The following is a 260,899-nucleotide window of genomic DNA, read 5'->3' as shown; positions in this document are numbered from 1 at the left end:
AGGAGGCTGCTGGAAGCTCTGATTGTCAGGGTTCTTTACTTTTTGGAAGAGATATCTCCTTTTGAGAATCAGATTTAAAAGTACCGAAAAATGCACAAATACACAAATTTATGTACATAAGTTGAAGAAGTTCAAAGATCTCCTGAATCTATCCACAGATCCCCTGGGTTAATAATCCCTGCTATGTCTACCTCATTTAGGGTATCCTGAGTAGAAGCCATCCATTCTGGCACAAAGAAAATCAAGTGCAAGAACCATGGGTCTCTGAGTGGGTGCCATTTCTGTGGACCCAGGGCTCTAGGGATGACCACGTGGAATGATCTGTGCCTTTAAAAGTTCATAATGTCTATCCCAGACAGTAGGCGAGGACACACACCCTCACTCCTATTAGTCAGTCTTTACAGGCAAGAAATTTTATGGACAAGAGAAACCTGCCAAGGTTCTTTTGTTAGTGAAATGTTTACAGGTAATAATAGCACAGAAGTAATAGAACACGCCCAGCCATGTCTTTGAAAATAACCCCTTGGCTCTTTGAACAGCTTCCTAGTAAATTATTAAGTGTTTCTTCTTTGCTTTTTTAAGTACCTGTTCCTTGGGTCTCTTGGGGAACAAACAGCATCTACAGATGAATCAAAGTCCCTGTGTAGTTGAGGAAATTATATTTTTATTGTAAACACCTCTTCTTTCCCTTTTTCTCCTTGAATCAATCCACATCCTCCTTAGGACTTCATACAGGAGGACTGAAGTTCTCTAGGTGGTGGACAATCTCTGACTCAAGGTAAGTTTCTCTGAGATTCCAGAGAAAATTTTAAGAGCCATTTACAAGTTCATTTTCTCTCTAGAGCATGATGGAGTACTATCACCTTTCCCTTGCTCACATGTTCTGATACAGGTCCTTAACTACTCAGCGAGTAATACCGTGTCTCTGTTTTAAATACCAGATGAAAGTATTGCTACCTGGAGCATTCAGGATGCTGACTTGGCTCTTTGAATGGGCAAGATTTTCTTGAGAATCCTAATGCTTTCCTCTCAAATCCATTACTCTTCTGTGATCTAAATCCATATAGTCCATTCATCCTGGATGCCTTCCAATTACATTTTAGATTAGATTATTAGATTGTTTCATTTCCTCTTTTCCCTTTCTGAGAACTTCAGAACTCAGTGGAATCATCAGAAATTTTCCTATTGGCTTGTGTGCCATTTTCTCTTCACATTCTATAGGGTAAAGACAGTGTTCAATTGTCTGATACAGTGGACGTTGCCAATTCTGTTTTGTGAAGGCCATAATCCAAGCTTTTACTGTTGCATCTACATTTATTTTAAAAATGAACTGTAAATCCACTATAAAATTCTGTAAAGTGGGCTGCATAATTCATTTCCCATTGTAACTATATTTGGTGACTATGTTATGTTACACAAAGACCAAAAAACCCATTGCTGTCATTTCTGATTTATAGTGACCCTATAGGATAGAGTAGAACTGCCTCATAGGGTTTCCAAGGAGTGGATGGTGGATTCGAACTGCAGACCTTTTGGTTAGTAGCCTGAGCTCTCAACCACCGCACCACCAGGGCTCTGCCTACACAAATCTGGTTCCATTTTATAGAAATGCAAAGGATCTAAATCTTGACTTTTTTTTTCCTTTTTACTACCTTGAGTCTTTTTCTTCTGTTACTTAACCTCTTCTTCCTTTGGATATGTTTTAATTTTCAAAAATAGAAGCTTTCTCTTTCTGCGTGTTTGTATGCATGTGAGTAATTTCATAAATGGAGCTAATATAAATGCCTAGATTTGACTTCAATTGCACCCAATTTGTGTCAGCTAATAATTTGTTGGGGGAATTATTTATGAAAAAGAAGAAAAAAAGTTTAAGACATAGTAGTTTAATCTGTAGGAATAAATTGAAAGTGAGAAGTTCTTAAGGAAGCCAGATGAAATAAGTTAACTTAACCAGGATGTCTAATATCAGTCAGTAGAGAAAGTGTCCTATGGGTAGACTGAACACAAACATACAGAATTATTTCCTTAGACTAGGTTCTAGGAAACCAAGGCCATTTCATTGTTCTATGAAGTCAGCGGCTTCAGGATGATGCGGAACATGGTAAGACCAGTGAATTCCATGAGCATGGGCCCATTGCAGCACTTCATTTTCTGTGAAGTTAGTTCCTTGATCTGTGTGGGATACCATGACGGTGGATAAGGCATTCTGTAAGTCCATGGATGACAGTTTTGGCAGACCCATTGAGTGAAGGGAAGGCAAATCTGTATCCAGAGTATATGTCTATCCCAGTAAGAACAAAACGCTGCCCTTTCCAAGGTGGAAGTAGTCCAACGTAATCAACCTGCCACCAGGTTGCTGGCTAAACAACCCTAGGAATGGTGCAGTATCAGGGACTCAGTGTTGGTCTCTGGTGCTGGCAGATTGGGCACTCAGTAGTGGCTATAGCCAAGTTGGCCTAGGTGAGTAGAAGTCCGTGTTGCTGAGGCTATGCATAACCTCCATCCCTGCTACCATGGCCACTTTGTTTATGAACCCATTGGGTAATGATGGGAGTGGCTGGGGAAAGAAGATGACTGGTTTCCACAGAATGTGTCATCCTATCCAGTTGATTATTAAAATCCTTCTCTGCTGAGGTCACCCTTTGGTGAACATTCACATGAGACAATATCTTCTTTCTTTGGCCCATTCAAAGAGGTCTGTCCACATACCTCTCCCCCACACCTCCTTGTCTCTCATTTTCCAATCATGTTGCTTCCAAGTCCCTGACCATCCAGCCAAACCATTGGCCATAGCCCATGAATTAGTATACAATCACACATTTGGCTATTTCTCCTTCTAAGAAAAGTGAACCACCAGGTGCAATGCTTGAACTTTTGCCTATTAGAAGGATTTCCCTTCACCACTGTCCTTCAGGGAGCCCCCAGAAAGGGGATGTAGTGCTGCCGCTGTCCATTTTTTAATGGTGCCTGCATATCATGCAGAACCATCTGTAAACCATGCATGAGTTTTCTCTTCCTCAGTCAACTGATCATAAGGAACTCTCCCATGAGGCCATAGGTGCAGGCTGGGAGAGGGCAGATAATGTGACAAGAGTGGAGGCCATGGGCATTCAGGCCACTTCCTCACGCAACTTACTTGTGGCTTCAGGTCCTGCTTGGGCCTGATCTCATATATACCACTTCCATTTAACGATGGAGTGCTGATGTGCATGTCCAATTTTACGGCTCTGTGGATCAGAAAACACCCAGTTCATGATGGGGAGCTCAGGCCACATGGTGACTTGGTGGCCCATGGTTAAGCATTCAGTCTCTACTAAGGCCCAGTAACAAGTGAAAAGCTGTTTCTCAAAAGGAGAGTAGTTATCTGCAGAGGATGGCAGGGCTTTCCTCCAAAATCCTAAGGGTCTGTGTTGTGTTTCACTAATAGGGGCATGCCAAAGACCCCAAACAGCATCTCTATCTGCCACTGACACTTCAAGCTCCATTGGATCAGCTGAATCACATGGCCCAAGTGGCTGAGCGGCTTGCACGGCAGCCTGAACCTGTTGTAGAGCCTTCTCTTGTTCTGGGCCCCATTCAAAATTAACAGCTTTTTGAGTCACTTGATAAATAGGCTGGAGTAGCACACCTGAATGAGGGATATGTTGCCTCCAAAAATCTAAAAAGGTCAACCGGGCATTGTGCCTCCTTTTTAGTTGTAGGCGGGGCCAGATGTAACAACTTTTACTTCACTTTAGAAGGAATATCTCAACATGCCGCACACCACTGGCCACCTAGATTTTTCATTGAATTAATTCAAAGGGTCCTGAATTTTTGTAGGGTTAATTTCCCACGCCCTAGTACACAAATGTTTTACCAATAAGTTTAGAGCCATTGATACTTCCTTACTAGGTTCAATCAGCATAACATCATCAATGTAATGGACTGACGTGACATCTTGTAGAAGGGAAAGGCCATCAGGATCCCTGCAGACTAAAGTATGACATAGGGCTGAAGAATTGATATACCCTAAAGGTAGGACAGTGAAGTTATATTGCTGGCTTTGCCAGCTGAAGCAAACTGCTTTTGGTGGTCCTTTGAAATAGGTATGGAGAAAAAGGCATTAGTCAGATCAATAGCTGCGTACCAGGTACCAGGAGATGTACTAATTTGTTCAAGCAATGAAACCACATCTGGAACAGCAGCTACAATTGGAGTCACCACCTGGTTAAGTTTTTGATAATCCACTGTCATTCTCCAAGATCCATCCATTTTTTGGCAAGGCCAAATAGGCAAGTTAAATGGGAATGTGGTGGGAATCATCACTCCGGCATCCTTCAAGTCTTTGATGGTGGCAGTAATCTCTGCAATCCCTTCAGAAATGTGGTATTGCTTTTTGTTTGCTATCTTCCTTAGTAGGGGAATTTCTAATGGCTTCCACTTGGATTTTCCTACCATAGTGGCCCAACCTCCACATGTTAGGAATCCAATGTGGGGGTTCTTTCAGTTGCTGCACATGTCTATTCCAATTATGCATTCTGGAACTGGGAAAATCACTACAGAACAGTTTTGGGGACCCACTGAACCCACTGTGTCGCAGACCTGAGCTACGACTTCATTAATAACCTGGCCTCCATATGCCCCTACTCTGACTGGAGGCCCATAGTGATGTTTTGGGTCTCTTGGAATTAGTGTCAGTTCAGAGCCAGTGTCCAGTAGTCCCTGAAAAGCCTGATTATTTCCTTTTTCCCAATGAACAGTAATTCTTGTAAAAGGCCATATATTCCTTTGGGGAAGGCTGGGAGAAACATTAATAGTATACACTTCTGGCAGTGTATTGAGGTCCTTTCTCAAGGGGACCCAGCATCCCCTTCATTCAAGGGATTGTGGGTCTGTAAATTGGCTCAGAAATCTAAGAATTGATTGAGGGGCTGTCACTCTCTATTCTTGCATTCAGGATAGACTGCCATTCACTTGACCTAGAATTCTTCCACGTTGTACATATCAAGTAAAGGTTTAGCAGATTTCCTATCTGTTTCCCTCCTAGAGACACCATAACTAAGTAGCCAACCTTAGATATCCATACTAGTTAAACTGTTCTGATTACTGCTTAGACTCCGCTGTCTACTATGATAACTGTGCCCACCTTGTCTTTGTTGATTAAGTGTTGCTGCTTAACCCCTCCGACCACTGGGTCCAATCAGCTCCATTGTTGTTAGTTGTCTTTATTTAGGGAAGCGTCCCCTGTCAAATTTGACTTATAGAAAATAGCAGTCACAGCAGTCTTCAATGATGCTGGGGCTCCCTTCAGAAATTTGTTCCTTGCTGTTGTGGTAAAAGGTGTTTCCTCTGGGCACTCCACAGGAGGGTCTGTGGGTCCAACCTGATAAATTCACTCTAACATGCCAATTTCCATAACTCTTTGGATACCTTCTTCCACAGCATACCAAGGCAGATCTGGCATTTCAACTTGATTCAGCGTAGATCACCACATAATCCATGCTTCAGCAAACCAACCAAATGAACTATTAGATTCTTATCTAGCCTCTTAAGCTGAAACATTCAATGAAGAATCTGTTTTTAGTGGGTCCATATCAATAAACTCTGACTGATCCAAATTTATGCTCTTTGCACCATTATCCCACACCCTTAATAGCTATTCCCACACATATTTCCCATGCTTCTGTTTGTATACATTAGAAAAATTAAGCAGTTCTTTTGGAGTGTAGCATACCTTCTCCTGGGTCACACTTTGTACTTCGTCTCTTGGGGCTTGCTGGGGCTTAAGTCTAGTTATAGATCTAGAAGCAAAAATGGGTGGTGAAGGTGAGTCCTGGGGGACATTCAGCAATGGATTATAAGGCATCTACTTCAGGAAATGCCCCAGGCAATGCCCCAGATGGTATCTCAGACAAAGACTCTTCAGGCACAGGTGGGTTAATCTCGTCAGATGAAGGCAGACGGGATAATGGTTTTACTGGGGAGGGTGGAGTAATCTTTTCAGATAGAGTAAGAGGGTTGGTTCTGTCGGCAGGAGGGATTCAACAAAATTTAGGGACTGTCGGCAGGAGTGATTCAACAAAATTTAGGGACTCAATGTCCCCATCTTTCTGATTATCTGCTCATATGTCCCCATCCCAAATTTCAGGATCTCATTTCTTCCCAATCAATGCCCTCACTTTAACTTCAGACACATTTGAGTTTGGGAGTTAAATTGGCAGTAAGACTCTGTGTTTGGTTTTGACAATATCACTTCTGTTACTACAAGAAATAAGGCTTTCTTTCAGGGCACAAGTGGCAAATTTCAGGTCTTGTATGCATTTTTTTATGCAGTGCTTAAGCTGTGACCCTGAGTCTTTGAGCTCATTCATTTCTTTTACCACTTTGTCTAGAGAAAGTAGGACCAACCAACTTCCTTATATTTTTCTTTCTTACAAAGTTGTTGAAAAGTATCAAATATGTAATCACCCAGAGCCTTGTCTCTCACAAATATTTGATACAGTGGTGGTCATATTTTTGAATTTCAATTGCCACCTCAGGCCATGGATTAACAGTGCCCTCTTTACTGCTGGAGGCACAGTTATCAGTGTCTTTTTAAGATTAGCCAGACTTGAGAACCAGTTCAGAAAACTCATCCTTATGATTTTATTTCTCTAGAACCACTCTCAGTACCAAATGTCTTGGGCGGGGTCCCCAAGAAGGGCAAAAAAAAAAAAAAAGAAAGAAAAGAAAAGAAAATTGGCTCACATCCAAAGAACCAGAGGTCAGAGGATGAAGAGTTGGATGCAGAATCTAGAGAGAGAGAGCTTTGCCAGGACATTCATATATATTGGATGCAGGCCACACCCCCAATGAAACTCCCCTTTCAAAGGATTGGTTGCTCATATCAGATCACAAAATGGAGGATGATTACATAATATCTGCCAAAACACTGAGAATCATGGCCTAGCCAAGTGGACACATAACCTTAACCATAACAATTATCCTTTATATGAGTTACCACGTGGTGCAAACAAGGTGAGAAGACTAATCTTCGGTGTCATAAACACACTGTGTTCATGACTTACCTACTGCTCAGTTTCCTTATTTGCAAAACATGGCAACTGGCTGGTTCAGTGTTTTCCAACAGTATAATGGAACCCATTAGTTGTTGGGTAGTAAAATCAATTTAGAGAATTGCAACCAGCATTTAAAAATGGGATGGGATGGGATAGAGTAGAAAGGAGAAATATCAGAATGCATCAGTAGTAGTAGTAAGGGGAAGTCTTGTTTGTGAAATTCTTGTTTCAACCTTGAACATACATTCTGTATCCAAGTATAAAAATTATTTCTCAGTTGAGGTTGAAAATCCCTGAAGAGACAAAAAGGTTCATTCAGCTCTCACCTCCTAAGACAGCCTTGGTCTCTCTCTGATTTGGGGCTATAGCTGATCTGTAGCTTGCTTCATGTGGGAACACTGGCTAAATTTGTCTTGATATATGCCTGAAACCTCACTCAACAAGGGTTACACCACCTCTAGATGCCTCCATGTGCAGAGAGAACATTTTACTCATTGTGGTTCACCCAGAAGTCAGGGAAAGAAACCTGTCAGCAGTTCCTAAAACAAAGTACCTCTTTTCTGGCATTTGGACATCAATAATTTGTCGTCATTGCTGGAGGGTATATAATATATAAACACATATTCCATTTGATTTTAAATACTCACCATATTTTTATAATTATAAAATAACATTCAATTAGTATATAAAACCCATGGCACTCATGTTTAATTAAGTTTCTCCTACGTCTCTTGGGTCACTGTGTTGACCCAGGGAAGCAGTGTACACAAGACAGCAAGTCTTACAATTCATGCATTGGTGAGCTCACTCTCTACCCCTTTGTATAAATAGATTAAATCACTTCATAGTGTGAGGGAAAAAGACTTATGCAACTAAATTCTAAGAGGGCCTGGGAGGAGTAGGCAACGTGTGCTGAGTGCTGTGTGTGTCTGTGTATCTTGGACACAGCTCTGGGCTCGCCAAGTAGAACTTTGACCAACCTGAAGGCAAGGTAACAACTCAAACACTAAATTTTACCTTCTTTGAAAAGATTTTTGTAACTGGTGATGACTCTGGTATTACTCAGAAAGCGTAGGGAAACCTGTCTTGTTGTAACCAAAGGAAAAGGGCAATGGGAGCACCATGGTGTGAGGAGGTAGGAGCAAAGATATACATTTTTAAAGCAAGGCGGGGGTGGGGGGGGTTTCTTCCCAGGTACTTATGCTAATGAGTAAGCTTTTTGATATCATGACTCCCAATATTGTAGACATCTGTTTGTTCCTATCACGCATCTTTATGCCTTGGTTAAGGTGGAGACTTTAAAGATGACAGGACTGAGGCTGAATAAGTAATTTGAGAGAAATGTGCTATGCAGTACCAAAATTTAGACCTTCTTTTTATTAGGTTGTGTCTCCATCTGGTGAATTAGAGGGAAACGTGCTATGCCGAGAATCAGGAAAATTGGTTTTACTTCTGAATTTGGTGTCTTCTGGCTGAATGAACACTGCTGGGTCTTATCTCAGTTTCGCCATTTGTAGAATGAAGTGTGAGACCTGATACTATCTTTCCCAAATCTATGACTCTTCTTTGAGTTAAACCCATATTCCTATTTTTATTTTCTTGTGAACCTTAACCCCATATGCCTCCCCCCCCTTTCCTCCTTCTCCACTTCCTTTCCACCTAGTTCTAATATGACAACTAGGCAGCAGAGAAATACAGGCTCAGAGGCTTTCACTTCCATGTCGATCTGAACAGAGTGTGGTAGCTTTTCAAGCAAGGGGTAAAATTTCTGCTTCCTGTGAAAAGTCAACAAGCCAGTTAGCAGAGCTATTTAAGCTTGTTCTTTTCTGTATAGGAATTCTGAAGGCCGTTTTGTTGGAACCACACCTTGAGAAAAAGCTGAGAAAAGTTATCGCTGGGCCTCTGGATATTGGCAAGACATTGTATTAATTAAATCCTTCAGAAGAAAGAATTATGACTTTCCTATTAATATTCTCACCCAAACCCAGCAACCATAGCTTTCCTTTTCATGTGTCGTTACATAACTTAACCATGTTGAGTCTCTTTTCCCTTTTGAAACATGGAGGACAAACAAGGCATTTTCCTAAGACTTTTGCTCAAAGTACTTCACAGACTTTTTAAATCAAGTTGATGAAGTAAGGGTCATGAGCTTTACCATATACAGGTGGTAATCAAACTTTTCACCACAAAAACTTTTATCATTTCCCTCCTTCGTGGATCACATGCTTTAAAATATTTTGTACATGAAAGTGCAGTTGAAAAATAATGGTTTTGTTTCTCTTTTTTAGTAATGAAAGACTATCAGATTTTGTAATTTTATGGTCTGTATTAAATAAAGTATTTTTGCACTGAGTTGAAATAAAAGGCAAAATACACAAACATTCACACACACACACTTGCTCTGTTTGGCTAAGCAACTTCATTGAGTGTGCACACACAATTTGTATTGGATTTTGTCAGTAGTGACATAGAGATATTTTTTAAAACCTCACAGATGCCTCTGAAGTACATAGTCTTAGACGTTCTTGTCTGAAAGTTTCAGGAGTTTAAATTCAAATAGTAGAGTTACCCAGCTCTACTATTGAAATCCTCTAATTCCTTGATCATAGATGAGATATTTCAATATCTTCTAATAAATTGAATTTTACAAGATTAAAAAAAATCTTGTAAAATCTTAAATCTTGTAAGGAAACACCATAAGAGAAAGAGACAGAAAATGTCCTGGCATGTGGAAAAGGGAACGTGAAACGCTCTTAAAGAAAAAAAGTAGTATATGCCCACGCCCAGAAAACCGACCAGAGGATTTCTGCATGCTGTTTCCCAAGGCATCTTTCGTGAAGAAAATGCATTGGCCTTGGAACTCAATAACATGCCTGATTCTATCTAAGTACCATATATAGCATGGCAGTAATAATGAGCCCTGGTGGTTCAGTGGTTAAAAGCTTGGCTGCCAACCAAATGTCAGCAGTTTGAATCCACCAGGCACTCCTTGAAAAGCCTATGGGCCAGTTCTACTCTGTCCTACAGGGTCACTATGAGTCAAAATAGACCCGATGGTAACAGGTTGTTTAATAATAATAATGTTTTGGTTGGATTCTCTGGGATACAGACTCTGAGATGAAGTGCTCTGAAGCTGGAATTATCCTACTTGAGACAAAGGGGCCTTTATTTTCCAAACTGACCAGTGGTGAATGTGTGCTGCCTTGGGTGCTGTGAGTCTCCATGGCTACCACAACTCCTAGAGAAGGACTCTGCTTCTCACATTCTCAGGGAAGGAAGATGAGCGCTGTGGTCCTGGAGGGAGATCTGGGCACCACAACAGCATCCCCACAAATGCCCACCTCTTGGATTTGTTGTGGAAATTAAATGAGAAAATGCACTTGAAGGCTCTTGGCTCAGAGTGCGTGCTCAGTACATATTTTTAAGGAGTCAGGACATGTTGACAAGAGCTTTTAAAGGAAACCACTCAGTAAACCAGGCCTATCTCATACAGGATCATAAAACTAGAATGTGGCAGAGGAGGAAATGCGATTAATTCCAAAATCTCTGTTTTTTTTGTTGTTGTTGTTGTTGTTTTTGCTTCCATAAAGCCCTTCCTTGAGCGTTTAGGTTTCACAAAGTAGAAGTAACTCTTGCTGTAATTTGAAATAAACTATTAAATAGCAGTGTCTCGACCTACATGTTGTTATTGTTAACATTTGCCTTTGTATCCCAGATACCAGGTAGAACGATGGACTCGCTCAGTGCTGCAAATGCACATTTCTGCTTTGATGTCTTTAAAGAAATGAGCTATGACCATACGGTTGAGAATGTCTTCTTTTCTCCCTGGGGTCTCCTGTCCACCCTGGCTGTGGTGCTGTTTGGGGCCAGAGGCAACAGTGCATCTCAGATGGAAAAGGTAGGTCACAAACACACTTCCAGCTGTGTCTAGTGGACAATCAAGTGACGATTTCAAGCACTGTCTTCAATGGAGGCTTCATAGACGCCGCACTCTGTAAACACAAAAGCATGTCCACCTTGACTTAAGGTCACCTGTGAAATTGCCTATTTCAAAAGGGGTACAAAAGATAAGAGTTCTCCCAGCTCTGTTCTGAGGGGCAGAGGATGAGGGGGCAGAGCTGAGGCCTAAACAGGTAGAATCACTCAATGAGGCCAACCTGGCCCACAGCAAAACTGAAGTCCCCGTCCTCACTATCCCCCCCAAGTACAATCTTAGTTTCCCAGGGTCTTCTGGCAGTGAATCAGGATCCCCAACGTGCTCCTCGAATTCAGGAGCTTCTACCGTCCCCCCAGATGAGACCCATTCCTTCTACGCTCTGCTTCATTGGAACACAACCCTTTGCTAGGCAAATTGGAAGTTATCTGTTCTGAGATACTAATGGATAACTGACATCAGATAATAAGAATGTAGTAAGTGTTCAAGATTGTGTTAAATTGTGTCGTAGGCACAGTAAGTGCCCACCACCTCCAGGATCCAGTCCTTAGGAGGCTTTCAAAGCTGCTGTTGACTGTTGACTAAATAGTTGTTGTTTGAATAAATGAATAAATGTGGAACATATAAGGAATATTAAGGAGTTTACAATCTAAGGGAAGAATTTATAGTCTACATAAATTTGCAAGGGAATCAACAACTTTAACTCTACAGAGAATTTCAGGTGAAATGGTAGCAATATTTCTTGGTGGGGGTCTTTCAACATGCCTTACCTATCGCTCCCTGATTTTACTGGAATGATTAACTAGAGGAACAAGGTTTCTCCCAATTCCTATTTAAACTGGAAATTAATTTGAAAAGCTAGAGTTCAACTCTGAGTTTAATAATGTTTTTAAGCATAAGAAAAATTAAATGTAAAAGCTCTTGTGTTCCATTTGATTCTCTTTGCATTCATTGGGAGAATAGGTCTCACCCACAATAGGTGCTCAGTAAATGCATGTTCGTGGAGATGGAGACATAACTGAGAATGAGGAAGCTATAGGAATCTTTCCAAGTTGCCTGGAATGAGGATGCACAGAGCCACTCCTCGCTCTCCCTCTCCTCCTGTGTGAGAGGCAGTGAGCTGGCCGGTGGCTCCATCCACACCTGTGTGTGCTTCTGGTGATGCAACTGGAGAGACAGTGTGGCTCACCATGCTGAGGGAAGAGGGACTGGAAATGCTTCCTTGTCTCTTTTGATAGTCACTCATCTAGGAGAGAACCAAGGAACTCAAATATTTTTTTTCCTTACTGCTTCTAGCACAGAGAAAACTCTGGTGACGTAGTGGTTAAGTGCTATGGCTGCTAACCAAGGGGTCAGCAGTTCAAATCCACCAGGCACTCCTTGGAAACTCTACGGGGCAGTTCTACTCTGTCCTATAGGGTCGCTAGAAGTTGGAATTGACTCAACAGCAGCGGGTTTGGTTTTTGGTTTTCTAGCAAAGAATGCAGAAAAATCTCTCATCTTCTCATCTCCTACAACTTTGAAACACTGGGCCAAGTGCTCAGAATTCCAGGTTCAACAATTGTGCTCCTTTGATGGCAACGATGACTATTGAAGCAATGCCAGGAGGTACTGTTCATGCAGAGTCCCTGAATTATGGACCCATATTATGTCCTCAAGGAGCCCTGGTGACACAGTGTTTAAGTGCTCGTCTGCTAACCAAAAAGTCAGTGGTTTGAACCCACCAGGCTGCTCTGCACAAGAAAGATGTGGCAGCCTGTTTTCATAAAGATTACAGCCTTGGAAACCTTATAGGGCAGTTCCACTCTGTCCTATAGGGCCACGGTGAGTTGGAATCGACTTGACAGCAATGTTTTTTTTTTTGTTTGTTATGTCCTCATGTTGTTCTCAGGCCATCCCAGAACTGGAAGAAGCCACAAAATTCCAACTCTGTACTCTGTGGTTAAGTCCCTTTGTTCCACATCATACAACAGGTTGTTCAGACTGTTGGAAGTCCTCTGATAAGGCAGAACAGGATGGTGTGAGTTAGCTTGTTAATAACCATTCAGACAGCTCTAAATATTAGAAAGTTCTTCCTTGTCTTGTGCTAAAGTCTACCTCTCGGTAACCGTTGCTCCTTTATCATGTTCCTGCTCTTAAAAACCACAAACAGATGAAGCCCTTTTCTGCCCGTACTTTAGAAAAGCTATAATATCTGCCCTAGATACACTATGTTTTTACCCCATTTCTGCTCTCAGGACCACAAAAAATGTTTAAACCACTCACCCATAAATATTTGAGGGGAGTTATGATGTTTTATTTCCGCTGTTCTCTGATGAAGGCTTTAAGAAACCACGATAAGACCTCAACTGAGTCAGTAAGTTGCCTTGTGACTGTAGGACTATAGGAAACATTCACTTGTAGTGGAGAAAATAGTATCAACCACTGGAACCTCGAAGGAATACTATGGGCATCAAATCAGGTAATGTTGTGAAAGCAATTTGAAACGACCACCTATCCATGAGTTCAAATAATAATTCTTGTCTACTCAGTGAATGACTGATGATATTGACTGCCTGCAAATGAAATTAAGATTCATTCATTTATTCACACAATCATTCCGTCTTCATCCAAAAATATTTTTGGGGTTCCTACTATGTTTCACAACTTGGAATGCAGGGATGAATATAATTAAGTGACAAAACAAAAGAGAGAGCCCGGGTTTATTTTAGAACACATTTTTAAACCTTCAGCTCACATTCTATCACAAAGATGATAAAGGTAAATATTCATTTAAACGAGGTAGTGCCTAAGGAGCCCCGGTAGTGCAGTGGTTGAGCATTGAAAGCTTTGTGATTCATACCCATCTGCTGCTTCCTGGGAGAAAGATGTGGCAGCCTGCTTCCGTAAAGATTACAGCCTTGGAAACCCTATGGGGTGGTTCTACTCTGTCCTATAGGGTCACTATGAGTCAGAATCAATTTGACAGTAATGGGTTTGTTTTTTGTTTTTTGAGATACTACCTACACCGCATCTCCAGAACTCTCGAACCCTTAGACTCCTGCCCAAGAGCACTTGAAAGATTTTATTTCGTGGACTCACCTTTTCTCTTGGAAATAACTTTTTTTTTTCCCTTAATGAGGAGCAAAACTAAGAAACACAAGGGAAAAGAGGAATGAAAAATACTTCAGAAAAATGTAAAGAGCATAACATTTATAGCAAGTAAATGGTTGGCTGGATCATCGTCTGGTCGTTTGCAGTAGCATTTGCAAAACCTTTGAAAATAATTCTGTGCTTCCCTATTGTAGGTGCTCCACTTGGATGAATTAAGGAGAACTGCAAATTTCTCAAACGCAGAGGTCAGTATAGAGTTTCGGCTTTTCTTTTTGCCTCTCTCATGGCATGCATCATAAGAGCTAAAGGTTAAAGAAAATGAGCAGCGTACTTATTCCAGACTTCCTCTGAGCTTAGACTGTAGATACGTACTGTCATTTGGTTAGCAGCCACGTGTAGCAACTCCTACATGTGCTGTATTCAAAGAATCTATCACGTGAAGATTTGGAAACGAGAGGTGACAAAATGAAAAATGTCCAAAAAATCGAGGTAAAGACTGTTAGTCCTTAAGAAGAAAGCCTGTTCCCTTCCTTGAGTAAAAAGTGTAGAAGGGACAATATTCTCTACGAGACTCCATAATGGAACCCAAAAACAGCCCAGAGAGATCATCCATGACGCAAGGCGCTTCAAACCACGCCTTGGGCATAATAAGCACTCATTAAATACGAACTGTTTTCTTTTTTCTTTTACTGAGAATCAAAAAAAAAAAAAAAAAATGAAGATGAAAATAGGAATGCTAATCACAAACACTCAAATACCGTTTTTGAAAAATGTAACTATATAAAGGTAGGTTTACCTTTACTAGTTTTATTAAGTGTTTTTCCATGCTGGTAACTTCTAGGGAAAATAGGTAATGCATACCTTCATTTGTCTAAGGTGGTCCATGGCTTCCCAGCAGATGTGGCTTTCCCTAGTATTCACTATGGTAGGGCTAATAAGACCAAACATTGTTGCCTGAATTTTATTATGTAAACCTATTACATATTTCATATATGTTACAAAATATAGCATTTTTTTCCCTGATGCCGACAGTGCTAAAAATAATCTGTCAGGATGTGTGCCCTGGGCCAGCTGGTGGAGGAGACAAAGCAAGTCCTGACTCAGGCAGGGGCGGTGCCGGGTCATCCTGCACACTTGTGAGTGTGGCCGTGACAAGTGGTTATGATCTCCACATGTGATCAGATTGGTAGGCTACCCATTTTGGTGAAATGGAAGAGTTCCAATGTGTACAAATAGTGGAATGAGTAGTCTTTGATTTTATTTTTTCTGAAATAGCATGCCATAATGCAAACTGGTGGAGCCCTAGTGGTGCAGCGGTTAAGCATTTGGCTGCTAACCAAAAGGTCAGCAGTTTGAATCCATCAGCCGCTCCTTGGAAATCCTGTGGGGGCAGTTCTACCCTGTCCTATAGGGTTGCTATGAGTTGGAATTCACTGAGCAGCAATGGGTAATGCAAACTGGGGTGCCCTGGTGGTACAATGGTTAAGCACTTGGCTGTTAACCAAAAGGTGGGTGGTTTGAACCCTCCAATGGCTCCATGGGAGAAAGATGTGGCAACCTGCTTGCATAAAGATTACAACCTAGGAAACCCTGTGAGGCAGTTCTACTCTACCCTATATATATAAAAAAAAGGGTGGCTATAAATCAGAATCAACTCAACGGCAATGGGTTAATGCAAACTGAAGAGTCCTTGGGTGGTGCAAATATTTAATGCACCCTGCTGCTAACTGAAAAGTTAGAGGTTTGAGTCCACCCAGAGGTGCCTCGGAAGAAAGGCCTGGGGATTCTACTTCTGAAAAAGTCAGCCACTGAAACTCTACGGAGCACAATTCTACTCTGACACACATGGGGTTACTGGTTACTGGTTTCGTTTAATACAGACTGAAGAGCCTCTGATCTAACCTCAGTTGATACTTAGGTGCTGGATACCACGCTCCCCCATTTTCAAGTGTTTTTTTTTTTCTCTTAGTGTGGACAAGATACAGGAGTCCATTCATACATCCAAACCCTCCTCTCTGAAATCGGCAAGTCCAATGACAGTCAAATTCACATCGCAAGTGGAATGTTTGCAGATTCAGGCCGTCCATTTCTCCCGGTGAGTCAAAACAAAACAGGTTTCCACAAGTAAGGCAGCTAGAAACCGTTCATTCCTGTCTTTATGTAATCTAGTCTTGCATTGTTTGGGCTATCAAAATGTATCAAAATATAAAGTACACATAAAACATATATATCATTATATGTTACATGCTATATTTTTTTTTATATATATAGAACAGAAAGGATATTATATATTTTTTAAATTTTGCCCCCAAAATTATAAAAGGTTTTAGGATTCTGGTATTCTGATGCCAGTTTGTAACAAGTTCAATTATGTTTCATAATCATAAAACATATATATTAGACATATTTTATGATTAAAAACAACAGCACTGACAAGATTTTGACATCAGTAGTCAAAAAGGAATTGATATTTTGGGACTCCAGATTTAGAATACTGATTATTCTAATTTTTCACTTATGGGTATGAAGTACAATATCTGAGGTTGAAAAGAAAGAGAAATGTCCTTGTCGCTAAAATAACACTTCAGTAATTTGTTCATTTTACTTAAATATCTGTATCAAACATGAAAAAGGCATATAGTTTGTTTAATTGGGCCTACTTCTGTATAACAGTGTTTTACATATTTCTGCTTCTATTAACCTTTAATTCCTACCATGAAGGTCTAAGTGTATTAAAATTATAATTTATTTGTTATGTCTCTTCTTTTTCTATTCTTACTGGATAGAAATATTTAGACTGTATTGAACAGCTATACAAAGTGAAGCCTGAAGTTTTGGATTTTAAAAACAATGTGGAAGAAGCCAGGATGCAAATAAACTCATGGGTTGAAAACAAGACAAAAGGTGAGAGACCTAAATCTTCCTTCCTCCCTCTGTTCCTTCGTCCTTCATTCCTTAGTTTGTTCATTGCTTCCTTCCTTTCCTTTCCTTTCCTTCCTTCCTTCTTTCTTTCGGTACTCAAAGGAGAGACACAGGAAATGAAACATTAATGATTTATGTACTCGTATCTATAGACCACTTCTTAGCTGGGTGAATCAATCAAGTTACCTAAATTAATCGGATGTCTTAACATGAACAGGAAGGATATCTAACGCAGAAGGCTATTTGTACAATAGTAGTAAGAGCAAATGCTTACATGGTGCCTACTTGATGTCACATACTTCTCGAAGTGTTTTACATCTATTATTTCATTCACCCAAAAGATTATGAGGTAGATACTATTATTATCCTCATTTTACAGACGAAGGAACTGATATCTAGAAAGTTTAAATTCCTTGATCAGGGTTGCATACTCGTAGGTGGGAGAACCTGAATATGAGCTCCAGATTCCATGCCCTTAATGCTAGACCATCCTGCCTCATGGGGAAGATGCAGATGAAATTAGTAATTTCTCACGCATGGAAATCCTGCAATATCAACTGGCTGAGAGCTAATTCTTTTTTTTTTTTTTTAACAGCTGCATAAAAAATTATGATACAGATGGATCACAATTTATTAAGCTATACTAAAATATTGTATTGGTACAATCTGTTGGCTAGATTCTCAGAAGCTAGATGGCTGGTCAAATGAATTTAAAATTTTTATAGTCAAATATGACCGTCTTCTCTCTTATAGCTTCTAAAACCCATTGTCATTGGGTCGATTCCGATTCATAGCTTCTATGTGTCCAGAATTGTGGAGGAAGGCCTTTGTCACTCTAAGATTGTGCATGTTAGAAAACATGCTAGATTTTTATTGTCCTTTCTTTTACATTTGAGTTTTTCCTCCATCTGTAATCCAAATTATTTGTGAAGGAATTTTATTGACAGTAGAGTACAAAGACGTATTAGCAGTATAACATTTATTAACTGTATAAAACAAGAAAATTTCATCAACAATTTTATACATTGTCATAAAATAAGCAGATAGGTTATATACTCACTCTGTTTTCTCCTGCACCCTACATTCCTCATCTATAAAGAACTGTGAGCGCTTTACTTATTTGCTCAGGAGTCTTTTTGCCTCATCTGAAGGTATTGAGCGTCAATTAACAATGGACCTAGAACAGAAGCAAAATCAATGAAAGTAGTTCATACTCCATGGATGATTATAAGGTTCTCTAGTATGCTGTTACTATGTGACAATACAATTCTAAGGTGAGCTCTTACTGTGTTCCCTCCTCAAAGGTGAAATCAAGGGCCTCTTATCATCCAAGGACATTGTGTCTTCTGATCAGTTGGTGCTGGTCAATGCCATCTCCTTCAGAGGAAACTGGAAACATGCATTTCAGAAGGACCAAACCAAAACTATGACTTTCAGGCTGGATGAGGTAGTCTCATGGTTTAATTTCTTTTTCTCTTAAATAAATCCTCAAAAATTTTACCCTTAAAATAAGTTATTTATGCCTTTAACCAAAACCAAACCAAACCCGTGGCAGGGGAGTTGATTGCAACTCATAGCAACCCTATAGGACAGAATAGAGCTGTCCCATAGAGTTTCCAAGGAGTGGCTGGTGAATTCTAACTGCTGATTTTTTGGTTAGCAGCGGTGCTCTTAACCACTGTGCCTCCAGGGCTCCATTTATGGCTTTAGGTAGGCTAATTAATTCCCAAATGACTAGCCTATCTACATAATCAATGAAGTGCAGAGTTAGATTTGCAAGACTTTTGTTGTTGAATCCTTCTTTTAGATTCTCCATAGTATATTTACCCTATTTAAACATAGAAATGCTATTTTTAGCGGTACAGTTGTATAATTAAAAAAAAAAAAGCCTATGTAAAATAGAGTCCTTGAAAGGGTTTAAAGTAGGTTCAGAGTTAGGGCTAAGCTTAAACCTTTATTAAGCAATTCACTTATTGAAAACTGGAAATGATGTCAGCTGATGGGGGAGAACTATAACACACATTGGCAGAACTAAGAGTCTGGTCATTTGTAAAATGCGTGTGATTTCCTTAAGAAGCAAAGCAAAACTGATGAATAAAATTCACAGTCAAAATAAAAGGTTCCAGGTATGCTACTCTTCCACTAACTACAGTCTTCCCATTATTGAAGTCCCTATGCTATCAAATGTATTTACTCTAGCCCATCAAGAAATATTTGAAATTATAGGTAAATTTAAAATTTTTTGTGGCCAACTGTAAAAATAGCAGAAGTTTTATATACTTTCCATGTAAAATAAATACCAAATAACTTTAAGGAGAAACATAACCCTACAGCCAAAAGTTATCAGTCATATCTGCAAGTATCTAATAGTATCTTTCCAAAGCATAGTGCCATCACATTTAGAGGTCATAAAGTACAGTGAAATTATATATATGTATTTTTTTTATTTATATATATGTGTTTGTGTATGCATGTGTGTGTGTGTGTGTGTGTGTGTGTTTTCAAAAATGTGGATTCCAGAGCCACCTTTCAGGAGATTCTAATTTATAAGAAGGGCTTGAGCATATCTATTTTTAAATAGGTCCTCCAAGACCTTCCAAGGATCAACCTGGTTGAGGAACCCCAGGATACATAAGATGGAGGGAATGTTTTAGCAGGATTTACAGAGAGATATCTAAAGAATAAGCATTCCCCAAAGCAAACAGATTTTGCTAAACAGTTAACAAAACAGAATTTGTTATTTCACAGTAAAATCTGGTCCATTGTTCTACATACATAATGAAAGCCTCTGTTGCAGACATCCTTAACTTATTAACTAGCATTTCAAAGAGAAAAGCAAAACTATGGTATATATAAAAAAAAAAAAAAAAAAACCCAGTGAAGTTGTGGGAAAGAAAAAACCCACTGACAAGCTTAACAAAATCTTTTAACATTTTTTGAAAATATCGAGACCAGATTTTCAGTTTTTTTGAAAGGAATTCTGAAGCAGGCTTGCAGGCCTCTTAGTGACAACTCTTCGATGCCAATCTTGGCTCTGCTTTCTCTCACAAGCCACCTTCAGGCCATTAGCTTACCTTCACTAGATATGCAGAATTGGTATAGTCATAGCTAAATTCCCATAAATTGGCCTCATTATATGGAACTTACTCAACATTTTGTTACATCTTTAGCTATCTTGTAACTCCAAAGATGACCAGAATCAGTTCAATGCTGTGAATTAGTCTAGCTGACTAAACTCAGATTTTACTCACGCTGAAGAGATATCTAATTATATCCTTGAAAGGGCTGATTCGACCTTTAAAAATGGTTACCCTGATAAGATCCTAAGGTGTGCATGTTTCTCAGCCCACCGGAGTGAATTAACTAGTTCTGGGCATCAAAAGACCCTGGGTGGCCCAAAGTGTTGACGTGCTTGCTGATAACCCAAAGGTTTGCTGTTCGAGTCCATCCAGAAGCACCTCAGAAGAAAGGCCTGGCAAAGCTTCTGAAACAGCAACCGTTGGAAACCCTGTGGAGCACAATTCTATTCCGACACACATGCAGTTGCCATGAGTAGGAGTTGACTCAACGGCAGCTTGTTTTGGGGGCATCAAAAATTTACATTGAATAAAAGTAATCAATGGGAAGAATTAAACATTTTGTACTGCAGGATTTACTTTCTTAAAGGAGCCCCAGTGACACAGTAGTTAAAGGGCTTGGCTTTTAATCGAAAGGTCAGTGTCTTGAACTCCCCAACTCACCAGCTGCTCTGTGAGAGAAAGGTGTGGCAGCCAGCTTCTGTGAAGATTGCAGACACCCTATGGGGCAGTTCTGGAAACCCCGGTGGTGTAGTGGTTAAGAGCTACAGCTGCTAACCAAAAGGTAGGCAGTTTGAATCCATCAGGCGCTCCTTGGAAACTCTATGGGGCAGCTCTACTCTATCCTATAGGGTGGCTATGAGTCAGAATCGACTCAACTGCAATGGGTTTTTGGGTTTTTATGGGGGCAGTTCTACTCTGTCCTATACAGTTGCTGTGAGTCGGAATTGACTTCACAGCAACGGGTTTGGTTTTGGGGTGTTTTCGATACTTTCTTTAGGCTTTCACCCTCTTTAAGTCATCACATTAATGATCAATCGTAGATATTTCTGTGGAAAGGTAAATTCTTTGTCATCTCCTCTCAATGACTTTGCAGGAGAGATATAAATATAGATTTTGTATGTCTTAAATGAAAAAAAAAAAAAAAAAGACTGGCCTTGTCACTCTCTGTTTTTTCTTTGTAGTCCCAGAGCAAACCTGTGCAGATGATGTGGCTGCAGGGTCGCTTCAAGCTGGGCTCCATAAAGCAGCCTCAGGTGCAGGTTCTTGAGGTGCCTGACGCAGAGGGTTACCTGAGCATGGTCATCGTCCTACCCAGAGAGAACGTGGGCCTGGGACAGGTAAAGGGCTGAGCTTTTGCAGTCACTGCCACAAGGGAAAGGCTCCCTGCTTGAGAATTACACATGCAGAGAACCTGAGGGATTTGATAGGAACTGCTTAGACAATTGAGAGTCCCTGGGTGGTGCAAAGAGTTAACGTGCTCAGCTGCTAACCCAAAGACTGGAGGTTCGAGTCCACCCAGAGACATCTCAGAAGAAAGGCCTGGCCATCTACTTCTGAAAACACACGGGGTCACCATGACTCAGAATGGATTCCATGGCAACTGGTTACTTTTTGTTTAAACTACTTCAGGTAGTGTTATATACATGAAAAAAAATAAGCAGATTCTCCAAGGCAAAGTTCAGTAAATATCAACACACTTAAGGCATATTGCTTGTAATTTGTAAAAGTTTTAGGTTTTTAAAACATAAAAATCTCTGTTGCCATCAAGTGGATTCTGATTCATTGCAACCCTATCATAGAGTTTCCAAGGAGCGCCTGGTGGATTCGAACTGCTGACCTCTTGGTTAGCAGCTATAGCTCTTAACCACTACACGACCAGATTTTAAAGCATAGTCACATGCATTTTCTCCTTCGGTCCTCAGAGGATTTTTGCTTGTTGTTTTACATGCTTTTTTTTTTTTTGAATATACTACACCTTGGCATCTCTTTCAGACCTGCCACCAATCAACTGAATCTATTTCCACCAACGCTCAAGGCAGGCTCAACACTCACTGTTTTCTTTTTTCTTGTTTCTCTAGTACTTTCCTCTGAGCCACATGGACCCCCCTGTTCCATTGTGTGTTCTTATGGTTGGCATTGCAATGGATCTAACAATTTCTCAGCTGCTTTCTTTAAACTCCTGTATTTCCTCCATTTGTCTGCTTTTTTTTTAAATATTTGCCGGAGTCCAGTGCCACTCCCACCTGCTTCTCTCTTGTTGAGGACTCCTCATCCTCCCTCATCCTTTCTTCATCCTTGCTTGCAAGGATCCTTGCTCATTCTGTGAAGCCAGCTAGGCAGGCACTGGTTGCCCATCTGTCAGAGGAGGAAACCTGGAGACTAAGCCAATGTAGTATTCGCTCAAGATTTCATAGCCAATTAGTGTCTGTAACATCATCGGACCCCATTCTCTGGCTTCTCAGCCCACTCCAAGTGTGGTGTCCAAATGCCTGCTCAGATTTACCAAGGCCACGGCTTAAAATCAAAATCTCAGCTCCTATGCATACATACACATACATACATACATTTACATATACAGACACACACACACACAAATAAACCAAAATAGAAATAATATGATTTTTATATTTTTATGAAGAAAAATAAAATATGTAAATGAGGTAGAGAGTGATAGGCTTGGGGCACATCTATTTTATAAGGATGATCATGGAAAACCTCTCTAACAAAGTGAGATTTGAGTTATTATTGCTAATTAATATTAATTATTATTATCTTCCTTTTCCATGACTGTTGTTGTGTGCCATTGAGTCAATTCTGACTCATAGCAACCTTATGTGACAGAGTAGAAACTCCTGCATAGGGTTGCCTAGGCTTTAATCTTTGTGGAAGCAGATCGCCAGGTCTTTCTCCCATGGAATAGCTGGTGGATTCGAACACCCAACCTTTCGGTTGGCGCCTGAGTGCTTAACCATCATGCCACTAGGGCCCCTTTCCATGGCTAGACAGTGTGAAAAACACTGAATGGGTGGGTAACAGAATTAGAACTAAACCATAATTTGTAGCAGTTGCAATTTAACCATAATTTTGCTACAAACTCACTACAGGACAACAGGTAGCCATTCAACCTCTCCAGACCTCAGTTATTTTATCCATGCAATGAAGGGCTTTAATGAGGGGCAAAGTAAATGATTTCTAGGATTCTTTCTAGCTCTTAAATTTTATGATCTTATGAAAAGTCAATGAACTGGAATCCATCTAAGACCATGTACATAGTTACCGTATCAATACTTTGTGGCTGAAATTTAATAGGCTTGACCTGGGTCATAAAAATGTGACACTAAAAAAAAATATTAAGAGCTCTGAAAAATGTCTCTGAAGTGCATTTACAGCTTGCTGTAATGACCTTAATGAGGAAGGAGTTGGGGAAAGTAGTCTAGATCTTCATAGCCACCTAATTTTCTCATGTTAGAATGCTTAACATTTCTTCACCACTGTGGATGGGGGACAGTCATCCCCGGTTTCTTCAATGATGAAGAGTTGAAGATGGTTACTCATTGGAATATGGTGAATGTCAACCCCACACAAAATGATTTTTTTCCTTGAGGTTTACATTGGTTGGTATCTGGGATGCCTGCCTCCCAATAGATTCTGTCCCCAAAATAATCTACATAAGTCCCTGCAACCAGAGACAACTGGAATGAGGAGAAGCCAGAAAAGATGTGGTGTGGAAAATGGTTGATGAAAAAAGAAGTGACTTTGAGAATATGCTGATTTTATTAAAATATTTGTTTGTCATATGGAAAAAGGAATGGACTGATTTTGTATGGCTCCCAGACTGAGAATTAAAACTGTTGTTGTTGTGTGCAGTTCAGTCGATTCTGACTCATAGCGACCCTATGTGACAGACTAGAACTAGGCTTTCCTAGGCTGTAATATTTATGGGAACGGAGCACCAGGTCTTTTCTCCCACAGAGTTGCTGGGTGGGTTTGAACAGCTGACTTTTCAGTTTGCAGCCAAGTGCTTAACCATTGCACTACCAGGGCTCCAAAAACTAAAACTAACAGGTAGAAATTACAGGGAAGCAGATTTCTGCTCAGTATGGGGCAGGCCTTTCTTGCAAGCTGAGCTGTGCAACCAGGGATCCAGGTTGTTTCATTTTGAAGTGGTCACCAGCCTGAGAACATCTCGGGAAGATGCTTCATGGGTGTTACAAATACTGCAGAAAAGAATCCTCCAAGGTTTCTATCAAATTGAAGATCATTTGGTTCTAATGATCTAGAAATCACCACCTGTCTATCAGTTTGTGGTACTGTGGCGTGCTGGTTTACATGTTGCTATGATGCTGGGAGCTATGCCACCTGTATTTCAAGTACCAGCAGGATCAACCATGGTGGACAGGTTTCAGCTGAGCCTCCAAACTAAGACAGACTAGGAAGAAAGGTCTAGTGATCTAGTTTCAAAAATTAGTCTTATGGATCACAACAAATGTTGTCTGATATAGCGCTAGAAGATGGGCCCTCTGGGCTGGAAGGCAGTGTACAATCGCTGCAACAATGGACTCAAACATGCTAATGATCATGAAGACGGCACAGAACTGAGCAATGTTTTGTTCTTTTGTATATGGGGTCACCATGAATTGGAGCAAACTCAAGAGCAACTAACAACCACAACAATGATCTATAAATGTTACTTTCATATAAATTCCATCTCTATGAATATCTGACTAATGAGAATTTTGGGTTGAGTTGCAGTAGGAAATTATTTTGGTCTGTCTAAAATTTAATTCATGTTGTCAGAGTTGGAGGATCTCAGGTTCCAAAGGCATCTTTTACTGTGACCAATGGAAAAGGGAGGCATTTATATAAAGTATACAATTATAATATATAAGTTGTACAATTTATAGAGGCATTTTTTTTTTTTTTCATAGAGGAAGAAAAATAGAAATTCCCCATGGTAATTATTTTTGTTTTTTTACAAATGACTTTTGGACTCCAAGGCTCTATGCTCTGGGCTTCGATTCTTGCACACACTGCATTTTCCCCACTTGCTCTGATGTATCAGACACAATGCTTAGAATCTGCTTTCCAAATGGCAGTGAGAAGTTGCTTTACCTATTCATAGCCTCACCTCCAGCCCTTAGTTTATCTTCCATTTTAGTATACTTTATTTTCTAAATAAAATTCGCTTGCATTTTCCTTCCTGCTTTCTTTTCATAGGTCACCAGAGAAATCACTTATGAGAAACTAAAAACCTGGATCAGCTCAGCCAACATGGAAGACACGGCTGTGGATCTGCACCTGCCCCGGCTCAGGCTGGAAGGGTGCCAGGAAGACCTCACTCCCATATTGGCGGCATTGGGAATGACTGATATCTTGGACCCCTCGGTGGCTAACTTGTCTGGCATAGCGGCAGGAGGAGGCCTCGTGGTCTCCAAGATAATCCATAAGGCCATTCTAGAGGTTACTGAAGATGATTCCATGTTAGCACTTATTGACCCAACAGGCCAAGTGGAAAATCCTGAAATCTTCCAGGTGGATCGTCCTTTCCTCTTCTTTATCCTGTGGAAGAAAACAGAGACAATTCTTTTCTATGGCACAGTATTCAACCCTTAAGGAGGAGAACAAATGTATACTCAAACCACTTTCTAATTCTTCTAAATGGCTGGATTTTAGAATTAACACAGTTAGTAGAGTTCTCACAATATAGGTACAGCTAAAGGGATGAACTGTGATTCTTACTAATATTTTTCTTCCATCTCTACCATGTGGAATATCCACCCCATCTCTCTTTGGTTCCATTTACATTGGTTAAACAAGTTATAGCATGCCATTAACTATACTTATTAAAAAATTAAGACCAACACCACTTCTTTCTTAGCCCACAACTTACACAGAACCTCATTGATAGGTTGTTAAAATTCAAAATGCCTTTTTTCCATAGAAGTAATATTATTCAGCATGAAAAGATTACCAAGTTTGTTCCCCAAAAGTTGTTTATCTCACCTGCAACTGAACTAATTGTGTTAGGAAGAGGAGCTAACCCTCACTGGCCTTATGGTATGTTCTGGACACTCAGCTAAGCACATCACATGGATGAGCTCATTTAATTCTCACCCAAACCCTGAGAGGCAGTAATTTGTCTCCATTTTAAAGATAGGAAACTGGGACTTAGGTTTAGGAATTTACCCAAGAACACACTACCGGCCAAGTGACAGACGGGAATTTCAAACTTGAAAAGTTTGGTAATAAACCCCAACTCTTAGCCACTACCTAACCCTGTCCTATTCACAAGTCTTTGTTCTGAGACTCAGCCAGGGCCCCTATGATAGATGATGAAGCAGAGAGAAAAAGAAGGGAGTTATAATCCTCTTTTCTCTCTTCTAGGACCAGGCATAGTTTAGAAATAATATTTGTAGAACGCTTTCAAAGAAGTTTCATATTTGAGCACATTTAATAGGCAAACTGTGTTTTTATTTCATGCTCATTTCCTTTCTCTCTGCCCTGGCCACTTGTAGTCTCACTCTCTCTCCATCAAGCTCTGCTTTCTCCTGGCCTCCAGGTGTCCATAGTCTTATGTCCCCTGCCTGGGGAATCCTTTGAGACAGCTCAGTCCCTGGCCAGCATCATAGTGGAATAAGACAGAAAGAGCCCTGGATTTGGAGTCAGCAGAGCTAAGCTGAAGGAGCCCTAGTGCTGCAGTGGTAAAGCACTCAGCTCTTAACTGAAAGGTTGGCAGTTCAAACCCATCCAGGAACACTGTGGAAGAAAGGGGTGGTAATTACTCTGTCTACGAGAGTTGAAAATCAACTCAACAGCACCTACCAACAACAAGATCTATCTATATGACATAAGAGCCCTGGTGGTACAGTGGTTAACACCTACGGCTGCTAACCAGAAGGCTAGCAGCTCAAATTCACCAGCCATTCCTTGGAAACCCTGTAGGGAAGTTCTACTCTGTCCTATAGGGCTGCTATGAGTCGTAACTAACGCGATGGGAATGGATTTTAGTTTTACATAGGAAACACCAGTAATATTGTACTATTAAGCATTTACTAGTTGCCTAGAGTGTTTTGCATTGAGTAACTTTGCCCACCCTGTGCTATAAAGGCAACTTGATACATCGTAATAACACTGCCCCATAATTTGTTGTAAATACCTTCCACTGTCTAAGCCAACATCTGAGTCACTATGGTTTCCAAATAAGTACTTCCAGAAGCAGCCAAAGAGGTGCAATAAGATAATTAATACTGGTCAAGCCAAGGAAGTTTTTAAACAAAGGGGGTGGGGGGAGTCGTAGGGGGCAAGGGGAAAGTGTACAATATGTTGAAACATTCCAAATTTTTAATATTTTCATTTTAACTCTGGGAAATTAAAAAATATATATATCCATGTCCCTGATCAGCTCTGCAGGAAAATGAAAAGAAAAATCTTACTGGGAAGAAGGAGCCCTGGTGGCACAGTTGTTAAGTGCTCAACCACTACCTGAAAGGTTGGTGGTTTGAACCCACTAGCCTTTCTGCGAAAGAAAGATGTGGCAGTTTTCTTGCATAAAGATTACAGCCTTGGAAACCTTATACAGCAGTTCGACTCTGTCCTGTAGGGTAGGTATGAGTCGGAATCCACTTGATGGCAACAGATTTTTTTTTCGGGTTATTGGGAAATGTGGGATTCATGTGATTTCCTACAAAAATAAAATTCTGAGTATCTAACGGTTAGTTCTCTTAGAAAACGCAGAGGCTGAGTAGTAAACCACTGTCTCTCTAATGTAAACAAAATATATAAGCAAGAAAAGAATAAACAGACCCCAAGAGCTGACTGGTATTGAAAATGACACACTTAGGCAAGAAGGTACCCGTCACCCAGGTTCTTCATTGCCAGGACATGCTCTGGAGCCCATGGCAGCCAGCTCTGTTGAAGGGAAGATGTTGGTCATGGAGAGCCAGCCTTGGCTCTTCCCAACAGGCATTTTGGTGTTCTCAGGAAGCTTACTTACTTGGGCCACAACTTTTTGTGTGATGCCTTTGGTTCCATTCATGAAAAACAATTGTTATTGATAAAAAGAAGAGATATTTAAATAATTTTAGAATTTCTTTCATAAATGAATTCATTAAATACATGGATTTGTCCCCCAAGTGAATCCATTGATTATCCTCTTTCTGAACTCTACACTAAGTCTTGTCAACAATTATCTGATCAGGTGCTGTGTTCCATTAGCATTTTTTCTCTTCTAAAATCCAAACCATTTTGAATTTTTTTCCCTTGACTTGCATATTTATGTTGATTGGCCTGTGCAGGCTTGTAATTTTGCTATACTCTACACTCATGTGTTTATTCCTCACGCTCCTCTACTTCTCCCTCCAAGCTCTGCCTTACCTCAGCCTTCACAGCCACATTTCCACACTCTTCAACCCATTCCATTCTTCTGCCATCCCTTACTTCTTCTTTTTCATTCCCTTAGTCATATTTGTTTCTGCTTTTCCTTCGGGGAAAGATAAACTGTTTTGTTTCTTCTAGTTAGTTAGGTGCCATCAGGTCAGTTCTGACTCATAATGACTCTATGTACAACAGAACAAAAAGCTGCCTGGTCCTGTGCCATCCTCACAATCGTTGCTGTGCCTGAGCCCATTGTTGTAGCCACTGTGTCAGACCATATCATTGAGGGTTTTCCCCTTTTTCTCTGGGTCTCCTAGACTATCATAATTCCCTTATGGTTTTTCTCTCCAAACTGAAATATCACTCAATGGCACTCAATGTGAAAAATTTGAAATTTTTCTTTCCACAGTAATGAGTTAGAACTTTAATCATAAAATCACTACTGAATATATAAATCATTTGACACTTTCGATTAATACACTTTGTTTTAAGCAGCATACGACCCATTTGATAGAAGAAGACACAATGCAAAGTTAGATTGCAGTTTTTACTTCTCAAAAACAGGTATACGTAAGAATACTGCATATCTGACATACCAAAAATCCCATAAAGTAACTACCACCCATGAATACACTAAATTTCTTAACACCCAAAGGCTGAAATGCAAAAACAAAAAACCAAACCCAGTGCGGTCGAGTTGATTATGACTCATGGCGACCCTATAGGACAGAATAGAACTGCCCCATAGAGTTTCCAAGGGGTGCCTGGCGAATTCGAACTGCTGACCCTTTGGTTAGCAGTCATGGGACCTAACCACTATGCCACCAGGGCTTCCAAGACAGAAATAGTAAATAGAATACTACGAATTCCACCTATTTAATGAGAACGAGTCAAATAAAAAAGAAGAAAAACATCCACCCGCAGAAAATGTAAGAGAGAGAGTTGCATAAAAGGGAGAAGAAGACACTCAGAAATCAACCATTAAAAAAGGCAATAAAGAGGTGAGGTGGAGCCAAGATGGCAGAATAGATAGCCGCTTCTGGCGAGCCCTCTTTACAACAAAGACCAGAAAAAACAAGTGAAACGAGTATATTTGTGACAAGCTGGGAGCCCTGAGCATCAAAGGGAAGCTTAGACAACGAACTAAGGGGCAGGGGAAGGAAGAGACCATTCAGAAGTGGAGAGGAGTTACCAGACCTGAATTGCGGGGAGCTCTCAGGCACCATTCCCAGAATGGCGATGGTGGTGGCGGCCGGCTGGTACTAGCCTTCGGCCACAGTTTCCTCAGGGAGAAGCAGCCAGCCACACAGCCTACTCATACCTCCGGAAACAGAGAAGCATGGTGCTGTCAGCAAAAGCTGAGCACTTGTGTATATTTTAATGTGCCCCCCACCCCCAAGCCGACTTCAGCAGCTGATTTCCCTGGGCCTGAGATAGGCCCTACTGAGCACCTAGAGCCATCCTCCCAGCCTTGGAGAAGGAATAAATTCACAGTTGGGGGAAAAGATAATTTGCCAGATTCACTAACCAGGGGCGCTCAGGACAGAAGCAGCTCTTGTCCAGGCATAAAAGGTCCTTGGACTTTGAGTACCTTTTTTTTTTTGGCGTGGACCTGTGTGGGCCTATTTCGGGAGAATAGGCCCTTGTCGGCAGACTCCAACCATTTCAGCTGTGTGGCGGAGAGGTGAGTGTTTGACGTTTGACATTGCTTTGCTTATTAAACAAGGTCCTCACCTACCCACATCAGGGGCCGAAGGACTGGAAGCTCCACTCAGGTCACCAAGCCACCCGTGACAGGGGCCCAAAGATAACTGGTACCTCCTAGTCCTTACAACCAAAAACTTTGGGTGCCCATGGTCCCTCTGCAGAACCCACCTACCAGCACACTCCAGGGAACAGAGACGTGTTTTCTTTAGAGACACTTGGGGGTCAGTTCTCAGCCCCCAGCCTTGTTCAGAGCATGACCCCCTGGTACAATCAGACACCGATATATATGACAATCACCCCTGCCCCTCTAAGACTGTAGGACAGAGCCTGTACCACACACTTGATGATCAGCTACCTGGAAACCTGAGCTGAACTCATACAAGAAATTGAATGGACTCCTAGACTGATATACCTGATAACAGCTCTAGCCACCTGGGGACAGGACACCAGAGCTCCAAAGGTGAAAATAATCAAGCTAGCTGACTCAAGCAACCCATAGGGGTATACCAAAACAAAACAAAGCAAGGAGCTACGACACAGTAAGCAAGCATAAACTAATACAATAACTTACGGATGGCTCGGAGACAACAGTACAATATCAAGTCACATAAGAAACAGACCATGATCACCTCAAAAGGCTCTCGAAACAAAGAATCCAGGGATCTTCTAGAAGAAAGTGCATTCCTGGAATTACCAGATGCAGAATACAAAAGTTTAATATACAGAACCCTTCAAGACATCAGGAAGGAAATGAGGCAATACGCAGAACAAGCCAAGGAACACACAGATAAAGCAACTGAAGAAATTAGGAAGATTATTCAGGGACATGATGAAAAGTTTAGTAAGCTGGAAAAATCCGTAGACAGCAATCAGACATTCAGAAGATTAACAATAAGATTACAGAATTAGACAATTCAATAGAAAGTCAGGGGAGCAGAACTGAGCAAGTAGAAGCTGGAATTTCTGTACTTGAAGATAAATTGCTTGGCACTAATATATTTGAAGAAAAATCAGATAAAAGAGTTAAAAAAAATGAAGAAAACTTAAGATTCGTGTGGGACTCTATCAAGAGAAATAACCTACAAGTGATTGGAGTACCAGAACAGGGAGGGATAACAGAAAATGCAGAGAGAATTGTTGAAGATCTGTTGGCAGAAAACTTCCCTGATAGCATGAAAGATGAGAAGATTTCTATACAAGATGCTCATCGAGCTCCACATAAGGTAGACATGAAAAGAAAGTCACCGAGACATATTATAATCAAACTTGCCAAAACCAAAGATAAAGAGAGAATTATAAGAGCAACAAGGGATAAACAAAAAGTCACCTACAAAGGAGAGCCAATAAGAATAAGCTCCAACTACTCAGCAGAAACCATGCAGGCAAGAAGGCAATGGGACGACACATTTAAAAAATTGAAGGAAAAAAATTGCCTGCCAAGAATCATATATCCAGCAAAACTGTCTCTTAAATATGAAGGTGAAATTAAGACATTTCCAGATAAACACAAGTTTAGGGAATTTGTAAAAACCTAACCAAAACTATAAGAAATACTAAAGGGAGTTCTTTGGTTAGAAAATCAATAATATCGGGTATCAACCCAAGACTAGAACACTGGGCAGAGCAACCAGAAGTCAACCCAGACAGGGAAATCCAAAAAAACAAAACAAGATTAAAAGAAAGAAAGAAAAAGTCCAACACAGGGTAATGGTGATGTTATTATATAAAAGAAGACAACATTAAAATAATAAAGAGGGACTAAGAAATGTAATCATACACCTTCCATATGGAGAGGAAGAATACGGCGATACAAAGAAAGAACAGTTAGTTATAAATTTAGAAAAATAGGAGTAAATAATAAGGTAACCACAAAGGAGACAAACTATCCTACACATCAAAATAAAATACAAGGGAAAAGTACAGACTCAGCAGAAATAAAATCAATAACAACAAATATGAGGAAAGGACAATATATAAAGAAAATCTACTCAGCACATATAAATCAAGTGGGAAAAAGAAACTGTCAACACACATAAAAAAGACATCAAAACGATAGCACTAAATTCATACCTATCCATAATTACCCTGAATGTAAATGGACTAAATGCACCAATAAAGAGACAGAGAGTGGCAGAATGGATTGAAAAACAAGATCCGTCTATATGCTGCCTACAAGAGACACACCTTAGACTTAAGGACACAAACTAAAACTCAAAGGATGGAAAAAATATATCAAGCAAAAAACAATCAAAAAAGAGCAGGAGTGGCAATATTAATTTCTGACAAAATAGACTTTAAAGTTAAATCCATCAGAAAGGATAAGGAAGGACACTATATAATGATTAAAGGACAAAACACCAAGAAGATAGAACCATATTAAATACTTATGCACCCAATGACAGGGATGCAAGATACATAAAACAAACTCTATCAGCCTTGAAAAGTGAGATAGCTCCACAATAATAGTAGGAGACTCAACACATCACTTTCGGTGAAGGGCAGAATATCCAGAAAGAAGCTCAATAAAGACATGGAAGATCTAAATGCCACAATCAAACAACTTGACCTAGTAGACATATACAGAACACTCCACCCAACAGCAACCAAGTATACATTCTTTCCTAGTGCACATGGAACATTTTCTAGAATAGACCACATATTAGGTCATAAAGCAAGCCTTAGCAGAATTCAAAACACTGAAATATTACAAAGCATCTTCTCTGACCATAAGGCCATAAAAGTGCAGGAAAAGCAGGGAAAAGAAATCAAACACTTGGAAACTGAACAAAACCCTGCTCAAAAAAGACTGGGTTATAGAAGACATTAAGGATGGAATAAAGAAATTCAGAGAATCCAATGAGAATGAAAACACTTCCTATCAGAACCTTTGGGACAGAGCAAAAGCAGTGCTCAGAGGACAATTTGTATAAAAAAATGCACACATACAAAAAGAAGAAAGGGCCACAATCAAAGAATTATCCCTACAACTTGAACAAATAGAAAGAGAGCAACAAAAGAGACCCACGGGCACTGGAAGGGAACAAATAATAAAAATTAGAGCTGAACTAAATGAAATAGAAAACAGAAAACAGAAGAACAATTGAAAAAATCAACAAAATTGATAAACCACTTGCCAAACTGACAAAAGAAAAGCAGGCGACGAAGCAAATAACCTGAATAAGAAATGAGAGGGGTGATATTACAACAGACCCAACTGAAATTAAAAGAATCATATCAGATTACTATGAAAAACAATACTCAAACAAATTTGAAAACCTAGAAGAAATGGATGAATCCCCAGAAACACACTACCTACCTAAACTAACACAAACAGAGGTAAAACAACTAAATAGACCCATAACAAAAGGAGAGATTGGAAAGGTAGTCAAAAAACTCCCAACAAAAAAAAAGCCCTGGTCCGGACGGCTTCACTGCAGAGTTCTACCAAACTTTCAGAGAAGAGTTAACAGGACTACTGCTAAAGGTATTTCAGAGCACAGAAGAGGACGGAACACTACCAAACTTATTCTATGAAGCCACCATATCCCTGATACCAAAACCAGGTAAAGACACCACAAGAAAAGAAAATTCTATATCCCTCATGAATGTAGATGCAAAAATCCTCAACAAAATTCTAGCCAATAGAATTCAACAACATATCAAAAAAAATAATTCACCATGACCAAGTGGGATTCATACCAGATATGCAGGGATGGTTCAACATCAGAAAAACAAGTAATGTAATCCACCACGTAAATAAAACAAAAGACAAGAATCACATGATTTTATCAATTAATGCAGAAAAGGCATTCGACAAAGTCCAACACCCATTCATTATAAAAACTCTCAGCAAAATCAGACTAGAAGGAAAATTCCTCAACATAATAAAGGGCATTTATACAAAGCCAATGGCCAACTTCATCCTAAATGGAGAAAGCCTGAAAGCATTCCCCTTGAGATTGGGAAACAGACAAGTATGCCCTTTAACGCCACTCTTACACAACATTGTGCTGGAGGTCCTAGCCAGAACAATTAAACTAAAGAAATAAAGGGCATCCAGACTGGCAAGGAAGAAGTAAAAGTATCTCTATTTGCAGATGACATGATCTTATACACAGAAAACCCTAAGGAATCCTCTAGAAAACTACTGAAACTAATAAAAGAGTTCAGCAGAGTATCGGGATACAAGATAAACATACAAAAATCAGTTGGATTCCTCTACACCAACAAAAAGAACATCGAAGAGGAAATCAGCAAATCACTGCCATTTACAGTAGCCCCCAAGAAGATAAAATACTTAGGAATAAATCTTACCAGAGATGTAAAAGACTTATACAGAGAAAACTACAGTACACCTCTGCAAGAAACCAAAAGAGACTTACATAAGTGGAAGAACATACCTTGGCCGTGGATAGGAAGACTTAACTTTATAAAAATGTCTATTCTACCAAAAGTGATCTATACATTTAAGGCAATTCCGATCCAAATCCCAAAGACATCCTTTAATGAGATGGAGAAACAAATCACCAACTTCACATGGAAGGGAAAGAGGCCCCAGATAAATAAGGCATTACTGAAAAAGAATGAAGTGAGAGACCTTGCTTTACCTGATTTTAGAAGCTATTATACTGCCACTACAGTAGTCAAAACAGCCTGGTAATGGTACAACACCACATACAAGGACCAACGGAACAGAATTGAGAATCCAGACATAAATCCATCCACATATGAGCAGCTGATATTTGACAAAGGCCCCAAAACAGTTAAATGGGGAAAAGGCAGTCTTTTTAACAAATGGTGCTGGCATAATTGGATAACCATCTGCAAAAAAATGAAACAAGAACCATACCTCACTCCATGCACAAAAACTAACTCAAAATGGACCAAAGACCTAAATATAAAATCTAAAAAGATAAAGATCATGGAAGAAAAAAAAAAGGGACAACATCAGGAGCCCTAATACATGGCATAAACAGTATAGAAAACATTATAAAGAATGTTGAAGAAAAACTAGATAACTGGGAGCTCCTAAAAATCAAACACTTATGCTCATCCAAAGACTTCACCAAAAGAGTAAAAAGACTACCTACAGACTGGGAAAAAGTTTTTAGCTATGACATTTCTGATCAGTGCCTGATCTCTAAAATCTACATGATACTGCAAATCTCAACTACAAAAAGACAAATAACCCAATTAAAAAATGGGCAAAAGATATGAATAGACACATCACTGAAGACATTCAGGTAGCTAACAGATATACGAGGAAATGTTCACAATCATTAGCCATTGGAGAAATGCAGATCAAAAGTATAATGAGATTTCATCTCACTCCAACAAGGCTGGCATTAATCAAAAAAAACACAAAATAATAAATGTTGGAGAGGCTGTGGAGAGATTGGAACACTTCTACACTGCTGGTGGGAATGTCAAATGGTACAACAACTTTGGAAATCGATTTGGCACTTCCTTAAAAAGATAGAAATAGAACTATCATAGGATCCAGCAATCCCACTCCTTGGAATATATCCTACAGAAATAAGAGCCTTTACACAAACAGATATATGAACACCTATGTTTATTGCAGCACTGTTTACAATAGCAAAAATATGGAAGCAACCAAGGTGCCCATCAAAGGATGAATGGATAAATAAATTATGGTATATTCACACAATGGAATGCTATGCATTGATAAAGAACAGTGAGGAATCTGTGAAACATTTCATAACATGGAGGAACCTGGAAGGCATTATGCAGAGTGAAATGAGTGAGTTGCAAAAGGACAAATACTGCATAAGACCACTGTTATAAGAACTTTAGAAATAATTTAAACTGAGAGAAAAACATTCTTTTGTGATTACGAGAAGGGGGAGGGAGGGAGGGTGGGAGAGGGGCATTCACTTATTAGATAGTAGAGACCCACCTGGATCAAAGGAAAATGAAGAACACCGAGGACACAAGGTGATTACGAGCCCAAGTGACGGAAAGGGCCACATGAATCAAAGACTACATCATCCTGAGACCAGAAGAACTAGATGGTGCCTGGCTACAACGGATTACTGCCCTGACAGGGAACACATCAGAGAACCCCTGAGGGAGCAGGAAAGCAGTGGGATGCAGACCCCAAATTCTCATAAGACTAGACTTGATGGTCTGACTGAGACTGGAAGGACCCTGGTGGTCATGGCCCCCAGGCCTTCTGTTGTCCCAGGACAGGAACTGTGCCTGAAGCCAACTCTTCAGACATGGATTGGACTGGACAATGGGGTTGGAGAGGGTTGCTAGTAAGGAGTGAGCTTCTTTGATCAGGTGGACACTTGAGACTATGTTGGCATCTCCTGCCTGGAGGGGAGATGAGAGGGTGGAGGGGGTTAGAAGCTGGCGAAATGGACACAACAAGAGAGAAAGGAGGGAGAGAGCGGGCTGTCTTATTAGGGGGAGAGTATTTGGGAGTTTTTTTTTTTTTTTAGCAAGGTATATATGGGTTTTTGTGTGAGACTGACTTGATTTGTAAACTTTCACTTAAAGCACAATAAAAATTATTTTAAAAAAGGCAATAAAGAGAATTTGGAAAGGTAAATAGCATTTCAAATTACCTCCAAGCAACATAGACTTTTAAAGATAGACGATTTTTGTTTTTTAAACTAACAATGGCTTCTAGTAGATAGCATGGATTTAAGAAAAGTGCCTTGACTTCGTATAAAGAAGATACATTTTAAAAGACGGAATGTATGTGTAATACACATGGTCAGACAAAAGTGACCGTGGAGTTGATTACCTCCATGCCTTTCGTTCAAAGGAATCCCTTATTTCGTATTTAATTCAACTATTTCGTTTATATTCACCAGCATTTCCATTTTTACACATTGATCATGTTGTATATAGCTTACTCGCTCTCCTAATGCACAGCTACGTTCTGATCTGTCCGTGTATCTACGAGAGTAGTAGTGAAGTTAGTCAGTGAGCCAGTGGGTACAAATGAAGTTAGTCAGTAAGCCAGTAAGTCAACCAACATGAGTTGGTTGAGCATCTGTAGGAAAATGGCGCCACCCTAGAGTCTCGGCCTCCGATAAACAACTAGAAGACTCTGTTGCACAAGCGATCTTCATCTCCCTCACACAGCCCTCCTCCCAGGGCGGCTGCAGAGAAACTGCCCGAGGGCTGTTCTTCCACCAGCAACCCTGTTCTGGCAGATTTGTGCTGATTCACAGTGAGTGACTCTGGTTTAAGAAAACTTTGGCATAAAATGAAACATAAAATTTGAAATATGAATCAGTCTCTTAGATCTTGACGTTTTAAAAATTGACAGAAATGAGTGAGGAGAGAAAACCTGCCAAAATCACGAATAAATCATTAGGCTGAATGCTTAAACAAGCTTCATCTGGAGCTATCTTGGACCAAGCACCCTAGATGGCCAAAGATTCAGGATTGAAACATTGTGATTAATTTTATGGGAATAATTAAAAGTTTATAGTAGACATCATACATTTCTACATGGAGAATAAAATGTTTCAAAGTAGAAAGCCAGATATGTGAGAAATAAAATTAAAAAAATTTAACATTGTCATCTGGAAGCAAGTATTTTATTTAGGAATTAATTGTTTCTAAGATATAGAACCATAACTTGTGCATCCTCACATTTTCCCTATTGACACAGAATTTTTTAGAAAAGAACCATATCTGTACTTCTGTGACTGTTCCATAGAATTTTCACAACTCATGCAACACTCTCTACCTCCCTTTTTAATACAGACAACAAAACTGATCAAGTAAGCATTAATGACAATAATTATTAAAACAGAAAGAGGATTTGCTTCCAATTTTAATTAACAATTTTATCTAGATCATAATTTGCTTAGGTCAGATGCTGACACTAGTATTTCTCAAATTGGGCAAGGATTTCATCTATGAAGAAACACAGAAGAAATAGAATAAGAAGGGGGAAGTAAGGCAAATGCCTTGGATTTGTCCAGCTGCTCTGAGGGGTTGAAAGCACTTCCTGCAGTTGTTTAGGTCTTCATGGGAAGTGCGGCTCTCTCTCACCATTGTAAACACACAACCCAGGGCATATGGTTTTGATTTCCAAACCAACCAGGGATTTTTTTTTTTAAGTTATAATGTTGTTTTCATTATGTTATAACTGTGTGAGTTACTAAGGTGCTAGTTAATAAAGTGAGGAAAAATGTTTGAAACTGCAATAATATTTCCTTGAGATAATTCCTGGATTGTGGATAGTTTATTATAGATGTAGATCTTTTTTGCAAAAAACTCTAGTACGGTCTGTAAATAATAATCTATAACCCTTGCAAAAATGGCACTGATTAAAAAAAAAAAAGAAAAACAGAAAACAACAAATACTGTCAAGGCTTTGGGAAGATTGGAGCTCTTATACACTACTGGTGGGATCGTAATATGGTACACCACTATGGAAAACAGTATGGCACTTCCTCAAAAATCTAGAAATAGAACTACCTTATGATCTAGCAATTCTACTCCTAGATATATATCTGTCATGGACTGAATTGTATCCCCCCAAAATGTGTGTTAACTTGATTGGGCCATGATTCCCAGTGTTGTGTGGTTGTTCTTCATTTTATGATTGATGTGATTTTCCTTTGTGTAGTAAATCCTAATTTCTGCCTGTGTCAAGATCAGATTATGTTAAAGAGGATTAGGGTGGGATGTTACACCCTTACTCAGGCCACATCCCTAATCCAATGTAAAGGGAATTTCACTGGGATGTGGCCTGCATCACTTTTTATCTTACAAGAGATAAAAGAGAGAAGCAAACGGAGAGACAGGGGGATTTCATACCACCAAGAAAGCAGTGCCAGGAGCAGATCACATTCTTTGGACCCAAGGTTCCTATGAAGGGGAGCTCATAGACCAGGGGAAGATTGATGACAAGGGCCTTCCTCCAGAGCCGAAGGAGAGAGAAAGCCTTCCCCTGGAGCTGATGCCCTGAATTTGGATTTCTAGCCTCCTAGACTGTGAGAGAATAAAATTCTGTTTGTTGAAGCTATCCACATGTGTTATTTCTGTTATAGCAGCACTAGATAACTAAGACAATATCCAAAAGATATAAAAGCAGTGACATGAATAGATATATGCATACCTATATTCATTGTAGCATTATTCACAATAGCAAAAAGATGGAAACAACCTAAATGCCCATCACTGGAAGAATGGATAAGCAAATTGTGGTACATACATACAAGGGAATACTACACAACTATGAAGAATCATGAGAAGCAAAACATCTTATAGCACGGATGAATCTGTAGGATGAAATAAGTCAATCACGGAAGGGCAAATATTGTATGATCTCACTACTATAAAAAGTCAAGAATAGGTATACACACAGAAAGGAATGTTCTTTGGTGGTTACCAGGGATAGGAGGGGAAGAGAGAGAGAATCACTTTCTAGATAGCAGACACTTGTTATTTTTGGTGATGGGAACAACAATACCAAATATGGGTGAAGTCTGCACAACTAGGCCAAAGTAAATGAGGACACTAAAAAAGTACACGAGAAAAAGTGACAATTTCAGTAAATGCTAAAACATATACAGTTTTGCAGCAACAGTAATAACAACCAAAGCTATGTGCGTGGTTACATAGGTAGATATGGATGCATATATGTGTATAGGAAGTTATCTGTGAGTATGTGTGTGCATGTATTAGCATTTCTGTAGGCAAATGTATATTCATGTTTGTGTGTGCTGCATATGTGTTCATATATATAACAAAGCACAAAGGGGGACAGTTATGGAGACTTTCTAGATATATCCAAACACTTCACAGGATTGGTTTACAGAGTTAAAGGGCTTAGGACCATAGTCTTGTGGGAAAACTCAGTCAATTGGTGTAACTTTGTTCATAAAGATAACGTTCTACAACCTAGTTTGGTGAGTAGTGTCTGAGGTCTTAAAAGCTTGGGAGTGGCCATCTAAGATACAACTATTGATCGCTCTTCCTCTGGCTCAAAAGAGAAGGAAGGAAATCAAAGACTCAAAGAAGAAACTAGTCCACAGGGCTAGTTGCTCTCATGAACCATGACCTCTTCTAGCCTGAAATCAGAAGAACTAGATGGCATCTGGCTACCACTACTGACCGTTCTGATCAGGAACACAATAGGAGGTTCTGGATCGAATGGGAAGAAAAATGTAGAAAAAAATTCATATCCCTAAAAAAGGCCAGACTTACTGGACTGATAGAGACCAGAGGAACTCCTGAGACTATCACCCTGGGATACCATTTGAATTTGAAACTGAAGCTACTTCTAGAGGTCACCTTTTAGCCAAATAATAGATTGGCTTATAAAATAAACAATATCACCTGTGAATAATGTGCTCCCTTTATCAATCAACTATATGAGACCAAATGGTCAACATTTACCCAAAAACAAAGATGAGAAGGCAAGAAGGGGAAGGGAAGCTAGATCAATGGACACAGAGCAAACAGAATGGGAATAATGAGAATGCTGACATATTGTGAAAAGTATAACCAATATCATGGGACAATTTGTATAAAACTTGCTAAACGGGAGCCTAATTTGCTGTAAACTTTCATCTAAAACACAACAAAATATTTTTTAAAGAATGGAAAGGAAAAGAAAACCAGTCATTGACTGGACCCTTCTGTCCCACCCCAATCCCACTCTCAGTTCATCTAGGGATAAATGGAAGTTAAGTCTGAAAAAATTGACAAGGTATAGTTGAAAGACCCAAAAGGAAACTAGCGAATGAGAGGAGCAGGTTAAATCTTCACGAAATGCCTTAATTACTTCCTTCTTAGCAAGAAGGTTGTATAATTTATGGTTGTTGTTAGGTACTGTCCAGTAGGTTCCAGTTCTTAGTGATCCTATGTACAGCAAAATGAAACACTGCCCAGTCCTGCACCATCCTCACAATCGTTGCTGTGTCGAACCTATTGTTGCAGCCACTGTGTCAATCCATCTCGTTGAGGGTCTTCCTCTTTTTCGCCAACCCTCTACTTTACCAAGCATGATGCCTTTCTCCAGGGACTGGTCCCTCCTGATAAAATGTCTGAAACACTTGAGATGAAGTCTTGCCATCCTCACTTCTAAGGAGCATTCTGGCTGTACTTTTTCCAAGACAGATTTATTCGTTCTTCTGTTAGTCCATGGTATATTCCATATTCTTCACCAATGCCATAATTCAAAGGCATCAATTCTTCATTGGTCTTCCTTATTCATCCACCTTTTACATGCATATGAGATGATAAAAAATACTTTGGCTTGGGTCAGGTGCACCTTAGTCCTCGAAGCGACATCTTTGCTTTTTAACACTTTAAAGAGGTCTTTTGCAGCAGATTTGCCCAATGTAATACGTTGTTTGATTGCTGCTTCCATGGGTGTTGATTTTGAATCCATGTAAAATGAGATCCTTGACAATTTCAATCTTTTCTCCATTTATCATGTTCTTGTTGGTCCAGTAGTGAGGATTTTTTTTTCTTTATGTTGAGGTGTAATCCATACTGAAGGCTGTATTCTTTGATATTCATCAGTAAGTACTTCATGTTCTCTTTGCTTTCAGCAAGCAAGGTTGTGTCATCTGCCAATTGCAGGTTGTTAATGAGTCTTCCTGCAGTTCTGATGCCCTGTTCTTCTTTGTATAGTCCAACTTCTCAGATTATTTGCTCATCATACAGATTGAATAACTATGGTGAAAAGAAACAACCCTAATGCACGCCTTTCCTGATTTTAAACCATGCAATATTCCCTTGTTCTGTCTGAATGACTGCCTCTCGGTCTATGTACAGGACCCATCTGTACATAAGGAAGTACATAAAAAAGGGAAGAAGAAAATATTTTTGCCACACTCTTTTGAGGTCAGTTATCCTAACCAAAGTTGTTTGAACACTTCTGCATTTTTCTCATCATGAAGACATACCCCCATTATTCCTTGGGTGGTGCAGATGATTAAACACTCAACTACTAACTGAAATGTTGGTGATTGGGAACCACCCAGAGGTGCCTCGGAAGACAGGCCTGGAGATCTTCTTCTGAAAGGCCACATTCTTGAAAATTCCATGGAGCAGTTCTAGCCTGTCACATGGGGTTGCCATGAGTCAGAATCAAATCGATGGCAACTTACAACAACAAGACGTACTTTAACATTCAATGCTAATTGTAATCTAATTACCCAAAAGACTTCACCGGAAAAAAAAAATCCAACACTGTATTTTATCTCAAGGCAATAGAACTAACCTCATTTTGAAAAAAAAAAAAAGCAACAACAAAAAACAGTCTATATACTCAGTCTTGTATTATTATAACATCTTAAATAAATTATTTTACAATATGGAGCTTTGGTTGCACAGCGGTTAGAGCTCTGCTGTTAACTAAAAGTTTGGCAGTTCAAATCCACCCACCACTCCTTGGAAACCCTATAGGGGAGTTTTACTGTGTCTTATAGGGTTGCTATGAATCAGAATCGACTTGATAACAACAGGTTTTATATTATACTATTATTCTTACATATGCTCCTAAACTTGTTAGGAATTTGGGGTGGAATTACTCAGGTATATAAATGAGAGGAAAAAAGCAAAAACAAAACCCATTGCCGTTAAGTGGGTTCTGACTCATGGAAACCCTATAAGACAGAGTAAAACTGCCCCATAGGATTTCCTAGGTTGTAATCTTTAAGGGCCTGAGAAGCAGCTGGTGAGTTTGAACTCCTGACTTTTGGCTATCAGCTGAGCCCTTAACCACGCACCACCACTAAAAAAGGGCTCCTTAAATGAGATGAAAACAGTGGGGAAAACCCAGTAGATTTTTTTTTTTTCCTCAAAGTATTTTTTACAAGGTCATACTTAAAGCAGTTTATTTTCCTGTAATACTGATAACCACTTCTATTTCAGCTGGGGCCATACTTTTGATCAGTGTAAAAAATCATTTTAGTTACAGTTATTTTTTTTTCAAATATAGGGGTTTAGATGAGAGCAGGAGAAAGGAAAGCTTTTGAGAGAACTTTAAATACATGGTCTATTAAGACTAAATGTCATAGTCCTGCTTTGAATCATGGTGTTCAAATATCTATCACTCAGTAGTATGAAGTTGGCATGGCTGGCCAACAGCATCATCTAGAAGCAGAAGAGATCCTGGGAGGATTAGGAAAATGAAAAACAACATTGAATAAAGACTGGCTTTCACTTTAACAAAATATTGTCATCGATTCCAGTGAGAAGAAAAGAACACTGCTTCTGCACAAGTACCTCATCAGGGGCACCCTCCTTCTCTCCACTCCAAAAGCCACAGCTGCCATGGAGTCGGTTCCAACTCACCATGATCCCACATGTGTCAGAGTAGACCTGTGCTCCACAGGGTTTTCAACAACTAATGTCTCAGAAGTCGATCACTAGGCCTTTCTTCTGAGACACCTCTGGGTGGACTTGAACCTCCAAACTTTTGGTTAGCAGCCGAGTGCATTAACTGTTTGCACCACCCAGGGACTCCTTTCAATGGACAGAGATAGGAAATTAATATGATATGATATATTACATAACATAACATAGCATAGCATAGCATAGCATAGCATAACATAACACAACATAGTCATGAATTCACACTGAAGTATACAAATCAAATTGAACATTACTGGGTTCTTCCTTACCTTGTTCCATTTCATATTTATATCTCCCTTTTCCCACAATGAAAAGCCTTGATTCCCTATAACATCAATATATTTACTTGCTTCCTCCAATGCACACACAAAAAGTTTCGGCATCAATGTGGAACTCTTTAACAGTTTGAAAATTATTTAGAAAGTAACAGTTCATGTCTTCTTCCTGACCCCTAGTGTTCACTTGGTCCCATTTTAGGTTTTCAGATGGTTCTTGAAAAATATCAGGGTGCCTCGACCTCAGCACTATTGACATTTTGTTCCAGATAATGCTTTGTTGTGGGGGCAGCATCCACTGGTACCTCAAATAGCACCACTTCTTCCTTTCCAAGTTGTGACAATCAAAAATGTCCCCAGGCATTGTCAATGTCCCCAGGAGGGGGGGCAAAATCACTCCTGGTTGGGATGCTGCTCTACATAAACACGCAATAGAGAGTAATGCTGTTACAAATACTTTCTAAATATAAATATCTGAGTCTCTGCTAAAGAAAATGAGTCATCATTAGATTTTCCCAGTTTGACTCATTTAATGATATTTTCCAAGGTGCCCAGGACTGTAGAATTTGAGCATTTGCTACACAGTTTTCAAACAAGGGAATGGCAAAATAAATAGTAAAATAAAAACAATTCCAGAGTGCAAATATGCAATGGAAGTATCACTTCATTACCAAGGCACACAAGAGAGCTAGGTAAGGCAGTGTTCTGTCTCTTTGCAAATATGCTCCATCATGGATTAAGATCAGTTGGACTGATCCTTAAAGAACTGTGTAAAAAGTTCTCATTTGTCTTTGAAAGCTTACCATATTCATATTTTCTATTGTAGTTTTTATGGCTATTCTGATGATCTGGAGAGAGACTAAACTTCAGGAAATATGTGTGCTGTATTGTAAAGAACAAACTCAGAAGGAACTCACAAATTTGCCTATTCTCTTGTTTCCAGCATTGAAAGACATCACCTCTCAGAAAGACACAAACCACTAATCTGAACCAAAGGAGGTGAATAAGAGTTGTGCTCTCTGGTGAGGTGGGGCCAAGATGGTGGAATAGACAGATGCTTCTGGAGAGCCCTTTTACAATAAAGACCCAAAAAAACAAGTGAAACAAATATATTATGACAAGCTAGGAGCACTGAACATCAAAGGCAAGGTTAAAAAATGAACTGAGGGGCAGGGAGAGGAAGAGATGGTTCAGAAGCAGCTGCAAAGGGCTGGAACTAGGATTTGGCCGCAGTTTCCTCAGGGAGAAGCAGCCAGCCGCACAGCCTACTCACACTGCCGGAAACAGAGAAGAATGGCCCTGTCAGCAAAAACTAAGTACTTGCGTATATTTTAATGTGCCCCCCCGCTCCCAAGCCGGCTTCAGTGGCTGATTTCCCTGGGCCTGAGATAGGCCCTGGGGAGCACCTAGAGCCATCCTCCTGGCCTTGGAGAAGGAATAAATTCACAGCTGGGGGAAAAGATAATTTGCCAGCTCCACTAAACCGGGGAGCTCAGGACAGAAGCAGCTTCTGTCCAGGCATAAAAGGTCCTTGGACTTTGAGTACATTTCCCCTCTGCATTGACCCGTGTGGGTCTATTTCAGGAGAATAGGCCCTTGTGGGCAGACTACAACTGTTTCAGCTGTGTGGTGGAGAGGTGGGCGTTTGATGTTTGACATTGCTTTGCCTATTAAACAGGGTCCTCATCTACCCACATCAGAAGCCTAAGGACTGGTGGCTTCACTCAGGTCATCCAGCCACCCGTGACAGGGGTCCAAGGATAGCTGGCACCTCCCATTCCTTACAACCAAAAATATAGGTGCCCATGGTCTGTCTGCAGAACCCACCCACCAGTATGCTGTAGGGAACAGTGACATGCTTTCCTCAGAGACACTTGAGGGATGATTCTCACCCATCTGCCTTGTTCAGAGCATGGTACCCTGCTGCAACCAGACACCAGTACCTACGTCAATCACCACTGCCCCACTGAGACTGTAGGACAGAGCCTCTACCATACACTTAATGATCAGCTACCTGGACACCTGAGCTGAATTCATACAAGAAAAGTGAATGGACTCCTAGACTGATATATCTGATAACTCATCTAGCCATCTGGGGACAGGAGGTCAGAACTCCAAAGGCAAAAATAATCAAGCTGGCTCACTCAAGCAACCCATCTGGGCCTATCAAAACAAAATAAAGCAAGAAGCTATGAAACAGTAAGCAAACATAAAATGAACTAATAACTTATAGATGGCTCGGAGAAAACAGTCGATATCAAGTCACATAAAGAAACAGACCATGATTGCCTCAACAAGCTCTCAAAACAAATAACCAAGGGATCTTCTAGATGAAAGTGTATTCCTGGAATTACCAGAGGCAAAATACAAAAGATTAATATACAGAACCCTTCAAGACATCAGGAAGGAAATGAGGCAATACACAGAACAAGCCAAGGAACACACAGATAAAGCAGTTGAAGAAATTGAAAAGCTTATTCAGGAATATAATGAAAAATTTAATAAGCTGAAAAAATCCACAGACAGCAGCAAACAGAAATTCAGAAGGTTAACAATAAAATTACAGAATTAGACAACTCAATAGAAAGTCAGAGGAGCAGACTGAGCAAGTGGAAGGCAGAATTTCTGAAATTAAAGATAAAGCACTTGGCACCAATATATTTGAAGAAAAATCAGATAAAAGAATTAAAAAAAAAAATGAAGAAACCTTAAGATTCATGTGGGACTCTATCAAGGGAAATAACCTACAAGTCATTGGAGTACCAGAACAGGGAGGGATAACAGAAAATACAGAGAGAATTGTTGAAGATTTGTTGGCAGAAAACTTCCCTGATATTGTGAAAGATGAGAAGGTATCTATCCAAGATGCTCATCGAACTCCACATAAGGTAGATTTTTTAAGAAAGTCACCAAGACACCAAACTTGCCAAAACCAAAGATAAAGGGAGGATTTTAAGAGCAGCTAGGGATAAACGAAAAGTCACCTACAAAAGAGAGTCAATGTGGATAAGGTTGGACTACTCAGCAGAAACCATGCAGGCAAGAAGGCTATGGGATGACATATAAAAAACTGAAGGAAAAAGATTGCCAGCCAAGAATCATGTATCCAGTAAAACTATCTCTCGAATCCAAAAACCAAACCAAACCCAGTGCTGTCAAGTCGATTCCAACTCATAGCGACCCTATAGGACAGAGTAGAACTGCCCCATAGAGTTTCCAAGGAGCGTCTGGCGGATTCGAACTGTGGACCCTTTGGTTAGCAGCTGTAGCAATCTCTCAAAAACGAAGGTGAGATTAGGACATTTCCAGATAGACAGAAGTTTAGGGAATTTGTAAAAACCAAACCAAAACTACAAGAAATACTAAAGGGAGTTCTTTGGTTAGAAAATCAATAATATCAGGTATCAACCGAAGACTAGAACACTGGGCAGAGCAATCAGAAGTCAACCCAGACACGGAAAGCACAAAAATAAATCAAGATTTTTTAAAAAAGCACTCAAATCAGTGAAACAGCGATGTTATTATGTAAATGAAGACAATATGAAAACAATGAAGAGGGACTAAGAAATGCAGTCATAGATCTTTCATACGGAGAGGAAGACAAGGCAAAACAAAGCAATAAAAGCTAGGTTTAAATTTAGAAAAATAGGGGTAAATAATAAGGCAACTACAAAGGAGACAAACTATCCTACACATCAAAACAATATGCATGAAAAAAATACTCAGCAGAACCAAAATCAACAACAATGAATATGAGGAAAGGACAATATATAAAGATAATCTACTCAGCACATAAAATTAAGTGGGAAAAAGAAACTGTCAACAACACACACAAAAAAGACATCAAAATGATAGCACTAAATTCATAACGCTGAATGTAAATAGAGTAAATGCACCAATAAAGAGACAGAGAGTGGCAGAGTGGGTTAAAAAACATGAGCTGTTTATATGCTGCCTACAAGAGACACACCTTAGACTCAGAGACACAAACAAACTAGAACTCAAATGATGGAAAAAAATATATCAAGCAAAAACAATCAAAACAGAACAGGAGTGGCAATATTAATTTCTGACAAAATAGACTTTAAAGTTAAATCCATCAGAAAAGATAAGGAAGGACACTATATAATGATTAAAGGGACAATATACAGGAGGATATAACCATATTAAATATTTATGCACCCAATGACAGGGCTGCAAGATACATAAAACAAGCTCTATCAGCCTTGAAAAGTGAGATAGACAGCTCCACAATAATAGTAGGAGACTTCAACACACCACTTTCGGTGAAGGACAGGACATCCAGAAAGAAGCTCAACAAAGACACGGAAGATCTAAATGTCACAATCAACGAACTTGACCTCATGGACATATACAGAACACTCCACCCAACAGCAGCCAAGTATACTTTCTTTTCTAGTGCACATGGAACATTCTCTAGAATAGACCACATATTAGGCCATAAAGCAAGCCTTAGCAGAATCCAAAACACTGAAATATTACAAAGCATCTTCTCTGGCCATAAGGCCATAAAAGTAGAAATCACTAACAGAAAAAGCAGGGAAAAGAAATCAAACACTTGGAAACTGGACAATATCCTGCTCAAAAAACACTGGATTGTAGTTAGGTGCCGTCGACTCATAGCGACCCTATGCACAATAGAATGAAACACTGGCCGGTACTGAGCCATCCTCAAAATCGTTGTTATGCTTGAGCTCATGGTTGCAGCCACTGAGTCAATCCACCTCCTTGAGGGTCTTCCGCTTTTCCGCTGACCCTGTACTCTGCCAAACATGATGTCCTTCTCCAGGGACTGAACCCTCCTGACAACATGTCCAAAGTATGTAAGACGCAGTCTCGCCATCCTTGCTTCTAAAGGAGCATTCTGGTTGTACTTCTTCTAAGACAGATTCGTTCATTCTTTTGGCAGTCCATGGTATATTCAATATTCTTTGCCAGCACCACAATTCAAAGGCATCCGTTCTTCTTCGGTCTTCCTTATTCATTGTCCAGCTTTTACATGCATATGATGCGACTGAAAAAACCATGGCTTGGGTCAGGCGCACCTTAGTCTTCAGGGTGACATCTTTGCTCTTCAACACTTTGAAGAGATTCTTTGCAGCAGATTTACCCAATGCAGTGTATCTTCTGATTTCTTGACTGCTGCTTCCATGGCTGTTGATTGTGGGTCCAAGTCAAAAGAAATCCTTGACGACTTCAATCTTTTCTGTTTTTATCATGATTTTGCTCATTGGTCCATTTGTGAAGATTTTTGTTTTCTTTATATTGAGGTACAATCCATACTGAAGGCTGTGGTCTTTGAACTTCATTAGTAAGTGCTTCAAGTCCTCTTCACTTTCAGCAAGCAAGGTTGTATCATCTGCATAATGCAGGTTGTTAATGAATCTTCCTCCAATCTTGATGCCCCGTTCTTCTTCATATAGTCCAGCTTCTCGGATTATTTGCTCAGCATACAGATTGAATAGGTATGGTGAAAGAATACAATCCTGACACACACCTTTCCTAACTTTAAACCAGTCAGTATCCCCTTGTTCTGTCTGAACAACCGCCTCTTGATCTATGTAAAGGTTCCTCATGAGCACAATTAAATGTTCTGGAAATCCCATTCTTCACAATATTATCCACAGTTTTTTATGATCCACACAGTCGAATGCCTTTGCATAGTCAATAAAACACAGGCAAACATCCTTCTGGTATTCTCTGCTTTCAGCCAGGATCCATCTGACATCAGCAATGATATCCCTGGTTCCACGTCCTCTTCCGAAACCAGTCTGAATTTCTGGCAGTTCCCTGTCGATATACTGCTGCAGCCGTTTTTGAATGATCTTCCGCAAAATTTTGCTTGCATGTGATATTGTTCCATAATTTCCAAATTCGATTGGATCACCTTTCTTGAGAATAGGCATAAATATGGATTTCTTCCAGCCAGTTGGCCAGGAAGCTGTCTTCCATATTTCTTGGCATAGACAAGTGAGTACCTCCAGTGCTGAATCTGTTTGTTGAAACATCTCAATTGATATTCCATCAATTCCTGGAGCTTTGTTTTTTGCCAATGCCTTCAGAGCAGCTTGGACTTCTTCCTTAAGTACCATCGGTTCATGATCATATGCCACCTCTTGAAATGGCTGAACATGGACTAATTCTTTTTGGTGTAATGTATTCCTTCCATCTTCATTTGATGCTTCCTGCGGCATTTAATATTCTCCCCATGGAATCCTTCACTAATGCAACACTTGGAAACTGAACAACACCCTGCTCAAAAAAGACTGGATTATAGAAGACATTAAGGATGGAATAAAGAAATTCAGAGAATCCAATGAGAATGAAAACACTTCCTATCAGAACCTTTGGGACATCAAGAAAGCAGTACTCAGATGTCAATTTATATCAATAAATGCACACATGCAAAAAGAAGAAGGACCAAAATCAAAGATTTATCCCTACAACTTGAACAAATAGAAAGAGAGCAACAAAAGAAACCTGCAGTCACTAGAAGAAAACAAATAATAAAAATTAGAGCAGAACTAAATGAAATAGAAAACAGAAAAACAATTGAAAGAATTAACAAGACCAAAAGCTGGTTCTATGGAAAAAGCAACAAAATTGATAAACCATTGGCAGAACTGACAAAAGAAAAACAGGAGAGGAAGCAAATAGCCTGAATAAGAAATGAGGTGAGTGATATTATAACAGACCCAACTGAAATTAAAAGAATCATGTCAGATTACTATGAAAAATTGTACTCTAACAAATTTGAAAACATGGAAGAAATGGATGAATCCCTAGAAACACACTACCTACCTAAACTAACACAAACAGAGGTAAAACAACTAAATAGGCCGATAATGAAAGAAGAGATTAAAAACGTAATCAAAAAACTCCCTCCCCCCAAAAAAAGCCCTAGCCCGGACAGCTTCACTGTAGAGTTCTACCAAACTTTCAGAGAAGAGTTAAAACCACTACTAAAAGTATTTCAGAGCATAGAAATGGACAGAATACTCCCAAACTCATTCGATGAAGCCACCATATCCCTGATACAAAAACCAGGTAAAGACACCATGAAAAGAGAAAACTACAGACCTATATCCCTCATGAACACAGATGCAAAAACCCTCAACAAAACTCTAGCCAATAGAATTCAACAACATATCCAAAAAATAATTCACCATGACCAAGTGGGATTCATACCAGGTAAGCAGGGATGGTTCAACATTAGAAAAACAATTAATGTAATCCATCATATAAATAAAAGGCAAGAATCATATGATTTTAGGAATTGGTGCAGAAAAGGCATTTGACAAAATTCAATACCCATTCATAATAAAAACTCTCAGCAAAATAGGAATAGAAGGAAAATTCTTCAACATAATAAAGGGCATTTATACAAAGCCAATGGCCAACTTCATCCTAAATGGAGAGAGCCTGAAAGCACTCCCCTTGAGATCGGGAGCCAGACAAGTATGCCCTTTATCGCCACTCTTATTCAACATTGTGCTGGAGGTCCTAGCCAGAACAATTAAACTAAAGAAATAAAGGCCATCTAGATTGGCAAGGAAGAAGTAAAAGTATCTCTATTTGCAGATGGTATGATCTTATACACAGAAAACCCTAAGGAGTCCTCGAGAAAACCACTGAAACTAATAGTTCAGCAGAGATTCAGGATACGAGATAAACATACAAAAATCTGTTAGATTCCTCTACACCAACAAAAAGAACATCAAAGAGGAAATCACCAAATCAATACCATTTACAGTAGCCCCCAAGAGGATAAAATACTTAGGAATAAATCTTACCAAAGATGTAAAAGACTTATACAAAGAAAACTACAAAACACTTCTGCAAGAAACCAAAAGAGACCTACATAAATGGAAAAACATACCCTGCTCACGGATAGGAAGACTTAATATTGTGTGTTCTACCAAAAGCGATCTATAGATTTAATGCAATTCCCATCCAAATTTGAATGACATTTTTTAATGAGATGGAGAAACAAATCACCAACTTCATATGGAAGGGAAAGAGGCCCCGGATAAGTAAAGCATTACTGAAAATGAAGAACGAAGTGGGAGGCCTCATTCTACCTGATTTTAGAACCTATTATACCGCCACAGTAGTCAAAGCAGCCTGGTACTGGTACTACAGATACATAGACCAATGGAATACAATTGAGAATCCAGACATAAATCCATCCACATATGAGCAGTGATATTTGACGAAGGCCCCAAAACAGTTAAATGGGGAAAAGGCAGACTTTTTAACAAATGGTGCTGGCATAACTGGATACCCATCTGCAAAAAAAGTGAATCAGGACACATACCTCACACCATGCACAAAAACTAACTCTAAACGGATCAAAAGCCTAAATATAAAATCTAAAATGATAAAGATAATGGGAGAAAAAATAGGAACAACGTTAGGAGCCCCAATACATGGCATAAATAGTATACAAAACATTACTAACAATGCAGAGGAGGCACTAGATAACTGGGAGCTCCTAAAAATGAAACACCTATGCTCATCCAAAGACTTCACCAAAAGAGTAAAAAGACTACCTACAGACTGGGAAAAAGTTTTTAGCTATGACATTTACGATCAGCCCCTGATTTCTAAAATTTACATGATACTGCAAAAACTCAACTACAAAAAGACAAATAACCCAACTAAAAAATGGGCAAAAGATATGAACAGACACTTCACTAAAGAGGACATTCAGTTAGCTAACAGATACATGAGGAAATGCTTACGATCATTAGCCATTAGAGAAATGCCAATCAAAACTACAATGAGATCCCATCTCACTCCAACAAGGCTGGCATTTATCCAAAAAACACAAAATAATAAATGTTGGAGAGGTTGTGGAGAGACTGGAACACTTATACACTGCTGGTGGGAATGTAAAATGGCACAACCACTTTGGACATCAATTTGGCATTTCCTTAAAATGGTAGAAATAGAACTAACATGTGATCCAGCAATCCCACTCCTTGGAATATATCCTAGAGATATAAAAGCCATTACACAAACAGATATATGCACACCCGTGTTTATTGCAGCACTGTTTACAATAGCAAAAAGCTGGAAGCAAGGTGGCCCTCAATGGATAAATGGATAAATTATGGTATATTCACACAATGGAATACTACACATCGATAAAGAACAGTGAGGAATCTGTGAAACATTTCATAACACAGAAGAACCTGAAAGGCATTATGCTGAGTGAAATTAGTCAGCTGCAAAAGGACAAATATTGTATAAGACCCCTATGAAAAGAACTTGAGAAATAGTTTAAACAGAGAAGAAAATATTCTTTGATGGTTACGAAGTGGGGAGGCATGAGGGTGGGAGAGGGGTATTCACTAATTAGATAGCAGATAAGAACTACTTTACGTGAAGGGAAAGTCAACACACAATACAGAAGGTCAGCACAACTGGACTAAACCAAAAGCAAAGAAGTTTCCTGAATAAACTGAATGCTTTGAAGGCTAGTGTAGCAGGGGCGGGGGTTTGGGGACCATGGTTTCAGGGGACATCTAAGTCAATTGGCATAATAAAATCTATTAAGAAAACATTCCACATCCATCTGGGATCTTAAATGCTAGCAAGCAGCCATCTAAGATGCATCAGTTGGTCTCGACCCACCTGGATCAAAGGAGAATGAAGAACACCAAGGACACAAGGCGATTATGAGTCCAAGCAACAGAAAGGGCCACACGAACCAGAGACTACATCAGTCTGAGACCAGAAGAATTAGATGGTGCCCGGCTACAACCGATGACTGCCCTGACAGGGAACACATCAGAGAACCTCTGAGGGAGCAGGAGAGCAGTGGGATGCAGACCCCAAATTCCTGTAAAAAGACCAGACTTAATGGTCTGACTGAGACTAGAAGGACCCCAGTGGTCATGGCCTCCAAACCTTCTGTTGGCCCAAGACAGGAAACATTCCCGAAGCCAACCCTTCAGACAGGGATTGGACTGGACAATGGGATGGAGAGGGATGCTGGTGAGGAGTGAGCTTCTTTGATCAGGTGGGCACTTTAGACTATATTGGCATCTCCTGTCTGGAGGGGAGATGAGAGGGTAGAGGGGGTTAGAAGATGGTGGAATGGACACAAAAAGAGGGAGTAGAGGGAGGGAGCAGGCTGTCTCATTAGGTGGAGAGCAACTGGGAGTATGTAGCAAGGTGTATATAAGTTTTTGTGTGAGAGACTGACTTGATTTGTAAACTTTCACTTAAAGCACAATAAAAATTAAAAAAAAAAAAAGAAGAAGAGTTGTGCTCTCCAGGTAACATACCTGAGTAATAAGAAGAAATCATAAAATATTCTAGTCAGTTTACGAAATGTTTGTTAATGACAATGGGAACAGCACTGTGTGAGGCACAAGGAGGATAAAGAGATAGTAGGGGTAATCTCTGCCTTCCAAGGATTAACGGTTTCTTTGGAAAGATGGGTGTTATAATGTGCTTCAAAATGAAATAAATGTAATAATAGAAAACAGAAAGGAGAAGTTGGATCTAAGTTTGGGTGGGGCAGGATGGTGGTTAAGTGTGGAAATGAGTGTGCAGTTAGTCACAGACGTATAAATTCTTAAATTTGACCATTTCCTAGGTGCTCTGGGATCTAAGAGTTGTCCCCAAATCATGGGTTAGGCCACCAGAGTTCTTTGGATTACCGTTTTGGCCTTTGTTTCTAAATTTTTAGTTACCCACAATACCTTTGTTCCCTCAGAAAAGAAGGAATAGAAATACTACTGGGACTTAAAACACACACACACACACACACACACAAACAAAAAAAGGAATAAAGAGAGTAAGAGCACTGAGGGCAAGGCCCTCAAGTCAGGAATAAGGATTCTGAGGCTCAGGGACCCAGGTTGGGGCTTTTCTTGACTAGAAATAGCTGCTTACAGAGATGTTATGATGGGATTCCCTGAGGATCCCCACCTTAAGCTTTACAGAGCATGTGGGTCATTTTTACATCTGGGGTCCCTAGCAGATTTCCAAGGTGAATCAGTCATTCAGCATTCTTCTGGCTCCATGTAGAATTAAGAAGCCAGCAGTCCAGGCTCTGGGATATGGTTCTGGATGGGTAGGCCCTCTAGGTTCATCTGGACGATATCCAGGGTCCTGACTGATTCCACACCCTGTTGTTCAACCTGGGTGTTCTAATCTCTTTAGGATGGAAATCATACATATTTTTTGCTTTGAATTACTCCCCCCTTCATCTCCTCCAAAGAACCCAAATGATAGCAGGTCAGGCAGCTTCTTATATGCCACAGAGTCACAGATTCTCAAGTTAGGAATGAATGAGCTCTCTGAACACCCTCTATACTGTTGTCCCATTTTCAGACGCTTGAATTCTTCTGCAAAGGTTGACAAGGCTTTTTTTTTTTTAATCTATCCCCCTTAAATTTAATATTTTTGGATGTGCTATATCCTGAATATATTATCCAAACTTTTCATTTTAGATTCTTGTCTTCTACAAGTTCAAACAACTTGTCATCTATGCCTTTAACAAAGTCATTAAATAATATATCCAGTGATTCTGACCCTGAGTGTGATATGAGTAGCCCTTGAAAACATGGCCAAAATCTTCAGCCATGGCTGCAAATTGTTTATATTAACTAACTACACCTTTGGGGTTAAGGCCTGAGAAGTCTTGTTAACATAAAAACGTAATATCTTGCAATGGTAATAAATTATGTTTAGAAGGCAGCAAGACCTGGGCTTGAAGCCAGACCCCACCGCCTTGAGAATTTGGAGAATTTATTAGCCTTTCTGGACCTCTGTTTCCTCCCCTATGAAAATAGGAGGACTAGCACCAGCCTCAAATGTTGTTGTAAGGATTAATGTGATGCCATAAATAAGGTACCCTAGTACAGTCCCAGGCACATTGCCGACACTCGGTAAATGATTGCTCTTTATTAAATTGTTCTAACGCTCACTTCTGGCAGAGAAGAACCTGTATAGCCAGATATGCCTGAATTTTACAAAGTGCTTCTGTCTTAAAATCTGTGTGAGACCAGGGGTTCTTAATTTAAGATCCCCTTTCCACCCGTCACCAGCACCACCAAACCCAGTCAAGTTGACTCGGACTTGTGGCTACCCCATGTGTGTCAGAGTAGAACTGTGCTCCACAGGGTCTTCAGTGACTGATTTTTCGGAAGCAGATCACCAGGACCTTCTTCTGAAGAGTGCCTGGATTGACTCAAACCTCCAGCCTTTTGGTTAGCAGCCAACCATATCAACTCTTTGCGCCACCAGGGACTCCAAGATCCCCATCAGACTCTTCTAACAGGTTCTCCTGCTCCACTCCCATGGAATGTCAACTGCCATTATTCTCACTCTTGTTGTTGTTAGGTGCTGTCGAGTCAGTTCCGACTCATAGCAACCCTACAGGACAGGGTAGAACTGCCCCATAAGGTTTCCAAGAAGCAGCTAGTGGATTCAAACTGCGGACATTTTGGTTAGCAGTAGAGCTCTTAACCACTACGTCACCAGGGTTCCATCCTCACTGCAGTGGAATGTTTTTCTGGGGTTGGGGAGGGTCTTATAATAAATCACAGGCAGTTTTTAAACCCTCTTCAAGAAAACAACAACAAAAAACAAAAACACAGCTTTCCTCCCACACATTGTCCAGCTACTTTCCAGAGTGAAGGTGAGCCAGTGTATTTATGTTTTTTGAATTATTTTTCTGGAACAAGCCTGACCTCTAGAGGACAGGATTCACATGGACATGAGAGGAGCCAAAGTCACTATAAGTGCCTCACACTTAGTTGGAAAAAAAAAAAAAAAAGTACTGTATAAATTCTCATTTCCTTTCCTTGTTATATATGGGGTTTTTAAATTGCAAAAATAAATATTTGAAAATTACATAATTCAGTTAATTTAAGCCAGATTTTATTTTCCACTCCTTTTATTCAACTATTATTGATCATCTTTTCTGTGCAAGGATTTTGAATGCTGCAACACTCTTCATCTGGGGTTCTCAACCAGAGGTGATTCTGCCTCCTCCCCCCACCTCCGCCCGGAGACATTTGGCAATATCTGGAGGCATATTTGGATGCTGCTTAATATCCTACAATGTCCAGGACAGTCCCCCACAACAAAGAATTATCCAGCCCCAAGTGTCAATAGTGACGAGGTAAGTAACTGGTCAAAACATACCCAGCTAAATAGGAGTGGCTCTTTAAATCTGGTTGGTCTTTAAAGTCCTGGTTTGAGTCCTGGCTCTCACCCCTTCTAGTGATGTAGACTTGGGCAAGTGCCTTAGTGTCTTTAAGCTTCAGTTTTTTTGTCTATGAATTGGGAATAATAATGGTACTAACAGAGATGATTATTGTGTAAATTAAATTAGTTAATACTTGTAAATTGCTTAGTATGGTGAATGCATGGTAGATACTCAACTATTAGCCATCAGGATGTTGTTGTTGTTATTATTAATTGACTCAAAGCCTATGCCCTTTCAATATTAAAAACAAAACAAAACAAAAAAACCTGCCTCTAAGTACAAAATTGTTGTCATTAGCTGCCATTGAGTTGGCTCCGACTCATGATCATCTTGTATATAACAGAATGAAACACAGACTGCTCTTGTGCCATCTTCATGATCCATGGTATGAGTCCATTGTTGCAGCTTTAAATAAAAGATTAGGGAAATATGAAGGAGGAGGAAGGAATACACAGTCATTATACTAAAAATAATTAGTCAACGTTCAACCATTTCAAGAGGTAGCATATGATCAAGAACTGATGGTACTATAGGAAGGTGTCCAAGCTGTACAGAAGGCATTGGCAAAAAACGAGGCTCCAGTAATTGACAGAATACCAACTGAGATGTTTCAACAAACGGCTGGAGCACTGGAAGTACTCATTCGTCTATGCCAAGAAATATGGAAGACAGCTTGCTGGGTAACCGACTGGAAGAGATCCATATTTATGCCTATTCCCAAGAAAGATGATCCAACTGAATGTGAAAATTATCGAACAATATCATTAATATCACATGCAAGCAAAATTTTGCTGAAGATCATTCAAAAGTGGCTACAGCAGTATATCGACAAGGAACTGCCAGAAATTCGGGCTGGATTCAGAAGAGGACATGGAACCAGGGATATCATTGCTGAAGTCAGATGGATCCTGGCTGAAAGCAGAGAATATCAGAACGATGTTTACCTGTGTTTTATTGACTATGCAAAGGCATTCGACTGTGTGGATCATAACAAACTATGGATAACATTGCAAAGAGAGGGAATTCCAGAACACTTAATCATGCTCATGAGGAAACTGTACATAGATCAAGAGGCAGTTATTCAGACAGAACAAGGGGATTCTGAGTAGTTTAAAGTCAGGAAAGTTGTGCATCAGAGTTGTGTCTTTTCACCATACCTATTCAATCTGTATGCTGAACAAATAATCCGAGAAGCTGGACTATATGAAGAAGAATGGGGCATCAAGATTGGAAGAAGACTCGTTGACAACCTGCGTTATGCAGATGACACAACCTTGCTTGCTGAAAGTGAAGAAGACTTGAAGAATTTACTGATGAAGATCAAAGACCATAGCCTTCAGTATGGATTACACCTCAACATAAAGCCTCAACATAAAGAACACAAAAATCCTCGCAACTGGACCAATAAGAACATCATGATAAACAGAGAAAAGACTGAAGTTGTCAAGGAATTCATTTTACTTGGATCCACAATCAACACCCATGGAAGCAGCAGTCAAGAAATCAAAAGATGCATTGCATTGGGCAAATCTGCTGCAAAAGACCTCTTTAAAGTTTTGAAAAGCAAAGAAGTCACCTTGAACACTAAGGCGTGCCTGACCCAAGCCATGGTATTTTCAATTGCATCATATGCACGTGAAAGCTGGACAATGAATGAGGAAAACTGAAGAACTGACACCTTTGAATTGTGGTGTTGGCAAAGAATACTGAATATTCCATGGACTGCCAAAAGAATGAACAAATATCTGCCTTGGAAGAAGTACAACCAGAATGCTCTTTAGAAGCAAGGATGGCAAGGCTGTGCCTTACATAATTTGGACATGTTGTCAACAGGGATCGATCCCTGGAGAAGGATATCATGCTTAGTAAACTACAGAGTTAGCAGCAAAGAGGAAAACCCTCAACAAGATGGGTTGACACAGTGGCTGCAACAATGAGCTCAAGCATAACAACGATTGTAAGGATGGCACAGGCCCAGACAGTGTTTCATTCTGTTTTGCATAGGGTTGCTATGAGTCGGAACTGACTCGAAGGCACCTAACAACAAAGAAGGAGGTGACTTTAGTCTAGCATTGATGGAGGAGTGCTGTGTGTTGCTCCCAATAGGGAGGGGAGATGAAGTGGATCCTGGGAAGGGTCATGGAAATGGTGTTCAAGTGTAGGTGTGAAAGATGAGTAATATAATTTAAATTTACATTTTAAATTGAATTAGGAATTACTAACAAATGAGTGTTCACAATCTCTCCCACCCGCGCTTCTTTCTACTTTGTGTGGGGAGGTTTCTCTTCTATTTCTTGCTATGATGTACAATAATTTGAAGGAATAAGATTTTATGAACATTTTCTTCAAAACGCTTCACGTAAATTCATTGTCCTCCAGATGACAAAGCTCCATATCATGTATCTTTTGCTGGGCATGCATTCTTCAGATGTCGTAAGAGTGCGTGCAGGGCTGGGTTGCCACATACACAGCGACTGTGTGACGTGCTGCCATCACAAATATGCAGGAAATGGGTGTTTGCTTGTGCAGGATGCTTTTCCTGTCTTTCCTCATGGTCAGACAGATATGTTATTAGGGAGACGTGCTGGGTCAGCAGCTCCTCATTAATGTGGAATTGCTTCATGCTCTGGAGGTCCTTCCTGGAATAGGGGAGGTGGTAGGTTCAATGGAGATGAGCCAACACACAGTGCTTTCAGCACAGGCCTTAACAGTTAGAGAAGTGGGACCTGGGGACATTTGTTCCCAAGCCCTCTATACCACCTTGAGATCCCAAAATGGGTGTTTAATGGTTTTATAGAGGTGAGGGAGGGAATGGGCCAGCCCTGGCTTGGCAGGTATTCAGGTAGAATAAGGGCCCAGGTTCTGCCATACCCGAATGATCAGAAAATCAGATTTTTAAAATCAACTCTATCAAGAAATTTGATCCAGTTATCCAAACAGTCACTCAACCAAAATTGATGAAGCCCTTCCTATGTATCAGGCATGATTCTGGGTGCTGGAAAAGAGCAGCATGCTGTCTCTCAGTGTGGAATTTTTCTAGAAATTACCTGTGTAATCCCCCTGCTTTTAGATTCCACAAGAATCTAATGACCCCTTTGGAGGAGGCCACCTGTTTTAGATTGGGTTCTTTCAGAAGCAGGTCTGGAGCTTAGGATCCATATAGAAGTGATTTATTAAGGAAGTGCTCCCAAGGGAAACCAGGGAGGAACAGGAGAAGCAGGACAGGGAAGGAGAAGAAGCCAACTGTGATTTCAAGTGAAGCCCCAGTCTTAGATTACCCCAAGGTGAGCTTTGGAGGGTAACCTGCTATAAAAGTTTGTACCAGCTCAGAACAAAGGAGTTGGGCTTTTGTATTTCCATTGGCTATTCTCATGGGAAAACTCCTAGGCACTTCCCGCCTGCTCCTGCAGAGATGGCTCTAGTGTAATAGGTGTCATGGACTGAATTGTGTCCCTCAAAAATATCTGTTAACTTGCCTATGCCACGATTCCCAGTATTGTGTGATTGTCCACCATTTTGTCGCCTGACGTGATTTTCCTATGTGTTGTAAGTCCTGCCTCTATGATGTTAATGAGGTAGGATTAGCAGCAGTTATGTTAATGAGGCAGGACTCAATCTACAAAATTAGATTTCGTCTAAAGCCAATCTCTTTTTATTTTTTATTGTACTTTAGATGAAGGTTTACAGAACAAACTAGTTTCTCATCAAATAGTTAGAACACATATTGGCTAACAACCCCACGGCAAATCAACACTCTCCCTTCTCAAGCTTGGGTTTCCTACTGCCAGCTGTCCTGTTGCCTCCTGCCTTCTAGTCCTTGCCTCTTTATGCCTCCCTTAGTCTTGTTTTGTTTTATGGGCCTGTCTAATTTTGGCTCAAGGGTGAACCTCAGGAGTGACTTCATTACTAAGCTGAAAGAGTGTCCAGGGGCCCTACTCTCAGGCTTTCTCCAGTCTCTGTCAGGCCAGAAAGTCTGGTTTTGCTTTTTGAGTTAGAATTTTGTTCTATGTTTTTCTCCAGCCCTGTCCAAGATCATCTATTGTGATCCTTGTCAGAGCAGTCAGTGGTGGTAGCCAGGCACCATCTAGTTGTACTGGATTCGATCTGATGAAGGCTGTGGTAGATGTGGCCCATTAGACCTTTGGACTAATCTTTCTCTTGTATCTTTAGTTTTCTTCATTTTTCCGTGCTCCTGGAGGGGTGAGACCAGTGGAGTATCCTAGATGGCCACTCACAGACTTTTAAAACTTCAGACGCTACTCACCAAAGTAGAATGTAAGATATTTTCTTTATAACCTACGTTATGCCAGTAGAACTAGATGTTCCCCCAGACCATGGTCCTCACAGCCCTCAGCCCAGAAATTTGGTCCCTCTGGGAGTTTGTATGTGTCTATGGAGCTTCCATGATCTTGCCTTGTACAAGTTGTGCTGGCTTCCCCAGTATTGTGTACTGTCTCACCCTGTACCAAAGTTACCAAGTATCTATTGTCTATTTAGTGTTTTCCATCCCCACCTCTCCCTCCCTTGTAATCATCAAAGATTGTTTCTTTTTGTGTGTAAATCTTTTCATGAGTTTTTACAGTAATGGTCTCGTACAATATTTGTCGTTTTGTGATTGGCTTATTTCACTCAGCATAATGTCCTCCAGATTCATCCATGTTATGAGATGATTCACAGATTCATCACTGTTCTTTATTGTTGGGTAATACTTCATTGTGTGTATGTACCACAGTTTGATTATCCATTCATCTGTTGATGGGCACCTAGGTTATTTCCATCTTTTTGCTATTGTCAACAGTGCTGTAACAAACATTGGCGTGTGTATGTCTATTTGTGTAACAACTCATTTCTCTAGGATATATTCTTGGAGTGGGATTGCTGGATCATATGGTATTTCTATTTCCAGCTTTCTGAGGAAGCACTATATTGTTTTCTAAAATCGTTGTATCATTTTGCATTCCCACCAGCAGTGCATAAGAGTTTTGATCTCCCCACAGCCTCTCCGACATTTGTTATTTCCTGTTTTTTTTTTTTTTTGATTCGTGCCAGTAATGCCAGGGTAAGATGATATCTCATTGTGGTTTTGATTTGCGTTTCTCTAATGGCTAGTGATCTCAAACATTTCCTCGTGTGTGTTGGCCGCTTGAGTGTCTTCTTTGGTGAAGTGTCTGTTCATTTCCTTTGCCCATTTTTTAACTGGATTATTTGACTTTTTGTTGTAGAGGTGTCGGATTTTCTTGCAGATTTTACAGATTAGACCTTTGTTTGATTTGTAATAGCCAAAAATGTTTTCCCCAGTCTACAGACTGTCTTTTTACTCTTTTGGTGAAGTCTTTTGATGAACTTAAGTGTTTAATTTTTAGAAGATCCCAGTTATCTAGCTTATCTTCCAGAGTTTGTGTGTTGTTGGTTGTGGTTTGTGTCTTGTAAATGCCATGTATCGGGGCTCTAGTGTTGATCCTACTTTTTCTTCTGTGAGCTTCATAGTTTTTGGGCTCATTTTTAGGTCTTTGATCCATTTTGAGTTAGTTTTTGTATATGATGTGAGGTATACATCCTGTTTCTTTTTTTTTGCCGATGGACATCAAGTTTTGCCAGCACCATTTGTTAAAAAGACTGTCTTTTCCTCAATTGATAGACTTTAGGCCCTTGTTGAAGATCAGGTGACCATAGGTGGATGGATTTACATTTAGATTCTCTATTCTGTTCCATTGGTCAATGTATCTGTGATTGTACCAGTACCAGGCTGTTTTGATTACCATAGCTGTATAGTAGGTTCTGAGGTCAGGTAGTGTGAGTCCTCCTACTTTATTCTTCTTCAATAGTGCTTTACTTATCTGGGGTTTCTTCCCTTACCATATAAAGTTAATGGTAAGTTTTTCCATCTCTTTTATGAATGTTGTTGGTATTTCAATTGGGATTGCTTTGTATTTGTAAATCGCTTTGGGTATAATTGTCATTTTCACAATGTTGAGTCTACCTATCCATGAGCATGGTATGTTTTTCCATTTATGTACCTCTCTTTTGGTTTTTTGCAGTAGTGTTTTGTAGTTTTCTTTGTATAGGTCCTGTACATCCCTGGTTTAACTTATAAGTATTTTATTTTTTTAGGGACTATTATAAATGTTATTGTTTTCATGATTTCCTTTTCATCATTCTCTTTATTGGTGTATAGAGATCAAACTGATTTTTGTATGTTTATCTTGTATCCTGCTACTTTGCTGAATCTTTCTATTAGTTCCAGTAGTTTTCCCGTGGAGTCTTTTGGATTTTCTAAGTATAGCGTCATATCATCTACAAATAGGGACAGTTAAACTCCTTCGTTACCAGTTTGGATGCCCTTTATTTCTTTTTTCTTGCCTTATTGCTCTAGGTAGAACTTCCAGCACAATGTTAATTAGGAGTGGTGATAAAGGGCATCCTTGTCTTGTTTCTGTTCTCAAGGGGATCAGCCTCTCTCTGTTAAGAATGATGTTGGCCTTTGGTTTTGCATGAAAAAAAAAAAAAATTTGGTTTTGCATAGGTGTCCTTTATTATTATGTTGAGAAATTTCCCTTCTATACCTATTTTATTGAGAGTTTTTATCAGGAATGGGTGTTGGACTTTGTAGAATACTTTTTCTGTGTCGATTGAGATGATCATGTGATTCCTTTCTTTCCTTTTATTTATGTGGTGGATTACGTTAATTGATTTTCTAACATTGAACCATCCTTGCATACCTGGCATGAATCCTACTTGGTCATGGTGTATTATTATTATTATTGTTTTTGTTGATATGCTGCTGAATTCTACTGATTAGAATTTTGTTGAGAATTTTTGCATTTACATTCATGAGAGATATTGGTCTGTAATTTTCTTTTTGTTGTGGTGTCTTTGCCTATTTTTGGCATCAGAGTTATGCCGGCTTCATAGAATGAATTTGGAAGTATCACTTTCTTTTCTATATTCTGAAGTAGTTTGAGTAGTACTGGCATAAGCTCTTCTCTGAATGTTTGGTAGAATTCTCCTATGAAGCCATCTGGGCCAGGGCTTTTTTTTTGTTGGGAGTTTTTTAAAATTACTTTTTCAATCTCTTCTCTTGTTATGGGTCTGTTCAGATTTTCGATATTATTTTGTGTTAGTTTGGGTAGGTAGTGTGTTTCTAGAAATTTGTCCATTTACTCTAGGTTTTCAAATTTGTTGGAGTATAGCTTTTCATAATATTCTGTTATGATCCTTATATTTCAGTTGAGTCTGTTATAATGTCCCCCATTTCATTTCTTATTTGGGTTATTTACATCCTCTTGTGTTTTTCTTTTGTCAGTTTGGCCAGTGATTTATCAATTTTGTTGATCCTTTCAAAGAACCAACTTTTGGTTTTGTTGGTTCTTTGTATTGTTTTTCTATTCTCTATTTCATTTATTTCTGCTCTGATCTTTATTATTTCCTTTCTTCTGGTGTCTGTGGGCTTCTTTTCCTATTTTTTCAAGTTTATAGATAATGTTTTGATGTCCCTTTCTTCTTTTTTGATGTGTGCCTCTATTGCTATAATTTGACCTCTGATTATGATCTTTGCTGTGTCCCAAAGGTTTTGGTGTGATATGTTTTCATTCTCATTTGATTCTAGGAATTTTTTGATTCCATCTCTGATTTCTTCTGTTTCCTAATGGTTTTTAAGCAGGGTGTTATTCAATTTCCATGTAATTGATTTTTTTTTTCCTTGCTCTTCCTGTTGTTAATTTCTGCTTTGATGGTGTTGTGATCAGAGAAGATACTTTGTATTATCTCAATGTTTTGGATTTTGTTGAGGATTGCTCTGTGACCTAAGATGTGTTCTATTCTGGAGAACGTTCCATGTGCATTAGAAAAGAATGTGTACTTTGCAGCTGTTCTATATATATCTATGTGGTCAAGTTGTAATGCCAATTTCTTTTGAGATATAAAAGAGAGAAGCAAGCAGAGAGATGTGGGGACCTCACACCACCAACAAGGCAGCACTGGGAAGACAGCATGTTCTTTGGACCTAGGGTTCCTGCACAGGGGAAAATTGATGAGAAGACCTTCCTTCACAGCCAACAGAGACAGAAAGCCTTCCCCTGGAACTGACACCTTGCATTTGGATTTCTAGACTACTAAACTGTGAGAGAATAAACTTCTCTTTGTTAAAGCCATCCACTTGTGGTATTTCTGTTATAGCAGCACTAGATGACTAAGACAATAGCAATATTCTGAACACTGAAGGCACAGCCATTAGCAGCAAAGCCGACTGGAGCTGGGGGATGAGCATGTGGGCAAGGCCACAGTGTCTACCATACCCTGCCAGTGGGGAGGCTGTAGACAGGATAAAAAGAAGGAAAGAATGTCTTTGTAGCATTCTGTAGAGCCTTGCTACTCAAAGGGTCATCCTCAGCCCAATGGCCTATGTTCTGATGGTGCTCCACCACCTGGGAGCATGTTAGAAATGCAGAATCTCAGGCCCCACCTCAGACCCAGTAAATCTGAATCTTCGTATTAACAAGATCCCCAGGGGAGTGGAATTTACATTAATGTTTGAGAAGCTCGGCCCCAGAATGCTAGAAAGAGAACACAGATTTCTTCATTTCTGCTCTGTCTGGAGAAGTTGGCATACAGCTCAGAGCTGGTGGACTTTAAAGTTTTCAGCCTGCAGATTCCCTGGTCCAGCAGATAAATAAGGAGAAAGAGAAAGTATCCCCAGCTGTAAGCAGGGCAGTGCCCTCTTCCCTACTCAGTGCTCAATCACACCAGGTTTGCAGGTCTCAGTTTCCATTACTTTGCAACATCCATTACTTCACCCTGAAGCCAATATGCTTTTGGGCAATGGGGTTAGGAGATGAAGAGAAAGGGCTTGGGTATGAGCTTAGGAAAGTATAAAATTTTTAAAATAAGGCAAGATTTAGAGCTGACCCCCAGTTTAAGCTTGAAAAGCATTTTGAAAAGTCATAAGTAAATTATTTGGCTCAGATATGCCTCACAGGGGAGTCACAATACAACTCATACAGGGAAGAGAAACCTCTGCAGCAAAACCTGTTGGTCACCAAAAGACCTCCCAGAGGTACCAACAATGTCTCTTGCAAAACACTAAAAATTCCCACCACTAGCATCACGATGGGTGTCAGTCAGCTCACACAGGGAATGGTCTTGTGAGGGCTGCTATGAACAATTTGATGAAACATCTGGTTAAAGTCGGCAGTTTAAACACACCATTTAACTTCAGGCCCCTCCTAAATTCACACGTGCAAAAATAGTTGAGTTTTCTTCTTTTTGCTGCTGTTATTTAAAACCATTTACCTAAGAAGAAAAAGGGAATCCAAGAGAATATAACAGCAATAAATTTTTGGAGGCTGAAAAGTAGATTGGTTATCATAAGTGATAATTAGCTAGAAAGAAGCCCTTGTAGTGCTCAACTGCTAACCAAAATGTTGGTAGTTCAAACCCATCCAGTGGCCCCTTGGGAGAAAAGACCTGGTGATCTGCTTCTGTAAAGATTACAGTCTAGGAAACCCTATGAGGCAGTTCTACCCTGACATATAGAGTCGCTATAAGATGGGATTGACTCCTCAGGACCACCTCCAATGGCTGAAGAAGTGGCAGCACCAGGACCTCAGGAATGGAGAGTTGAGTAGAAGTTAAAATTTGAGAAACTAAAGGTCTGTTGAAAAAGAAGTTACACTCATATCCCATCTCACACTCCACACTGTTAGCATACTGACCCCTCTAACCAAGATTGCAGGTGATTGGCAATTGAGTCTTTAGAGAGGGTAAAACAGAGGGCAAAACTCTGAATTGCAGAACACCAGACATAGATGAGATCAGGGTTACCAAAATGAAAAAGGAAGAATAAGTAAAAGTTAAAATTCTAAATTTGTACAGGTCCTCTCAGATCCCAGAAATCTGACCTCCATTTTCCTCCAGGCAGGAGATGGGAATAGTGTTCTCAAAGGGCATTGATCTTCCCAAAAGACCAAAAGATAATGATATTGGAATCTCCCAAAGAAAAATAGCCCAGCCAGATAGCCTACATTCAGCACTAGATTTGCTTCCAAGCAGAGCTTCCAATTAGTTTTTTGGCACCCATCCTGAAATAAGAGTCTTGACAAGTATCCACAAGCATTTGAGAAAAGTATCTAAAGATAAAAGAATGACACCAAAACATTTTCCATGTTAGAGATGCTTCTCCCGCAGCTGCCCATAGGGCCTGGGAAACACAAAGCAAAAGTGTGGATTAGTTAGTGCCCCATGGAACAAACTTTTACCAGTGAGAAACAGGAGACTGGAATAAACCTGCAAATGAAGCTTTCTGTTTTTCCTTTGAAGGACGTCCAAAGTGTGCTATTTCCATACAGCCTCTCCAAGATGTTGCCTTAGTTATCTAGTGCTGCTATATTAGAAATACCACAAGTGGATGACCTTAACAAACAATTTTATTCTCTCACAGTCTAGGAGGCTAGGAGTCCAAATTCATGGTGCCAGCTCCAGAGGAAGGCTTTCTCTTTCTGTTGACTCTGGGGGAAAGTCTTTATCATCAATCTTCCCTGGTCTAGGAGGTTTTCAGCACAGGGACACCAGGTCCAAAGGACGTGCTATGCTTCCAGTGCTGCTTTCTTGGTGGTTTGAGGTCTCCATGTCTCTCTGTTTTCTTCTCTATTTTATATCTCAAAAGAGGTTGGCTTAAGATACAACCTAATTTTGTAGATTGAGTCCTGCCTCATTAACATCATAGAGGTAGAATTTACAACATATGGGAAAATCACATTAGATGACAAAATGGTGGACAATCACACAATACCGGGAATATGGACTAGCCAAGTTGGCACATATTTTTTGGGGGGACACAGTTCAATCCATAACAGAAGTTGTATGTGACTGAGCTTCTGGCTGGGGTTTCAAGCTGTGACCAACTAAGTAATGCATTTCTTGGTTATGCTTTCTGTCTTCCTCTGTATCACTTCTCCTTTTCCCTCATTTTTGATGCCCTGGAATTGCACCTACCAATTAGCACAAAAGCCTTGCCTTAAGCTTTCTGGCTAGGTAATGCAGGATAATATACCTGGGTCCCTGAATGACTGCACGGAGCAGTGTCTTTACCCTCTACCCACTGACTTCTGTTTGACCATGGCATAACCAAGAAATAAATTTTTATTTTATTAAGATATTGATTTTTCTTTTACTTTTTGTTATGGAAAATAATTTATTTTAATAGCACTCAGTAGGCCCTGAAAGCTCTTGCCGTTCAGTCCTGAGAAATCCTCTTGAGTTACTTCCTTTTGTCTTCTTAATTGTTGCTATGTTTTTAACATAATATTTAATGCATCAAAGGGAATATTATCAATAATTCCATTTAACTGAGGTAAACACTACTATGAATTTATATTCATCATTTCCTAGTTTTATTTTTATCTTGTGAAAATCTGACCAAATAATACACTGTTCTGTTTTGTTTTTACATGAGCTTTATAACATTTGGCAGTATCCTAAACATACTCCAGAGCAAGAGTTGGCAAACTTTTTTGGCAAAGGGCTCAAGTAGAGATAACTACCAACAGCACTAATAATAATAATAATAATAATAATAATAATAATAATAATAATAATAATACTCACTATGATTAGACACTCTTACACTTCATCTACATTATATCATTTGTAACAACAATGCATTAGTTTTGCATATAAAGCTTGTGACTTTCTAAATGTTTCCTACTTCATAATTTCACCCAGAGCTGTTGGAACTCCTAATCATTATTATGTTTTCGATGACTACTTCAGAAATTTTGGAAATGCAGGATATGTGCTTATCTTTCCACATTAATACAGTAAGAAGAAATACTTCTGGAGCATGATGTCATATTAAATCATTAAATTATGAAGCATAATTTCAATGAGTCACAGATATACACTAAGGGGCCATGATTCTTCATTAAGAAAATGTGATCACAAAGGTTTTTCATTGAAACTGAGGTCTTCAGGTGGAATTTTGAAATAGCCTTTGTGTCTTCACGTCCAGGCAAACAGGAATTTGTTGTGAAGTAAGAGTGGTTTAACATTCCTGACTTAAGAGAATGACCACAAAAATATACTTATCTAAGTACTGGGGAAATGTTTAGAACTTTCCTTGAGTAAATGGTATGGATTTATTCCTTATTCCTCCACATATTTGAGTTTGTTAGCACAGGTAGATGAGATACAATACTAATGCAATGTGTAGCCTGTTCTGATGAACCAAAGAGTTGCCACTGAACACTGCCTTAGGCTGCGTTCTTTAGAGAAGCAAAACTAGTGAAGTTCATAAATATATATATAGAGAGAGATTCATATCAAGGAAATGGCTTGCATAGTTGTAGAGGCTGGAAAGTCCTCCATGGGTCAGGCTGGAGGCTTCTCCTGACTCACGTAGCTGAAGGAGCTGGTGAACCTAAGATGAGCAGGTCAGACAGCAGGCCTCTGGCTCACAGGCTGCAGATACTGACAAATCCCAAGGTTGGCAGGAAAACTACTAGCTTAAGTCCCAAGAACTGGAGGTCAGATGAATAGGAGTCAGTTGCAGGATCCAGAGCAAGCAAAATCTAGTAAGTTTTGCCAGAAAGTCCACCTTTATTGGATGCACACTCCCCTTCAACTGATTGGCTGCTCACAACAGATCCCATTATGGAGGCAACCACATTACATCAGAAACTACACCATCGCTACACCATAACTGCCAAACCACTGAGAATCATGGCCCAGCCAAGTTGACACACAACCCCAACCATCATAAACACTAAGAAATCACTTCCGTATTAAAGTTAAATTATCATATTCAGCACTATCCTCTGCCTGTAGGTGAAATGAATGAGCAGTACTTTCACACTAAGGCAAAAAGCATATGGGCACAAATATTGAAATCACCAAGGAATATGATTGAAATAGTGTTGGAAAGGGTAAGAACAAAAATCATCAAGAACTGATAGGATTTAGAAGGTATTCATTCCTCTGAGTCAGATTTCATGTAAACAAGAGCTTTGGTGGGATAAATATCCAGAACCAAATATCAGGGAAAAATAAGCCACCACAAATTGTGACTTAATGGAAATCTGAGATGTTCTGATCTTTGTATGGTCTCATCAGCCTCGTCGCCTCAATGCCAAATACAAAAATTATTTAAATTATTTCTTTCTCTGAAGTCAATATTTTTGTAAATCTTGTGTCATCTATTATCTGGAAGGATGGTGTTTATCAACATCTTCAAGGGCTGGATATTTTCCATTAAATTTTTTATTCAAGTGTCCAATACAATACAAAGTTAAGAAAATTAAGGCAGAGTGGCCTTTTTCTCCTTGGGATCCACTTTCTGTGATACTTAATCCTTAACATCTTTTCTTGACTCTTTGCTTCCTTCCTTGGTACTTCTTGGTACTCTTTCCTTCCTTCCTTGGTTAGAACTCCTGGGGGCTCAGCTACTGTGAGGCCCTTTCCCAAACTCTGGAGTAGATGAGGTATTTCCCCTGCAATGGCCTTGATTCCCTCTGTGCTATTGCAGCCAGCCAAGAGCAAGGTTTATGTTCCTCTGCCTATGGAGTCCTATCCCAGCACCTGTCCCTGAAATTCCCTGAGCTCCTAGATCCAGAATCCCAACATTTCCTGATATCCAGTTCATTGAGATTCACTTCTCAGTTGTTCCGCTTCTCCTGGAAGATAGTTTTCTATCATAAAAATGGAGAGAAGAGGGAGGTCACATTCTGAGGCTTTCTTAGAAATGCTAGAGGGGATCAGAATTGGGATACAGAATTTTTTTGTTTGTTTGTTTAGTTCAAAAAACATCAACTAGACATATCCAATGGGTACATATTGTATGAGGCATTGTGAGAGTAAATGGTGAAACACACACAGGTACTGCTCCAGAGAGCCTTACAATAATGTTGGAGAAACAAATATATAAACATAGAATTTTAACACAATGTTTAAGTGCAGTAAAAGAGGTAAAATTAATAATTTTTGATGCTAACTTTTTTTTTTTTTTAGTAGTTACTATGTGCCAGATACTATGGTACACACTTTAATGTATTTTATTTGATACACTTGAAGATGTGGGCAGGGGCCAGATCACGGAGAGCCTTGAACTCATGTAGACTCAGTTAAGGCTTTATCCTGTACTTAACAGGGACTCATTGAAGAATTTGGGGAAGAGTGATGGTAGGATCTATTTACATTGTAAATAGATCGAGCTTAAGGAACAAGACACCAAGGGAGATCAAGCCAGGGACAGCAAGACTAGAATTAAGACAACAGTTTTAGAGAAAAAGAGGAGTACTGTGCCTCAAAAAAAAAAAAAAAAGAAAAAAAATTTTTTTTTAATTAAATTAATGGACTTGTAGAATGGTTGATGAGAATGTAGATTTTAAAACAAGGAGTCAAGGATGTTGCTCTGATTTTGACTTAGATGACTAGTAGACAGCGATGTTGTTAACAAGATGAGAAGTAAATGAGTAAAAACAGGTCTGGCAGATGGCGGGAAGAAGATGTGTCTGCTTTGCACATGCTGAAACGGGAGTGGTCATGGGACAGTCAAGGGTAGAGGCCCCCCAGGAAGTTGGATTTGGCAGCCTCAAGATCAGGGGAGAATCCAGGCTGGAAATAGAGTTGTGTGCGTCTTTCTTGTCAGCTTGCCTTTTCTCCTTTCCCATCACCCACGCATCCTGTTTACTTTCCTATATTCTTGCCCATGCATTGCGTGTATCCTGCCTAATTAACAAGAATCTAGCAGTAATTTCCACTTCCCTCCTCCTTGTTGTAACCCAGGTCTAACCAAGGCTGCCATGATTTGAAGGAAAAGTAAATTTTCTGGTTCAACCCGGAGATGAATGCATCGCTGACTTGTAATTCATTTAATTTCTCCTTGACATTTCCATTCTAGAAATCAAGTGATTTCCTCAGTCATTTATACAGTACCTTTTTTTTAATCTGAAATCTGTGTGTGAGTCATGTACATATGTTAGTAGTAAGTTTCAATTGGTCTCTGGTCTTTTATCCACCCATAATGAAAAAAAGATGTAGAAATTCGTAAGAGGGTAAACCAAAAGTCATTGGCTTCTGGCTTGGGAATGCATTCTATGATTATCTGGTTGTGTTTACCTCCTAAGTATGTTTTATGAGAGTTGACATTGAAGTATGCTTTCTTTTCCTAGGCACACAACATTGGCTGAGATGTACTAGGAACTGCTAGATAAGAGAGAGACTAAATTAAAACTTGTTATGTAATATAAATAGCCCAGGTATCTGTAAGTAATCCAGAAAGATAATGGAGAGTTAAACGATGCATTCATTTGAGGCTACATGAGCCCAGGTTTATATCATTAGACCCTTGAAGGAAGTGTATCATTGTAAGCATGGAGTTTCACCTGATGTATATGATGACTGAATTAATGATTCACCATATGTTCTGAAGTTACTCTGACAATACAGTCTCTCCTGGCATGCTTTTGGCATGATGAGTCTCAGGAAGGCTATTGATTGGCTTTTCCATATAGCTGAATCACAGAACACCGGATATTTGTTCCCATAGCTTATCAACCGTGGCAGCTATGTTGGGATTATCTCTTGGCAACAAGATAAACACCCTGGCTGGGGTGTTATGCTTCCTAATAAAGCTTGTTTCATGTGCAGACTTTCTCACACTCGTGACTGGCCCAGGGCTATATCTTAAAATAGGTGAGGCTTGATTTTCGTTGCCTTGGATTTCAGGGCTTTTCCTCTCTGTGGCCAGTGATCTCTCTCATTGAAAGCCTTCTCATTCTTTTGCTTCATCCTCTTCACACCCTGAAACTCCTTCCCTGGCCACCTCAGCCCATCAAAACCCTCTCTGCAGGAATTTAGATGCATGTATTGTTTCTTCCTGAGCCATTAACATGCTAAGTTTTATTGGTAATTGTAAAAGGAGCCGTTTGTTCGCTGATAAAGATATTTCAAGAAGTATTTGTTTGAAGATGTTAAATCATGGAGTCCTCAAATTTCACATCATAGAGGTAACATTTCGTCCTGCTTTCAGCAACTAGCTACTTACATGTCCAGAGTGAGCCATGCTATCTAAATACTAAAGTTAATGAGTATTAATGATCTTAATTATAAAGTAAGTGTTTTAGTGTATCTAACTGAAATCCATTAATAAGATTGTTACATGGAATTATATGTCAAACTTCTCTTTTGATTGACAGTTGTATCATGTTTTGGATAATTTCAGTGATGACATTACTGCTGACACAGAGATGATACATTTTTCTAATTTACATATTCCCTATCTATCAGCAAATCACATGAAATGAGTAATTATGGAACTACCAGTGGTGGCTCATGAAAGTGAGGGAGAGCATAGAAATGCTTTGCCATGTACTGAACATGAGCAGGTCAGTTAGCAAACACTTAGCTGGCACCTAACATGAGCCAAACGCCTGTGCTAGCCATTGGGAAAGCCATGATGGTCGCCGACTTCACAGCACTTACCATCCCAGCAGGGTAGAGAGACACTGGAGGGATAAGACACAGGCTCCTCAGTCACAGTTGCATAGGGGTTTCCAAGAAAAAGCAGAGTGTGTGCAAGTCTCCAAATCTGAGTAATACAGCTGTTTTACTTAAAGGTGAATCTTTCTCTTTTCGGTGAAATTAATGTTGGAAGTTTACCCATTAAGCTGTTTTCTTCTTTTGAGTACTACTTCTCCTTCATATATGATTCCCTTTCATGCTACTGGACAGGAAAAATGCCTAAATGTTGATACTTTGATAATGTATTTCTGGTATGCCTGCTGTGGTAAATGTGGGAAAATGTTTGAAGTATGAAAAAATGATAAACATCTATAAAATCACCACCTAGAGCTAACCAATATTTGTGTTTTGATATATTTCCTTTAAGTCATATTTTTGCATGTATTATATATATATATATAGTTGATGTCATGCTGCATATATAAGGATATATCCTTATTTTTTCCACCTATGATTATTCTCCTGGAAGATAAGAAAATAAGAGGACAGAGAAGACAATATTCTTTGATGGCTATGAGAGTGGGGAGGGAGGGAGGGAGAGGGAGATTCACTGATTAGATAGTAGACAAGAACTAAGTTAGGTGAAGGGAAGGACCACACACAATACAGGAGAGGTCAGCACAACTGGACTACACCAAAAACAGTTTTCTGAATATACCAAACACTTCTAAGGCCAGCGTAGCAGGGGCGGGGGTTTGCAGACCATGGTTTCGGGGGACTTTAGGTTAATTGACATAATAAAAACTATCAAGAAAGCATTCTGCATCCCATTTTGGAGAGCAGCGTCTGGGGTCTTAAATGCTAGCAAGCAATCATCTAAGATGCAACAATTGGTCTCAACCCACATGGAGCAAAGGAGGATGAAGAACTCCAAAGATACAAGGTAAGTATGAGCCCAAGAATCAGAACGGGCCACATAAAACAAAGACTACATCAGCCTGAGACCAGGCTGGTACCTGGCTACAACCAATGATTGCCATGACAGGGAGCATTAACAGAGACTCCCTGAAGTAGCAGGAGAGCAGTGGGATGCAGACCAAATTCTAGTAAAAAGACCAGGCTTAATGGTCTAACTGAGAGTAGAGGGACCCCAGAGGTCATGGTCCCCAGATGTTCTGTTAGCCCAAGACAGGAACCATTCCCAAAGCCAACTCTTCAGACAGGGATTCGACTGGACTATAAGACAGAAAATGGTACTGGTGAGGAGTGGGCTTCTTGGATCAAGTAGACACACGAGACTTTGCGGTCAGAGGACTTGTGAAGGCCGAGGGGGACAGAAGCTGGCTGAATGGACTTGGAAACACAGCATGGAGAGAAGGAGTGTGCTGTCTCATTAGCGGGAGAGCTACTAGGAGTATATAGCAAGGTGTGTATAACGTTTTGTATGAGATGCTGGCTTGATTTGTAAACTTTCACTTAAAGCACAAAATAAATAAATAAAAGAGTCCATGCCTGAAAACAACAGGTATGCCCAGCCTCCTTTATAGGGGCTACACCCTCAAACCAGCCTCACCTGGTCCAAGGTACCTCTACTCCCATGAAGATTCAGGAGTCAAATGAGGAATTCCCTAGAGCGTCGGCATCTTTAAAGTCTGAATATGAAAGCATCATTGTTTTGGATTGAATTGTGTCCCCCCAAAATATGTGCTGGATTCCTAACCCCTACACATGTGGATGTGATCATATTTGGAAAAGGGTTTTCTTTGTTATGTTAATAAAGCCATATCCTAACCACTGCTGAGCAGCACAGACAGAGGTCAGCAAGCTGACTCAGGGGGAAGACAGACACAACCTGATAAGGACAGAAGCAGAGGAGTCTACAAGCCCAGAACTCAGAGGATTGCTGGCTACTAGAAGACGAAATAGACAAGAAAGGGCCTCTCCATACAGCCAGTACCTGAATTCAATTTCCAGCCTTCTGAATTGTGAGGAAATAAATTTCTGTTCCTTAAAACCAAAAAAAAGAAAAGGAAATAAGAGGATGAGAGACATTCTGTTTCGTTATGTTCAGCTTCCATAGAGTATATGACCCCAATACTCCCCGGCATGTTTTCTCTTTTTTCAAAATGGATGACCGAGAGCTTGGCATAACTTATGCCATGATGAACCTATGAGTTTTTCTCCTTCCTCTGCCTGCCTCCTTCATATATCTCTGGTAATGACTTTGTTTCAACCTAATGTTAATGACTTTGTTCTCTGCTTGATCTGACCAAATAACTGCGTTTTATTCTGTCTGATCATCTGTGACTTACAATCCCCCACAGGAAAATCAGAGCCCAGGTGTCTGATATATATATCTTTAGTCTGATAAAGAGTCTTTTGTCACTATCTTGTAATGAATAACTCCTCCGGCCAGGCCATCTGCAGACTACAGGGAGACTTCTAACCCTTGAAAGATTCTATATAAGCTCTAATGTAAAGTTGCTTTTTGGGACTCTGCATGGATACCCTGGTAGCATAGTGGTTAAGTGCTACAGCTGCTAACCAAAGGGTTGGCAGTTCGAATCTGCTAGGCGCTCCTTGGAAAGTCTATGGGGCAGTTCTACTCTGTCCTATAGGGTCGCTATGAGTTGGAATCAACTCAATGGCACTGGATATGGTTTTTTTTTTTTTGGTTTAGAGACAGCCATGTTGCTGCTGGGTCCCTGGTGATGTATACATCTCCTTAATAAACTTTCTCACTCTTTCTGACTTGGAGTATGTTTCATTGGCTCGACTGCTCCAGGGCATGGACCCTAATCAGATAACAAAGTGATCTGCCCTACAACCATTTCAGGTTATTTGAGAGACTTCAATCTTATTCGTTTTAAAATGGTAAGGACCACCTTGTAGTAGCTGGGCTCTTTCTTCTAGCTGACATACCGGTTGGATTTATTGGGAGGTACTCCTAAGAAACAGACCCTTAAGTTCTTTGTCTTCCAGATTTCCACATTTTTCTTCTTAAAACAGCACTTTTTTCAAGTCAGTTCCTTTCTCCAGAGTTTATTGCCTTGACCTCAGATCTCACGTCAGTCTGGTATCTAGGGCCCCTCTGTAAGACGCTCTCCCCTTTCACCCTCTCCGTCCCCTGCACAGGACTCTGCTCCAGGCAGACTCAGGAGACACTCCAGGATCTGTGCTTCCCACTCCTGAACTTTTAGTGTCTTCCCATTTCAATCTTCAGTTTTTTCATTTATCCCACTGCTTCCCTTTGAGACATGGACACATATTCATCAGCCCTTTCCCTTCCTTCCCATGACCCTTAGCATTGGCACCACTCAATCTGGCTCTGAATTACATCTTGCTTTTATAACTTTCTCTAATTGTTTGATGTGTGAAAATACTGTATTCTCATACCAAACTCATATAGGAAGGAGGGTAAGCTGCAAATCTGGCTACCAACAGTTATTCTGTAATACTAGCTGATACCGTAGAACACTCACCATATGAAGGGCAAATATGCTAAGTACCTGACAGACATTATCTTGTCTGTTCTTCACATAAGCCTGTGCCATTTAGGAATGCTTTTGGCTGCAAATAATGAAGGATTCAAGATGTCTAAAAATAGCTTATACAATACAGACTTACTATCTATTACCTCATGTAGCAAAAACAACAAGAAAAACTGGAGGTAGGTGGTTGCTGGAATTGGCTGAGAAACTCTCTGGTGTCAGGGCTGTGGTTTGGTGTCTGCGAATTTCTTGGCTGTCCTCCACCATTGCGATATAGCTGTATCGTCTCCTGGCATCATGTCCTCACAAAACCACGCTCAAATAAGTTAATAAGCAGGAGGAGAGAAAGTGTACCGTGGAATTTCTGACTGTTCATTAGCATAGAAATATAGAAAGGAAAGACCTGCAACTGAGGCTGACAGGTTTTGGAGAACTTTGACAGGCAGATGCAGATATTGCCAAATTCTTAACTTTCTGAGTGACGTCATCCAACAAATTTCTTAAATTTTGCCTTTGCAAATAGGCATTTCTATTCTTAGCAATGTCTGAGTAAAATGTTGAATCACTCAAAGGATGTAGATTAGAAAGAGAAAGGGAAGAAAAAAAAGCTTTGTGGGAGGGGCAGAGTTTTATAAAAGCACACATTACCGTACCTGAACTCTAACAACTCCCAAAGGAGTGGTTCCTGTCAGACAGCACCTCCAAGAATAGCAAGGTATGTCAGCTGTTTCCATGGCCATTCCTATGGGGAAAATGGATTCATGTTTTCTGTTCTTTCATACTGGTAAAATTAATACATTAAAAATCAAAATGTGGCATGTTTTAGAGATGAGTAAAAAATTTAGGTATTTTCTTGTTTAGTTTGCTTGTTTTGCTGAAAATATCTTAGCTCAAGGTTTTAATTTAATCTGTAGTAAGCCTTAATCTTGAATTTCAGGAGACAGTAAATGCCTTTATATGATATTAATCAATCGAAAATGCACATTCAAGATGTGGTATCAACTTTATTGAACAGGGTAGAATATGTGTGCTCTATATTTTTTTTTATACTAGCTACAGTTTTGACCTGAATTTGGTGGAAATGTCTAGATAAATGTAACTTAAAATATTTTCGTCTGAGCAATTGAAAATAATCTATATGTTTTATATAAGCGAAAGGAAAAGACAACTCAGTTTTCATCTAATATGAACAATCAAAAACTGGAGGAATTAAGCAGCTATTTAGGTTGAGTCAACCCAATTCCAAAATATGTTAATTGAATTGAGTTAAATAATAGATCAATTTAGTGAAAGAGAAAAGCTAGTTGTTGGGTGGACTGAAGTGACAGTTCAACTAAAAAAATCTAACACATAAGCAGACAATTGTTCATTATGAAAGTCATCAAATAAAAGAAACTGCTTTTATATTTGTTGGAGGAAAATCTGATAATTTTGGATGAGATGTTTTCTTGTAGTTCTCATTGTTTGTTGTGGTCAATTTCAAAGTATTTGCACTGTTTAGTCACAAAAAAACCTTTTTTAAAATTGTTATATCAGACTCAAATCTAATATCCAGGGCCACAGAGAAAAGTGACAGTGGCCCTGTGTCTGGCCATGTCCAGAGCTCTTCATCACCTGGGCGAAGTTTCAGTGGCACACTTGTCGACTTGTGTTACAGGAACCAATACAAACATCAGGGAGTCCAGCCCCACAATATGGTCTCCATCCATTCTTCCCAATGATATTACTGAACACTAATTAGGAGCATAGTATCTGGAAGTCATTGGTATCGTATAACTTACTACCATGTTAAGAAATTCACAACAGCTGTTACCCATTCTGGGAGACAATGGTATTTGACATTACTCCATGATGTCAATTTCACATTGTCTTAGGCAGGTTCCCATCATGGCCACATGATCCCAACATATGGCATGTTTGGTCTGAGTATTAGGACATGCTGCTTACTTGTGCCTTCATAGATTTTCAAGACAATGAACTGCTCAAACCTCTAAAAATTTTGTAAGAAAAGCACTAGACTTGGAAGAATCACAAAGATGGGGTCCAACGTAGACTTTGCAACCAACTATTTGTGTAATTTACATCTTCATATTTTCATTGGTGGAACAGGAACTGTTAAGCTTTACGGGACAAATAATTTGGAACTCTGGTGGCACAGTGGTTAAGAGTTCGACTGTTAACCAAATGGTGGGCAGTTCAAGTCCACCAGCTGCTCCTTGGAAACTCTATGGGGCAGTTCTACTCTGTCCTATAGGTTCGCTATGAGTTGGAATAGACTGGATGACAACAGGTTTTGGGCAAATAGTTATACAAGTTTACCAAAAAGTGTACCTGAAGGAATTTTATAGCTGCAATATAAAACATCAGGTACTGTCTTTTAATGTCAAATGCAAGTGATCGCATCTTGTTTTAAAATATAAAACTTAAGCTATTTTTTGAAAGAAAGAAATGAACCTGAGAAAATCTGGTTCTATTCTGAATAACTTTTGTTTTTCTGCATTAAGTCACTTGAAATCCTAACTTGGCATTAAAAACTTTTTTTTTAAAGTTCGCCTTGACACTTAAATTTTTTTTTCTTGCGCCAAAATGAATAATTATGCAGGTTGTTACAGAGAGCTGGGCACAAGAAAAGCCTAATTTACTTTTCTGGCTCTGATTTCTTTTTACTTTTTCACATGGAAATAGAGAAATATTATTTATGTCATTAATACTCTGTTTCCAAAAGAGTATTGATACAGTTTATCAATAAAGACCTATACAATCAGGCTAATTAATTATAAAAGCAATTCTGAATTGGTAGCAGGAAGAAAAAACAAATACCTGAGCTGCCCAAGTTAATTTAGTCTCTGTGATAAAGCAAGAGAAAAAGAATAGTAATATATATATTTTTTAACTTAATAAATCTTCTAGGAGCATTGCAGGCCTGTTACTTTCCTCTTTTGATTTCCTCTTTTTAAGCATTTCTCAAGCTGGTAACTGGCTGAAGCTGTTACACATAATACCATCAGCAGATGAGGCAGTGTGGGCACTAGAAAGGGTGGGCTTCCTCAGGCAGACCTGGGTTTGAATCCCTGCACCATTACATACGAGCTGTGTGACCTTCTGCATGTTACTTAACCTCTCTGAACCAGGGGGTAATCTATAAAATAGAGATAATGATATCTATCTCATATGAATCCTGGGAAGATTAAGAAGACAAGAGAAAGTGAGCATCTCAGAGAAAATTTCACTTAATTAACTATTTTTTCTTGATAAGATACCATTGGGTGGTATTTTGAATGAGGCAATTTGATAAAAATTGCAATTACTTTCTGAAAAAGAAGAGTTCACAGGTCATTTGTGCACATGAGACACCTATGGATTAGGGAGTAGACCACAACTGAAGAGAGCAAGACAATAGGCTCAGGACATGCCTTGTCCAGGAACTCTCAGCCCCTCCCCAGCTCTGGGAAGCCACTGTCACAAGATGGTTTCCCATAGGAGGATGAGTGTCAGCATCGTTCTGTATATTTATATATTTTGGTGATTATAGGGTGTGTTTTAAGCCATTATGAAAGAATAACACACGGCCAGAAACATGATCATTGGCCAGGACCAACAGATACCCGCACCCCTTGGGTGTGTCCAAGTATCAAGCTGCACACGGGGCCTTAGGTCATATAAGGCATGTCTGTCTATGTTCAGATGGCTGATAAGTTGAGTATGTATGTTTCATAAGCCTGGATCATCCCCCAGGGATGGGTGGGGTGTGGGAAGCAGAGCTGTCCCTGCACTCCCACCAATCAACGCCAAAGCACAAAACTCCCTAGCATAGGAAGTCCTTTTGTAGCAAGTGTGTGGGGTCTGGGTGAATGTGCCAACGCTCAAACAGTAGGCCTAAGTCACTTCTAGAATTAGGGAGCTTAAAAGAAGATTGTGGCCAACAAGAATGTGTTTGCATGAGACTTGCATTTGGATATGTGTGTATTTGCCTGTGTGTGAGTGTGTATGGTGTGTGCATGGTGTATTCGTGGGCGCAGCATAGAGACTGAGAGCATGACCCTGGAGTCAATTCCTAGTTCCGCTACTTACAGTTGAGTGACATTGGTCATTTTTCTTAACTTATCTCTGCAGCAGTTTCTTCCCTTGTAAGGCAAGAAGAGCAGCATGTTCCTCATAGGGTTTCTGTGAAGATTAAATGATTAGTACAGGTAAAGTACTTAGGACTGTGACTGTTATACAGTAAGAACTCAGCAAGTGTGATTTATTGTTACTGTTGTCATTATCATTCTTATTATGTGGACTGCCATCAAGTGTCACTATTCATCATATAACTTTTTGCTATACCTCAGAATCAGCTACATAATTTGCAGGGCCTCTTGTCAAATAATTATTCAGAATGTCGAGATGGTGACGGCAGACCATTAAGTGTGGAGCCATTTGTGGCTGCACAGGTCACATGGCCACGAAGCTGTCCCTGCTGTCCCTTATGTTGTTCCATGGAGGAAGGACAGAGGGAACCCCTCCTAGGCGGGATACACTCTGCTAACCTCACCCAGACTGTTGAGTCAGCTTTTAGAGCTGGTTTTTTCTTCCTCACTTTCGTTCTAGATTGAAACAATGGAGGAACTTTATGTGGCAAATACCATCTTTGCCCTCAATTTCTTCAAGCATCTGTTGGAAACAAGCCCCACCCAGAATCTCTTCTTCTGTCCCTGGAGCATCTCATCCACCATGGCCATGGTCTACCTGGGTGCCAGGGGCAAGACTGCAGACCAGATAGCACAGGTGAGTTTGTGTCAGAACTCTGAGTTAGGACCGAATGAGTTCTGAAACGGGCAGAATTGCTCTCGTTTTATTCGCAAGCCATCTTGACCATAACAAGGTCAGCGACCATCGTATGCTAATAAAGCACCCACCATTACAACACGAACTCCATAGATTCGGATCTGCCAACAGCCAAGCCACAAAAACCCTCAGCTGAAGATAGCAAAAGGCATATGGGAGTTTATTGGCTTACCAGGCTGGAAACAGTCAATAGTGACAATATCTTAGATTTTAATGATATGATGTTTATACTTTTCAAAGTGTTTTGCATGGATTATCTCATTTCGTTTTTAGACTGGTATCATTCTACATTAGTAGCCCTGGGTATCGCAAACAGTTAAGTCCTCAGCTACTGACCGAAAGGTTGGTGGTTTGAATTTACCCAGAGGCACCTTGAAAGAAAGACCTGGTGATCTGCCTCTGAAAGACCATAGCCTTTGACAATCCTTTGGAGGACAGTTCTATTCTAATACACATGGGGCTGCCATGAGTTGGAGTCGACTCCATGGCAATGGATTTGGTTTCGATTGATCATTCTACAGATAAGAAAGCTGGTAACGGGAATGAAGCACCTTTCCCAGGGTTGCCCAAAGTTCCCTAACTTCTCGTTCAGGGTCTTCCCACTGAACTACCATCATGGTGTTTTTGTTCCTCAAAACCCCTCCTGTAAAGAGTTCATCTTAATTGTCTTAAGAGAGTGTCAGAACTGTGGTCACTCAGAGATGCATGGGTAGTGAGGTAGCTTCACAGAACCTCCAGCCATATTATCAAACCCATGAGGTCATATCAACAAAATGGGGCCTGGCCTCTTAGCATGGCCAGTTTTCAAGGTCATTGTGGACAGAGTGTAGACAGCATTGTGAAATATTTCTGTACCAAGGCCAATGGTTTCCTCCCTTGGTGAATGGACACAGGCTCAGTCAGGGGACCATTTCCATTGAGTCTGAAGGCCTTCATAATATGTCAAACTATTTCACCTGGACACTGTACAATGCCCATGAGATTAGGATTAATTCAGCACATTTAAAATTTGTATGATCCTGCTATGTCCTAGGCCAGTGACCCATATGTGGCCATCCTATAATTAAAGTTCTTTCACATTCACATACACACAGAGAAACATGAGAATTGAATGCTTTCAATTACAGGTCCTGATGTCCCACAAGCGCTTGTGCTTCCAGACACACCAAATTGCCACTGGCTGCTTTCCGTTTTCCCATGAGACTGTACCTGAATATAGATACATCTTTCCAGGTACATGGTGACCCATTTAAGATGGGCCTTGTTCGAGCCAAAGGCGTTTCCCAGAGAGACGTTGGCCAATCTTGCTGCAAGAGGACCTGCGATGGGTGCACCACTCCCTGTGTTTGTGGCAATTTAAGCAGAAAGACTTACCGCGAAACCCAATTGCTCAACATTTTGCAACACTCCTTCTCTTTTATTTTCTTTGCCTTGAAAAAATAGATAGTAAATTTATTGGAAACTTTATAAAACATCAGGGTGTTAATTTTTTTAATGCAAAGAAGCAATGTATTTTGAGTGTAAATGCAGAATGACGTGTCCTGGATTATTAACATAAACACAATTTTCTTATCAAATGAAAATTAACTTACTGGTCGCTCTGGGCACAATACAACTTTTCTGTATCCAGAAAGTGTTTTGAGGACTTGGGACTATGCAAGTGTTTTATATAGTCTTCTTACAAGTCTGCTACTTGTACAGATTTTAAAATTCAAAGGCTAATTTGGTAGCTTCCCAACTGAAAAGAGAGGAAAGATGGAGGAGGAGGCAGGATCCTTGGGGACAGACAAATCTGTGTTTGAGTCATGGCTTTCCCACTTGCTAGGTACGAGCAAGAGCATGAAAACCCTCTCTCTTAGTCATCTAGTGCTGCTGTAACAGAAATACCACAAGTGGATGGCTTTAACAAGGAGAAGTTTATTTTCTCACAGTAAAGTAGGCTGAAAGTCCAAATTCAGGGTGCCAGCTCCAGGTGAAGACTTCTCTCTTTCTGTCAGCCTTCTCATCAATCTTCCCCCAGACTAGGAGCTCCTCTGCGCAGGGACCCCGGGTCCAAAGTATGCGCTCTGCTCCTGGCACTGCTTTCTTGGTGGTGTGACGTCTCCCTGTCTCTCTGCTTGCTTCTTTCTTTTATATCTCAAGGGATTGCCTCAAGACACAATCCAATCTTATAGACTGCATCCTGCCTCACTAACACAACAGCGGCCCATCCTCCCTCATTAACATCATAGAGGCAGGATTTACAACTAAACACATATAGGAAAATCACACAATATTGGGAATCATGGCCCAGCCAAATTGGTATGCACATTTTTTGAGGGTTCATAATTCAATTTATGACCCCTTCTGAACCTCGGTTTCCTTATCTATAAGATGGGACTGAAAATACATACTCTGCAGGACAGTTGTGAAGAGTAGAGATAATATGTAAAGCACCTACAAGCAGTAGTTGGAACCAAAAAACCAAAACCATTGCTGTTGAGTCGATTCCAACTCATAGTGACCCTATAGAACATAGTAGAACTGCCCCATAGAGTTTCCAAGGAGCACCTGGTGGATTCGAACTGCTGACCTTTTGGCTAGCAGCTGTAGCTCTTAGCCACTATGCTACCAGGGTGGCTAATACTTATTAGCCAGGCACATTCTAAGAATTTTTTATGAATTTACCCTCATTATATGAAACCCTATGAGGTAGGTGCCAGTATTATCAACATCAGTTTACATCTGAGGAAATTAGGGCAGAAGAGGCCATGCAGTTGGGAACTGGCATACAGTAACTGGTAGAGGTAGTATAATTGTAGTCAAAAGGAATAAATAGAAGGAATAAACTCTGAAAGGGCATAGGTGTCTATAAGATTAGTGTGCCAGGAAGAAATATTTTTTCCCCAGTTCTTATGTTCAGGGTCCAGGCAACAGGCCCATCCTCTCCAGGCAGTGTACCTGACTTGCTATTTTCTCCGTGTCCTCGGCGTGGGCCAGGGTCACCTCACATCCTTACCCCTGCAGCGATATCTCCCTGAGTGGCCTTTGCAGTGGTTCAGGGAAGCATCAACTGCAGACAAGAGACACTCTATTTAAGTGGCATATTTTTTTCTTTAGAAAGGAGCCTTGGTGGTTCAATGGATAAGCACTTGGCTGCTAACCAAGTGGTCAGTGGTTTGAACCTACCAGAGGCTCAATGGGAGAAAAGACCTGGCGAACTTCTCCCATAAAGATTTACAGTCTTGGAAACCCTATTAGGCAGTTCTACTCTGTCCTGTAGGGTTGTAATGTGTCACAATCGACAACAGAAGGAAACATTGCCTGGATCTGCACTATCCTCACAGTCCTTATGCTTGAGCCCCTTGTTGCAGCCACTGTGTCAATCTATCTCGTTGAGAGTCTTCCTCTTCTTCACTGACCCTCTACTTTACCAAGCATGATGTCCTTCTCCAGGGTCTGGTCCCTCCTAATAACATGTCCAAAGTACGTGAGACAAAGGAGGAAAAGAAGAGAAACAGTTACAGGAAACATCGTCCCTTTATGTGGAGGCACAGGGGACTACTTCTTTTCAGAGATTATTGGGCAAGACTTATGATGTATGATTTGAAGAGCACAGAAAAGCCCCACAAACCCAAACACCTCTCTCCCCCAGCCCAGAAATCCACTAGCTGGCTGGACAAGCCTATGTTTAGTTTAGTAGCAGAGCCCCAACCGTCAATCTATTTACCAGATCAGCTCTTCCTCACCGGGGGCCCCATGGGGGTGTACTGCAGGACCAATGTGTCCCAAAAGATGTTGTGGGGAGCCCTGGGAGGCAGGGCCAGGATGGGGTGCTGAGACTGGCTGGGCCAGGCTGGGAGGAGGGAGTCGGAGGCAGCTTTAAAGGGGCCAGTCTTCATCTGCCAGTCTAGCTTCACTGTGTCGTCTTGTCCAGCCTGCTACCATCTAAAGAAGAGACTCATTGTTGTTTTTCCCTGTAATTTATTCCCCGACATCAACGTTAGTTTCTCTCTGTGTGTGAGTGGGGTGATGATTTAGGTGACTTTGAGATCCTTGTTAATATCGAATGAGCTTTTTTTATGCTTAAGATGACTTTGACTTGTAGTTGGTAGTTAAGGCCATTAAATAGAGAGGTACAAGATCTTGAGTCATCCTTATTATTTTCTTCAAAATACTGGGCATTTAATTAAGGCAATTTATGGGTTAGATGAATAATTTAGATAATTTAGGAAAGAAATTATAAATTGTTCTCATAATTAGTAATAAATTATTGTCCAAAATGGCCAGATGCAGATTAGTATAAAATACCTCACACTGTTTTCTGTAAGGGAAATTTAGGCTGGCTGACACTAACATATCATATATGAAGAACATCTATCAGAAAATTCTACCATTTCTGTTTTTATCCTTATGACATGGGGGGCAGTTGATAACTGGTCTTTTAAATAGAATTCTTGTATTTTTTCCCCATACACGAATGTAGGAAACCAGACCAAAAAAAAAAAAAAAAAAACCATGAAGAAACACCTGATATTCATTGGTTTTAAAAGCAATTAGCAGTAAGTATAACCAATTCTCTCTAATTCTCATTGTAGGTGCTTCAGTTTAACAAAGTTGGAGGGCACAGAATCATCCCAGTGACCCCGCAGAACTTCACCGGCTATGAGATCATGCAGCAGATCAAGAAGGCTACTTATCCTGATGCTATTTTGCGGGTATCTGACTCATATGTCCATCTTTCTCATATATTTTATTTCTAGACTCTTGTCTTAAAAGCACGATGTTTGGGAAGGAACCTAGTACAACTTCTCCCATTTATAGAAAGAAAACTAAGACTCAAAGGCACTAAATGAATTTTCTGCGGTCACACAGTTAATTAGCAGCAGAGCCAGGGAAGATTTCAGACTTCATGACTTTCAGCCAAGGCTATTTCTAAGTTCTGTCCTACCACTCTGCCGTTGGTTGGGTGTATAATTTATTCAAAAACCAAGATGGAGGATTCTAGAATACACATGCATGGATACAGATTTCCATAGGAAAGAGTTTAGACTGTGAAAAATAGTTGAGGAATGGGGAAGGCCAATTCTGATGACTTTATGAGGAGCCACTAACTCACAAATCCCTGTCTCTGTCTCTCTCCATCTCTCTTTCTCTCTTTTCTCAATATTCCATTTGCTTAAACAGCAGCCATTCAGCTAAGTTATAGGAACTGGTTATACACTTGCTCCTATTGGCAACTAACTTCCATAATCACCCTCAGGGGTTAGGTTATTAGGAGATCTCTCCCACGGCTTCCTTCCTGAGAATCCTGATGCTACATCTGCCCATCCTCAAGGGAATTATGGGCTAGATGAGATGGAGAGGGTCCCTTCAATATGGCGATTCAGCCATGTCTTTAGGACCCCTGGCAATCCAGCTGGAGGGCTCTGCCCCCTGCTCCACCAACAGATGGCGCTGTAACTGAGCCCTATGTCCTATAGCATCCTAGTCTGTGTAGTGCTTACATGCTTCAGGCTGAAGGCCCTATTTCTCATTCATTTCTGTGGTTTTCTAAAACCCAGATTTTCTACTGCAGAACCAACTCCTTAATTGTAAAGTGGGTACCTATAGACGCTATATGAACTTTTTTAGACCATTACTAAGGTAACATTGTAAAAAAAATCTTAAGAGACTTTGAATGTTAGAGAATTGTAAAACGAACCTCTTCTAGGATGCTGGTTACTTCATGGTTGAATCCAATCCATATTGTTGTTGTTGAGTGTTGTCAGCTTGATACCAAATCATGGTGACCCCATGTGACAGAGTAGAACTGCCCCAAAGGGTTTCCAAGGCTGTAATCTTCATGGAAGCAGACTGCATCTTTCTCCCACAGAGCAGCCAGGTGGGCTCAAACCACCAACCTTTTGGTTAGCGGCCGAGCACTTAACCATCGCATCGCTGGAGCTCCACAGGCACAGCAAAATTTGAAACAAATAAAAACTTATTACTTTTAATGCACTGCATCCCTATCAAAATCACTTTCTCAAGATTCCTGTAAAGTACCAGAAGTGTACGTTAATACAGCATGTTATTGTTGTGTTCAGAAAAAAATATTATTGCTTTAGAAATATCCTGTTCAGCAGTCGTGTGGTATGTAAAGGGAATCCCTTCTATCTGTTTAAGGCACAAGCTGGAAATACAATCCATTCATCTTTCCAGTCTCTCATATCTGCAATCAATTCATCCTCCGGGGGTTACTTATTGGAAAGCATCAATCAGGTGTTTGGAGAGAAATCCACAAGATTCAATGAAGTAAGTAAAACCTGTAATTGAAATAGCAGGACCCCAAACCTGCAACTGCCTTCAAAGCAGCTCTCTACAATCCATACAAAGAAAGTCAGAATTCCACATAGGTTCCCCATGACTGACTGCACATAAACGGCACTGGGTGATGGCAGCAATCCCTGTCCTCCTGTTTTTGGTGCCTGCCTCTGCCTGTTGTAGATTGTCCCAGTTGCAGAGTAGTAAATCAGGACAAGTGAAACTGATTTTGAGAGCTACCATCCTCAAGCTGAACTTCTCTATTATTCCAAGTCTACGGTGCAAAGCAAGGACGAGGGAGACATACAGGGAGGTAGATCGGCACAGTAGCCATAACGATGGACTCACAATGCTGGTGATTGTAAGGATGATGCAGAACCGGGCGATGTTTCCTTCTGTTGTTACATGAGGTAGCCATGAGTCCACATGGACTGTGTGGCAACTATCTATCAGCTGTGTACAAGACAGAGTGCAGAAAGCAGACAGAGTTGGGGAGAGGCCGTGAAGGCAGATAGGGAAGGGGATCAACCACACAGCTGTAATCTCAACTATTTCCTCTTTCAACCCACCCTCCACCAATCCCCTCCTCAGACCTCTTAATCTTGACAGAATGTTCATAATTTACAGTTACACCATGGCTCATTCAGTGTAAATTCTGTGTAATCTTGGCATTTTCTTGCTTTAAAGGAATACATAAAACTCTCTAAGAAATATTACTCCACGGAACCTCAGGTGGTGGACTTCCTAGAACGTGCAGATGAAGCCAGAAAAAAGATTAATTCCTGGGTCAAGGCTCAAACCAATGGTAAAACCAAGGAAATGCTTTCTGTTCTTTCCACTTAGGAAATTTTGACACTAATAATACCCACCTAGTAGAATAGTTGGAGCCCTGATGGCACAGTGGTATGGAGCCCTGATGGCACAGTGGTATGGAGCCCTGATGGCACAGTGCTAAAGGGCTATAGCTGTTAATCAACAGGTCAGCAGTTCAAATCCACCAGCTGCTCCTTGGAAACACTATGGGGCCGTTCTACTCTGTCCTATAGGGTCGTTATGAGTCAGAATCGACATGATGGCAGTGGGTTTGGTTTTTTGGTTTAGTAAAGTAGTTGTGATCGTTGGAATAGAGCAGGCATGCAATATCAGTATTTTCCTTAAGAAACTCTCTTTCACTTAATTCTGAATTAAATAACTCACATATAACTGCAAAACTTTGAGAAAACAATATAAAAGGAAGTAAAAGTATCCTTTCAAAATTTAATAGTAAATCTCAATTTTAAATCCAATATTCCTTCATTTTCTCTTGGATTTCACAAACCTGAGAAATTTGATCTGTGCTTCATGTAAATCTAGAGAAAAATTCAAGCTTGATGATCAACATCTCCGTAGAGTTTGGCAAATGTGAATGTTGAGTTTGTTAGCTACTCGAAAGACTCAAGAAATTGTAATAGCTTCACAGTTCTTGATTGTGAAACCTAGACATATGTCATATTTTTGCAGGCAAAATCCCAAACCTACTACCGGAAGGTTCCGTGGACAGGGAGACCAGGATGGTCCTGGTGAATGCTGTCTACTTCAAGGGAAAGTGGAGAACTCCATTTCAGAAGAAACTAAATGGACTTCATCCTTTCCGTGTGAGCTTGGTAAGAGGCAACAAGATGCATCTCCCTAACTTTTTTTTACGCTAGATAGAGACGGAAAATTAGAGATCAGTCAGTGATGCACCTAAATGACTTGCTAGTCTTAGGTTATGCACATTGGGTAATTGATCGACCCTTTCAAGCTACTGAATATCACTCACTAATTTATGAGAAAAGAACCCTAGTGGTCCAGTGGTTAAGCGCTCAGCTGATAACCAAAAGGTCTGCAGTTTGAACTAACCAGCGATTCCAGGGAATAAACATGTGACAGCCAGTTTCCATAAAGATTACAGCCTATGGGGCAGTTTTACTCCGTCCTATAGAGTTACTATAAGTCCAAATCGACTTGACAAAAACGGGTCTTTTTTTTTTTTTTTTAATTTATAAGAGGCAGTATGATCATGAGCCTACCTTGACTCAAGTATTTGCTCTCCTACTTACCAACTGTGACCTTACTGATCTTCCATGCATTCCATTTCTTGATCTATAAAACTGGGATAATAATATTATCCACCTCAAAATGTTGCTGTAAGGAATCAATGAGATTTAGCAGAGTTCCTAGCCCATAAAGGAGCCCTGGTGGCACAATGGTTAAGTGCTTGGCTGCTAACCAAAAGGTTGATGGTTCGAACCCACCCAGCAGCTCCACGGGAGAAAGACCTGGTGATTTACTTCCGTTAAGATTACAGCCTAGGAAATCCTATGGGGCAGTTCTACTTTGTCACACAAGGTTGCTGTGAGTTGGAATCTACTCAATGGCACCTAATAGCACAAGAACATGGCCATTCGTGGGTAGTCAACAAATATTTTATTTATTTATTTATTATTCTCCTTAAAAAACGGGTAAACTTGAAAAAAGCCAATAAATTCAAAGCACTCACTGTAAGGGCATGCAAATAATTTGTTTTATTGATTTTTAAAAACATTTCTTCAACACTAAAGCAGAGCCCACTCTCTTTTATGCCTAACTGTAAATCTCTAGACATCTCAGTAGCAGCTTTCATATTTACTTTTTAAAAATTTCAGACTGAGCACAAACCTGTACAGATGATGTACTTGCATGAAAAGCTGAACATTGGGTACATAAAACACCTAAAGACTCAGATTCTAGAACTCCCATATGCTGGAGATGTCAGCATGTTCCTGTTGCTTCCCGATGAAGTTGCCAATGTGTCTACTGGCTTGGAGTCGGTAAGGCATGCCTACTTTAATTGTTTTAAATTTCTGGAGCTAACCCTACCTCTTAGGAGATGAACATGTCTACGTCTTAGGAAATATGTGAAGTGGTTGAGAGTAAATATGCCATGTCTCAAACTTTCATTCAGAGTATTTGGTTCAGACTTAAATGTCTGTTACACATGCCACCTTCCTGCAAAAATTTTACCGATCTATCACATTTTTATCTCACCCACAATATAGTAAAGTCGCTGATTTTTAACATTTGAGTTAACATAGAGTTGTTTTCCTTTTCCTTTTTTTTAAATAAATACTCAATGGTAATTTTTGGATTTACAGCTAGAAGGTGAGATAACTTATGACAATCTCAACAAGTGGACCAGTGAAGACACGATGGAGGAAGATGATGTTGAGGTGTACATTCCCCAGTTCAAATTGAAAGAGCGTTATGAACTCAAATCCATTCTGAGAAGCATGGGCATGAGTGATGCCTTCAGCAAAGGCCAGGCCAATTTCTCGGGAATGTCAGACAGGAATGACCTGTTTCTGTCTGAGGTGTTCCACCAAGCCGCCGTGGATGTTAATGAAGAGGGCACGGAAGCATCTGCTGGCACGGGGGCCATTATGACAGGAAGAACTGGCCACGGAGGCCCACGGTTTGTGGCAGATCATCCTTTCCTCTTCTTTATCATGCACGGAAGGACCAAGAGCATTCTCTTTTTGGGCAGATTCTCCTCACCCTGAAATTGACAGTTTCTCTTTTTGCAGAGGAGTTTGTAGCGTGAGCTGTAAGCTGTAGAATTCCCATCTCAAGTGCCAAAACTTTAGAGATTTTTCCTACATATATCTCTTTTTCTGAGCAACATCTACAGGTTAAAATTGACTAGTTACATAAGTCACATTAAATATAAATACATAAGTAACCAGGCAACCATGTCAATCAAAACGTGACAGCCCTAGTAATCACCTGGTTCCCTAAAATGGGATGATGTCCCATGTTCTTCCCTACTAGTCTATTTTGTAGCATTGACTTTCATTGTGTTATTTATTGTTTTATATAATGTATAATGGTGTTTTTTTTTATTGCTCACTATTTAATGTAACCGATAAAGTTACAGAAGCAAGCAATCAGATAATTTTCTATCTAAAGAAATGCATTAACTTGTTCTTTTTATAAGAAAGGATGAGTCTTTTTCCATATCCTTCTGTAAGAAATACTGAGAATGAAGTGTTGAACAGCAGACAAATATTATATGCAGACAAATATATTAGATGTGTCTGTAACTTATATTATATTGCAACTATATAATAAATAAACATGTTTCCCTACAACCATTTGCTTGTTGTCATTCCATTAGGTCTACAGATCATAAGACCTGTTGCATCTTGATTCCCAGGAATAGGGCATCATGGCTTACTTGTGGAAACTTAGGAAAAATAGGTGAAAGGAGCAGAGGGCGTAATGGCCTGTTTCGCAAGGAGACTCTGTTTAGGGGTGGCTCAGATTGTGTGAGAAATGGATCTGCCTTTACGCAGCAGCAAAATGCATAGCAATTCAGAAGAATAATCTAGGTCAGAGTCCTCTGAGGAAACCAGGGTTTAAACCTCAAGGACACCAGAAATAAACACTTAAGCCCAGTGGCCCAGACACAGAATCAAGGTCATAGTCATTGAGCTGAAAGTTCAGAGGAGTGGAGATACTCTGAGTAGGAGGGGAAACACAAGATGGCTCCTGTAGTGCTATGAATTGTGTCTCCCAAAAAGATAGGTTCAAGACCTAACCTATGAATGTGACTCTTTTTGGAAATAGGGTCTTTGTGTAAGTATTTAAGATGAGATCAGACTAGAATAGGGTGGGCCCTAATCCAATATGGCAGGTGTCCTTATGTGAAGAGGAAAAGAGACACAAAAGGAAGATGCATGTGACAATGGAGGCAGAGGTTGGAGTGACGCATCTACAAACCAAGGGACTCCAAGAAATGCCAGAAACAACAGAAGCTAGAAAGAGGCAGGAAGGATCCTATAGCCTTCAGAGAGATGATGACCCTGCAGGCACCTTGACTTTGAACACCTTAGCCTCCAGAACTGTGAGAAAACAAATTTCGTTTGTTTTAAGCCACCTTTTTTTTTTTTTTTAGTTTGTGGTACTTCGTTATGTAGCCCTAGAAAACTAACACTACTCCTTTTAAGGGTGTTTGTTTCGAATACCACATGGGTTGGTTTTTAGTGGGTAAGGCTGAGTTGAAGGGTCAGAAGTAGAGCAGAACTTAATTTAAGACCTGAGAACTAGGGCATATTGGGAGTCTGGGCAATGGAACTGTCTGCAAAGCCTAGTGCAGAGGTTGGCTTGATACTGGAAATGCTCTCCAGGCAACAACTCCTTATCATGAAAGAGCAGGAAAAGTTGACCCACCATGGCATGGTGGCTAAAGAAGTAGCCCCATGACCCCATTCAAGTACCAGTTCTAACACTCATATACGGTCCAACCATGAGCCAGGAATGTCACTTTATTTCACTTCAGTTTTATTTCAATGGAAAATAGCACTTTTCCTATAGGAGCCCTGATGGAGCAATGGCTAAGCACTTGGTTGCTAACCAAAAGGTCAGTATTTCAAATCCACTAGCTGCTCCAAAGGAAAAAAGACCTGGCAGTTGGCTTCCATAAACATTGTTAAGTAGGTGCCATGGACTGTGTTCCGACTCATAGCTACCCTACATACAACAGAATGAAACACTGCCTGGTTCTGCTTCACCCTCACAATCATTGCTATGTTTGAGCCCATTGTTGCAGCCACTGTGTCAATCCATCTCATTGAGAGTCTTCCTCTTTTTCTCTGACACTCTATTTTATGAAGCATGATATCCTTCTCAAGGGACTGGTCCCTCCTGCTAACATGTCCAAAGTACATAAGGTGAAGTCTTGCCATCCTCCCTTCTAAGGAACATTCTGGTTGTACTTCTCCCAAGACAGATGTGTTTGTACTTCTGGCAGTCCATGGTGCATTCAGTATTCTTCACCAACGCCATAATTCAAAGGCATTAATTCTTCTTTAGCCTTCCCTACTCATTGTCCAGTTTTTGCATGCCTAACATGCAAAACCCTATGGGGCAGTTCGACTCTGTTCTATAGGGGTGCTATGAATGGGAATTGCCTCAATGGCGCAAAACAACAACAATCCTTTTCCCATAAGGCTGTTATGATGGTTACATGAGTTCATACATATCAAGCAATTAAAAGAATGTTTGAAATATACCATATTTAATAAATAGTAACGATTATGAAAAAGTCCTTTGGTGGCACAAATAGCTAAGTTCTCAGCTACTAACTGAAAGGTTGGCAGTTCAAACTTACCCAGAGACACCTCAGAGGAAAGGGCTGGCAATCTACTTCTGAAAAATCAGTCACCGAAAGCCTTATGGAGCACAGTTCTGCTCTAAAACACATGGAGTCACCATGAGTTGGAATTGACTCAACAGCAACTGTTGTTTTATTTTTATTTTCAGCAACTATGATTACTATTATATTTGTCAGTAATTAAGCTGTCTCAGTGTCAGCTGGTCAAATAAAGCTATCTTAGTGTCAGCTGGTCAAACACATGCATAGAATCCTAAAAATATATTTAGTTCTTCTTTTAAAGGCTTTAATTTTGATCTATTCTCCTGTAATCAGACATTTTTAAAACTTGGAGGTTCTTGCTCTTGTATCCTCCTATTTAAGGTTTTTTTTTTTTTTTTTTGTCCATTAATAGTTCATTCAACAAAGCAGGAGGTGGTAACTTTCTGAACCTTTGTACGTCTTAAAATGCCTATATTTAAGTTTCACTCTTGAATTAGAATGTGTGTAGAATTCTAGTTTTAAAGCCATCTTCAGCACTTTGAGGGTGTGGTTCATTATCTTCTGGCATCCAAAGATGGGAAAGTTGCTATCAAAATAATTCTTGGTCCTTGTGGTTTTAAGAATTTTCTCTGCTTTTAATGATGTTCTTGGTATTTCACTGCATTGTGGATATTTTAAAATTGTTCTTTTAAAAGGTATCTTGTTCATCAGCAGATTTCTTCCATCTGGGGACTTGTATCTTGCTTTAGTTTCAGGAAACTCTCAGCCATTGTCTCCTCACTTGCCCCCACCCCATTCAATCTACTCACTTCTGGACTCCCATTAGGCTGATACTGGAGCTTTAGGAGCTGGTCTCCAGGTTTTTACAATTGTTTGAATAGGTAATAAATCCACCCAGTTCAAACATGAAATATCATAAAAATGCTTAGAGCAAAAACTCTTCCTCCTACCCCTGTTCTCCTTTCAAGTAGTTCCTGTCCCTCATACCCCACTAATAATATGTCCATGTTGCTATATATACCTAGGCAGTCTGTAAATAACAACAAACAAAATTATACTAATAATATTGTCTGGTTAACTTAATATATAATTCCCTCTTTCTCTGTTTCCACCTCCCAACAGGCAGCAAAATAATGCACAACCATGATCTTAAGTACTAGACAGTATGTCTATATTTGGGGATTTTAACCAAAGGTAACTGGGCATCTAGAGAAGATTTTGGAGAAAAATAAATAAAACTTAGTCTGGGACTTTAAAGAAGATGAAACCATTTCTTGGCTGATTCAGCAGAATCCACATGGATGCATTGAATGTAACATAAATAACTTGGCCCATCTCCACACTGAGCAGATGCAACTGTGTCAGCCCTGGTGAGCTGCTGCCAGTCAAGAAGACAAGAAGTTCCTCTATCTGGGGCTCCATAGTATACTTTTAGTTAATAATAGTCCTGGGGTAGCGTGAATAACCTATCTGCTCAGCACAAGTCAGGCAGGCACCACAGAATTTCCTGCCATGTGTCCTGTTCTCTATCCAAATCCAGAGTAGTGCTATTCTCTGGGTTCCATACCAACATGCAAGTGTTAAACTCTGAACCAGTTAGCCAGAAGGTGTGAGTGCCCCCATGTAAAAATGGCATGGCAGAAGCATCTGGCCTCCTCTAACTTCATGAGTGGGAAGGAAAATCAAGATCAATAATAGGCCACGGCTGATTCCAATGAGGCAGAGGTCAGACATGCCTCCTCTCTCCACCATCTTTACCAATTCTGACACCAGCTGTCCCACCCTGTCTCAATGGCTGTGACTTTTCAGAAGCAGATCACCAGGTCTTTCTTTCGAGGCACCTCTGGGTTGACTTGGAGCATTACCCTTTCAGTTAGTAGCCAAGTGCTTAAACATTTATGTCACCCAAAGCAGCCTTATGCACATCACACCATGATAGAAAATGAAGTTATGAACCTAACTTTCTTCCTTTGTAGTGAGTAAGGCAGGGTGAGAGAACATTCAAAGGGAGAAATAAAGAGAACCAGAAAGGATGACTCACCATTCTCCTCAGTAACTGTCTAGAAGCCTTGAACCAGACCCCTTGTCCCTGCTGGTGGGGAGAATGACATCCCATGGGGAAGTTCTGCTCTGGGTTCCACACTAACATTCTAAAGGACAGGAGAAGCAGAACTTCTTGGTGTTTTTCACATCAGTACCTTAGAGCAATTTTAGCATTTAAATGGTAAATACTTCACCAACAACATGTTCCATTTTATTGGCCATTATTATTCCACTAATTTGAAGCTTTCTGGTTTTGCTTAAAAAAAAAAAAAAAAAAGCCTGTTGGGGAACACCACTCTCCTTGCTACCAGACTGGAGAAGTGGTTAAGCAAGGAGGGTGTGAATTAAAATGTGTCAGAATTCAGGTCTCTACATGTGGACAGACATGGAAATTGTGTGCAATTCGACAATACAGGCAAAAATCTCTATCATCTCTCTCTGTCTTTTTAATTGAGCTTCTGGGCAAGTTAAGTCTGAAAGGAAGAGTGTGTACAGGCTTGTGAAAGGAATCAAAAGGTGGGGCCAAGGAGAGGGAGGAGCTAGAACTTTTTTTTCCCCCCCTACAGTTAAAAGTTACTTAACTCTTCAGCCACAATCTCTTACTCAAGGGACAAACTGCCAATTCTCCTCCAGAGGAAAAAAACAGGTATTGTAAATATTTCTTTGGTTAAAAATGTCACTTATGTTTTTTTTTTCTTTGTTGAAGTGCCTAGTTAAATGAATTCTCAAGGCTCCCTAAAAGCATAGAAAGAATTGGCTTTAGCATTGCTATTTTTATAAGGCTCCATCTCCCAAGAATTCTGTGCAAATTAGAGAGACCCAGCCCTGAGCTTGTTCAAGGTTTGTACTGGAAAGAATGTTAAGGGGGAGAGGTTATTCATCTCCTAAGAGGTTAGAAACTTAATTACCACTAATTAAGGAATTACAAAACCACAAATGGAGCTTCCTCCTATCATGTTTCTGGATTTGCTACTTTTGGAACTGTCAGGCAAAGAAAAATAGAATCATCTTGGTAACTGAGACAAAATCTTTTCAACCCTTTAGAGGAATGGAACTGGCAACATGAATTTAGATACTAGTCATTAGTGTGTAGAACTAATGGTTTGAGCCCACTTGCACCCCCCACCTGACATCCCACCTTCCTATCCTGGCCACAATTCCATAAGACATTAGCATTCTTCTCTTTCATGGAATTATCTAAGCTCCTAGCCCCGCAACGTGCACCAGGTTTTGATCTTAAAACATCCCACACTATTACCTCCCTCATATGTATGTTCTAGATTATGCCTTAATAGATGCTAATAATGATGTTGATGGGGGAAATAAGGAAGCTGAAGATAACTGGATACTAACTTTTCACAAGAAATTAGCTCTTTAAATAGAGAGAATTATTCTTCTCAGGAATTTTTAGCAAGTAGCTGAACTCTAGGGTAACCATAAACCATAGGTAGAAAGATAAAAATTCTAAGCTCTAAGATAATACTTTCTCCTTTCTTCATGATAAGTGTGGTTTGGCCATGGAGTCAGGCATTGTCCATGTGAATATAATTCGTGATTTAAAAAAGCAAAGCTTTAGTATATAAGTAGTAAGCAAAGTGTCATTTGAATGGATACAGCCCTAGGAAACTAGGGAAGTTATTTCTAAGATGACATTGAATCTGTTGAGAAAAAATACAGGAAAGTTTTGAATGTTTTATAAGGGGGTAGAGTTACTGCAAAACGAGTTTTTTTTTAATCAAATAATATTAGGCTGGGATTATTGTCAACTTCTGGAATGGGCGGAAGCCACACCCAGGACATTATTTAGAAGCTGGGAAGCTGTTTGGTTACCTATAAGCCTATGGTTAGGAAGGATTTCAGCAGTATCGGTGTTAACAAAATTCATGATGAAACCAAAACTTTGCCTACACACGCCTCCCTCTTGATTCAACTATTTGACTACAGAGGACCCCAACCTTCCTAAAAGCTCTCATTCTAGTTTCTCAGAAGGTGAGGAGATGTCAGAGTGAGGCCAAGCTCTTATGGCACTCACACTAATGGGAGTGGGTAAGCCTAGGAATTGAATCTATTTTTAATCATCTAACCAACTTGAGAAATTGTTTTGCTATAAAATGGCAATAGATTACACTAGCTAACTCTTTGATGGAGACCCAGTTTTAAATGACATTTTAATTAAAATACCAGGACAATTAGAGGTAAAATTTAGAAGCTGAATATCAAAGAGTGAAAAAACCTGAGGCTCCTTGCTGAAGAAAACCAGCTTCAGAGGCTTTCTAGTGAGTGACTGAAGAAGATTTGATGGCTTTGTATTATGGTGTTGGGGAAAAATATTGAATATACCATGGACTGCCAAAAGAATGAAAAAAACTGTCTTGGAAGAAGTACAGGCAGAATGCTCCTTAGAAGCAAGGATGGTGAGATTTTACCTCATGTACTTTGGACATGCTATCAGGAGGGACCAGTCCCTGGGGAAGGACATCCTGATCGATAAAGTAAACACACCCTCAATGAGATAGATTGACACAGTGGCTGCAACAATGGGCTCAAACATAGCAACGACTGTGAGGATGGCACAGGACCAGGCAGTGTTTCCTTCCATTGTACACAGGGTTGCTATGAGTTGGAACTGACTCAGCAGCACCTAATTAGTGACTGAGGAATCTCTGGGTGGTACAAACGGTTGATCTGATTGGATGCTATCTAAAAGGTTGGTGGTTCAATTCCACCCAAAGGCACCTCAGAAGAAAGGTCTGGAAATTTAGTTCTAGAAAATCAGCCATTGAAAATCCTATGGAGCACAGTTCTATTCTGACACACACGGCGTCATCAGGAGTTGGAATCAACTCAAAGGCAACTGGTTTTTGGTTATGGCAGAAAATTAAAAGGCATCATGAGAGCATAAAATAGTTCCCCTGGGGAGGATTTTGCATATTTCACAGCTATATCTAAACTGTAAGCTAACAAATCCTTTTACAAAAAATAAAATAAATGGAAAAGAATATTAACACTTGCTTTATTTTTCTTAGGTTTTCCCAATGGACTCTCTAGCAACATCAATCAGTGAGTTTGCCCTGGAGCTTAGCAAAAAGCTAGCTGAGTCTGCACAGGGTAAAAATATTTTCTTTTCTCCCTGGGGCATCTCAACTTCCTTGGCCATGGTGTACTTGGGCACCAAAGGTACCACTGCAGCCCAAATAGCCCAGGTGAGTAGGAACAGTCAGACATCCTGTGCTGCCTTCAAACTAAACACTGTCTTTGCTTTTATCTTCAGTTAGCTCCTGAACACCCAATAGCGTACATTTTACAGTAATATCCTCCAAAAATCCTAGGCCATGTAAAGAAGCCTAGGAATGTGGGTCAGTTTAAAAACTCTTGCTAAGAAAACCATTTACGTACCCATGTGCTCTAGCAAAAGAAAATGGAGAAATGATGAGTCAATCAATTTTGGTTCAACACCAAGAACATTTCATTTTGATTATTAACATTTTCAGGAACAAAGGGGTCGAACTTAAATCCAAACGTCATGCATGGATTAAACAAAGAAACAACCAAACAAAGCAGTAGGAAGAGAATTCACTTGATTTTTTTTTTTCCCTTTGGATTTTCAAGAAAATCTTGGTGAGATCAGAAAGATGCTGACTAATACTATTAAAGAGCCCACAAAGAGATAACATTAAAAAAGCAAAACAACTTTACTGTACAAGGAACTACTGATTTGCTAAAAGTATTCCTCAAAGCGTAGTGTTATAAATATTTTCTATACAGCTATAGACAGCAAAATATATAGCAAAATAGCCATAGGTATAGGTAAATATGTGCGTAAACTCACTGGTGGTGCAGTGGTTACGCACGCTTGGCCGCTAACCAAAAGGTCAGTGGATTGAACCCACCAGCTCTTCTGCAGGAGAAAGATGTGGCAGTCTGCTACCATAAAGATTAAAAAAGCCTATTGTCGTCGAGTCAATTCCAACTTATAGCGACCCTATAGGACAGAGTAGAACTGCCCCCATAGGGTTTCCAAGGAGCACCTGGTGGATTCAAACTGCCAACCTTTTGGTTAGCAGCTGTAGCTCTTAACCACTATGCCACCACGGTTTCATAAAGGTTACAGCCTTGGAAACCCTAAAGGGCAATTCTACTCTGTCCTATGGGGTGAGTCGGAATTGACTTCATGGCAACGTGTTTGGTTTTGGATATGCATATATGGTGGTTGCCATCAAGTCAGTTCTGACATATGGCGACCCCATGTGTGCAGAGTAGAACTACTCTACAGGGCTTTCAAAGCTGTAACCTTTCAGAAGCAGATCACCAGGTCTGTCTCCTGAGGTGCCTCTGGGTGGGTTTGAACTTTAAAACTTTCGGCTAATAGTTGAGCACTTAACCGTTTGTGCCACCCAGGGACTCCTACACATATATGTATATACGTATGTGTATGTGCACATTTTAAGTAAATAATTAAAATAAATAAAAGCGGAAAAGAGTGAATCCAGCCCCAAATCATGCAACAATCAAAAGGCCAAGCAACAAAGTAGTTTTCATATCCCATACGGGGGTGCCCTATGTGACAAGGAAAGAAAAGTGCACAACCAGCAATTCTGAGTGACAGAGGAGGAATATATATTCTGTTGGTTTGAGACTAGGATGTCACCCTTACTCTTACAGTTCACAGGATATTGTGTGGCTTAAAAGCAAAAACACCAACAAAATCCTCCTTCACACCTACTTAATCCTGGTCAATTAAGTTGAAAAGGCTTAACCATTAATGTGAGAGACTTGAGCTTAGATAGGCTGCAATTTGAGTCCATTTCATATAAATATATTGCTGGGTGTTGCTTGCCCATGTTTTATCTAAATATTATTTAAGTAAATAACAGCTTCAGTTTGCAAATGAGCCTGATGTGTTGGCTCTGAACCCCTCTTAGTAGGGTATATGGCCCCTGTTCTGTCACCGTGAGTCAGCACAACCTATGGTAAAATGGACTTTACTCCTTATAGTGAGCTGGGCCCAGGATGTGGGAGATGGAATCATTGCCTTCTGTTCTACTTTTGTACAATACAGGGGAAACAAGGATTGGCCACATCCTCCCTGTTAACTTTCAAATGAAATGCTTTCCTGAAGGCAAAGATTGTGTCAACCTGCGTCAATTGGTGGTAGAAAATGAGAACTGAAGTACTTATCTAGAAAAAAAAAAACAACAAAAAAAGCTAAGATCCCTGAATTGTCTAGATAACTGAGGCAATGGTGGCTTTTGCTTAAATTATCTAAGTAGTCGTCTCAATTGAACACCTAGCCTTCTTTTCAAAATAGCCACAGATAGAAGTGAAACTTGGAAAATAAGAGAATTTTCCCAACATCATCCTAAATGTCTTAAAAGAAATATTAAAATAAAGGGATGACCCACACCCTTTGCCATGGAGCTGATTCTAACTCATAGTGGCCCTGTGGGACAGAGTAGAACTGCCCCACAGGGTTTCCAAGTCTATAATCTTTATGGGAACAGACTATTGTATCTTTCTCCCGTGGAGTGGCTTGTGGGTTCGAACCACTGACCTTTTTTGGTTAGCAGACATAGCTGTTAACCACTCTGCAACCAGGACTTAAATTAAGCTTTATTTATTTAAAAGCAGCTCTTGGCTTACTCTGTTAGTTCAGCTAACACACCATTTAAGTCAAATCAGAGCTCCCATGGCTAATTCATTACGTGTTTGGTAGCTATAGAAATGAATGTCTTGTATTTCTTGGTGCGTATTTCATATGATTGCTTCTCTGCAAAGTGCACTCACATATGCTCTTTTTGCTGAAATTACAGGCCCTTCACTTGACTCAAGACCAGGACATCAAATCTTGTCCTGAAAGTGAAAAGAAAAGGAAAATGGTATATCTTATCTTTTAATATCCAAATAACTAAGTCATCCAATGATTAAGGAAGGAGAAAGCACTTTTAGGGTGGTGTTTTAGTGGCTAATTTAAGCAACCCTTAGCAGGTAACTTTTCTTAGAAAAAGATATGTTAAAATTATAGAAGTGCTTTTCAGAATAGAAAATGTGTACACTTTTTTGAAAGGTCATATTTTTTTCCCTTATTCCCTCCCCCCAACTTTTTTTCCCTGTCAAAATTGCTGCATCTTTAAAAGCGTTCTTGTCTGTCTTTGCAAACTAAATGTGAAGACTACAGTGCCCCGATGACTTTGAATTTTTTGCATTGGTAACATTAAGGAAAATATTTTTTAGCTACCTTAAAATTGTCTTTCAGCTTTTGTTTGCAATATACCAAATCATTTCATTTATCTGTAGGTTTTTTACATATGTATAGTTCTTGTTCAACATTTTTTATGTGACTAATACCTTTTCTTTCTTTCCTTCTACTACCTTCTTAAAGGAATTCAACTTGGGCAAAGCTGAAGAAATATGCTCTGATTTCCATACACTTATCTCGGAGATCAACAAGCCCAGCAATGCTTACATCCTTAAGACAGCCAATGGGTTATATGCAGAGAAAGCTCACCCATTTCACAACGTAAGTGCAAGCACTTTCTTTTCATTGATGGGAAATAAAGGGCCATGTGAGAGTAACCAACAAGCTTTTCGTACATTTCTCTAAGAATCCCAGGCACAATCTTAATGTGGTAATACTTCCTGGGAAACAATCATTCAGAGCAACTAATAAGCATCTAGTTGTAAAGGAAACCAATAATGTGTCTCAAACTGGATCTAGTGACCAGATCTTTATGTCTGGCATAAAAGGGGTAGATTCCTGGAACGGTGCTTGAACACATATAGAAATGCAATCTATATAACATCTGGACCAATGTTTGTTTCACAGGAAATAGGGAGCAAAAAATATAGAGTAAATAAACAACAACAACAAAAAACCATTTGGCATCAAGTTGCTTCTGACCCAATGTGTTGAGTAGGACTATGCTCTGTAGGGTTTTCAAGGCAGTGACCTTTTGGAAACAGATTGGCAAGTCTTTTCCTGAGGCACCTCTGGGTGGACTCGAATTTCCAACCTTTTGGTTAGCAGCCAAGTGCTAAACAGTTTGTACCACCGAAGAATTCCATAGAGTAACTGTTGTTATTGGGTGCTGTTGAGTCAATTCCGGCTCATAGCAACCCTATAGGACAGAGAAGAACTGTCCCCTAGGGTTTCCGAGGCTGTAATCTTTACAGATGCAGACTGACACATCTTTCTTCCATGAAATGGCTTGTGGGTTTGCACCATTGACCTTTCAGTTTAGCAGATGAGCTCTTAACCACTGTGCCCCCAGGGCTTCACAGAGTAACTAAGTAGGGTAAATCTGAAGGAGCGTTGAGTAGAGTTGATAATAGCAGTGTGGTGGGAAACTGTGCACTTAAGAGCAACTCTGACCTCAGGGTGAGAGAAGTGGGCAGGTTTCATATCATGACTTTAGAGACTTTAGGATACATTCTTAACATGAAAGAATATCAACTTCTTCCCTTCACCAGTGGTTGAAATCTCACTCATGAAGACCGAGACTTTGTCCTCTGTTGAAACCCAAGTGCTCCTGAGAGTGTCAAGCATTACTTCTTTCATGCTTGTCTCTCAGATCCTTTGGCACATCTTAGAAGAGAGCATGAGGGTCTGGTACCCAGTGGGCAAAGGCCAACCAAAAGTAGACAGAGGAGAGAGAGCAATTAAGTCAAATAAAGATATATCGGGATTTAAGTAGTAGTGCTATCCTTGTCCATATCCACTGAATTATGGGGGTTCAGGACTTGGGCTTCATTATTACTAAAGGCATAACACCAGCCAAATGGACTCTTAAAGATATTTTCACTACTGATAGTCTGATGGACTCCTGGTTGATTCAGAAGTAGGAGAGATGCTTGAACTTGGAGGGCACTTGGAAATGGGAGGGACACAGAGATAGAAAACATCCTTTGAAATGTCCACATGTCCTGGGTGTGCTCAGAGAAGTTGATAAGAATCCAGACTAAAAACCAAACCCGTTGTCTTCCAGTCGATTCCAACTCATAGTGACCCTACAGAGTAGAACTGACCATAGGGTTTCCAAGGCTGTAATCTTTTCGGAAGCAGACTGCCACACCTTTCTCCCGTGGAATAGCTAGTATGTTCAAACTGCAGACTTTTTGGTTAGCAGCCAAGTGCTTAACTCCTGCATCATGAAGGCTTGGTCAGAACCCATGAGTGAAGAAAGGGAGTGGTGCCTAGTGGATCTTTAAGCTTTATTTTTACTAAATTATAAATTCCACGGAACTTGGACTTCATAATCTTTGTACCACTGCCTAGAGGCTGAATTGGCTCACCACTTTTTACTGCTTACAAGTCCCCCCCAGTAAGGTCAGCAAACTGAAGGAGTACCACAGCTATCCTGAAGAATGAATTATATTCCCAGGGCAGGTGCCTTCAAAATCAGCAACCCCAGCTACACCCCACATGTGGTGACTGCCACCAGGGTGCATATCCAGGGGCTAGAAGGAGGAGCTTAACTTTTTTCCTTAGAAAAATTGTCCTGCCTATTTTCTCAGGCTCCAAAGTAGGTTAGCCCCTCTGGAACACCTGAGAAAACCTCTGACCATGCTCAAAAGTCCATGTTCCTGTCTGCGTGAAGTTTTCCTCAGGAGCCTTCTACAAGGTTCCTGGATGTTTAGAGTCTACAACAGCAGCTGTAGGACCCAAGAGCCTCACTTCTATTCCATCCCTGCCACAGAAATCAAGTACAACTCCAAAGACCTGTTGGCCATTGAGATTCCTCGTGGGGATTTGTGGATTGCTCTTCTTTCAATTCCAGCCATATTTCCTGCACATGAATCAAAATAGATAAAAGGATGGGGAAGGTCTAGAACCATAGGCAGCAGACATTCTTCCTAGACCTGGGGTTCTGCATGGCTAGTCAGGGCCCTGCTAAGTTTGAAAAGGGGGGTGTTTAGTTCTTGACCCAAACTGGGGGTAAGGGAAGAGGGAAGGGAGTGATGGGATGGGAGTTTGTAATTGTTCATCTACCTAGTTCTTTTGGTAATCTAAATAGACTTGATTTCTCAATTTTGGATAAACTCTGCAAAAGGGGATTTTACCTATATCTTTCAGAAATATCTAGAAGACATTAAAAAATACTTTGGTGCAGAGCCACGGTCTGTTAGTTTTGTGGAAACTCCTGACCAAATCAGAAAGGAGATCAACACTTGGGTTGAAAAGCAGACTGAAGGTAAGCTTTCACCCAGGTATTCTTTGGAGTACTTTCTCCAAGTATCATTAAAAAAAAAAAGCTATGTGTTAGTGTTATGGATTGAATTGTGTCCCCCTAAAATATGTGTCAACTTGGCTAGGCCATGATTCCCAGTATTGTGTGGTTGTCCACTGTTTTGTGATCTGATGTGATTTTCCTATGTGTTGTGAATCTTACCTCTATGATGTTAATGAGGCGGGATTAGAGGCAGTTATGTTAATGAAGCAGGGCTCAATCTACAGGATTAGGTTGTACCTTAAGACACTCTATTCTGAGATATAAAAGAGAAAATTGAGCAGAGAGGAGAGGAACCTCATTACTACCAAGCAACAAGAGCCGGGGGTGGGGGGAGGGGGAGCACTTCCTTTGGACTCCAGGTCCCTACACTGAAAAGCTCCTAGACCCAGGGGAAGATTGATAACAAGAACCTTCCCCCACAGTTGACAGAGACAGAAAGCCTTTCCCTGGAGCTTGTGCCCTGAATTTGAACTTCTAGCTTCCTAAACTGTGAGACAATAAACTTTTGTTTGATAAAGCCATCCACTTGTATTTCTGTTACAGCAGCATAGATAACTAAGACAGTATACATATATCTTAAATAGAATTGTGGACACATTCTAAATATTTAGAACATTTCCATTTACATCCATAACTCTTACGGTCAGTTTCCCCAATAACTCTTCTGTAACACATGTAAATCAAATCACCACTTTACCAAGTAAAGAAGAATTTTATCATATCCTACCACTTCCAAAGAGAAGTCAAGGCAAAACGAAGTAGTCTTTTATTTTGAAATAGTGCTGCATTTGTGATTTTAAGAAAAGCAGTGACTATTTAATAACAAAAGTGTGCTATTAAAGGTGCTATATGATCTTAAGTAATTCACAAAATAAGGTCATGTTTTTATTAGGGTATAGGCTAAGCTGCTATAAAAAAAAATACAGTGACTTCAGTTAGATAGAAGCTTATCATTCTCTCAGATAGTAAATAGCCTTATCGTCTGTTAGCTCCTTCACAGTGAGGGATGGGGGAAAGGTGTTGTATACATGTTTGTAATCCAAACCTATCACATATTTAGCTTGTTGAACACTCTCATGTCCACATTAATCTCTGCCCAGAAGTATTGACCCTAAATATCAACAAAGAGAATGGCCATCCCATTGCCTAAAACGGCCAAGACTGTGTGCAATGAGCAAGCCAGTAGGTGGCATGGCACTGTTAGCTCTCAAGGATATTCTAAAATATTTGCCTTGCAGTCAAGGAAACCCTGGTAGCTAGTGGTTAGGTGCTACAGCTGCTAACTAAAAGGTGGGGAATTTGAATCCACTATGTGCTCCTTAGAAACTCTATGGATCAGTTCTACTCTGTCCTCTAGGGTCACTATGAGTCAAATCGACTCGGCAGTAATGGGTTTGGTTTGGTTTTGGAGTCAAAATTGTGTGTTACTTTGAGGTGTTGTGTTTAAATCTACATTTTGTACATTCCTTGTAAAACAAATGGTTTTTTAAATGTCCTCATACACCTGTAGGTTCAAGAGGCTAGGTGCTTTGAAAGCATGTGAACCCAGGGAATGATACAATCAAACTTAAATTAACTGGAGTTCTCTCAACCTGGGATCAATCATGCAAACCCCAATCCCCGATGTGCTCTCAGGTTCATCTACAACTCTGTTGCCGTCCAGTTGCTTCTGACTCATTGTGACTCTATAGGACAGAGTAGAACTGCCCCAGAGGGTTTCCAAAGAGCAGCTGGTGGATTCGAACTAAAGACATTTTGGTTAGCACCCAAGCTCTTAGCCACTAGCCACCAGGGCTTCTATAGGATGACAGAGGAATTAATTCAAAATGATAATTTAAAAAAATGTGTTGTGCAGTCACAATTATTTAGACTAAACTCTGACTTGTACTGGTGGCTTTCTTTATCATGGTTTCTGGTATCCCATACCTTCCTCTCTGGTAAATTTTTATTTGTTGGGATGCATTCTGTTTTAATTAGTTAAAAGCGCATCAGAGTATCTGGAGGTGATAAAATTCCTGAGAAATCTCATATCTAAAACTGTCCTTTTTTCCCCACTATACTAATGGAGGGGCTGAATATACAAGGTTCAAATTCATCTTTTCTCTAGACATTAATAAGCAGTGATGTTAATGAAAATAACACATCTGTGCCCTACCTGCTCCTCAAAAGAAGATTCTAGAATTTTCTCTTTATCTTTGGTGTCCAATATTATGCTCTAGGTAGGGGATTTCTTTTTTCTTTTTTTTTTTTAATTCTGCTTGGCACTCATTTTAAATCTAAATTCAAAGACTCCTTCAGCTAGAGAAAATTGTGTATGTTATTTATTTAATCACTTTGTTTGTTTTCTCCATTCCTGCCTTTGGGTACTCCAAATACACAAAAGTTGGAATCTTTGGGTCTAGCCCACCTGCTGCAATTTCCCTTTTATACTTAGCTGTCATGCCTTTGTCTTTCTGCTCTACTCCCCTAGCTCATGCATATGCTCTTCCGCTGTGTATGTTCTGCTATTCATACCCAGTCCCCCTAATTAAGAAACTTACCGCAACAATTAAGCTTTTGCTTCCCTCAGATCTATGGTTTTTTATTTTCATGAGTGAGATCTCATATCAGCTCTCTCTGAAATGTGAACTTTACTTATTTTTAAGTCTTTTTTGCTCCCTTAATTCCTTTTCCTCCAATATTTGTTTTGTTTGTTCGGTTTGATGCTTCCCTCTCATGGGGTTACTTTTCTTCATTGTTTAATCCTCTTTGGTTTTCTGCTTGTCTTTTTGTTTGAGACTCCCAGCTTATTTGTGTCTTGGGCATCTAGGGCTGCTCTAACAGAAATACCACAAGTGCATGGCTTTAACAAAGAGAGAGTTTTTCTCTCCCAGTCTAGTAGGCTACGAGTTCAAATTCAGGTTACCAGATCCCGGGGAAGGTGTTCTCTCTCTGTTGGCTCTGGAGGGAGGCCCTCGTCATCAGTCTTCCCTTGGTCTGGGAGCATCTCAGCACAGGAACCTCAGGTCCAAAGGATGCGCGCTTCTCCCGGCACTGCTTTCTTGGTGATATGAAGTCCCCCTGTCTCTCGGTTCGCTTCTTTCTTTTCTATTTCAGAAGAGATTGGCTTAAGACCCTGTCTAATCTTGCAGATCTCATCAATATAACTGCTGCTAATCCATCGTATTACATCATAGTGATAGTGTTTATAACACGTAGGGAAATCACATCAGATGATAAAATGGTTGAAAATCTTACAATCATACAAGGGAATCATGACCTAGGCAAGTTGACAGACATTTTGGGGGGACACAATTCAATCCATGACAATTGTCTTCAGCTGACTTCTGATTAGAAGAACTTGTTTTGTGGTGACTGTAGAGGAGAGGCTGATGGACTGTGCCTGGAACTTCTGAGTGTGTAAGGCTTCCAGTTTTTCTTGGAAACCTCTAGCTACTGGTCTCTGTCTTACCTCCACCATCACCACATCAAAGGTTCTGCTTCTAGGAATGGCTGGCATCTATCTCTCTTCCAACCTCACAGCACCTTCCTACAGAATGAAAGCTTCTTTTCAAATTCACAGTCCCTGATAGGGGTGCATGGCCTAGTAAGCAAGGCAGGCACGGGCTTACTTGTGCTTACTTACTAATCTGTAGTGAAAAACTTCAGATGGGTTTCACAATATCAAAGATGTGAAATTCTTCACTACAGATGATCTAGTAAGCAAGATAAGCACTGTGCTTACCTTGCTTATTGGATAATCTATCCCTGCCCACCATGGCATTGGTGCCCTCACTCATTCCTTTAGCTTGTAAGTTGGTATATTTGCTATCCATTGCTGACACGGAGGGATGGCCGTAATAAAAGGCCAGCAGGCCCAACTGCTTGCTTAAAACCAGTGGTTCTCAGTCCTGGCTGTGATTAAATTGAACTTATTGATGTCTAAGCCCAAATGGTTGGCAGTTCAAATCCACCAGGTACTCCTTGGAAACCACATGGCTCAGTTCTACTCTGTCCTATATGGTCGCTATGAGTCAGAATTGACTTGACAGCAATGAGTTTTTTGATTTAAGCCCAACCCCAGAAGAATTAATTTAGATCTCTGGGAATGGGGCTCAGGCATCAGTATATTTTAAGTCCTCAGTGATTCTAAGTTGCAAACAAGGTTAAAGGTCACTGCTATGAGTGGTATTATTCAGTTAATCTTATTCCCTCCTTCCCCCACTCCCAACAAGCTCCATGTGTGCATAGACTTTGAGCTTGCCACTCCCTGGGCATTCTGGCCTCCCCACAGTCATCTCTGATTCCTGTTCTGTGCCGTGGTTTCCTTTCTCAGTCTAATCCTTCTGCCTTTTCTTTTTAGGAATTCTTCAAATTATCCAGTCCTTTGGTGGCATCCACACTTTACAGTACTGTTTTAGGTTTATTCTTTTTAGCAAATATTTGTTTAGGAGCTAATTAAGTCACTTTGAAAAGGATATTTTGACAGTATACCTTAAGACTTGGAAACCCTGGTAGTATAGTGGTTAAGCGCTATGGCTGCTAACAAAAGGTCAGCAGTTCGAATCTACCAGGTACTCCTTGGAAACTCTAAGGGGCAGTTCTACACTGTCCTGTAGGGTCCTATGAGTCAGAATCAACTTCACAGCAAGGGTTTGGTTTTTGTTTTCTTCACTTAAGACTAAGAACAAAAAGAACTGTATGCAAATATTGCACTCTAGTTTGTAAATTTGTTTTTCACAGAAGAATTGGTTAGCAATTCTGAAACTGTGTGTGTTCTAGGATTGAGCAACCCAGAAATTTACTGTGAATAATGACAGGTTCCTCACCTTCAGAGAAAGGAAGTACAAACAAAGGCTAAAATGAACGCCATGGTGCTGGACTGGAATTGGGGATATCAATATGACATCCTAGTCTTTGATATATTTTCCATAAAATAGACAGATAAATGATACAGATGAATGTATACGCACATGTACTTCTTAGCTCTATCTGCTGATAGGGCCTAGAGGCAATTGCACCCTAGTAGCAATTAGCATAGCTAGCTTCTAGATCTTGATTTCTAGATTTCATCCTCCTAAATAAAAGGAAAGATGCCTGGTGGTGCAGTGGTTAAACACTCAACTGCTAACCGAAAGGTCGGCAGTTTGAACCCACCAGCTGTTCCACAGGAGAAAGATGGTCATTTGCTGCAAAAGACTTCTTTACGGTATGAAATATGGTAAATCCATTAGGATTTACAGCCTTAGAAACCCTATGGGTCGTTCTACACTCTCTGAGTCAGAATCAACTCCAGGGCACAACAACAACAAGTAAAAGGAAAGAGGTCTCCTAGAAGAAATGGTGATTTCAGGGTTGGGGCAGGGAAGGTACAGATGAGCCTAGAATATCTTGTGAGAAGGTAAGGAAGTGCTCAAAAAATGTAGGGATGAGGTTGGAAGGACATAGAAGTCAACATGGAAGGCTACCAATGACCAAATCTGGGACAATTTGAGCAAAAAATAAATGATGATAGTAATGAATTATAACCTGTAGAATAAAACAATATCCAGGATTCTATACTGATAGAAATAAATAATTGAATTTAATAATTCAAGCAGAAGGAAAGCTCTTCCTCACAACGTTGCTGTTGTTAGGTGCCATCCAGTGGGTTTTGACTCACAGTGACCCTATGCACAACAGAACAAAACACTGCCTGGTCCTGTGCCATCCTCACAATCATTGCGATGTTTGAGCCCATTGTTGCAGTCACTGTGTAAATCCATTTCATTGAGGGTCTTTTTTCTTTTTCTCTGAGCTTCTACTTTACCAAGCATTATGTCCTTCTCCAGGGACTGATCCCTCCTGATAACATGTCCCAAGTACATAACATGAAGTCTTGCCTTCCTTGCTTCTAAGGAGCATTATAGCTATGCTTCTTCCAAAACAGATTTGTTCGTTCTTTATTCATTGTCCAGCTTTCACATGCATATGAGGCAACTGGAAATACCATGGCTGAGTCAGACTCACCTTAGTCTTCCAAGTGACTTCTTTGCCTTTTAATACTTTAAAGAGGTCTTTTGCAGCAAATTTGCCCAATGCAATAGTCATTTCTTGACTGCTGCTTCCATGGGCATTGATTGTGGATCCAAGTAAAACGAAATCCTTGACAGCTTCAATATTTTCTCTGTTTATCATGATGTTGCTCATTGGCCCAGTTGTGAGGATTTTTGTTTTATTTATTTTGAGGTGTAATCCATACTGAAGGCTGTGGTCTTTGATCTTCATCAGTAAGTGTTTCAAGTCCTCTTCACTTTCCGCAAGCAAGGTTTTGTCATCTGCATACCGCAGGTTGTTAATGAGACTTCCTCCAATTCTGATGTCTCATTCTTCTTCATATAGTCCGGTCATATAGTCCTCACAATAGAATCTCAATAAGTGTAGAAGGAATGAGGAAATTAAAAAAAAATCACCATTTCATAAACACCACCACAACAACTATTGCCAGAAAGAATCATCAAAGAGTGCTAAAATTACTGGGCAAGTTTGTTGAGAAACAGGATACTTGCATAGTCTCAAAGTATCTCCTCACACGATACTTATGAACTGCCAAGAGAAAAACAGTAATTTTACAAGAGAGGAAACTGGCAGACGCCACTGATCAAGTGTTCCAAGTTAACACCACCAGCAATGGGACTTAGGAACACTACGTACTTCCTGATGTGACTCACTGAGAAGGACACACAGTGTGTTTGTGATATTCTCACCCAAATTGCATACCCTGGACCCAAGCTGGAAGACACATCAGGAAAAGACTTACTTGATCTTTTCCCGAAGTGTCAAGGTCCTGAAAGATCAGAAATGAATAAGAAACTGTCCTTAGCGGACATTAAGAAGTAATGACAACTAAATGCAATGTGAGATCCTGGATAAATTCCTGGTTCAGTAAAAAGATGTTAGTGGGACAACTGGTTAAATTTGAATAAGAAATGTTACTAGTACTCTATCGATGAAAACGTCTTGGTTTTTATCTTGGTACTGGATGTATGACGTTATCATTTAACAGTATTTCGTCACCTTTTTTGGTAAGTGCGACATATCACCAGGATTCAACTATATCTTTTCCTAATTGTTTATGGTTAGGATACAAGAATTAAATTTAGTGTCATGGTGTAATTCAGTACCTAAAAGAACTTTCTCATTAGTTTTCATTGCTTTACAGTTGATTCTCCTTGCTTCCCATTTTATCTGCTAATAATTTTGTCTCTTCCTTTTATGCGATTATATTCCTTTTATTTATTTATTTTGCTTTAATATACTACCTCGCATGTTGAGAAAATGTTAAATAACTGTGGTGATAGCAGACATCTGAGTTTTCCTGACTTTACCGTGAATACCACTAATGCTTCATGGTTAGCATTATGGAATTTTTTTTGAGAAAAATATTCTCTTTCATATTAAGGAAGTAACCTTTTATTTTAGCTTATGAAGCCTTACTTTTTAAAGTAGGAATGGATGGCAAAATAGATCAAAGAATTTTTGCTCCTCTGACCAAACAAAACAATGAATTATAGTAATAAACCCAAAACAAAGCCATTGCCATAGAGCTGATTCTGACTCACGGCAACCCCATTGTGTTACAGGGTAGAACTGCTCCATAGGGTTTTTTTTGGCTGTAATCTTTTTGGGCTCAAACATACCTACTATTGTGAGGGTGGCATAGGATTGGGCAATGTTTCCTTCTGTTATACATGGGGTTGCGATGAGTTGGAACCAACTCAATGGCACCTAACAACAACAGTAATCTTTCTGAAAGCAGGTCATCAGGCCTTTCTTCCATGGCACCTCTGGGCGGGTTCAAACTGCCAAACTTTTGGTTAGTAGTTCAGTACAAACCGTTTGCACCATCCAGGGATCCTTAACTATATCAATGTTGTTGTTGTTATTGTTGTTAGATGCAGTCAAGTTGACTGTCAACTAATAGTGACCCATGTGTTACAGAGAAGTGCTTCTCTATAGAATTTTCTAGGCTGTAATCTTTTTTTTATAGTTCAGATTTTTTTTTTTTTTAAATTGTACTTTAGGTGAAGGTTTACAGAACAAACTAGTTTCTCATTAAACAGTTAGTACACGTATTGTTTTATGACATTGGTTAACAACCCCACGACATGTCAACACTCCCCCTTCTCAATGTTAGGTTCCCTATTACCTGTTTTCCTGTTCCTTCATGTCGTCTAGTCCTTGCCCCTGTGCTGGTGTGCCCCTTTAGTCTTGTTTTGTTTTATGGGCCTGGAGGCTGTAATCTTTATGGGAGCAGATCACTAGGTCTTTCTCCTGTGGTGTGGCTGGGTGTGTTTGAACTGCCAACCTTTCAGTTAGCAGCTGAGCACTTAACCATTGCACCACCAGGGCTAGATTTCCTAATATTATATGTTTCTTGCCTTCCTGGCATCATATTAATGAGATTGATTTGGTAATATTTAACTTAGGATTTCTTGTGTATATTCATAAGAGAGATTTTGTGCCTTCTTTGTCATGTTTTCATACTGGGATTATGCTAGTTTAGTAAAAGTAATCAAGTGTCTATTTTATTCTCTGGAGCTGTTTTAATAGTGTAGGCATTATCTATTACTGAGACATTTAAAAAAAATTTCCTCTACGTGTCTGGAGTTGACACTGTTTTCAGAGGAGGTAATTCCTTGACAATTTTTAAATTTCAATCATGTTTGATAACTTTTTACAGTTTCCTACTAGTTCTTGGGTTTCCATTAATATTTTCCTAGGGAATCATCCATATCAGTTTTTTTTGGATTAAGTATTAAAAGTTAGCCCATGGAATTTTTTAATCTCTTCCATGTGTGTATTTTGGCATCTTAAAAGAGCAACCCTTTTTTTCAGGTGGTCTCTGTTTTGGTGGTGAAGCTGGGTTGGCTGGAGGTTTTCTCAATCCAGTTCTATTTAATTCATAGCTATCAAACATTGTCTCTATTACAAACTTCTAAATACCTGGTTTGATATTTTCTTATAAATCCATTTACAAATATATCAAAGTGCTTTAGTGGGGAGTTTGGAAAGAATGTATTGGGGTCAAATATCAGTTGAAACAGGAAGTAGAGCACTCTGATAGATGCAATTACCCAAAGCAGAATTCTGGGCAGCAGGAAACATTGACACACCTTTCAGAAGCTTATCAAAGGAGCCTACAGTTTATGGCTGTTAGCAGAAGTGAAAGAAGAAAACATTTCAGTTCCCTCAAAAAAGGGCACAATGCAACTCATATTAGAAGGAAGTTTTTACAGTTAAAAGACACAAGTGTATAATTAATATGGAAGAATGATTACCAACCATTCAACATATTATTTCTCCAGTGTTTTTTTCCTCTAATCATAGCTGTTCTGGACAGGAATATTACTTAAATTATTTCCTTTTTAATTATATCATTTCTGGAAAATCTGAGCCCAGAACTTTTCAGAAAACTTTCATGGTTCAGAAAAAATGGGAATCAAGTTTTCTTTAATTAAAACATGCATAGTGCCACCCAGACATTTGAAACCTGTCCTTTTGTTCTTGTAGGTAAAATCCTGAATCTCCTACCTGAGGACTCTGTGGATTCTACAACCAGGATGGTTCTGGTGAATGCCCTTTACTTTAAAGGCGTGTGGGAATATCAATTCCCAGTTGAAAACACCACAGAAAAGCCTTTCAGAGTAAACATGGTAGGTGCCTGTTAATGATCACTTCTGAAATCAATTCTTATAAACTATGGCTTATACTAGGGAAGAAATGGCTAAGCTGAAATTTCCTGAGTCCATTCTACCTGTAAGTTCCCCTTTCATCGTTTTTCTCTGAATATAGACTACCACGGATATTATCACTCAGCCCAACTACAATCATGAGAGCTGGGTAGGGTACTCATTGGGTTGGTTTTCTGGGTGAGAACTACAGTGTGGCTGAATGGCAGGGGCCCCACAGTAGTTAGAAGCAGACCTGAACCTGAGTCCAGCCTCTCACTATTAGTTCTCTTCTCATTCTACCAAATCAAACTATCTTCTACCAAACTCTTCTGTTTCCTATGTGAAAGTAAGGAAAAATCTTAAATCTCAACTTTTTTTCATTATTATTCCTCTGTGTGTCAGGACATAACACACTTGTTCCTGTAACAAGTAACAGTAACGGAAGTTCACCAGAGCAAAAAGCAGAGAAATGCACATAAGGTTATAGACACATCTCATGGAATCCAAGGGCTGGGAAATGGCTTGGTCTCAGGACATAGTGGAAACATGGATTCAAATGCTGTCAGGATTCTTTCTCCATCTTTTCAACTGTTTCTTTCATCATTCTTCTCTCAGGCAAAAGTCTAACTTTCTCTGCTCCCAGTCAACAAGGACAGAATCCCACAGTACCTCCTCCGTGCTGTAGCCCAGTCTGGCTAAGGCTGAATTCTGATAGATCCCATTTCAAACTCCTAGGAAAGGAACTGTTTGGCTGAGGTTTGTTCGTGACAGTTGCTTAGTCCAGGGTGGCTCATATTATATAAACAGTGTGCAGAGGAGCTAATGCTATAACCGTTTGCCTGTACACTATAGGTAGTTCTCAGAACGTCAGTGGGGTAAGGGAGGAGAAGGAGCTGGACAATAGTTGTGAGCACACCTGGTTAGCTAGAAATGAGCTGGATATGTATCTGACTTCATCAGGAATTTTTAGTTCAGTACATTCTGCAAGTGACAGAAAAGCAAACTAGCTCTAACAAAATGAGGAACTATATTAACTGTGTAATTAAGAGGAACAGTGGAGTCCAAAAGTGGAGTTTCTAGACTCTCAAAGCTTCATTTCAGTTCTTGTTCTCACTCTCTCTCCTAGTTTCATTTGTGTATTGCTTTCATTCTCTACTACGAAAGATAGGATTTCTTCTTATAAACAGAGAATATGGCTACCCTATATTCAGTCTTTCAGCTTCACACCCTATAGACAGAGAAAGTCTGGGCTGCTAGCTCTAACAGAAGGATGCCGAGGAAGGCTCTGGCTGGTGCCATCTGTGTGCTCATTCCTGAGATGATCACAGCATCCTAGAGTTCTCAGAATGGACAGCCGAGGTCCTATGGCCACCTCCTCAGCACATGGGTGGGCTGAGATTGACACTGAGCCCCACATATGCTAGATAATATGTCTAAAATCCATTGCTGTTCAGTTGATTCCAACTCGTAGCAACCCTATGGGACAGAGTAGAACTGCCCCAAAGAGTTTCCAAGGCTGTAAATCTTTATGGAAGCAGATTGCCACCTCTTTATCTCACAGAGCAGCTGGTGGGTTCAAACCACCCACCTTTGAGTGAGCAGCTGAGGGCTTAACCACTGCACCGCCAGGACTCCTCAGATAAACTGTCTACAACATCTGAATTGCAGTTTTTATGATACTATAATATTTTCTATAATGTTTGAATATGAAATGCAACTTACTCAATTTCTGAATCATTGACCGTTACATAATTTGCATAAGATTATATATTCTTTTCAGTGTTTGATAGAATCCACCTTGATATGATTTATACAGGTAGCCACAAAAGTGGTAGAGGCAGGAATCCCTAGATCCTTTGTTAGTGATGTTATCCAGTAGGATATATTTTTCTAGAAGTTAAGATCTGGATAACTATATTCAGAATTCAGGAAAGGGTCCTCAACTTCACCAGTGCCCCAGATAAGTGAGAACCAATGATGATAAAGAATTAAGGATTTGATAGAATACCTTTCAAATGACTTTGCTGCCTATTTTTTTAGACCACAAGTAAACCAGTGCAGATGATGTCGATGAAACAAAAACTTCCAATAATTCACATAGAACAGCCACAAGCCAAGGTTCTTCAACTTGACTATGACAGCCATGACCTCAGCCTTCTCATACTGCTGCCAGAAGTCATCACTGGACTGGAGCAGGTACAGATATCCATGAAGATGGTTTTAGTGTTCACCTGTCTAGGAAAAACATAAGGAGGTGGTCTCCCTGTTCTCCAATTCTCATCGGGAAAGACAAACATCATAGTTCAAAGGCTAGGTACCTTATATTCACGATGTCATTTAAGCTTTATAAAACTCTGTAAGGTTGGTATTATTATTCTTCAGAAAGCTTAAGTAATCTATCCACACCTCAAGCACCAAGTGGTCACACATACGACAGGTATGTATACTCTCTGTCAGTTGTAAAGCTGTGTGGATTGATCATAGTAATTCTTCAGTGAGTCCAGTTCTTCTCTCTCTGGAGACCTTACCTGATTGTTGATTAATTCTTTAATCGCTGACATTAATCTAGCCTTAGGTTATATTTCTAAAACATTAACTGCCTTCTAAAGATTTTTTTTTTTCACATTTTTATATCAAGTAAACCTTCTTCAGGTCCCTGGGTGGCACAGTTTGCACTCAACTACTAACCTAAAGGTTGGCAGTTCAAACCCACCCAGATGCCACCAATGAAAGGTCTGAGATCTGCTTCTGTAAGGACTACAGCCGAGAAATCCCAATGAAGCAGTTCTTCTCCGTAACACATACGGTTATAATTTTTTGTTTTTTTTTTAATATTCTTCGTGAGAAACAGCCTGTATCACTACTATTTTCCAGTATGATTTGTTTATCAGCCAGATTTCTGTTAAGCCTGAGAGAACTGTGGTCAGACTGTGTCTCTGAACCATTTTCATGCCTAACCTGAACATTAGTCTCTCATGCAAGAGGTGACCTGTATTTCCTTGCACAGCGCCTAGTTTTCATATGTGCTAGACTTACACGCACTTAACACTTGTTCCAGTGGCCCCACTAGTGTGTACAAAAGATTTCCAGACTGTATCCTAGCACTCAGGAAACTGGAAAGGATGGTAAAAACAAGGGTAAGTGTGAACATTACACCCTTAGATTCAATGCCTTTGTAAGATAAAGCCATCTTCCTAGGTGTGTGGATTCCTGAGCTGAGGCTGTTGTCACATCATTGATGTACAGTATCTATGAAGTGTCATTGGCAGCCAACCCTTGGGACTAGAAAACCCCCAAAATGGCAGAAGCATGAGGTTTGAAGCTACCCACTGCCGTCAAGTCAATTCCAACTCCTTGGGATCCTGAAGGGTAGAGTAGAACTGCCCCGTAGGGTTTCCGAGGCTGTAAATCTTTACAGAGAGAGATTGCCACATCTTTCTCCCATGGAGGGGCTGGTGGGTTCAAACTGCCCAACTTTCAGTAAGCAGCTGAGTGTTTTAACCACTGTGCCACCAGGGCTCCCTACTTTGAAGCTAATTTGTCATTAAAGAAATCAAACTTTTTTCCCCTCATATATATATATGTATTCATTATTTTTAAAATTCCAAATATAAAAAGGGAAAAAAATACTCTCAAACCTACCACCAAAGCTCATTACTTCATAAGATTTGAGTATTTTTCCCTTTCTTTTCATTTTCATGTAATCGTGATTATACAGGGAGGGAAAAATTACCTCTGATTTTTTTTCCAGAGAACTGTCTCCCATGTTAACAAAACTAGTGCTCATTTTGTGTCCTGGCATATACTTACCCTAAGAGCTACACTTTTGTATAGACAACATCTAAATGTGTATTTATATTGATGTATTTGAGCATATAGTTGATGTCTTACATACTATCACAGAAGCGCTTTTATTTCTGATCAAGATCTAATTCTCCTATACCTGAGAACTATCACTCTGCAAAGTAAAGATTCTGAAGGGCAACAGTGTCAACCATATTGGTACACAACCAGAGAATTTCTAAACGTTCTCCTCAGTTATGAAAAAGAAACAAACAACAAACCAATAGCTGTGGAGCTGATTCCGATTCATAGAGACCCCATGCGCGTCACAGTAGAACGATACTCCACAAGGTTTTCATTGGCCGATGTTCAGAATATCACTAGGCATTTCTTCTGAGACACCTCTCGGTGGATTCAAACTGCCAATCTTTCAGTTAGAGGCCAAGCACTTCACTATTTACGTGATCCAGGGACTCACTTCTGGGTATAGGAGTGATCATAGGTCATCCATGTAATACCTAAGTTATACGTGTTTCAGGTCTCACTAAACCAATATTTTTCATTCCAATTTGGAGTCACTGACTCTTCTCCCTTGGTTCCAAACCTACAGCTAGAAAAGGCCATCACCTACGAGAAGTTAAATGAGTGGACCAGTGCAGACCTGATGGAGCTGTATGAAGTGACCCTGCATCTTCCCAAATTCAAGCTGGAAGAGAGTTATGACCTCAAGCTAGCCCTGAGCCGTATGGGCATAAGTGACGCCTTTAACCCGAGCCAAGCTGATTTCTCAGGGATGTCTTTAGAGAGAAACCTGTATTTATCCAATGTTTTCCACAAGTCTTTTGTGGAAATAAATGAAAAAGGGACAGAGGCTGCCGCTGGCTCTGGGAGTGAGGTGAGTTTCCGCATTCGACTCCCACCCATGGAATTCAACGTAGACCACCCATTCCTCTTCTTCATCAGGCACAACAAAACCAAGAACATCCTCTTTTACGGAAGATTCTGCTCCCCTTAAACCCTGCATCTTTCTCAGTGAATAAGACCATCTGATGGCATGAAAATGCCCCCTGAGATGGAAAATCACGATTATAATAACGGTTCTGTCATCTGGACCTTTTTCAGGCTCAAATATTAGTAAGCAAATCTTGAAATAATATATTCTAGAGATACCGCTGTATCTAGACAGTTAGAGAGAACACCGATTTTTATTTTTACCACTGAAACAACGTTTTGTCTTCACGTGACTTTTATTTACATTTACATTTTTGTATTTCACAAATACTGTGTTAAATCAATGAAATATCACTTCTTAGCTACCTGGTCGCTGTATTATTGCCGCTTATCGTATTTCACAGACACTATTAAGTGAGATAAACCCTTTGCCGAGGCCTGATTTCTCCAGAGTATCAAAATAACATATAGTTCAAGGCAATATGATGTTAATAAAAGTTTCTGAAGAATGTCATTCGATGGTTCATAAATCACCACCGTAAAGTCACCTGGCCCTTTGCTGCTGACAGTTTGAACAATCATTATGAAAACATTACTGGAGAAGCTAGTGAACCCAGATGAAGCCTGGAGTTCAGTTAGGAATAATGTAGCCATGCTGCCTTCGAAGCTTTCACAAATGTGTCATGCTAACGTGACATGTGAGAAGGGGGGAACTCCATGAGGGATAGCTTGGAAACCCCCCTCCCGTAGTATCTTTGCAACTTTCCTGTAAATCTAAAATTATGGCAAAATAAAAATTTTATTAAGTGTTGTAATGATTATGTGTAAATTCTTAGACACATTAACAACCTTCTTTTTATTTATTTATTTTTTTATGAGGTAGAAGAGTAAAACTTTAAGTATGTGGTCTGTTGTAAGAAGACAGGATGTTTTAGTAGCATCTAAGATCAGAAGTTTTGTCTTATTTGGGCTTCAAAGAAGTGTGTGCGTGTGTGTGTGTGTAGTGGCAAGCTTTTCAAATAAATTGGCCTTAAATGAGGATTTTTGCTGACGTTACTCTTAGAACTTCAGCAAACAGAGTCTAGTGCAGGCCAGTTACAAATGTGATGCAGAATCCTGGAGTGAACTGGAGCCCGGTAGGGCGGGTTGCACTGCCCTGGGAACAATGACCCAGGGTGGTCCTGCCAGGCACTTGTGGTCTGGCGCTGAAGGCAATGCCCACATGGTGCAGGTGGAGGCAGCGCCGTCTCACACGGTGCAAGGGCACGGAAGTCACCAGGAGTGGGAAACGGTGCTGGAGACCACAACCTATCGTGCCTCCTCTCCGATCAAGGCAAAAGCTATGTTTCCGCATGAGACCCAGATTTCATTGACTGGTCCCTGCTTATCTTTCCCTCTCGACTTCCAGGGTCCAGAGAAAGGCTGACTCTCCACCAGTGAATTCATATCAGGATGAAATTAATGACGAGGTATTGGAAGGAGGAAGAGAAGAGGGGGGAGGGGAAAATGCAGATCTCTGAGTAATGGCAAAATGGGAACCTTTATACCTGCAGCCATGATGCTCTGAGAAGAGTTTGCCAGGATTCCTAATTACAGAATGCCAGCGCCACTGCCCCTCAGTGCCATTGCCCCTCTGTAAATTAATGGCTAGAGGAGAGGTAGTCCAGTGTCACCATATTCAACTCTTAGGTCAGGCTTGGGCATCACCAACCAATCCCCACAGAGACCACGTCGTGTTCTTTTACAATTGATTTTAAAATATCTGATTATTTTGGTGTTAATTCTATTTTTCATCATAAGCTTGTTGTTGTTGTTAGTGGCCAAAGAGTCTATTCAGACTCAGGGTGACCCCATGTGTTCTGAGTAGAAGGCCTCCATAGTGTTTTCAAGGCTTTCTTTCAAGGTGCCTCTGAGTGGGTTGTTCCTAGTGGAGCGTTTAGCCATTTGAGCCACCCAGGAACTCCTACAAGCCTGTTAGGATAATGTGTTTGAATAGATGCTAAACATGTACTCAACCTCCTTAAGCTAGAAAGATCTTTCTAGGACGACCCTGCCCCATTTCTCCCCTCCCCCACAAGGACCACAGCGCCGCGCAACTCCCCTCACGCCCACCTGCCCCTCCCAAACAGGTCGGGCCATCCCCCCCTCCCGCTATGACCTCCTGGTTTCAGCTCCAAGACCGTCCCCTTTGAGGTTTTTCAGCTTCCATCTCCAGCTGCTCCAGTCTCTTTCCTACAACCGCACCAAGACTCTGGGGGTGCAAGTCGCTTCGTTGCCAGGTAAGGGCTGAGAGGAGGCAAGGGCCTAGCTGCCTTCTGCGAGCTCCATGCTTTTGCCCAGCGACCCTCCTGAACTAAGTCCAGGGTCCAGGGGCCCCCGAGGGAGGCGACTGGGACAGGAGAGCAGAGGAGGGGAGGCACGTCCTGGCTGGGATCTCCTCCAGGGGAAGTATAGAAAATGAACATTCGGAAGCTTCAGAAATACTCAGATGCTGGGGAAGAGTGGGGTCAGATGCTGACACTTTTGCTTCTAGGACCCAAACTCATTGCCATCCAGTGGATTTCAAGTCATGATAATAAGTTCCAGGACCCAGTCAGACCTAACTATAGGAATAGGGCCCAAGGCAGCCAGCTTCTCCCCAGAGTGGTGTTAGGATAGATGGGGGTGTGATAGGTACCATTAGGATTATGGTTCCTGTGTGATGTATCCCCAAAAAGTCGGCAGTTGGAATCCACCAGCCTTTCCTTGGAAACCCTGGGGGGCAGTTCTACTCTGTCCTATGGGGTCGCTGTGAGTCTGAATTGGCTCCAAGGCATCAGGTTTGTTTTTTTTTCAGTTTGGTGATATATCCCTAGGGCTGAGTAATGTGCACGGATTATCAGGAATTATTGCCGTTGTCAGTACATAGAGGGTGTGTCCCAGTATTTGACTACAGTTGTTAGTTGAAGGAGCCCATTGGTTAAGCCCTGGGCTGCTAAAGGAAAGGTCATCAGCTCAAACCCACCAGCGCTTAGGAGAAAGACCTGGCAATCCACTCCTGTAAAGATTATGGCCTTGGAAACCCTATAGGGCAGTTTTACTCAATTCTATAGAATCTCTCTGAGTGAGAACTGACTTAACAGCGATGCTTTTTTTTTGTTGTTGTTATTGTTTTTCCTGTCTTTGTGTAGATTCGGACTCATGGTGACTCCCTGCATTACAGAATAGAGCTGCTCTGTAGGGTTTTCTGGAAACACTGATGGTATAGTGGTTAAGTGCTATGGCTGCTAACCAAAAGGTCAGCAGTTTGAATCCACCAGGCTCTCCTTGGAAACTCTACGGGGCAGTTCTACTCTGTTCTACAGGGTCACTATAAGTCAGAATCGACTCGACAACAGTGAGTTTGGTTTGGTTTTATAGGGTTTTCTTGGCTGTAATCTTTATGCAAACAAATCACTAGGACCTTTCTTTCCAGAGTCTCTGGATGGGTTTCAACCGTAGACCTTTAGATCCAGCAGTAGAGCGCAAACCTTTGACCACCTAGTCCTAAGTAATTGCATCCATTGTGACTATGCCACAGCAGAAAAAAGGTGCAATGTTAGCCACACTTGGCCAAGTCAGGATTTAAAATTATTTGAGGCCAATCTGATCCAAGAGATTTTATTACCCTCCAGTGTATTACAGTGAACTCTGACCGGCAGTGAAATTAGAATAAATGGAACCACCATTCTTTCTTACTTGTTTCGTATTACAGACTCCTACATGTGTATGTTGTGAGGCCCCAAGAAATTCCACATATCTCGCATTTCCAAGCTTGCTGTACTTGAGTTTAGATCCAGATAGCAAGAGAGAAAATAATGTATAATTCTACTGCCATTTATTGAATACCTACTGTGTGCTAGGCCTTATCTTCTTTAAATTTCACAGTAAACCTATAAAGCGGATGGAGTCATCCTCTGTTTACAAATTAGGCAGATGCTGCTCAGGGGGAAAAGAAAAGAGCACAGTGTGATGAAAAGCAGCTGGGACGGGCCAGCGAAGTCCCACTTGTGATCGTGAAGTTTTTCATGAATGGAGTTGGAAGTTCCACCTTCTGGTTTTGTAGAAAGGGGTGGTCTGTTAAGATTAATTTAACCCTAGAAAACTATTCAGGTAATATTATTATCACCTTACCATTGTCAAAACAATCCAGTTGCCAGTTCCAACTCATGAGGACCCCATGTGTTTCAGGGTAGAACTGGACTCTAGAGGGTTTCCTACTGTGACGTTTTAGAATCAGATCTCCAGGACTGTCTTCTGAGGCCCTTCTGGGTGGATTCGAACAGCCTATCTTTCGGTTTGCAGCAGAATGCATAATGATTTATACCATCTAGAGGCTCCTTATTATCACCTTGTTATTGCTGTTCGGTGCCTTTGAGTCAGTTCCTACTCATCGCCACCCCATTTGATATACAGGACTGCCCTATAGGGTTTCCCGGGCTGTAATCTTTATGGGAGCAGATTGCCAGGGCTTCCCCCTCGGAGCCGGTGGATGGATTCTGACCACCAGTCTTTCTGTAAGCAAATGAGTGCTTAACCATTCAGCTACCAGGCTTCACTATAGGAAGGTATAAAAAGATACATCGATGATAAAATAAATTAAACCCATGATATTGATATCTTTCTACTAGACTTAAGATGGGTGTAGAAATAACTTTTGTAGTCATTGTACTGTTTGTGAATTTTTAAAAAACATATTTGAAAGTCTTAGGAGACTCCAGTTTATTAGACTTGTTAAGTCTTAATTTATTAGATTTATGGAAATTCAAATGTTTATGAAGGTGTGTTTGTGAAATCTTAAGTTTTCTTTCAAAGATGCTGAAAGAATTGAAAAACTTGATATAATAGGTGATATAACACTTGAACATTAAAAAAAAATTTTGTTCACTGCATAGGCACTGTGTTTTAATGTTGGAGGATAACATTATTTTTACCAGATTGGCAAACAATAGACTGACCATTAACTAAAGTACAAAAGCAGGGAAAGCTGTTTCCTCTGTATGGAAATTCCGTTTTGGGAATGAAAATCCTAGGGACTTGAAAGCACCCTGCACTCACCAGCAGGGTTTAGCCTGTGGGAAGAAATCATGGAGGTAGCTGACCGGTCATTCCTTGCATTCGTGAGTGTAAAAAGTTACTGAAAGGGTTTCACTCATCTGCAGAACTTTTGGAGGAAGTTTACCATGGATCCTATCTGCATTAGATCCTATTATAAACACTACTATGCAGTTTTATTTCACTTAAGAGTAGAAACACACAAGATAAATTTGAGGGCCCCACAAAGATATACTCAGATTTGTGGTGTGTATCTACTTGCCCATTGACCAAAAATGTGAAATCTAACTATCAACAAGAAGAGTGAAAATGTCATGTTTTCCCTGTAATATTGTATTTATGTAATATTGGAAGAGTATATTTATGTAGCATTGTTTTTAAGTCCATTTTTCTAGGCTTACCATCATGGATACTCTATCAGAAGCTAATGGCACCTTTGCCTTAAACCTTTTGAAAAAGCTGGGTGAAAACAACTCAAAAAATGTATTTTTTTTTTCTTTGCCCATGGGTATCTCCTCCACCCTGGGTATGGTCTTCATGGGTGCAAAGGGGAACACCAATGCCCAGATATCCCAGATAATAAAAGCCATTTCAAGGCAATAGTAAATAATCTGTCTGTTGAGCTAGTCTTTCAGTTTCAAATTCCAAAGACATTGCTTTTAGCAGATAACTCCGCTAATGCTACAGGTGACAGTCTCGCCAGTTCTTGTGCCAATAAATGACATGGGTCCTGGTTTCCCTAGCCTCCACAGTAATTTCTTCACTGTCCTTCTAGCCTCCACCAATTTCCCTCACCTCCCTTTCCTCACAGCCTCTGCCATTGATCTTGTACTCAAGTCAATGTTACATGTTTTAGACATTTCTCATGGCATAATAATTCGTAAGACTGGATGAGACACAAAGAGGATTTAATCTTGAGCCCCCCAGTGTTTAGAGGTCAATGTAATGAAGACATGAAGTTGAACAAGTCCAGTCATGTTTCAATTTATTATTTGTCCATTTCCTTTGTAGACTGGAGAGAAATCTGTACAAGTGATGTTTAAGGATTCTACACTTACACTGACTTATGTCAAAGAAATATGCACCCAAATTCTGGTGCTTCTCTATGTGGGAATGGAGCTAAATACGATCATCGTGTGTCCAGATGAAAACACCGATTAAAAACAGTAAGAGTGTCAAAGGAACCCTAGTGGCACAGATGTTAAGCTCTCGGCTACTAACTGAAAAGTTGGTAGTTCGAACCCACCAGCCACTCTGCAGGAGAAACATGTGGCAATCTGCTTCCCTAAAGATTACAGCCTTGGAAACCCTATGGAAAAGTTCTGCTCTGTTCTTTAGAGTCTCTGTAAGTCGGAATCGGCTGAATGGCCACCAGTTTTTATGGGTGTTAAGCAGTCGATCTTTGATGTTAGCATTGCACTATGGTGGCAGGAGAATTACCTTGGAATTTCTGCTGTTCTCATTCTCCCCATTTCCCAGTTAATAATTTTTGGTGCTAGCACAATTTCCAATTACCTATTAACTTTCTGGAATCAGAGGTGGGTTGGGGGAGGCAGGAGAATTCCTGAGGTATGAGAGCGCTGTGATGGTGGCTGAGGGAGACAAGGGCAGGTCTCCTGAGAAGAGGGCGTCACAGCCTAGTTCTAACTTGCTACTCACTTCTAAGTACGCCACATTTCCTCATTCATTGTACCGTAATCACTGTAGTCAGAAATATGAATGCTGCCTTAGATATATTTCTGAAAGGTACAGACGTTGTTTCTGTTGAGCTTTACTACTTGCATGTAAGGGTGAAGTGTGTGTCAAGCCAATGCAGTATTGTGGGGAGGAGCCCAAATGAGCAGCCTGCTCATAGGAAGCAGACATGGCCTTCCTCACCTGATCACAGAATAGAAATAAAGTGCAGCCAAAGACTGAATCTTGACAAAAAGGAAGGCCCTTTCTTATTGCAACAAATCACAAACCCCTCCAAGGTTAGGGCGGAGAAGAGCTCTGCAAGGAGGCTTCCAGGTGGTGGAGAGGAATTACAGCAGGAGGGCTCCCTGTGGAGTCTTCCTGTGTGAACTCTCTTGATTTTTCCTGCTCTGCGTGCCTACTGACTCCATCACACTCTGTCAGAGCATCTGCTGCTCTCCATGTCTCAATGGCCAAAGGCAGTTAGAACCTTCCCATTTCGGATTCTCTTTTCTGAAATATGGAAGAAAACAAACAGTTAATGAACAAAGTAATAAGAGCCTTGAAGTCAAGTTTCCAACTTGCAGTTTTCTCATCCTATGAATCCCATTTTATCAGCAGTGCTGGGCTTTATCACCACCCTATTCCCATCCCTCACCCTAAGACATTTTACCCTCAAACTACCTTCGTTGGCTTATATAACCATATAAAGTTCCTTCTACTCTGATACTCAGCCACATGATCTCTGAAGTCATTTTTTGTTCTGAACATTTTGGTTTGAAACGTTCTGGTGATAGATGTGCAGAGTTCCTTCTGCTTTAGCACTGGGCCATGTTATCTGTGAAGACTTTTTTTTTCTGAACATTTCGGTTTGAAAACATTTCTCTAACCACAACCTCTTCATGGCTCAGGTTTCCTAGAGATGCTGCTTCTTCCCTCTCTGCTGTCCTTCTGGTCTGAGGCCTTCCAGAACAGAAGATCCCTTCCCAACCCGGAAGTGCTGTAGGAGTGCTTTCTCATGTGTTTTCTCCCATCTCCTTCCGTCCCCACCCACCTCTTAGACACACAAGAGAAAATATCTTGGAAGTCTCTCTGTGCTAATTTTATCATACAAGCATCTTAATTATCAGATGATCATCCACTTATTTTGATAAATACTCAAATACCTACCAAGGGTCAGGCACTGGGCTATTCAAGGAAGGAAGGAAAACTGATGGTACTATATCTTCATAAATATTTTCTCATTCATTAAAATATGGTAGGCTATCCCCTATCAGTTATCAAAGTGTACTGTGAATCTAAAAAACATAAAACAGTGAGGTGGTATAAGCATGGACAAAGGCACCAATGAAATAGAATAATGAATGAAAAGCAATGGGACATTCATTCTCAAAATATGTAGTCAAAGCTAAGTCTTAATTACAAGTTTCTGCCTCAGGGAACAGGTTTGGCTAAGTGTCTGGGATTCAGGATTCAAGGATAGATGTGCAAAACCATCTTCTAGTTGAATGGTTTCTCAGTTGCGTGCCGTCTTCTGGATCTGTGATGTTCAACATGGTAGCCTTCAGCCACGCATAGCTATTTACTTTTTTAAACAATTTTCTCTTGATAAAATTCACTTACCATACAATTCTGCCATTTTTATGTGTAATTCAGTGGTGTTCAGTATATTCACAGATTTGTGCAACCATCACCACAGTGAATTTTAGAACATTTTCATCACATCCAGAAGAAACCCTGTATTCTCCAGCGTCTACCACCCTATCTCCCTCACTGTACTACTTCATCTAAATCTAAGCAACCGCTAATCTACTTTCTGTCTCTAGAGTTTCCTAATCTTGGCTATCATATGAATAGGATTTTATAGTATGCGGTCCTTTGTGACTGGCTTCTTTCACTTAGCATAATGTTTTCAAGGTTTTATTAATGTTGTAACGTGTATCACTTCACCATTCATTTTTATGGCCACTTCCAAAAAAAATCCACTGTATGGACTGGATATACCACATTTTGTTTTTTCAACTGCCTAATATTTAAATTAAATTAAAATTTAAAATCATCACTTGCATTGCCCACATTTCAAATGCTCAGTAGCCACCTTTGGCTCATGGCTGCCATATTGTACAGTGCTGGTGTAAAACATTAACATCATAGCAGAAAGCTCTGTTGAATAGCACTCTTCTAGGTCTTACAATCTCTAACTCTCTTGTAGTAGGTGGAAAACAAACTTACTTATGAGAGATTCACAGAATGCACAAGGGCAGACAAGATGATTGAAGAAAAGGTGGGAGTTTTCCTTCCTAATTTAAACTGGAGGGAAGTTATGACTTGGAGAATGTCCTTCCCAGTTTGGACATGGCCAATGCCTTTGACAGGGCCAGGGCAGTCTTTTCTGGAATGTCACACAAGAGAGACTTGTTTGTGTGCAAGGTTGCACACAAGGCATTTCTGGAAGTCAATGAGGGTAGCACCGAAGCAGCTGCTGCCACAGCCATTCACTTTCTGTGCAAATATGGGCCATTCGCCTTCACCCTGAAATTCTGGGCTGACCACCCTTCCTTTTCTTTATCCTTCCTTTTCTTTATCCAACACAACCAAGACCAAAGACATTCTGTCCTGAGGCCGATTCTCCACTCCATAGAAAATGGAAGTCACTGGATATAGCATTTCTCCTTTCTCCTACGGACCTACTATTCTTCTGTTCTTAACACTGTTCCTACAGCCCAAAGTGACCTTTTTAGTGCAGAGGGGGATAAATCAGAAATTAAAGGCTGTTGAATTTCTTGTTGAGAACTCTGTGTATGTGTTTATATGTAATGTTTTTCTAGAATCTGCAATTGACATTTTCTGAGGTCTTATGGTTACTTTTGCAGTGGAAGCACTGGTTGACTGAAGTTCTCTTGTTTGAAGTCATGTGTTATTCCCACCTTTCACCCCAGGTGTGGGGATTTCAACTGTCATAGGCATGTCTCGTATCTTCACTTTGTGCAGAGCACTCTGTCCCTACCCCCACAGGCCACTGTGCTTTTCTTCTCCCAGACACACTAAGATAAATCACTTTTCTCTCCTCTCTACTCATTGGCCTTGTGATTGCGTCCTATTTTTAGTGATAGGATACAGAGTGAAATGAACAGCTAGGTGGAGGTGTGTGGAATAGGTCTCAGAAATCATCAGTGAGAGCCCTGTCCCAGAACTTTCTGCAAGCTCTTCAGAAATCTGCAAAAAGCAGGGAGAGTAGGTAACTCAGACCAATGAGAAATCAGACCTATTCTCATGTGCGTTTCTGCCTTTATCGTGTTTGGCATTCACAGGAATTTGTGGATCACATACCTATTGTTATGGATTGAATTGCGTCCCCCCAGAATGTGTGTCAACTTGACTAGGCCAGTATTATGTGATTGTCCACCATTTTGTCATCTGATGTGACTTTCCTATGTGTTGTAAATCCTACCTCTATGATGTTAATGAGGCAGAATTAGGGGCAGTTATGTTAATGAGGAAGGACTCAGTCTAGATTAGGTTGTATCTTGAGTCAAGGGCTTTTGAGATATAAAAGAGAGAATCAAGTAGAGAGATAGAGGGACCTCATACCACCAAGAAAGTAGTGCCAGGAGCAGAGTGTGTCCCTTGGACCTGGGGTCCCTGCACTGAGAACCTCCTAGGCCAGGTGAAGACTGATGACAAAGACCTTCCTCCAGAGCCAACTGAGAAAGAAAGCCTTTCCCTGGATCTGGCGCCCTGAATTTGGACTTCTCGCCTCCTAAACTGTGAGAAAATTTATTTCTGTTTGTTAAAGCCATCTGCTTGTGGTATTTCTGTTATAGCAGCACTACATAACTAAGACAACTTTGCAAGTGCACAAATATTCCAATTTCCTTGAATATTTACAATTGCTGTCAGGAGGCCAAGATGGTTGCACATGTCCCTTTCTTAGTGATGTAGCTTTAGATCTTATGAATAAACATCTGATGACTCTGTTCTATTTCAAGTATTAAAAAAAGAAAAAGCAAATGTTTACGTGTCTACTTGCGTATCTTGCTTGACATGTGTGTGCCATGTTCAATGATTCAGGAAAAAATTGATGAATCAGATTAGAGGAAAGCCATGCTGTGTTCTAGGGGACAGCTGAAAGCACTTCTTCCAGTGGCTGACTCATTTACAGTCAGTAGGAGCCTGGGCCCCTGTAACTTAGCTGATGCAACTTGTATTTTCATTCAGTAGCTGGTCTACTTTCCCCAGCAACTGAGCTATGGGAGCAGAATGGGATTGAGGATGATAAGGAACTGCTGACGTTATTAGTGGGCTGAGAAGGGGAGAGAGAAGGCTTTAGGGGCTGCTGGTTTAGTCACTCTCACCCTCCTCCTTCCTCTGCTTTATACTATTTGCACGGTTGTAAAAATCTGATCGAGGGGACTTGGAAATAGGACTCAAGGTGGGAATAATGGCTTATGCGATTTTTCTAGTGCAGAGAGAGCCCTGAGTGCCACAACCAGCAGTTACAGTCTGGTGTCCTCCTCCCTAGGGAAGGCTGCCACTAGTCTGCCTAATGCAGGGCAGGGCTCAGGGGTAGGGGTGCAAGTGGAATAGTGTCTAACCCTCTAAGTGTCAAGGTGCTTTCTTCTTCAGGATAAGAAAATTCAGGCTACATCAGTATTAAATGATAGAAATGAATGTCAGTGGTCCTGTCTGCTACAGACCGATAATACAATAAAACTTAACTATGTAAAAAAATCACAATGCACAGAAGATGAACCACATGCTATATTGTAAGTTCTATAGTTTCAAGTGCTGCCTGATATCTTTGAGCCTCATGCTATCCCAAAGTCTTAACTATGAGTTCCCCTGCTCTTGCTAGATATTGCCTACCCCCACCCAATGTTTAAAATCTTCATCTCTCCAATTGTCCTATCAGCTACACCAGCTGCACTCCACTTGGTCCTCAACCCAATGCATCTAACTTCCCTGTTAGCCCAAGAAACGATTCAAACAAGCTGATCACATTCACCCTCTGGAATCAGGGGCACCTCACCCTCTTGTTACTACAAAGCCTACGTCCCATATCCCAGCTGTGTACTCTGCTCCCTGGTGGGATCCCCCATGTGGCCCTGCCTGGCATGTGATGTCCTCCTCTACCCCCAAGCTGAGAGTACCTGTGACCAACAAACTGCTGTCAATATCATCCGGTGTCAGGTGTCATATATTTGGTCATCTCATACTAACTATGTAGGGCAGGGACAACTCTTTTACCAATGGAGTGAGTAGGAGGTGACCAGCACAAATGCTTCCTGCTCTCAGGGGCTCTTTGGGCCTCACTGAGGTACTTTTCTTTAGCTGTCTGTCTTTGCACATTCCCTTTGAAGAATTATCACCAATATTTTGTTACATTCCAGGAAAAGATACAATCACCCAAATAATGTTTCCACACATTTTATGAAATTGCACTAGAAGACATTTCTGGGATGTTGTGGAGTGTTCCCAATACCAAAATGAAAATAAGCAACCACAAAATAAACACCTGCTGGTATTTAATTCTAGGAAATAAACTTGTCTCACCCATTCACAAATGGTTTGCGCTACTATGCATTAGGTGTTTTACATAGATGGTTTTATTTATTTCTGAGCAATAAATAAACCCAGGACTTATCTGAGACTCTGGAGGAAAAGTAACTTATAATGGGGTAGGTCTGGGACCTATGGTCAGGTCTGATAACTCCAAAGCTCAATTTCCTCCATGGGGCTGAGCTGTCCCAAGGTATACAGGAGGGGCTCAGTGGAAACAGATTCTACCAGATTGGCAGCTGTGGCACAGTGCACATGGGACAAGGACGAGAAATGACTCTGCCTCTGTAGAAAGAGCATGGAGGCGGTGTCTGACCTCCTCTGACTTCACAAGGGGGAAGGAGAATCAAGATCAATAGCCCAAGGCTGATTCCTATGAGGTGGTTGTCAGATATGCTTCCTCTCTCTGCTGTCTTTACCAATTCTGACACCAACCATCCCTCCCATGGCAGTCTCTACTTTTCTGCTGGGTTCAATAATTCATTGCAATGGCCACACAGAACTCACAGAACATACCCACAATTATGGGCTTTATTAGGGAAGTAACAGTTACAATTCAGATTCGGGAACGCTCAGCATACAGTTCTTCCACCAACGTAACCTCTTCCCAGCTGTGCTCACAGGCATGCCTCTCCCTGGCCCTCCACCTCTGTCCAAAGGCATGCAGATTTCTCTCTCTGTGGTCCAGGAAGCCCATGATGCAGTCTCCTGCTGCCAGGTCTCTGCTGCCTTCAGTGTTACAGCTCTCTGTCTCCTGGATCCAGGAGCTTCTTAGCACAGGGATCTCTGGTCCAAAGGATACACTGGCTCTTCTTCCTTGGTTGTAGTGGAATCCTCTCTTTCTTGCCTGTGGGATAACTCATTTCAAGCCCAATGGGATGGCAAAACTGAAATACTCCTTTGGTGGGCTACAATTATTAGTTGCACAGTCCCACCCAATCACTTGGGTGGGAGTTATGAGGCCATGGCTAGAAAGGTCACACAGAAGCATTCAGTCGCACTGCAGGCTCTCACGGGAAGGCCTGTTTCTCTGACTCTGTTCTCCCATCTGAAAAATGGAGCTTAGAAATTTCCAGTACCTAAAGCATATAACATTGAACCCGTGAGTGAGGGTCCTGGTGTGTGTAGCTAAGGCTGAGTGCAGCTGGTCCCTGTGAAGTCCCCAGGGGTGGCTGCTCCCCTGCAGGAGTCCCAGATGGAGGCCTGAGAACCCTCTCTTCTCCTACACCCAGTGAGGATCAGTGCCTGCAGCTGGGGGGCCCAGGTCACAAAGAGGGGTCCAAAGGCGTGGGTGCTTTGGAGCCCAGAGGACTGGACTATGGTGGGAGGTGGTGCTCCTCTGCACAGGGACGACTTGGAGGCTGACAGATAGCCTGACCTTCAGTTTTCGTGTGAAGGGGTTGGAGAAGGTAGAGGGCTGGAGGGGGCTTCTGGGCCACCTGGTGACTATAAAAACTGACCCTATCTGATATGCTGCTGGGTGGGGTGCACTGAGCAGGCCATCTTGGTCCCAAGATGTACCTTTGGGCTGCTGCTAATTGGGGTAGGTCAGTGAAATGCTTTAGTTGTCTTACTGTAATATTAATACCGTACTTATGGTAGAAAATGCCCCATTCTGGGAAGGAAGCCATGTGGACTGTGGTCCAGCTTCTTCTATTTCATCTCTGTGTGACCTGAGTGTGGGATGTATAGAACCCCCAAAAACACACCCATTGCTGTCTAGTCAATTCTGACTCATATCCCCACTCTACAGGGCAGAGTATAACTGACCTATAGGGTTTCCAGGGCTGTACATATTTAGGGAAGCAGACTGACACGTCTTTCCCCTGCTTTCTACCACATCTTTTTCCAGTTCAGTGGCTGCTGGGTTTGAACTGCTGACCTTTCTGTTTGCAGCTGTGCACTTAACAAATGTCCCACCAGGGTGCCGAATACAGAGAGATGGGTAAAAAATAAAAAACAAAAAAATAAAGCAGAGCAAAATCACATTGATTCTGACAGCATATTAGAAAATAAAATTTTGCTCTTGATTTAAAATAAGTAAATATATAAAATAAAGCTAGCAGGCATCTTGCATTAGCTAATGTATTTATATAACTTAAATTTGAAAGAATTCTCAAAAGAAACCACATGGATTAAAGCTCCCTTAGGATATACATATACTGGAAGTTACATTTTCAAAAAGCATAATTCATGAAAGTGTGTGTGTATTTTAGTACAATAAAACTGGAATTATGTAAGCATTAAAAAAAATGAAAAAACGTATAGCTGATGGAACCGAATATAGAGTCCAAAACAGACCCACGTGTATATAACTATCTGGTTTGTAATAAGGAATTTTAGGTGGTGCAAATGGTTAAAAGATCAGCTACTTAACTGAAAGGTCAAGTTCCAATCCAACCAGAGATGCCTGGAAGAAAGGCCAGCCGATGTATTTATACAACAATTAAAAAAAAAAACAACAACAAAAAAACAAAGCCAAACACCCCTATGGAGCAATTCTAATCTGAAACGTAAGGGGTTGCCACGAGTCAGAACCGGCTCCAGGGCTGCTGGTTGGTTTTTGTTGTTGTTGTTGTTGTTTCGTTTGTAGTAAAGGTGGCATCTTAAGCCATTAAAAAAATATTAAGCCATTAGATTAGATTAAAAAGGTGGACTTTTTAAAAAGCTGAGCAGGACCAACTCTGAAGTCATTTGAAAAAAGGAGTTAAAATGGGATCCGTATTTCTCACACAGCAGCATCAACTCTAAATGGATCAGCAGTCTAAGGGTAAAAAAATGAAGCCATCCAAATACTGGAAGAAAACATGGTGAACTCTGTAATTCAGGGAAAGCTTTTCTAACTATGACCAAACATCTAGAAGCAGTAAAGGAAAAGGCCATTAAATTAGAGGGCATAAGAAAACAGCATGCCAACATCCCGTAAGCAATGTAAAACACCTGGCTGGACACCAGGAGGCCCATCTGGCTGAGGACCCAGCCACTCCCTTTGCCCGCTTCTCTCCACCGCCCCACCACAGCCCCTTTGAGGCCCCGCCCCCCTTGCCCTGCCCAGCCCCACCACCCTTCCGGTTTATTCCGCCTGGATTCTCTTGTCTCATTCTGCTTCAGGCTGCAGCTGCTCACACCTTTTTCTTTCAGCAGAGCAGAAGGACTTTGGGTACATGTCCGGTTGGGGATCTGCTCCCCTCGCGGAGCCCGTTGTCTCTCCATCGCTGGGATATATGCTGGGAGGAGGAAGGAGCCTGGTCGCCTTCCACAGGCTCCCTGCATTTCCTGGTGCGCCCCTCTTGAACTGCAGCCAGGGCAGGGCCTACCAAGGGGGAGGGCACAGGGACCACCACAGGGAAGGGAGAGGCACATGCCTGCTCTGATCCCCTTCCGGAACTAGGTTACAGGTGAACTACAGAGCCCGTGGGTGAGGTGACCATGAGTCAGAATCCAACAGAAGGCAGCTAGATTATTTGCTCATTGACAAAATGTGTCAAGTATTAACAAGCAGAGTGAAAATGCAGCCAACATGGAAGCCTATATTTATATAACATTGTTTTTAAATCCATTGTTTCAGGCTCACCATCATGGATACTTTATCAGAAGCCAATGGCACCTTTGCTTTAAACCTTTAAAAAAAAAAACTGGGTGAAAACAACTCGAAAAACATATTTCTTTCACCCATGAGCATCTTCTCTGCTCTGGCCACGGTCTTCATGGGTGCAAAGGGGAACACAGCTGCCCAGATGTCCCATGTAATGAAAGCCATTTCAAGGCAACAGTAAATGCTCTTGATTTGTCAATTGAGTTGATCTTTCAATTTCTAATCCCAAAGACATTGCTCTTAGCAGATAACTCTGCTAGTGTCACAGGGATATGGAGGGGGGTTTGTCAGGACACAAGTTGCCAGCACTGCTGGACCACCCTGTGGTGACCCTGGGGGGCTTTCCTGTGGATGCACTGATCTGTTAGGAGTTGGGCGTTGGACAATTAGATTGATTTTATCACCACACCGTGATGATGCATGAGTTTGTAAGTAGGCATAAAGACTTATGTCAAAGTTGAGTCATATGATAAGAGATTTATACACTGATAGGAAATATTATCTACTTTCCTCACAGCCACACATATATCCAACATGCGATGCTGAGATTATGAAGGAGAACTGTAATGGCCACACCCATTCACAAAGAGCAGGGGTGTGGGCTGGTGTGTGGAAGGCATATAGCAGTCATTGAACCACAGCAGTTCTGAAATTCTGCCAGGTACGTATTAACCTCAGCTATGGAGACAGGAAATGTCCATTAATCAGTCTCCACTTATACTTTCTGTGAGTCATCCTAATCCATTGCCTTCCTTGGTGTCTGAGTCATCTGGTGCTGCTGTAACAGAAATACACAAGTGGTTGACTTTAACAAAGAGAATTTTATTTCTTCACAGTAAAGTGGGCTAAAGTTTCAAATTCAGGGCATCAGCTCCAGAGAAAGACTTTCTCTCTCTCTGTCAGCCTTCTCATCAACCTTCCCCAGGACTAGGAGCTTCTCTGTGCAGGGACCCAGAGTCCAAAGGACACAATCTGCTCCCAGCACTGCTTTTTTGGTGGTATGAGGTCCTCAACTCTCTGCTGGCTTCCCTTTCTTTTTATCTCTTGAGAGATAAAAGGTGGTGCAGGCCACACTCCAGGGAAACTCCTTTTACATTGGATCAGGGATGTGACCTGGGTAAGGGTGTTACAATCCCACTGTAATCTTCTTTAACATAAAATTACAATCACAAAATGGAGGACAGCAACACAATATTGGGAATCATGGCCTAACCAAGTTGACACATATTTTGGGGGGGACACAATTCAATCCATGACGCTTGGTCTTTGGTTCCATCTTCTGTTGTCTTGATTTAGTGCTCTGAGGTTTCTTTCCTTTTCTATAAGGAGTGGCCCATGCTTATGACTAAGTAGCTCTCAGCCTGCTTCCTGCCCATAGAAAGTGGGGGCCCAGAGGTCTCTTTTTCACAGGGATCTGTCTCTCCCTTTTAGTCCAAGTCAGGACAGCTCATATCTAACCTTGGTGGGCTTCCTGTGCACCAATTCACAATCTACTTCATTAGACAAAAGGCACATCCACAAGTCTGTTTGAGACAGGACTCTCTGTACTTTGAGTGGGGAGTCAGGGTGCTGAAGGATGGGGACCTCAAGAGACTTAGTAGCCCGTTAATCTAGCTGAAAGGGTCTCTGAGGCACTGTCTTCATCTTTCTAAGGTTTTAATAAGGTGGGTCTTACTGTCACATCCTTGGTGGGATTTTGACCCTGACATCAGTGCCTTGGATTTGGTCTTTGTCCTGAGGCCATTCTTCACCTTTGGTGTAGTTTAATGGGCTCAAGCATAGCAAAGATTGTGAGGACAGTGTACACAGAGTGCACTACGAGTCAGAACTGACTTGATGCCACCTAACAACAAGAACAGAATATTTTACCAGCTGGAGCGTCCAAATACAAAACATTTTTATTTTCACCCAGCACATTCAAGGTTGGAAATAAAAAAACACAAACCTGTTGCCGTTGAGTCAATTCCGACTCATAGCTACCCTATAAGACAGGGTAGAACTGTCCCATAGAGTTGCCAAGGAATGCCTGGTGGATTCGAACAGCTGACCTTTTGGTTAGCAGCCATAGCTCTTAACCACTATGCCACCAGGGTTTCCAGGTTGGAAACAGTTCTTTCAAAGTCTGCTTGAAATCTGATCAATTCCTTTTTTAGCTCATCTTTCACCTCCCATGTTTTATCCTGTTGTTGTTAGCTGTACAACAGTACGAAACACTGCTGGGTCCTGTACGATTCTCACCAGAGTCCTGGTGGTACAGTTGTTAAGAGCTTGGCTGCTAACAGAAAGGTTGACAGCCCAAACCCACCAGCCGCTCATAGGAGAAAAGGTGTAGCGACCTGCTTCAGTAAAGATTACAGCCTTGGAAACCCTCTGGGACAGTTCTACTCTAACCTATAGGGTCACTGTGAGTTGGGATTGACTCTAAGGTAACCAGTCTATGCTTTATACTAGGCAGCTAAAACAAGTCAATTGACACTTGGAACATTTCTTCCCGGAAATTTCTTCACTGTATTTCCAGCCTTCTCCAACAGTCTTCTCCAACAATCTCCAGACTACTCTTTCCTTCCAACCTCTGCCTACTGCTTTGTTCCCAAGACCAAAAAAAAAAAAAAAGAAAGAAAAACCCACGTTTTAGCTTTCTCTTATGGCAGAAGTCCACTCGTAAGTACTATTGCTATGCGTGTTACCTCTTGTTGCGAAACAAACATCTCAAAACTTTGTGGCTTGAAATAACAATGACTGATTACTTTTTATATTGTGTGGGCTGACTGAGCAGTTCTTCTGCTCCATATGGGGCCAGCTGGGGTCATTCATGCTGCGGCTGCTTCATTTGACAATGGCTGGAAGGTCCAATGAGGCTCCTTTCACAAGTAAGGGCCTTGGTGCTGGCTGTGGGTTGGAACGGGGCTCTCCTCTAAGCAGTTTTTTCCATGTGGTGTCATATCCTCCAGGGCCTTTCCACTCGGCCCCTCCAGCAGGACAGCTTGGATTGTAATCCCGCCATGGGATTACAAAAGTGTGAGAGGAGAAGCTGCCAGGCCTTTTAAGGACTAGGTCTGTTACAGCATCCACTCTATTTCATTCTATTGATTAAAGCAGGTCTCAAGGCCAGCCCAGACGCAAGGCCAGCCCAGGTACAAGCCCAGATACAATTGTAAAATTGAAGTTTTTTTTTTTTTTGCTTTGTGAGATTTGCTCAATATTTTACACATTTAAATATTTTGATTGATTTTTCAGACAAAAATTATTTTTATTTTTTTTTTTAGTTTAGTTTTGGCTAATTATACCAGCTGTATTTGTTTGAGGAAACCCTGGTGGCGTAGTGGTTAAGTGCTACAGCTGCTAACCAAAGGGTCAGCAGTTCTAATCCGCCAGGTACTCCTTGGAAACTCTATGGGGCAGCTGTACTCCGTCCTATAGGGTCGCTATGAGCCAGAAACGACTCGATGGCACTGGATTTTTTTGGGTGGGTGTTTGAGAATGCTTTTATGATTTTTTTATTTTAAAAATACTGCTCAAGTCATCTGTGGGTATGTTCTTGTTGTATATATATGTACATAACATAAAAGAAAAAGACTCCTGATCAGCCTCTTTCACACACCCCATCAATCCTCTCCCCAATCTTTTATGGATTTGGTGTATATCCTCATGCACATACAGAATTTTTTTTTTCATGAGGTTTTTTCCACATAATGGAAATCATAATATCATACCTTGTTCCATTGAGCTATATACTTTTTTTCTTATTGATGTGCAAGGATTGTTACATGTTTGGGATATCTGTGCTATTTTGTCATTTTTTATTGTTTTTCAAACATGTTTCAGACTCTAAATTGTTTTGAAACAGCTTGGTATAAAGTGAATCTAGTCAGCCATAGCTGAAATACTGGTAAGATTTGCATACCATAATGTGAGTTTTACAACTTGTTTTACTTGTTTTTCTCTGTCTTGGCTACTTGGTAGGTTATCATCTTTTTTATAAGCCTTCTATGTAAAAATAATAAAACTTTCGACAAACACAAAGGATTGGCTGATGTTCTTTTACTTTCACTGTACTTTTTTTCATTTTAAGAATTGATATGTAAAATGTAATTTTGACATTGGAATATAAAAGAAAGAGTTAAAACATGTTGGTCAAATATTTCTCATTAATTTAGTGTTCCAAAAATCCAGTAGCATTAGCTGTATATGATTAAATGTTACTTAATTTTGATTACTGATGGCTGTAAAACAGTAACTTAAAAAAAAAATACAATTATTTTCAGCTGTGCTTCAAAGTTGTAAATAATCACCCAGGGGTGCAACAAGCTATCAATGTGAGTGACCACTTTGCTTTCAGATTATTTTCTTAGATTGAGAAATTTAAAAAGTTTTCAAAAGCAATGATAAAGAAGCAGAGCCAGGAAAACTGGAAAAGCTCCACGTATATAAAGATGAAATGAAATGATGCGGTAGACCACTTGTACACTGCCCGGAACACACTGAGGGCTCAACAATGTTACATAAAAATGTAATATTAGTTCATTTGGTCCTCACGGTAACCTTACAACCTTACAAGGTGTAGATACTGGTGCGTCCTAGTTTTACAATAGAGAACATGGAGGCACAAAGAGACTAAGCAATTTTCCAGGGTCACACAGCTAGTAAGTTGCAGAATTTGTGTTCATAAGTTCGGTGTCATATTGCTTTTCTACTGCTATTGCAAGGTTTTTGCTAGGTGCTGTCGAGTTGGTTCCGACTTATAGCAGCCCCATGTACAACAAAACGAAACACTGTTCGGTTCTGCACCATCCTCACAATCATTATGCTTGAGCCCGTTGTTGCAGCTACTGTGTCAATCTATCTAGTTGAGGTACTTCTTTTCCATTGACCATCTGCTTTACCAAGCATAATGTCCTTCTCCAGGGACTGATCCCTCCTGGTAACTTGTCCAAAGGGATTGGTGAAAAACAAGACTCCAGGAATTGACACAATACCAGTTCAGATGCTTTAAACAAACGGATGCAACACTGGAAGTATTCACTTGTCTATGCCAAGAAATTTGGAAGACAGCAACCTGGCCAACTGACTGGAAGAAATCCATATTTATGCCTATTCCCAAGAAAGGTGATCCAACCGAATGTTGAAATTACCGAAAAATGTTATTAATATCCTACACAAGGAATATTTTGCTGAAAAATCATTTAAAAGTGCTGCAGTGGTATGTTGGCTGGGAACTGCCAGAAATTCAAGCTGGATCAGAAGAGGACATGGAACCAGGAATACCAAAGTTGATATCAGATGGATCCTGGCTGAAAGCAGAGATTACCAGAAAGATGCTTACTGTGTTTTATTGATTATGCAATGGCATTCTACTGTGTGGATCATAACAAATCATGGGTAACATTGCAAAGAATGGGAATTCCAGAACACTTAATTGTGCTCGTAAGGAAAAAAAAAAAAAAAAAAGGAACCTGTACACAAATCAAGAGGCAGTTGTTCAAACAGAAAAAGGGGATACTGCGTGGTTTAAAGTAATGAAAGGTGTGTGCCAGGGTTTTATTCTTTCACCAAACCTATTCAATCTGTATGCTGAGCAACTAATCAGAGAAGCTGGACTGTATGAAGAAGAATGGGACATCAGGATTGGAGGGAGACTCATTAACAACCTGTGATATGCAGATGAAACAACCTTGCTTGCTGCAAATTAAGAGGACTTGGATGAAGATCAAAGACCACAGCCTTCAGTATGGATTACACCACTATTAGTATACCGAAGGAGAAATATAAACAACTGTAATGTAAAAATTCTAAAAACAGAAATTAAATACTTAGCCATAAACTTTAAAAGAAAGATTGGGAAACCTTCCTAAATACACTTTCACCAAACTACTTATTTTAATCCACTTGTTTTCCATGTAATTTTCTGCTTTTAGATGTGTCATAATACGCTTATTAATAATATTATAATTTCATAGACTATACTAACAAAACATTGTTTGAACTTTTTTGTGAACTAAGGAGTCTAAACCTGAGGCATCCAGAATGGTAGCTATTAGCATATGTGGCTATTTCAATATCAATGTAATTAACTAAAATTTAATAAAGTAAAACATCCAGTTTCTCATTCATTCCAGCCACATTTCAAGTGCTCAGACCCACATTTGGCACTGAATTGGACATCACATATTTAGAACATTCCCTTCATCACAGGAAGCATCAAAAGAAGGTGGAAGGAATACACAGAGTCACTGTACCAAAAGGAATTGGTCGACATTCAACCATTTCAGGAGGTAGCATATGATCAAGAACTGGTGGTATTAAAGGAAGTAGTCCAAGCTGCACTGAAGACGTTGTCAAAAAACAAGGCTTTAGGAACTGACAGAATACCAATTGAGATGTTTCACCAAACAGATGCAATGCTGGAGGCACTCACTCGCCCATGTGAAGAAATTTAGAAGACAACTACCTGGCCAACTGAATGGAAGAGATCTATATTTGAGTCCATTCCAAAGAAAGGTGATCCAACAGAATCCATAAATTATCAAACAATATCATACACAAGGGAAATTTTGCTTAAGATAACTAAAAAATGGTTGCGGCAGTACATTAACAGGGAACTGCCAGAAATTCAAGCCAGATTCAGAATTGTACATGGGATTAGGGATAGATATCATTGCTGACGTCAGATGGATCATGGCTGAAAGCAGAACATACTAGAAAATGTTTACCTGTGTTTTAGCGACTATGCAAAGGCATTCGACTGTGTGGATCATAACAAATTTTGGATAACCTTGCAAAGAATGAGAATTCTAGAACTCTTAATGGTGCTCATGCGGAATCTGTACATAGACCAAGAGACAGTATTTTGAACAGAACAAAGGCATACTGAGCGGTTTAAAGTCAGGAAAGATGTGTGTCAGGGTTGTATCCTTTCACCATATTTATTCAATCTGTACGATAAGCAAATAATCTGAGAAGCTGGCCTATATGAAGAAGAATGCAGCATCAGGATTGGAGGAAAACTCATTAACAACCTGTGGTATGCAGATGGCACAACCTTACTTGCTGAAAGTGAAGAGGAATTAAAGCACTTACTGATGAAGATCAAAGACCTTCAGTCTGGATTACATCTCAACAGAAAGCAAAAAATTCTCACAACTGGACCAATAAGGAACATAATGATAAATAGAGAAAATATTGAAATTGCCAAGGATGTCATTTTACATGGATCCACAATCAACATCCAAGGAACAGCAGTCAAGAAATCAAACGCCATGTTGCATTTGGCAAGTCTGCTGCAAAAGACCTCTTTTTAAAGTGTTAAAATGCAAAAATGTCAGTTTTAGAGTGAAGGTACACCCGACCCAAACCTTGGTATTTTCAGCCGCTTCATATGGATGGGAAAGCTGGAAATGAATAAGTAAGACTGAAGAAGAATTTATACCTTTGAATTATGGTGTTGCGGACCAATATTGAATATATCACGGACTGCCAAAAGAACACACAAATTTGTCCTGGAAGAAGTATAGCCAGAATGCTCATTAGAAGCAAGGATGTCTAGACTATGGGTCACATACTTCGGACATGTTATCAGAAGGGATCAGTCCCTGGAGAAGGACATCATGCGTGATAAAGTAGAGGGTCAGCGAAAAAGAGGAAGAGCCTCAACAAGATGGATTGACAGAGTGGTTGTAACAACGGGCTCAGACAAAGCAAAGTGAGGATGGTGCAGGACTGGTTTGGTTTTGTTGTACATAGGGTTGCCATGAGTTGGAATCGACTCGACGGTACCTAACGACAACATCATTACAGAACATTCTGGTGTGTGGTGCTGCTCTAGAATTACATATTCTTCTATGCTGTTTATGAAACAATAGGCCCTGGTTTACAGGCTCTTGTTCTGAAATACCGAGGGAGCTGGGGCCCTCTCTGTGTGAACCCTCCCTCAAGAAGTGTAGCGTTTTTTGACAGGAGTGGACATTGTAGTTCCAGCATCTCAGTGTCCTTTTCCTGATCTTGTGGAAGCATGGCTTCTGCCTCAAAGAACCCAGAAGTTCATGAAGATCAGTCGATATTCAGACCACTATTTCACTTAGTGTATAATAAGCTAAGATTAAATTGAGCTGAAAACTGGGAATGTGGAGTTCAGGTTAATTGCTTGCATTTATTTGGAACTTATATGTGTAAATGATATAATAATCAATGTTCTGATTTATCATAATGAAAAAGTAAGATATTGGTGGACTATGTTTGTAGCTCTGCACTGATGTTGCTCCGTCTGTCTTAGTCTTTTAAAGATTCCTGCTGCACATTCTACCACGCAGAGATGGAAGAGCTTGACTTTGCTAACGCTACAGAGGAGTCTAGAAACCACATAAACACCTGGTAGCCGATAAGACAGAAGGTGAAAATGCATTTTTATTCCTTTTAAATAATATTTTAAACATTTTACTTTTAGTTCCTTCACAAGGCAGTCAGATATAGATAGGAGTGCTTTTATTCTATAAATAACGTGTAAACTTTAAAAATTTATTTCTGACATCATGTCAAGGTATGACAATTTCTCTAGCCATTCCTTGCTTTCATCAAATATCTATGGTTTCTCTCAATATTCGGTAGACCTCCTCCATAACATTTCACACTTTGGTATAGTTTTTTTTTTTTTGTCTATAGTCTTTCTTTTTTACCAGTTGCATAAAGAAAGGTCAGCACTGCTGAAGGGATTCGGGCTGTCCCCCTGAAGCAGTGCTCGTGTTCCACAGCGTGTCCACGAAGACTTGCCAGACGCTTGCCAAGCCCTGGTCTACCTTCTGTTCTTAATTTAAACTGTTCTTTATACTTGCTACAACTCCTCCCCTTTTGACCATCCTTTCAGTTTCTTTCCTTAAGTCATAGGCACCCGTCATTGCTTTTTATCTCACGTGCTATCAAATCATCCTGCCATATTAATATCTATTGTTGCTTACATGTGTTTTATTCATATTGTGATATTTTTCTTACCAGATCTGGACACTCTACTTCATGTAGTTATTGTTGCTATTGTTTTAAGGACGAACATTCATGTACCTGATTATATTCTGGAGAATAGTGAAATCATTTCATCTTGTTCTTGACTACTGTATTAATTTCCATGTGTTGCCATAACAAAGTTCCACAAATTGGTAAATTAAAAGTACAAAAATTTATTCTCTAACAGTCCTGGAGATAAGAAGTCTGAAATCAATGTGTTAGTAGGGTCATTCTCTCTCAGAAGGCTCTAAGGGAAAAGTCGTCCTTTTCACTTCTAGCTTCTAGTAGCAATAGGTGTCCTTGGTTTCTGTCAGCAAAACTACAATTTCTGCCTCCATGTTCTTGGGACCATCTTCTCTTTGTATCTGTCTGTCTGTGTCTGTCCTCCTCTTTTTATGAGGACACTGATCATTAGATTGGTCCCCACCCCACTGCAGTATAACTTCATGTTAACTTATTATATCTTCAAAGACTCTATTTACAAAGAAGGTCATTTTCACAGATACTGGGTGCTAGCATTTAAGCACATATTTTTAGGGGACACAATTTAACTGATACAACTACTAAAGGTATTTGATTATCATTCCTAATGCATAAATTTGGAAACCCTTTCAGATAACTGGTTCTTTAATTCTTTACAGGTAAAATTACAGAGGTGCTGTATTCTGGTTTAGCTGATTCGATGACTAAGCTGATTCTTGTCAATGCCATCTATTTCAAAGGAAATTGGCACAAGCAGCTTAACAAAGAGCCTACCAAGGAAGGCCCTTTAAAATCAGCAAGGTGAATATTTTTCAGTAACAATGGAGATTTTTTGGAAATAGTTTCTGTGTTCATATTGGTTTTAAAACATGCAAGAAGGTTAATCTCAAGTAACTTTTCCTTCATATGGCCCTTGGTAGCCCAGTAGCCAAGCACCAAGCCTTGAGCCTTTCTCTTATCCTTTTCCTAAGTTACATATCTCACCAAAGGTGGGTGCATACAATTAGACTCCTGTTCTGACTCCCTGTGTTGGTTAAGGTTGTATGTCAACTTGGTTGAGCCATGATTCTCAGTGGTTTGGCAGTTAAGATGTAGTTTGGCAGCTATGTAATGATATAATTTGGCAGTTTTATAATGATGTAATCAATGCTATGATGAGATCTGCTATGAGCAGCCAGCCAGTTGAAAGGGAGTTTCCTTGGTTTGTGGCCTGCCTCCAGAATATAAATGGATCTTCCAGCAAAGCTCTTGCTCTGGATCCTGCATCAGGCTCATCATCATCTGACCTCCAGTTCTTGGGACTTAAGCTAGCAGTTTACCTACTGATCTTGGGATTCATCAAGTTCTATAGCCTGTGAGCCAGTGCCCTGCCATCTTACCTGCCATTCTAGGGATTTGTTGGCCTCTGCAGCCTGTGAGCCAGCAGCATGCTCTCTGACCTGCTGGTATTGGGTTCATCAGTCCATGCAGGCACTTGAGTGAGGAGAAGCCTCCAGCTTGATGCCTGATCCATGGATTTGGGACTTTTCTGCTTCTACAACCACGTGAACCATTTTCTTGAGATAAATCTCTCTTTCTATGTGTATATGTATATACACCCACACGCATATGCTTCACTAGTTTTGCTTCTCTAGAGAACCCAGCCTAAGAAATTTGGTACCAAAAGTGGTTTCTATATGACTTTTCTAAAATAGTTTTCAAGTCTGGTTAGTCTTAAAGATATCAATGACTCTGCTTCCAGTATTAAAAGGGGCACTGCTAATCCATGGCGTGATGTAGCAATAGAAATATGCAAAATGTTATCACTAAGAGATCAAGTACTGGTAAGAGGTGAGACTCTAGGTGATTGCATGTTTGATACTTTTCTACAATATTGTCAAAATGAGAAGTATAAGGAAGCTGGTTGCTTGGTCCTACTTGGGCTAGACAAAGTTGCGAAAGTAAGAGATGAACTCAGGGCTTCAGAGACACAGCTCAAAATGCCACACACATGACCTCATAATTGCCAGTTGTGCCCTGAAAAAGAGCCTTATTTCTTACAGTAACAGAGCTGATATTGCTGAAAACCAAGTCCAGAGTCTTATTGTAAAAGTTACTGAATTACAATATCAATGGAATTCCCAACCTCAAAAGATGTCTGAAGTTAAAGTGAGGGCATTGATTGGGAAGAAATGGGATCCTGAAACTTGGGTCGGGGGCAGATAATCGGGAAGCTTGCGAAACGGAGTCCTAATTCCATAGACTCATTCCTGCCAACAGAACTAGCCCTCTCACTCTCATCTAAAGAGATTACTCCATCTTTTTCTCCTAGGCCACCCTCTCCAGTAAAACTATTAGCCCTCCACCCCCTCTGATGAGATTAATTCAGCTGTGTCTTAAAAGCCTTTGAGTCATCGCCTGGGGAGGGGGCTAAGTCATTGCCTGGGGCATTGCCTGAGACAGATGCCTTCTAAGACATTGATGAATGTTCTCAGAGCACATCCCTACCACATTTTTGCTTCTAGACCTATAACTAGTCTTAAGTCTCAGTGAGCCCCAAAAGGTGAAGTACAAAGTGTGACCCAGGAGGACATATGCTATACTCCCAAAGAACTGCTTGAGTTTTCTAATATGTACAAACAGAAACCTGGGGAATATGTGTGTGAATGGCTATTAAGGGTGTGGGATAATGGTGCAAGGAACATAAATTTGGCTCAGTCTGAGTTCATTGATGGGGCCCACTAAGCACAGATTCTTTATTCAGCATTTCAGCTCAAGAGGTTAGGAAATGCTCTAATAGTTTATTTGGTTGGTTTGCTAAAGCATAGATTACGCAGTGGCATACACCAAATCAAGCTGAAGTACCACACCTGCCTTGGTATACTGTAGAAGGTATACAAAGGCTTAGGGAAATTGGCATGTTAGAGTGAATTTATCAGATTAGACCCACAGACTCACACATGGGGTGCCCAGAGGACATACCTTTTACTACAACAGTGAGGAAAAAAATTGTGAAGGGAGCCCTAACATCCTTGAAGACTGCCGTGATTGCTATTTTATGTATGTCAGATTTGACAGTGGGAACTGCCCTAACTGAATTAAGACACCTAACTACAATGGGGCTAACTGGACCCCATAGTGGTAGGGGCCGAGTGGTGGTACTGAACTGACAAAGACAGGGTGGTCATAGTTACTGAACAGACAGTGGAGTCAAAGCGGTAATCAGAATAGTCTGACTCATATGGACCTAAGGCATTAGCTACTTAGTCATGGTGTTGCTAGGAGTAAAATAGATAGGAAATCTACTAAATACTACTTGATCTGTACAAGAGGAAGAATTATAGGTCAAGTGAGCAGGAGTTTAACTTGAATTTCCACAACAGAGAGTCATGGCCCCTCAAACAGTTCCCAGACGTGAGCTGGTTTATATACCCATACCCATAACCCCTTAAATGAAGGGGAGGCTGGGTCCCCTTGAGAAAGGACCCCATTGCACTTCCAAAAATTAATACAGTTAATCTTTCTCCCAGCCTTCCCGAAAGGGATCTATGGCCTTTTACAAGAGTGACTGTTCATTGGGGAAAAGGAAATAGTCAGAATTTTTGGGGATTACTAGACACTGGCTCTGAACTGACGATAATTCCAGGAGACTCAAAACATCACTGGAGACATATCACTGACTATACTGAAGTGGAAATTAAGAATACCCCCAGCCACGTTGGGTTCCTCATGCCTCTGGATCAATAGGCAAAAAAGGGAGTTACCATACTGGCTGGTGTGATTGATCCTGATTACCAAGGGGAAATCAGATTGATATTACATAATGGAGGAAAACGAGAGTATGTCTGGAATACAGGAGATCCCTTACGGTTTCTGTTAATACTACCATGCCCTGTGATTAAAGCTGGTGGAAAACTGAAATTACAGCAACCCAAATCTGACATGATTGCTAATGGTCTCAACCCTTCAGGAATGAATTTGGGTCATTCCAGCAGCCCAAGAACCACAACCAGCGGAGGTACTTGACAAGGGTAAAGGGAATACATAATGGGTGGTGGGAGAAGGTAGTTGTAAATACCAGCCATGACCACATGACTAGTTACAGAAATGAGGACTGTAATGGTTATGAGTATTTCTTCCTTGTATGTGTGCATCAAATATTTTTGTTTTCTTCACTTATAAGATGTAAACAGGGCATTTTCAATCGTATACATCTTAGTTATATCACATTACATGCAAGTATGACTTTGTAATTGTCCTTATTTAGAAGTTATTTATGGTTTAAGGAGATGTGTACAGGTGTCAAGTTGGTAAGGTATAGACTGTGATGGTTAAGGTTGTGTGTCAACTTGACTGAGCCATGTTTCTCAGTGGCTTGGCACTATAGTTTGACAGTTATGTAAAGTTATAATTTGGCAGTTATGTAATGATGTAATCAACTCCATGATGAGATCTGCTGTGAGCAGGATTAGTTGAAAGGGAGTTTCTTTGGGTTTGTGGACTGCCTCCAGTATATAAGCGGATTATCCAGCAAGGCTTTCACTCTGGATACTGCATCAAGCTCGTCATTATCTGATCTTCGGTTCTTGGGACTTGAGCTAGGAGCTTACCTGCTGATCTTTGGGTTCATCAACCTCTGCAGCCTGTGAACATTTGGCAGCCTCTGCAGCCTGCTGTCTGACCTGCTGATCCTGCATTCATCAGTCCATGCAGCTATGTGAGTCAGGAGAAGCCTCTAGCCTGATGCCTGACCCACAGACTTGGGACCTACCAGCCTTGACAAACCATTTCCTTGGGAGAAAAGTCTCTCTCTACATATGTATAAAACCCATCACCATCGAGTCAATTCTGACTCATAGTGACCCTATTGGACAGAGAACTGCCCCATAGGGTTTCCAAGGAGCAGGTGGTGGATTCAAACTGCTGACTTTTTGGTTAGCAGCAAAGCTCTTAACTGCTCTGCCACCAGGGATCCATATATATGTATGTATGTATATAATACACTTCACGGATTTTGCTTCTCTAGAGAGCCAGCCTAAGACTCCCTAAAGTTATCTTCTATTTTGTTTTCAGGGTATTCTGTCTATATCACAAATCTGGTCCTATAGCTCTCAGGCTTAAAGTCCTCCCTGGCCTCCCATACTTTTTGAGATAATGTTCAGACTCCACAGTGTGATAGTGAGACTCTTTATAATCTGGTCCAGCCCGTTTCTCGGTCTTCCCTTTCCATCAGTCCCTGTAAACTCCTTTCCTTCCACGAGTGTCCCCTGGAGCCTTCCCTGGCAGTCCTGCTCCCACTGTCATTCCAATGCCCCTCCTCTTGGGCTGTCAGAGCACCCTGTGCCTGTCCTCATGAGCACACAACAGCGGGTGAATGGCAAGTCTGTGTTGCCTCCCTGCTGAGCAATATTTGAGGGCAGAAACTGCTGTGTTACACATGATAATACATAGTTGGTACTCGATAAATACGAAACAAGTGAATAACCTTCAATTCTCTTTCTAATAAAGAAAATAAACATACAAATTCTTGTTTAAATTCAGGTGAGCACAAGGGCATGTCCATAGGACAAAAAGTTTCCCTCCCCTTAGCTTAGAAGGTATTATTTGATGATTACCTTTTATTTTTCTCACCAAATACAGCTGATTCTTTCTTTTTTCCTTAACTGTATTGCAGAGATTTTTGCACATACACAGAAATAGACAGAATAGATTCAGTTTATTCTTGCCACTGATCAGAGTTGAGTCTGAGCCTTCATTTTCTTAAGAAATACGTATTTTTTTCTAGCTTGATTATTAAATGAACTGTCCTACTTTCCTCAGGCAAATGGTTTCTCTCCTTGAATTTTGTTTAACAAGATGTACGTTAGGTCTTCACTCAGCACAAGGCACAGGAAGCCCCAGCTCAGTTGTGTGCACTCATATAAGTTCGTCTTCCCTGCAGATGGAGTGAACAGAGACAGGCTTATGTGGCACCTGGGTGATTCGCTCAGGGAACCAGGCTCCCTCTCCTCTGCTCTGTCACCCTTAGTACACGACTTTCCTTCTCCTGTCACAAGTTGGTTCAGACACTGCAGCCACTATCCAGGCTGGAGGGAGGGGGACAGACCAAAGTCAAACAGACAAAGCCTTGTCCTTCTGATGTTCTGTCCATTTATTAAGATAGGGAAACCTTACTTCTGTATCTCACTGGCCAGTCCTGTTTCATGCTGCTTCCTGTAGCTACAGGAAGGTGCAGAATTCTATTTTTCTTTTCAGTGTCTACATTAGATAAAGACAAGGGAAAAGGGGTTGCAATGGGTGTTGAGTGCACCAAATTATAGGGTATGTGTCTCAAAGGGCACGGATTTTGAGTTGATGTGAATTTACCTTTTACTTCATTTATAAATAATTCTCTGTACAAATACTAATTTTGTGAATCATTCAGTTACAAGTGTTTTGCTGGAACAAGACATGCTCATTTGTTTACATATTGTCTGTGGCGTCTTTTAAGCCAGAACAGCAGAGCTGAGTAGTTGTGACAGACACTGTATAGCCAAAAAGAGGTAGGGATGACTACAGATAGAGCAGATTAGCAAAGGAACATAAGGGCTCAGTGATACACGTTACATGGGAGATTTCTTGTCTGTGCCCAATGCAGATGTCCAGTAGGCTGTGGAATATGTGAGTCTTAAGTACAGAAGGGAGGTTCAGCTAGATATGTGAATTTGGAACTTACTTTGAAAGTCATGAAATTGGATGAGATTCCAAGGGAAACTAAGATCAGAGATTGAACTCTGATTACCAGAGCGTTTGGAGGTCAAGACGATGAAGACAAGCTGGCAAAGGATCCGACATTGTTTTCCTGAAGCCACGGGAAGAGTTACAGAGTGGCCAACTTTGCCAACATGTCCAATGTATGAATTGGGTCACATTACAACTTAATGTTTGTCAATTTCCTTTGTAGACTGAAGAGACACCTGTGCAGATGATGTTTAAGGAATCTACATTTAAACTGACTTACGTAAAAGAAATATGCACACAAATTCTGGTGCTTCCTTATATTGGAAAGGAGTTGGATATGATTATCATGCTTCCAGATGAAAATGCCGATTTTAAAACGGTAATGAGTGTTAGGCAATTAATAATCCTTAGTGTTATCATTGTGCTAGGATGGCAAGAGAATTTCATTCAGATTTCTGGGAGAGATATTTTGAAAGTTAAATCCACAGAACACGGTAATGGATTCATTGGAAAGAAATGAGAGTGAAAGAGAAGGCCAAGGCTGAGATCCTAACTTTACACACTTTTGATAAAATAGAACACCAGACTGCAAGAAGACGGTCATCCTCACAAATGTGTTCTAGTTTCTGCCTTGGGGAACAGGTTTGACTAAGTGCCTGGAATTCAGGAGTCAAGGTATAGAAGTGTCGTCTTAATTATCTAGCATTCCTATAACAGAAATACCACAAGTCGGTGGCTTTAACAAACATTTATTTTCTTACAGCTTAGGAGGCTGGAAGTCTGAATTTAGGGCGCTGGCCTAGGGGAAGGCTTTCCTTCTCTGTTAGCTCTTGAGAAAAGTCCTTGTCTCTTTGAGCTTCTGCTCCTGGGAGATCTTCATGTGGCTTGGCTCCTGGGAGATCTCTCCTTCTTCACTTGCTTGTTTAATCTCTTTTATATCTCAAAAGAGATTGACTCAAGATGCACCGTACACTAGTCCTCCCTCATTCACATAACAAAGACAACCCATTCTCAAATGGGATTATATCCACAGGCACAAAGGTTAGGATTTACAACACATATTTTGGGGAGACACAATTCAGTCCCTAAGTGCAAAGTCGTCTTCTACTTGAATGCTTTGGCATTATCATGCCGTCATCCATATCTGTGCTGTTCAATATGGTAGCCACTGCCACACGTGGCGATTTCATTTTTTTCTCACAATTTTCACTGAGATAAAATTCACATACCATGCAAATCACCCATTTAAATTTACAATTCAGTTATTTTTAGTATATCCATAGATATGTGCAACCATCACAGTGAAATTTATAAATTTCCAGCATTTCAAGGAAAAATCATGTATTCTTTGGCTATCATCACTCTGCTTCCATTCCTTCCCCAGCCAGTAATGAACCACTATCTCTATAGAGTTACCTTTTCTGGATTTTCATATGCTTCAGCAGAAACATAGCTTGTGGTCTTTTGTGGCTGGCTTCTTTTACTCAGCATATCAGTATATTGTTTGTTTTCATGGCAGAACAATAATCCATTGCATGTATGTACCATACTTTGTTTAATATTTATATTAATTAAAATTAAATATAATAAAAAAATTCAGGTCTTCACTTGCACTACTCAACGTTTCAAGTGCTCAGTAGCCACCTTTGGCTTGTGGCTGCCGTATTACGAAGTGCTGGTGTACAGCATTAACATCATAGCAGAAAGTTCTATTGGATAGCACTGTTCTAGATTTTAAAATCTCCAACTCTCTTCTTCTAGGTGGAAAACAAATTTACTGATAAGAAATTCATAGAATGGACAAGGCCCAACACAATAAACGAAAGAAAGGTGGAAGTTTTTTTTTTTTTTTCCTAAATTTAAATTGGAAGAAAACTATGACATGGAGAATGTCCTTACAAGTTTGGGCATGGCTGATGCCTTTGACAGGGCCAGGGCAGACTTCTCTGGAATGTCATCTAAGTGAGAACTGTTTTTGTCCAAGGTTGTGCACAAAGCTTTTGTGGAGGTCAATGAAGAAGGCACAGAAGCAGCAGGTGCCACTGGTGCCATCGTGATAGCATTCTGTGCAAGAACCACTCCAAGGTGCTGTGCTAACCACCCCTTCCTTTTCTTTGTCCAGTACACCAAGGCCAACAGCATTCTGTTCTGTGGCAGATTCTGCTCTCCATAGGAAATGGTAGTCACTGGATATAGAGTGCCCTTCTCCTTTCTCCTACTGATGTATTTTTCTTCTGCCACTTAATGCTGTGCCTACAACCCAGTGACCTTATTAGTGCAGAGCAAACAATTCAGAAATTAAGGGCCTAATTTTTAATTCTGTATTCAGAACTCCTGTGTGTTTGCATGGTAAGTGGTTTTCTAGGATCCGCAATTGACATTCACTGAGGTCTTGTGGTCCCTCTGGCAGTGGCAGCAGTAGCTACTTAAAACCATTCTGCTAGCTTGTGGAATTATTCAAACAAACCAAGCCCATCCTTTCATGGGAAACAGGGGCACCTCACCCTCTTGTTACTACAAAGCCTACCTCCCACAGCCTCTGCTGGTTCACTCTGCTGCTAAGTGCCTCCCTGTGTAGCCCTGCCTGGCATATGGTGTCCCCCTCTCCGAGGCTGTGAGTATATGTGACTAATAAACTGCCAGTGTTGGGTCTTGTATGCGTAGCCATTTCATATTATTTAGGTCAGATTATCCCAGCTTCAGCATCAAGGTGAATAGGAGCGGATCAGAGCACAAGCTTCCTGCTCTCAGAGGCTCTTTTGATCTCATTGAGTTACCTTTCTTTAGCCGTCTGACAAATTGCCATTGAAGAATTATCACTCAGTATTATATTACATTTCAGTAAAATGCACGACCGCCTGAATAATGTTTCCACGTGTTTTATGAAATTGCACTAGAAGACATTTCCATGAGGTTGTACAGTGTTTCTTGAAATCATCCACAAAATGAATTCCTTCTGGTACCTAATTCTTTGAAAAGGCTGGCCTCACTCACACACAAATGGTTAGTGAACACTTGCTTTAGATAGTGTTTTGCATAGATGATTTTATTTAATCCTCAACGGTAAAGGAGGAATCTGAGGCTTAAGTTTTAACCACAGCCTGATCTTTGAGCCTTACACAGGCACAGGGAATCACTGTTTCCTCACGCACAGGTCCACAGTGGCATCGTCTTGTGTTAGCTTTCAGGAATGTATTATTGCAAGAGATGCAGTCTACAGTGTGGAATCATTGTGATTAAAACACAAACAACAACCTAGAACTTTAAATAGCAGAACTTTTACAATATTTGTAACAAGGGTAGCGGCCACTGACATCTGAAAGATTACTGAGGCTTATTTATCTTATAGTCAATCACTTTAAAAAGGGGTTGATTACATCTTTGCATATATTTTTTCCTTTTTCTAAAAGGCAAGTATTCCAAATGTGCTGACTTTTTCTGTGGTGACAAGTGGTGGTCAGTAGAACACCTAGCAGGTATTTTTGAAAAAATACAACCTAAGGTCACTATAGGAAACCCTGGTGGCACAGTGGTTAAGTGCTACGGTTGCTAACCAAGAGGCTGGCAGTTCAAATCCGCCAGGCCCTCCTTGGAAACTCTATGGGGCAATTCTACTCTGTCCTATAGGGTCGCTATGAGTCGGAATTGACTCGACAGCAGTGGGTTTGGTTTTTGGTTTTTGGAAAGTCGCCATAAGTCGGAATCGACTGGAAGGCAGTGGGTTAATTGCCCTTTCAGGTAAAGGTACATCTTATCCGTGAATGAAAAATTAACTGCTTCTTCTTGAAAGAGTGTGGAGTGTCATTTTGAAAACACCTATTTGGATGTTTCTCTATCATATGATTTTATGGCTAAAAAAAGGATGATAAAACTTTCATATAGGGACACTTTAAAAACTTGGAAATGCAATTTTCTAGTCATAAAAATCTTAAGCGATTTGGTTGGCTTCAAACTTAAAAAATATGAAAATACAGCATTTAAAAAATTAGTTTGCAAGAACAACTGATTCTGATGAGGATAAATGGATTTCTACTGGCTGGATTTCAGGCAAAATTTTTTGCATTTTAGTAGGTGAACTGAAAATTGAGTGTCAAAGTTTAATAAGTACAAACAACGATAGGTTTATTCCACTTAAATCAACCCATCCTCCCAAGAAAACTTTTCCTAGGGGTAGCTATCAATCAAAGCTTAGAAATAAACTGAACTTAAAACCAGGTCTTGAAAGTACTATATTCCAAAGCACTAAACCAAGATGTAAAGGAAAACAGATACACAATCACACTGTTCATTCAATTTTAAAATAATTTTCCTGAGCACAAGTGTTGTGTATTTCCAATAAGTTTTTTCTTTCTCATTTTAATTTTTTTTATGTTTTGTACTATTCATATTTTTTTTTTACTATTCATATTAGTATTTTGCACATTAACATATATAGATTAATAAAGATCGGTGATGACTACCCAAACATTGTATTGATTGGTGCTTGATCAAGTTTGGAAACCACTGGCTTGTGCTTAAAGGTCCCTGGGTGGTGCAAATGGTTTGCGCTCAACTAGTAACCCAAAGGTGGGTAGTTTGAACCCACCCAGTGGCACCACGAAAGAAAGGCCTGGTGATCTGCTTCCCATAAACATTACAGCCAAGAAAACCTTATGCAGCACAGTTCTACCATGGAGCTGCCATGAGTCAGAATTGACTGGAAGGCAACAGGTGACTTGTGCTTAATTTTCAGTCAGGTTTCCATTCCTAAACTACTCTTGCACACACACTGGACAACAATAGTGGCACCTAAAACCAAAACCAAACAAAACCCCAAACCCATTGCCTTTCTGTGGATTCTGACTCATAAAAAAAAGAAAAAAAAAAAACCCATCATAGTGACCGTATAAAACAGAAAACTGCCCCACAGGGTTTCCACGGAGCAGCTGGTGGATTCGAACTGCTGACCTGATTAGCAGCCAGGTTCTCAACCACTGCACCGCCAGAGCTACAATGCTGCGCCTGTTAGCCAAGAAAACCACCCAAGCCCTCCTTGGGGAAGCCATTCTCAGAGGGGCGGGCGTTCACCGCCCATCTAGCCACCTGCGGAGCTGCAGGGCAGGGCAGGGCAGTGCAGGGCCTCAGGATGTCGCGGAAGGCCTCTCCACGAGGGCGAAAGGCGGCACAGGCCGCCCCTCTGAGTCACGCCTGCGGCCCTGACCCAGATGCAGGAGGGTGGGGCGCATCCCCGGAGCAGCAGCAGCAGGAGCAGCAGCGGCGGCCTCAGCAGGAGGCTCCAGGTAACACCGGGCTGGGGGGCGTCGGTTCGCAGGTCCCCGCGGTGACACCTCTTTCGCAGAGCTCTGAAGCAGTGGGGGAAGGAGAAGTGGAGAAGGCCGGCTTGGAGGCGGGACCTAGAGGAAGACATGCAGGGAGGAGGAATGGGGGGACGACAGCGGGACGTGGCGGAAGAGGCGCGGCGGGTTACCCCTGCCCCGCGCCCTCGGGGCTCCAGCCGGGTCTCCCCGAGGTCGAGGCCAGGCTGTGGGCACGGGGCCGTGAGACCTGGTGGGGGCACTGTAGATGCCAGCCGGGCGGACGCTGCAGCACCGCGACTTGCCAGCTGGGGGAGAGGGGGCGTGGCGGTGACCCAGGCCTCGGATTTGTTGCTCGAGGTGGTGGGCGGGAACTTCGGAAGCGTGAGTGGGCGGAGCCAGCGGTGTGGCTGGAAGACCCGGCACAGAATCCGGCCTCGTCTGGAACTGGGGGCCTGCAGTGAGTGCGGAACGCGAGTGGTCAGAGGGAGCCGGTCCGCTGGTTGGCTTATTGCCTCTTTTTTCTTCCTTTCTTAGTTCCTTTTCCTTCCTTCCGTGCCTCCCTCCTTCTCTACTTTCTTTCCTCCCTTTTTTCGTTCCCCATCTTTCATCTTCTTCATTGGCTGCATCTCCTCAACATTAAAAAATGCTTCTTTGCTGGATTTCCCCTCGCATTCCAGCTGCAGTAGTTTCCTCCATGGAAGTCTCCACTCCCCGTATCCTCCCCTGCCCCTACCCAGGGCTCCTCTCCTGTGCGGAGGTGGTCCCAGGCCCACCTGCCTCACCTGGCTGCTCTCCTGCCATGCTCCCCCAGGCTCCCCTACTGGGGAGCTCTTCCAGCGCCTCACAAACCCAGTTCTCACAGTACAGTGCCCACGGCTGAGGCGCAGTTTCGTATTTTCTTCCCCTTACTGCCTCCAAACCGTGGGGATTGCCCAGAATTAGCGAAGTTCTTCTCTGTGTCTCTCCACTGTGTGTTCAGTGTTTCGTCCACTCGCATAGACTCTCCTGGCATCGGTATGCTGATGGCCCCCAGCCTCTCGCCCTAGAGCTGCTAGATTTACATTTCATCTGAGTTTTAATCAGATTTACAACATCCCTCGCCATGGTTTAATTGGTATGTTCCACACATTCCAAACGGAACGTATCACCTTCCCCATTCCAAGTTAGCTCCTCAGTTAACCAATGAATGGTTCGTTACCCACCCTAAGGCACAGTGGTTAAGAGCTCCGCTGCTAACCAAAAGTCCCCAGTTCGAATCCACCAGCCAGCCACTCCTCCTCCTTGGAAACTCTTTAAGGCGGTTCTACTCTGTCCTATAGGGTCCCTATGAGTCGAATTCGACTCGACTGCAAAGGGTTTGGTTTTTTGGTTTACGAGTTAGCCTCGGAATTGTCCCTGATTTTACCTGCTCCCTCACCCATCTGTGACCAGCCACTACCTCCCTCTTAGAAGGACCCTTGAGATTATTTTGAGCCCATCCAGGTAATCCAGGATACCCCCTGCCCATCTCAAGAGCCTTAATTCAGTTACATTTGAAAATTCCCTTTTGCCATGTAAGATAACTCAGGTTTTGGGGATTAGGGTGTGGACTACTTTGGGGGCCGCTATTCTGCCTACCACCACTGGTGCCCACCAACAGGGGTACCAATGACTCAGTGATTAACCAGTGCTCTGTGCAAGTGCTTCTGTTCTGTGCCCTTGATCAGATATTCCATGATGGATCATCTCTGTGAAGCCAATGGCACTTTTGCCATCAGGTTATTGAAAATGCTGAGTGGAGAGGACAAGTCACGGAATGTGTTCATTTCTCCGCTAAGCATCTCCTCTGCCCTGGCCATGGTCTTCATGGGGGCAAAAGGAAACACTGCCACCCAGATGTCCCAGGTATGAAAGCCTGCCACAAAGGGAGAACAACAGCACGTTTCTTTCGTACTTCCATAAAACTGGTTGTCAGGCAGTTGATTGCAACTCCTGGCGACCCCGTATGTGTCAGAGTAGAACTGCGTTCCATAGGGTTTTCAAGGCTGATTTGTTGGAAGTAGGTTGCCAGGCCTTTCTTTTGAGGTGCCTCTGGGTAGATTTGAACTTCCAAACTTTTGGCTAGCAGCCGAATGGTGTTAACTGTTTGTACCACCAGGGACTCCTCTACTTCCATAGAGCTGGCCTTTTCAGACCTTCACCCCAGCTGATGAAAGCCAGTGTGGCCTACACGTGTGAGAAGAGAAAACGTGGTGATGGAGAAAAGGCAGACATGGATAGGGAGGTGAATTGTGTAGGACAGGTTATCTCCCCATAATGTTTATGGGAGAAATCAAGTAATTCAGTTACTTTCTCTAGATAAGGAAAGCAGCATCGTTGATAAGTTAGGTAATTCTGTAATTCTGATCCACAATAAGGCAAAGAATTTCAACTTTGTTATATTTTAAACTTTTGCTAAAATTATTCTTAAAATTGAAATGCATCTGTACAAATGGACTTTTTGTAAAATTGATTGTTTTTAGTATATAATTATGCATGAGTGAAAAAATACAACAAAAATATGGACTTAAATATTTTCTGGAGTTATTTAGAAAACAATTAGTTATTTACAGGTATTATTTAGTTATTTAGAGGTAATATATAATCTGGTTGATCCGAAATAGGTTATGTGTAACTTTGTCTACAAGTGAGGTAGTGAGTGAATACTTTAGGGAAATACTTAGGTTCCTTTGAAAATCTGGTGAAAGGGCCCCAGAGCACTGCCATATGCACAGCATTTTGCTAACACTATTTGGGGTGTGGAGCCCTGGTGGCACAGTGGTTAAGAACTTTGCTGTTAACCAAAAGGCTGGCAGTTCGAATCCACCAGCCACTCCTTCTGGGTGTATGGCCACCGCCCCACAGCACATCCACAGACCCAGCTGGAGATCCTTCTGCCCTTGTTTTGCATAGCTCAGAGTCAAGTTTGGTCTGGGTTGGGCGGGAGATAAAAGAGCAGCCTTCGTTCCCAATCTGACTTAACACTTATATCACGGTCTGATTGGGAGAAGTTCTGCAAAAATGGCTGATCCATCTTCATTTTTGCTCTTTCTTGTAGCCCCTGGGGCCATGTTAGATTTATCCCAACTACCTATTTTCTTCTGTTCTGTCTCCCTCCCTGAGTTATCACATTCATGCCTCCCTGGCATGAATAAATCTGCTAGATCAGTGTTACCACCTGTGGGCAGTTTGGCCTCAGGTGGGAACACTTGGCGAGATCTGCAGTTTTAGTTGTAACAACTGAAGGGTGCTACTGATATCTATTGGGTAGAGGCCAGGGATGCTGCGAAACCGCCTACAATGCACAGGCTGTTGTTGCCATTAAGTCATTTCCAACTCAGGGTGACCCCATGTGTTACAGAGTAGAACTTTTCTATAGGGTTTTCTTGGCTGTAATCTTAACCAAAGCAAATCTTTCTTCTGCAGTGCTGCTGGGTGGGTGTCAACCTTCAGGTTAGCAGTCTAGCACAAGCCATTTGTGCCACTCAGGGACTTTCAACATACAGGACAGACCCCATAACAAAGAATTACCTGACTCCAAATGCCAGTGGTGAAGAGGCTGAGAAACCCTGTGCTAGACAATTCAGCCAAACTCGCTTTAGGATAGGAACCTGTCTGATGTTCAGTACAGAGCTTCATTTGGAGACCGCTCTTTGGGGGAGGAAAAGGGCAATGTTAAAAGTTGGTGTGGTTGTTTTCTGTTACCAGGCACTTTGTTTAAACGAAGACGAAGATGTTCATCCAGGTTTCCAGTCACTTCTCAGTGAAGTTAACAAACCCGGCTCTCAGTACTTGCTTAGAACTGCCAACAGGCTCTTTGGAGAAAAAACATGTAATTTTCTTTCAGTAAGTAGTATTTAGGCATTGATGGGGAAGAAACTGAAAATGAGAAACTATTGAGGAGCAGGGAACACCATATAACCTACTCCCTTAAATATGTGCTTAAAAATACACTTCTGTAATTATAATTTTGAATTTTAAGATTACATCTGAATTATGTCTTTTTAAAAATTATTATTATTGGTTCTGACACATGGCTCCCTAAGGTCCATCTCAATGTGTCCATCCTCCCACGCCCAGACCGACTTCTTCCCCTTGATTCCCGATCCCTAAGTGACAGCAGGGTCTGATGTGTTATACAAGCAGAAGCTTAGCTATCCTTGTCTCCTTCCCAGTCTCACTTCTGGCTGTTCTTCTGGTTCCAGTTGAGTCAGCCTCTTAAAAAATTTATCCCCATTTCTGAACTGCCATTGCCTGGGCTCTGATTTTTGCCATGTTGTCACTATCATTTTAATTGCTTCCTAACTGTTCTCTCCGAGTCCTGTATGATCCTTCCTCCTGTATCATAAATCCACACTACTGACAGAATGTTATTACAGTTGTTAACTGCTGTTGAATAGTCTTTCTAGAACGAGGTTTTAAACTTAGTAACTTCTATTTAGTTCAGCTTTTAACTCCAAAGTACCTTAGTTTAGTAACACCCTGCCATATGTAATAAGTGAAGTAAAAAAAAACTCTACCACATAATACGCAAGATGATGTTATTGTGAGATTAATGAAATGATGGGGTGAGCTTGGCTGTCTTATTGGGTGGGAGCTCTAAGTGTTCTGTAAGATTCAGACACCTCCCAGCCCTGGTTGCTGTTGGGCTTAAATAGATTTGGGGATGATTTTGGATCCTTTACCTGGCTAGGTCTTCCAGGATATGCACTAATGACTCCAGGAGTCTCCTGGTTAATTGATGAAATCGATGTTCATGTTTAAATATCAGCCTGATTTTGACTGTTGTTCTTGGAGACTATTAGGGACAGAGGAAACCACCTTCTTCTACCTTTCTTGATTGCTTAGCCCCTCCTTCCCTCTACATCCTCTTTGACACCAGGAGGTAGGTGGACAATGGGAACCAATTGCAAAGCATGTTATACCTGAATCTGAGTTATTGTGGGATTTTTTTTTAATTTAATTTATTTTAAGTTTACAGCTCAAGTTAATTTCTCATTCAGAAATTTATACACAGATGGTTTTGTGACATTGGTTGCAATCCCCACAATGTGACAGCACACTCCCCCTTTCTACCTGGGATTCCCCGTTTCTGGGTTTTAATGTATTTCTGATTTGGCCCCAACTTACATTTCAAGGCTCATTTCCTGCCACTGTGTTTTCCCTAATGCCCTCTCCTCCCTTTTGTCTCTCTCTCACACACACACAACACAAACACACACACACAATACTTCAAACCTATCACATTCCATTCCCTGAAGACCGTCCTTGCTCCATGTTCTTCCAAGCTACCACCATGACCCAGATCTAAAATGCAATTTCCTTTTTTTGTCCACATGGCCATCCATACGATTTCTTGATTATCTAGTTTTATTCTGAAGCCTCTCAATCATACAGTAGATAAGTTTCAGACACGATGGTTGCTGCTGGGATAAAAAGAAAAAAAAAAAGGGGTGAAAGAGAGTTATGCTGTCTCATGGGTGAGACAGAAGACTACAGAAAGAGTCAATATGGAGTTTAAATGCTTGACAGGGATGATGTCCAGGGGCATTTTGTGCAAGACTGGCTCCATCCATGTTTCTGTGCCCCTTGTAAGTGCCTCTGTGTATGAAATGTCTCCCTTATCAGACTGTGAGCTAATCCAGCTCAGATATGATGCCCTTAACTTGGCATCAAGTACCTAGCACAGTACCAGGCACAGAGTGGGCAGTCCATAATTTTTTTGTTAATTGAATGTGTGGGTCTTAAAATGCAGCATGACCTGTGTAGAAACATGTGAAAAGAGAGAGAGAGAAAAAAAAAAGTTTTCAAAGTGGTGGCAACCTTTGAGGAATGGAGGCAAACTCAGTAGTTTGTTTTTCATAGGCTTTTAAGGAATCTTGTCAGAAGTTCTATCAGGCAGAGCTGGAGGAGCTGTCCTTTGCTAAAGATACAGAAGAATCCAGAGAACACATAAACAAGTGGGTCACAGAAAGGACTGAAGGTGAGAGATTTTAATACCTGAAGGCTTGGAGTTATGAATGGAAGAGAGGCTGAGCTGGGCTGTGGATGGCTTCTGCAGTGTTGCCACTGTGGCCTGGTTACCAGAGGTCTGTTTGTATGTTGTTGGTTGTTGGTGTTTGCTGGGTTTCCAGGCTAACAACATAATCCTGTTATTTGTCTTGGGCTTGGCAGATCATGAAGTCTAAAAAATATTTAAACCTAGGGTTCTAATGTCAACCTCCTCTCTTCCGGAGAGTGCTGAAAAATTCCTGAACAATGCCTCCTCTTTGGGGGACCCTTACCATACTCTGAGGGCAGAATGACATTCGATTAAGTCATATCTTAGAGATGACTACATTTTGTCATACCTCCTGTGATAATTCGAATAGTTCACCAATTTCATCCACAGCTCTCTCCCCGAGTTTAACTTGACAATGGCTAAGTTTGCTTTCAGGGGGCGACCTTTTCTGAATTTGCTTGGAACTCTGGTTGCTGGGCAGTTTTTGTGGGGCCTGCCGGTCCCCTGTCCAGACTGTGTGTTGTCTCACCAGAGACATTGCTGTCAGCTCTCTACTGGAGGACAGAGTAAAACAGGACATGCTTTTACATACTCTGAATACTTGACACATCATCAAGGAACTGCAAGAAATAACCAAAGAGAGGAAAAAATCCCATTGCTGTCAAGTTGATTCTGACTCACAGCGACCCTATAGGACAGAGCAGAACTGCCCTATAGGGTTTCCAAGGCTGTCATGTTTATGGAAGCAGACTGCCCTATCTTTCCACTGCAGAGCAGCTGGTGGGTTCAAACCACCAAACTTTCTTTTAGCAACTGAGCACTTAATCGCTGTGTCACCAGGGCCCCTTTTCCAAAAAATTGAGGGTTAAATTATATCACATGTTTATTCATGGGCCAGCCTTGCACTCATTCTTTCACCCTTCAGCCTTTAGTGCACGTCCCTGTGTAGCAGGCAGCAGCAATGCCCACAATGATACTGAAAGCCAATAAAATAATTATCACGGGAAGGGAAGCCTTTCACTTTTCCACACACCGTCTGTCCAGTGGCCTCTTGCTCTCCAGCAGATCCAGGAGGACCGTCACCTGGGGGGCCAGAAGCTTCTCCATACCTCACCCCTCTTATCCAGTCACCTCCTCTCCACATCTGTCCACATCTTTCCATCCAGCTGACTGCTGACATATTTCCTAGGGTTTTAGAGCTGGAGAAAACTTTGGGGATCACCTTGTCCCCTCTCTGATTTGACAGCTCACCTCAGGTCCCTCTATCCCACCTCCCAGTTCCTTTGCTCCATCACCTGTTTCAGGTAGCCTGCTTTATGTTTTTAACTCTCAAATAGCAATAAACTTCTCCTATGTAGGGAAGATTTCAGAGGTGCTGGGTGCCGGGACCATCAACCCCCAGACTAAGCTGGTGCTTGTGAATGCGATATATTTCAAAGGAAAGTGGAAAGAACAATTTGACAAAAAGTACACAAGAGGAATGCCCTTTAAAATCAACCAGGTAGGGACTCGTTTTTCAGACACCCTGCTTCTCTTGTAAAGTAAAAAGGTGGGAATGATTTTAAATGGAAAAAAAAAAAAAAATTCAGACTGTCTTGATCTCTTTTTGAATGAATTTCCTGCTCCCTGTGTATTTTTTATTTGGGGTGGGGGTGGGTGGAGGACAAAAAGTAAAATAGCTATTGTATTGATAGTTCTGTTCTTCCATCCTAGACAAGTCCATCTTTCACCTCTGGCTGTGTTATTTGGATTGGAGTTTCTTCTAAGCCCTGGAAACTTTTGTATGATGCTATCAGGGTCTATATTTATTTAGACATTTTCTTAGAATGTCAGGAGCAACCGTGCCTATTTATTGCCTTAGAATTCATGCTATACAATTGCAAACACAAGAAAAAAGATGTGTGAGTAGATGTTAAAGGGAACTTTGCAAACAGATTTCTACACTTCCTTTTGAATGTTATCATGCCTGAGGTCAAGAGCGGTTAGCCTGGAATTTGGCCTCCATCAACCTGATAATAGCATATTGCTCAAAGATATAAAAGTATAAAATCTATTTGATGTCAGCTTTAAAAATGGCAGACCCTATACATCTTATCAAGGTATCTTTCCCAGGAAAATCAAACTCATAAAACCAATTCTAGAATTGGGCAACTTTTCAGGATAAAAGTAAAACTCCCTTTGGCCCATCTTTTCTAACCAGATCCTTCCATCCAAAGGCCTGAATATTACTTAATCCTCCTCTGAACTTGGAGAAATAATTGTTAATTATAAGGTCCATGGGAGTGCTTCCAAAATAATGTAGAGGGGTTTTATGTCTATATTTGCCGGCCTCTTGTCTCTCACACGGTAATATTTGATCTGCTGAAACAAAGATATACTAATGAAGATTTCATGTCTTTAAGCATAAATCCACAGAACTAATAATTCTTTTATACTTGTACCTTAGGGATTCTTTGAGTTAGATGTATCTGAGTTTTGGTAAACCGTGTTCATTTTCTAGTCATCTAATTTTAATTTCCTGTTTTCATCAGGATAAGAAGACAGTGCAGATGATGTTTAAGCTGGCTAAATTTAGGTTGGGGTACGTGGAGGAGGTGCACACTCAAGTCCTGGAGCTGCCCTATGCGGGGGAGGATCTGAGCATGGTCATTTTGCTTCCCGACGAAGACACCAATCTCACTGTGGTAAGCCCTTGGCAATGTCTCTGCATGTCTGTAGATTCCGGTCTGAGCTCATTTTTTTAGTCCATCCCCCAGACAGCATTTGAGGAGCTTCCAATTTAGGGTTTTTACAAGTAGTCAACACCATTGTGTGTCTTTTGGGAACATGTGTACGCACTTCTGTTGTGTATGTAAATATCATCAATTGGTTTGGAGAATTTTCTAAACTAAAAAGCATTTGAAATGAGTTTGGCATGTAGTCCTTTTTTAAAATTCTGCTTGTCTCAGGTGTTTGCTAGCTGTTTCACTCTTGTATCCATAAAACAGAGAAAAGGTGAGAAGTGGGGAAAAATCTTGGTGTTTCTAGGAAGAAAAATATCTGTATAGATTGTCTTAATCTAGAACTGACCACCTAGTTGCACGTGGCAGGGGTAGAACAGATAATAAGTGTGTGGGTGGGCACATGGGTAGTGTCATCTAGATGTTAATATTTGACGCTTTGTTCTTCCAGGTGGAAAAGGAACTTACATATGAGAAGTTCAAAGCCTGGACAAATCCAGAAAAGATGACTCCAAGTAAAGTTCAAGTTTTCCTTCCCCGGTTAAAGTTGGAGGAGAGTTATGACTTGGAGTCTTTTCTTCGGCGTTTAGGAATGACTGATGCTTTTGAGGAAGTCAAGGCTGACTTTTCTGGGTTGTCAACCGAGAAGAATGTGCCCGTGTCCAGGGTTGCACACAAGTGCTTCGTGGAGGTAAATGAGGAGGGCACAGAGGCAGCTGCAGCCACCGCGGTGGTCAGGAACAGCCGGAGCCTCAGCATAGAGCCAAGGTTTTGTGCAGACCACCCTTTCCTCATGTTCATCAGACACCACAAGACCAACAGCATTCTATTCTGCGGCAGGTTCTCATCTCCGTGAAGAGGTGCTATTGCCGAACTTACATGCCTTTCCCTCTGCTTGCCGTGTCTTCATTTAAACTCTGTGTGGCCAAATTGGCAGAGGTTTGAATCCTAAAATAAAGTGCGTGCGCCTGACAGTTTGTGAATGTCTCTGATGAACATTTCACAGCCATTGGGAATAGCAGGCTTTGGAGGTGTGAAGTTTGGGCTCGAGGAGGCAAAGGCTGGTTTTGAAGTGGTTGGGGTGCTTTTTGGAGGCTCTTGCCCTCATCTACAAACTAGAGGTTGGCCAGATCCTCTCATCTAGGCCCATTATTTGTGGGTAGTCTTAGGAGCACCGTGAAGATTCATGAACCACCCCTCATATGTCCCTCCATCTTGAGATGATCTCACACCTTTGCCTAGTGCCTCCGGCCGACCTACGAGGAGGGGCCATTCACAGGCCCTGTTGCTCACACAGCCAGAAACCTGCAAATCTGTGAATATTACAGCTACCCAGTGTCTTGTAAACAGTCCAGGTAAAGTGTCTCCCCTCCCTCAGGATCATGCAGACAGCCCTGCATGTCCCATGCTCCCCGAGCCTCTCATGAAAACCCCTGTTCATATCTTCTTTCCAAGAGGAAACTTCAGACACAAATTCAGGGCTCAACCATGAGCTTCAGGACAGGGCTGAGTGGGAGGCAGGTCTCCGAAACAGATGCCATGATGTCTTCTCTACTCTCTTCCTATCTGAAACACACACAAAACCCCACAGGAGCTCTACCCCAACAACTCCTGGGAGTAAAGGCCTTTAAGTAACCAGACAGGCTCAGATGGGGTTCAAGTATATCCCTCGCTTAAGGGAAAAGGATCCTCCTACATTATTTTTTAATTTTCTGACTAAAACAGAAACATGGAAACTATAGAAAAGTATACAAAGAAAATTTAAGTCACCCAGTTCTACCACCCAGCAGCTGTTAACAGGGATGTATGAGCTTCTAGGTGCTGAGGGGACAATTGGTACTTCTCTTTAGCCCCCAACTCCACCAAGATTGCTAGGTGGGTCAAGTTAGACATCCAACAGCGGCTATAGGAAAGCTGGGAAGGCAGTTCTCTGCTACTGCTCACGGTCTTCCTGCAGTGGGACCAAAAACTGCCAGGGACCAGGGGCGGATTATCCAATAGGCAAGGGGAACACGGTGCTTATCTTGCTTACCAGATCATCTGTAGTGAACAATTTCACATCTTTGATGTGGTGAAACCCATGTGAAATTGTTCACTACAGATTAGTAAGTAAGCACAAGTAAGCCCATGCTTACCTTGCTTACTGTCAGCCCCTGTCAGGGATTATATATTTAAAAAGAGGCTTTGATTCTGTAGGAAGGTACTGTTGGGTTGGGCAAGAGAGAGATACCAGCCCTACCTAGAAGAAGAATTTTTGATGTGGTGTAAAAATGTGAAATTGTTCACTACAAGTGATCTCATGAGTAAGGTAAACACCATGCTTACCTTGCCTGTTGGATAATCCGCCCCTATCAGGTACCCTTCACTGAGCTGTGTCTAGTGACTGTGATCAACTCTCAGCAGCTCCCTGAGGCTGAGGGACGTCCTAAGAAGACGCAGTGAGATCCTGAGATTCAGGTTTTTGGTGAGAGACTGTGAGCCTTTCAGGAAAGACTAGTGCTAGCACCTTGACTAATTGGCCTCTGTGAGGAAGGAAGTAATCTCGTTCAACTTAGTGAGGTGTGGTGTCTTGTGGGGCATCACACAAATGTTCTCCCCTGGCTGCTCCAACCAAGGCCACTTTACCTAAGGAGGAGGGGATGTGAGAAGACGGGAACACCTGAGACCGGCTTCTTCCTCAGCTAGTATTGTTTGGTTCCGATAGGTTTGGCCTGCCCATGATGAGTTCTGTGCTACCATAATACGTGTCTGGGCCACCTCACACAGGCTACACTGGCCCTGTGAGCCACTTGCGGGTCCCAGGGGTGTAGAGTGAGGGATTGGGAACAGTGGATGGTGAGACTGTCAACCAGACCCAGATTCCTTTGTGCTGCTCCTGATAGTTACAGAACCCAATTAAACCTCCTCATGAGGTCAAGTCTGTAGGTCAACAACACAGTCTGGACCTTAACTGACAAATTGTAGGGTATGGAGAAATCAGCTACTGCTACCAAGATTGCAAAAAAAGGACCAGCCGAGAGATGCTAAATGGTAGTTGGGCGCCCTCACCTGGACAATCCGGGCAACTCCTTTTGTGCAAAGATCTCTGGGTCTGGTTACTCAATGACACAGTCTTAAAGGAGATGGATGGACTCCGCACCACGGAACTCGTGGCCAGGTAGCGGCTGTGAGGGGGACCAACAGCAGCCCTACTGGGGTCCCCACAGTGATGGCCCCTGTGACCCATACAAGTCCTTTCCCCTCTGCCTCTCTCCGTGAATTGGAGATGAATAGAAAACAGAAGCCTTCCCACCCCAAACCTTTTCTGGATCTCTTAGCTTTCAAGAATGAACATGACTAAGGGTTAAGCTGAGGTTCCTCTGTTCTGGGAGGGGATAGAGGTCCTAAGCCAAGGTCAGAGTTCAGTGGGGAGTGGGGTGGGGAATAAGTGCACTTCTTGGGCCTTTTGGCTACCAGTGCACAGGTGACTGTGAGCTCCGTAATCGCTGGCACCAGAATGAGATGGAAACAGATACTGCTCTCGGGTTTCGAGTCTGAGGCCACCGGCACCAGGACCCTTACCCAGGCCCAACCATGGGTAGATCCCTTCAGGCCCCATCAATCCTCCATTGTAACGGCCTCTCTACTGAATGTATTACTGGCATCGGAGTATTATGTATGTGCACACCCACTTGCCTTCACCCCCAAGCCCTGACAGGAATTGCTGCTTTAGGGCCCTCTTAGTGAGGCACGTGGAAGACGGTGAACCTACCCAACTACCCGCGCCTAGCACTGTTGTCTCCCCAAAACATTATTGGCTGCCTGGGCAAGAAAAATTTCAGAACCTCTCTCAGAATCTAAGAATGGAAAAACAGAAAGGTTGAGATGTGGATGATAATTCAGCAGGTCTAACACTCTATGTGCATGAATTCTAGGCCATTAAATAGGAAAATAAACCAAAAACCAAACCCGTTGCCATCGAGTTGATTCCGACTCATAGTGACCATATAGAGCAGAGTAGAACTGCCCCATAGGGGTTCCAAGGAGCAGCTGGTAGATTAAATTTGTTAGCAACCAAGCTTTTAACCAATGTGCCACCAGGGCTCCAAATAGCAGAATAAAACCAAACTAAACCCATTGCCATCTAGTCAACTCCAATTCATAGTGACCCTACAGGACAGAGTAGAGCTGCCCCATAGAGTTTCCAAGGAGTGGCTGGTGGATTCAAACTGCTGACTTTTTGGTTAGCAGCCAAGCTCTTAACCATTGTGCCACCAGGGCTCCAGTGGGAGAACAGAAGGAAAGAATCAATCAAATTAATTATACCACATTTCCTAAGCTCTAAGGTGACCTTAGCTCTAAAACGCATTATTTTATGTATCACTTAGGAAATAAAAGCTCTGCCAACTTTGATACAATGTTTTCTCTCACTTAAAGAATGTTTATAAATATGTAGGAGTTCTTTTAGATGTATTTTAGATTATTCTTGTTCATACAGAAAAATTAAATATTTGCAAAATAAATTACAAAATAACCTTAGGACATATTCTGAGGCTCTCTTAGTGCCTAGTAGCTGCTGGTAATCGTTGGTGTTGCGGGGCTTATAGGTTCATCTGCCTCGGTCATCACGTGGCCATTCTCCTCTGCTTGTGTTTATTTCTGTGTCTGTCCTCTTCCTTTATAAGACACCACTCAGAAGGAATTAAAATTAGAACCCCTTCCAATCTGGTGTGGCCTCATTAACATAACTGACAAAATCCTCAAAAAAAGACTCTATTTCCCCAGACAGGGTCACATTCTCTGGTGCAGGGGTTAAGACTTCAACATACATTTTTGGGTTAGAGTAGAAACCACAGGGTTTTCAATGGCTGATTTTTCAGAAGTAAATCACCAGACCTTTCTTCCGAGGTGCCTCTGGGTGGACTCAAACGCCCAGTCTTTCAGTTAGCAGCCAAGCACATTAACCATGTGCACCACCCAGGGACTCCATGTTCTGGGGGGACACATTCAATCCGTAACAGGGCCTATCCCAGTGCCTCCATCCTTTTGCCCAGTATTTTTCTGGAATGGACAGTCTTTGCCCCTGTATTCTGCATCATGTCAAACAGACTTAACTGCAGCAGGCATCAGCCTACACAATGGCCTGTCAGTTTGCAGTTGTGAAGGTGGTAGTGAGGTGAATTATAGGAGGCTATGACTCATTTTTTTATGACTCATTGGGAGCTCTGGTGGCACAGTGGTTAAAAACTCGGCTGCTAACCAAAAAGCTGGCAGTTCAAATCTAGAAGCCACTCCTTAGAAACGCTATGGGGAAGTTTTACTCTGTCTTCTAGGGTCTCTATGAGTGGTAACAGGCAGTACCTAGCAACAACGACAATAATGACTCATTGGGCACAGCACACAATGGATACAATGAGGCAAGACAGGTATCATGCTGCAGCACCTGGTGGACCTGAACTTCTCTGCCCTGGTCAGGACGGCCTTAATAACTGGGCAGGGATGGAGTTGTGGATAGAAGCCTTCAGGACTCCTTCTACCTACTGTGAGGTAAGGAAGGCAGCTGCCGACAATTCGGAAGTCACTAACTAGTTATATGACCTTGAGCAAGTTAAAGTCCTTCGGGCTCAAAGTCTCCTTCTCTGTAACATGAAAGAGTTTGCCCAAGTGATCCCTAAGCGGCTCCCAGCTCTTACGTTCTCTAATAAATGTGCAGCGCAAGACTATTATGGGAGACGTGCTTTACTCTCCGCCTTGAGATTTTTCATTACTTTGTAAGCTTTTCTTACTTCAAAGATGACTGTCGTTGTTGGAGAACTAAGTTGGCTTTTGTGTGCTTGTTATATTGATACCTTTTTCATTTCCGTGGAAGACTTTGATGATTGTTTCCAATGAAAGCATGCCAAATAAAACCATGTTTTCTGTTTTAATACTTGTTTCATCCTCATCCTTTGTCAGCGGAAATTTTGCTATTTGTCACTTCAACATTTTTCAGTGACACTTTGCTGCTCATTTGGGGTCTTTGAAGTTTCTTTCGTCAGACAGAAGGCCTTTGCTCAGCGTTCTCCAGGGCAGCTCCTTGTTGCTGAAAAAGGGTTAAGGCAAGCCTACTTAAGTGTTAAAGCAAGGTCTCCAGGCAATCTCCTGCTCTTTGTAATAAAAAGAGCGATGTTCAGTTAAAGGACCTAGACGTGGAGAAGAGACTGCCGCAGGCTCGGTGGCTCATGTAGCTCCACTGCTGCTCTCTGGTGGTGAGCTCGTTTATGGCCGATAGACCCTGTGTGCTCTGCCAGGGAGAGGCCCGTTAACCCAGCAACCCCTTCCCAGGAGCAGGGAGAAAATCCAGTGCCCCTCCCCTGGGTGAGGGGATGGCTGACCTGGCAATCCCTTCCTAAGGAGCGGAGTGGGTGACAAGCATGCAATGAAGTCCTCAGCTAGGAGAGGCCTCGCCTATCTGATGGGCCACAGAACTTTTCAGAAAGTGAAAAGGAAAATTTTTAGCCCTCTCTACTGAGTAAATTTTTCCCAACTTCTAAATCAGTGTCCAGTACAAGTGCTTTTTTGGAGACAAACTGGTTTGAAATCAGATTTGTTAAAAAAAAAAAAAAAACCCAGGATCTCCAATACTTCTGCAAGCATGTAAAGATTGAAGTCAGATTGATTTCCTTACCTTTGGGAGACAGAAGGCAGAAACGTTAACATTGATGAGTGGAAGGGATAAACCCACTCTGTTATTGTTACAGAGGGGGTTTGCTGGAAAATCATGGAGATTCAGTATTTGAATGGGGAGGGACTTTAGAATAAATAATCTAAATGCAGCCTTTATTTTTGGCATCTAAGACGCAGAGAGTTTGCATGGCTTGCTAGCATCCAGCTCATCACCTTGCACACGACAGCAGTTAAGTATTTTTTTTAATTAAACTGTCCAGGAGCACAAATCTGGTTAGTGGCAGTCCTGAATTAAGAGTATAGAAGGAGAAGAATGGGAAGCATTAGGCCTCTACTGAAGAGGCATTGAAGTTTAAAACTTCTCCTTCCCATGGCTGGTTCCAAACCTTGCTCTGAGCCCTAAGACTGACCATCAGAAGTAGTAACAGAGAACTATTTTTGCTATCCTTCTACACTCATACTACATTGTCCACCAAGGCACAATGGTCCCTGGGTGGCATAAATGTTTTGCTTTTGGCTAGTAACTGAAAGGTTGGCAGTTTGAACCACCCGTCAGGGCTGCAGAACAAAGGCCTGGTGATCTTCTTCTGTAAAGATTATAGCCAGGAAAGTCCCATGGAGCAGTTCTACCCTGTAACACATAGAGTCACCATGAGTTGGCATGGACTTGATGACAGCTGGTAAACCAAAGGACAAGAGAGACCTCAGCATCATCTTTGGCCCCTGACTCTCCTGCATGTGCACATCCAATCAATTAACAACCCTGCCTGGCCCACAACTTTCATGTGCATTTTTGTGGGTTGAATTGTGTCCTCCAAAAAGATACGTTGAAGTCCTAACCCTCAGGACCTGTGAATGTGACCTTATTTGGAAATAAAGTCTTTGCAAATGTAATCAAACTGTAATTAAGGTAAGATGAGGTTACACTGGACTAGCACGGACCCTAAGTTCAATGATTGATCCCCGTATAAGAAGAGGGAGATTGGAGGGGGATACAGAGATGCACAGACACACAGAAAATGTGTCCCTTCTCAGGGACATAAGCAACATCAAGAGGCCAGTCTCATCTCTTCTGACTTTTTCCTGGTGGTCCCAGGGTGGCTTCCTTGAGGTCATGTTTTTTATTCTTTGTGTGTACGTAAAACAGTCTTGGGAGTTTTGAAAAAAATCCATTTTTTTTTTCCTTGTTGGAGAGCTGGCTCACTGGGGACTGGAAAAAAGCAACAAAAAGGTCTGGTTTGAAATCCAAAGCCGAACCATGACCTTTGTTTTGGGCATCTCCTTCTTGAGGCAAGACGCCTCAGACTCCAGACTAGACCTAGTCCCTCACAGGGCTGCAGGAGAAACAGCGAAAACAAAACTCGATAGCTAAAAAGAATCTTTCAAAATATTACCTGTTTACGCATGCCTTAGATGCAACTTCAAGTCCAAAGCAGCTGTTTAACTTTGCATCATGTTCGCTTCCTCAGGGGCCCCATAAAACCTGTTGGTGTCAATTCCAATTCATGGTGATCCCATGTGCTACAGAGTAAAACTGCTTCATAGGGTTTTCTTGGCTGTAATCTTTATGGAAGCAAATCACCAGGCCTTTCTTCTGTGGCACATCTGCGTGGGTTTGATCTGCCAACCTTCAGGTTAGTAGCTGATTGCAAGCTACTTATGCTGTCCAGGGACCTAGGGCCCCCATACTGTCATTTAAAGACCAAGGGCTGGTTTCCGAACTCTGTTCCCCTGAACAAGTACCTCAGACTTGTGTGCTTTGGATATCTTTCAACCTGGAACATACCTGTTCCTTGGAGAAGGGGAGAGGCTGTCAGGAGACCTTATGCATTTGACTTGAACTTTCAGTCCCACTTCACAGACCTTGATGCGCATCTGATCAGAAAGTATCTCTGGAGTCCTCTCCAGTGCATTTGTGCTCCAATCCTTTGTTCTCCACTCAACACTTCACTCCATCCTTATTGAAATACATCTGTTGTGGATTGAATTGCGTCCCCAAAAATACATTTATCAATTTGGCTAGGCCATGATTCCCAATATTGTGTGATTGTCCACAATTTTGTCATCTGATGTGATTTTCCTATGTGTTGTAAATCCTATCTCTGTGACGTTAATGAGATGGATTAGCGGCAGTTATGTTAATGAGGCAGGACTCAATCTATAAGATTAGATTTTGTCTTAAACCAATCTCTTTTGAGATATAAAAGAGAGAAGCAAGCAGAGAGACACGGGAATCTCATACCACCAAGAAAGCAGCACCGGGAGCACAGTGTGTCCTTTGGACCCAAGGTCCCTGTGCTGAGAAGCTCCTAGATCAGGGGAATATTGATGACGAGGACCCTTCCCTAGAGCCAAAAGAAAGAGAAAGGCTTCCTGTGGAGCTGGCATCCTGAATTTGGACTTCTAGCCTCCTACACTGTGAAAGTGATCCACTTGTGGTGTTTTTGTTATAGCAGCACTAGATGACTAAGACAGCATCCTACTATAAAACTCTGTCCAGGTATGATTTCCACTAGGAAGCCTCCCCAACTCTGAGTGCTGCTTCCATGTGCTCACACACATGTTTGTGCCCCTTATAACATATGTTGCAATGCAATTTACTTTTCCACTTACATGTATTACATTTTCTACTAACCTGCTATAGATGGAGAGACAGATCTTACTAGCTTTGTCACTTTCCATGACCCACATCAAGAGTCAATGAATGATTTTTGGATAAATGATTGAAAAATAGAATTTCCTCATTCTACGCTCTGAGGAGCCCTGGTGGCGCAGTGGTTAGGTGCTAGACTGCTAATTGAAAGATGGGTGGTTTGAGCCCAACCCGTGGCTCTGCGGGAGAAAGACGTGTTGATCTGCTTCCATAAAGACGACAGTTCTACTCTGTCACATGGGGTCACTATGAGTTGGAATCGACTGATGGCATCTAACAACAACTGTCAAGCAAGTACCATCAAGCTGGGGTTCATACCTTGGTCCTGGACTCCAAAGGTGTTCATGAGTAGGCTTTATGGAATACCAACCCCCTGAAATTGTGTTAAAAACTTTATATTTGTGTGCATTAAGTACTTTTTTGGGGGGAATATAGGGCATTACATCTGAAAGGGGGTGTCAGATACCTCCCAGGTTAAGAAGCATTAATCTGTAGAGTTCATGCTACCTGTAATTATTTTCCCTGTATTCTGGCAGGGTAAATCTGTATCCGCCCACACTTGCAATATTGGTTCTGAACCTTAAAGATCCTCTAGGAAAGCAGCAGTCATCTAATTGTCGTTACTATCTCATGTCCTAAATTTAATGTTCATCATGGTCTCAATTTTCCTGCCTCTTCTCTCTTTTACATTACTTTCTAAGCCCACAAACCAATTTTCAGAAAAGCATGTGAGAAAGCAGAGGTTGTCACAGGGTGGGACACTGAGCTCTCCTATGACGGCAACTGTGAGTCCATATGACAAGGTGGCAAATATACCAACTAAACAAGTTCTCCTCCTGGCTGCATTCTCTGCATCTTGGATGCCCCTTGGAGGCCTGGGCACAGTCCTGCAGGACAGCCAGGGGATTTGAGAATAGGCTTTGATTCTCTGCTCTGCTCTTGACCGACTTGCAAGAAAACTCCGGGAATGCTTAAAATAGAATCAGGATTTTGTCAAGGACAATCTCTTCCTGTATGAATCCTTGCAGCATTTGAAAGATGCTTTAAAAATACTCAAGCACAATTTTGAGGCTACAAATCCTGATTCTAAAACAACCTTTTCAAGTGAGCGCAGGAATGGCTTTTGTTTTGATTCTGTCAATGAAGATAAAAGAACTGTGTATATAGATCCATAGGTCGGTCTGATCACTGGACAATGATGTTGATGAGTGCGTACTCCCATGCAAGCCACTGTATTAATGCTTTCTGTACATGAAGCAATCGACTCTTCATGAAGACCCAAGGAGTTGGTGTTGTTAGGTGCCATTGAGTGGATTTCGACTCATAGCGAACCTATGTACAACAGAATGAAAAACGGCCTGATCTTGTGCCATCCTCACAATGATTACCAGGTTTGAGTCCATTGTTGCAGTCACTGTGTCAATCCATCTCATTGAGGGTCTTCCTCTTTTTTACTGACCCTCTACTTTACTAAGCATGATGTTGTCCTACAGGGACTAATCCCTCCTGATAACATGTCCAAAGTATATGAGACGAAGTCTCACTACCCTCGCTTCTAAGGAGCATTCTGGCTGTACTTCTTCCAAGATAGATTTGTCTGTTCTTCCGGCAGTTCATGGTATATTCACTATTCTTCACCAGCACCATAATTCAAAGGCATCAATTCTTCAGTCTTTCTTATTCACCGTGCAGCTTTTGCACATATATGAAGCAATTAAAAATATCATGGCTTGAGTCAGGCACAACTTAGTCTTCAAAGAGACATCTTTACTTTTCAACACTTTAAAGAAATCTTTTGCAGCAAATTTGCCCAATGCAATACATTGTTTGATTTCTTGTCTGCTGCTTTCATGGGTGTTGATTGTGGATCCAAGTAAAATGAAATCCTTGACAACTTCAATCTTTTCTTCGTTTGTCATGATGTTACTTATTAGTTCAGCTGTGAGGATTTTTGTTTTCTTTATGCTCAGGTGTAATCCGTACTGAAGGATGTAGTCTTTCATCTTCACCAGTAAGTGCTCCAAGTCCTCTTAGCTTTCAGCAAGCAAGGTTGTGTCATCTGTATGTCTCAGGTTGTTAGTGTGTCTTCCACCAATCTTGATGCCCCATTCTTCTTCATATAGTCCAGCTTCTCTGATTATTTGTTCAGCATACAGAATGAATAAGTATAGTAAAAGTATACAACCTTGATGCACACCTTTACTGACTTTAAACCACTCAGTATCCCCTTTTTCTGTCTGAACAACTGTCTCCTGATCTACATACAGGTTCCTCATGAGCACAATTAAGTGTTCTGGAATTCCCATCTTTCACAAAGTTATCCATAATTTGTTATGATCCACACAGTCATTTCAGAGTCTTCTGACATCCAATTTGGTCTTTTCTTTATTTCTTGTCTTTTTAACCACCATTTGTTTTCTTCATGTGTGATGTATTTTACGCATAGTCAATAAAATGCAGGTAAACATCTTTCTGGTATTCTCTGCTTTCATCCAAGATCTATTTGACACCAGCAACTATATCCCTTATTCCATGGCCTCTTCTGAATCTGGCTTTAATTTCTGGCAGTTATTTGTTGATGCACTGCTGCAACCATTTTTGAATTATTTTCAGCAAAATTTTACTTGTATATGATATTAATGATATTGTTTGATAATTTCCACATTCTACTGGATCATCTTTCTTTGGAATGGGGACAAAGATGGATCTCTTCAAGTCAGTTGGCCAGGTAGCTGTTTTCCAAATTTCTTGGCATAGAAGAATGAGGTCCTCCAGTGCTGCATCAGTTTGTTGAAACATCTCAGTTGGTATTCTGTCAATTCCCGAAGCCTGTGCAACTTGGACTTCTTTCTTCAGCATCATCCGATCTTGATCATATTCTACCTCCTGAAATGATTCAATGCCATCTCATTCTTTTTGGTACAGTGACTCTGTGTATTCCCTCCATCTTTTTTTGATGTTTCTTGTGTCGTCCAATATTTTGCCCATAGAATCCTTCAATATTGCAGCTGGAGGCTTGAAATTTTTCTTCAGTTCTTTCAGCTTGAGAAATGCTAAGCATGTTCTTCCGTTTTGGTTTTTTAACTCCAGGTCTTTGCACATTTCATTATAATACTTAGTCTTCTCGAACTGCCCTTTGAAATCTCCTGTTCAGCTCTTTTACTTCATCATTTATTTGCTTTAGCTACTCTACATTCTAGATCAAGTTTCAGAGTCTTCTGACATCAATTTTGGTCTTTTCTCTCTTGTCTTTTTAATGACCATTTGCTTTCTTCATGTGTGATGTATTTGATGTCATTCCACAACTCATCTGGTCTTTGGTCACTAGTGTTCACTGGGCCAAATCTATTCTTGAGATGGTCTCTAAATTCAGGTGCGATAAACTCAAGGTCATATGTTGGTTCTTATGGACTTGCTCTAATTTTCTTCAGCTTCAATTTGAACTGAGTATATGAGTAACTGATGGTCTGTTCCACAGTTGGCCCCTGGCCTTGTCCTGACTGATGATATTGAGCTCTTCCATCATTTCTTTCCACAGATGTAGTTGAGTTGATTCCTGTGTTTTCTGTCTGATGAGGTTCACATGTATAGTCTCCATTTATGTTGTTGAATGAAAGGTATTTGCAACGAAGAAGTCGTTGGTCTTGGAAAATTCTATCATGTGATCTTGGTGTCGTTTTTATCACCAAGGTCATATTTTCCAGTTACAGATCATTATTTGTTTCCAGCTTTTGCATTCCAATCACCAGTAATTATCAATGCATTTTGATTGCATATATGATCACTTTTAGACTGCAGAAGTTGGTAAAAGTCTTCAATTTCCTCATCTTTGGCATTAGTGGTTGGTGTGTAAATTTAAATATTAGTTCTAGTAACTGGTCTTCCTTGTAGGGATTTGGGTATTATTCTATCACTGACAGCATTCCAGTTCAGGATAGATCTTGAAATGTTCTTTTTGGTGATGAATGCGACACTATTCCTCTTCAGTTTGTCACTCCTGGCATAGTAAACCATATGATTGTCTGATTCAAAATGGCCAATACCTGTCCATTTCAGCTCACTAATGCCTACGGTATCGATCTTTATGCGTTCCACTTCATTTTTGATGATTTCCAATTTTTTTGGATTCATGCTTCATACATGCCATATTTCGATTATTAACGGATTTTTGCAGCTATTTCTTCTCCTTCCGAGTCGTGCCACATCAGTAAATGAAGGTCCTGAAAGCTTGACCCCATCCACATGGTTAAGGTCGACTCTGCTTTGAGGAGGCAGCTCTTCCTGGTCGTCTTTTGAGTGCCTTCCAACCTGAGGGGCTAATCTTCTGGCACTATATCAGACAATGTTCTGCCGCTATTCATAAGGTTCTCGTTGGTCTTTTTTGCATATATATATATATATATATAAATCATGGTTGTATGGAATTCATTATTTGTCTTAGAGTTTGGGCTGGAGACAAAACTTCAATTATAGACTCCCTGATTGAAATTATGACTACAAACCTCCATCCCATTAGAGCCACGATATGGACTTTACTGTCACAATAACCATTTCCCCAGGTTGTAATTGCTCAGATGTTTTAAATTAAAAAAAAAAAAAAAAAAAAGACTAAAAACATTTTAACGTAATACCACTTGGTGGCGCTATTAGCCTATAGGTAGTTGACGGGGCGATCATTTTCCTTTTCATGTATTCTAGACAAATGACAACATTTTCATTAAAAAATAAAAAAATAAAAAACTTTCTAGCCAACCCGGAATGGATCTATCAGAATTCAACTAACATTCTTGCTTTTTAATTTTATTTTTTCAAAACTTAACAGTAATCAACTTTGAGGTTATTTCAGAAGATAAATTCCTGTCCGAATCTTCTCTAATTAAAAATAAAAAAGCCTCAGTTATTACATCCAAACCATTTTGGTGCATTGAACAGAAGTAAAAGGACCAGAAGGAAATCCTTAAAATGTTGTCAAGGGCAAATCAATGCAAAGCGAATTGGAATGGTTAGAATTGATTTCTTACAACTAGCAATTTGATTATTAGTACCGATCTAGTTTTACTGTGCTGACGATGTTGTAAGCACTTGGATCTATTAAAGTGGATAAGAAAAAATCATATTTATTGAATATTTATTGTGTGAAGGCATTGTGTTTAGCAATTAACAAGTATAAAGTCTAATCACCTTCCTCATTATAACCTTCATTTTAATTCTTTACTCTCGTTTAATGTTTTGCAGCTTACAAAGCATTTTATGTTAATGGTTCCTATGGGGAAGAGGGCAAATGTGAAAAATGCTCAGAGAAACCCTTAGAAACAAAGAAAAAACACAGGAAAAAAAATCTATGTGTTATGTTTCCTGTTAGTATGGTTTTATAAAAGTATGCTGTTGTTGTTGTTAGGTGCCATCAAGTCAATTTTCAACTCATAATGAATCCATGTGACAGAACAGAACTGCCCCATAGGGTTTTCTAGGCTGTCAACAACAACAACCATCTTTATGGGAGCGGATCGCCAGGTTTTTCTTCCCCAGAGGCACTGGGTTTGAACTGCCAGCATTTCAGTTGACAACCAAGTATTTAACTGTTGTGCCACCAGGTTTCCTTATATCAAAGTTTATTAGACACATCTTGATATTTGCATATTTTCGTAGTACTTGCTATGACCATCAGATTACTTCATAGCTTAAAAAAAAAAAAAAGAGACAATGTATTTCCCAGTTTTTTCTTACTAAGAATAATAACCTTCATTGAGGAGCAAACACATGCTCAGCAAAGGGTCAAAGCCAGTCAAGGAGCATGAGACAGTGCTGCCCATATTGTGACTTTCCAATTTTAGTTAGTACAGACTTCATCCTGAGCTAGACCTGTGTAGCTAACTGCCTATTGGAAATGTCTTCCTGGTGTCTGCAGGCATTTCAAACTCAACATGCTTCAAAGTAAAGACATTTTCCCTCCCTGCATCTCCTGCAACCACCCCCCAAGCTCCCATCTGATTTCCCCCCTGTGCATTTATCTCACTGAATAGCCTGTTACCTACTCAGCTAGCCAAGCCAGAAACCTGGGAGTCATCTTAGACTCCTCCCTTTATCTTGCCTTCTACTTTCCATCTTGTCTTTCTGTATTTTGTTGTTGTGTGCCATCAAGTCAATTTTGACTCATAGCAACATTATAGGACAGAGAAATGCCCCATAGAGTGTCCATCTTTATGGAAGCAGACTGCTACTTCTTTCTTCCAGGGAGCAGCTGGTGGAGTCGAACCACCAACCTTTTGGTTATCAGCCTTTTCATGTATTCTAGACAAATGTCAACATTTTGCATAATTATTGTGCCAGCAGGGCTCCTATCCTGTCTGTCCTGTGAATACTGATTCACTCATAATATGTCTTCATCTTTCTGTGGTGTTGTTGTTAGGGGCCATCAAGTCAGTTCTGGCTCATAGTGACCCTGTGTACAATAGAACAAAACACTGTCTGGTCCTGTGCCATCCTTACAATTGTTGCTATGTTTGAGACCATTGTTGTGGCAGCTGTGTCAATTCATCTCGTTGAGGGTCTTCCACTCTTTCATCGATCTTGTACCTTACCAAGCACTGTATGCTTATCCAGGGACTGGTCCCTCCTGACAACATGTCCAAAATATGTGAGACAAAGTCTTGCCATTCTTGCTTCTAAGGAGCATTCTGTCTGTACTCATTTCAAGACAGACTTGTTTGTTCTTCTGGCAGTCCACAGTATATTTATTTTAAATAATTTATTTTATTTTTGTTGTTGAGAATACACACAGCAAAACGCACCAATTCAACGATTTCTACATGTACAATTCATTGACATTGATTACATTCTTCAAGTTGTATAACCCTTCTCACCTTCCTTGTCCAAATTATTCCTCCCTCACTAACATAAACTCACTGCCCCCTTTTTCCTACGTAATCCTTCTAGTTGCTGTTGTCAGTTTGATCTAGTACAGGTAGATCTTAAAAGAGCACAATGCTTAAGGCAGACATTCTTTACTAACTAAGCTAAATTACTGTTTGGTTTTAAGAGGACTTAGGGGCGATTTACAGTTTCTAGTTTAAAGGTTATTTTAGGGCAATAATTTCAGGGGTACATCCAGCCTCCATGGCTCCAGAAAGTGTGGATTCTGTGAGAATTACATGAAATTCTTATCTGCATTTTCCTCTTTTTTATCGGGATTCTTCTACATAATCTTTTTTGTTGATGATGTTTTATTTTTAAAATTTATTTATTTTTATTATTGTACTTTAGATGAAGGCTTACAGAACAAACTAGCTTCTCATTAAAAAATTAGTACACATATTATTTTGTGACATTGGTTACCAACTCCGAGACATGTCAACACTCTCCCCTTCTCAACCTTGGGTTCCCTATTACCAACTTTCCTGTCCCCTCCTGCCTTCTCGTCCTTGCCCCTGGGTTGGTGTGCCCCTTTAATCTCGTTTTATTTTATGGGCCTTTCTAATCTTTGGCTGAAGGGTGAACCTTAGGAGTGACTTCATTACTGGGCTAAAATGGTGTCCCGGGGCTATAATCTTGGGGCTTCTCTAGTCTCTGTCAGGCCAGTAAGCCTGGTCTTTTTTTTGTGAGTTAGAATTTTGTTCTACATTTTTCTCTATCTCTCTCCAGGACCCTTTATTGTGATACCTGTCAGAGCAGTTCGTGGTGGTAGCTGGGCACCATCTAGTTGTGCTGAATTCAGTCTGGTGAAGGCTATGATAGTTGTGGTCCGTTAGTCCTTTCAACTAATCTTTCCTTTGCATCTTTGGTTTTCTTCATTCTTCCTTGCTCCCAGTGGGGTGAGAGCAGTGGAGTATCTTAGACAGCTGCTCACAAACTTTTAAGACCCCAGATGCTACTCACCAAAGTAGAATGTAGAAGATTTTCTTTATAAACTATGTTAGGCCAATTGAGCTAGATGTTCACAGAGACTATATAGTCCATGGTATATTTAATAATCTTTCCCAACACCATAATTCAAAGGCATCAATTCTTCTGTCTTCCTTATTCATTGTTCAGCTTTCGAATGCATCTAAGGTGATTGAAAACACCATGGCTTGGGTCCAGTGCACCTTAGTCCTCAAAGTGCTATCTTTGTTTTTCAGTACTTTAAAGAGCTCTTTTGCAGCAGATTTGCCCAATGCAATATGTTGTTTGACTTGTTGACTGCTGCTTCCATGGATGTTGATTGTGGATTCAAAATGAAATCTTTGACAACCTCAATCTTTTCTCTGTTTGTCACGATGTTGCTTAGTGGTGCAGTTGTGAGGATTTTTGTTTTCTTTATGCACAGGTGTAATCCATACTCATGGTTGTAGTCTTTGATCTTCACTAGTAAGTGCTTCAACTCTTCTTCACTTTCAGCAAGCAAAGTTGTATTATCTGAATATTGCAGGTTGTTAACAAGTCTTCCTCCAACCCTGATGCCACGTTCTTCTTTATATTGTCCAGTTTCTCATATTATTTGCTCAGCATACAGACTGAATATGTGTGGTGAAAGGATACAACCTTGACATATACCTTTCCTGATTTGAAACCACATAGTATCCCCTTGTTCTGTTCAAAAGACTGCCTCTTGGTCTATGTACAAGTTCTTTATGAGCACAAATAAGTGTTCTGAAAATCCCATTCTTCACAACCTTATCTATAATTTGTTATGACCTACACAGTCGAATGCCTTTGCATAGCAAATAACATATAGGTAAATATATTTCTGGTATTCTCTGCTTTTGTCCAAGATCCATCTGACATCAGCAATGATATCCCTCATGCCATGTCCTCTTCTGAATCTGCCTTAAATTTCTGGAAGTTCCCAGTCGATGTACTGCTGCAAACTTTTTTGAATGATCTTAAGCAAAATTTTCCTTGAGTGTTACATTAATGATATTTTTGCATTCTGTCAGATTACCTTTCTTTGGAACTGGCACAAATATAGATCTCTTCCAATTGGTTGGCCCCATAGCTGTCTTCCAAATTTCTTGGCATAGGTGAGTGAGCACCTCCAGTGCTGCAACCATTTGTGAAACATCTCAGCTGGCATTCCATCAACTCCTAGACCCTTATTTTTCACCAGCACCTTCAGTGCAACTTGGCCATACCCATGGCCAATGCTCTAGTTCAAGTCCTCTTCATCTATCTTCAAAAAAGGTCTGTTATTTCCTAACTCTGACTCCTGCTTCTCATCTATTCTGTCCTCCAGATTGATGCTGGACCTGTCATGAAAATCTAATCAAGTCAAATCCCTGCTCAGAATTTTCCAGTAGCTACTTTTTTTTTTTTTTTAACCATTGACTAAAAGAGTCCTGGTGGTGCAGTTGTTAAGCACTTGGCTACTAACCAAGAGGTGGGTGGCTTGAACCCACCAGCCTTGAAAACTCTATGGGGTTGTTCCACTCTGTCCTATAAGGTCGCTATCAGTTGGCATCAACTCATTGACAATGGGTTTCCTTTTTGTTCAACCATTGACTACAGGATAAAATACCCTCTTTAATCTCATATAAGGAAAGCCCTTCAGTATCTGGCCTGTATCTAATAGTATACTACTCTGATCAGGTTTGCACTGTAGCTACACTGAACTACCTGATAAGAGCTCAATAAACTTTAGTTGAATTAATAAATGATAGTGTGATTTGAGAGATCTCAGGGTGGTATAAGCCTTTTGCAATTGGCTGCTAACCTAAACAGTAATTTTTTTTTTTAATTGTGATTTGATGACTGACGGATGTCCATATTAACTTCACCAACTTCACCTCAGCATTATAACTTTCTTCTTTGGGCCCTGAAGGCTGCCTTTCAAACCCACCCTTTCTCTCTTGTGGGAAAAAGTTTTGGCAATCTGCTTCCATAAAGATCACAGACAAGAAAACCCTGTGTCAGACATGGCATTGCCATGAGTCAGAATTGACTCAGCAGTAACATTTTGTTGTTGTTGTTATGTATCGTGATTTGATGGCCAATGGATTTCCATATCAACCTCACCCACTGGCATTTCATCATTATAACTTTCTTCTTTGGGCCCTGTAGGTTTACTGGGTTTAAGAATACTAAAAAATGAATGAATAAATGAATGAGTGAATGAATGTGAAAAGCTTTGAGAGTATTAAACTTTATCAGTTAATATTTAAATTTTTAGTTAGATTTCTCCTACTGGCTAGCAAGCTAAGGAACTCGACTATGCAGAGATGGGTCCTGGATTTGAGTCTGAGGTGTGGCCAAAGGATGCTTCGGGCAGCCTTAGTCTTCTTCACAAGGTGGAGTGGGACCATCCCTGGGTGGAACTCTGCTGCTTGTATAATTCTGACAGTCACCAACCACTGTCACCAATAACCTTGGGCAACTTATTCTACTTCAGTTTATCCCAAGCAAACTTAAAATAGTGACATTAACCTTCCCCCACAGGCATGTTAATGAGCACATCTTTCCCCAAACAGCAACGTTAAGAATTTTCATTAGTCATAAAAAAGGGCTACAATAATAGTTAATTGCCCCTAGTTCTGCTTATTATTTACTGCTCACTCAAGCAAAAGATGCTACTGAAGGGACTGAGTAGTGGTGGGGGAGGGTGAGTTGCAAAATATGCTGATGTACCAAGTAAGTCGCAAAGATAATGACAACAACAAAAAAATGTAATCAGGACTGCAGAAGACCTTCTGATTTCCATCCCAACTAATCATTAGAGATTCTATTGCAAACTAATTTTCTTATCTCTTATCTCTGAGTCAGCTCCTCTGCCAAGGACTTAAGGACCCAATTTATCATCTCCCTTAGCAAGTGCCTTGGCTGCCATGAGCCTTGGCTCTGGACCTACCCAACTGATTCAAAGCAAAATTGATCCTGACTCACAATGTGTGTGCTCTCGTTTTTAAATGCAAATGTCTAAATGCTGAAGTAATAGAAGATGCAACACTTATACAACATATATTCAAGTTTTGCTCTCCCAGTCTCTCATTCTGAATTAGTAATACTGTCTTAAAAACCAATCAAATTACAAATAGTTCTCGCTTCCTCTCTCCTGACTACCAGGACATGAGAAGAAAAAGACAGGGACAAAAGGAACTTTCAGAAGGAAGTGTTTCTAGAACATAAAGATCCACAGTAGTTGACCAAGGCATATATTTCACTTGACCCTTCTCGATCATTCCAATATATGTATTGGTCTGTTGAAAGGCTTACTACTCTGACTGGTTCAACATATTAAAAAAGGAAAAACAAATGGATGACTTTATTGGCCTTTTCAATAGAGATGAATCATTATGGCATGAGAAGTATTGGAAAGTACAGAAAGAGGTCATTAAAGAGGTTTTCACATTCTTGACCTTTTAAAAGTATAGACCGACTAACCATAGTATATGTCCAGTCCAGTTTCAGACCAGCCTGGGTATTTGCTCACCCCACCCCACCCCCAATTTCCTAGTCTGGAATTTTTCTTTTTAAGCTCGGTAATATCCACCTAATCAGAAGTCTCTCTCTCTTGGCATTTCATTTCTCAGTCAGACTTACAGCCAGCTTAACCACCTTTTTTTGCTTTTTTCTTTGTTGCAGATTAATTGGAAGTCTGATGATTTGTAATCATTAATGTTTGAAGTTTTAGACATTAGAGATAATATAGGTCATGCTTTCGCAGATGAGAAAACTGAAGCTTGGGAAAGGTTTGCTCAAGACACATAGTTAATGCCACAGAAAGCTATGAGATTCACCAAAGGAAAAAAAAAAATCAGATTTGCAGGGACATGTTTTTTGGAAAATCATCTTCACTCTAATTTTGATCTCAAATAAAATAATAATTGTCTATTTCATTGATGCATTCAGTCATATGTAGTGGTATTTGTGTAGGTTTAGTATCTTTCAGTATGTTGTTACTTGTATTCTACCTTAAGTTGATATACCCAGATATAACATGAAAATACATATTAGTTGAACATTTATAAAGATATCAGGTCGAGCCTTATTAATTTTCTTATCATCTGCTCATTTAACCCATATTAGGCATCTTTGACTTATCTTTCTTCTTGCCCCCCATCTGATCAGTCACAAACTTTGTCAGTTCGGTTCCTTGATATTTCTGAAATGTCTTTCCCTTCTGTCCATTTCCATTCTCTTTCCCTTAGATAAAAAAAAAAAAAAAAGATCAGGGACTGGCAAATTTATTTGGTCAGTGACAGTAAATATTTTAGGCTTTTGTAGGCCATACAAGCTCTGCCTTGACTACTGGACTCTGCCACTGTAGCACAAAAACAATGATAGACAATACAGTACATAAATGAATGACTGTGGCTGTGTTCAAATAAAACTTTATGGGCACTAAAAGTTTGCAGATGCCTGCCTTAGGCCATTTTACTACTGTACTTCATCTGGTTTATGGTATCAATCCTAATTTAAACCCTAATCCAATCTTTTAAAAATGTTAATCTGATCATGTCATGCTGTTGTTGTTAGGCACCATCAAGTTGGTTCTGACCCATAGTGACTGTATGTACAATAGAACAAAACTGCCTGGTCCTGCACCATCCTCACAATCGTTACTGTTTGAGCCCATTGTTGCAGCCACTGACCCTCTACTTTAACAAGCATGGTGTCCTTCTCCAGGGACTGGTCCCTCCTGATAACATGTCCAAAGTACAAAAGACAGAATCTCTCCATCCTCGCTTCCTAGAAGCAGTCTTTCAAGACAAATTTGTACATTCTCTGGCAGTCCATGTTATATTCAATATTCTTCACCAACAATGTAATTCAAAGGCATCAATTCTTCAGTCTTCCTTATTCATTGTCCAGTTTTGCACGCATATGAGGCGATTGAAAATATCATGGATTGGGTCAGGTGAACCTGACTCCTCAAAGTGATATCTTTGCTTTTTAATACTTTAAGGAGTTCTTTTGCAGCAGATTTTCTCAATGCAATAAGTTGTCTTATTTCTTGACTGCTGCTTCCATGGGCATTAATTGTGGATCCAAGTAAAATGAAATCTTTCATAACTTCAATATTTTCTGCATCTTTCATGATGTTGCTTATTGGTCTAGTTGTGAGGATTTTTGTTTTCTTTATGTTCAGTGTAATCCATACTGATGGCTGTAGTCTTCGATCTTCACCAGTAAGTGCTTCAGGTCCTCTTCGCTTTCAGCAAGCAAGCGTCTGTGTACCCCAGGTTGTTAATGAGTCTTTCTCCAGTCCTGATGCCCTGTTCTTCTTCATATAGTCCAGCTTCTCGGATTATTTGCTCAGCATACAGATTCAATTAAGTATGGTAATAGGATATAATCCTGACACACACTATTTCTGATTTTAAACCACACTATATCCCCTTGTTCTGTTTGAATGACTACCTATGTACAGGGTCCTGGTCAGCACATTAAGTGTTCTGGAATTCCCATTCTTTGCAATGTTATCCATAATTTTTTATGATCCATACAGTCAAATACATTTGCATAGTCAATAAAACACAGGTAAACATCTTTCTGGTATTCTTGCTTTCAGCTAAGATCCATCTGATATCAGCAACAATATCTCTTGTTCCACATCCTCTTCTGAATCCTTGAAACCCTTCATAGCTCCTCTAGTCCACTGAAAGAAGTCCAGACTTTGTTGCATGTTATATAAGGCCATTCAAAATTTGCTTTCTGTTAACCTTCCCATCTCATCTTTCCTTAAACACGGGATTGCACTACTCATTTTAGCTAAACTGAGGTCTTCTAGGTCTTTACATGTGTTATTTATTCTGCCTGGACTTTCTTCCTTTACCAAAAACTTCTTTCACTTTGGGGCAGTTCTACTTTGTCCTATAGGGTCCCTATGAATCTGCTTGATGGCAACAAGTTTGGGTTTTTTTTTTTTTGGTTTAGTTCTCATCTTAGATGTCGCTCCCTTCCAGAAAACTTCCCTGACCCCAGAATGGAATAAGTGTGTTGTCCACGTCCATTTTTACCAGAGCCATTGTTAGCTGTATTATAATATCACCGTCTTCCACCAGAATAAAAATTTTGAGAGCAGGGATCTGTTTCAGGTATCACTGCATCTTTGAGCCTGTTATAGTAGCACAGTATCAGGAAGTACAATAAATGTTTCTTACATGGGCCCATGCATAAGTTAATAGAATTGCTGGGTGGTGCAAAGGGTTAGCATGCTGGACTGCTCACTGAAAGGTTGGAGGTTCCAGTCTACCCAGAGGTGCCTTAGAAGAAATGCCTGGCAATCTACTTCTGAAAAATCAGCCATTGAAAACCTTATGGAGCACAGTTCTGCTCTGACATGCACAGTGTCGCTGTGAGACAGAGTTGACTTGATGACGACTGGTTTTCATATGTTAATACTCTGGGGAGAAGATACAAATATGATCTAACCAGAATACTGGAGATAATAACTAATGTGTATACCACTTAAACATTTGCGAATAACTTTACCATGTGATGTCACATATAAATTAATCTTCGCTACTAGTAGTCCTTCTAGGTCTTTTAAAAATCATCTCTATTTTATAGCTGAAAAACAGAGATTCAATGAAACTAAACAGCTTGTCCAAGGTTAGAGGATTACCTGGCAGCAATAGATTTAGATGTTTTTGGTAGAGAAAAACTTTTCTACCTTTAACTTTCTGGAGGTGTGAAAAAAGCTACAATTAGTCTCAAGTCTGACAGCAACCTCCCAAAAATGTCATTTCGCATTGCACAAGGTGGCACTTCCTATATGCCTCCATGCTACGTGTGTCTTATTTTCTGCCCAAGGATGTGGTCATGGAGTAGCATCTATTTTCAACCATATGAAGGCAGATGCCCCAAATCTGCTGTGTCTGACTCCCCTTAGGGTCCAACCCAGTGTGCATGAAGTCAAGTCTGGGCAGAGCCATCGCCTTTGCCAAACTGCAGAGCACAAGAGAAGACAGCTCCCGGCAGGCTCTGGGCACCATTCTGGTGAATAATTCATTAGGGTCGCCATCAACTCGGGAACATCCTTCCACTGATTACTTGCTTTTGTCCACCCATTTATCTTCATTAAAGATTTTGTTTCATTTCAAATACTTGTCTCCAATTTTCCCACTTAAAGCTATTTTTCTCCTTGCTTTGAGTTTTTGGATGTACTCTTTCTTTACCTCTACGAAGACTAACCACAAATTCCCAGTGCAATGAAAGTTTTAATCCTTAAATTGCTCTCACTAGTGAGACATAACCAAATGTCACAATGTTCACTCTTGACATCATTAGAAGAGGGTATAGACTAATGGAAATTAGCTCTCTGGTCAACTCTTGTGATCCTTCACTAGACACTTCTCTGAAAAGGAGATAATTATCAGTTTTCCTTTGCCAAGGACAAGTTTCAATTTACATAATTGAACTTCTAAACAAGCCAATTATATATAATTTGGTGAGTGAATGTTTGATTTCTCACATTTCAAAATTATTTAAAAAAACCAACATATTCAACAGCTAATGTAAATTTTGTTTTCATTCCCTCTGATTTTATTTCAGTGATATTGAGGGAAAAAGAATGAAGATTGTTTTATTAGGTGTGCTTTTTTTTTTTTATGCTTATGATTATTATGGTCCTGATGACATCTTTTTGTCATGCATTGAATTTCTATTATTACTGATTAATTTTACTAATGATTAATATGGTTAGTGGAAAAATTACCACCTGGTAATTTCTGAGTTCATTCTTCCTAAACTTTTTCTAAAGATAGGTACCATGTTGCCAGTATCAAATCTACTTAGTTTGGAAAAATCATTGTAAGTTAATTAAGTTTCTTGACTAATTTCCTTAATAGCGTAGAGCATTTGTCATTCAGATCTATTGCTTAATATATATCCATGTTTTCCAAGCATTTTCTCACTTATCCTTTGTAAATAGCAATTTTTACATAGTCTTCATTAGTTTCTAATTGTTCAAATTTATCTTCTTCATTATACCTGCTAAAGACCAATTTTTAAAGTGAGTCTATTTTCCCAGCTATGTTAGAGTTACTATTATATCCTATCGTCTTTGTTTGTAACAGGATTTGAATTACCTCAATATATTTTGCCTTTGGTTTTGGCAACAGCAAAAAACAAAACAAAACAAAAAAATCATTTGTGTATTTAGTGTAATCCATCATAACTAAAATTAGGCATTTTGAGAATGAAGGTTTTTTTTTATTTTTTTAAAAATTTTATGTAGTAACATTTCATCTATATCTTATTAAATAAATGAGACATTAAAACAAGTTTGTGGCTGAAGTTTTAACTCACTTAGCTTTTGTTGTAAACATATTTTACTACCAATCAAAACAAGATGGTTTACTCCAGCGTCCACTCTAAAAGTCTCTCACCACCCACCTCAGAAGATTCAGCCCCAAGTTATGACGTTTTAATTCTTTAAAAATTACTTAGACAATTTTTGTCATGATGGATAGCTCTTAGTCTTTGGTATTTAAAATTTTTTTCATTTGTAGCTTCTGTCCATATTTCCTAATTTTCATATTTGCATCCAAATGCATTCTAATATGATAAACATTAAAAATAAAATATTTAAAAATGTTGTTATTGCCATCGAGTGGATCCCAACTTATGGTAACCCAGAGTTTGTAGAGTAGAACTGTGCTCAATAGGATTTTCAAGGTTGTGTAACCTTTTAGAAGTAGATGGCCAGGCTGCCTTCCAAGGCATCTCTGTGTGGGTTCGAACTAACATTTTGGTTAGTAATCTAGTGCTTAACCATTTGCACCAGCCAGGGACTTCTTAAAATTAATAAAAAAAAAAAAAAAAATTGTATTTTAATTTTCTTTTCTCTTATGAGTTTTGTACATTGTAGATGGCGGTACCTGAGTACATAAGTCTGATTCTTCTATTATCTGAAACAATAGGTTTCAGGAGAGATGTAGTCAATAAAGGCTTTTGACAGAGTTTGTAAGGTGCTCAGGATGACCTCAGACTGCCACAGTTGGAAAAAAGAACAACTCACAAGTACAAAACAAAGGGAATCCTAACTTCATGCTGAGCTTTAACTCTCACCATCTGTGAATTGCAGTTTGGGAGCAAAACCAACAAAACTAAATACAAAACAAACAAACACCCATAAACTAAAAACAAAACAAAACAAGTTAATAGCTTCCCTCCTGGACCCCAGGCTCTAAACCTATCAGCCAGTCTAAAGGTCCTGCTCCCCATGTTGGAGTCGCTGTATTTCCCCTGCAGGCAGCACTGGAACAATGAGGTGTCAGATAACACTCAGGCACTAAGCCTGTGAAGCCCTCATTTCCTTCTCAGTCCTTCACTCAACAGATGTGTTCTGAACGGCTCAACATTTTGATATGAATTAAACATGTCCTTTTGCATGTTACCACGATCACCTCTGACCCAGCCCTCAAATTCCAGTTAAGGTTGGTACATTTAGCTCAGCGTTTAGGGAATGATATGTTTTTTTAATCAGGTCTAGCCTTTTAGCCACAGAACTCAGACAACACATGAGGTCCTCTGTCCCTTGGGCATTACCTGCTGGCCTACTCTTGCCATTCTGCCACTTCCATGGAGCAGCTGGAGCTGCAGAGTCGAGAGTGACCGCCAGTTCTCCTCGCAGATTCCCAGGCCAGTATACCTTGCAGATTCCCAGGCCAGATCTCCTCCCAGATTCCCAGGCCAGTTCACCTCCCAGATCCCCAGGCCAGTTCTCCTCACAGATTCCCAGACCGCAGCCTTGCAGACTCTTGATTTTCCCTTGTTAATGTCCTGTGTCTGGACCCATTCCTGTCCAGCAGTTCCTCAGGAACAGGTGGTCTATGGCTGTCTGACTGCTGCGGACAGCTGCTTTCTGCTGCCTTTAATGTCATATTTTCAATTTGCCTCCAAAATACGGAACCAGAAATACTGGATGATACTTTACAATTATTTATGTCCTCTCCGAAGCATCTAGTCTGGGAGCTCAAAAAGCTTTCGTGTGGAGGAGGTGGCTCTCAGTGCCTCATTTCGGGGCCTGCAAGTTTTAGGATTATTCTGATCAAGGTCACCTGCTGGGGAGGGGCTGGGAGCTTTGGGGCTCACTGCTTCTCATGCAGAATTAGGACTCCTGGTGGGGCCAATCCTTCCCTGACAGTGGGGAGGGACTGTGTGGTCTGTGAAATTTTGAACACCTAAATAGCATGCCTGGGGTGGCACACACTGATACTTTTTGATTGCTATTAATATATGAGAGTGGTTGGCAGGTGTGTTACTTCCATAGATACCACAGGCGGAAAGTGGGTTAGGTACTCCTTTATGCACAGACTAAACGTTAATGCTGTTCTAAAATAAGGAAGCACTATTTCTGACCAAGAATAAAGTAGTGCAAGATACAGAGGTTAATGGTGGTGGAAACTAGTATATAATGCAGTAGAGCGTTAAGTCTTCATACAAAATACATCCTGCTCTGAATGTTACAAAGAAAACTTGAATCTAAAACCTGTTGTCTTGGGAAAATACCTGTGTAGGACTGATACGAGGATGTGTGGAGGTCTATTGAGGACGATGTGGACTGAACAGAGGTTTATTTTGACTACCTAGCACCTCAGGAGGGGCCAGTCCCTACAGAAAGACATCATGCTTGGTAAAGTAGAGGGTCAGCAAAAAAGAGGAAGATCTTCAACGAAATGAATTGACACAGTGGCTGCAAGAATAGGCTCAAACATAGCAACAATTGTGAGGATGGCACAGGAGCGCACAGTGTTTCATTCTGTTGTGCAGCACCTCTGAGCCTCCCCCCACCCACATACACACACCACTATGTTGCTAGAGAATTCCAGCTTTGTCAGTTCAGTGAGAGACGCTAGAACTGACCTCTTAGTCACAAGAAAGGCCACCCCTCTTTCTCTTTCTCTCTCCCACTCTCCCTCTTTCTCTCTCTCTTTCCATGTTCTTCAGGAAGGGTTAGCCCTGGACACTATGTGGCTCAGGGTTGAATTTACTCTATTTAGTCACCCTGATGCCTTGGGCATGCCTCAAGAAATGGCTGTGTGTGTATGTGCACATGTGTGTAAGCCTAGGATATCAAGCTTCTAAAGCTCATGCCCCTGTTGGCACACAGAGACAATGTTTGAGTATAACATTGAGGAAAAAGGGGCTTTTATTCCCTCCTGTATCTAGAGAAACTGTTTCCAGGCCAGAAATTGTCCTGAGTCCTTCAGTCACTGAAGTATCATAAGTGAAGAGCCTGGATCATCAAAGACTGAGAAAGCTTCTCATGTTCTCTTTTTGGAGGGATGACAAATAAACTGAACGTGGGATTTGAGGGAGCCCAGGAAAGGTGTTCATTTTTCAGGCAAGAAAGAAAGACATTTTCCTAAAGGGGAAATTAGGGTCCAGGAAAATTTAATCTAAGTAGTAAAAGAGTTGGTTCTCACTTGGTTTCATCAGGGTTCAGCTTTTCTCCATTTCTTGGCTCTCCTTCCATTGGGGTGTCTTCATTGTCAGAATTTATGTGGTTCTAGGCTCGTATATTCCCAGATTAAAGTCCAGGAGATGTGAGAATGTGAGAATGTGCTTCTCTTTCAACAGCCTCAGAAAAAGCCTCACGCAGCCAATTGACCACCACCAGGTCACATACTCATTCCTGAAGCCCCTGCTCCAATAGGTCAAACATCACCTACCATGGCATTGAAGATGGATTGGAAATGGGAGAGGTGTCATTTCCCATAGAAAATTCAGAGAATCATAGGGTAAGGCAGTGGACATGGATGTGGGGGACTGTTGCTCACTCCCCACCCAAGAAAAACAAACAAAAAATATCCAATACAAGAGAATAGAACACCCTCCGCCCAAATATAAAGTATTACGTTAATTTAAAACAACCTTTGCACCTGTGATTATGAGGGGAATCTATTTTATAATGGAACTTGGGAAATAGTTTTATCCTCCACCTCCAGTTTGTTGTGCTGTGGTGCTTGTGTGGTGCTATGATGCAGGAAGCTATGCCACCGGTATTTCAAATACCAGCAGAGTCATCCTTGGTGGCCAAGTTTCAGTGGAGCTTCCAGACTAAAACCAAACACCCAAACCAAACCCAGTGCCGTCAAGTTGATTCCGACTCATAGCAACCCTACAGGACAGAGTAGAACTGCCCCATAGAGTTTCCAAGGAGCGCCTGGTGGATTCGAACTGCGAACACTTTGGTTAGCATCTGTAGCACTTAACCACTACACCACCAGGGTTTCCCAGACTAAAACAGATTAGGAAAAAAAGGCCTGGCAATCTACTTCAAAAAATAAGCCAATAATACGGATCACAACGTAACACTGTCCAATTAGACTCAAACATACTAACCATCACATAGATCATGCACAGGACAGGGCGATGTTTCATTCTGTTGTACATCAGGTCGCGGTGAGTCGGAGCTGATTCGACAGCAACCAGCATCAACAAAAAGAGCAAGAAACAGGATTCAGGCTCCCAGCCCTTCCCTGTAAATCTCATGCATTCTCCACTCCATCATGACTAGACAAGAACCTATCTTTTTGATCCTGTGTCATTGAACCCCATGGGTGTGAGTGGGAAGTCTAAGAAAAATACTTCAAAAATATAACAAAATGAAAAGGAAACAAAAACAACCCAAAAACCAAAACTAACTGTGATGGGGGAAGTGAGAAGGTGAAGGTGAAAACCAGTTGCTGGGGCATCGGCCTGGAGGCCCTCGCCTGGCAATGGTGGTCCTGGCCTGTTTGCTCTGCACCGGGCTGGGAGTGAGGCCGGCATTTTAAAACTCCTCTTCAAACTCAGCCCATCTGTGTGCCGGAGGGCCTGTGTCCTGGGGAAGCTGCTCTGACAGGCTGCTCTAATCCTTCTCACAAACTGGAATGTCCTGGGGATGAGGGGGAAGCTTATTGCCTCAGGAGGAGCACTGTCACCCCACCTCTCAGGCGCTCACCCCCTGTGAGGGAGGTTGTGGTAGCATTTTGTCTGGCTGCTCATTTGAAATTGAGATGCATTCATGAGCAGGCTTCTTTCATGTGAAGGTGAGTAGTGGGAGCAGATGGACTCCACAGAAAAGGAGATTTATTTTTCATGTGACTGTCTTTGGCAATTAAGTATGAAAAGACCACCAGGTAGAGAGCATGCCTGGGGGGAGGGGGGAAGGAGACTGCACTTTTTCCCTCTCCTGTGCCCTTGCACAGGCTAGGGAACCAGCTGAAAGCAAGGGGCCACCTGCCTGCTCCTTTCAGTTCTGACCCGGGGAAGGAGATGCTGAACGTGGTTCACTCTGTGCATGCAGCCAGACCCAGGGCACGGCCAGCCTGATGCTAACTTGCTCTCTGACCTGGAATAAAACCTTGTCCTCTTATGCCTTGGGGTCAGTTTTCTTACATATATAAATAGTAAGATTTGAAGAGGTGTAGGATCTCTATCTTCATTATCCTCACATTTGTGATGTGCCAGGCATGTAGTATGACCTTTACATATTTTCTCATTTTATTCTCACCTTGTCCTTAAAAGGCCTACATTATTATCCTCATTTCACAGAGCTGTTGTTGTCGTTAGATGCCGTCGAGTTGGTTCAGAATCATAGCGACACCCTGTACAACAGAATGAAACACTGTCTAGTCTGGCACTATCCTCACAATCGTTGTTATGCTTGAGCCCATTGTTGCAGCCACTGTGTCAATCCATCTTGTTGAGGGTCTTCCTCTGTTTTGCTGACCCTCTGCTTTATCAAGCATGATGTCCTTCTCCGAGGACTGATCCCTCCTGATAACATATTCAAAATATGTGAGACATGGTCTTGCCACCCTCTGTTCTAAAGAGCATTCTGGTTGTACTTCTTCCAAGACAGACTTGTTCATTCTTCTGGCAGTCCATGGTATATTCAGTGTTCTTCACCAACACCATAATTCAAAGGCATCAATTTTTCTTTGGTCTTCCTTATTTATTGTTTAGCTGTCACATGCATATGAGGTGACTGGAAATATCATGGCTCGGGTCAGGTGCACGTTAGCCCTCAAACTGACATCTTCGCTTTCCAAAACATTGCAGTGGTCTTTTGCAGCAGATTTCCCCAATGCAATACATCATTTGATTTCTTGACTGCCACTTTCATAGGCGTTGATTATGGATCCAAGTAAAATGATATCCTTCACAGCTTCAGTCTTTTCTCCATTTATTATGATGTTGCTTATTGGGCCTGTTGTGAGGATTTTTGTTTTCTTCATCTTGAGGTGTAATTCATGCTGAAGGCTGTAGGCTTTGATCTTCACCAGTAAGTGCTTCAAGTTCTCTTCACTTTCAGCAAGCAAGGTTGTGCTATCTGCATATCACAGGTTGTTAGTGAGTCTTCCACCAATCCTGATGCCCCCTTCTTCTTCGTATAGTCCAACTTTTCTGATTATTTGCTCAACATACAGATTGAATAAGTACGGAGAAAGGATACAACCTTGATGTACACCTTTCCTGATTTTAAACCATGCAATATCCCCTAGTTCTGTTTGAATGATTGCCTCCTGGTTTATGTACAAGTTCCTCATGAGCACAATTAAGTATTCTGGAATTTCCATTCTTCCCAATGTTATCCATAATTTGTTATGATCCATACAGACAAATGCTTTTGTATAGCCAATAAAACACAGGATAAATATATTTCTGCTTTCAGCCAAGATCCACCTGACATCAGCAATGATATTCTTGGTTCCGTGTCTTCTTCTGAATCCACTTTGAATTTCTGGCAGTTCTCAGTCCATGTACTGTTGCAACCACTTTTGAATTATTTTCAGCAAAATTTCACAAAATAGGATGCTGAATTCCAGAGAAGTTCCATGACTTGCTTTAGATTACTTAGCCATAGGGAGGCAGAGCCAAGAAATCAAGCTTGGATCCTTTTGATTCCAAAATCTGTTGTTGTTAGCTACCATTGAGTCGACCCCTGACTTATGGTGACCCCATGCACAGAGAAACAAAACGCTGCCCAGTTCTTCACTATTCCCATGATTGGTTGTGGATTGGACCATTGTGAGCCATAGGGTTTTTCACTGGCTGGTTTTCAGAAGTAAATCGTGAGAGCTTTCTTCCTGGTCTGGCTTAGTCTGAAAACTTCACTGAGGCATGTGTAGCATCATAGTGACACTCAAGCTTCCACTGACAGATGGGTGGTGACTGTGCATGAGGTACATTGACTGGGAATCAAACCCTGATCTTCCATGTTGACAGTGAGAATTTTACCACTGACCCCAGTGTTTACCTTCCAAAACCAAAAACCAAACCCATTGCTATCGAGTCAATTCCAACTCGTAGCAACCCTACAGAAGAGAGTAGAAATGCCCCATAGAATTTCCATGGAGTGCCTGGTGGATTCAGACTGCTGACCTTTTGGTTAGCAGCTGTAGCTTTTAACCACTATGCCACCAGTGTTTCCAATGTTTACCTAAAAACAAACAAAAAAATGTTTACCTAGAGGAAGCTAATTTCTCTACCAGCGATGGAATTACTCTCTCTTTTTAAATTCATACATTAATTTCTGAAAATCCCAAAGTCAAATTAATGTAAAATCAAATACAGGTCATTATGTTTTCAAACCTAGAGCAATTGGCTCCCCTAGCTATACTTTTTAGCTTACCTGTAAAAGGAGAAAAATGATACTTTATACCATCACTTGATTAAAAAAAAAAATTTTTTTTTTTAATTAAATTAGATGAAGCAACAGTGTATGGAAACTAGCTGGCACCTTGTTAGTGCCCAACAACTTATAATTCTTTTCTCCTTTCTAGATTAAATAAGATTAAGACCCTAAGTGAGAAGCTATCACTTTGATATTGCTGCTCTGAGCTATTTCAGTTGGGTTTCTAATTATTTCTTATTAGGCTTGGTGAATGAGAGGATTTAAGGCTAGTAACGAGTTCTGTCTGAACTCAAATATGGCCTAGGCATGGCTCTCAAATCAATGGAAGAGAATCTTCTGAGGAAGTCTATTTATTCGTCGAGCACCCTAAGGGCATAGCTAGAATGTATGGGAGGGAGCCAGAGGTGTCAGCTCAATAAAAGAAGCAACTTTCTAACAATTTAAATTGTTCAGAGATGAATAAATAGCCTCAGAAGACAATGAGTACTCTGTTACCTAAGTCTTCAAATAGCATAGGGAAGAAGGGACCTTTGTTGGGTTGGGTTGCCCCTGAAGGCTTAATAATGCTCACGTTGCTAAAACTCTATGCTTCAGGGAATCTATGAAATAGTTAAGATTTAATGGACATTATGGAGGAGCCAGATACCTGAGAATGCATTTTTCACTTATTTACTCATTCATTTACATTTTTTTTTGAGTGCTTCTATGTTTTGGGCCCTAATCTAGACAATAGGGATATAAGATGTGTAAGATACATTCCTGTTCTTTCATGAACTCAGAGGCTAATGAGAGAGAGATACACAAGCAAAATGTATTGTTGTTGTTGTTGGATGCCTTCCAATTGATTCTGACTCATAACAACCCCATGTGACAGAGCAGAACTGTGCTGTAGGATTTTCTTGGCTGTAATCTTTATGGGAATATAACACCAGGTCTGGGTTCAAACTGCCAACATTTCAGTTAGCAGTCGAGTGCTTACCTCTTGTGCCAACAAGGCTCTTTATGCAAAACATAAAATACAATACAAAACGACTACTGTCATATTAGAAGAGTGTATAAGGTATAATACACAGAGAGGTGCCTTGGAGAACCCAACGGAGCAAAGTTCTGCTCTGACACAGAGGTGGGCCTGAGTTGGAATTGACTCAGTGGCAACTGGTCTGGGTTTTTTGGTATAAGCTGTAATGGACTCACAAAGTGGAGGTGATTAGTGCTTTCTGTTTTTGGTTTAGTACCTTCTTTTGTTTGTTAGTTTGGGCTAATCTTTTGGTTTGGAGAATTCTGACTCAGCCTCTAGCTTTTGTTGAACTGGCTCTGGATATCTGCTCCACAAATTGCAATAGAAGGAAAGAGACACCCCTCACCACCACGCAAATGAAAATTGCCCTCCTACTGGCTTTGATAGATCTACCTTGGAGATGTGAATCTGAGATTTAGCAGTGTAAGTATTGGTAGGAGTATTGAGAAAGGGTGAGCTTAGCCTGGAATAGGCTATAGGTGGAGAAAAGAGAACCAAACAATAGTAAACATTTGTTATAGTGCCTCCTTGGGCTATGTATACCTTGAGTTGTTTAGTTTCCATGGATAGAATCAAAAAAGCAAGTGTGCACTGGCTGTGAAGTGGCCCAGCTTTGAGGATGCAAGTCACAGTTCCCAAATCTCTATTCTCTGTGTAATGCCTTAAAAATAAATCTAGACTGAGTTACTTTGCCATAACCTGAGAATACTGCTGCCATGACCTCCTTGCAATGTGATTGGACAGAAGAGACTTCCAAGATAAGTTCTACTACTCTACTTCATCAATTTTTGGGAAATATTTTCTCCCTATTTTTTGTATTTGAGAACATCCAGAGAGAGGAACTCTTTCTTGTGTATCCAGCATCTGTTACCCACAGTATAAAGTCAAAGCCCACAGATGACTTGCAGAAAGCCTGCAAAACCAGTTCCAGTCTACCGTTTTGTTCTTACCTTCTGGCATTACACTACACACCCCAGGTCCACAAAGAAGTTCTCAGAGCTTCTTGGGCATGTCAGTTGCTTTCAGAACTCCAAGCCTTTGTACATACTTTCTCTTCCACCTAGAATGTTCTTTCCAAACTTATCACCTCCCTCATTGGCCACGTTTCAGAAGAAATTTTTTTTTTATCTTCCCTAACTCTTCTATGAAAAAGAGGAAGACCCTCGATGAGATGGTTTGGCACATTAGCTGCGACAATGAGCTCAAGCATAACAGTGATTGTGAGGATGGCACAGGACTGGGCAGTGTTTCGTTCGGTTGTGCATAGGGTTGCTATGAGTCAGAACTGACTCGATGGCACCTAACAACAACAAGTCTCCTAGGCAGAGGTAGTAAGTGCTTTATCCTCTGTTTTCCCATAACTCTGACTATTCCTATGTTTGGCCTTTACCATGTGTTAATGGATTGAGTTGTATCCCCCCAAAATATGTGTTGGAATCCTAACCTCTGTACCTATAGATGTAATCCTATTTGGAAATAAGAGTTTGTTACATTAACGAGTCCATATCAGTGTGGGGCGTATCCTAAACCTAATCACTTCTGAGTTACATGGAGCAGCATGGACACAAAGACATGCAAGCACAGTAGGGAGGAAGATAGAGGCCACGGGAGGGTAGCCCAGGAAATGAGGAGAGCTGGGGCTACAGATGCTGGGGCTACAGAAGCTTAAAGAGACAAGGACCTTCCCCCAGAGACCGCAGAGACAGAACTTTCCTCTAGAGCTGGTACCCTGAATTGGACTTCTAGCCTCTTAAACTGTGAGAAAATAAATTTCTTTTCCCTTAAAGCCATTCACTTGTGGTATTTGTGTTATAGCAGCACTAAGGCACCATGTTATGTTGAAATATATTTTTGTATTGTTTGTCTTCTCCACTTGATTGTAAGCTCCTGGAGGGCTGTGACTGTGATATTTTCTAAATCACTAGGATCTATTATAGTGCCTGAGAAGAGATGTTAAATAGAATTGGCTAAATGAACATGGTAAATTTAGATATATCTATGAAGTAGGCAAAATCCTCTCCACCGGGACCATTTTATGCCCTAGAAATACCTGTTTATTTCCTCTCATAGAGAACACCTTATAACGAACTGATTATACCGTCGGAAAGAACTTTGGTCTAAGAGTTGGGATACTTGAATGGGTTACCCTCCCAGGCAGGAACTTGTTGAACAAACTTTAGAAATCAATTAACCTGGGGGAAAAAAAAAATCTCAGTTTCCATATCTGTTAAGTTAGAATGTTGAAGAAGATAATCTTGAAAGTTTTGTCCAACTCAAAAATTCTGTAATTCATTGAAGAGGCCAATGGCCAATAATAATATTAAATCAATGCTATTAAATATGATTTTGTATTAACAGGTACTAGTGGGATGCAGCAAGGAAGCCCTGGTGGTGTAGCGGTTAGGCACTTGGCTGCTAATCAAAAGACTGGCTGTTTGAGCCCACCAGCCGCTCTGTGAGAGAAAAATGCAGCAGTCTGCTTCTCTAAAGATTACAGCCTTGGAAACTCACGGCACAGTTCTACTCTGTCCTATAGGGCTGTTATGAGTCAAAATTGACTCAACGGCAACTGGTTTGGTTTTTTTTTAGTGGGATGCAGAACCATAAGGCCTAGGTTTGTGTTCAAACCTGCAATTAAATGGCTGTGTGACATTGGACAAATCATTTAATACCTAAACTTCAGATTTATAATACGAAAAGAGGGAATAAAATGTGTTTATTTTGGGACTGTCATGAGCATACAACAAGATAATTTATTTGAAAGTGCATTGGAAATCTGGTTATTAGTTATGCACCGCATACTTGGTTATCATTTATGCCATGGCAGGTAAGACCAAGCTGCCTTCTTCTTTTCAATGTCCTACTGCAATAGCTTCCTGTCTAGTCTCCTTGCTTCCAGAGTGAGAATTAAAAAATTAAATCTAACCACATAATTCCCTTCTTTCAAACCCTCCAATAGCTTGCATTTTAAACTTAGAATAAAATCCTAACCCGTTGTATGGCCCACAGGAACTTGAGTGCTCTGAGTCCTGCCTGCCTACTTCTTCAACATCCTGTCTGACCTTAGGCCCCAGGCTAACTGATCTGCTGTCCTGCAAATACATGAGCTCATCCTGCATTGGGTCTTTCTGCTTGCTCTTCCCTCGGATCTCCTTATAGCTGGCTTCCTCCCATCATTCTGGTCTCTGCTCAAATATCAGAGAGATATTCCTGGCCCATAGTGCACCTCTCTTTACCCTCAGGAACTCTGTATTTTTTTTACCCCTAACACTAAACTGGAAACCCTGGTGGCGTAGTGGTTAAGTGCTAAGGCTGCTAACCAAAGGGTCGACAGTTCGAATCTGCCAGACTCTTCTTGGAAACTATGGGGCAGTTCTACTCTGTCCTATAGGGTTGCTCTGAGTCAGAATCATCTGGACAGCACTGGGTTTTTTGTTTTTTTGAACACTAAACTGATAAAAACATCATGTAGATGGAAAAGACATTGAAATTATCATGATATTCTACTTGCATCAACAATCAACATCTATGGAAGGAGAGGTCAAGAAATCAAACAACTCACAGCAACCCTAAAAAAAAAGCAACTCTAAATCATTCAAAATTCTTTGGCTTTGAGGTTTCTTCATAAACTTGTCCCCATAGGGCTGTGTCTCTCTGTTCCTATAAAGAGTCCAATTCCTGAGTAGCTGCTTTTATATGGGGTTTATTTTTCTTAATGAAGCCCTACAGATCCACCTTATAGATCTGTCCATATTGCAAATGTCCGTAACTTCCTAGTTTAGGTGTTAGAATTCCTGAAACTTAAGTAGTTAGTATAAGTAGGTCTCAAAAAGCACTTCTAATATAAACCAGAAACCACAAAAAGAAGTGCCTTGTTCTCTTACTTCTTGTTAATAGGCACCTAGTTTTTGTTCAACAGTTCTGCATTCTGGCGTCGAATTCAGTGTTCCTAATGTACGATCAATGCACCACGCTTTCAATCTTGTCAGCTACTTGCATGCTGGCCTCACTGAAGGCATTTCTAAAATTTTGCTGTGCCCCCACATCGGTTAAACTGGGCCACTCACCCCTGCCCAATATGCTCCACGCTCTTTTGTTCCCAATCTGGCCTCTGACCCTCAAAGCCTCTATTTCTACCTCTGCTATTCACTCGCCCACCCTGAAGTAGCTCCCACCATTTTTTTAGTAGACTTTATTTTTTAGAGCAGTTTGAGGTGTACAAAAAAGTTGCCCCAAAAGTAGAGCGAGCACCCATATGCCCCCTCCCATTTGCCCACTGAAAAAACAAAACATTGCCTTCCAGTAGATTCTGACTCATAGTGACCCTATAGCACAGAGTAGAACTACCCCATATGCCCCATAGGGTTTCCAAGGAGCGCCTAGTGGATTTGAACTGCCGACCTTTTGGTTAGTGGCCGTAGCACTTAACCACTACGCCACCAGGCCTTCCCTCTGCCTACTCTTGCTCCTGTTATTCACACCATGTGTTCCTGTAGTACATGCATTTGTTACAACTGATGATTATTATTTTTACTTTTTTTTTTTTTTTGCTTCCTTTTCTGTTTTAAATTTTGCAACAATTACTTCCCTAATAACAAACACACACAAAAAATTTTGATGTCAGTTTGGATACCAGATAGAAACTTTCAACTGCATAGATGAGACTGAAGCAGATGACTTTTCAAAATTACTGGAATTTGCTCTTTGCTTACTTCTAGTTGCTCATTAATTTAAAAGTACTTTTACTATTTTTAACTTTGATCACTACAAAAAAGGTTGGAAGATTGGATATTGATTCATGCCCAGTGTGGCCCCTTTAAAGCATCTACCACAACCATTGAAGAACAGTTAATTCAGATCCGTTTACCTATCCACATATAGATTATTGCAAGCGAAAGACATTTCTCAGTTATTTTTCCTCCCATTTTCTCATCTCTGAAATATTCTAACATAGAGCTGTGCTTGCTGGTAGTCTGGTGGCAACCACTTTAATGGTTTCACACTGTCTTCACGTCTCTTTCGGAAAATGCTGCCTCAAATGTCATGTTCCTTTTAGGCTTGATTTATTAATCTAGTCTGTGCCCCATGCTTTGCAGAATAGGAGAAGCAGTGTGAAGTCTAAAGCTTTACCACCTATGCCTGATGATCCATACCCAGCGGGCACTTCCACAGAGTGCCTTCCCTTGGCAAACTTGGAAAAAGAGGGTCCTTCTAATATTAAAGAAATAGAAAAGGGTTTTTGGTTTGGTTACTAAGAGAAAAAGTTTCAGTGCAATTTTTTGGTTTAGCACCCACTCCACTGCATTTTTTCCTTTACTTATTTAATTATTTTAAAGTACTTTTAAAATTAAAAAAAAAAATTTTGGTGTCGTGACTACTTTTCTTAGAGAAGTCATTTGAGAATTTTCTTATTGATTATGTAAATATTAAAAAAAATAGGTATGATATATTAGAAATATTTTAATTATAACTATGGTGCATATTTTCCCAAAAGATGCTTTTTAAAAAAAAAAGTTGGGTTTATTATATTTACCATAATCTAATTCTTTCCTTTACTTTATTCATCATCTGGAAATGCCATTAGCTGAGAAAACTAAAAAGGCAAATGAAGGTGTCTGGGGACGCAAACCACCCTTGCGTTTCCTCTGGATAAATTATACAACAAGGTTATTCTCCCGATTAGGTAAAGTTTTGGGAGATAACGAGTCACTTTCTAAATACAAGCACATTTGAATTTTAGAAGGTGACGCATTTTCAAAATCTGTTTCTGGGGTAAATATGAAGTGCAGGAGGCTAGTCTGGGTGTGGAAGTAGGATTAGAGAATCCAGGTGGTGAGGAGTCTTTCTCCTCACCATTCCCCCCTCCCCCACCAAAAAAACAAAACAAAACAAACCCAGAAACCAAATCTATTGCCTTTGAGTCAATTCCAACTCATAGTGACCCTACAAGACACAGGAGAACTGCCCCTTAGGGTTACTAAGGTTGTTATCTTTATGGAAGCAGACTGTCACGTCTTTCTCCCGTGGAGCTGCTGGGAGGGTTTGAATCGTCCACCTTTTGGTTACCAGTCAGGTCTTAACCGCGGCACCACCGGAGCTCCTTCTCTCAGTGGTAACCACAGGTAAATAGCTGTCTTCGTGCGCACACAGAAACCAGAGCCAAGCCCGCTGCCGTTGAGTTGACGCTGACCACGGCGATCCCATGTGTTATAGGCTAGAACTGCCCCAGAGGGATTTCCTGGCTGTCAGCTTTACAGAAGCAGATTACCAAGACTTTCTTCCGCGGCACTCCGGGTGTTTTTTTTTTTTTAAGATAAATATATAGATAATTATAAAGCATATTGTAAAATTGTTGGGTGCTGTTGAGTTGATTTCAACTCATAGCAACCCTACAGGACAGAGGAGGACTGCCCCACAGGGTTTCCTAGGCTGTAATTTTTATGGGAGAGATTGTCAGGTCTTTTCTCCCCCAAAGCCACTGGGTGGGTTCAAACCACCAACCTTTTGGTTAGCAGGTGAGCTTTTCACCACTGTGCCACCAGAGCTCCTTAAAAATAGGGCCAAAATATAAACAACGACTTTTCATGAAGGATAGAATATTGGGTAATTTAAATTTATTTTTATTTTTGCTATGTCTTTAATGTTTCTACTCTGATCTTGTAGCGTTCAGATTATATAAAATGATCATAAGGAGAAAATACTTCCCCAAATGAAATGCACCTACTCACATTCTGCTTGAATTAATGCTAGATGGGTTTTATCACTGACTTGTAGAGACTGTCGAATCTGTATGTTCTGCTCTGTCTATTTTCAACAACACACACAGGCAAATAAAATAAATTATTAAAAAAAAATACTAACTGGCAAATGATTTGTAAAAAGCTAGATGGTTTTATAATTATGTTTAAATATAATTTACCCAAAGGAATCTTAGGTTCTGCTTTTGGTTGCTTAGAAACCAAAATGTGGGGAAATATGGGCAACTCTACTTACTTTTCCCCCCTCTTCCTTTTTCTAAAACAAGCTTGAAGAGAGGTAATGAGATTGCACAAAATAAACTAGGTTTTCCCAGAGGGCAGCCTACGCTCTGAGAGTATTTTAGGTTGTGTGTATGGGGCTGAGGGTGTCGCAGGGAAACGCATCAACTCTTTGAAGCACCACCTTCTGTTTTCGAAGTGGGATTTTTCTAGTATTATGTGACCTGAAGAATATCCTAGTGCCCTCCTGGGGAGTAATTTAAACAGAGGGAAAACCTGACTTTCTGTCCCTTAAGTTCCTTGAGTTCCAGCGAATGAGAAATATGCTGAGGTTAACGTGACTTTGTGGAGAGTACAGGAGCCAACTCTCAGCGCCTGTGAGGAGATGCAATCTAATAATGCATGTTGAATATTTACATCTTTATGTGCTTTATAATATCTTTGTTTTCCCCAGCCTTTATTATTACTTGTATACTTCTCTATTCAATACTTACCAAACCCTGAGGCTGAGGCTACCCAATCACACAGTGTAATGTTCTTCACTTGAGTCAATGAACTTTAACAGAAACCAATGCATTTTAACTGAATTTTTGTTTATCTCGAGGAGCACATTTTAATGAAATCAATACATTCTTGCTGAAAGCCACATGAATCCATTGGAAAGAATACATTGTTACCGAAACCAATATGCAGTTTTATAATGTCTGTATGTTTTAGCGTAAGCATAGCCATACATTTTAACTGTAACCAATACATTTCTGCAGGGCGATACCAAGGAAGCCTTATTTCATGGTGAAATATATTCATTCTTACAGAAACTAATACTGTATTCCATATTTCTGAGCCAGCAGTGTCAGGCTAAATGAAGACTGTGATTTATGTTACCGAAAATTTTAAATACTTTCAGAAATGACTTTAAGATAAAAGCAGTTTTGAGTATGTGAAGTATTTTGATATCTTCATTAAATTTAGAAAAGCAGCTAGAGAAAAACCTTTTCAGTTGAAAAGCCAAGGGTCTTGTCTATAGTTTGTGTTTAAATCAAACACACACAGATATATACGCACTCAGATATATCTATTTATTACTATGCTTAGATCTTAGTCACTGATGTTGTAAAAAAGTTGTATTTAATGAAATGTACACAGAAAGTAGACACCCTTTGGGGGAAATCAGAGGTTAAAACTCTTAGAAATTTCCAGTCCTAGAAATATCACGTCTTTCCATTCAACCTAAGATTGACAAAAACTCATGATCCGCCCTCAGAATCCTCTCCTTCATCAAAAAAATTAATATCAATGGTGTCATTATAAGCCCAAAACTAATAGAGGAACCTTATAGGAAATAAATTCAAACAATGACTCAACTATAAAATGATCAAATACAAATATTAAACAGGGTGCTATTTAAATTTTATACAGGTGGCTCAAGTGGTTTGTGATCAGCTGCTAACCCAAAGGTTGGCAGTTTGAACCCATCCAGCACCTTCTTGTGAGAAAAGACCTGGCCATCTGCTCCCATAAAGATTTCTAGTCTTGGAAACCCCATTGGGCAGTTCTACTCTGTCCTATAGTGTCACTATGAGCTGGAATCTACTCAACGGCATACAACACAGCAACATGCTTTCTGTCTATACATTTATCTTTAAAAGAAAAACAAATTGGAAATTACATTACATGGACTTTTTGGAAACTTCTTTTTAAATGTATACAGAAAACTTCGCAAAACATAAGTGACAGCTAAAGGCATAATTATGAAACTAATTCCCATGTATGCACCCTGCAGGTCGGGAGTATAACAGTGAAAGTCTCCTAAAGCCTTGTGTGTCTTTTCCACTAAAGTTAACCACTACCTTATTTTCACTCTGGGGTCCCTGTGTGGTACAATATGTTAACGAGCTCGGCTACTGACCGAAAGGTGGCAGATTATAAATTGTTTATATTTTCTTCTTTAAGTGTTACTATAATTTCCGAAATTTCTACTAGGCACGTGAATTACTTTTATAATCAGAATTCTGTGGTTTAAGCAGAGGCTAAGAGATAAGATGAAAGAATTTGTTGCCTTTTTAATTTTTTTAAACATAAACTTGTATCAGATATAGTAAGTGCATTCTGCTATAAAAGATCTCTTCAAAATCTTAAAAAGCAAAGATGTCACTTTGATGACTAAGGTGCACCTGACACAAGTCATGATATTTTCAATTGCCTCATATGAATGCAAAAGGTGGATAATGAAAAAGAAAGCCTGGCCTGAAGAAGAATTGATACATTTGAATTGTGGTGTTGCCGAAGAATATTAAATATGCCATGGACTGTCAAAAGAGTGAACAAATCTGTCTTGGAGGTAGTACAGCCAGAATACTTCTTAGATCCAGGAAGGCAAGACTTCATCTTGTTTACTTTGGACATATTATCAGGAGGGACCAGTCTCTGGAGAAGGACATCATGCTTGGTAAAGTGGAAGGTCAGTATAAAGAGGAAGACCCTCAACCAGATGGATTGAGACAGTGCCTGCAACAATGATCTCAAACATGCCTACTGTTGCAAGGATGGTGCAGAACCAGGCAATGAATGTTTCATTCTGTTATACATAAGGTTGCCATGAGTCGGAGCTGACTGTACAGCACTTAACAATGACAACAAGAAGAGTGCATATATGTTATACGAAGATTTCATTTGACATTAAGTTAATATACCTCAACTTTTGCCCACTATTTACTGAACTTCCTCTTCCACAGTAGCTGGTTCAGTTTTTGTATTTTTCAGTGACCTGTGGCCATCACTATATTTCCTGGAAATTACTTTTTCTTTTATTTCTTAAGAAAGCATTTCATTGTACTAAGGCATAGTTCGCTTAGCTTAACACAGAGCACTTAATTATATTTTACTCCTACTATGTAGGAGGGACTTGACAATTTCCTAGAAGACAGACAGTCATAAAATTATAAATTTGATCTTGAACCAATGGGATGAGGCGCTTACCAGAGCCATCAAGAGGCAAAATTTTGCTGTAGTTAACATTTTCGGAAGCAAATACTATTGTTGTGTAGACCTTTAAATTTTATTAGAAACAAGTTATTTTGTATCAAGTGTTCATGCCAGTAGTTCATGTTTGTTTTCAATTTGTTACCCATGTCAGTAATTTATATTTATTTCTTATTTTATTTTATCACTACCTGCAAAAGGGAAACATGAAAAATTCAAACATTTCCCTGGTCTATATGCACAATTTGGAGAATTCCAGTGAAATTCAGGTTGCAAGCAGGCAAGTTGCATGCCCACTCTACTGTGCTCTGTGATTACAAATGTCGAGAGAGCAGAGATTTTGCTCCTTGTCATTCTAGGGCTGAAAAACTTTCTGTTGCCATGGAGATATTTTGATTTATGAGACAATGAACAAGAGTTTCTGTTTTGCTCACATTACGACAATGTTGTTGTTTTTAGTTGCTGGTGAGTTGATTTCAACTCACGGTGACCCCATGTGTGTAGATTAGCACTGCTTTATAGGGTTTTCTTGGCTGTAACCTTAACAGAAGCAGATCGACAGGGCTTTTCTTCCGCAGTACTGCTGGGTGAGTTCGAACCACCAACCTTTAGTGGTTCAAGAAAACCTTCTATTCATCTGTTCAAAGAGCCCGGGTGGCACAGTGGTTAAGTACTTGGCTACTAAGTGAAAGATGTTGCAATCTGCTTCTGTAAAGATTGTTGTTGTTAAGTGCCATCAAATTGGTTCCGACTTATAGTGACCGTATGTACAACAGAACAAAACACTGCACGCTCCTGCACCATCCTCACAATTGTTGCTGTGTTCGAGCCCATTGTTGTAGCCACTGTGTCGATCCATCTTGTTGAGGGTAAAGATTAAAACCGTATAACTTTGGTGAAGAGTAAGACAGTACACAATACTGGGGAAGCCAGCACAACTTGTCCAAGGCAAGGTCATGGAAGCTCCAAAGACATGTCCAAACTCCCTGAAGGACAGAATTACTGGGCTGAGGGCTGTGGGGAGCATGGCCTCAGGGAACATCCAGCTCAACTGGCATAACATAGTTTATAAAGAAAATGTTCTACGTTCTACTTTGGTAAGCAGCGTCTGGGGTCTTAAAAGCTTGTGAGCAGCCATCTAAAATACTCCACTGGTCTCACTGTGTCTGGAACAAGGCAGAATGAAAAAAACCCAAGACACAAGGGAAAGATTAGTCCAAAGGACTAATAGACCACAACTACCACAACTTCTACCAGACTGAGTCCAGCACAAGTAGATGGTGCCCAGCTACCACCAACTGCTCTGACAGTTCACCCTTCATCCAAAGATTAGACAGGCCCATAAAACAAAATGAGACTAAAGGGGGCACGCCAGTCCAGGAGTGAGGACAAGAAGGCAGCAGGGGACAGGAAAGCTGGTAATAGGGAACCCAAGGTTGAGAAGGGGAGGCAGCTGACATGTCATTGAGTTGGTAACCAAGGTCACAGAACAATTATGTGTACTAATTGTTTAATGAGAAGCTAGTTTTGTAAACCTTCATCTAAAATACAATGAAAAAAAGAAAGCAAATAAATAATGGGATAATTAATGTAATGAATAAATAAAGAGTTGGATAATTGATTTGATGAATAAATTAAAAAATACAGAAAAAAAGAAAAAGATTACAACCTTGGAAACCCTATGGGACATTTCTACTCTATCCTATAGTGCTGCTATGAGTAGGAATTGACTCAACTACAATCGGTTTGGTTTTTGGGTTGTCCATCCATTCAACCTATGAATGCTTTGTGGGTTAGGTAGCTTGTTTGTGATGAAGTTCAGTGACTCATTCATGGTATGTAAGAAAAAGGAATGTTCCTACAGTCAAGAGATGAGTCAGAGGAAATTCCTTTTGCTACACAATGCACAGTCTGTAGTTTATCACGACGGCCAAAGGAAAGTTCTTTGTAACCCATTCAACCTTCCAGGCCTCAAAACGCTGCTTTCTTTGTGCAGAGAAGCTCCAATGGAAGAGTAATGTTAGCGGCAGCATTACAGAAACCTCTCATTAATGTTTTGGGTCTGGGAGCATCAGTGATAACCAGTGACGGCAAGGAGAGCCTAATGGGAGTTCAAGCTATGTCTCTGATAGCTGCCTACACATGCTGTTGTTTATACAGTGAACTTCTTTTGGTTGGGACAAATGTGTCCATGAAAGGTCATTCTTGTGTAAAATTTCAACGGCATGTAAACCCTTCTGAGGTTGACCCACTTGTAATTCTCTGCTTAGTTCCTGGACTTTTATTTGACAGTTAATTACAGTCAGCCTGAACTGTTGAACTGTGTGTCTTGCAGATCAGTCCAAATTTCCAAAAAAAAAAAAAAAAAAATTAGCTTAGCCTCATCTAAATTGAAAGGTTGGAGCTTCTATCAAGAAACTGGATTCTGCCCCCTACTTTGAAAAATGAAATGCTTTTGGTGATGTTATTTTCCTCTCCCCAATACCCAGTTGCTGCAACAGTAAAGGAGAGAGGAAAACACACAAATGAAAAAAGAAAATCACGCACTAATTACTGGGTGTGCTGCTCTGAAGTGCCAATTTCAAGGAAAAGGCATAGCCAGTATTTCCAGTGGGAAATGAATTAACATGGAGCCGGGTCAAGGTTTTGCATCAGTAATTCGTACTGAGTGCTTTTGATATTGTCGACCACGCGAGCTAAGACACAGCGGAGACAATAGGTGCAGGCTACCTGCCTTTCTAGGCGCTGAGTTCTCCCAGGTATCCTAATTACAGACTCTTTGCAAGAAGAATTTCCTTTGAAGGTAATGAGGGTGCTGTATCCAGAAAATGCTAATGAAAAGAGAGATGAGGAATTTGTTTCATGGATGTCGTACTTCTATGGTTTTGTCTTGCAAGGGAAATAGAACAAACATGTATTATTGAGTATCTAATATACGCCAGGCTTTGCGCTTAATGTTTTATGTTTGAGACCTGAATTCCTCCAGCTCTCAGTTGGCTGTGAGCATACAAATGAGGCCACCTGACTATATAACCTCAAGTTTGCTAGCATTTTTTTAATCGTATGTGCCCTCAGGAACTCAGCCCCATTTTCAAAATTTCTTGCTTCCCACTCACAGCAACTCTATGTTGCCTGCTTGTGCACCATCCCCATAACTGGCTGTGGATCAGACCATTGTGAGTCATAGGGTTTTTTTTTTTCATTGCCTGATTTTGCAAGTAGATCACCAGTCCTTTCTTCCTAGTTCATCTTAGACTGGAAACTGCCGAAACATGACCAAGCATCAGAGCAACATGCAAGTAAGGAAATGCCTCCTTCTCAATTGGCTGATGGTCAATTCTTTCAACTCACTAGATGTTTAGGTTTCAGAGCCAGGTCATTTCCTTGACATCTCTCTTTTCTGTGTTTCATCATTAATGTGTATAGCACTTAGTATCTACCTGGGGTTAGCGTGAGTTGGAGTGGACTGGACTGCAACTAACAACAACATTTGTGGATGAGAGGAAGTTGTAAGGAGGGACCAGTGATTCAAATAGGTAAGAATAGGGTGGAGAGAAAGCATAGAAGATGAAAGCATCTAAAATCTGTGGTCAAATGTTGAAGTTTGATGTAATATAAGTTACCTTTGGCCAAGACCTTGTTACTAAAGGAGGCTCTTTCTTCTCTTTCAGCTCCTCTTGGGAAGTTGGGAGGAAACTTTGGCTGGCATTTCACTGTTGTAGCAGGATAGGACCAGGTGAGCAGGTACATGGGGCTGTTGGGAGGGAAGGTACTACTTAAAGCCAAACCCTGGAGCTCTTTGCTTTGTCGTTTTAAATGAATTCCCTTTTGGGGGGCTTTTCATGCCACGTATAACTTATAAAGTGTATTGTATATGGTCTAGTCTTTGTGATGGTTAATTTTGTGTGTCAACTTAGCTAGGCTATAGTGTCCAATTGTTTGGTCAAACACTAGTCTAGTTAGTTGCTGTTGTGAAGTATTTACATGTACTTGATTAAATCTGTTGGCCCTTAATGAAGCAGATTACTCTCCACAGTGTGGGTGGACCTCATCCAGAAAATTGAAGGCCCACAAAAGGGCAAAAAAGGGAGTTTTCCTAGGGTGTATTCTGCCTCCAGACTGTGAATAGACATTTTACTAGGACTCTTTTACTGTTCCCACTGTCTGGCCTATGGGTTATGGGACACAAGTTTGTAAGAATCTCCAGCCTGTCCCCTGACCCAAAGATTTTGGACTTGCCAGCTCTGCCACAATCATGTGAGTCAAATTAATAAATCAATCTCTCTATCCATCTCTGTATCTCTGTATCTATCTAGCTGCTGTAATATTGAGAAAGGCACAGTTCCAACCAAAATTAAGATTTTTACTCACTTAATATTTAAGGCCCAGCAGGTCCCTGGGTTTAAGACCTGGCAATCTGCTTCCACAAAGATTACAGGCTAGAAAACCCTGTGGGGCAGTTCTTCTCAGTCACATGGGGTTGCTATGAGTTGGAACTGACTGGATAACATAGAGCAACAACATTTAAGGGAGTTTAGTTGCTTACCCCACAGCAAGTCTTACTAACCTGACCAGACGTCACTTTTCCTATTCTTTGGTACCTTAAAACTTCCAGGAGCCTTTGATTCTCCTATCTCACAAGAAGTTTCTTCAACTACAGCTTTAATCCACCACCATCTTGATTCCTTGAGTACCTCTCACTCTGCAGCATCTCCTACATCCTATACAACAACACTGCCCTTCCGCCTTCACATATATCTCCCTTTGATGGCTTTCCCTCTAAAAATCTACCCATGTTGCTTTTGTATATTCTCCTCCCAGAGAGAACTCAGTCTTAGCCGCTGCTTCACCAATCATGGATGGAAGTAGGGGGAAGGTTGTGAAACCTTATGAATTGTGTTTAACCCCTACCTGTACCGGCCAGCACTATTCCCATGAGAGTATTCATTCAAGATGGATGCTGCACAGTCCTCAGAGTACAAAGTGGCCATGAAATGCTTCTGGCTATTCCCATATTCCTCTCTCTGATTTATTTTCCTTAATGTGCTGAGTATACACAGGCATGTGATGGTATGCAGGATGTTCATGGGATTTCTAATACCAGAACTCATCCTCTCCTCTCCAAGTCTAATAAAGTGGACATATTTTTTCAGGCAAGTTGATCTAAATTTTTCTAGTTTTAATTTTTAGAATATAGAATATATTTTGAATATTATTTAAAGACTGCCAGCAACGCTTTCTTGCTGTAAAACATTACCTATCAGCCTCATGCCTAAAATTTTATTTCTAGAGAGTTGTTTTGGGTTATGGTATGATGTCCCACTACTTCCCACTTAACATTCAAATCACATCCAAAAAAAAAAAAACTTATTAAGAAACAATCAGCTCTTAATACTAGCAAGTTAGTGGAGGAACTGGGAAGAGGTGAACTATACATTCCCTTTTAGCTTTTATCTTGGTTTCCAAGGAGTGAAAAATGTACCCAAAGCCTATTTAGGGGGGAAATTAGTCCAATTTTTCCCATTTCACTGTACTTACAAAGGTCAGTGACTTCCTCAAAATCACACAGTATGCTAAGGATCAACCAATGATTATATTTTGGTCTTTTCTCACCATGACATTCTACAAGTATTGAAAGAAGGAAGGAAGGAAGGAAGAAAAGAAAGAAAGAGGAAAGCAAGGAGGGAAAATATATCATTATATGATTACAAAAAAAACAAAAACAAAACTTGTTGCCATCAAATCAATTTTGACTCATGGGGACCCCATGTGTTTCAGAGTAGAAGTGCTCTATAGGGGTTTCTTGGCTGTAATAGTTGGGGCTTTCTTTTATGGTGTAGTTAGGTGTGTTGAACTGCCAACCTTTAGGTTAGTAGCTGAGCTCAAACTGTTTGTGCCTCCCAGGGACCTTTAAGCATAAAAAAGCATAAAGGTAGTACATATTTGGTATACCTTTTAAATCTGCGTTCTAATATTTTATACCTTTTTTTAATACTTCACCTAGAAATCGCTGTTTTATTACCAAACTTGATTTAGTTCGTCCCTACTCCCCACCCCAGCCACAATAGTTGAGGACAAATCCTGAACTGCAGCTTGGGAGAAAGCCTATTTCATTTTTTTTCTTCTTTCTCTGATTATTTCATTAGACTTTATACATGTATTATGAGAAATTTTTCATTCTAATAAAATCTATACTTTCAGATGCTATGCTCCCAAAGGATCCTGCCAAGATATTCACTCAAGAAAAGAGAACTATAAAGGTTTGAAAATTCATTGACAAATGTTTTTTTCCTACAGTCTAAGGCCTAAATCTCAGTAATAACAATAATCATGTTTAAGGGCTAAAGTAATCTTCTCTTTTAAAACCAGTATCTCTCAGTTTAATGGAAATAACTGTCCTTGATAGATGTAATTCCATTTCTTTTTGGTGAACCCTTTAGCAATTCATCTTCCCTTATGAATGACTGAGAATAACTAGAATGGAAAAACAGCATTAAAACATTAGTGAAAAAGAGATATGGACCTCAAAAATTTAATCAGGAAAAACGACTTGTTTGAGAAACAAATATTCTAAATAAAAGAATTTTATTGTCTCTGAAATGTGTTCCCAGAAGACTCAGTTGAAACTAATTGTTTGCCATGACCAAAATCCACTCAGTGTCACTCAACATGTATTGCTTGGGAACTTACAATATAGGGGACACTAGGCTGGATGCTTCATGAAATAAAAAAGATAAACCATATAACATCAGTGTCCTTAACTATGCAGAATTTTTCTGTCATTTGAAATTACATGTTTCAATGCACAAATTTGTGTAGGAAATAAATTTATGTAAACTCAAAATAAAGCAAATCAGTAAAAATTTTGTAGGAATAATCTAAGATGAAGAATAAATTTTTATTTATTTTGGAGGGAATTTCTACATTCTCCTCTAGCAATTAATGTCATGGAAGCAGAGTATTCATTCAAAAGACAAACCTAGTTTAGGAACTAAAATAAGATTAGGAATTAATCTGGGTACAGTGCTCAAGGTCTTGCTTTCTGGTTCTTTGCCTTTGTAAATCAGATTGATGGGAACACAAAGACAATATTGGTCTTTCTATAATACAATCTTATATTTAAAGTGCCATTTAAGAGTGGCGTAATTAAATATAAGAATTTAAGCATTACAGAAATGTTCCTACCTCATTCCTCATCCACTCCTCAAACCTCATGACCTGAATTTGGAGGATAAAAATCACTCAATTCCTTGTTTTCCACTGAAACTTTCTGTTCCTTTTTTTTTTTTTTTTCCTAATGTTCAAATGCAGGTGAGTTCATGGCACATTATCGGCATTGGTCCAGTCAAAGCCCCTCCAGGCAATCATTCAACCAATCATTTATTCATATATTCATTCATTCCATTTTGTCACTGTTATCAATTTATATTCCTCTCTTCTGACATAAGCAACTATTCTTTTTGTTTGTATGCGCTTTTGAAAATTATATATCGTTCTTGTGTTCATGTACTTTTTTTTATTAACTTTTATTGAGCTTCAAGTGAACGTTTACAAATCAAGTCAGACTGTCACATATAAGTTTATATACACCTTACTCCATACTCCCACTTGCTCTCCTCCTAATGAGTCAGCCCTTCCAGTCTCTCCTTTCGTGACAATTTTGCCAGCTTCAAACTCTCTCTATCCTCCCATCCCCCCTCCAGACAGGTGATGCCAACACACTCTCAAGTGACCACTTGATATAATTAGCTCACTCTTCATCAGCATCTCTCACCTACTCACTATCCAGTCCCTTTCATGTCTGATGAGTTGTCTTTGGGAATGGTTCCTGTCCTGTGCCAACAGAAGGTTTGGGGACCATGACCGCCAGGATTCCTCTAGTCTCAGTCAGACCATTAAGTATGGTCTTTTTATGCGAATTTGGGGTATGCATCCCACTGATCTCCTGCTCCCTCAGGAGTTCTCTGTTGTGCTCCCTATCAGGGCAGTCATCGATTGTGGCCGGGCACCAACTAGTTCTTCTGGTCTCAGGATGATGTAGGTCTCTGGTTCATGTGGCCCTTTCTGTCTCTTGGGCTCTTAGTTGTCGTGTGACCTTGGTGTTCTTCATTCTCCTTTGCTCCAGGTGGGTTGAGACCAATTGATGCATCTTAGATGGCCGCTTGTTAGCATTTAAGACCCCAGATGCCACATTTCAAAGTGGGATGCAGAATGTTTTCATAATAGAATTATTTTGCCAATTGACTTAGAAGTCCCCTTAAACCATGGTCCCCAAACCCCCGCCCTTGCTCCGCTGACCTTTGAAGCATTGATTTTATCCCGGAAACTTCTTTGCTTTTGGTCCAGTCCAGTTGAGCTTACCTTCCATGTATTGAGTATTGTCCTTCCCTTCACCTAAAGCAGTTCTTATCTACTAATTAATCAGTAAAAAACCCTCTCCCACCCTTCCTACCTCCCCCCCTTGTAACCACAAAAGTATGTGTTCTTCTCAGTTTATACTATTTCTCAAGATCTTATCATAGTGGTCTTATACAATATTTGTCCTTTTGCCTCTAATTTCGCTCAGCATAATGCCTTCCAGATTCCTCCATGTTATGAAATGTTTCACAGATTCGTCACTGTTCTTTATCGATGCGTGGTATTCCATTGTGTGAATATACCACAATTTATTTAACCATTCATCCGTTGATGGACACCTTGGTTGCTTTCAGGTTTTTGCTATTGTAAACAGAGCTGCAATAAACATGGGTGTGCATATATCTGTTTGTGTGAAGGCTCTTATTTCTCTAGGGTATATTCCGAGGAGTGGGATTTCTGAGTTGTATGGTAGTTCTATTTCTAACTGTTTAAGATAACACCAGATAGATTTCCAAAGTGGTTGTACCATTTTACATTCCCACCAGCAGTGTATAAGAGTTCCAATCTCTCCGCAGCCTCTCCAACATTTATTATTTTGTGTTTTTTGGATTAATGCCAGCCTTGTTGGAGTGAGATGGAATCTCATCGTGGTTTTAATTTGCATTTCTCTAATGGCTAATGATTGAGAGCATTTTCTCATGTATCTGTTAGCTGCCTGAATATCTTCTTTAGTGAAGTGTGTCTTCATATCCTTCGCCCACTTCTTGATTGGGTTGTTTGTCTTTTTGTGGTTGAGTTTTGACAGAATCATATAGATTTTAGAGACCAGGCGCTGGTCGGAGATGTCATAGCTGAAAATTCTTTCCCAGTCTGTAGGTGGTCTTTTTACTCTTTTGGCGAAGTCTTTAGATGAGCATAGGTGTTTGATTTTTAGGAGATCCCAGTTATCTGGTTTCTCTTCGTCATTTTTGGTAATGTTTTGTATTCTGTTTATGCCTTGTATTAGGGTTCCTAAGGTTGTCCCTATTTTTTCTTCCATGATCTTTATCGTTTTAGTCTTTATGTTTAGGTCTTTGATCCACTTGGAGTTAGTTTTTGTGCTTGGTGTGAGGTATGGGTCCTGTTTCATTTTTTTGCAAATGGGTATCCAGTTATGCCAGCACCATTTGTTAAAAAGACTATCTTTTCCCCAATTAACTGACTCTGAGCCTTTGTCAAATATCAGCTGCTCGTATGTGGATGGATTTATATCTGGGTTCTCAATTCTGTTCCACTGGTCTATGTGCCTGTCGTTGTACCAATACCAGGCTGTTTTGAGTACTGTGGCTGTATAATAGGTTCTGAAATCAGGTAGAGTGAGGCCTCCCACTTTCTTCTTCTTTTTCAGTAATGCTTTGCTTATCTGAGGTTTCTTTCCCTTCCATATGAAGTTGGTGATTTGTTTCTCTATCACCTTAAAAAATGACATTGGAATTTGGATTGGAAGTGCATTGTAAGTACAGATGGCTTTTGGTAGAATAGACATTTTTACTATGTGAAGTCTTCCTATCCATGAGCAAGGTATGTTTTTCCACTTAAGTAGGTCCTTTTTAATTTCTTGTAGTAGAGCTTTGTAGTTTTCTTTGTAAAGGTCTTTTACATCCTTGGTAAGATTTATTCCTAAGTATTTTATCTTCTTGGTGGCTACTGTGAACGGTATTGATTTGGTTATTTCCTCTTCGATGTTCTTTTTGTTGATGTAGAGGAATCCAAGTGATTTTTGTATGTTTATCTTATAACCTGAAACTCTGCCAAACTCTTCTATTAGTTTCAGTAGTTTTCTGGTGGATTCGTTGGGGTTTTCTGTGTATAAGATCATGTCGTCTGCAAATAGAGATAATTTTACTTCGTCTTTGCCAATCCAGATGCCCTTTATTTCTTTGTCTAGCCTATGTTCATGTACTTTTTAAAAAATTTTGTTTATTTTTTGTTGTTGTTGAAAGTATACACAGCAAAGCATACATATACAATTCAGTAACACTGATTACATTCTCTGAGTTATGCAACCATTCTCACCCTCCTTTCTGAGTTGTTCCTCCCTCATTAACATAAACTCTCTGGTTCCTAAGTTTCCTATCTAACCTTTTCAGTTGCTGTCATCAAGTTGATCCCATATAAACAGATAGACCTTAAAAGGGCATGCTACTCAAGACAGAACTTTGTTACTATTTAAGTTGAATACACTGTTTGGTTTTAAGGTGACTTCAGGGGATATTTTGGGTTTAAGGTTTGGAAATTATCTCAGGGTAATAGTTTTAGGGATTCATTTGCCCCCCACGGCTCCACAAAGTCTAGGCTCCATGAGAATTTGAATTCTGTTTTGCATTTTCCTCCTTTTGATCAGGATTCTTCTGTGGAATATTTGATCAAAATGCTCAATATTGATAGCTGAGCACCATCCATTTCTGGTTTCATGGCAAAGGAGGTAGTTATTCATGGAGGCAATTAGCTACACATTCCATAGGTTCCTCCTATTTCTGACTTTCCTTCTTCCTTTGTTGCTCTAGGTGAAGGGAGAACAATTGTGCCTCGGATAGCCACTTGCAAGTTTTTAAGATCCCAGGCACTATGCACCAAACTAGGAGGTAGAACAGAAGCACCAAATACATTATTAGGCCAATTAACTGGATGTTTCATGAAACCACGTCTTTAAACCTCCAAACCAAGGAACTAAATCCTACGAGGTGTTTGGTTGTACTTAAGCAGCCTCAGCGGCTACTCTTTTTTTTTTGGTTGCTGTTGTAAACTTATCTATTACACAACTTTTGCTGATTCAACTTTTCACAGGTGTACAACTTATCGAAAACAATTAAAATTATCAGCTGTGTAATACCACCCTTAATCAATGTGATTTTTCCATCATCATTAACTCACCTTTCCCCCCTTCCCTCCCATCCCTGGTAACTGCTAATAAACTTTGTTCTCTATATATTTATCTTTTCCCGTCTTTTTATATAAGTGAGGTCATACAGTATTTGTCCTTTTGTGATTGGCTTATTTGGCTCAGCATAATGTCTTCAAGCTCCATCCATAGGGAAGCATGTATCAAGACTTCATTTCTCTGACTAGCTGAGTAGTATTCCATTGTATGTATGTGCCCCATTTTTGCTTATCCATTCATCTGCCAATGGGCATTTAGGTCGTCTCCACATTTTCGCTTTTGCGAATAGTGCTGCAATGAACATTGGGGCACACATCTCTTTTCGAGTCTTTGCTTTCAAGTCTTTTGGGCATATGCCTAGAAGAAGAATTGCTAAGTATTATGGTACTTCTATTTTTAGTTTTTTGAGGAACTGCCACACTGTTTTCCACAACAGCTGTACCATTTTGTATTCCCACCTGCAATGGATAAGGGTTCCAATTTCCCCACATCCTCACCAACATTTGTTATATTCTGTTTTTTTTAAATAATTTTATTGAGCTTTAAGTGAAAGTCTACAAATCAAGTCAGTCTCTCACACAAAAACCCATATACGCCTTGCTAAAATATACGCCTTGCTACACGCTCCCATTACTCTCCCCCTAATAAGACAGCCTGCTCTCTCCCGCCACTCTTTTCGTGTCCTTTTCACCAGCTTCTAACCCCCTCCACCCTCTCATCTCCCCTCCAGGCAGGAGTTGCTAACATAGTCTCAAGTGTCCACCTGATCCAAGAAGCTCACTCCTCACCAGCATCCCTCTTCAACCCATTGTCCAGTCCAATCCATGTCTGAAGAGTTGGCTTTGGGAATGGTTCCTGTCCTGGGCCAACAGAAGGTCTGGGGGCCATGACCACTGGGGTCCTTCTCGTCTCAGTCAGACCATTAAGTTTGGTCTTATGAGAATTTGGGGTCTGCATCCCATAGCTCTCCTGTACCCTCAGGGGTTCTCTGATGTGTTCCCTGTCAGGGCAGTCATCGGTTGTAGCCAGGTAGCATCTAGTTCTTCTGGTCTCAGGATGATGTAGTCTCTGGTTCATGTGGCCCTTTCTGTTGCTTGGGCTCAAAATCGCCTTGTGTACTTGGGGTTCTTCATTCTCCTTTGATCCAGGTGGCTTGAGACCAATTCATGCATCTTAGATGGCTGCTTGCTAGTATTTAAGACCCCAGACGCCACTCTTCAAAGTGGGATGCAGAATGTTTTCTTAATAGATTTTATTATGCCAATTGACTTAGATGTCCCCTGAAACCATGGTCCCCAGACCCCTGCCCCTGCTACACTGGCCTTCGAAGCATTCAGTTTATTCAGGAAAATTCTTTGCTTTTAGTTTAGTCCAATTGTGCTGACCTCCCCTGTATTGTGTGCTGTCTTTCCCTTCACCTAAAGTAGTTCTTATCTACTATCTAATTACTGAATGCCCCTCTCCCACCCTCCCTCCCTCCACCCTCTCGTAGCCACAAAAGAATGTTTTTTTCTCAGTTTAAACTATTTCTCAAGTTCTTATAATAGTGGTCTTATACAATATTTGTCCTTTTGCAACTGACTAATTTCACTCAACATAATGTCTTCCAGGTTCCTGCAAGTTATGAAATGTTTCACAGATTCCTCACTGTTCTTTATTGATGCGTAGTATTCCATTGTGTGAACATGCCATAATTTATTTATCCATTCATCCGTTGATGGGCACCTTGGTTGCTTCCATCTTTTTGCTATTGTAAACAGTGCTGCAATAAACATGGGTGTGCCTGTATCTGTTCGTGTAAAGGCTCTTATTTCTTTAGGATGTATTCCAAGGAGTGGGATTGCTGGATTGTTTGGTAGTTCTATTTCTGGCTTTTTAAGGAAGTGCCAAATCGATTTCCAAAGCGGTTGTACCATTTTACTTTCCCACCAGCAGTGTAGAAGTGTTCCAATCTCTCCACAGCCTCTCCAACATTTATTATTTTGTGTTTTTTGGATTAATGCCAGCCTTGTTGGAGTGAGATGAAATCTCATTGTAGTTTTGATCTGCATTTCTCTAATGGGTAATGATTGTGAACATTTCCTCATATATCTGTTAGCTACCTGAACATCGTCTTTAGTGAAGTGTCTATTCATATCTTTTGTCTATTTTTTAATTGGGTTATTCGTCTTTTTGCAGTTGAGTTTTTGCAGTATCACGTAGATTTTAGAGATCAGGCACTGATCGGAAATGTCACAGCTAAAAACTTTTTCCCAGTCTGTAGGTAGTCTTTTTACTCTTTTGGTGAAGTCTTTGGATGAGCATCCCAACCCCATAGGTGTTTAATTTTTAGGAGCTCCCAGTTATCTAGTTTTTCTTCTACATTCTTTGTAATGTTTTGTATATTGTTTATTTCATGTATTAGGGCTCTTAATGTTGTCCCTATTTTTTCTTCCATGATCTTTATCATTTTAGATTTTTTATTTAGGTCTTTGATCCATTTTGAGTTAGTTCTTGTGCATGGAGTGAGGTATGGGTCTTGTTTCATTTTTTTTTTTTTTTTTTTTGCAGATGGATATCCAGTTATACTAGCACCATTTGTTAAAAAGACTGCATTTTCCCCATTTAACTGTTTTGGGGCCTTTGTCAAATATCAACTGCTCATATGTGGATGGATTTATGTGTGGATTTTCAATTCTGTTCCATTGGCCCATGTATCTGTTGTACCAGTACCAGGCTGTTTTGACTATTGTGGCAGTATAATAGGTTCTAAAATCAGGTAAAGTACGGCCTCCTACTTTGTTCTACTTTTCCAGTAATGCCTTATTTATCAGAGGCTTCTTTCTCTTCCAGTATGAAACTGGTGATTTGTTTCTCCATCTCATTAAAGAATGTCGTTGGGATTTGGATCGGAATTGCATTAAATGTGTAGATTGCTTCTGGTAGAATAGACATTTTTATAATGTTAAGTCTTCCTACCCACGAGCAAGGTATGTTCTTCCACTTATGTAAGTCTCTTTTGGTTTCTTGCAGAAGTGTACTGTAGTTTTCTTTGTATAAGTCTTTTACATCTCCGGTAAGATTGTCCCTAAGTATTTTATCTTCTTGGGGGCTACTGTAAATGGCATTGATTTGGTGATTTCCTCTTCGATGTTCTTTTTGTTGGTGTAGAGGAATGCAAGTGATTTTTGTATGTTTATCTTGTATCCCGATACTCTGCTGAACTCTTCTATTAGTTTCAGTAGTTTTCTGGAGGATTCCTTAGGGTTTTCTGTGTATAAGATCATGTCTTCTGCAAGTAGAGATACTTTTATTTCTTCCTTGCCAATCTGGATGCCCTTTATTTCTTTATCTAGCCTAATTGCTCTGGCTAGGACTTCCAGCACAGTGTTGAATAAGAGTGGTGATAAAGGGCATCCTTGTCTGGTTCCTGATCTCAGTGGGCATGTTTTCAGGCTCTCTCCATTTAGGGTGATGTTGGCTGTTGGCTTTGTATAAATGCCTTTTACTATGTCGAGAAATCTACCTTCTATTCTTATTTTGCTGAGAGTTTGTATCATAAATGAGTGTTGAACTTTGTCAAATGCCTTTTCTGCATCAATTGATAAAAAAATCATGTGATTCTCGTCTTTTGTTTTATTTATGTGGTGGATTACATTAATTGTTTCTCTAATGTTGAACCATCCCTGCATACCTGATATGAATCCCACTTGGTCATGGTGAATTATTTTTTTGATATGTTGTTGAATTCTATTGGCTAGAATTTTGTTGAGGATTTTCACATCTACATTCATGAGGGATTAGGTCTATAATTTTCTTTTCTTGTGGTGTCTTTACCTGGTTTTGGTATCAGGGATACGGTGGCTCTATAGAATGAGTTTGGTAGTATTCCATCCTTTTCTATGCTCTGAAATACCTTTAGTAGTAGTGGTGTTAACTCTTCTCTGAAAGTTTGGTAGAACTCTGCACTGAAGCTGTCCGGACCAGGGCTTTTTTTTGTTGGGAGTTTTTTGATATGGGTCTATTTAGTTGTTCTTTTGTTATGGGTCTATTTAGTTGTTCTACCTCTGTTTCTGTTAGTTTAGGTAGGCAGTGTGTTTCTAGGAATTCATCCATTTCTTCTAGGTTTTCAAATTTGTTTGAGTATTGTTTTTCATAGTAATCTGATATGATTCTTTTAATTTCAGTTGTGTCTGTTGTAATATCGCCCATCTCATTTCTTATTCGGATTATTTGCTTCCTCTCCTGTTTTTCTTTTGTCAGTTTGGCCAATGGTTTATCAATTTTGTTGAGTTTTTCAAAAAACCAGCTTTTGGTCTTGTTAATTCTTTCAGTTGTTTTTGTGTTTTCCATTTCATTTAGTTCGGCTCTAATTTTTATTATTTGTTTTCTTCTGGTGCCTGTGGGTTTCTTTTGTTGCTCTCTTTCTATTTGTTCAAGTTGTAGGGATAGTTCTTTGATTTTGGCCCTTTCTTCTTTTTGGATGTGTGCATTCATTGATATAAATTGGCCTCTCAGCACCGCTTTTCCTGTGGCCCAAAGGTTCTGATAGGAAGTGTTTTCATTCTCACTGGATTCTATGAATTTCTTTATTCCATCTTTAATATCTTCTATAATCCAGTCTTTTTTGAGCAGGGTATTGTTCATTTTCCAAGTGTTTGATTTCTTTTCCCTGCTTTTCCTGTGATTGATTTCCACTTTTATGGCCTTATGGTCAGAGAAGATGCTTTGTAATATTTCAATATTTTGGATTCTGCTAAGGCTTGCTTTATGACCTAATATGTGGTCTCTTCTAGTGAATGTTCCATGTGCACTAGAAAAGAAAGTGTAGTTGGTTGCTGTTGGGTGGAGTGTTCTGTATATGTCTATGAGGTCAAGTTGGTTGATTGTGGCATTTAGATCTTCCACGTCTTTATTGAGCTTCTTTCTGGATGTCCTGTCCTTCACCGAAAGTGGTGTGTTGAAGTTGCCTACTATTATTGTGGAGCTGTCTATCTCACTTTTCAATGCTGATAGAGTTTGTTTTATGTATGTTGCAGCCCTGTCATTGGGTGCACGAATATTTAATATGGTTCTATCTTCTTGGTGTATTGTCCCTTTAATCATTATATAGTGTCCTTCCTTATCCTTTCTGATGGATTTAACTTTAAAATCTATTTTGTCAGAAACTAATATTGCCACTCCTGCTCTTTTTTGATTGTTTTTTGCTTGATATATTTGTTTCCAGCCTTTGAGTTTTAGTTTGTTTGTGTCTCTAACGTTAAGGTGTGTCTTTTGTAGGCAGCATATAGACAGATCTTGTTTTTTAATCCATTCTGCCACTCTCTGTCTCTTTATTGGTGCATTTAGTCCATTTACATTCAGGGTAATTATGGATAGGTATGAATTTAGTGCTATCATTTTGATGTCTTTTTTTGTGTGTTGACAGTTTCTTTTTCCCACTTGATTTTATGTGCTGAGTAGATTTTCTTTATATATTGTCCTTTCCTCATATTTGTTGTTGATTTTGTTTCTGCTGAGTCTGTATTTTTCCCTTGTATTTTATTTTGATGAGTAGGATAGTTTGTCTCCTTTGTGGTTACCTTATTATTTACCCCTATTTTTCTAAATTTAAAACTAACTTTTATTTCTTTGTATCTCCGTATCTTCCTCTCCATATGGAAGGTGTAAGATTACATTTCTTAGTCCCTCTTTATTATTTTAATGTTGTCTTCTTTTATATAATATCATCGCCATTACCTTGTGCTGGGCTTTTTTTTTTTTTTTTTAATCTTGCTTTGTTTTTTTAGATTTCTCTGTCTGTGTTGACTTCTGGTTGCTCTGCCCAGTGTTCTAGTCTTTGGTTGATACCTGATATTATTCATTTTCTAACCAAAGAACTCTCTTTAGTATTTCTTGTAGTTTTAGTTTGGGTTTTACGAATTCCCTTAACTTGTGTTTATCTGGAAATGTCTGGATTTCACCTTCATATTTAAGAGACAGTTTTGATGGATATACGATTCTTGGAAGGCAATTTTTTTCCTTCCATTTTTTAAATATGTCATCCCATTGCCTTCTTGCCTGCACTGTTTCTGCCGAGTAGTCCAAGTTCATTCTTATTGGTTCTCCTTTGTAGGTGACTTTTCGTTTATACCTCGCTGCTCTTATAATTCTCTCTTTATCTTTGGTTTTGGCAAGCTTGATTATAATATGTCTTGGTGACATTCTTTTAAGATCTAGTTTATGTGGAGTTCGACGAGCATCTTGGATAGATATCTTCTCATCTTTCACAATATCAGGGAAGTTTTTTTTTTTCTGCCAACAAATCTTCAACAATTTTCTCTGTATTTTCTGTTATCCCTCCCTGTTCTGGTACTCCAATCACTCGTCAGTTATTTCTGTTGATAGAGTCCCACATGATTCTTAAGGTTTCTTCATTTTTTTAAATTCTTTTATCTGATTTTTCTTCAAATATATTAATGCCAAGTGATTTATCTTTGAGTTCAGAAATTCTAGCTTCTGCTGGCTCAATTCTGCTCCTCTGACTTTCTGTTGAGTTATCTAATTCTGTAATTTTATTGTTAATCTTCTGAATTTCTGATTGTTGTCTGTCTATGGATTTTTCCAGCTTATTAAACTTTTCATTATTTTCCTGCATAATCTTTCTAATTTCTTCAGTTGCCTTATCTGTGTGTTCTTTGGCTTGTTCTGCATATTGCCTCATTTCCTTCCTGATGTCTTGAAAGGTTCTGTATATTAAACTTTCATATTCTGCATCTGGTAGTTCCAGGAATGCACTTTCTTCTAGAAGATCCTTGGATTCTTTGTTTTGCGAGCCTGTTGAGGTGATCATGGTCTGTTTCTTTATGTGACTTGATATTGACTGTTGTCTCCAAGCCATCTATAAGTTATTGTATTAGTTTATGCTTGCTTACTGTGTTGTAGCTGCTTGCTTTGTTTTGTTTTGATTTACCCCTATAGGTTGGTTGAGTGAGCTAGCTTGATTATTTTGACCCTTGGAGCTCTGGTGTCCTGGCTCCAGCTGGCTAGAGCTATTATCAGGCCTATCAGTCTAGGAGTCCATTCACTTTTCTTGTATGAATTCAGCTCAGGTTTCCAGGTAGCTGATCATTAAGTGTGTGGTACAGGCTCTGTCCTACAGTCTTAGAGGGGCAGGGGTGATTGGGGTATATACCGGTGTCTGATTCTAGCAGGGAGTCATGCACTGAACAAGGCAGGGGCTGAGTATCGACCCCCAAGTGTCTCTGAAGAAAACGCTTCTCTGTTCCTTAGAGCGTGCTGGTGGGCGGGTTCTGCAGAGGGACCACGGGCACCCAAAGTTTTTGGTTGTAAGGACTGGGAGGTACCAGTTATCTTTGGACCCTGGTCGCAGGTGGCTGGCTGACCTGAGTGGAGCTACCAGTCCTTAAGTCCCTGTTGTGGGTAGGTGAGAACCTTGTTTAATAGGCAAAGCAATGTCAAAGGTCAAACACCCACCTCTCCACCGTACAGCTGAAATGGTTGGAGTTCGCCAACAAGTGCCTATTCTCCCAAAATAGGCCCACACAGGTCCATGCAGAAGGGAAAGGTGCTCAAGGTCCATGGATGGTTTATGCCTGGACAGGAGCCTCTTCTGTCCTGAGCTTGCCTGGTTAATGGAGCTAGCAAATTATCTTTTCCCCCCAGTTGCAAATTTTTTCCTTACCCAAGGCCGGGAGAATGACTCTAAGTGCTCACCAGCGTCTATCTCAGGCCCAGGGATTCAGCCGCTGAAGCTGTCTTGGGGGTGCAGGATCATGGTAAAATATACAGAAGTACTTAGCTTTTGCTGAGAGCGCCATTCTCCTCAGGTTCCGGAGGTGTGAGTGGGCTGTGTGGCTGGCTGCTCCTTCCTGAGGAAACTGTGGCCAAATGCTAGGACCAGCCTGCTGCCGCCGCTGCCACTCCAGGAATGGTGCCTGAGGGCTCCCCGCGATTCAGGTCCGGTAACTCCTCTCCACTTCTGAATGGCCTCTTCCTCCCCCTGCCCCTCAGTTTGTTGCCTAAGCTTGCGTTTGATGCTCAGGGCTCCCAACTTGTCACAAATATACTCGTTTCACTTGTTTTTTCAGGTCTTTGTTGTAAAGAGGGCTTGACGGAAGCTTCTGTCTATTCCGCCATCGTGGCTCCACCTCTATATTCTGTTTTTTAAATCTTAGCCATCCTAAACAAACAAACAAAAACCAAACCTGTTGCTGTCTATTCAACTCATAGGCATCCTATAGGACAGAGTAGAACCGCCCTATTGGGTTTCCAAGGAGCAGCTGGTAGATTTGAACTGCCAATCTTTTGGTTAACAGCCTAATGCTTAGCCACTGTGCCACCACGGCATAGCTATCCTAGTGGGAGTGATACGGTATCTCATTGTGGTTTTGATTTGTATCTCTCTGATGGCTAATGACAACGAGCATAGTTTCATGTGTTTGGCAGCTATTTGAACTTCCTCATTGGTGAAATGTCTATTCAAGTCCTTTGCTGATTTTATGATTGGGTGTGTGCATGTACTTTTAATTTAGAGAAATGCTAGTGGGTTATATATCAAATTCTGTTTTTTTTTTAAAAAATATTTTTACTCAGCTTTATGTTTATAAGTTCCATCCATGTTGCTACAGATACATCTAGTCTGTTTCTCTTTTCTACTCCATGGAGTACTTCATAGTACTCCACGTAGTGCATCCACCAAAGTTTATCTATCAATTTCTCTAGCAGAGAACTCCCTCACCATTGCATCTAACCCCATACCACTGGACACAATGCTGTAAGAATGCATTCTGATGCATACCCCTTAGGTGTGTGTGTGTGTGTGTGTGTGAGAGAGAAATTCACTGGCATGTATACCAGGAGTGTGATTGCTGGATTGCATTGCATACTTATATAAAATGTAAACAAATATTCCACACCACAGTGGCTGCCCCGTCTATAATCCCACCAGCAGTGTTTGAGGGTCCCTGTGTCTCCACAACCCCATCAATTATCCAGCTTTCCTTTTTTTTTTTGTAATGTAATAGGTGTGAAGTGATGTCTTGTTTTAATTTTTATGTCTCTGATTTCTAGTGAGTTTGAACATCTCTTCACATACTTATTAACTTTTGGGTTCCTTCTCACATTCTTCACCCTTTTTTCTACTGTGGTTGCTGTTATTTTCCAATGGGAGTAATTGGTGTTTTATAATATTAACCTCTTGTTGGTTTAGGACACACAAGAATTTTCTTCCACTTTCCATCTATTAGCTTTGTCCATGGAATTCCTTTTTGAATAGAAGTCTTACAATTTGATACAAACATATCCATCATTCATATGTCTTATAGTTTTTAGTTTTATTTTTGAAAATTTAAGTTCTTCATCACAAATATATACATACATATATATTTGTATATGTCCTATATTTCTTTTAACTGTAAAGCTTTTTTGTCTTTCATACCTTGTGTTTAATACATTTTTGTACGTATTGTAAGACAGGAATCCAGCTATTTTTTTTTTCTTTAAAATAGTTTTTCAAATACGTTCTTTTAGGCAGCTCCTATTTTTCTCATGATTTGTGGAACATCTTTATCATGTATTAAGGAATAGCATAAATGAGTATGTTTTTAAGCTCTCCAGTCTATTCTATTGCTCTAACTGTAGTTCTTGCATGCATACCATACTGTTTTTATTACTATGGCTCTGTAGTATGTCAGTATTGAGTAATGTATGACCCTCCTCTTAATTCTTAATTTTCAAAGCTGAATTATTATTATTAGTTTTATTTTTTTGTGGACATTACAGATTTTACAGTAAGTTTACAAATCCTTAAAAAAATTCGAACTGAAATTTTGATTGAAATCTGTAATAGTATCCTACTGCCTCCATAAAAAAGCTTAGTGACTTAAAACAGCACAAATTTACTGTCTTAGAGTTTGGTAGATCAGAAGTTCAACACGGTCATACTGAACTAAATTCAAGGTGTCAGCAGGGCTACTTTCTTTTCTGGAGGCTCTAGGGGAGAGTTTATTTGCTTGACTTTTCAAGCTTCTAGAGGCCACCCAAATTCCTTGGCTCATGGCTTTCTTCTTCCATTTTCAGAACCAGCAACATAGTGTCTCTCTGACCTTACTTCCATCATCTCATCTCCCTCTGACCAGAGTTGGAAAAGGTGTTCCACTCTTAAGTGCCCTGTGATTAAGTCTGCCCACCCAGATAATCCAGGATATTCTTCCCATCTCAAGGTCAATAACTTTAATCACATCTGCAAATGGCCTTTGCCATGAAAGGTAACATATTCACAGGTTCTGCAGCTGAGGGTGTGGGCGTCTTTAAGCCCATTGCCATTGGGGTTTATTCCAACTCATAGCAACCCTATAAAACAGAGTAGAACTGAGCTGTAGGATCTCCAAGTCTGTAAGCTTTATGGAAGCAGACTGCCACAGAGTGGTTGGTGGATTTGAACCACCAACCTTTAGGTTAGCAGCTGAGTGCTTAACCAGGACTCCTCATGGACATCTTTAGGGGGCCATTATTCTGCCTACTTGGAACTGTATTGCATTTACAGATAAATTTGGGGACAGTTCAAGGGAACCTATTTCTCTTTTTATAGAAACCAGTCATTGTGTCTTCTCTTACAGCTTAAACTTTTTCTCCAAAAAAGTGTTTTGTATTCATGGCTTGATTCCTGAACTCTCTATAATTTTTGTTGCAGTTGTAAATTGTATTTTATTTTTAATCACATTCTATAATTGGTTATTGCTGGTGTGCAGAAATGCTATTATTCTTGTAATTGATTCAGTACCTGGCAGGCTTGCCAGAATCTCTATTTGTTCTAATAGTTTGCCTGTTGATTCTATTGATTCTATCAAACTTTTCCACTTCCTCTAAGCCAAGGGTCAGCCAGCTATGGTCTGTAGTCCAATCTGGCCTGCTACGTGTTTTTATAAATAAAGTTTTATTGGAAAAGAGCCACATTCGTTTGTTTACACGTTGTCCACTGCTGCTTTCTTCCTATAATGGTAGAGGTTAGCAGTTGTAACAGAGACTGTATGTGGTCCTCAATGCCTAAAATATTTACTATCTGACTGTGCTCTAAGTCTCTCATTCTTCTTCCACATGCCTCACAGAAAGAGGGGAGCAGATTATTATTCTTGACTGAGCCTTAAGAAGTAGCCAAAGACCCAAAATATTTACCTCTTCTTATAATTTATTAATTTTCACAGTAATTTGTGAAATCATACAAGTTAGGAGATTATAAGGTTAATATGCTTGGTAGAGTAGAGGATCAGCAAAAAAGAGGAAGACCCTTAATGAGATAGATTGGCACAGTGGCTGCAACAATGGGCTCAAATATAGCAATGGTTGTGAGGATGGACCAGGACCAGGCAGCATTTATTTCCATTGTATATAGGGTTGATATGAGTCAGAGCCAACTCTACGGCACCTAACAACAACAACAACAAGTGTTAATAAACTCCCAAAGCTGTTGTTGTTGAGATAATTTGAACTCATGGCAACTCCATGCATTATAGAGTAGAACTCCTCCACAGGGCTGTCTTGGCTGTAATCTTTATGGAAGCAGATCACCAGGACATTCTTCTATGGCACTGCTGGGTAGAGTCTAACCACCAACCTTTCGGTTAACAGGTGATTGCACACCGCTTGAGCCATCCAGGAACCTTAAGGTTAATATGTCTTTTTTTTTGTTTGTTTAAATCCAACACCCCCAGACAGTAAATCATTTGTAAAACAAAACTTTGAAGGCATTGGAGGAGCCTACAAGTGGGAGTTCACTGAAATGGAAAAATGATCACTCCAAACTTAACATTTCTGCAACCTTGTATAAGAATGACCTGCCCTCTAATTCAGAGCAATTGAATTTGTACTGTAGACATGCCTTGTCTAGAAAAGGGATAATCATGCTGAAACAGATATTGAAAGAGATGCTGCTCAGAAGAGCTTGTAGCAAGGCTTCCAGGTCTAAAGTGATCTCAAAGTGAAGGACACTCTTCCCGCATTGCTAAACGTGGCATATTTGGAAATAATAAATGAATTTTTAATAAAGAACTCTGTTGTTAAAATAAAAAATTGCTTAGAGAAGGGACCTACGGGACAAGCACTCAGAAAGAACTGTTCATTCGCTTTAGTGTGGCCTTTAGCGTCCTCTCTAATTGGGCCATACATTCGTCCTTCCCAAGCATGGCTGCACATCAGACTTTCCCAGGGTGCCTTAAGAATTACAGATTCCTCAAGCCCCAATTCTAATCGGAATCTCTGGAGCCTTTATTTTTTAAAAAAGCTTGCCAATAAAGTCTCATATGTCTAGCCCACACACAAATACCCTGCAATCTTGCCATCCATGAGGACTCCTTATATACCTTTCATCCAGGTAAATTGGTTTACTTGCCTCTCTCTCAACAGCCATTTTTTCCCTCTATCACCAAGCATGCTCTTAATACTCCCATGTTGTTGTAGGTTACCCTTAAGTCCATCTGACTCTTGGTGACCCCACATGTGCAGAGTTGAAATGCACTTCAGAGGGTTTTCAAGGCTCTGACCTTTTGGAAGCAGATCACCTGACCATTCTTCCAAGATGCCTCTGTGTGGGTTTGAACCACCAGCGTTTCAGCTAGTAGTTGTTTAAAAATGTTCATCTGTCCAAATATTTCACACCCTTCAAAGCCCAGCCATGTGCCACAAATCACCCCAACTGTCCAGGCAGAAGTGGCCTTTCCCTACTTGGTGTTCCAATGACAGTTTGTTCTGCTTCTATGATGTAGTTATGCAATCAGTCTCTACTCCTTGAGGGCAAGGCAGGTCCATGAATTAAACAGCTTTGCATCTGTCAAAGCTCAGAGCTGTGCCATGGCACAGGGTGGCTGTTCCAAAGACACTTGCTGGATGAATGATAATGGAAGAACCCTGGCCATCCAGAGGACTACTCCGTTACTAAGAACAGTAAAGGAGGAAAGCGTTCAAGGATGTCAGAAGCCAAAACATTTTGCACTTTTCTTTGACTTTTTGTTTGAATGGATACTTTATTGGAAAAGACATTCTTGTTCACTAAGTATCTGAAAAGTCTTTCCTCTCATCAACTTTCCTTCTTTTTCTCTTTTAAGGCGTACTTATAAAGGGCTAGATTTTGCTTTGTGATTGAGACATATGGACTCTGTTAGGGAGTCAGCTAGTTAGAGGAACTGGTCTAGGGACCCTGTGCCTGCCAAGGTATTCCTGTAAATACCCCTTAGCCAGGCGGGTCCTCAGATTCAAGACCAGTGGGTGCACAGAGCCTGTGGACCTGAGATATTCTCTATCAAAGAGGTGATGCTAATTGCAGAAATTTATATGAAATGAACTGGTAAAGAAACATAAGGATAAAAATACCTAAATGCACACTTTATGTTACCTAGTTGGGAATACCCATATCCACTGGGTGGCAAGGAGAGGATTTGATTAGTAAGGAGACACACTAGTTAATGACACACAAGTCACACAAGGATTGCTCATCTGTAACCAGTTTCTGTCAAGTCGATTCTGACTCATGGTGACCCTATGTGTGTCAGAGTAGAACTGTGCTCCATAGAGTTTTCAGAGGCTGATTTTTCAGAAGTTGATCACCAGGCGTTTCTTCATAGGTGCCTCCGGGTAGCCTTAAACATCCAACCGTTTGGTTAGCAGTTGAGTGCTTTAACTATTGCACCTCCCAGGGAGCCTTATTGCTCGTCTACAAATGGGCTCATCAGACTGCCAACCTCGGACTGCCTGGATGGGGCAAATCTTCCCTGTTGACTTTTCTTGATAAGCATAAAGCCTCTCCCCTTCACCCAACCTCTTGTCCCTCCTCTGCCTCATCATCTCTGATTTCTTTGAAATAGGCTTATTTTCCAAGCCACAGTCGGCAGCAGTTGGGAAATGATAGGCTGTGCATGGCAAGAAGAGAAAAGGTGTGAGCACATACACAGAGCCCAAGACGCTCCCGGCATGTATATGCTGTTTTGTCTTTACAGCACTCTTTAAAGGATAGTATTATTTTCTATAATTACAGATAAAGAACCAAAGCCTCACAGTGATCATAAAGACAGGACAGGGGCCAGAATCTGGAGCCGGGGCTTGTAGATCCCAAAGGGCCTGCTTTCTTCACTGTATTGACGTAAATGGAGTTATTGCTTCCCTCACTGTGCAGATAGTTCAGTGCGAGGCCAGCACTGCTTCTGAGGCTGGTGAGAAGGGTTGAGGGCCTAGGTTAGCCGCAGGCCAGGACTGCCCATGAGTCGGGTACACAGTGCCTGAGCTGGGCATGAGGGCCTCCAATTTCCTTTCTGACCCCAAACCTACTGTAGACAAAGAAACTGGCACGGTGACAGCCCATCAGAAAACCCTCTGCCTATGATTTTGTGCTAATAATTTCCATTTACTGGAGAAAGTCTGAGAAAGAATAATCATTAAAAACCTATGAAATGCCTGAGGGGTAAAGAGTTTAACTTTACCAAAGAAATTGTCCTTGGTTCCTGAGAAAGAACCTCTAAAACCTTGAGATTTCCCTATTGATTGAAGTGTGTTTGATGAGGCCTCTAGACCACACCTGAGGGTTTATGCTCATGAGGTGATTCACATGGGGGCTGGCCAGGCCAGAAAGGACCACGGCATGGTAACAGCTGACCTCAGGGGATATGGGCTGATACAATCAATCGTGCCTATGTAATGAGGCCCCAGTAAAGGCTCATGACACAGAAGCTCCATGGGCTTCCTGGCTGATGAAAGACGTTGATGCTTGTGGGGAGGTAGTGTGTCCTTTTTAGGGCAGGAAACATGGCATTGGGAAACCTCCCAGACCTTGGCCTATGAGTCTTTTCATTTGTGTCCCTTTTGCTGTAGCCCCCAACTTACGAAGCGGTTCTGTTATGATGACTCTGTCATAAGTCAGTTCTGACATAAGCTGAATACCTCCTTTTTTTTTAGTGTTCATTATTTTTGCTTCTTATTATCAGTATCTTTATAAATCTGATCTTTATTTGTCTTTGGGGGTTGGAAACATTACATGTAAACATCTATGAGTGAACCTTGAGAATAACATCAGCAAATTACTCACTGCAACACTCTATGCAGTACATATTTTACGAAGGATAAGATGTACAAAAAAAAAAAAACCACAGGGCAGCTGTAAGTGTGGTTCCTCATAACTGAAATAAGGTGTAAGTCAGGGACTACCTGTAATCTTAAGCATAGCACTTTCGTGAGTTCTGTGAGCCGTTCTAGTGAATTTTGGAATTGGAGGGAGTAGTGGGAGCTAGCAGGTTAGAAGAGAAAAGGTTGGGGACCCCCAAGCTTACGACTGGTATCCTGAGGGGTAGTGGGAAACCTCCAATGTGTAGCCAGCAGGTCAGAAGTAAGGATGTCATGTGGACTCCTAAGCTTGCAGCTAGAGTCTGAGGCTTTAGGCAGACTCTGCAACCTGGAGGACGATGCCCTGTACTTACAAGGTCTGACCTAGCTCTGGGTGGTTAGGGTCAGAGGAAGAAGTGCTGCTGGTGTCAGAGAGAAGTGGATCAGAATTGAACTGATTTGACTGATCCTTACAATTTGGTGTGAGAAGTGGAGTTTGATTTCTCCATGCAATACCCATGTATTTTATTCTTTATTACAGTTGCACTGGAAAGTAGCTATGCTTATTTGCAGGTTGACAGAAGAGCAAATTGTGGCTCAAAGATTGGACAGCTGATGAACGATAGCGCTGGGATTCAAATCCTGGTGAGCTGACTCCCAAGCTTACATTCTCTCCATTACATCACACAGCCTTACATCAGCCCCATGCATAGGTATTTCAGGAGAGAGAGGTTATGCAGTTCACAAGAAGCAGACTTTCTTACTTCTTTACATCATTTATATGAAAGGGCATCAATACCTATCCAGTGTTGTATATCCCTAGTATTTTGTAGAAATGAGCCTTGTGCTTGGTGATAGGTTTCAAAGTGAATGAAGATTCCCATGCATTGCATTTAGTGTTCCACCAGGAGGTACCCCTTTCTGTGGTTGGTGTGTGTCGTTGAGTCAATTCCAACTCATAGTGACCCTGTAGGACAAAGTAGAATTTCCCCACAGAGTTTACTATGCTGTCATATTTATGGGAGCAGATCACTAGGTCTTTCCTCCTTAGGAGTCGCTGGGTGGGTTTGAACTGCCAACCTTTTGTTAGCAACTGTCTTAGTTGTCTAGTGCTTCTATAACAGAAATACCACAAGCAGGTGGCTTTAACAAAGAGAAATTAATTTTCTCACAGTCTAGTAGGCTAGTAGTCCGTATTCAGGATGGCAGTTCTAGGGAAAGGCTTTCTCTCTCTGTTGGCTCTGGAGGAAGGTCTTTCTAGTCAATCTTCCCCTGAACTAGGAACTTCTCTGTGAAGGAACCCCAGGTCTGAAAGACACACTCTGCTCCCGGTGTTTCTTTCTTGTTGGTATGAGGCCTCCAACTCTCTGCTTTCTTCCCTTTCCTTTTATCTCTTGAGAGATAAAAAGTGGTACAGGCCACACCCCAGAGAAATTCTCTTTACCTTGGATCAGGGAGGGGACCTGAGTAAGGATGGTGTTACAATCCCATCCTAATCCTCTCAACATAAAATTACAGTCACAAAATGGAGGACAACCACACATGGCCTGACCAAGTAGATACATACATTTTTTGGGAGACATAATTCAATCCATGACAGCAGCCTGACGTTTATTACATCACCATGTTAGACAGGTGGAAGGAAGAAGAAAGGGCAGGGCTGTTATTTGTCAGAGCATGATTTAATTTTAGGTACTAACTATTCTGTTACTTTGCCTTCTAAGGGGGTAACACTTCTGCAGCCTTTTCAAATTTGTAATTAAATTTGGAATTTAATGCTTCCTTGGAAAATGCCTTGAAATCTAGGGAAAATTATTCTGAATTTATAGACATCATACATAAATCTATCAATCCTACCAAGTTTTAGGGCCCAGAGCCCAGAGAATGGTCCAAAGGATTAATCTGAATGCTGGATACCAATGAGTCAGCCAGCTCATATCAATGCCATCCTATAAATCACCCATTGCCCCCAGAGAAGGTAAAAGCAGCCAAACTCTATATTTAGTAAATCCTAGGCTGGTAATTAAATGACAAAAAGAAGAGCAGGAGACAAGGTGACTAGCTAGAAGTATGACTCAGCAGGACACAAACTCTACTTTGAGAATGTCACACCATTGTTCCTTTGGGAGAAGAAAATTGATTGGAATTAATAAAATGTTGGTTACCTTAGGTATCAGTTCATATTTATTTTAGGAAATGAGTATAAAATCAATGGTATAAAATATTTTTACAGAAAACATCATTTATAGAGAAGCTTTTTAAAGCAACCAAAAGAGAATTTTCTGAAAAGATATATTTTTTTCCTTGTATTAATTTGGATTTTTTCTTATATCAGCCCAAATGATTTAATTGATCTTGGGAGACTCTACTCAAGTCATCACTTCGATCCTTTTGAAAGTCTCTCACAGGGATGAGAACTTTATTTTATAGATGTCGCGAATTTTTATATGTAAAAAATTAATCTTATATTTTATATTACAACTTAGGATAATATTACATACTTTTTGTTTGCATATTTTGTGGTATGTAATTTCAATTCGTATAAAAAAACCAGTTGCTGTCGAGTCGATTCCAATTCATAGTGACCCTATAGCATAGAGTAGAACTGCGCCATAGGGTTTCCAAGGAGTGGCTGGTGGGTTTGAACTGCCAGCCTTTTGGTTAGCAAGCTCTTAAAGACTATGCCACCAGGACTCCTTCAATTAATGTAGATCACATTATATTTTGTTATACTGAAATACAAGTATACTGGTTTTCTTTACTTTATTAATTACTAATTAAAGTCCTTTAAAATACTTTGTATAGTTTACCAGTTGCCATAGAGTCGGTTCTGACTCACGGTGGCCTCATGTGTCAGAGTAGAACTGTACTCTATAGGGTTGTCAGTGGCTGATTTTTCTGAAATAGATTACTAGGCCTTCTCCCAAGGTGCCTCTAGATGGGCTCAAACCTCCAATCTTTTAGGTAGCAGCCACATTATGTAAAAAACTGAAATAAGTATGCTCATATCAATAATATCTTCATAGCAGATGCCACTTTTGGAAATCAAGTGTGAGAAAATGATAGTTTAGAATTGTGCTGAGGCTTGTAGAGAAAATTTTGTGCTTCAAGGGAAATCTAAGTGTTGTTTAGAGCACACACTTATGGGTTACCGGGTTCTGATTTTATGGGGGCTTTGGGCCTTTCACTGGCTTTGACCTATATGTATTTTATAACTGTGTGAGTTGTAGACAGAAAACAAATAGCAATGCAAAACAATTCTTGTTTTAGACATGCAAAACGTTCTGTCTGCTGGTTCAATTGATTTATCTCATCCTATTTTTTTTTTTTTTTTTATGGAAACAGCCAGTTTCTCTCTATTTGTAAATTCATTTCATCATTCCTTTAGTACAAATAAAGTTCTTTTTTCCCTTCTCTTTTGAACTGGTTATAACATTTTACTGGTTTCTTCATTAATAATAAATTGAATGAAATCCTTGTTGTTGGGTGCCATAAAGTCAATTCTGACTCATAGTGGCCCATGTGACAAAGTAGAACTACCTCATAGGTTTTCTAGGTTGTAATCTTTATGAAAGCAGATTTCCAGGTCTTTTCTCCTGAGGAGCAGCTGGGTGGACCTGAACTGCCAACCTTCAGGTTAGTAGCAGAGCGCTTAACCCTTGTGTCACCAGGCCTCCTCAAATGAAATCCTTAACATATATTAACTTTATATCTGTATGAGAGTCATGCTGTTACACTACCTTAAAAATTTATCCTTTAACACTCGAATGTCATCTCATCAAGGAGCCATATTGGTACATCATCGTCCTCCCTGCGTATTGACTCATATTCTTTGTTGCTTCTATTGGTACTGCTGTAATTTTTTCTTATCATTTCTTAAATGTTCACAGGTATATTATCTTGTTTCCCCAGCCTAATTATAGGCTATTGGATGGTTAATGCTTCTCTGTATTTCCTGTAGTGCTCAAGTAGTATGTTACATGTAATATGTGATCAGCTTGATAAGTACTAAACCCATTAACCTGTTGCCATTGAGTCCATTCCAACTCACAGCAACCCTATAGGACAGAGTAGAACTGCCCCATAGGGTTTCCAAGGAGCGGCTGGTGGATTTGAACTGCTGACCTTTTGGTTAGCAGCCATAATTCTTAACCAGAGCACCACTAGGGCTCCTGATAAGTACTAGTTGAATAAAATAATTATGCTGAGCTTCATGGGTCATTTGCTCTCTGTACTGTCTTTGTGGGTCTGTGCAAGTGTCACATCAAGATCACAAATATCCTATGGGTCCTATGCTTCAAATGTGAAAGGCAACTGGGTACTTCCCGATAGCTTTTTACTTTTATTTTATTATGCGTTACATGTTGGAGGTCTGGTGGCATAATGGTAAAGAGATTGGCTGCTAACCAAAAGGTTGGCAGTTCAAATCCACCAGCTGCTCCTTGGAAACCCTATGGGACAGTTCTACTTTTTCCTATAGGGTTGCTATGAGTCGGAGTTGACTCAACAGCAACAGTTTTCATGTTACCTTTGTATTAGAGTAATGGCAGTGGAAACCAGCCTATCCTTGCATTATAAGTAGAATTCAGTCTTTTCAGATGTCTGCTTTGTGGTTTGAAATTACCTGGAAGAATTTCAGCTTTAGAGAGTCCTTTACCCAAGGCTGGAATGTCTGGTCATCTCCATACCATGGGTGGATGAGGAGAAGGAGCCCTCTCCTTCTGAAAAGTAACCAATAGTACATGCCATGTAGATATTCAAATGGAATGGTAATTTGTATGTTTCAGCCCTTAATAAGATACTTTAGCATGTGTTTTCATATTTGGTCTTCACAGCAACTCTATGAAAGGTAAGCATGCTATTTCTCTATTTTACAGCTGAGTAAACTGAGGCTTTATAAAATTAAGCAATTAAGGATCTGACTACAATGGATCTGATCACAGTCAAGATAAAATCCAGTGTCCTTGCCTTTACCCAAAGGCCCTTTGCAGTGTGACCTTGGGTCCCTCCCTCACCTTGTAGATACTGTCCTCTCCCTGGCCAATGCCCCCCAGCCTCTCTGTTCCCTTGCCTCTTCCCCTTGGAAACTCTATGGCTTCTTTCCTTATTTCCTTTAGGCCTCTGGTCAAATGTTATATCAGTTTAAGACATCTTTCTAATTATCTTATATAAAACATTACCCAGTGTCATTTTTTTATCTTCTCACTTAGCTTCGTCTTTTCTTTGGAACACTTACCACCTAGCACTCTCCACGCCCTGACATCATGTCATGCATTTGTTTTTTTAATTGGTTTTGACTCTTTTATGTAAAGTGTCATAAGGCAGGCTCTTTGCCCACTGCTGTACTGATGCCTGGTGGTTTCAAACCATTGAACTTTTGGGTGGTCTGCTTCTATAATAATTACAGCCTTGGAAACCCTATGGGGCCATTCTACTCTGTCTTACAGGGTTGCTATGAGCTGGAATCTACTTGAGAGCAATGGGTTTGGTTACAGGTACTGGTGGCTGGCCCATAGCAGGCACTCCATATATATTTGTTAAATGAATGAGTGAATGAATTCTCCTTATCCTAATCTACAATTCAGTGAGATCACGATCAAAATCCCAAGGAATCCTTTTTAAATTTGTTTCAAATTCATGGATACTAAGTTTTAGAATACAAATTTTGAAACAGAAATTCTAAAAATAGTTGAATAAATGTTTAGAAGTATTTGTACAAGGATGATCATCACAGAATTATTCATAAAGCAGAAAATAAAAAATAATTTTTAAATTCATTAATTGTAACTAGATTATATCATTATGGCACATAGTCAAGGATCGAATTATGTCCCCCCAAAAATGTGTGTATTGGTTTGGCGGGGCTACAATTCCCAGTATTGCGGATTTTTCTATACGTTGTAAATCTTGCCTTTACGATGTTAATGAGGGAGGATGGGCAGCAGTTGTGTTAATGAGGCAGGACTCAATCTATAAGACTGGATTGTGTCTTGAGGCAATCTCTTGAGATATAAAAGAGAGAAAGCGGCAGAGAGACAGGGGACCTCATACCACGAAGAAAGTATTGCCGGGAGCAGAGCTCATCCTTTGGACTCAGGGTCACTGCACCTGGGAAGCTCCTTGACTATTGGAAGATTGAGGACAAAGACCTTCCTCTACAGCCAACAGAGAGAAAGAATTCCCCTGGAGTTGACGCCCTGAATTTGGACCTTTAGCCTACCTTACTGTGAGCAAATAAACCTGTCTTTGTTAAAGCCATCCACTTGTGGTATTTTTGTTACAGCAGCTCTAGATGACTAACACACACTTCAAATGAAAATACAATGTATTTGACATATATTTCAATGATATTATAAGTGGAAGATGTTATCAAGCAAAATAGATAGTATAAGACTGCTTAGAGTATATGGTTGTATGTATATTTACATGTATGCATAACATCTGTAAGAATATATATAAAGACATTAACAATATTTCTTTCCTACCATAACCATGAACTATTTTTAAAATAAAAAAAACTAAATTTATTTTGAAAAAGAAAAAGAACACTACTCCAATTTCTTTATTGTACAGATGAAGAAATTGGTTTCAAGATACAGATTAGGCGTGTGTGTGTAAGTACTGAAGATGAGAATAAAGTTTATCCAATGTAATTCACTTAGGAAAGAGAAGTAGTGTTGGTTTTACTGAAAAGTTGTATGTTATTTTTCTTCTTCCTGAACCAAATAGCTCTTTTTTATGAACATCAAGCTAAACTGTCAAATTGTCTTGTGGCAAGATGCTTGATTCTGTGGTAGATATACTCAACCCATAGAATGTATCTATCATCGAATACTAACACAGCAAAAGGAAATGGCACAAATAATCACTGCAGATAGATCCTGGTGAATCTTCTTGCTCATTTCAACCCAAATCAAGCCTATATTAAAATAGCAATGCAAGGATTGAACTGCACAAGTACCAGGCCATATTGAAGGAAGATTAAAGGGGATCTCACAAGATGACTGTGGATCTTCAGGCATCAAGTTGCTTGTCAGGATGTAAGCTCTTAGGAAATAGCTATTTAAGTAAACCAAACAGTCACAACATTCTCAAAAGATAACAGCAACATGAGTAACTCCCTGGGTTTATTTGCTTCCAATAAAAATAGCTCTTTATTGTTAAACTTGAATGGCTTTTGTTGTAAAATAATCAGCCTACTTATTTGACTTTTATTCCTGGACATTTTCATAGTGAATTGTATGAATGTAAAGCTAAAAGTATGACTAGTTAAGAATTTGATATGCTGTTCCATTTTGAGAATGCTTTGGTGTAAAAAAACTAATGCGGGATTGTGTGGTCAATTTAAGAGGCACATCTGGTCCATACAGTACCTTCGTGTACATTAGAAAAAGGCATCACTTCTTGTGGACTCGGCCCCATAGGTGTATGTCTCGGCAAGCCAACCTTTTGGGCAAAGAGTCCCTGGGTGGTGCAAATGGTTAACAACCTTGGCTGATAACAGAAAGGCTGGTGGTTCTAGTCCTCAGGCAGTGCCTCAGAAGAGAGGCATGGAGTTCTAATTCCAAAAACTCGGCTATTGGAAACCCCGTGGAGCACAGTTCTCCGATACACATGGGATCGCCTTGATCAGAATCAATTAGTTTACTGGTTTATTCTTTGGGCAAATTGGCAAAAGCTAAGCCAGCCATGGTGAAGGCTGAGAGAAAGGAGCCTCCGTTATTTCTCTGTCCTTTTTGGTTTTGAGAAGCATATGTCTGTGGGTGGCATAGACAGAAACTGGAGTCTACCAAGCTGAACCAGGGACCCATATTACAGGCCTGCCTACAGTGTGAATTCTATATTTGCCGTCTACCCACCTCCCCTGGCTCCCCCTAATAGATTTCCTGCTCCACTTGTGGATGGCTCTTCAAAAACCTCACCTGGACACCCCTTAACTTCCTCACTGGCTGTAATTCTCTTTGCTTGTCTGATACTTCTGTTTTCCTACAATAATGTTTCTTTCTCATTCCAATACTGTCTGGTCTTTACTTAAGCAATGGGCATTGAGATCTATTGTCTCTGATATAAAATTCAAGACAAACCACCAAGAGAAAAATGCTCCGTGCAAGCACTGGCAGATCACACTAGGGAAAGGACACTTCAGACAAAAGCCCTACCAGGCATGGCTGGTCCTTGGTCAAGAGACTCTCTTGATAGTTCTCTCTTTAACAATCTTGGGAAGGTGCTTCTAAGGGTGACAACAGCTTCTCATTTGGTTTTGGATTCAGTAAAGCTACCCATCAAGATAGACAATGTTTACATTCTGTCAACTGTTCTCTACAAACACTGTGTACCTTTCACCGAGCCCTACCCTTTGTCAAGCTAACCTGTAGCTGTGGAGTTGATTCTGGCTCCTGGTGGCACCATGTGTGTCAGGGTTTTCATATTATCACTTCATGTCAAGTAACATTGGTGGGATTTGTTTCAGCCTGGAAGAGTCTCATCTCACACTGTTCTTGTTTGGATTTTCTCCTTGCTCTCTTAGCGGGCTACACACCATTTTTGATTGTTTGGGCCCCTATGATGTGTGCAGCAAACAGGAGGTGACTTGTTATCTATAAGCAGAAGCTGTCTGATAAACAGCAGGGATGAATAATTTATAAGGTAGCAGTATGGAAAGTATTTCACATCCTTTCCATGTAAAATGTTGCATGAATTCCAAACAGACTAAGCAGTTTAGTGGGAAATGGAAACCTAAAATCGCCAGTAGGAGAGAGGAAAGAGAAGGCTTGTGTGGTAATTATGATATTACTCAAGGAGTCTGATCCAAATATTGCTCTCCATTGATTAAATGTGAAAGCAAATTACAGTTTCTAAAATCGATGTTAAGAAACAATTATTATGCACATGCAAATGACATCAATAAAGCAAATCGGCTTGGGTTTCCTTCCACTCAATTTCAGTCAATTTACAGTAAATGAATCCTGAAAAACTACATTTTTCATTTTCTAATCATGCAATAAGCCCTCTATTAAAAGAGAACCCCAAAATGGGGTTTGATATATTATTATGCATCATATTGCATACTTAGCATTTGTCCAGTTAACTAGAAAATCCAATCAAATTGGGTCTCTGAATTCAAACCATCAAGCCATTACTAGCTCTTTATGACGAGAGTTGGTTAGTAAGATGAAACTTGAACTGTAGAAGATCAAACTCTTGAAAGTAAGATTGCATTTTTATTCCATTTGATGATTAATATTTAGCAAGTTGATATTTTGGAAAGCTAAAAAAATGTAGAGTTACCTTATTGAATGTTTATAGTTATTACTGAATCTGTCTTGCGGTAATATATCATTTTTTAAAAGAACATTTAAAAAATTCTAGATTCATCAAATCTGTTAAATACTTTCTGTGTGTGAAATATATGGAACACTCCAGGGAACAGAAAAAAAAAATGTTAGGGACTGTCTAAGGCTGGATTCTCTAGAGAAGCAAAACCAGTAAAGTGTATAAATATGCATAGAGAGGAAATGGCTCATGAGGCTGTAGAGGCTGAAACGTTCCAAGTCCATAGATCAGGATAGAGGCTTAGCCTGATTCACGTAGCCATGGGGGCTGGCAAACTCAAGATAGGCAGGTCAGAGAGCAAGGCTCTTACTCACAGGCTGCGAAGATCAACAAATCCCAAGATCGACAGGCAAGACCACAGGTAAGCTGCTAGTTCAAGTCCTGAGAATGAGAGGTCAGACCCAGCTGCAGATCCAGAGCAAACAAAAACCCAGGAGCTTTGCCAGAATGTCCACTTATATTCCATGCAGGCCACAAGTCCAGGGAAACTCCTTTTCAATTAATGGGCTGTTCACAGCAGATCCCATCATGGAGGTGATCACGTTATATCAAATCTCATCATGGAAGTGATCACAGCATCATAAGACTGCCAAACTACATCATAACTGTCAAACTACTGAGAATCATGGCCTAGCCAAGTTGACACACAAGCTTAACCATCACATCACATCTGAGAGGTTGGGGTGAAGGCAAGAATGAACACATTAAAGAATAAGAGATAATGAAACGGGTTACTGTTTGGTGCTAACTGTTGCTTGATAGGAAGTCTGAGAGATGAGAGATCAGCCTGCCATGGAACAGTCATGGGAGACTGCATCAATGACCAGGCAGTTTGTCATTTATTTCTGGACCCCTCCTTTTCCCTCTCCAGTTTGCCAGCAATTCCAAATGATTCTTTGGTCCAGTAACTCTTCTCCCTCCATCTCCTCATACCTACTGCTACAATCCTGAACTATGCAAAAAACAAAAAACCAAACCCTTTGCTGTCAAGTCAACTTCAACACACCCCATGTGACAGAGCAGTATTGGTCCATAGGATTTTCTTGGCCCTAATTTTTATGGATGCTGTTTGCCAGGCCTTTCTTCCATGTCACCTCTGGGTGGGTTCAATCTGCCAACCTTTAGGTTAGTTCATGTTGTGTGCTGTCAAGTTGATTTCTGACTCATAGCTCTGATCTTTAAGGGAGAAGATAGCCAGATCATTTTCCCTGAAAAGCCACTGGGTTGGTTCGAACCACTGCCCTTTTGGTTAGCAGCTGAGTGCTTAACTATTGCACCACAAGGGTCCCTTTTCAGCTTAGTATTTGAGCGCAAACCGGTCACACCACCCAGGGGCCTTAAGATAGCTATACCAAAAAAAAAAGAAAACCAAACCCATTGCCATCGAGTTGATTCCGACTCATAGTGACTCTGTGCTATAGCAGAGCATTAAACCAAGTGTAAGGAGCCTTGGTGGTGCAAGCTGTTTTTGATCATCTGCTCACCCAAAGGTTGGAGGTTCAAACCCACCCAGCACCACCACAGAAGAAAGGCCTGGTGAACTGCTTTCACAAAGATTGGATTTTCACACATGGGGTTGCCATGAGTCAGGGCCGACTGGATGGAAAACAACAACAACAACAATTGAAGTGTGAGCCCTGCTGTGGATGGCACCTTGTGTGGCTGCATACGCAGCATGCACATGAAGCTGGCCCTGTGCACCATGCTTCGGATTTTCACACTCTCTCTTATTCCACATAACAACCTTACAAGGTCTGGAGAAGTCAAATAACTTTCACGACTGCTTACCTGGAAAGTGACAGATCTAGGATGTGAATGGGGCCATTAGGAACATAGAGGATCTGCTGCCTCAGTTTCAGCACTCTTAGCTCTCCAGTGGATCTACGTGTAGGTTGCTGAAGGCAGATGCCACAGTTGTGATCTTGGTCCAGTGACTTGTTGTTTTGGGGGGCTGTCAAGTTGATTTTGACTCATAGTGACCCCATGTGACAGAGTAGAACTGCCCCATAGGATTTTCTAGGCTGAAATCTTTATGGGAGCAAATTGTGAGGTCTTTCTCCCACAGCGCTGCTGGGTAGGTTTGAACCACTAAACTTTCTATTAGCAGCCAAATGCTTAACCATTGTACCACCAGGGCTCCTGGGTCCAATGGCTAGTCACTCCATAATCAATCCATAAATTTTTACTTTAATTTCCAAATGGCTTCCCACCCTGTGTTTCATTCTTTTTGCCAAGTAGAGAATCTCTGCTCTGATAGTGGTATTTGTCTGAATTCAATCTTTTTCCTTTTTACACAAAACTACCTCCTTCGCACTGTGGTGTGAGAGTAAAAATGGATTCACTTATAAGGAAGCCTCTCTGTCCTCAGGAAGCTCGGATCTGTTTCAAAAGGTCAAATACCTTTCACCAATTTTTCCTCCATTGTCCTTTCTTTACAGGTTTTGTTTCTCCTAATTGCTCTTTGCTCTTGTTATTGGGTGCCCTAGAGTTCATTTTTGACTGATAGTGACCTCATGTGACAGTGTAGAACTGCCTCTTTGGGTTTTCTAGGCTGTAATCTTATAGAAGCAGATCACCAGGCATTGCTGATGGCTTCAAATCACCAGCCTTTTGGTTAGCAGCTGAGAATGCTTAACCATTTCGCCACCAGGGCTCCTTCCTTTGCTCTTACCAGAAACTTTTCCTGGTGTCTGTTTTTTTTTTTCCCCTGACATCAATTTCATAGTAGCTCACCAAAACGTCAGCAGTTCGAATGCATCAGACACTCCTCCAAAAACTTATTAAGTAGTTCTACTCTGTCCTATAGGATCGCTATGAGTTGGAATTGACTTGATGGCAATGGTTTTGGTTTGTTTTTTTTAGAGCCTTCATGATTTTCTTTCTGTGGCTTTGTTCTGGTTTGGAAAACCCTTGTTGATGTACCTGATTCTTCAAATTAAGTATGGTCGGATTTTTCCCTTTCCTCTGAACTTGATGCCTATAAAGTGCTAACAGACGCAAGACCTGGACAATACTCGGATGAATTTCCATTAAGGCGCTCTTTGTGGTTTGCATAGCATGTCTGTGCTGAAAGCAGACTTGTTCTCTCTGTTAAAGAGAGAAAGTCACCTAAAAATATTTTAAGAAGTGAGGAACTGCTCAGAACATGTTTTATCATGGGTACACTTGGGATTGATTTCCAAGTTGACTGTAAGGAAGAAGGGAACAGTCCAACTCTCCACCACTCCTTCTGAGCAAAACATTCTTTAGGATAGAGAACATGTCTCGAAGCACAGTTGGCATATTATTACACATCCGGTAAGTGATTAATTATAATATTTCTAACTGGCTGTGGAGGGCGGTTAGAGGCATCAGTACCTTTGGAAAACAGATTTTACGTGTCTTCTGAATACTGAATACTGTAATCGTTAGTTTCCAAAAATATTAGCCTTAGAGGAATCATTCCACCCATACTTTAGTCTTTGTAATTATATCTGAAACTTCTCCAATGATGAGGTTTCTCTTAATTTGTAGGCACCAAGAGATCAGGGAGCAGGTTATTTGATTTATTGTGAAAAATTCATAGCTTCACCATATGAATATACATGGTCTGCTAGTTAATTCATATGGCTGCTCTGGTTGGTGGTCATAGACTGTAATCTTAACCCTATACATATGTGCTTTTAGTCATAGGGGCAGGGAAAAGTGACTCGCTCAGCACATATGTCATGAACGTGTGCTATGATTCGCAGTTAATGCACCTCAAGTGCAGCCAACATCCGTCTGTCAGTGGAGGCTTGTGTGTTGTTGCAACTTTGAGCAGGTTTCAGTGGGGCTTCCAGACTAAGACCAGGAAGAAAGGCCTGGCCATCTACTTCCAAAAATCAGCCAATGCAAACCCTATGGATAACAAAGCTCCAATCCCATTGTGCATGGAGTCGCCATGAGTCAGGGGCCGACTCTATGGCTGCTAACAACAACAACATGGGCTAGATACAGTTTTAGGTGATACGTGTGATGAGGAATGGCTTAAAGATAAAGCCTACATTGATCTCCATTAGAGTAAGCACACATCTCAGTTTGCTCAGGCCTGGTGGGATTTCTGGGACAGCTGGAGAGGTGCTGGACAAACCAGGAGGAGTAGCCTCAAGGAACCTGCAGTCTGCTTGGAAAGAGAAGGGATATAAAAGGTGGAGAAAACAACAAAAACAACAACAAAGTACTATCAGTTCTAAGGAGGGAGAAGTTAATTTCAACTGGAAGCTTTTGGGCCAGGTGAGTGCAAACCCCTTGTTATTAGCCAGGGTAGGGGCGAAGGGAGTTCAAGAAATGGTGTTTCCAGGAGATGGAAACTTGATTGAGTCTAGGCATTTCATTCTTTTTCTCCTAGAGCTCTTTTGAAATGGCCAAAATGACATAAAATTAGAAGAGGAAATGTTATTACTTAAAATAGGGAGGGAGCACCTATCATCTGAGAGAAATTGCGAGGAAGTTCTGTAGGATGGAGAGAAAACTGGGGTCAAACTGAAGAAAACAAGGAAGGCTGTCTCACAGCCTCCCCCTCTGAGAAGACGGTGCAAAATGGAGAATTAAAACCAGTTGCCATCCAGTCAGTTCCAGTTCATGGTGGACCCGTATGTGCAGTGTAGAGCTGCTCCACAGAGTCTTCAAGGCTGTGACCTTTCGGAAGCTGATCACCAGACTTTTCTTCCAAGTTTCCTCTGGGTGGGTTCAAACCACCAACCTTTCCATTAGCAGTTGAGTGTTTAAACATTTGCACCACCCAGGGGCTTCATAGTTGGGAATTAAGGGGAGCAAGTCCTAGGAGAACTCCGAATATTCCCTAATTTGGAATGGGGAAGGGAGAGGTCATGGAGACTGTGGGCAGACAGGGAAGCATGAGGCCTTAGGGTCTCCTCTGCAGCTGAGGGGTGAAGATAAATCAGGACACGTACTCTCAGGCGTTCAGAGCTCCCAGTGTGGCTATACCAATGGAAAGCTGGGAGTAGGCCAAGGCTTTGCTCTGGCAGCAGGCCTCCCTTGATGAAGCAGATGGTCTTCCTGAACAAGCAGGCTCCTGGGAGAAGCCTGGTCTGCGTGCCTGTCAGACAGACCAGGACAAGTGCAAAGTCGATGCAGAAAGCTGTCCCCCGAGCTGCGCAGAAAATAAACCTCGTAGTGTTGGCTTCGATCGTCCACAGTTGTGATTCTCCTCTCATTTCCTTCAGGATGCCGGTTTCACTAAACTAGTAAGGCAAATTTAAATAAAGAAACTCTTCAGCTTAAAATTGAAGAGGGGATTTCTAACAGTCACCAGATGGACAGTGAGGAGACAGGCGAATCCTCCCACTCTGTTTACGTGCAAACAGGAGGCTAGGAGGGACCTCTCTTCTCTCAGGGATGTGTAAACAGAAAACAACCGACAGGTGGCCTGTGGAAAGAGTTTGCAGTTCAATGTGAGGAGAGGAGTGGGGTACTCGACATCCAGGAAAAGAGCTGGTTTTGAAAAGATTCACTACAGGAAATAGATTATGTCTGGGCTTTATGATCTCAGTAAAATATACGACAAGAGGAGCTCTGTTGTATAGAAGTGAAAGATGACATGGAATCGCAGGAGACTGAGGTAATACTGAGTGACCTGAAAGCAAGAAAATGAAAGCCAAATGAAGTAAAAATCATATAAGAAAATTGAAAAGACAACCGTGGAATTTAAAACTGCTTTAGAAGTCATGGGTACTGGGTTAGAAGTCATAGAAGAACAGAGTCCATGCTGGCGAATTCCTCCTCAGTGGATGGAGAAGGCACTTGAGGTGCTAACAGAATGGGAAGGCAATGGGCCGAGAAAAGAAACTGACCAGAGAGAAATGGGTATAACTGATTTGGAGTTATTGATGTTTCTGAATAAAAGACTAAAACAAAAAGAATTATTTGAAGATATAAAATAAGTGATTTTCTGAGCTAAAGAAAGACGCAAGTCTTCCTATAAGAAGGGATCAAGGAGTACCCGGAAAAAAGCTGAGAAACATGGAAAATGTTATGAAAAGAGATGAAAATCTGTTTTCGGCAGGAACATTTTGAATTTTGACACTAAGATGAAGAGGATGCGAGGAGAATGTTGGCAGAGTTCTTGATGGTGCTAATCAGAAAATAAATATGAAAAAAGGAGTATCTTTCCCATATGCCAGCAAAACAGTTTATTAAACATAAGGTCTAAAGATACAATTCAAAATAATAGTATTTCAAAACAATAATGATATAAAATAGTCAGGAATAAATTTAAGAAGGAAGTGCCTATATACGTAAGAGTTTTTATGCATGGTGTAAGGGTTGACTGAGGGACATAAATGAAGATTGAATAGGTGATGATGTAGTACATGCTTTTAGATGCAAAGACTCCATATTGTATAGATGTCAATTTCTCCAAAATTTAATGGGATTCCTATGAAAATCTTAGTAGAAGGTGAATGTTTAAAGGACCCTCCCTCCACCCCCCAAAATCCACTGTCATCAAGATGATTCTGACTCACAGCAACCCCATAGGGTTTCCAAGACTGTATATCCGTACGGAAGTAGACTGCCACATCTTTCTCCTGCGAAGGCTCCGGTGGTTTCGAACCACCAAGCTTTTGGTTAGCAGTCACTTGCTTTAAGTTTAAAGGACATCTAATGCTAATTCACAAAAAAAGTAATAAAAGTGGTCAAAATGAAGAAAGATTTTTATATGATTTTGATGAAAGTGTAGTTTCAAATTAGCTTTTTTAAAAATTTAAGAACTTGGTAAAGATTTAAATTACTAAGAATTGGTGAGGACTTGGGGAGACGAGCTCTTTCATATGCAGTTGACAGAATTGTAGATTTGTATTATGCTTCTGGAAGGAAATTTAGAAAGATGTGTGAATGTCAATATTTTTAGAAATATTATTGTAAAATTTTAAGCCAGAAATTTCAATTTCAGTTGCTTTCTTAAGAAAATAATAAGACATATTTTTTTAAATAAATAATTGCAGCATTATTTATTATGATATAAACTGGAAATAACTAAACACCATTATGCTATTACTAAGAATATTATGGTATACCTTTATCATAGACTATTACATGGAAATGAAAGATATATTTTCAAAGCCTCTAATAGCTAACTTACTGTGCTATGAACAGAAATCATCTCTACATTTTCAAAAATTTCCATAATAGATATGTTATTTCTATAATATAAAATTATGTTATTTTTGTAAAAACCAAAGAGTCTGCCCTATCAATGGTAATTCAGTAACACAATATTTGCAGCAAAAAGCAGTTTATAATAAATACTAAAGACACTAGTTTCTGATTTTCTCAGAAATAATACTTGCCATAACTTTGGAAGAAAAATATCTTAAAGCTTACAATTGTTACGTTTCTGCTCAAGGTTTGAACATAAACTGTATTTTATGAAATGTCAGATTTGTTTGTTTCCACTCTGATGATTTGCAAGACCTTTTAAAATGTACCCACGTGGAATATATAAAAATTACTCCACATGGTCAGAAGAGGGAGCTTTCAGATTACAAAAAAAAAAAAAGGCGACGACCTAAGCACTGTTATCCAGAAAAAAAGTTTTTTTTTTTTTTCCAGAGTACAGTATTATTTCAAGTTCACATATTGACTGTTAAAAAAAAATTTTTTTTTCTTCATGATTTGTTTTGTTCCATGATTAATGATTAATGAAATATTGAACTTATTCTTAATTGCAAGAATTACATATTTCACTTTAACCATTCTCCTCAAACTCTTTTCAAACTTGACCTTCGTGAGTGTTGCTGACAAACAAGAAGCCTGGCTGGTTGGAGGTATTTTTCTGGGTGCTTTGCTTTTCCCCTTTGCATATGGTGCAGTTGGTTAATGAGCCAAGGAGCTAGATGGTGGACAGCAAGAAGTCATGAACAATTTAACACTGAATCATTAAACATTTATCACATGCCCATGTAATAAAGATACAGGAACAAAGTTCTCTGTTCAAAATAGCTTATTAGAGATAATGCTATAAGTATAAAAGGTGAGAATAAATCAATCTAATCCAAGGCGTTTTTCTGGATCAACATTCAGAGGTTAAAACTGAAGTTTCAAGTCTAGTATGTGTGTAAATTTTTCACTAATCTTTTAGTGTTCGGAGGTAGAGCTACGTGTCCACAGCAAGTGTGTAGGCTTTGTTAATGGGTGACTTTTTCAACATGATTATGATAAAAGTAAACCTAAAATAAAGTGGAAAATGAAATACTCGAAAGAATGGCAACACACACAAAACATGCTATGGGTTATAGTAGGTACTATAGATACCATGGAGTTGCTGGGTAGTGCAAATGATTAAGGAGCTCGACTGCTAACTGAAAGTTTGGGGGTTTGAGTCCACCTAGAGGTGCCTCAGAAAAAAGGCCTGGTGATCTATTTCTGAAAAATCAACCATTGAAGACTCTGTGGAGCACAATTCTACTCTAGCTCATATGGGGTTGCCATGGGTCAGAAGCGACTTGCTGACACCTGTGTTTTTTATAGATACTGTAGTAAACCAAGAGCCAGAAGTGAGTTGTTATGTCATAGAAACAGGGATTTGAACTGGTTTGTTCCAATTTGGACCCCTGCTGAGATTTTCCATTTATAGCAAATTTCCTACTGAGAATTTGCATTTCCACTTCAGATATACTGAATCAGAATCTACATTTTAACAAGATCTCTAGGTGATTCTCATGTATAACCTCCTGGGAATTTGTTAGAAATGCAAATTCTCAGCAGGGAATGAACCAATTTGAGGCCCTGCATAGAAATCACGACAGTCAGAAGTAAAACCCAGAGTGAAGACTGTAACAACTATGAGAATAATTCTTTTTTATTTAGTACTAGTCAAAGGCAGGAGTCCTGGTGCACAGTGGTTAAGCGTTTGGCTGCCAATCAAAAAGGTCAGCAGTTTGAATCTACCAGCCGCTCTTTGGAAACCCTGTGGGGAGGTTTTACTCTGTCCTGAAGGGTCGCTATGAGCTGGAATTAACCTGATGGCACTTTTTAGTCAAATGAAAGTTCTGTAGTCAATTCTTGACTCCACATCTTGAGGGAGAAATAGAACATTTGAAGTGGGTTCATACAGTGGGCACAAATAACATTCAAATTTGGAAAAGAAAATATGACAAAACTCTATAAATAGGGTTAATTATTAGGTTATTTATCTTAAAGGGATAATTTGGCATGGTTGCTCAACATTTTTCAAGTATATGAAGGTTAATCATACCCAGGAGGAGGACCAGATGCTTCCATCCCAGAAATGGAAAAAAAAAAAGAAATAGTTAATTTCAGTGAGTGCTGCAAAAACAATGAAAGCACATAGCCAGGAAGTTGAAGGCTTTTTACTCTTCAGGTACCTAAACAGGCCTTAAGTGTGTTCTTTATTTGCATATAGCCTTGCTTGGATGACCTTCGGCCTTTTTCTGAATTTATTTGTGTCCCTGACTTAACTTGACAAAAACATTCCGTAGGGTCAAGGCGCCACATCGAGAGTTAAGGATAATTGAAGCTTCTTAAAACCTGAAGAAATGGGACAGGCCCTGAGAGACAAGGAGGCTCTGTCATCCAACCAACAGAAGGAAATGGGGTGTCTGGGCAGAGGGAACCTGAGGGCTGTTACTCTAATAGATAAGAAGAAATGATAATTCTGTCTCTTTATTAGCCTTCTTTCCATCACCACTCATCCATTTATTCTCAGTGTTTTAAGATATGAAGATTTTCCCAAGAGGAGTAGGAGAAGGAGAAGGAAGAGAAGGAAGAGGAGGAGAAGGAGGAGGAGGAAAGAATACATATAATTGTCAACACAACATACTTAGAGATTTTGCTTTGACTTTTTGTCTGTATATTTTCATGGGTATCTGCTCCCTATACATGCACCTATTTCACGGATGTGCACTTCCCAAATCTATGGCTGTAGCCAGTTATTTAAAAGCATCACTTATTCACTACTGACCTCGTACCGAAGATTGCACTAGATGTGATCGCAGCAGAGGAGTAAGACACAGTCCTAGCAGCTCGTGGCCACTTAGGAAGTCAGACATGTCAACACGCATTTACAATCAATCTGTGGAAAGAAGGGCATAACTGAAGTGGGTGCATCAGTGGTAACACACAGGAAATCATGGAGGTGGGATCTGGGAGGACGTGGGCAGGGAAAACACGGATAGGGAAGAGACCCTGGAGGTTATGTTGCAGGGCAAGACTTCCCAGCTCAGGACTAAGCCCTGCCTAGGTTCTTACCCTCTTCTGACCAAGAATGACCAGGAGAGGCCCAGAGGATCCACAAGAACAATGGTTTATTAGTGACAGAAAGAAAGCAAAAGGCTCTGAACGGAGAGATGGAGTGGGGTTTCCACCTACACTAGCCTCCAGTCTCTCATGAACAAAGGATTTCCTAGGGTTTATAAAAGGTTTTAGGCAGGAAAAAGGCATTATTTTTATTCATTAGATGGGTGGAGATTTCCAGGAGAAGGGGAGGGATTATGAAAATTAAATGCTCACGCAGTTAGAATTCAAGATGGATTTCCTCGCGGAGGTTGCTGGAACTAAGATGGAGTCTGTCACAAAGGCTGCCGGGATGTCGAACAGGACTTATTCTGGAATGTTGTGCATGTGTGATGCCTCTGGATCTTGGTTTGAGTCCCGGGGAGGGGTCCCTGCTTTTGTTTGTCTCACATGGAAGGTCATTCATAGGCCACGTTGATCTTTACTGCACATGCTCTGCAGCTGGTGACGCCTTGAAAAACAACTCAGGAGGATTATCAGTAATTTATAGCTAGTCAAACAGACAGGGCCTCGAAATGTAGCCCTTTATCTTGTCTAAGCACCTAGTTCGTTAATCACAAGTAGTTCTCGGATGCCAGCAGCAGAAGTTATATGGTGGTCTGCACTTAGGTTTAGATTCCAAGAATACTGAGTCAGAGCCTATTTAATTCAGCCAGCCTGATCTCTTGTCTGTCTCACTTACTGAGTTCTGAGCTTTAAAATGATCTCTCGCTGGAAGCAAAATTCCTTTGCTTGCTCATGACCTGGTTTCATTTGGTTAACCTTTTCTTTTTCCTTTAGTAGGACCTTGATGAGGAATTGACATGTAATGGGAAGATCTGTACTCTGAGTCAGGAGGCTGTGTTTACTGCCTCTAGGGAGACCAGTGCTATGAGGGGTCCCTTGGCCTTATTAGGTGCTGAGATCCTCATTTCTAGTTGTGGTGGTTTCACTGTGTGATGTGTACATTCTACCAGGTTGTTGGTGGAATTTTCCTGGATACTTTCCTTGTATGTCCTACACAGCAAAGTCTCCCAGTCAAATAGCATGGATATATGTGTTTTGCTATTCCTTATTAACATATATGGGGCATTTGGGAACACAAATAATTCAAAGCTGTGCAAAGCTGTAGCATTATCTACGTCACTCTGGGCATTACTGTAAAGAGAAATGAAGCAGCAGTTTGAGACTTTGAATTTGTTGTTGGAGATCCCATGTGTGCAGAGTAGAACTGCTCTATAGGGTTTTCAAGGCTGTGACCTTTCAAAAGCAGTTTGCAAGGTCGATCTTCTACTTGCCTTTGGGTGAATTCCAACTGCCAATCTTTAGGCTAGTAGTTGAAAACTATTTCTGCCTTCCAGCAACTCCTTGAAATTAGTAGCAGTCTCTTTCTATAATGCAACCTTACTTCGACCTGGAAAACAGACACACATGCACACATATGAATTAAAGAAAGACTTTATATATAATTACCCTTACAAGATACCTGGTTAGCCGGCTCAATGAAATTTTAGTATTTAGGTTTTTTCTGGGAAGAATAGTTATGACAAGATTCTCTGGCCTTATGGAAAACCCTGTGCAACAGATAAAGTAATGAGCTGTGGCCCAAACTACAGTTGGCTCTGTGTGACTCTTAACACCCACACAAAGCTAGCCAAGCATGGTATTTCATTTAATTAAATGCACAGAAAGTAAATTGGACCTCTTCATGCTAAGAAACTCCTTGGATGTGTGAGCGAGCCTCATAGGAGGGCTGTGATGACTTCAGTAGCGTCCCTGGGCTAGACTGTACTTCGTAGGGGACTTCCCAGAACTACTAAGGAATGAGACATGAGTCCATCTCTAACAGTAGTTCTTAATGGAAGCTCAGTTTAACCTGTCTTTACCCACATCCTTAATCAAGTGTATGCAAATAACTGAAATGACTCAGGAAAGTCTTTGGATGAAATGATTTTCTCTTTTCATCTGAAATTGAAAATAAATGTTCTCATCTTACCTGACACCTCACCTCCAATGCATTTATAGCTTATGTATTTCTTCTGGGATTTACTGCATTTAAAAAATCAGCTCTTGAGATATCTGCACACACACATGCCCATATATGGCTCCCGGTTTTATTACAGGGGGCAGGTGCATGCTTCATTCAGATCCAGGGCTTGGTGAGTGGAAAGCATTGTAGTCCCATAGAAGGCTGCTAGTGAGAATGCCCTGATTGCTTTGTTTGAGTAGACTGCATTTGTACCACCATCTATTTCGTTGAGGGGAGCTGCTGGGGGAAAGATATAATCTGGGGTGCTTACTTTCCAGTGACCTTTCTGGGAGTCCTGTGCAAACACCTCCTGTGAACATTCCAGATGGTTAGATTACCATCTGATCACCAAGAGCATGAAGCTGGATCTTCAGAGATGCTCTGAGCAATCTGATCTTTACTGCTACAACCTGAACCTGTAGCTGTGAAGTCGATTCTGACTATAGCGACCCTACAGGACAGAGCAGAACTTCCCCATGGGGTTTCCAAGGCTGAAATCTTTATGGAAGCAGACTGCCACATCTTTCTTCCATGGAGCAGCTGGTGGGTATGAAGTGCCAACCTTTCAGTTAGCAGCCAAGAGCTTCACCACTTTGCAACCAGGGCTCTTCACTGTTGCAAAGTGCTGTTTATTTTCATTCTAATTTGAGTCTCATTGAGGGTTTATGTTTGGTAAGCCCTGTTTGTGGCCACCTCATTTCAGGAGGGGGGTTGGGAAGTGGTATTTTTCAGAATGAAATGAAGCTGAGCGATGCTTGTCAGCTTGGGGCTGGGGGAGAGGACATGCCACCCCACTCATAAGAATGGTCACGGTGCTAACACAGCGGAATGTCCTCTCATGGTGTCCTTGTTTCCTACAGCTGCCTCACAGGAAATCAACATCAACATCCCAGGATTACTTATTCAAAAGGCGGCCCACCTTGAACGTGGTATCGATGGAAAGCCAGATTCTTCCACATTGTGGGTTATAGACTAGAAAGGAATATTGCTTCTTGGATGTGGCTGACTCCTTTAGGCCACTAGATACAATTCTTCAGGGCATATTGTAAAGCACTGAATAGTTTCCCCTGGCCTTCCCTATGTGTCCAGTGCAAGTCCACGGGAGCATGTACCTTTGGAAAACCTTGCCACCAAAAGGATGATGTCACAAACTGGCAGTACCATCCCATGCTTAGATGTCACCAATGCCTGCCATTCATTTCCAGGAACATCTGAACTCCGTCCTCAGTGGCCACATAAACATACAGAAGCACCAAACACTTAGCAGCACCAGCCAAAAGTCTTTTGTGAGAGAACCGCAAAGTTCTATTAATTACTCTCTCTTTTTGCTATACTCATTCACTGTTATTTCACAGCACCTACTGAGATTAGATTTATTGACTAGTACTTAGGGTATGGAAGAAAATTAACAAAGTTTGGCGTTTTTATCTTTCACCTTTTCTTAGAATTTTATTGCGATTGTTTTGATTCATTCTAAGTAGACATTTAGGATGTCAGCTTCTAGCAACATGTACTCTGAGCATATAAATCTCCTGATCCATAATCCAAAAAAAGAAAACCCATCGCCAGTGAGTCAATTCTAACTCACAGCAACCCCATAGGACAGGGTAGAACTGCCCCATAGAGTTTCCAAGGAGCGCCTGGCAGATTCAAACTGCCGACCCTTTGGTTAGCAGCCGTAGCACTTAACCGCTATGGCAGAATGTAAGAGATACAATATAATAAGGTGTTAAATAAGTAGTTATGTTATAAAGAAATAAAGATATGTGCCTGTATGAGTCAGTGTTCTCCAGTGCTCCATTTGTGCTTGGACCCTGACCCATACACAGTCCCAGTCGGACAGGGCAAACTCATAGGGTAATGGATTAGCTCTCATAATACCTAACATGTGAAAGAGCTATTAATTCCTTTCAAATTTGCTTATTTTTCTTCTTAGGTGACATATCCCTTTGGTCACATTCCATTTCCAATTTCCTGGATCACAAGAATACAAACCAAATTCAAAACTTAACATAAAATTGTACTTAGACAAGTCAACGAACTATGCCATTTCTCTCCCTCCATATTGCTTCTAACCTGTTCTTTCCTTCTTATCAATTTCTATCTTTTTCAAATAGCAATCTCTCAGTCTTTATTTGTGTGCATATTTATTCCACCCTCACTCTTCAACTGAAAATTCAACTGAGTATAGATTGACAATTTTTTTTTTTCCTAAATTACTTCAGGATATCTTTCCACAATTTGTAGTCTCCCTTGTTGCTAACAAAAAGTCTGTCAACTATTCTTCTTTCATGGGTAGTTTGTCTTCTCTTTCTGGTTGTTTTCTCTTTGTCTTCAGTGTTCTCTAGTTTTGCTCAACTAGACCCATACAGCTTTCCTGAGGTATCATTGTGCCTTCTACCTACTTGTGGGGAAGGAAAGGGAGGGCAAGAGATACCATTTGATGTGAAAAATGTTGTCTAATGAAACAGATCATTAAGACATTGAGAAAAAAGCCCACTAAAATTGAATAAACATTGTATATATATAAAATTTGTTAGAAAACATTTATATATATATAACCCCCCAAAAACCAACTCATTGAATTCTAGTTGATTTTGACTCATAACAATCCTATATGACCCGGTAGAACTGCCCCATAGGGTTTTCCAAGGAGTAGCTGGTCGATTAGAATTGCTGACCTTTTGGTTAGCAGCTGAGCTCTTAACCACTGCACCTCCAGGGTTCCTATACACACAATTTATGTGTATATATATATATATATACATTTTTTTTTTTCTAACAAATGATACCTTTCTCTTACTGGGATATGATGGTGATGATTCTTTCATCACCCAGTGTCTGCATTAAAATGGAGTTTTAATCCATGTGGAATCTCTGGGTGGTGCAAATGATTAAGGTGCTCAACTGTTAACTGAAAATTTGGAAGTTTGATTCCACCCAGAGACACCTCAGAAGAAAGGCCTGGTGATCTACTTCCAAAAACTCAGCCGTCAAAAATCCTATGGAGCACAGTTCTACTCGGACACGCATGTGGTCACCATGAGTCAGAACTGACTTAACAGCAACTGGTCTGGTTGCTCAATTCATTTGCTCAGAGAGGTCACAGATCATTTGTACGATATCAGTGCTATGGTAAGCATTTCCCATTTTACACCAGGGAACCTGGATTAGTAGGTGAAAGATGCATCACAATTTTCAGTAGTTCGTGGTTACTTTCATATGAACCAAATGAGGGGGAAATAGCCATTATGGGTGAAATTACAGAAGTGTAATTAAATTGACTTTCTTCCCTATGCTCTCTGGTGCCTGTACCTGGATGTTACAGTTTGTAGTAAAGCACAGAACACTGGCTCCAATGACATTCTGGCCTCACTGAAGGAAGGAGATGCTAGCAATTTGCCAACAGAGTTAGCCTTTGGAATTTCCACTTTTATAAACTGGAGGACTGATTGGCAGCTGAACTTTAGAAGGTTTACTTAATGCTACAGAACTTCAATGTTTTCAGGTTACCATTCAGTTCAGAAGTTTTCTATATGTTTTTTCCAGTGA

General features: G+C 40.5%; 5 protein-coding genes and 1 long non-coding RNA gene across 7 annotated transcripts; 5 read left to right on the top strand and 1 right to left on the bottom strand.

Moving 5' to 3' along the window:
• The first annotated feature begins 10,767 nt into the window (after window positions 1–10,767).
• LOC104845590 (ovalbumin-like) lies at window positions 10,768–21,415 on the top strand. The gene is made up of 5 exons (XM_023544137.1): window positions 10,768–10,935; window positions 16,034–16,159; window positions 16,851–16,968; window positions 18,291–18,433; window positions 21,248–21,415. The coding sequence occupies exons 1-5, from the start codon at window positions 10,768–10,770 to the stop codon at window positions 21,413–21,415; spliced, it is 723 nt and encodes a 240-aa protein (XP_023399905.1).
• Window positions 21,416–22,688: 1,273 nt separating this feature from the next.
• LOC135232842 (uncharacterized) lies at window positions 22,689–44,491 on the bottom strand. The gene is made up of 3 exons (XR_010323438.1): window positions 43,781–44,491; window positions 43,452–43,622; window positions 22,689–25,625 (listed from the first exon to the last, which is right to left on the bottom strand). It is a non-coding gene; the product is annotated as an uncharacterized LOC135232842 (long non-coding RNA).
• A 33,073-nt stretch (window positions 44,492–77,564) lies between these two features.
• Window positions 77,565–92,238, top strand: SERPINB2 (serpin family B member 2). The gene is made up of 8 exons (XM_003406260.4): window positions 77,565–77,696; window positions 81,572–81,748; window positions 86,386–86,505; window positions 87,953–88,081; window positions 88,778–88,895; window positions 89,591–89,733; window positions 90,757–90,921; window positions 91,246–92,238. Exons 2-8 carry the CDS (start codon window positions 81,581–81,583, stop codon window positions 91,648–91,650), a joined length of 1,248 nt encoding a protein of 415 aa, XP_003406308.1. The 5' UTR covers window positions 77,565–77,696; window positions 81,572–81,580; the 3' UTR covers window positions 91,651–92,238.
• A 2,479-nt stretch (window positions 92,239–94,717) lies between these two features.
• SERPINB10 (serpin family B member 10) lies at window positions 94,718–120,765 on the top strand. The gene is made up of 8 exons (XM_003406261.3): window positions 94,718–96,933; window positions 99,314–99,490; window positions 102,098–102,163; window positions 102,667–102,804; window positions 105,358–105,475; window positions 115,046–115,188; window positions 117,247–117,402; window positions 119,600–120,765. Exons 2-8 carry the CDS (start codon window positions 99,323–99,325, stop codon window positions 120,002–120,004), a joined length of 1,194 nt encoding a protein of 397 aa, XP_003406309.2. The 5' UTR covers window positions 94,718–96,933; window positions 99,314–99,322; the 3' UTR covers window positions 120,005–120,765.
• A 340-nt stretch (window positions 120,766–121,105) lies between these two features.
• Window positions 121,106–154,349, top strand: LOC135232695 (serpin B6-like). Its single transcript, XM_064293210.1, is given in 10 exon segments — window positions 121,106–121,253; window positions 122,070–122,219; window positions 135,880–136,018; window positions 138,493–138,502; window positions 144,111–144,208; window positions 144,514–144,527; window positions 145,474–145,615; window positions 148,764–148,824; window positions 151,737–151,892; window positions 153,351–154,349. Coding segments are annotated over 10 exon segments (1,254 nt in total). The 3' UTR covers window positions 153,687–154,349.
• Window positions 154,350–156,687: 2,338 nt separating this feature from the next.
• On the top strand, window positions 156,688–167,366 carry LOC100672498 (serpin B8-like). 2 transcript variants are annotated; one of them, XM_003406259.3, is made up of 7 exons: window positions 156,688–156,792; window positions 158,517–158,694; window positions 160,537–160,674; window positions 162,694–162,811; window positions 164,188–164,330; window positions 165,361–165,513; window positions 166,001–167,366. In XM_003406259.3, exons 2-7 carry the CDS (start codon window positions 158,524–158,526, stop codon window positions 166,403–166,405), a joined length of 1,128 nt encoding a protein of 375 aa, XP_003406307.2. In that variant the 5' UTR covers window positions 156,688–156,792; window positions 158,517–158,523; the 3' UTR covers window positions 166,406–167,366. The 2 variants fall into 2 exon arrangements, with proteins under 2 accessions (XP_003406307.2, XP_064150485.1); XM_064294415.1 differs by lacking the exon at window positions 156,688–156,792 and adding an exon at window positions 157,201–157,267.
• Window positions 167,367–260,899: the final 93,533 nt, after the last annotated feature.

The sequence above is a fragment of the Loxodonta africana genome, chromosome 11 (genome assembly GCF_030014295.1).
Source record: "Loxodonta africana isolate mLoxAfr1 chromosome 11, mLoxAfr1.hap2, whole genome shotgun sequence".
In the NCBI taxonomy this organism is placed as follows: domain Eukaryota; kingdom Metazoa; phylum Chordata; class Mammalia; order Proboscidea; family Elephantidae; genus Loxodonta; species Loxodonta africana.
The sequence above is the reverse complement of the archived record's forward strand: the minus strand, read 5'-3'. Positions and strand labels throughout refer to the sequence as shown.

Coding starts and splice junctions, on each gene's coding strand:
- LOC104845590 (XM_023544137.1), top strand. CDS start 10,768: ATGGACTCGCTCAGTGCTGCAAATGCACATTTCTGCTTTGATGTCTTT. Junction 10,936..16,033: donor GTGCATCTCAGATGGAAAAG/GTAGGTCACAAA, acceptor TTTTTCTCTTAG/TGTGGACAAGATACAGGAGT. Junction 16,160..16,850: donor CAGGCCGTCCATTTCTCCCG/GTGAGTCAAAAC, acceptor CTTACTGGATAG/AAATATTTAGACTGTATTGA.
- SERPINB2 (XM_003406260.4), top strand. CDS start 81,581: ATGGAGGAACTTTATGTGGCAAATACCATCTTTGCCCTCAATTTCTTC. Junction 88,082..88,777: donor AATCCACAAGATTCAATGAA/GTAAGTAAAACC, acceptor CTTGCTTTAAAG/GAATACATAAAACTCTCTAA. Junction 89,734..90,756: donor ATCCTTTCCGTGTGAGCTTG/GTAAGAGGCAAC, acceptor TAAAAATTTCAG/ACTGAGCACAAACCTGTACA.
- SERPINB10 (XM_003406261.3), top strand. CDS start 99,323: ATGGACTCTCTAGCAACATCAATCAGTGAGTTTGCCCTGGAGCTTAGC. Junction 102,164..102,666: donor GTGAAAAGAAAAGGAAAATG/GTATATCTTATC, acceptor ACCTTCTTAAAG/GAATTCAACTTGGGCAAAGC. Junction 115,189..117,246: donor AGCCTTTCAGAGTAAACATG/GTAGGTGCCTGT, acceptor CTATTTTTTTAG/ACCACAAGTAAACCAGTGCA.
- LOC100672498 (XM_003406259.3), top strand. CDS start 158,524: ATGATGGATCATCTCTGTGAAGCCAATGGCACTTTTGCCATCAGGTTA. Junction 158,695..160,536: donor CTGCCACCCAGATGTCCCAG/GTATGAAAGCCT, acceptor TTCTGTTACCAG/GCACTTTGTTTAAACGAAGA. Junction 165,514..166,000: donor AAGACACCAATCTCACTGTG/GTAAGCCCTTGG, acceptor TTGTTCTTCCAG/GTGGAAAAGGAACTTACATA.